Consider the following 253,966-nt stretch of genomic DNA (forward strand, 5'->3'; position numbering starts at 1 on the left):
ATATGCAGTTTCTTTTGCCTACATCATATCGTATCTAATTCTGAACTGAGCAGCGCTATTCCCCGTCAAAACAGCATCCTATTCTATCTTCACAACATCATATGAAAGCTAGCAGGTGCCACTCTACTACACCAAGCTCAGGATGTATCATAGTGTAACATACCAAAACTCTTCTGGATAGTGGCTATATTGGATAGTGCAGATGACTAATTATGACAGAACAATACTTAAAATTGTGGAAATAACTATAGTCACCTTCAGGAACTAGTGAAATGCAGCTGTTCAAGGACACTATAATAAATGACAGTAATATTTTGGCATGGATTTGGGACAAAAAGAGATTGTAATTTCAATTTTCAGATTGTTTCCATGATTGATTTTTATTTTACTTGGGACTAATAAAACAGGAAAGATTTTCTGTTACAATCACAGAAATACTAAGATGAAACACAAACTAGTCTCTCTAAATGGCAAATCTGTAGGTGTTCTGAAATGTATCTGCAATGTTCATGTAGGAGCCAAGAAGTGGAACAATGTGTCTTCTTTCTCAGCAGCAGGAAGCTAAATCCTGCATCACCCAGAAAAATCACAGTAAATTTACTGGGTCATAAAAGGTTGCTAACTTCACCTGTTTAACTGCTGCTAATGTGAACTACTAGCGTATCCATTTTCTTCTTTTCAGACAGAAAATGTCTAGTTGCAGGGAACTGGACAGACACTTTTTAACATTATGTAGGATAAAACCATTCACTTCAGTATTTCACAGAACTGTATGCAACATTTGTCTTCAAAAATACCCTTATGGACATACACAAAGCACATACAATACTCTTTTTGCACCTAGTTAAACACATTTATACTGTTTACTGAATTTATACTGTTTTTCAAACATAAAAGTAATTTAATTCAGTGTGGTTTGAAAGGGGTTAACTAGGCCTAACACCTATTGCCTTTGCAAATGAGAGCATTTGGCCAAGGTTTCCCACAATTTCACTTGAGTGCACCGAGCTAATTGATTCCTGCTAATGCCTCTGAACATCCATGTGCAGACGTGGCACAAATAGCTAAATCAGGTGGCAAAACAGTTCACTTCAGAAAAAGTGCACCACTTCAGAAAAAAAAACCCAACAAAACAATAGTCCAACACAGTCCTTGCATTTCATAATCAGCTTTTCACGAATTTTAAAACAGCTAAGAAATACACTTTGTGAGCATATAGAGTTTCAAGGCTAGGCTCAACCTCTTGCTTTTTAATACTGACCTTTTTCTGCTGGACTCCTCACTGCTGGTTCCTCGTGATGACAAACAGCCTTTTGCTTTGGCCAGGGTGCTCAGTATATTTTTGAAGGGAAGTTAGATGACATTTTTTTTCTGTTGTGGTATTGTTTTATTTGCTTTTCTAGGGAAGAGAGTATTTAGGTGCACATTGTGTGTATAGAGTTACAGTTTATTGGGTGGAATGTGCAAGAGACTGTTTTGTAGGTGAACACAAAGTCCAGGAGACACCAGGACAAGAGGTACCTATTTGTAGGCATTTCCTCCTGTGATCTGCACACTGAACTTTTAACTTCTCAGCACAGTATGAACACTGCAGAACACTCTTCTCTGAGTTCAAGATGGGTTATCTTTGAATATTCCTTTTTTTTTTCCTCACTTGTGTCCAGCTAACATGCCCCTGCATGCTGAAAAAGGCTGCTGCCCACCCTGCTGCGGTAACTCTAACCTGGAACACAACCCAGATTGCTCTGACTGCAGCAAAGAAAAACAACCCAAGGCAGGACCATGCTGAAGAGCAGTACTGACATTTAAGGGCTTTACGACTGACTGGGCTGATATTTAAAACTGAAAAGCAGGAAACAGCAAAAGCTCACTGCTGAGCTGCGGGCACACAGTGGGTTGCTACTGCTCCATCACCAGAATAGGCAGGGCTTTACTCGAATAACAGGTGGAAGACGCCACCTTCTCTCACTTACAAATACTGCTTTAAATGCCTATGTTTTTCATAAAACAGTTGACTGGGAAATACTTATTTCAATGGATAACAATCTGTACCATCATGTTGAAACCACCTCATTGATTTTGAAATAGCTACAGCATCTTACACACAAAAGATTTGTAGCGTGAAAAAATTTCCTTATTAAGACAAACATACAATTGGAAAAAGCAGGCTTAGGCCACACAACCAGTCTTCAAATTTTTCTAGATGCCATTGTTAAAAAAAAGCAGGTATTTCTGAGGGTTTTGTGTTTCTAACCTAAAGTTAGGAAGTAGAGAGTGTTTGTGTCCCTATTTTTCTGCTTCTTTCTGACTATTCTTAATCTGATAAAGAAACACAGCTGTCCTACCAACCCCCTCTTTGCCTTTATCCTTATACCATCACAGCTACAAGAGCACAGCTGTGGTATTAGAAGAGTAAGGCAGTAACTCCAACACATTAACAATGGTACGCTGACTTAAATGTTCTACTAGGTCATTTAAAATAAAGACCCCCTCCTACCTGACTGCACATGATTTCTCTTTTTTTTATCACTCTTATCACATGATTGTGTATTATGATCCCCTCTACCACCTGAGGGCAAAACCGTAACCACTTACTTTCTTACCAGCTGATTTTACTTCTCCTTTTTGTTGGAACCACCACATGTATCTGGAGAATACAGCAAGCCAAAGCCAGAGCTGTTAATGAAGGTGGGTATGAGAACCTGATGAATCAGTCCAAAGCCTTCCCTTCCCACATGAGCAACTACCACAAGAACACAAACTGTCAGGAAGATCAAGTGATTGAGCACAAAGATTGAGACTGAAGATGGAGATGAAGATGATGATATAGCATATATGGGACAGGATGGCAACAGTTCATAATAAATTTAAAAGAGGGTCTTGGGGGACAATGGGGAAGATGAGCTTGAATAGGATGGAAGTTATTCATTTGAAGAACTGCTTACTAACGTATGGATTTTAAGATCTGCTGCCTTTCTTACAAAATTACTGCAATAATTTAGTTATTTCTTAGCATGCTGAGCTCAAGATTTTCACCAAACATAGCATGAGAGGGGCATGGTTCCTAAAAACATACTGCTTTTCTAAAGCTTATGTAAATATTTGGTAGGTTTTTAAGCAGCACTCTTAGAGGTATGCCGCATAAGAGATTACATTTCTGTCCATTGTGCAGAGAGCAAATCCTTTCCCAACACGTGTGTGTATTGTAAGTAATACAAATATCTATTCAAACTGTGCATGCACACATTATCGAGGACCGTGCCAATCACTGCCAAAACATGCAGAGCTAAACAACATGGGTGTAGTTATCTACGCAGTGAATGTCACTGGGATGGGGTGCCCCAGTAGTTTACTGCTATGGAATTATAGTTGCAAGGCAATTCATAATACAATAGGTAATTTACCCAGATTTTTGTTGTTGTTGTTAATATCATCTGGTGCACCTGTGCTTATCAAAGCCAACATGTTTTTCCTTCTAATCTTGTAGCATGTTTCCCAGTGAAACTACATCTAGGACATGATATTAAAGATTTATGGTTCTAACTCTCCTCTAAGTACTTCCACTGTATTCATCATTTGTATGAAAAATATCTGAAATATCTTGTACTTTATCAACCTCCAATTAATTCAGCTGGTTGTTAAATAACATTTCATCACACACACAGATTTTGGATTTATTGCAAAGTGAAATATAGTCTATAAGTATGCTATTCTATAAATTATTCCTTTCAACATGATGAACTTCTTTACTTTGAGGGTGGCAGAGCACTGGAACAGGCTGCCCAGAGAACAGTGGAGTCTCCTTCTCTGGAGACATTCAAAACCCACCCGGACACATTCCTGTGCAACCTGTTCTGGGTCAACCTTCTCTAGCAGGGGTGTTGGACTAGCTGACCTCCAGAGATGCCTTCCAAACCCTATCATTCTGTGATTTTATGCTGTATGGGTAAGGTGAAAATGTCCCTGCTTTACAAGATGGCCGATAATTGCCTTGAAGGGGTCTTCTTGAGGGAGCAACTAGTAACTGATGGATAAGATTAGAAGGACACAGTACAAGGAAAAGAATTGTGAGGAAGACTGTTTTTTTTTTTCAGATGGCGTCTTTAAAACAGTTGTCTAGGATGCCTGGGGAATTGTACATTAGTCACTGTCACCTCTGGAGAAAGTTCAGAGAAAACAGTACTACCAAGGAAACCAGTAATAAGCACACGTGGAACACAGTGCAAAAGGATCTGAAATATTGCTTTCTATTTTATGGACTTATTTTGTCAATGCCTTTTATACTGTCCTGAAAAAAAAAGCTAGAGAAATCTGAATCCGCAGCCATTCAAATCCACAAATCCTGAGCCCACAAAGCAGTGCTGCTTCTGTCTGTCCTCCTGCCTTCTCCAGCCACCATACTGAGAAACATGTCCTGAAGGAAGCAAATACATTTAAAAAACAGAAAAAGGCCTTGAGATGAATAAAAGCTTGTGAAGCTTTTTTTGTTTTCTTCTTTCCTCACCCTGGAACCCTTTCTTTGTTATTCTCATTTATCCATGGAGTTTCCCAAGCCCTAAGCTCTTCTTTAGGTGGCTGTATTTTTTTCTCCTAGGCAATTATCTCTCATTACTCTCTCATTAATAATGCTCTTTGAAAGTGAATTTTTAAATTCATATCTCCTGCACAGTTTTGCCACCCACTCACCTCTCATCCAGTAATTTGATTTCAAAGGGATGTGTAGGCTACCAGTGCTCTTTATCCTTCCGCTTTCCAATGGAGTGCATGTATATAGGGAAAATTTTCCTCTTTCATGACTCTATTCTGAAGTTTTGCCAGAACAGAAGTGAAGGAGAAGTTACAGTATAAGTGCCTTGAGGCTCAAGACTCTTTTCCCTACAGACTGGTCTCTAAATCAGAACACATTTTTGCAGTACACCGTGCAATTGCCTCCGGGTCTTGTATGACTATTACATGGCTTCTGGATAAGGACTCAGGATGGAATTTCAAATCAAAGAGAGCAACGAACAAACTAAAAACTCAACTACCTAAGTTACCACAAATGGGTTTGAGACATTTGGTTTTCTCCTGACAAATGACAGGCATTTCAAGAAAAATATGTATTTGCATTATATATATACGGGGAAGTAAGGGAGGGAAACAGCAGAATTGAACTGTGTTAACCCTGGATTTTTCATCTACCCTCAACCTAGAAAAAACACAAGTGTTTTGATGCCTGAATTTTGAGGAATAACCAAACATGCAACCTGATGAGGAACAGACAGAAGTCCTGAGGGTTCAAAAGGACTTCTGAATAGAAAGACTAGGAAATTTTTTGATTCTGACTTCTTTTTTTCTGCTTAGTAGGTACATGGCAATACCAAAGATGCTAGGATTAGGAATTAGGGTTTAAAAGCTCATTGCAAGTGCTGAAACAATTTAATACAAAATGGAAGTTTTTTTCCCTGAGAAAGTATATAAATGTTGTAAAGTAGGCAGCAATTACAACTTGTTTCCATTGTCTGTCTTCAGAATAGGTTTAAGCAGGAGGCAGATGTCCTTAACCAACAAAACAGATGCACTTAGGTTTTCTTTGCGTTACTTCACAGATTTATATTACACATTCAACTGAGTATTGAAAAGGGAAATAAATGTTCTTTTGTTGTTCCTCATTTATATTATCTACTCAGCACCTAGATAAGGACTTCTCTTTTTCGTGAAGAGTTCAGTTTCTACGCTTCTCTAACAACCATTATATTGAACTGTTCCTCCTTATTTTTTTCTAGAGGTCTTCCATCCAGTTGTTTTGCTGTATCCTTTCTTCTCTTTCTTGTCACTTAACATGATTTTCAATTCAATTTTTCTTTTTTTTTTTTCCTGGTCCTTACACAAAAAAGTAATTCCATCACCTACGTTCTCACCATTAGGAAATAAAAATGTTGAATACAAATCTCACTGTATTCACTGATTGCATTGAACTGTGCCTTCCACAATGCCAAAATTAGTTCCCAACCATTATAGATCAAGACAGATCTTTATCTTCAGTTATTATCTTCAGTTATGCATTTAATTAGATAATAACTGACATTGTTAGCAATGTTTTTAAAGCTCCAGCCCATGTAAAAGCAAAGACAGACCAAAAATCTACCCAGCTGTTCCTCTGGAGGATTAAGTAAGTTTTCCAAGCACCACACTAGCTAGTACAGCCAACTGCTTATTAGTTGGTTGCTTGGTGTTTTTTTTTTAAACACCTTTCTTCTCCCTTCAGAAAATACAAGTATATGTGGAAAAAAAGGTTATACCTCTATATAAAGCAAGTTCATTACAAAAGACACCTGAAGGCATTCTGATATTTTTAAATTTCATTTTAATTCCAGAAGAAAACTAGTAGAAAACCTAGATGCTTGGAAAATACAGCTCTGAGTGTTAAAGAAACACCGTGAATAACATAGGTACTTAAGGATTTCTCTCTCTTAAATCCATTCTTCCAGTCCAGGCACTGTTTTTAAAAGCATGTTTTCTGACAGATAACTGAAGAGTCCACTGCCTGTGACGTAACAAATACATACTCCAACACAACATTCTTTCTTGATACAACTTCAGTGATGCTAGGCAGAGGTTATATAAAGGTCTACATATTAACAGTTGCCAAGAGTGAAACGGAGAGGAACTTTTTCCCCAAAAGATGCCAGAGCCACAATAATGTGCCTTAAGACACAGGTTTGACTTCCCTTCAGCAGCAGCAGATAAATCTTTGCCCTGGCCCAGATGAATGTTTAACAGTTGAAGTAGGACAGAGGAGACGAATGCAACTTCTTCCGTCTGAATCCTAAGAAAACCAAGCAGTTTTTAAAAGTTTTGAAAGAAAGTATCTTTTTGAAAGGGAAGTCAATTCATGGGTTTCAGGCTCTGAATTCTAAGGCTGTAACTCCCATAAGTTCTTACTAAAGCACTGTGGTGGGTTGACCTGGAGGCCAGGTGCCCACCAAAGCTGCTTCTTCAGCTGGACAGGGGAGAGAAAGCAACAAAAGGCTCGTGGGTCAGGACAAGGACAGGCAGAGATCACTCGGCAACTACCGTCACAGGCAAAACAGACTCAACACGGGGAAATTAATTTATTACCAATCAAATCAGAGTAGAACAATAAGAAATAAAACCAACTCTTAAAATGCTTTCCCACCACTCCTCCCTTCTTCCTAGGCTCAATTTCACTCCCAGTTTCTTTACCTCCTCCCACGCGCAGAGCAGGGGCACGAGGAACAGGGATTGCAGTCAGTTCATCCCACGTTGTCTCTGCTGCTCCTTCCTTCTCAGGAGGAGGACTCCTTGCACTCTTCCCCTGCTCCAGCATGAGATCCCTCTGACAGGAGATAGTCTTCTACAAACTTCTCCAGTGTGGGTCCCTTCCACAGGATGCAGTCCTTCATGAACAGATGGCTCCAGGGTGGGTCCCCCATGGGCTCACAAGTCCTGCCAACAAACCTGCTTCTGCATGGGCTCCTCCTGCCAGGAGCCTACTCCAGCACCAGCTTCCCACAGGGTCACAGCCTGCTTTGTGCATCCACCTGCTCTGGTGTGGACTCCTCCACAGGATGCAGGTGCATATCTGCTTCTCCATGGACCTCCATGGACTGCAAGGGGGACAGCCTGCCTCACCATGGTCTTCACCACAGGCTGCAGGGAAATCTCTGCTCCATCAGCTGGAGCACCTTCTCCCCCCTCCTTTACTGACCTTGGTGTCTGCAGAATTCTTTCAGGTATTCTCACTCCTCTCTCTGGCTGCGATTGCAGAGTGGGTTTCCCCCCCCCTCTTCTTCAATACGTTATCCCAGAGGCGCTACCACCATCACTGATGAGCTCAGCCTCGGCCGGCAGCATGTCTGTCTTGGAGCTGGCTGGCATTGGCTCTATCGGACACGGGGGAAGCTGCTAGCAGCTTCTCACAGAAGCCGCCCCTGTCTGTCCGTCCCCTGCCCCAAAACCTTGCCACACAAACCCATTACAAGCACAGAAGTCCCCAGAGTCCCATTTTCAGACACAAACGGAAAGCTGAACAACTTCTCACTACTCTTTTCTGTCAGTCTAGCTTTTTAGGCAGCCACCCTGCAAAGCTTTGCGTAAGACTGTAGCCATGGCAAAGGAAAGGAAACTTGTGACAAGGATAACTTTGTCAATTACAGTTCCTTTATTAATGGTACAGTGCAGCAACACCAACTGAAATAAATACAGTTATTTGTACATAATACAAAAATATAACCCTTCATAAAGTTTATACTGCGCTAGGAATTACGCTTTGAGCTTCAACAGTTGATATAAGACATTTTCTCTTAAATAATATGGATGCATACACTCAGCCAAATGAATGTAATAATATTTTCTTTAATTTGAAGACAAACACAGAAAGAGCAGGTTTTTTAGTTCAGTGTATCCATACGTCACATCTCAGCTAAGATTTGAGAGCAAACTAACAGTTTTCCAAGTTTTCCCTTTGTCTCTGTTGTCTATTAATAGCACAGTGGTTCTATAGCTAAATGCTGAATTGAATTTTTGATAGTAGCCTTTATTAGCAGATACAGAAAAATATTATTCAGACAACTAGCTTAAGGCACCATGGTTTCCACAACAGACACATGAAATTACTGGCAAAAAACAATTTTAAAGAAGGCTATGAGTGTTTAGCTACAGTACTATGATGAATAACCACCTAATATATTCAGTTGACTAGCGCGGCTTCTGTTTATTCTCTAAAAAAGTAAAATGTAAGATTTTAACATTATTACAATCTTAAGAATGTCTCAAATCTTTGCAAAAAAAATTATCCCCTCATTCCTCTATTTTAAAATGTAAAAAAAAAAAATTCCCACTGTCACTCTTGAAAGACAATTCTTTTACAGACTTTTTAGAAATACATGTTGTATAATAAAACACTAAATCATTTAGTTCTCCTTTAAAAGCATATCTAACTGCTGAGAACTGCTCCCCCTATTCTGTATTTCATCTGTCTCTGCTATCACCAGCACTGGTGAACAACTAATTTAAAAAAATCAAGTTTCTCCTGAAGTCCCACAGAGCAAACATGAGTCCTTGATTTGCTCAAGACCTCTTCCCTAATAATATCCTATATTGACTGAAAAGTACAACAATATGAAGCGGAACTAACATCCTGACAGCACCTGCCACAAAGTCCCAAACGGCTACCTTGTCAAAACTCTCTTGAAACCTAGAGTGAAAAGTAAGATTTGAATAGGATAGGCAAGGAACAAATTAATAAAATTGCACTACAGAAATTGTGCGTTCCAAAATGTACATGGTAGTTCAGACACAGAACTACAGCTGAGACATATCCACAGAATCATTCTGAATTTCAGAAAATGTTCCAGCCACATCGCAAGCTGACATCAAAAGATATGAACATGAGAAAGTCACTGCAGCTTACCTAGGTCCACTCACTGAGTAGGGGACTAAAAAATTTATCAGCGGAAAAAAAAAAGTAGATTTGGAATCACACCTTACATACTTTAAGATTTTCCAAATTGCTACCAATTCTGACAATATTCCCTCCATTTACCTATCCCTACATTTCAGAGTAGGACTGGCTGCGATTACTTGTAATAAATAACAAATAGCCACTGTAGTGTTGACACAGTATTTCAAGAATCCCCAAAAGCTTTCATTTGTGTATTGACCTACTTGGTCAGCCAAAACCTTGGCTCTTACCTGCACTTGGTGCTGACAGTCGATGAGATTTTTCTGTGTCTTACACTAACATCAATCTTGAAGTCAGCCATTTTATTGCCAGTGTAGCAAATAACCCAAACATTCTCCTCAGTTTCCTAAGACAAATCCCAGCAGCACATAAAATGCAAATTTGCCTTTTCTTACCTCTTCTGTCTTAAGGCCCAATGAGCAGAAGTCTCGTTACACTGTATCTACATCTTTTGTGTCTGAACCTTTAAAGTTTATTAACTTTCACACTGTCATTCGTTTCCTAAATTTCAGTGAAACACTTCAGAAGTAAACTACCATTGTCATATGTAGAGTCAACTATGAAGAAGTGTATCTCAGATTCCAGTAACTCAATGAGAAACAGTGATTTCCTCCATTTCAAATATACTTAAAATAAATAATTTCAATTAGAATAACAACTTCAATCACAACAGCTGTGTAGCATATAAAAAAATAAGAACGATAGAGAATTAATCTTGCTATTGTTATCTAATCATTGGCTTCCTGCACTACAGGAAATTTCTGATTCAACCAGTAGCAAAATTTTCTAAATTACTAGCTAAAATCCAGATGTAAGAATGACAAAACCGAGAAAAGAGGTTGGAATAACATTATGTATGTTAAAAACAGACATTGTCCACTTAAGTGAACTACCCATACCTTACGGTCAGAAGAGGTCACAATGAACTTTGGTCATGTTCCACATGTGCTCAGATCTCTGAACAACTGATAACTTTAGGATACACAATTTACCTGTAAGGACATAAACTAGCCTTCTACTCCTTTTGCATGACTGGGTTAATGATGAATTAACACAAGGAAATTGAAATCATCTTGTATGGTTGGTTCCACTCTCAGTTACCTGAATAGACATATGACAACACAGTACCTACTAGCAGCAGTGCAAATATAAAAGCTCCATGAGAGAGGAGAAAGAAATAAAGAAAGAAAAAAAAAAAGAAAGCAGAATAGATTTGCTCAGTGGTTGTTCACTATTTTGCCTTCTGGCAGATGGAAGAAGTTATCTTCTTTGAGTTTAAGATGTTCTGGTAAATCTAGTTGTCTTTTTGCTTCTTCAATGTCTTCCTGAATTGCTGAAATGAGCGCCTCTGAAAAAGGTAAGAATAGGGATATTTAGAAGTTGTTTTGAACTCTGAACATACAATAGTAAGTGAAAATAATGCATACCACAGAATAACAGACAATAATCACAGGAGTAAAATATAATTATTACCACGGGGTTTGAAATGCAAAATTACTTGGTTATAAAATGCCTTTTAAAAAAAAAGATGCCAGAGTTGCATTTTTCACCATCGTAAGCACTACCCTCTCCTTGGTGCAAAAGGCATTTTAGCAAAACATCAACAGTTTCATGAACTGTTTCAATTCTAACATAGCTGCATTTTAGAAAGAAATTAACAGATTAGACTGATGCTTTTATTACAAGCCCATGATTTTAAAATCACTCCTCAGACAAGTGACACAACAATAAAATTTTCAGTGTGATACACTGGAATATGTAGGAGGTTTTAGTTTTTTTAATTAAACCAACTTGTACATTTGGCTTTTGAAATCATTTTACTGAAATTCCAAAGGTTAACAGAAAGAGAGACAGTGAAGACACAGTACTTGCATGAATAAGACAAATAACAGGATAGTCTCAGGGAGACTTGTAATACTGACCTAAGGAATCAAAGTTTTTTTCCGGTCGAATATATCCAATTATGACTATACTAAGAATTTCTCCATAAAAGTCTTCTTTGAAGGTGTGGATAATGTGCGTTTCCTAGAAGAAGAGTAATAAGCTGGCATTTATGATGAACTTTGAGTTTATTTCTCTCACTGCAAGGATGTACAGCTAATACCCCTATTTCGAATTCTCCCCAACTCCCCAACTCTCCCCAACTCATACCAATAAAAGGGACATTTAGTTTAGCGTGTACAATGCAAGATTAAAAGGCTAGGGCTTTTGCTTATGTTAGGAAGGAGAATTGTACTTTGCATAGAATTTAAGAAAAAAATACTCAAAGTATTCAAATAGCCAAAAGAAAAAAAGAAAGGTTTCACCACTTCTCAGGGGTAAGATTCCAAGGCAGCAAATCACAACAAAGGTTAATGTTTCATCGTTAAGTTGATGTATCCAAATAACTATGAAGATTTTTATTGAAATAGTTGGCTTAAGGAGCACTTTTACAACTAGATCACAAGGGAAACAAATGATAAAATTCAAGGAGTGAAATCTGAGAGAGGGTTCCATCTTACACTCGGAACTATTTTATGCACATCTCCCTCACCAAAATAGGTCAACCCATACTATATACCAGCAGAGATATCAGATTTGACTACTTGCTCAGAAAAGTTATCTGCAACAATTTTAGAGACTATACAAGCATGTTATAGAGTCTTCAAATGCTTAAAACCTTAGCAGCAGAGATTCATGACCAAATACAAGTGTTTTAAACAATTAAAACAGAGCTCTGCAAGGCCCAGGAAAAGGACCAGAACACAACAGCAAGAGAAACACAGCTGTCACAGATCAGGATTTTAACTCAACTTCTCCATCCTATTATTATGTACCTTCAAATATTTATTGTGTTTCAAGCCACATACATGGATCCTCATATACGGATTCCATCATTTAAGAAATAATAGAAAATCATTACAAATTAAGATGCCACAACATGCCTTATTTGAAATGTGGATGGATTGCAGAAAACAATAGATTAGTATGTTCCAGCTCATGCTGGAACATAAGTAAATTCAATGCATATATCAAGACTATGTTTAGTTAGCTATCAGCACCAAAAGCAACCACCATTTCAGAAATACTGTTAAAGTTGCATTTTGGAACTATTTAAGCAATGATGGAATAGGAAAAAGAAAATAAACTTTAGTTACTCACAGCTGGCTGCTGTGAATATTTTCTTTTCAGAAGACAAACATATGATATAGATACCAAATGCATTTACAAGAGGAAACAGGATTTCCAGATCTCATTAATGGATCAAATTCTGCTTATCTTATTCCAATTCAACATCTGGTTCATTGATTATAACAAAAATCCCACACAAAGCAAAATTCTTACCACTGATTTCTTAATATTCTTATAGAAAGGATTCCATCCTATGCTCAAAACCATTTTATGCACATCTCCATTTCCAACACAGGCCCATCCATAGTATATACCAGTGGAGATATCAGATGGAAAGCTTTCAACTACTTGCTCAGAAAAGTTAGCTGCAAAAATTTTAGAAAGTGTAAAGTGTGAGTGACTTTGTGTAAGTCAAGGACATAACAGAATCCTCAAACACTTAAAAGCCAAACTCTGCCTACATGCTATTTACAAACATAACACTGATGATGATGAGAATCATGCAATGTGCCATTTCGCAAAGTCTAAAATACAAAACAGCTTCATAAAATTCAGTCCCTGTTGTAATACCAGAGTTATCACACCTCTTATACATACTATGTTTTATAGTTATACACATTCTCTACCAATGTAATAATTAATAGACATGTAATAAACCCAGTCAGAATGCATTTCACTCTTAAGATAATCATCACAGCTTTAATATGGTGAAAGATGAGAAAAAAAAATATACCAAGTTTCTTCTACACTATAAAATAGCAGCTCAGAACTATTTACTTTTTAGTAAAATAATTACTTATGAAATAAAATATGTAAAAATAAATGAAATTATGATTTAGTCATCTGTCAAGTTTGTACAAGTTGCCTTTCAGAAGCATCTGTGGATTTCTGGGATTTTCTTTGAAAACTACATATCTACAGCAAAATAAATTCCCCTCTGACTTAACCTTCTTTCAAAATTACTATCCTATTTCTACTTCCCACATGAGTAGGTATCTTCATGCAAGGCATCAAGCTGGTTTGAAAGAATTTATGGTTACTGACTGTTTAATCAAAGCTCACAAGGAGTAACAACTTCCCTCCCCTGCTCCCTGATACCAATACACTATTCATACACAATAAAGAGAAATGTGAAATTATTAACAGATGTTGTCAGAAGTCCAGCAACTCAAGACTGGTTTTCTGAAGTTTCCTTGTCTGCTAGGAATGGTGCAATCTGACTGCTGACTTCACTGTCTGTTTAAGACTAGGCAAAACTCACTTGAATTACACATCTATCTGTGTATTTAGAGAGCTAAAACCGCAATAAGCACTAGGAAAATATATTTATTTGCAAGCCAAGCCTACCTGCTCTGCATTATTCCCATTGAAATTCCTTCCTTACAGCCATTCCCAATGTTTACTCCCTTTCTTGTTCTAATCTGAGGTTATGTGAACAGGTATTTTCCAAGCTGCCACACCACAATACCCTGCATGTGATCACTTATCTACATCCTGTACACCATCATGACGATCACTGGATGACTCAACAGACAATACGACTGAAAGAAACTGCTTAACAGAAGGGGGAGGGGTGTGGGGGTTGTAGTGGTGGCAGTAACACAAAAGAGAGTGCAAAATTCTAAGCAATGTAGAAAAAAAAGTCAGAAAATGCTAACACGGAACAAGCCAAGCCTATTCACAGAACGAGCACGCCATGCCAATACCAATCGAGCTCGGGCGCCTCCCGGCCTCAAACGGGCTCGGTCACCGGCAGCCCAGCTCCCGCCCCCTCCACCGGCGGGGGGGCCGGGCGGCCTGGCCCCGCCGGGGCACGGTACGGCTCCGCTCAGCCGGCCTGGGCGCTGCAGGCCGCTGAAAGCCGCCGAGCCCGGGCCCCCACCCCCGGGGGCACCGGCACAGGGACCGCCAGCCCCCCCGCGGGGTGGCCAAGGCCGAGCGGCGGGGAGCCCCCTCGCCGGTGGCCTTCAGGGGAGGCGTCACCCTCGCCGCCCCGTTCCACCGCGCACCCCGCTCACCGGTGGGGATGCCCAGCTCCTTGGAGCCTCTGCCGAAGCCCTTCACCACCTCCCCGCGGCAGAAGTAGGGCAGGTGCCTCATGGCGGCCCTTGGGACCGCAAGCGACGCCGGCGAGAGCCGCCGGCAGCTCCCAGCCCGACGCTACGCCGAGACCCTTCCTTCCGCCCACGCGCGGCGCTCTCCTGTCTATCTCGCTTCCGGCCCCCCTGAAGAAGGGGAGGACCCAGGTGGGCCCTTCCATTTTCCAATTCAGATAACCCTCCCACAGGCGCCCCCCTCCCCTTAAGAATGGACTTGCCCACACGGCCACGCCCATCCATTGTGAGGGGGGTGTGTCCGCGCATGCTCAGTCGGCCCCGCTGCCCCGGCGGCGTATTGTGGCTCCATCGCAGGGGTGCTTTCGGGCCGCCGTCCGCGGGCTGTGGGAAGTGAGGCGAGGCGAGGCGTGCCGGGCCGGGCCCGCGGAGAGGGAAGCCTTGGCGGTGCGAGGCGGGTCTCTCATATTTGGGAGCTCAAGCGAAGGGGGAGGCGGGCGGCAGCGCCCGGCGCTGAGCGGTTGTGGAGCTGACGGGGGTGCCCTTCCTTCCCGGCCGCGCCCGTGCACAGAAATAATGGTAGTTTCTTTCTTGGTACCTCTGGTTTTAGGCCGGGAGGTGCTGGCGGCTCTCGCCGGCGTCGCCTGCCGTCCCAATGGCCGCCATGAGGCACCTGCCCTGGGTACCTCAAGTGCTTCAGGGAGCAGCAGGCATGGGGCAAACCTCTGAGAAGACATCTCTTTGATAGCAACAAGCTGTAGTTTCTTTAGCTCTTAAAAACATTTTTACTCCCTTCTAATTTGCCATCATGCTCACGTCTCCTTTTCTGTCATCGCCACTGGTAGTGCAGGGATTTCCTTTGGAAAAAAAGCTTCAAGACAGAAATGCTCATCCTGCGTTCACTCCATGCGCTTAAAGGAAAGTGGAGGGTAACTCAGCATTTCCCTTCCTTCGCTTCCCGTTTCCGGCGGTTCTTCACGTTGTAGCTGTGTTGGTAAATCTCTTTAATGACTTTAGGTGATTAACACTCCCTTTTCTGTGGCCCTGATCCAGCTCAAATAAATTGAGTTTGCATGAGTTCAAAATAGTATTATTAAGTGTGAAAAAATGTCCGTAATCTCTTTAAAGTACAGAGCAGACAGCCTGCCAGCAGCCGGTCTGTATCGGTGGTACATACGCCGTTTGAGTTCTGGGGTCTCATTCAGCACTGCTATTCTGCACATAAGCAGCATATTTATGTGGCCCTCTAAGTGACCAGAGGACTAGGGGGCTCATCCCAACTGACCTTTGAGTCGCAAGGTGTCAGTTGCTTGTAGAGATCCAGCCATGGTTGCTACCCGGTCGAAGACTGTTGTTAGAAAAGCTGTGGGCTCCCAGACAGAGGCCCCACGCAAACATGTGGGAGTTCAGGCCTCTGGCTGCAGAGAGTGCCGGGGCCTGGCTCTTGCGATGGAGGGTGGGGGAGACAACACCTGTATCGGATGTGAACAGGTGAATGATCTGCTCAGCCTGGTGGCCAAGCTGAAGGATGAAGCGGAGAGGCTGAGGAGTATCAGGGAGTGTGAGAGAGAGATTGACTGGTGGGCCCGCTCCCTGAGAGTAAGGGAACAGGTTGAGGCCCCACATAAATCAGAGAACACCCTCCCCTCTTGTCACCAAGCAATAGGAGGAGATCTCAGAGAAGAGGGGGAATGGGAACAGGTCCCTGCTTGGGGAAGCAGGCGAGTCCCCTCCCGGTCCCTCCCAGCTCCCCAGTTACCCTTGCAGAACAGGTATGGAGTCCTGCAGGAGGAACTGGCTGTTGGAGAGGAGGACGGTACACCCAGGCTGGAGAAGTCAGAAAGAACAAGTCACCACAGACCCGGCATCACTACTAGCTCCAAAAGGAAAAGCAGACGGGTCATCGTTGTGGGTGACTCTCTACTGAGGGGGGCAGAGGGACCAATATGCCGCCCTGACCCACTTCACAGGGAAGTCTGCTGCCTCCCCGGGGCACGGGTTAGGAAAAACTTCCTGCCCTGGTAAACCACTCTGATTATTACCCCCTGTTAGTATTTCAGGTGGGTCGTGAGGAAGTGGCTAGAAGGAGGCCAAAATCAATTAAAAGAGATTTTAAAGCCTTGGGACGGCTGCTTAAGGGATCAGGAACACAAGTTGTGTTCTCCTCTATCCCTTCAGTGGCAACGATGAATGAGGAAATCAATAGGAAGAGGCAACAGGTCAACTTGTGGCTCTGGGACTGGTGTTATCGGCAGGGGTTTGGGTTTTTTGAGCATAGGCAGCTATACGAGACACCTGGCCTGCTGGGGATGCACCTGTCCCAGAGGGGGAAAAGAATTTTGGGGCAGGAGTTAGCAGGGCTCATTGGTGGGGCTTTAAAATACATATGAGGGGGGATAGGGAACTAACTGGGCCTGTCAGGATTAAACCCAAGGGAAGCACGCCAAGGCTTGAAGGATGCTGGGTTAGTGAGGACTCTCGCTCTGTCATTTCATTTGAGAAAAGGCATAGACATTTAGAAATTTCTGATTACAAACAATGGGAAAACCCTATCCTGAAGGGGGAAAAGGGTACTAGGCCAGGAGTTAACAAAGCTTATGGACAGAGCTTTAAACTAGAGGTGGAGGGGGAAGGGGATAAAACCAGGCCCACTGGTAATGAGCCTGGGGGTAAAGGGCCAAGGATGGGGGTGAAATCGGGATCCCAGCTCAAGTGCATCTATGCTAATGCACGTAGCATGGGCAACAAACAGGATGAACTGGAAGCCATGGTGCAGCAGGACAGCTATGACATAGTCGCCATCATGGAAACGTGGTGGGATGACAGTCACGACTGGAATACTGCGATGAGTGGCTATAAGCTTTTCAGAAGGAATAGGCAAGGAAGGAGAGGCGGGGGTGTGGCTCTGTACATTCGGGAGTGTTTTGACTCTATGGAGCTAGATTCCAGTTGAGTGTGGGTAAGGATGAAGGGGAAGGCTAACAAGGGGGATTTTGTGTTGAGAGTCTGCTATAGACCACCCAACCAGGATGAGCAGGTTGATGAGGTATTCTATAAGAGGCTGGCTGAAGTCTCGCAATCGCCAGCCCTTGTTCTGGTTGGGGACTTCAACCTACCGGATATCTGCTGGAAATATAACACAGCAGAGAGCAGGCAGTCTAGGAGGTTCCTTGAGTGTATGGAAGATAACTTCCTGACACAACTGGTAGGAGAGCCTACCAGGGGAGGTGCCTCAGTAGACCTACTTTTCACAAACATAGAAGGACTAGTGGGAGATGTGGAGGTCGGAGGCTGTCTTGGTCTTAGCGGTCATGAAATGGTCAAGTTTTCAATTCTTAGTGAGGTAAGGAAGGGGTTAGCAAAACCTCCACTTTGGACTTCCGGAGGGTGGACTTTAGCCTGTTTAGAACCCTGGTTGGGGGGGTCCCTTGGGAGATAATCCTGCAGGGCAAAAGGGTCCAGGAAGGCTGGACGCTCTTCAAGAAGGAAATCCTAAAGGCCCAGGAGCAGGCTGTTCCCATGAGGCACAAAATTAAAGGGAGGGGAAAATGGCTGGCCTGGATGAACAAAGAGCTTTTGATGGGACTCAGGGAAAAAAGGAAGGTTTATCACCTTTGGAAGAAGGGACAAGCAACTCAGGAAGAGTACAGAGATCTTGTTAGGTTATACAGAGAAAAAATTAGGAAGGCAAAAGCTCAGCTGGAACTCAATGTGGCCATTAATATAAGGGACAACAAAAAAAGTTTTTATAAATACGTCAACAGAAAGAGAGTCAGGGAGAATCTCCATCCCTTACTGGATGCGGGGGGAAACATTGCGACCAAGGATGAGGAGAAGGCTGAGATACTTAATGCCTTCTTTGCCTCTGTCTTCAATAGTCGGACCAGCTGCCCCCAGGGTGTACAGCCTCCTGGGCTGGAAGATAAGGATGGAGAGCAGAACAACCCCCCTGTAATCCAGGAGGAAGTAGTTAATGATTTGCTTATGCACCTGGACATGCACAAGTCCATGGGGCCGGATGGGATTCACCCAAGGGTACTCAGGGAGCTGACGGGAGAGCTCACCAAGCCTCTCTCCATTATCTATCAAAAATCCTGGTCAACAGGAGAGGTACCAGATGACTGGAGGGTGGCCAATGTGACACCCATCTTCAAGACAGGCCGGAAGGATGATCCAGGAAACTATAGGCCTGTCAGTCTGACCTCGGTACCGGGAAAGATCATGGAGAGGATCATCTTGAGTGAGCTCTCACGGCAAGTGCAGGGCAGCCGAGGGATCAGGGCCAGCCAGCATGGGTTTATGAAAGGGAGGTCCCACTTAACCAACTTGATCTCTTTCTGTGACCATGTGACCCGCCTTCTCGATGCGGGGAAGGCTGTGGACGTTGTCTACCTGGACTTTGGTAAGGCCTTTGACACTGTCACCCACAGCGTTCTCCTGGAGAAGCTGGCGAATCATGGCATAGACAAGTGGACTCTTCACTGGGTTGAAAACTGGCTGGATGGCCGTGCCCAGAGAGTTGTGATTAATGGGGTGAAATCCAGTTGGCGGCTGGTCACCAGTGGTGTCCCTCAGGGCTCAGTTTTAGGGCCGGTCTTGTTTAATATCTTTATTGATGATCTGGATAAGGGGATTGAGTGCACCCTCAGTAAGTTTGCAGATGACACCAAACTAGGTGGGAGTGTTGATCTGCTTGAGGGTCGGCAGGCTCTACAGAGGGACCTGGACAGGCTGGATCAATGGGCCAAGGCCAATGGGATGAGGTTTAATAAGGCCAAGTGCCGGGTCCTGCATTTCGGTGACAACAACCCCAGGCGATGCTACAGGCTTGGGGAAGAATGGCTGGAAAGCTGCCCAGCAGAAAAGGACCTGGGGGTGTTGGTGGAAAGCTGGCTTAACATGAGCCAGCAGTGTGCCCAGGTGGCCAAGAAGGCCAACGGCATCCTGGCCTGTATCAGGAATAGCGTGGCCAGCAGGAGTAGGGCAGTGATGGTGCCTCTGTACTCGGCCCTGGTGAGGCCTCACCTGGAGTGCTGTGTTCAGTTCTGGGCCCCTCACTACGGGAAGGACATTGAGCTGCTGGAGCGTGTCCAGAGGAGAGCCACCAAGCTGGTGAGGGGCCTAGAGAACAAGTCACATGAGGAGAGGCTGAGGGAACTGGGCATGTTTAGTTTGGAGAAGAGGAGGCTGAGGGGGAACCTCATTGCCCTCTACAACTACCTGACAGGAGGGTGTAGGGAGGTGGGTGTTGGACTCTTCTCCCAAGGGAATAATGACAGGACCAGAGGAAATGGTCTGAAGTTGCGGCAGGGGAGGTTTAGATTAGGTATTAGGAAGAATTACTTTACTGAGAGAGTGGTCAGGCACTGGAACAGCCTGCGCAGGGAGGAGGTGGAGTCGCCATCCCTGGAGGTATTTAAGGAACGTGTAGACATGGCACTTCAGGGCATGCTCTAGTGCCCGAGATAGTTGGTTTGTGTCTGTTTGTGGGTGGGGTGGGGTGTGGTTGTGGGCGTTTGTTTTGGTTTGGTTTTGGTGTTGGTGTTCTGGGATTTTTTGGGGGTGGTTTTTTTGTTTGGGTTTTTTTTTGTTGTTGTTGTTGTTGGTTTTTTTTTTTGTTGTTGTTGTTGGTTAGACTCGATGATCTCAAAGGTCCCATCCAACCAAAAATATTCTGTGATTCTGTGATTCTGTGATATTTGTGTATAAACATGTATCTATACCTGGAAACACGACCGTAGTCCTTGAAGTGAATTTGCAATCGTTTCCCCATTTTCTTTGAGAACAGAGTTGCTAATTTTATCAGTTTGATGTAAGCTACAAAAATATTTCAGGATTTGCCTCTAATTCTGTTAACTATTTTTTTAACAGGGAAAAGCACTTACGTGCTTTTTAAGTGTTTTAAGTGTAAGCACTTACGACTTTTGCTTATATCTTACTGGATTCCAAGTAAATAACTTTTAAAAACGGGGACTGTCCTAAAAAACTGACTTTTATGTCATACTGTAAAACACCAAATGCTAGCAGTTCGTGGAAGCTGTGAACACAAACTATTTTATATAAGAAGGCCAAAATTATTTTTTAAAGTGATTCTCCCCCAAACTTTCCCTCTTCTTTTTTCTCTTATCCCAATTCCCCACCATCGTCTTCATGCTAACGTTTAAATTCATTACTTTAGTTTGAGTAGCTTTGACTGACTTACAGAATCATTATATAGGTAGCTGAGCAGCGGAGTAGTGGTAGTATATATGTAAAAAGGAAAAGCGGAAGGGGAAGTTGTCCTAAGTATGCTACTACTGCATATATTCTGTTCTGCTGCCTCTGAGCACAGAGAGAATAACGTTACAAAAAGTGTTTTCAGTGATACTTGGAAGTGTCTTGGATATTAAGTCCGAATCCCCAAGGTGTTACGTAGTTGCTTAACTAATGACAGACCTTTAGCAGTTGACAGTGTGACCCCATGGCCATTAGAATTGTTAGTTTATTTCAGCTGAAGAGCAAGAAACAAAACAAACTATATTTTCCAGAATGTGTTTCCTCCTGATAGTAATGAATTATACATCAGGTTATAATTTGTGTTTAAGGAGATACATATTTGTGTTCTTCCTTTTTTTTATGACTGTCTTTTCAGAGTAAGTGTCAATGTTCTTGTGATATCCACAAGATGGCGTGCAATGTCTTCTTAGTAAGCGCCTGTACATTTGGGTATAAATGTTTACAATCTTAGTAACAGAGGCGGCCTTGACAAATAGTAAGTCAAGGAAGTATTTGTTTAAGGACTATGTCGTTAGGTAATTTCACAGATATCTAACCGATGACTTCTATCTCATTCAGTCAAATAGTTGTAATGTTAATTTTTACCAGTCATCATGATGGGTTGCTGTGATCCAGCTAAAATTTAAGCTGCCCTTGATAATAGACATGTTTTTCTTTTGTTATTTATTGTACCTAATTCATATTGGAGAGGGGGATCTTCAACAAGTAGAACGTAGTTACCGGTTCTAAAATTTAGTAGAGTTAAACATGTTTCTTCCAAAAGTGTAATCAAATTTTAGTGATGAGCATGTCTGCCAGCATTGTCAGCCAAGAGAAGAGCAATTTGGCAGTTCAGACATTCAATGAGAAAGCTCAGGTGCTGTTTCAGGCAGCTAGGAAGGAACTTCTGTTCCCTGCTTATGCTACTTTATCCTATAACTATTGTTGTTTAAATATTTTTCTAGTATGTATATACAGCCATAGAAACCAGAATAACGAAAACAGAGAATGTGTTCTGTCATCTGTGTAGGGCCCATGTCAGTTTACCTGATTGAATGTAAGCGTTGTGGACTCATCATACTACCCGATGTTTAATGCAGTGCAGAACATACTCTGGACGTCTTGTTTCATAATAGAACATATGACTTGTATCACATCACAGCCTCATGCCAGAGTCCCTGTCTCCTGCTGCAAAAAGTTACATTTCTAGGCATGGCTTAAAGTGAGAGCAGGAATAGCCTTTTTCCTTCATGTAAGATGGAAAAACAGCAAAAAAATGTCTGCTGGATACTGGGGTGTTCTAGGGCTAGGGAGGTCCTAGCCAAGCTGGAAATTCTATTACACCAGGCTCAGTGAAATATTCAGGACGTGACTCAGTAAAAGGGTGCCATGTAGTAAAACTAGTAGCATTTTAACCAGCTCCTTGTAAGTTTCTATTCCCAGCATGATAAAACTCTCATTGATTCAGGAGTTCAGTTCAAGGACACTCTGGCACACCTTACTTTTACTGAGTTGAAACCAGGTGATGAAATCAGAGTAGAAAGACATATACAAAATACATATTCTCTTGCAAGAATGTCTAATTAACACACCTGCTTTGAAAGTATTTTTTCTGTACTTTAGTCTGGTGGTCTGGAATAGCAAACCAGAGAGGCTAAACTTTTATTATTTTTTTTAACAGTCTGAAGTTTTGTTCTATTTGAAAAGACCGCTTTCTTCTAGAAGAAATAACTCAGATTAATGTGATGGGTATGAAGACTGCGTTAGATTACAGTGAAGGACCGGGTACTATCAATGTCTGCATAGCAAGACATAGCTGATATTATCTACTGAACAGCTTCTGGTAATTATAAAAAATTCTAGCAACTACCATGTGTATGTTAGTAAATGATATGTGAGAGACAAAGCTTGTTTGACTACTTTCTGGTGCAATTCAGATATTGCAGAAATATGACATCAAGATGTAGACCTTGATGATTTTGAAAGGTTACATCAATATATCAGTGTGTTCAAAAACTTCCTCTTCTTTTGAATCACTATTTCTCTTCACACCAAAGCCTCAGATGGCTGCTTGAAAAATGCACAGCACTGCTTTCAACTGGCTTAACTGCTTTCCCTTGTCTCTGCACAGCATTGTATTGTACCATGTGGACATACCTTATGGTTAACAGTTAAAATTCTCTAAATTTTAAAACTGCTGAAAAACCTAAGGTTTGTTTTTTTTTTTTTGCAAAGAGCTTTTAAATGCATTTTACAGCCCTCCCTATTTGTCCATTTTCCAAAAATAGTTTAATAAGTGTCTCAGATTACTGTGATCTAACTAATCCTGATTAGGCTGAATCATAACAATGGCCCTCTGAATGTCAGGTGAATATCATACGTATTTTTCCCAGCCTAGCCACAGCTGACCCAGATCAAAATGTCTGTGCCCAGTCTATCACATATTACAAAAGCAATTAAAAGCTTTGATTTAGACTTCTAATCTACTACAACATGAAAGATACAACACAGACTGATTAATGGTTTGGCATAATCTTCAGGAGAATCCTACAAACAGAGGCTTTGGTAACACAAGAAAAGTAGTAAAGGTCAAGGCACTTCAGGCAGCTTCCACCCTTAAAGATAACTAAATAAGATTCTCTTATGTTTGAGAGTCTGTGTTCCAAAATCCCTTGCATTTCTCAACAAGCAACATGGATTGTTACCAGGAATCCCACAATGAAATGTAGAACAAGACTGGGGATCTCAGTGAAGTATGTTAGGAGATGTTTACTGTGTTGCCATGAGTTGTGCAATGCCTTGCAGATCAATAGTTGTTAGGCCAATTGGAGGTTATTGTCAAGCTATTTCTGATCAGTATTCCTGCAAAAATGGCATGTCAGCAGAAATGTGTTACAGGAAATAGTGAGCTGAGATCTATTAACAAAGCCCCAAACAATGGGATGAGCAATGGATTTTTTCAGCTCATTAAATGTAATAAAACCAGAAATAACTTCATCTCAGGTTTTGGTGACTCTGAATATTTTCTGTTTCTGATGAGTTGGAAAGCAAAAAAAAATTAGATACCAAAGTATCTTCTGACCTAGAATTTAAGTACTACCTGGCTCTTAATTCTGCTTTTCATGGGGAGAAATAGAAGGCAAAGGTGCTGAAGGCTTTCAGAAAAGGGCAGTATCTCAGTGGGAAGAGCCTGTTAGAAGGGCATCAGCTTAAGTGGGAATGAGTACAGAGATAAAGGAGCAGATATTGGATGCTTATGAAACTTCACAAGTTTGGGAACACTTCGCAAAAGAAACTAAGCCATTTTGTCAAAACCGTCTGCCTTTACTGCAAGAACTGGTTTCACTATGACATAAAGAATAAAAAATTGAACCAGTGACCACTGGACTCATACATGGAAGTTGTATTTAGAAGTGCTGGGAAGAACAGTAGCCTCTCAAATCCACAAGAGATATATTGCTCCAGTGGTAGATTTGCTTTTTTATGTCCAGGAATACCCAGCATAGGCCCTCACCTCTACTCTCTTTATGGAAAGCTGAGGAGGCTTTGTTAATTTTTAAGATACAAGGGAGAAAGTTTTTTGTCCTATGCAATAGCATCAGAAAGAGTAGAAGATGAAAATTATTGTCCTAGTGACATTGCAGGGCGGAGGTAATGAAGGAAATGACTGGAAATGACAGGAAATGACATTTTTTTTCCCTGCACGCAGGGAAGTCAGTCCGGACAGGAGAGGTGGTGTGTTGTGTGGAGTCACTAGGCACCAAAGCCAGCTCATATCGGGTCACTGCTGCACTGGCACTGCTTCTTGTAAGGCTTGTCCTCCACTGGTTCAGGTGTTTCCCGCTATAGTAATTCCTATAGCATGCAATTCAAATAGTGGGTTACAACAATTTAAAGGTATATCAGTTACAATCTCCACCCCTGGTCCCTTTGGGCCAGGTTATAGGGTTTAACATTGCAATGAACTCCTCCTCTTGCCCCTAGTCTGGTTAGCAACAAGAGGTTCCTGCTACTGTAATTCCCATAATGTGCAACTCAAATCCCAGGTTTCTCTCCCCCCTCACCCCTCCCTGCTTCCCCCCTGCTCCCCCGAGCGGTGCAGGGAGGTGGGGAATTGGTGTTGTGGACAGTTCATCACATGTTTCTGCCAAGTCTTCCTCCTCAGAAGGAGGACTCACACTCTTCCCCTGCTCCAGCGTGGGGTTCCTCACACGGGAAACAGTTCTGCACTAACTTCTCCAATATGAGTGCTTCCCATGGGCTGCAGTTCTTCACGAACTGTTCCAGCATGGGTTCCTTCCGTGGGCTGCAGTCCTTCAGTCATCCACCTGCTCCAGCATGGGGTCCTCCATGGGCTGCATGTGGATATCCACTCCACCGTGGACCTCCATGGGGTTCCTCCAGGGGAATCTGCTCCAACATCTGGAGCAGCTCCTCCTCCTCCTTCTTCACTGACCTCAGTGTCTTCAGAGTTGTTTCAACTCAAGTTCATTCATTATCAGTCTTATTTCTGCTGCCTTTGAAAAAACAGCCCTAGTCATTCCTCATGCCTGCCACCGCAAAGATACCCTTCTCCATCATGCTATTTGACTGCAATCTCATGTTTTCTTAACACAGGAAATATTTGCACAACAACGAGGGAAAGTTTTAGCCATAATATCCATTCTGGGTTTTTGGGCTACATTCCAATTGCTGTGCACACAATCGCAGTACTCCTGCAAGCAGCCTGTGCCAGACCCATCCATGCTTTGGACAGAAGGGTTACTCCACATCAATCTCGCAAAAGTTGCCTCACTATGGGCAGGCTGCAGTCACTTGACCTTGCCAGTAAACCTGGCCTGCTGCTGCCCTACCTATCTGCAGGGTTACACCAAAGCTATGAACACAAAGGACATGTACAAAGAAGAATCCCAGAAGTAATACAAGACCATTTTCTGATTTCTTTTGTTTGGGAGTGGAATAAAGCTCTACAGTTAAAAGAGTAATTAAAAAATGTGACCCTACCTCAAGCAATTCCTCCAAAACTATTTCCTTCCAATGATTATACAACATAGACAACAGCAATACTGATTCCATAAACACAAACTAATAAACTAGACAAAGCATAAACCTGCTTTCTATTAACCATATATGGATTTAAACAATTAAGGGCAAAGTCAAGCTGCATTTCCTCCAAAGCTAGCTCTTCCCCCATAGACAGGCAAATTCTTATTAGAAGCAATATTTTAAAAAAACAAGCAAAAGGCATTTTTTTCTGCTTAGTTCTTCGTAAATCATATCCTATCCTAATGTCAAACCAAGCACTACTCTAATATCTGCTATCTAATTGCAAAAAGACACCAAATATGAAAGGATAAAAGGCTGTCCTAGGGTCAGGGCTGCTAACAACTGTTATTTTATCCACACGTTTCCTGCTCTTCTTTTGCAACCCATCATGCATTTAGGGTATGCATTGTGGAATAAATATCACCCGTATCAGTAAGCAAGGTGTTAAAGAAGAATGTAGTCCTACTGCAGTACTTGGAATCAAACTGTTAAATCAGATTCACTTCCTCATGTAACTCCTTCCAGCTTCTTTGAAGTTCAAACCCTTTCACCCTTTTTTTTTTTTTGACTTTTTACTCAGCAGCGTGACATGTTAGGTTAATATCGTTACAAACGTGGCAATGACACATACGCCAAAAGAGTTGGACCTGGCAATGTGGGAGGTGCCAAACACAGGGCTGAAAATGAGGACAGTGTCTTTTGGCTCAAGCATGGTCTCTAGTAAGTTATATCCTTATTTGAATGTTTGCATTAAATAGCTTTTTTGCATCTAGAGTATCAGTCTTATTCCATCAACTTTTGTCTCACATCCTTCCAGGATGACACTTGCTCTTCCTTTTTCCCCTAATGACACCTGCGGGTTTCCAGTGAGTTCCTTCGTGGATGATGGAACCTGACTGCTGGTAGTACTACGGGAAGCTAACTCACGTGCCATATGTGAAGTCTGACAGAGCTACTCTCCAAGCAGCTGCTGGGTTATTTCTCTTCCCCTAAGAGTAGGAAGGCTTGCATGGTCTGAATAACGCAGCCGGTATGCTTATTGTTAAATTAATTACATTGTAGAAGCATTGTGTGCTTCTCCCTCAGTTCTCCAAGTTAAGATGCATCCCTCAGAAATTAAAAAAATGACTGTTTTGTTCATGAGGAGTTATAATTAGAAATCCCCTCTTCCCTGCCCCCTTCCCTTCCCCCTCAAAAAAACCACCAACCAATCGAAAAAACACCAAACCAAAAAGAACAATGAACCCTTAGGATAGTTTTAGGACATTTCTTATTGCACTTAGTTTCTCAAGGGTTTCCTGAGCTGCAGAGTTTTAAAACAGCCCATCTAACTCAGTACTAGATTCATGCGGAGATGTTCTAACCAGTTTTTCTACATTATTAGCATCACTGCCTCCTGCACTTAGATTGCTCATTTTGCCACACACTGTTTACCTTGGCAAAAACCCAGCAGTGGTAACCCATAATTTATGCTACAAAACAGGTTGAGCAGAAGGTTCTGTAGAGCCTGCTTTACCTTACAGAACTAATTATCCGCTCAAACTCAGGGTATTTCATAGCCATCATCAGTGTAGTATCAGATAGGTTGAAGCAAGAGATTCATATAGTCCTTTGTTGCCTAAAAAATACATCAGAGATTAGTACTGAGAAGAGTGTGGCCAGAAGGTCGAGGGAGTTTATCCTCCCCCTCTACTCTGCCCTGGTGAAGCCTCATCAGGAGTACTGTGTCCAGTTCTGGGCTCCCCTGTTAAAGAAAGACAGGGAACTGCTGGAGAGGTACAGCAGAGGGCTACAAAGATGACTAGGGGCCTGGAGCATCTCTCTTACAAGGAAAGGCTGACGGACTTGGGTCCTCTTGGGAGAAGAGAAGACTGAGAGGGGATGTCATCAATGCTGATCAATATCTAAAGGGCAAGTGTCCAGAGGATGGGGCCAGACTCTTCTCAGCGGTGCCCAGTGACAGGACAAGGGGCAACGGGCACAAACTGAAGCACAGGAAATTCTGTTTGAACATAAGGAAAAACTTCTTTATTTTGAGGGTGGCAGAGCACTGGAACAGGCTGCCCAGAGAGGTTGTGGAGTCTCCTTCTCTGGAGATATTAAAAACCCGTCTGGATGCGTTCCTGTCCAGACTGCTCCAGGTGAACCTGCTTTGGCAGGGGGGCTGGACTAGATGGTCTCCAGAGGTCCCTTCCAATCCCTACCATTCTGTGATTCTGTGATTCTGTGATTCTGTGATATGCCATCATGAATTTTGGCAACCAGAGCATATTAACATGGAACAGATATTTTTAGGTATTGCAAAAGATTTACTTGTGAGTGAAAAGGGCATCATATTCTGGGGTGATTTGAATAATCTTACCCCTCCTTCTTTGACAGAAGGGCAGAAATGGTCTGTTACTTTCCAGGTTGGTATTTTCTCACATCAGACAAAGTCAACTTTTTCTAGAGGTAAGTAAAAAGGTGGCAGAAAAGCATTAAAACTGTTCTGTCTGATGTTAGAGAATATAAAACCCTGAGCAAACCAACATTTTCTTTGTTTTAGGAGAAATCAAGCTGTGGAAGCGAATCTGTACGAACATCTATGTTGAACTACACTTCTGTTTCCATGCTAAATATTTAATAAATTTTTACTGCCCAGAGTAGGCCTGTTAACTAGAATATAAGTTTCTGAACCTGTAGCCTTTTGGAGGAACTTAATACCAAATGACTCAGAAGTTCAGTATATTCTGAAAAATCTCTGAGAAGGTGTGAAATAGCACATACCAACAGCAACTGCAGTTAGGCTTTTTCTAGCCTTTCGGCTCACTGCACTGCCCTATTCCTGGCAGCTCACTCTCCACACCTCTAACAGGCATCACATAATCCTCCAAAAGGTCAAATTTAAAAACAAAGTAAAAAAACAAGCGAACAAACAAACAAACCAAGACCAATGCTCATAGATAAGGCACAAATGTGACTTCATGGGCTGGCTGGTATCACTGTATCTAGTTTAATTTCAGTAATACATAAATCCATGAGCTTACTAATTACCACGTTGGGCTGAGACTCTGCATATGTGAGGTTAAGATTCACAGATTGTGGCCTCACCCAATTCTGTGAGAACACTCAGTTGTGCAAGTCTTTCTCAGTGTGAATGACATTATTACGTTTGGTATTTCCCACTCACCCTCACTGCAGCCAGGTGGAAAATGCACACGGCTGAACCTGGATGCTCAAAGGAAGATCAGTACCTCTGTCGTTCTGACCTTTCTGTATAGGAATTTAATCAACTTCACTATCTGTTTTTATTGTAGCTTTCTTGTAGACTTGTTCCAAGGGCCTGGATTAATGAATTAATTGTGAAAAGGCTAAAAAAATTGTTTACCTGAGCACTCAAAAATGCTGTCAAGTTGGTACCAACTTGTTTATGCTGGTTGGCTAGTTTTTGAGTGAATGTCAACACTATATTTAAACAAGGAGAATGTTAATATGGAGTTGCAGGCCCTTCCATTTCAGTACGTTTGCCAGGAATATAGATTATATTAAATTCTAAATTAGTAAAAAAGCTAAGTGATTTTTATTCAGAAATTCCAAAGTTAAGGTAATTATTTTCTGTGCATTAGTTCGTATTATATAAATAGTAATTTTTATTCAATCAGCTTTTAGTCCTGAACCCATTTTTGAAGAATCATGTCTGAAACATCAAAGGTTCTTTAATGTGTTCTTGCTTCATTAACAGAGCCTCAGTATGTTCAGCGTTAGCCGCTATGATTAACATCTACCACTTCATTTTATGCCTCTTCGCAACTAGAACACACAATGCAATATTTTGCTGTGGTAGGAATGAGGATTTTTTTTTTCTTTTTGACTTTGCTTTGAACTAGCTGTTGCCATGCATGTGCAGGAGAGAGGAGAGACAGGATGAATGATATGTGGTTGGTTCTTTATTTCTGTGAGAACACCAGGCCAGTTTCCCAGAATGGTCTACCAATACATTAAAATTCTTTGTACAGAAAGTTACAGCAGTATGCCAAAGAAACAAAACTGTCAACACTGGACTTCACTCGAAGCTTTAAATGAATATATACATGTTTTGGGCTCAGACCATAATTGTCTCAAAGGTTCAAGACAGGTGACTTGAAAGTGGCTGCAAGAAACAAAGGTCGCAAAATATTTGGACAGTCTTGTCAATGACTGCAGCAATGCAATATCTACATCTATGCAGAACATAGTCAGTAAACCTAAAAGCACTTCAATGAAGAAATAATTACTCTCTTCATTTAATTCAGAAACTACAGATACCAGAAAATCTATACATCAGGTACTCTTTCTTCTTTGCATTAAACCACATTTTTTTGCAAAGGCATGGCTTCAAGTTGCATTATCAGAAACGGTTCTTTATATTTACTTAAGTGCAGTTTTCCAGAATGAGATATCCTCTGTATATTTCTCATTCCTTTTCTGGCCTGGTGCTAGAAAATAACAGGCTACAGGTCTTCTGACACAACAGATTTTTCACTTCGGATTCTTGAAAGAACAGTGATTTGCTTGAGTGATTTTCTCTGCTGTATCCATTTATAGTCCCACAGCTGGTTGGTGTCTGCTTGAATAGAAATTTTCACCATCACACTCACTTATGATCTTCATTTTCTTTGCTTCAGACAAGATGGAGAAGAAGGTGCTATCTCGGATTGCTGGATGGTTTCTTGGTAAATTAAAACTAAGTCCATTGATTTCCAGTGCTGGTTTGAACCCTTTAGTTGAACACCATCCTACAGTACAGAGAGCAGCCAATTGACAGATAAACAACGTCAAGAGTAAACAATGTCAAATATGTGGATAAAATGCAGGAAGCCTTTGTGCAGGACAATGGAGTCTTTTTGAGGATGCAGTTCAAATCTTCATATGTGGATCTTGAAGGAAAAATGGTTTTCTTCTGGGTGGCAACAATCCCACTTCATACAGACATGGCTTTTAGGCATGTGCCCGCAAGCTGGAACAGAAAACCACACAGAATATTTGTTTATAATATTTTTCACTACTAAACCTTTTTACGTTATAGTGCAAACCCCTGATTTTTGCTTGGAAATCAGGCTTGTTTGTTTCTTTCTGTGTTTATTTATTTTACAGACCTTTTCCTTATATAGACTTGTTTCACTGTTTCAAGAGATCACCAGCAGCCCAAGATCTCTCTGGATTTCTCACAAGGAAAAAGGTATGGTATTTTTCAAAAGTTTCATTCTTTTGAGGACTGAAAATCTTTTAAGAGAAGAGAGCTGCTGAGAGCAAGAAATTAAGCCCTCTCTTTCTTACAAGCTTCTTACTTGTAACTTATCATCAAGAGGTAAATACTTCCTAGTTTTTCAGTTGGGTTTGTGTTTTGGGTTTTTTTTTGGAATATTTACCTCTGCCACAAAACACCAGCACCTATGATAAGGCAGGGCTTAGGAACAGAAAGACCAATGAAAAGAAATTGTAAGAGATCCAGCAGGAATTTTATCCCTTACGAAGGCTCAATGGAGCTGTTTAAAACAAATATGAGAAGAAAGTTATTTTGTCCTGGATATTCGAGATTACTTTAATAATTGATGCTTAAGTGAAACTATACCTTTATCAGTCTGTACTAAGGAAAGGTACTAAGTACTCTTGACCTAAAAAGTATGAAACTGTTAAAAGGTATCGGGTTTGAAGGTGAAACTTATGAAGTTCTTACAAGAGACCTCACTTTTATAGGCAATCGTAAAGTCTTAGGGAATCTCTTGTTCAGCATCTATCTGTGACAGATGTGGGACACTCAAACTTGAACAAAATGTTTACATAGAACCCAGATTTAAACATAGAATAAAAAGAAGGACTGGTGAATTGCAGAATGTAAATTGACTAGCCTGTAATTAGGACCCCACATTTACCCTCCAGGGCAGAACAGTAATGGACTACATACCCAAACCACTAACTCTTGGGAACATGAAGAAACAAGACAGATTTGGAAACTTAAGTCTGCAAAATCAATAGGATGAGTTTGGAAAGGGCACTGTGAAAGACTGTATAAAAGTGTGCAATAAAATACACAGCCCTACAGTATCCATCCTTCTGATGAAATTCTACACTTCCAAGAACTGAAGCCTCTGGACAAAGATTAAATTCCTAATAAAAATGAAAGTATACTCTTACTCTACAGTACACCAGTACTGATTCTAGGAACTGTTCAAGAGACAGTTGTATCTAGCAATATGAATAAAACCATTGTAGTTTCTGGCAATAAATGTGCAGTTTGTATGATTATGTGATGTCTAAGCTTACAGCAAAGTCACAAACAGACAATAATCAGATCATATACCAGGGGACAATTCTTATTATAGGTTCATGTGTACTAAGTATACAAGTTAGAGACAATCTTGTGTTGTAGGAATTATGTAGCTGCCACCTAGTCCATGTTAGAAATTACACGGATGCCACCTCAACAGGGCTCAACCCTAGATTCCTGCTTGAAGAAGGTGAGTCACTAAAATCCACTGAGCAAGTAAGTGGTTTATTTATCTGACATACAGGGCAGCTTGAGCTGGGTACCTCCAAGGAAGGACCCCCAGTGGAAACCATGCATCCCAATTATACCCTTATAGACAGATTACCCAGAACATGCCACTCTATTACCCGATCCCCAAGTCCAATCACTTAGTTCTGGTTGGTGGTCTCTTGATTTCTTACCTGTTTTTTAGGTCGCTGGGCTGGCTGCCTTCTGAAGATACCACATTCTCTCGGAATTGTTTCCTTGGTCCTTATCTTCTTCTTTGCATCTACCAGTTTCAGCTAGTTCTGTGGTTGCAATGTTAGCTTTATCAGAAAATTTACTCTCAGACAGCCCTTGCAGCCTAAAACTTCAAAAGCTTTAGCTTCAAGTGCTAAGCAAGGCTATTAATCCTAACAATTCTCAACACTTGGAAATACACAGATTATGATTTTCTCAGGGAATGGAGTACCTAGACTACTAAAATGGACTATTTTCCAGTCACGGAAAATAACAACCTATAAATTTTATTCACAGCTGAGAATAGGAAAGCACTCACATGGGAGTGCTGGAAAATTCATGTGTTCAGATCTCATACTTCTGCAGTTTCTCAGGAATCACATATGTACAGAGAGGCTGACTGCCCAGAGCGACAGAGCAGGACATTCTGTTTCCAGCATAGCAAATTTTGGTAAAAAATACCTTAGCTGTTGAAAAATTTTCAGCTGATCCCAGCTAACAGAGCAACTGTGCTATAAAAAAGGAACCCACAATAACAGATAATGTACAGTGAAAGTGTAACTGAAAGAAAGTTCAGAAATAACAGAAGTACTGCCTACTGTACAAAAATTAGACAAAATGTCATAAAGAAAGAAATATGGGGAAATTATGAGTAGATGTTGAAAGCTTGATGATAAAGAAGGAACAAAGTAAAAACTAGAGGCTAATGCTCTACATATCAATAACATCTAAAGGGACTTCAGTTTCATGGTCCTACGCTGGAATGAATTTGTTTACATATGCTGGAAAAAAAGTGTTGATACTGAATTATTTTTCCTTCCTGTCTACAACTAGCAATACCAGACAATATAGCATGAAATGATATTAGCTATATATGTTATACCAACAATCCTGAGGTCTGCAACGTCAGCAAAATGCAAATAGGAAGCTTAGCACCAGACTACCAGTTTATGTAACAACTGACATCAAAACACTGTCATTTTAAAAACATAACTAAATCAAAGATGCTACTCGTGTGGTGTAGGATCACGTGAGTTTAACAATTTATAGGGCAAATAAAATACATGTTTGTATAGCAAAACACAAACATGAAAGACTATAAAACAGTTTCTTGTAGAATTGTTCCTCACAGCTATAAGATCACCTTCAACAAGGGGAGGAAGGAGAAATGAAACAAACTTAAATGCAAAAATTTGGCTATGAAGTAGTTAATGGATGATAGAAAATAAAAGGAAGGGCTTGAGCAGAGCATTGCTGATACACAGCCTGCAGTGCTTTCAGAAGAAGCCTGCACTGAGGTCACCTTAAAGCAATTGTGAGACCAGGCTTGAAATTCATGAAATGTTTCAAAAGTGCAAAGGAGAAATGAAACAAACTCAGACATTAGTTCAGAATTCCCGGTATGTACATACACATATGTATATGTCTGCATGTATGTATTTATATATGTATTTATTCATTGATATTTATATACACAGTATTGGTATAGAATTATTTTTACTTTGGGAGAAGGGACTTTCTAAGGCGATACTTTTCATAAATAAAATTTGGAAAAGTGTGAAAGGTTGAAGTTCGTCTAATTTGTTAGTATCTTAGGAGGAGCTTGACTGATCCTCCTTATGGTTAAAGTACTGGCCCTGACAGGCCACACCACACTGATCTTTCATCCCGCCCACCAAAGCAGCCAGCAAGAGAAGGACTCATTCATTCCCCCAGCAGACATGTTAACGCTAGACCTGCTTCTCACCTCTTACATGCAATCAGCAAGTCACACTTTTTAACTGGATCACAGTAAAAAAAAAATAACCAACGTGGTTCTATTGGGTTTACTTGGCAAGGTTTCAGGTGTAGGTTGGGGGCTGCAGGTGTGGCCTCTGAGAGAAGAGGCCAGGGGGTGCCTCACGCTGGACACAGCTGGTTCCAGATGGCTCCAAGATGGACCCATTAGTGGCCAAAACTGAGCCCATCAGTGACACTGGTGGCACCTCTGTTGTAATGTATTTAAGAAAGGGTAAAAAACGCTGCATGGCAGCTGTGAGAGAGAGAAGTGAGAAAAACATGGGAGAAAAAGCCCTGCATACACCAAGGCCAGTGGAGAATGAGGGTGAAGAGGTGCTCCAGATGCTGGAACAGAGATTCCCCTGCAGCCCATGATGAAGACTATGGTGAGGCAGGCTGTCCCCCTGCAGTCCATGGATGACCACAGTGGAGCCGATATCCACCCTGCAGCCCATGGAAGACCCCACAGCAGAGCAGGTGGATGTGCCCTGAAGGAAGATGTAGCCAGTGGAGAGCCCACACAGGAGCAGACTCCCAGCAGGAGCTGCAGCCTCGGGGGAGAACCCACACTGGAGGAGTTTGTGAAGGACTGTTAACTCATGGAAAGACTCATGCTGGAGCAGAGGAACAGCATGAGGTGGAAGGAGAGGCAGAGGAGCTGTTGTGGACTGACCACAACCCCCATTCCCCATACCCCCTGCACTGCTCACAAGGGCAGAGGTAGAAGAGTCAGAAACAAAGGAGTGAAGTTGAGCCTGGGAAGAAGCCAGAAGGGCCAGGGGGCAGGTGGTTTTAGTTTTGTCTTTGTTTCTCACCATTTTATTCTATTTTTAATTGGCAGTAAATTAAAGTAACCTTTCCCACATTGAGTCTGTTTTGACCATGATGGTAATTCGTAAGCAATCTCCCTGTCTTTATTCCAACCCATGAGCTTGTCAGTCTTATTTTCTCCCCCAGTCCTGTTGAGGAGGCAGCAGCAAGCCAAGGTCAAACCCACCACAGTGGTGCAATGAGAGGCCCCTAATTTACCCAGTACACGTTTTACAGTTAATTTTGGCAACTCAAGGCTGCAATCCACTCCACTCTATTTTCAATTCTGTAATTAGTACTAACTGCCAGTAAGCGTCTTGGAAGAAGTTTGTCTCAGGATGGTCTTGATCATGTAGTACTGTCACAGTTTATTCATATTCATATTCAACTTATTTTAAACTTACCTTAAAAATTTTCCTCTCAAGAAGTATGAAGATTTGGCGTAAACACACAATGGGTAAAATGAAAGAGTATTTCTAATACGTATTACACACAACCTGAGGAAGAAAACACGACCCTCCTTTATTAACTTTAGGCCTGGGCCACGTTCATCCTTCCAAAGGAATAGTCACTCATATCAGAAGACACTGTTCCAAGGAGAAGTATGCTAAAATGTACTTCAGTTATATTTTCTTCTTCCTTCTGTCAGACAAGGTTTTGTGTTAAAGCGGTTTTGGCAGCTGTGATCCTCCTCTTCAGACCTTTTATTTTTTTCTCCACACACAGTGTTTGCATTTCTGGCACACACACCCCTCACCCCCCAACTTGTGCTGAAGCTCAGCTTTCGAGAGTTCATCTGAAAATTGAAGAGTAGAATTATTTTTTTCCCTACTCAGGCACAGAGCAAGCAGTGTGGTGAATCTAGGCCAGAATGCAAGTGTCATAAACTTTACAACAAAGAGAAATGTTACAAGGGGTGCTTACAGAAAAGCTAATAAAAAGATCTGAACTGCAGCAACTCTTTCCTTAAAGAAGGATAATGTAGTACAGGCACAGTGTCCATATTAAGAAACCTTCAAGCCCTGGCAGAATTCAAAACTGGGGTTAGGATCCTCTGTCTACCTGAGGTTAGATATTAGGAGCATCTTCCTGATGTTAGGAACTTGTGATGTTGAACGATCACAAGAAACAGATATTGGGCTTACACTTACTAGACACAAAAACTCAGACAAGTGATCTTTTGAAAAGGTTAGCAGAGAAGCTATTAACATTAGAAAATGCTAGACCACTGCCTGGCTTCTCAGAAAAAGGAAACTTTCACTTCCCTAAAACTGGTAAAATTGAGAAGACACAAGAATAAGCAGTAAGCATAAAAAACCTAAGGCCTTTAAAATGTTCTATATTCTTTAGGTTTCCCAAGAAAAAGCCTAAAAGCCTGGATGCAGCTGTCAAATGACAAACAAGATAGTAATATTAATTTAGAGCAAGCATACCTTTGAGACAGATGTCCTCCTAATGGAAATATATTTAGGCTGTATTCTCCTGCACTGTAACTATGTCAGTTTAGCCACGCACAGAAAACTTCTTGAAACTGTCTCAGTTATATTGTTTGTATGCCTTATTCTCACTGGATTGCTGATCTCACCACAGATATCAAATATTCATGTACAAATTGATCTCATGCAAACCAGTCAAGATTTACAACAAAATTAATTCTGTATTTTAAATTTGCTGTATTTGTGACTTGCTTTTTGTTCACTTTTGCCTATATTTTGTCTCTAAGTTCCACTTTTTCCATTGTTTATTTAATTCCTCTATCAGTGCTTCCAAAATTGTGAATGACTTCTCTTTTTTCTTTTTCTACTTTATTTGTTTCACAGCTGCCATACAATCACCTCTCTCACTGGTCTATCACGCAGCAGGAAGAGCAGCTTGTGGACCTTGCCATCTTCATATTCCAGCCTCAAAGTTAGAATAGGTGCAAACCAGGTGCAAACCCACTTCATCCATTTGCTTTCAGGATCAGTTGACAAAAACTACCCATGAAAGGAATCATAACTGAAACACAGTCCCTGAAATTTCACAAAGCTGCAATAAACAAATGATGAGTCTTTGCCAGCATGGTCAGCCAAGGATCCAACCTCTCTAATCATGTCAGTCCATGACTTTCCACTTGTGCAAAAGTTAGAGAATAAGAGACTTCTGAATTTCAGCTATCTACCTGAAATAACTACTTTCAGTAATTACTTTAATACTTTTTGTTTACTTTTTTTTGTTGTTGTTTTGTTTCTTTGCAGGAAGTAGTTTTTAGAGGGTACTTTCTCTAACTGCAGCAATATACATCAACTCTGGTGCTTTGCTTATTTTTATCCAACACACTTCTTTGCATCTATAGCTGTGTAAGTAACTAAGGCAGGGGGAATGAAAAACAACAAAAGAAAGTATCAGCCCCCAAAGCTTACTCAATCCGCTCTCTTAAGAGTACTCGCTGTCCAGCTCTAGTGTTACTACTTCTTGTACTGCAGTGGCAATACTGCAACGCTTTGTAGACAGCTTAGCAAGAGAACAAGTACTTATATTTACACTACCTGTGACTTACTGTTCTAATTTACATGCAAGACTAATTTACATGCAAGATACAGTCATCGGCTGTAATCATAAGCCATGACTCTCCGTGGGACAAACAAGTAGGAAATCTTATCCTCTTCCCCCGTGTTTCTCATTCCCTTCCCATAAACTTCTGTTACCAACCTCTACTGGGTTTACAGAGGAAAGGCCTTTTTAGTATGGTGCTCCACCAGAAGTTCAGCCCTATAAATAACAGACACACTAGAAAGGCCCCCTTTTTTCCCCACCTGTCAGGAAGGAGGACTGCCAAGCTAGCATGAAGTTATACAGTACTCCTCTACCCAGAAGGTACACATATAATGAAAATTTTCTTGACAACATGATGATGCAGATTTGAGGTCTTGCAGTCCATCCCCAAGCTATCCTGCCTGATCTAAGTGGTGACATGTGGAGGCAATTCCCCCTTCTGCTGGCAGTGACTCCTAGTGCCAGCCTTGAAACCAAATCTCATTCTCTTGTTAGCTTTCAGACCATTGATCTTGCTTACTGTGCAGATGCATGAACTTCCAGTGGGAGCTCACATCTGGGATCAGGAAAGGACAGGAGAGTCCTTTAGGTTTGCCTCAATCTGCCAAATCATGCTGTACTCCAGACAGCGCTGATGTACAGGGATTCTTGGGGAATGCTGCCAGCAGTGTTCAAGCTGCTGCAGGCTGCAGTATTTGGGGTTTTTAAATGAGGAAGGTGCGTTCCTTGAACTTCCTATTTCCTTGGAATTTATTTTCGTTTTCTTTTTAATTACACTGATAGCATATTAAGAAGCTGTCTGCCCTTAAACTCCACGTTCATGTTTCACAGCTCTCCAGACCCTGTCGAGTGTATTTATCCTCGGGCAGACATTTGATGGGACAGAGCGAACAACAAACCAAAGACTTCCTCAGACTCCGCCCGAACACGCTTTTCTTTTCACCGCGGCAAGTTTCGCACCCGGTTTCCCAGCCGGGTCTGCTGCCCCCCCACCGACCCCTCCACCCCACTCCCCCACCCCACTTCGCCTCTCGACTTTTCCACCCACTGCCCCATTTAAAACACACGTGAGCGGTAAAGGCGAGCTCCGGCAGGCGCTGCACGCCCACGGCTGCGGGAGCCCCGGCTCCACAAGGCGCGGCTGCCGCCACCCAACAGAGCCCCTCCGGTGCCGTCGCGGGGACTTTGCCCCTCGCCCCCGGGGTGGCACTGCCATGCCGCACAGCCGTGTGGGCTTGTGACCGGTTTGGGGCATGCCCCGCCGGCGTTGCCTCCTCCTGACGTTCCTCGGGGGCACCGTCAGAAACCCCTTTTGTTGCCGTGAGCCACAGAGGAGTTGCCCCCGCTCCGTCCCACGTGGGTTTCAACGTTACCGGCACTGCCAGGGGTAGCCTTAAGAGGGAAAAAAAAAAAAAAGCTAAAGGACGGCAGTCGCTTGAGGGGCTGGCGACAACTCGGAGTGCGGGAGGGGGCGGGACGCGGCCAGCGGCGACGGGGGCAGTGGAGCGACGGCCCGGGCCGTGGGTGGGTGTGCCGGGGGAGGGTGCGGGGCCGGGCGGGGCGCAGGGAGCCCGGGCCGGGCCGCGCAGGCAGGGGACGTGCAGCTCCGCGCTGCTGGGGCACCCAGCCTGCACTGGCTGCCCCGGGGCGCTGCCGTACGCCGAGCCGCGCCGGAGCGGCCGCGGCCCCGCAGGTGGGTGCTGCGGGAGGGCCGGGGTGGGAGCACCGCTCTTCCCGGGGATCTCCGCCGTGTCCTGCCGAGGGGCGCAGAGCTCCCCCCTGGAGCGGCGGGATCGCCGGGCAGGTGCCGCACCCGGGGGAAGGGAAAGCGCATCTGCTCTGCCTCTCTCATCCTTCTCTTCTTTCGGCTCCTCTTTACTTTCTTCCCTTTCTCTCCTTCCCTCTTCCCTTTCTTCCTCTCTCTTCTTTCTTTTCTTTCGCTGTTTATCTCCTTCCTTCCTTCCTCTCCTCTCCCTCTCCTCTCCCTCTCCTCTCCTCTCCCTCTCCTCTCCCTCTCCTCTCCCTCTCCTCTCCCTCTCCTCTCCCTCTCCTCTCCCTCTCCTCTCCCTCTCCTCTCCCTCTCCTCTCCTCTCCTCTCCTCTCCTCTCCTCTCCTCTCCTCTCCTCTCCTCTCCTCTCCTCTCCTCTCCTCTCCTCTCCTCTCCTCTCCTCTCCTCTCCTCTCCTCTCCTCTCCTCTCCTCTCCTCTCCTCTCCTCTCCTCTCCTCTCCTCTCCTCTCCTCTCCTTTTTTTTCTTCTTTTTTTTTTTTTTTTTTTGTTTTTCTTTCTTTCCCCCCTTTCTGTCTGCCTTTCTTCCCTTCCTCCCTTTGGCTTCTACTGCGTCGGTGCATGCAGGGGAGCCGAGAGCAGGCTGTTGGCTGCAGGGGTGCTGGGTTGGTATGAAATCTGTTAGCGAGCGCAGAGTTCAAGGGACATCTGATGCTCCTGAGGTATTGCAATCCTGGGGTGTGTGGTGTTTTTTTTTTTTTTTTCTCTGTTAAACTTGCTAGAACTGGGAAAACCCTGAAGAAACCTCCTTCTTTTCAGAACAGCAAAGCTGTTTAGAAGGCTGTAAATAGTTTTCTCTGACCCAAGTTGGGTGGGAGGGCTCAGAAGCCTGACAGGAGGCTCAGTTATGCTCTGGCACTTTGCCTCCTTTCAAGGTTGCTCAGAAAAGTAGATTTCTTTGTGGGAAAGAGGAGGAGTGGCAGCAGGAGGGAACTGCTGTTTTGGAGCCTGCAATTTTAAATTCCTCGTTTAATGGAATATGAGGTGGATGACCTCAGAGCTGGCAAGAATGACTGAGTCAGAAATGGTAGTAAAAGAAGCGGGGACAAATGTAGCATTTCAGTCTATCGACTTCAACTGGAAAATTGTTGTGAAAAATTATGCGGTATTTGTAGCTCAAGTTGGATCTCAGTTACAAAAGCATGTTGCTTTTGAAAGTAGGTGTATACAAAAGAAAATACTGGTTTTAATTTCTCCCAGTGATTCTCTAGTATAGCAAACGTCAGTTATCAACATCATCTCTTTCCTGTGAATCTGAATTGTCTGGGGTTATACTTCTTTCCTGAGGCCAGAAGAGCTAAAAGTTGTTTTAAAAACCCAATTACCCAAAAAATCAGTACCTTTGCCAAGTTTGTTCTCGTTTTTCTAACTTAAGCAAAACGCACTGGGGAACACACAAGCTGAAGATTTACAGTCTGCTGTGCTGAGAATATGGTGATTTACTAAGCCAAATTCTACTTTCCAAATTTGTTGCCACAGTGGAAAACCCACTGCTAGTCTTACAAAAAAAAAAATTAATTTTGTTTTTCTATTAATCTCCTCCTGGTTTTCTCTTGGATTTCAATGAAATCCAAAAGTTCTCCACTTACTTTGGTCCTTAAGCTTCTGAAACTTGAAAATACCTAACTACCAACGTAGAATTCTGTTTTAGGAAAGGTGAAAAAAGGTAATTCCACAAGAATGTAGCATGCCCAGCTAGTACAACCGAAATAACTTGCGCTATTAGGTTTACTTCGTAGCTCCAGGGAAACCACTTCTTGCACTGTGAAGCATTATTATGCACGGGATAATCGTAAGGCTAGTACAAAAGCTTAATAAAACAAACAGAAACCTCATTGCATCTCAGAAAACTGTGATAGGTTATCTCAGAAAGTGGTTGCACCCACCAGACAAGAACAGTGTAAATCATAACAAAAACTGTGTGTTTGGTAACTGTGTTACTCTCTTTGTTACACTCTTCCCGGGTGTGGGTTCTCCTAACGTACATATTGTTCTCAATTAGATTTCAAATTAATTGTATTTCTCAATTAGATTTCTTCTTTTGTTTATCTTTTTGTGGGGTGGAAGGATTAGGCTGTTTTCCTACTGAAAAATCCTGCAAGGAAGGTAATAAGAGGTGGCAGTTCTCACCCAGTGTAAAGCTTCTGTCATGATGTTGAAAGTTACCCATTGCTGATGATATATACAGTACTATAAACTATAATATGGGGTTGTGTGTGTGTTTGCATGTCTTTTTGTGTATTTTCCAGCACAACCTACTTTCCAGGTAGTATCTGCTCCTTAGACAATAAAAAGTTGTATTTTTGAACTGTATTTTTATGTGCAGTTGTCTTGCAGGTCAGATTAAACACATCTCACCTGACATGAACAGTGAAAAAAAACCCCCAAAATACCTCTTAAGCTGTAGATTAAAAGTAGGAAGTATTATTTTATTGACTTGCACAATAGGGTTAAACCTACACACCTAAGCATGATGTTGACCCTTGTTAGTCCTGTAACTACAAGAGACATCTATTCTTTCCAGAGGAGATGATTGCTGCTGTTACCATTTGTTCTTGAGCTCACTGATGAACTGTAACTGTAGGTACGGCTTTAAAGCATTGTCTTCTACATAGGGCTAAAGAAAGTGTCCTCAGAATAGTATTTTAAACGTTGTGCTTGAAGAAGGGTCCAAGTACTCAAAAATTTGACAGCCTCTTCCTTCCCCCATGAGATTTAGTTGTGGTTTAACGTAGATTTCCTTTCCTGTAACAGAGTCTGCCAGTGTGTCCTATTCTGAAATACAGCATTGTCACATTTAGCAGTTAGCAAAATTCTGTAGATGGGCATGAGGAGTGCAGCAATTGCTCCATTCCTGGCGAAATTATAGTTCTTACTTTAGAATACTGTGAAAAAATAGACATGTACTTTACTTTGAAGCAGCCAATGTGTACAAATTATCTTGATGAACACCAGGCAGTTGTACTGGGTGTTAAATTGGACCTTATTTTAAAGATTTTGTGGGGTTTTGTCTCGGAATTTGTAAGTGTACTTTCAGTGTTAGTTACTTTGAGGTAAAAAGTAATATTTTTAGTGAGTTAATTACTAAGTGAGTTAGTTCCTTTCCTCAGTACTAAGAATTGCAGACTTCTTGAGGTAGGAACTGGTTACTGAATGACATTGCCATAATGGCTTTACTTTCTGTACTTGAAATTTCTTATTGTTATAGGTCTGCCTGTGGGACCTCTAAGGATGAATGTGAAGGAAGGCAAATGGGAATCAGGCTTTCAGCTGCTCTGAGGAAGGTTAACTTGATACTGTAGTACAAGAGAGGATTAGAAAGGCTATCAAAATTTACATTTTTTCAGTGCCATTTTACACATCAAGTGTATGTTCACGTGGGTTTGACTTGGTTTTTAAAAAGAGAAAGATTTTAGTGTGTCAGATTCCTGACATTTGAACATAAGATCTCTACATAACTCGGGGGTTTGAATGTATTTTCATACTTCTCTCCCCCTTACCCTCCCCCCCCCCCCATGAAAAACAAATATCTGCTTTTAGCTACAATCACTATTTAATCTCTATGTAGTGGTAGGTGTAGCGGTGCTAGTCATTTGGGGAGCTTTGTTTAAAACTGCCTTCTAAGCTAACGAGACTGGAGATGTATTTTTTCCTATAAAAAGGAAAAGTCTTCTAGTTTTTCGTTATTGTTTGTTTTTAAGCAGCTCTGAAGGAAATGCCCTCCTCTTGCAGAGTGCTGTCAATCAGCAGACAACTGCACCCACAGGGAACCCTGCTGCTGCCTCTGAATGACTTTCTGAGTTAAGGTCTTAGCCCTGTAAAGTCTAATGGTATCTCAAATACTCAGCTTATGACCAATCCTTATTTTCAGTAAGACTGAAGACCATCTAATGGAACAAACATGAGTACTTTCATTCAGTTACAGGCATACCTGCTTTCAAGACCATGCTGCTCGATATCATGGAAATGTCAAGTAAATGTGACTCTGCTCTGTGTCTGGCAGATCCCTGCAGATAACCCTGCATCTGTGGTCTGTCTTTGTGCTCATGTGTGTTTGTATTTATGCAAGATGCTTACTGCTTTAAAAATCACTTCCTCATCAGAATGAATGTTCTGCATAACTGAACCTGAATGGAAGCAGGTTAATTGTAATAACTGCTTGCAGGACATGTATGCTTTTAAGCATCGTGGATATGCCCTGGTAAAACTTAAGGATTTTGCAGCAAATCCACCCTCAGTGGAGGGCCTTCTTCAACTGTTGAGGAAAAGTTTTGTATCTTGGGCAGAATTTGTGAATGGGGAAAGAGAACAGCAAGGAGCAGGTCAACACCTGCTCAATTAATATTTTTAGGGGAAGCTGAAACTTCCTTACATCTTCCCTCCCTCCCAGGCAAGAGAAGGGAAAAATAAGTCAGTTCTGACTTTCACCCCCCACCCATCAAAATGATTACTTTTCTCCTGGCCCATCCCAATTACTACTTCAGGGGTGGATGTACTCAGCACTATATTTTCTACTTGGCTTTTCTTCAATATATTTCTCTAAATAACAACTCACAGGTTGTCATGAATGGATGTAGGATATTAGTGCAGCTGCCAGGAAGTTTTCAAATACCTGTCCCTGTTGCAAGACCTTGATTGAAAGCTAATGTGTCTGTGGACATATGATAGAGGCCGGTGTAATGTTCGTGTTGCTGGGTCCTCTCCACAGTACACCAAAAATCACCAAAGCAACTACAAGAGAGCAAACATCAATGTCTTCTTCCTCTGGAATTTGTTAGAGGAAGCAGAACAGGAGGAAAAATGAAGGGAAGGAGCCAGGTGCACCTTAGTTCAGCAGCCCACAAGGCTGAGAGAGTTGTGACTCTAGAACATGGCAGCTAAGCTTGCAAGGCCTATCAGACCTTCCCTGCTCTTCTTGTAACTGGTTTTGACCTCCTGACAGCCTCTGTGATGCTATCTAACTCTAAACTCTTTCCTGGCCTTTGTATCAGTCTTTCACAAGATATATAGGCTGCTGAAGTACCCCAAAGTACTTTCTTACCCTGTACCTACCCCCTTCTGAACTTCTGGTGCTGATGCTGGCCCATGGTGTATTTTGGAGGCTACATTGCTTCCTTTTGGATGCCAAATTGGCGTTTAACATCTTGCCTTAACAATTTTTCCATTGATGTGAGAAAAGTGCCAAAATCAAGACACATGATTTTCTTTGGTTCCTGTGCCACCAGCCCCTACTGATTTTCATTTTATCATGAGATGGGTGTGTACCATTTCACAGCAAGCCCTAGATGCTTTTTCCAAGGAAAAAATGTACTTACCATAAAAATGTATGGTTATTGCTTAAACACAAAAAAATATCTACTATGTTTGCAGTTTTGCTCTGCTCTCTAAACTCCTTCAGTCAGGACGGAGGAGGGTGGTGCATTTTATGCAAGCTGGCAGGAGGGAGGCCTTGCAGCTCCTGGGGACCAGAAATCCTATTTTCCCAATCCCAATGCTATGACTCCAGCAAAGTGAACAGCCCTGGAGAGTGGTGCCGCCCTAGAGTAATGCTGAGTAGAGACTGCCACTGCTTTTAACCTCATTTAGGGAAAGACCCATCTCTCACTTTCAGCCATATCAGTACAAACATGAGCCTAAAAGCCTGGAGCCTGGGTTTGCTGCGGCATGGTGAGCGGAGATTTCCAGGCTGCTGCAGGGCTGGGGGCTCCTCATGGCAGGTCTGGCAGGCAGGCCCGTCCCACCACCCCTGCCGGGAGTGGGGCGGCTGGGAGACACGGGGGCAGCTCAGGCATCAGGGTGATGCCTGGGGATTGGGACAGGCCAAGGCTGGGCTGAGCCCAGCTTGTCAAGGCCCATGGCCAGGCTGTGGGGGCTGGAGACCAGCCCTGCCATGGCATCACTGGGGCAGGAGCTGACAGCACTGTGGGGGTCATGGGGGAGCTCAGAGGGGGCTGGCTGGAGTCGTCAAGGTATAATCTTATAAAAGCGTAAATGTGCGCTCACAGCCCAGAAAGCCAACCCGTCCTGGGCTGCATCAATGGAAGTGTGGCCAGCAGGTGGACAGGAGGTGATTCTACCTCTCTACTCCCCTCTCTTGAGACCCCACTTAGAGTACTGTGTCCAGCTTTGGAGTACTCGGCACAAGAAAGACATGGACCTGTTGGAGTGGGTCCAGAGGAGGGCCACAAAGATGATCAGAGGGCTGGAGCACCTCTCCTGTGAGGACAGGCTGAGAGAGTCAGGGTTGTTCAGTCTGGAGAAGAGAAGGCTCCGGGTAGACCTTGTAATGGCCTTCCAGTGCCTGAAGGGGGCCTACGGGAGAGATGGGGAAGGACTCTTGATCAGGGACTGAAGCAGTAGGGTAAGGGGTGATGGTTTTAAACTGAAAGAGGGGAGGTTTAGATTAGATATTAGGAAGACATTCTTTACTGTGAGGGTGGTGAGGCACAGGAACAAGTTGCCCAGAGAAGCTGTGGATGCCCCATCCCTGGAAGTGTTCAAGACCAGGCTGGATGGGGCTTTGACCAACCTGGTCTGGTGGGAGGTGTCCCTGCCCATGGCAGGGGGGTTGGAACAAGATGATCTTTAAGGTCCTTTCCAACCCAAACCATTCTATGATTCAATGATTTGTGCCTTTGAGGCCCTGACGGCGGCCATGAGGGCTGAACGCAGACAGATCACCATTCAATGAGCAGGCCAGATCATTGAATCTGCTGCCATACTCCTCCCAGTCTGACGTGTGGCCAGTAGAGATGGGAGCAGGGCTGCTCATTTCACTTGCAGCATGTTGTGGTATCGGACCAGTTGCACCATGAAACTGCAGCTGAAGAGGTCTGCTGTGCCGGCGGCCAAAGGCTGGTTTCCCTGTTTCTAGGCTGAGGCATGTGCCCTTCGTCAGGACTGGTGTAGCAGCCCTTTGCTGGCCCTGCACCCTCACAAACATCCTCTTTTGTAGGACCAGCCCCATGGTGTGGATATAAGGGTCCTTGCTAATAGCACTGCCATTTCATGCTGCACCTCCAGTCCAGCCTGTCTGTATAAAACCTCTGTGTGAAATTTGGTCTCCCACCAAGCTGTGGTATAATCACATAAAAGGTCTTATTTGTTTGGGGTTTTTTCTCTGAAGACTTATGCTTCTTTTGGGATTTTCTGGTTTTTTTTAAGAATGGGTGAAGCCAAACTTATCTAAAATCCCATGCTGAGCTGGGCCTGGAGAGTGTTGCTCCCTTATCTGTGGCTGTAGCCTGTCTTTGATGAATTTTATTCCCCTTCAGCTACTTTGGCATAAGTACCTACGTAGTCTATTGCTGACTTGCTTCAGTCAGTACCATGGGTCAGATTAATAATTTAGCCTGTCGGGTTAACAGCATTTTATATAGCTGGTTTATATAAGCCATATTTTATATAGCTGGTTCATTATATTGTTTTACACTAGCACCTTTACAGTGTAAAAGTCAAATCAGAACCTGACTTTTACCAAGACATCTCGAAAACTGCCGGGTAATGATTACTTGTTTCACAGATGCATAAACTAAGAGGCAGATGATCCAAGTGATTTGCCCTCTGACACAGAAGAGGTGCCAGAAATGGAGATTTAAACTAGGTATAGTAATGCATCTTTCCATAAGGTCTATTTAAATGGAGAACACTAGTCTCTAGTAGAAATCACGTTGAAATTATCTTGTTTTTGTCTTTAGTCACACAATACAGTTTGTATACAGCAATGAAGAATAATTTTGGCAGGAAAGAAGGAAGCAGGTGACTAACTCAACCTTTGCGCTAACTCCTCCAAATACCAGCTATAAGTTTCTCCTTTTAATGACTACTGCATCAGAAATATAGGCTCTGACTTGAGCAGGAGGCAGTAAAAGAAAGAAGTGGGTCAAGTACATAACTTCTGTAACTAAACTTCAGTTGCGAGCTGCACCAAGGCTGCAGCACAGGATCTTTTTATCTGTGGCTGCACAAACCTCTCTCCTGTTCTCTCACAGTGCAAAATGCTGCCTCTGACACAGCATTCTCTAGCGTGCACACTGAAACTACACAGAGCTTGAGAAAAAGATGTTAGAAGCTTTACTGAATGCAGTCTGAAGCTATGTTAATGAGTATTCTAGACTTATAAAACAAAACCCAGGAAATTTATTACATGAAAGGTGCCAAATCTTTACTTATCCTGAAATATCTGCTTTTGCAAAGAATAGAATATGATCGAGTTTTAGGACTTTTTAGAAAAGGAATTGTAAGCGTAAACAAATAGTAACTTATTGTAAAGACTGTTCAGAGGAAGCAGCACATCAGTGAGAGAAATTTGACTGTGGGGAAAAATTTGCACCTGAAGATAAGAACCGTGTTAATGTGTAAATGTTTGCAGATCTCGCGTTTTGGTATAATGGAAATGCAGGATATGATTATTCTGAGCTCAAAACAAATAGAGGAGGTGCACCCAGCTGAGTATACAAGGCCTTTCTGAAAGAGATTCTTTATCCCGCTTTTAACTAAGTTTTATTCTAAAAAAGGAGCAGGAAATACTTCTTAGTAAGCTTTATTCTTCTGAAATTGTAGAAGGTAAAGACCTCAATGATAGCTTTCGATTAAGTGTGCCTGCGTTGTAAAGAACAGGGAGGGGGTAGCAATCCTCTTGAAGTATGGTTACTCCACAATGCTAGTCCTCCTATAAAAGCTGAGAATGGGATAAAATAGTAGTGCTAACTCTCATCCTAAAGAAAGAATGATGCCACTTTCTGTCAGCTAAAGCTTCACAAATGTAAGTGTAGTCTTAATTTCTGAGTTGATAGTCAGAAGACAGTAATTTAAGGGTAACCAGTATCTCAAGCTTCATTCTATGGAAATACATACTCAGTAGAGATTATGGAGACTACCACATAGTGAGTATCCTTCCTTTGTTAATTTCATATATGATGGATATATTTTTATTGGATCAGATCTACTAGTCAAAACTAGACGATGTCAGTAAGCAAGTGTGCAATTATAAAGCATGTTAAAACTTGCTCTAAATCATGTCATTATGTTTGATGTCACATTGCAAACTGAAAGTGGTAATTGAGGAGTTTCAATTTTTTTTAAATTCAAATTCAAAGTGTGAGACATGATACTTAAACGGTACCTCTGTTCTTTCAGCTGCAATTGCACACTAGTTCGCCTGGCTACCTTAAGGGTTAAAATTTTAGTTCTTCCAGTTCTTCTTCTTCACTATACACCTAAACTAGACTTGGAACAAATGCCCACCCCCTAAGATAAATTAGAAATGCAGGATAAAATAGTTACAGGTGTAACTCTGAAAACAAAGTACACTTTATAGTAAATAAGGTGTTTATATAACACTGTTAGTCACAAATAGTTTGTGGTCTCTGCCTGTTGGTGGCTTGAATTACAAAATATTTGGTTATTGTACTTCCTTAAAATACTGCTGATCCTTATAGCTGTGCTAGATATTTGTGCAGTGAACCGGACCTTACCCCCACGTACTACAGGTGGATCAATTCCTGCAGTCAGTTTGCAATGCTGTGGGCACGTTACCGCCAGCATTACTGTTCTGAGACTTGCAAGTAGCAGGTTAAAAGCAACAGTTTAAGAACGAAAAGCTAAAATGATATTGAGGTAGCTTAAAGCAAAGAGGCAAAAAAAAAAAACAAAAAAAAACCTACACTGAACAGCCTACAGCAAAAACAGAAGTGTACACACTGCACACTTCTTTTTCTTAAATTTTCTTACCAGCTTTTGGGAGTAGCAATTATTCTCAGAGCTGTTCAGAAAGTTATTCAGAGGCACTAAATTTTTCTTAAAAGTAGTAAAAATGAAAGGAGCTGTATATGTCTCAAATATTTCATTATTTCATTAAACTTTTAACTTACAGATTAAAATTTTGGAAGATGTTCTCTATAAACTGTATTGGCTTTTGCAGTTAGAGGTTGGTTTGAAATTCAAACCTGCACTGAATTACATTAGGCAATGAATTTGTGAGTACAAATGCCATTTGAGTGGCAATGCAAGTTGTTTAAGTTATTCTGTTATTCTTTTCTTGATTAGTTTACCTGCATAAGGTAGTACTTACAAAAAAAGACACCCAGCTCTGTAATCCAGTTCTAGACTGCAGTTTTCTCAGCAGCTACAGCTGTAGCAGCTGCATAACTAGGCAGTGATCCCTTCATAGAGTACTGAAACAGAAAGAAACTGCTTAAGGGGAAACAGGCTAACAAACAAAAATGATGTACTGCCTGGGAAATAAAGATGAAAATAAAATTGGCATATTATAAATCTTGTTGCAACTCAACCTGGCAGCATATTTCCACTTAAAAGCAATTGCTGAATCATAAAAACATGTGTGCTTAAACGATGGTAACACAACACTGCTGTGCTCTTAGATTTGTGCATTTGCAATGACTTAACACAAATCAACTTTAGAGATAGGCCATAAGTATTGCCTTTTACCTTAAAAAGGTACTTCAGCAATTCAGTCAGAGCTGTTCTCAGAACTCTGAAAGTTGAAGAGCTATGCTATACTAATTTCTTTCTCCCTTTCTCATCAGCTCTTTCTTGATGATATTTCTGAGCTCATCTGCAGGATGTTGAAGAGACCGTGTCTCAATCTTGAAAGGCTTCAGGGACTGCTTTCCTGGTGAGAAGATGAAGCATGGCTAGCATCCAGGAAGTGAGTGGTAAGTTATAATTACAATGAAATCTATGTCACTGCTGAAGTGAGTATAAAACATTCTTGTCAAACTCTGAAGTGTGAATTAACATCAAATGCTTGCTTCTCAGTAATATATGTGACTTACTGGCTTTTTTTTTGTCAGATGCCGCTGAATCGGCTCTGTTTTCATATTGAAGTTTGGTTTGTAGTCTTAGTACTATAGAAATAGTGTGTCATGAAATCTGCCTCTCCCAATCTTTTTCTAGAAAAATAAACTAATTTTATTCATTAATTTCTTATTTTCAGCAGAATATTTTTGGCTGAACTATTCACCTTTTTATTGTCACAAAATAACAATGTAATTATTAACTATTTTTTTTAAAGAAACATTTTTGGTCTTTGAATGACAGTAATTTCATTTTATTTTAGGATTTTTCCTTCCATCTCTCTGACAAACTCACCACGTTCCTGAGGAACACAAACTTTTTTTTCTGAAGTTGTTGAAGCTGATATGAGTAGAGTGGAGGGCATTTTTTTTAGCCCTGCAAAGCTACCTGGTATTTGAAATGCTGAAGAGGAAATTACGGTTTTGCCACAACTCGCGCTTCAGGCTTTTCTTGGGTCTAACTCTTATTTTAGTAATCATTTCGGTTTTAAAAGTTAACCAGAAACAACACTTCTTAAATCGGGGACATCTAGAGCTGACAAAAGAAGAACCTATTGGCAATGTTAACTGCACCAAGATTATAGAAGGGGATATAGAAGAAATTCAAAAAGTAAAGCTTGAGATGTTGCTAATGTCATTTAAGAAACGCCACAGACTAACAGCAAATGATTATATTAACATGACAGCAGACTGTGCCTCCTTCACCAAGACTAGGAAATACATTATGGAACCTCTCAGCACTGAAGAAGCAGAATTTCCAATCGCTTACTCAATAGTGGTTTATCACAAAATTGAGATGCTTGATCGACTTCTAAGATCAATCTATGCCCCTCAGAATTTTTACTGCATTCATGTTGACAAAAAGTCTCCAGAATCATTTTTTGCTGCTGTGAAGGGAATAGTCTCATGTTTTGATAATGTCTTTATTTCTAGCCAGTTAGAGAGTGTTGTATATGCTTCATGGAGCAGAGTGCAGGCAGACATTAACTGCATGAAAGATCTCTACAGAAGAAGTTCAAACTGGAAATACCTAATAAACCTCTGCGGCATGGACTTTCCTATAAAGACCAACCAGGAAATAGTAGAGAAATTAAAAGCCCTTAAAGGTGAAAACAGCTTGGAAACAGAAAAAATGCCCATTTATAAAGAAGTAAGGTGGAAAAAACACCATGAGATTATTGATGGTAAAATAAAGAACACAGGCATAGACAAAGAACTACCACCTCTCAGTACTCCAATTTTTTCTGGTAGTGCCTATTTTGTAGTTAGTAGAAGATTTGTAGAATACGTATTAGAAAGCAGCAAAATACTTAAGTTCATTGAGTGGGCAAAAGACACATACAGCCCAGATGAGTACCTGTGGGCAACAATTCAGAGAATCCCTGAAGTCCCGGGTGCAGTTTCTTCTAGTGTCAAGTATGATGTTTCTGACATGAATGCACTGGCCAGGTTTGTCAAGTGGCAGTACTTTGAAGGCGACATATTGAAAGGTGCACCCTACCCACCATGCAGTGGAGTTCATGTTCGCTCTGTCTGTGTTTTTGGGGTAGGAGACCTGAACTGGATCCTACGAAACCACCACTTCTTTGCTAATAAGTTTGACACTGATGTTGACCCTTTTGCAGTGAAATGCTTGGAAGAGCATTTGCGACACAAAGCTTTGTATCTGTGAAAGAACTGAAATACCGCATGCTTCTTTTACGAAACATAGCTACAAATACTGCATAGCTATGTACTTTAACATGTAACACTGATGGTGGTGATGCTGATTATGGGTATAACAGTTCTCACCATGTTGGTATGGTGGTGATGGCAACGACCCTGCCTTGCCCATGGACAAGGGGGAGAGAAGACATATATCAAGTGGATATGGGGATTCCTTGTGTTGCACACTGAGGCCTGGAAATTTGGAGACAAAATTGAAGACAGCAATTTTTGGAAGGCTAACTGTTTGCAGTATTTATTATCTAAAGGGTGTAGTTAATTGTAATAGTTTGGCTAAACTGTTTTTTAGGCTTGGAAAACGCATATCGTTCATGGTTATTCCTCATTTTTTTTCCCCATGAACATAATACTAGCTGGAAGGGAAAGATGAAAAGGGGAGGGAAAAAAAAAGAGAAAAAAGCAGCTGGACTGCACAGACTTCATACTGAGTACTGAAAGATCTCAGGAAAATAACATTAGAATTGATCTGAAAACTATACAAAAGGGAATATACCAAAGCCAGCTGTCATTTAACTTAAATCTGATTGCTCTAGTTCTGTAATGTGAAATTCTTAATCCTCCTGAAACTTTCATCTTCAGCGTGGAGTATTAAGGACTTGTGTTTAAATTTGGTAGCCAAATCTTGCTTTTGTACTCTTGAACTCCCCTGATAATGTGATATAAAGTTTATACACTAGTTTGTAATTACATCTTCTCAGGGAAACTTCAGTTTTGTGCCTAAAGAGAGGTAGATTTGTAACTTTACACTTTTTACTGTGTCAGGAGTCTTACTTTTGGATCCAAAATGACTCAAGTTTCTCAAAAATTTCTAAGAACTGTAATAGTGTCTAAATGTCACCAATGGAACTGCTGGTTTCTGTTTTCTATCAAGCTCAACTTGCATTCCAGATTGTTTTAACATTGGGTATGCAAAAATAAAATTATTTTTCTAAATGATATCGCCTTTTCCTACAATTAAAGTCCTTCTAAAAGCCCTACCAAAAAATCCTAATGATGAAGACTTAAAATATTTTTACTGTAGGTTGCCATACACAACTGAAGCTGCAGCTGAGCCAAGTGCTACCTTTCCTCTGTGTGTTCATTCATTCATGTGTCTAAGCTTGTCTATGTTTAGCTGGTGCAGCTGATTTTTATTTATTTTCTTCTTTTGGTGGAAGGGAAAGGAGGAAATCTGGATGAGTTTTGCTCCGGGCTAGGTCCCTGCTTAGTTTAGATGCTGCAGTGTGGCACAGAAGCATGGTGATGAGAAAACAGGGTGCTGTGAAGGATGGTACTTCTTTCCATATCAGTTCAGGTTTGTTATGCGTAGTTACTGCCAGGTCTCTTATCTTACTCCTGAGATGACAGTGGAATTCATTACAGGTACTAGCAAATGGCAAACTAGACTAAATTCTTTGTTTCTTGAACTGTTGCTGTAATGGCAGCAGGTATTTCTTACAAAGGTAGTTTGTCATAAAGTTTCTCCTAAGGTTCATTAACATAATGAACTGCTTACTGTTGATCATGCAAATGGATAGAGAGGCAAGCAATTTAATCTGAAATAGGGCCTATTCTTGCCAACCCCTGCCTTCAAAACCACCTGAAAGCTGTTTAGGGAGCCTTCAGAGACTCTCACATGATGCATAATCAGGTAATTAAAGCCTACGAGCTGGGGCAGTAGAGGGAAATACCCTGTCTTCCCCACCCTTTGACTTTTCTACAAGAATGCTCTTAAAGACAATTGTGCTCTACCACAAGCTACAACAAGGTGCATATAGTTTTGGGGAATTCCAGAAAGTCATGTTCTATTTTAGCAGAAAGGAAGTTATTTGATTTTAAGAATTTCCACCTAAAGACAAGCTACATGAGTTGCTTCTATCAGACCAGATCTGCTGGTTCATATAGATTGAAAAAGTGATAATGAAGCTCTCTGCACAGGATGCACTGTTGACTCAATTGCTTGAAATCTGCTGGGCAGCTGGAGCACCAACCCCATTACCTAGCTATTCCAGCCTGCTTTGTACTTACTCATCTGTATAATGCAATGAATGCTTATATCTCTGCTGTGAATGATGCTATTACTGCAGATAGTGAGGATGCTACTGGACTAGGTGCTCCAAATGTTACTGTTTGGATAGAGTCAAGAGAGATTCCATGCACACTTACTGTATATTCTGGTCTGTACTGAAGGAAAAATAGGAGAGTGTTGCTGTTTAGTGTACATTCTCCATAAGAGAAGAAGGCATTTCTCATTTTTCTGGAGAAAATTAATCACAAAAAACCTCCCTAAAGCTGACTTGTAGAAGAGACACCCTGATATAGTCAATTTTAAATAGTCTAGAAAGGCAGTTTCATTAAAAGAACTCTTAATCTATTGAACAAGTACTGAATGCACCAAATGAAATTAATAGATTAATTAAAGGTACTGCAACTACACATACAGAAAAGACACCATAGCCAGCTATAATGGGTAGAGAAAGCAATCTAACTTACATTAGTATTTCAGTGAATCTGCCAAGAAACAGCTTAAATAATCATCATCCTACAATTAAGCAACTTTGTGGCACGAACAAAACCTGAATGAAACCTAGATTACATCCCTTACCGACATCAGCATTTATTCATAACGTCTCAGTTTTCTACTAGACGTTTAGGGGCCTGGAGTAAAAATCTAGTACTGGCTTGAGTGAACATGAAAGAGAAACTGATACTCCAGCAACAAGCTAATCTTGATGCCGTGCTGAAGATGCTGGGCTCTTGTCAGGAAAAGCTAAAAATTAAAAGCTTAATGATAACATCAACGTTAATTCAGAATACAGTGGTGCTCTAATACCAGAAAACTGCTGGTTTACTCTGATCACCTTCAGGTTCCCTCTGGGGAAGAAGGCAACACACCGGACCTGCAACAGGGTTGAACTTGGAAGCTGGACAGAGGATAGAGAAGTTAAAATTGGAGCTGTGCTGGTGGGTTCAGCTATGGTGTTGCCCAGGGCACTCAGCGTACCTGCTTTTTTCCAGTCCCCGCTGCATGCACCCAGCTTACATCAGCCCTCAAACTGTGACCTCATCATCATTTGGGCAGCAAGGAAGGCAACTGGTTTGCATTCTGCCTACTGAATAGCCGGTGAAACTGTTGCTGAAGTAACACGTATGCTATTCAAAATTCCCTGACTTGTCTTTCAATTTTCCCTAGCAGAATTTTCCCAAAGGCCTCAGTGCATTGAAGGTGCTGCTGTACCTCACTCCCCACTTACACATAAGCATTTTGAGTGGCCCTAATAATTACAATTTCCTTGGTTTACTGATAATAATTGTGGTAACCAAGTATCTTGTATCACTAAGAGTCACCAGGCTGAGAACCTTTAGGCTCAAAGGCTGATTTGATCCCAAAAACCTAATACTTGTGCTTTCATCTCCTTCCTGCCTTAGGTTTGGTTTGACAGGAAGCATGTGTTTGACTATCTTACTGCTTTCTGTCTAGCACAACAAAAAACAACAGGAAACTTTCAAGATGAACACGACAGTTATAATTAAGGTCACGAACGAACCAGATCACCATTACTTGGTGCATTTTCAAGTGGCCTGACAATTAAAAATTGACCTGGGCTATAACACGAATGCATTAGAAGATAAAAATGAAAGAAGAGGCCATCTGCTCCAGCATACTTATTCTGTACTGATAAAGAGGACATAATCCCTTCCTCCGGATTCAGTGCTATTGCTAGCTCTGAATGGTTGTGGCAGTCATTAAAAATAAAAACCATGATTTAATTTAAGTTCTGTTGCAATATTTCAGTGTCTTAATTTATAGATTCTTTTACTCTTGAAAATTTTAGTGGTGGATTTTTGTTTAGTCACTCATAGAATATGTAAAAGAAAGAATATAGTGAGCACCTCTTCAGTAAATTAAAACATGGGAAGTTGTATTATGTAAAATGGCTTCCCAATTCCACTTAGCAATAACATTCATCCTCAACATTTCAGTAATCTTGTAGACCACTTTCCATAGTTTTCAAATTCTCTTCTTTCCAATACATCAATTTCCTTAATTGTGCCTTTAATGCCCTAGACTGCAGTGTGGTAAACTAAAAGTAACCTGCTTTTGACAGGCAGGGAGCCTTCCAGGTGCCTTAGCCAGCAGACATAAAAAGGAAATATCCTTTAGGTTATGGTCTTTATTCCAAACCAAGTCACTCAACTTATTCCAGATATTCTTACTCAGTTTTCAAGAGTCTACACTAATGTTTTTTATCAAGTTATTTTCCTCATATGTATCCTGAAATTTTTCTATTTTATAACTGAAATGAGTCAGTTTCTTACGCTTTGGATACAAATAACAGTTTGGGGTTTTTTCTTCTTCTTTTGTGGGTCAGCCACTAACCTCACACAGATCTTTTGTATTTGCATTATGGTCTCCGTTATTTGCCTTGGTGTGCCTTACCTTACAATACCTTTCCCTTTCCCTTTAGGCAGGGAAATATTTTGCTCAGTGCCCTCATTTGAGTTCTGTGGCTGTGAAACTGAGCTTTGCTGTTGGAGTCTTACACATTGTTGGGTTCTTCTGGGATCTACCAGCATTCATTTTAGTTTGTCTGTCTTCTATAGCTATAATGTATCTTCACAAGAAAAAAGTTAATAACACAGCTAAATCCTTGAAGTCAAATCAATGTATTTAAAAAGATATTATTTTCCCCCAAAAAACTAAGATATGTGGGAAAAAAATGATATAGAAAAAAAATCAGCTAAGAAAAACATGCCAGGATAGGCCCTGAGCGGATGGCACCTGTTAAAATCCATGTCGCGTATTCGAAGACAGGATGTTGGAGCAACATCTGACAGGTACTGGTCTAACTATACTTTTTAAAAATAATTTCCTCTGGATTTGGGAACCTAGGCCTCCTGGGAGATGTAGTCACATACAAGTAATAATCTTTTATTCTGTACGATGAAATTATATTAATCTTACCTATTTTCATATTTCTTCTTATTTTTCGAGGGCTTGACCCTACCTTCATTCTCTTATTTAAACAAGCAATATTTCACAAATCCTTTAGAAGAAAATGTTTAGTTACTAAAGTCTCCACTAACTTTAATGAAATTAGTTTGTCTACATCAAAACCCTTTACCTGTCTTCCTTTCCACCAACCTGATTTTTCTACACGTGGGGGTGGGGAGCAGAAGTGGTCATATGGCTTCAAAGTATATTTTACCAACTGGTATGTGATAAGGAAAGTGAAAGTTGTGGTTTTGCATCAACAGTTACTGGTGAATTTCTAGTATATTTTGCCACCAGCTGTGTGAATTGCTATTAGTGATGCTGAAAAGAGGGATTTTCCAGTGCTGATGTGAAATGAGTTTAGTATGGAAAACATACTGGAAGAGTTCACATCACCTGTCTGTAGGTAATGCTCATAATCTTGTTTAGTAGCAGACTGATGTCAATTCAGCATGTTGCTTGCACCAGGCAGTTAAACCTTAATTACCTTTTTGAACCACTAGATTATTAGGATGGTGGTGTAATACCTTCTCTACAAACAGGAGTTGAAATGCTGTCACCCTTAACTTTTAATTAATCCCAGCTGCCCTTTGGGCCTTTTCAAGTTTAAGGCAGGTAGGTCCTTCTGCAAAAATCAGCAAACCTGTCGTTAACAACACACCACCTCTGGCTGGCCAGGCCAGGCCCCCTCCTGCCAGCGTGGGGCCCTTGAGCCCAAATGAGCCTGGTGGGTTAACTTATTCTGGACCAAGCAGTGCTGTGTTAGCTGCCTGCATGGCATGTCTGTGCTGGCCCTGCAGAGCAAGAAGATGCTCTTAAGAAATAAGGTATCACACACTTGTAAGCCTGGCATCCAGCCGTATTCAATTCCTATTGCTACGGCGGCCCCAAAGAGCATAAGGGATTTTATTTTTACACCACAGCCTACTTTGAAGCAGCGAGACCAGAAGCATTTATTCTTTCTTCTGTGGATGTGGCACCGTAGCTCTGAGCAACTGTTGCCTGTGAGATACATAAATCTTTAAAAACAATCAGAGAGCAGTTAAACTTAAGGAGTTCAGAAAAAAGTACATATCCAGACTATAAGACTATAAAACTCATGTATATATTCTCTAAGGACTTCTGCAAGAAGGTAAAGTCTAACCACCATGCATACTCTTCCCTCCTTCTCTTTCTCCCTCTCTCTCCCCTAAATATAATTTGAATAGCCGCCATGCCAGGAAACTCAGCAAACAGGATGTTTAGTAACTGAGATAATGCCCCTGAGATAATGCCTGCTCCCTAGGGCAACTGACCTTTGAAGAGCTCTTGTTCTCTTCAAATGACCAAAATCAGAAGGGCCAGAGAGAAACTTCATTTTGTTTTCTCAGGAACTAGTCAAAGCATTTTGCCTTTGCTGCTTTTTAACCTTTTCTGCCTCCTTACCCACTGCAACTGAGGTCACAGAGAAAAAAGAAGTTCTATACCTCAGTATCTCCAATCTCATGGACCTTCTCCTTCCTTAGCAAACAAGATTTTTCCCACCCTTGCCTCCTTGGTTCATAGTCTTCTGCCTCCTTTTCTCTTCCTGCCATGATTTGCTGGGAAGAGAGGGCACATCTGAAATAAACGCCAACAGACCTTGCCAAACGTTACTTCAGGCGGCCAAGGTAGAAGGAGAAGTGAAGTTTCAGTAAAACTGTTTTCAGATGAGGTTACTGATCCTACTCAGGACAAGGGTACTTAATTACTTTAGTCCTGAAGGCCGTCTTCCCTGGCCCCAGCTTCCCATCCCCTAGGTCTTAGTGATATCTAGACTGAAAATATGGTGCAAGTCCTCTTTAACTTTGTATAAAGGTGAGAGAATTCTTTGGTGGATTATCTGTCCAGCTTTATTATGCAGTCTGTGCTGAATCTGAAAATGTTTCTAAAATGATACAATGATTATATATTCAGATACACGTGGAAAATAAATTAGGTTTCTCTCAGCAGCTGAAGTCTTTCTAGGTACTTCCTAATCAGGAAGTGTAAGAGTAATGGGCTGACATTCAGAATAAAATAGAAATTTGAGTCATGGGTTTAGGTTAAATTCCATCATTTAAAATAGTTCTCAGTATTTTAACACAACACTTAAAGCATATTTCTTAGGTTTTATAAAACCTAAGCTTTTCGTAAAAAGCTATCAAACAAAAATGTTTTAAATTGAGTACAGTCGCTTCTGCTCTGTTGTATAACTGAGAGGCATGCTTATTTATTTATTTACTTAGGGGAAAGATGAGCAGAATAATTTCTTCCATGTTTCAGCATAGCTCTAGGCTTCAATACCTCTATGGGAGGGGAGAAACTAGTGAAGAGAAAGTGTGATCTAGAGAACGGATTACATTTTGTATGTAAGGAGTGAATTTGTTTCTCAACTTGGTAGCTATTCCTCAGCTTAATTTTTTAGTAAATTTAGAGTCTCAAACCCTCTTAAGTATAATTATTTTTGCATGGCTGTCATTTATTAGGCAGAGAATAATTAAAGAGGTCCAGAGTTTTCTTTCCAATGAACCCTTAGCTGCAACTGTCAAGTTCAGTTCCCATGAGAACTCTTAAAATAAATATTCTGGGAAAAAGGAGTCATTCCTAAATGCCTCTGATCTATCTTTGTGGGGAGGTAGTCCCAAAAACTTCAAAGCTCACACAAAGTCAATATTTTTTAGGTCTAACTGAAACAGTATTGAACTATATACTACCAGGGTTTTGTGTATTTTTGAAGTCATGTTTCTTTTACCTGTGAATGTATCAAAATCTGCAGTCAATATAATAGACTTTCACTCTTCTTGACCTTTGACAATTCAATCTTTACTAGTAGCCTGAAGAACACTCAGAAAATATTAAATTTGCCAGACTGGCAGCTCAGCTTTGTAATCTGTGTACTTCAGTTAATTTGCATGAAAGTATGAGACATTTCCACCAACTAAGCATCTTTCTAGCATCAAAAATAGTCACATGTGGAAATTTTTAAATGAGAGGGAAAATCCTCCACAAGGCTACCTTTCACCGTCTGAAGATGAATAGCACAGACTGGAATAGTGTCTCAAAAAATTAAAAGTATATTAAGAGCAGAAAACACTGGAAAGTGACAGTCACGGTGGAACAGAATGACAATCAACATATTAAAATATTTCACATAGCTCTGTCTGAGGTGCTATAGTTAGTGGTTCAGCACTAGTCACCAATTTCTTTCAGCCAATGGAGGTTAAACAGCATATTTGGACCAACTGCTGGATAGGGGGCAGTGATTTAATGACAGAGGCTGAGGTACTTGGTGGCTTTCAAGCGAGCCCTCAACCTATCCACGCCCCTGAGACCAGTTGGGCTGCATGCAAGGGCACTGAGGAGCTATCTGGTGTCCTTACAAGTCTGCTCTCATTCAGTTCTGACAGGTCATGGAGGCTGGAGGAGGCCCCCAATGACCAAAGCAAAGCAAATGTGGCACCCATCTTCAGAGCAGGGCAAATGGAACAGTCTGGGGAACTTAAAGGCTTGTTGGCCTCGTTTTCAGTCCCTGGGAAAGTCATGGGTGGAACAAGAGCCCTTGGGCGTGTACAGGGACAAGAGGGAGAAGACAGGGACTGGGAACAGTCAACAAGGATTAACCTAGCCTGAATGATGCCTGACCTACTGGATGGTCATCTGTGATAAAATAACTGGATTTGTGGATGAGGAGAGAGCAGTAGATGTTGTTATCCTAGAGGTACACAAGCCAGGCTTCAACAGGCACTGTGAGGAGAGGCAGCAAGAACTGGAATGGAGATGGGCGACTTCAGGGTGCCCACTCCACCTACAAGGAGTTTACCAGCGGCCAGGCTTTTTGCCAACGGTGGCCATAAATGGAAACAGGAGAGTTTCCAGCTAGATAAAGTGGGGATGGGAAATTTCCATGGCAGGATAACTAAGGACTGGGACAGGATGCCTGGAGAGGCTGTGCCTTCTCTGTCCTTGGGGGATTTCAAGCCCTGGCCACATAAAGCCCTGAGCAACTGTGTGTGACCCCACAGCTGAGCATGCCTGGGGCAGGGGGTTGGACCGGAGACATCCTGAAGTCCACAGCAGCACATATCACTGTTTTTCTATATTCCTCCAGCAGCTACACAGTTACAAAACCACTCCAAAGGAATGAGAGCTGAAGAAAAAAATTTCCAGAGTCAGATAACCCATTTCTTATGAACTGAATGCTTTAAATAATACCTGAGGCTTGCTGTAACTCAGTTTCCCATGTTGCACATATCCACTTTTTCACCCCCACAAATATCAGTGCCTACAAAGCCCCAACATATTGTTCCCTTTTTTCACTTGTTGTGTCATTTTAGACAGACATCTGTTTGGGATTAAATTTGTTCAAATATTTTCTTACATTAATAAGAGAATTACACTCTGAGGTGGGCAGGCTGCTTACTACATGTAATGTAGGGGTACCTGCCCATTACTGGCAGTTGTTTTTCAGAGGATCAATTAGCCCAGATGAAGCTGGGAACAGTGATTAAAAAAAAATAATAATAAAAAAGCTGGGAAATAATGAAGGCACTTAGCACTTTCCAGTACCATTGTGACCACTATTTGGCTCTGCTCACATCCTCAAATGATATTACAAACTAATCCAATTGTGTAATACAACTGTGGGATGGTAGGAGGTGGTTCCCCACTTTTTCCTGGAGTGCAGTCAAAAGGAACATCAGTCTGGGCTTTTACAAGTTCCTTTTTGAACACAAAGAGGAGTCAGCACAACCAGGTCAATCTTCTCCTATGTGATGCTCTAAGAAGGTATTTGGCTTTTTGGCCATTTAAAGATTGTTGTAAAGGTAGCTATAACGGCAAACTGTAGGAAAGCAAGTCTGTTTTGTGTGATTATTTTCATGCGTCCTCCCTTTTGCCTAGGAAGGTCTGTACGTCTGGACTTACATGTTATTTTTTAAAACTACTGTGAAAAAGGCTAGATGTGTCTGTGTTTGTGTAGCTTGTTGTCTCTTTGGACAGGAACAAGTACTTAGAATAGTTTAGACTGAGAAACCACATAACCCAGGCCTTTGATGGGAACTTAATACCTGATATGTAGTTTAAGAATCCCATGGAAAAGTTTGGTTGAGAATTGGTACATCAGAATATACTAATGGAAGTATTATTCTTTATATTTAGGCATTGGGGTTATAGTAGTGTAAATGATTTTTGGCAGAAGGCAGTATTTGGTTAATGTTTGCTAAGTGCTACTCTCTTTAATTGCTGGAAAAAAGAAGGAAAAATAATTCCACCAAAATGATTTCACTTTCTGCCGAGTGCTCTGTGTCATTTGTTGGCAAGGGTAATGGAAGGAAAAATACGAGCAACAAAAAGTGATCATGAAACGGTTTTTTTACATTAACAACGCTGGCTCCAATTTTCTTTCCCATATTTGGTATTGCCTAAACTGCAGTAAATGACTATGCTACAATTTGTATTTCAAGGCGCTAGCCTTGGCCAATTTTTAAAAAAAGTCTGAAAGCACCTAAGGTGGGAACTTAGATAGTTATATCCAAAAATATGTCCCTGCCCCACTGTACCTGAAGTTTGAGGCATCTTCTTTCCATCATAGTCTTATCTTTGGTCTTTCATCCTTTATCTAAACATGTGAATCTATATGTCTCCTTCCACCTCGCGTGGCCCATGCTGCATAACTCAACACCTAGTTCGTTTTTAAGTCTGCACAAACTGCTGTGCACGCTACTGTAGGCACACTCAGAAAGCTTTCCTTTCCTTCCCCTCCCCTCCCCTGCCCTCCCCTCTGTCTTGGAAGAACAACACACCCTCTGCTTTTTTTTTAAAAGAATAGGAAATACATTTGTCTGTCTACACAGGAATTTGGTCTCTTCTCAAAAGAAGTCACCAGCTTTATTGGGTTAGAGACGAACCCTTCTCCATACTATCATTTTGGCCATCCCCATATAGCTGGTAACTCCCTGTACCAGTTGTTCAGCTCTCTATGGAGCCTGGCACTTAAGCCCAGAGTAGGGAATCAGGCACATACTTCCAACACCCCTCCAGAAAAACATCTTAAATGCTGTCTGTAAATGCAGCCCAATGTACATATCCACTGGTGCTTGCAGATCTCTGTGCAGGTATTGCGTGCTATTCGCACTTCGTAACTCCAAAGGAGGAAGTATCGCTCTATTTGTCTGATGTCAGGTTTCTTGTGTCTTTCTCCGATGTCATGGTGCAAACAAATCAGTATCAGAGGTATACCAAAAGATTGTGAGGGTGACTCAGACTGATGCTAAATCTCAAGAGCTGACATCTGAAAAAGTCCAGGCAGGAGGCGTAAAGAAAACGCGTCAAAGCAATACAAGTTACAGTAGCCTGGACTCTGCGTAGTTTCAGAAATAAAAGTTTATCAACCTCAAAATGCTTATGCCAATGAACCTGAGCTGGAAAAAAAAACCAACTCACTACCCTGCCTTTTAAATGTCTCATCGCTTACCAGATAGAAGATTCTATGCCTTTACTAAAAAAATGGCAGGTAGAATAAAATGTCAGCCTGAGTGTTAAATAGCAATCTGCAGAAAAGGATTAGGCTGTTGGATAAAACACTGTCAAATAATATTTAAGTATATTTCAAGAGGCGATTGGCATTTTTTTCTCACTGAATCAATTCCAGTGCTGCGGTTCAACAGGCAAATCCTGGCTTCAGATCTGCTCAGCCCCTATTTGATCACATACCTGCCATAAGGAGTCCAGCTGCTGGGCAGATTTGAGGCTCCGTGATGCAATTTCAGTGCTCTACAGTGCATTATAAGAGGTTCACACAGCACATTTTTTGTTAGACAAAGAACATTTAGCACAGTGACTTCTAGGCAAATTGAAATTGTCTACATTAGCTTAGAGAAAAAAAAAAAAGTCTTAAAAATGAGCTGTGAAAAGCAGAACCAGTGATGAGACTCCACTTAGAATAAGCACTTTCTTTTTTCACATAGCAAGGCGATGGTAAGAAGGGACAGAGCATTCAGTGTTAGATGTGAAGAAGCGAAGGGGCTAGGGAAACCCATGAAAGCCTTGGGAACGCAGTAATACAGAAAAGAGAATGGCATGGATCCATTCACTTTTTCTGCAGTCCTGGTACTGGACATATGCTCAGTGGAGACATACTGGAGAGAAAAAAAGAAGAAAGAAAAAAAAAAAAGATTAGCCACAGTATGGCTTTTACTAGACTTAAATATTAACTTGTACAGAGGAAATGAAAAGCAGAAAATATCACAGGGCTATTGATTTCATTGTGACTTTATCCAAATGCCCTACTGTGGCAAGTACTATGTAAACAAACAGGAAGACAGACCACCTTTTCCAAAGAACCTATATCACAAAAAACACAGGGCAATGCACTAAAAGACAAGTGAGATGAAGAATACTTTTTGTTATACTGACAAAAATAGAATGAGAAAATGATGTGGAATAAAATAGATTGGAACTAGAGATATGGGGAAAATAAAACAGGAAAACAGGAAGGCTAGTGAAAGAAGAGAGAGCAGAAAGGGAGGAGTAGAAAAAATAGCAGAGGGTAATGACAGCAAAATGGCAGGAGATGGTGGAAGAAACTGTTGTGATGAAGTTTTGACATTTTAGAAAGTTGTCCATTTTGTCTGTTCATCTCTACCCATCCTGTCCATTACTACTGTGCTGAAGTATTATAAACGACTTAAAGTTTTACTTGTAGAAAACTAGAAGTTTCTGGCAGCAGAAGCTCTAGTGATGCTGACTGGGAGACCACGGTACATTTAGGAGCTGGTGACCCACAGTGCAGCTAACCTGGGCAGTGGCCTTCAGGCTGTGCCGTGCTGTGCCGTGCTCCGCCACACACCTTCCTCCGCACAGTGCCAGGGGAGCCTCTGGGCAGCTCCCTCTCAGCACTGGTGATAAAGCCTTGTCTTTAACAACGCAACAAGAAGTTCTCTGGAGAACGTCTTTCCTTTTTGACAGTAGAAATGATGACTAGAGTTGCTTTCTTGCTAGGAAATCCTGCAAGAGCTTGAATGACTTGCGGGAGCGACCGTCTCCCTCTCTCTGCCATGAACAGGGTCTGCAAGGCGTCTTGTGCTTGGATCGGAGCCCTGTTCAATGCCTGGGGCTCCCAGCACCTAAAGGGACATAAGATTATCTGTGCTTTTCTCTTCTTATTGTGTTAGCTCTAATAATTAGCATTGTGAGTGATAACCTTACAGGGTCTGAGCGCTTTTCTTACTGGGATGGCCACGAACCGGCGCCTCCTGGGGAAAACCCTGAAGCCTAAATGAATATCACTCTAAGGAGCTAAAAACAGCACCTAGTGATAAAACTAAAACATAATAAAGCTAAAACCTTTAAACTATTCTCCCAAGAACAACCGGCAATCTCATCCCATCTGCAAAGTGGTATGTCTGCAGTCAGTATGAGTGACACAAGCAGTGCTAGAAGATTTGACAATAAATGGAAATAAAACCCTTTCACAAGACTTCTAGGTCTTTTCCTCCTTGAAAAGTTGAATTGCTACCTTACCTAAAATGGAACAAAAAATCTCTCCTTGTGGAAAATCAGTTCAACATAATAATGTCTTTATCCCTTTTTTCATCTAATTCTTGACTTAAATAGAAACAATGTAAATATTATTCTGAAACAAGGCCATCCACACTGACTTTTACTAAACAAAAAAGTCTGAGATAACTCTGCAAACAGAAACATGCAGGTCAGGAGGCTCATTTCCATTTTAAAGTTGAAAGACAGGAAGTTATGCATCACACATCAGTTGCCTCAAACAATGAGACAAATCTCTTGCCCCCGTATGCAGTCATATCCTAGTATTCTCTTACAATACACCTACAACCTTGCCTAATTCATAGCAGAAAGCCACTAGTACCCACTGCATAACACATTTTCATCCAGTCTGTGTAGGCTGTTCTTTAGGCCTACAAGTAAAATAAATTGAGTTTTTAGGTTTATTACTACCAGACAGCTAAGACTGCTTTTCTTCCTTTGGGATCACACACCCTGCTTACTATAGTGACTTACGAGATACTGTAATCCAGACATTTTTGTCCTGAGCAGTACAGTCACTACAATTAGTATTAAACTCCGTTCCAGACACCTCATATGCACTAAGTGGAGCTCAAACTACATTATGTGCCTATACTGCAAGTAAACCATCTTATTCTGTGTAACCTCAGCATTTGGGTGATTTTGAGGTATCCATCCAAGGTTAATGAATTACAAGAGCACAAACCCAGCATCAACAAAGTCCTGAATCAATGCAGGATGTCCGGGTCTCAAAATCCCTTTCTATTGCATATAGATAAAAAAATACACCCTGTCAGAGCAAAGCAGGACTGAGGGAGAGTCACAGTGATGGGCAACACTGCCCAAGCCTTCCTGATACTGCCAGCCCTGCAGAGTTAGTCTCAGGTGGCTTTGGTTGAGGGGGCTGCTCCCCAGCACGGTGGTCTTCTGGGGCTGCGCACCACAATGGCAGTGGCCACTCGGGGCTGGCGAGTGCTGGAGACACACACAGTGGCCTTGGCCCAAGCAGCATGCAGAGGGGATTGCGAAGAGGGGACATCTTGTGCCTCCTGCAGCTCGGCTGAGGCTGGCGGGCACTGCTTGGGGCGAACAAGGTGCTTTGCATCTTTTCTGCCTCGATGTGGAGTTACCCTCAGTGTGACAGTGAAGTTCGACTTCCCCCACCTCCACTCTAAAAACGGCATGTACCTTGTCAGATTTAAAACCCAGTGAATCCTAGATGTCTTGAGAATTAGCGTAGGCCTTAAAATAATTTTTATTCACCAGAAATGGAAAAGGTTGACAGTAGGGATTGGTTACTGCCGGCTACTGTTGGCAAGCTAAACCACCAAAAGCGTATTTTATTTCATGTATCAAAGTGCTACCTTTCTTCAGCTAGGCTGTTTATCTTTAACAGTAGCATTGCCACAAAGATAGCACAATATTTATTCTTAGTTCTGTCACCACAATTAAGGGAACGTTAAAACCTGCAGAACATTTCTTTAGAGAAGGTGTTAACTGACTGACTGACTTCAGCAGAGCCAAATAAGGTGTGTGTCTAACAGCACCAGGCAATCTTCAAACAGAAGCCTTTTAGCTAACAGTAACGTCCCGCCCCTCTTTTAGTATTCTTTCACCACTAAATTTTTCCTAAATTCCTCCATTTTATCCTTGTACCAGTCTTCCCAGGATCACGTAGCATCGCATGTGGACATGTGCAATTTTTGCCATGTCAGCCATTTATAAATATTAAAAGTTGGGCATTTTAAAATATAATAGTACATTATTCTCACTAGGTACTAAAACAATTAATATAGTTTTATGCCTTCATTCAGTGTAGAATTTTATGCAGTTTATTTTAAAAAATCATGCACTTTTAGATAAAAACTTTTTATTTAGACTATCATTACAAATTAAACCATTAAATATCTCTACTATCTTCATGACAGAGAAATGGAAGAGAAGTACAGCAATGTATGTTTGTGTTTAGTTAGATAGTGCTTACCTGTGTAAAGACAAAAAAAATGTAAAAGGCACAATGTCTTGGCAATAAAGAGAGGTTCCATTACACCATGCTAGACACAATTTTTCAAACGCCAGAGATAGTCACACTACTTGCTCAGAAAGCCTGGAAAGAACAACACAACAGAAAGAAGAGAAAAACTTTCCCCATGCCCCCTGCACTGCTTTTTATTTCACATGCAATACCTGATTTCACATACAAGACTGACAGAAGAGCAGCCCTGCGCCTAAGCTTCTCCCAGTGGTGAGGACACTTTCCAGGAAAGAGGACATGTGAAGCTGAAGGCTCAAAGCTTAAGAACGACATGTGTAGGTGAATATCCTGTTCACAGAGAGGACGTTGAATCTTGCATATTAAGGGGGTACATCTGCATCAATACAAAAGAAAATCTCTTTTAGCTCCATCCCTAGGAATTTACTTGTCTCCCCTGTATCTGGATTCCAGCTGGAACTCTAGCAACAGATAGCTATTAAGCAGCTCAGGCTCGGGTTTTTTTAGGTAGCAACTGAGTAGTGGGTTTTATTTTTGAGACTGGGTTGTGGAAAGAAACGGATTGCAGCTTAGGGCTCATCCAACGACGAAGAGCCTGCATCCTGCTTTACCTGTGCACATCATTTAGTGGATCTAATTCAAGGCTACACAGACAGTCCTCTGAAGAAACATGATCCTCCCAAACCCACCAGCACGTCAAGTCCTTTTTCTCTTTCAAGTCTCTAGTTTACTCTGAATCATCAAGTGCCACCTACTTCAGTCAAACATGTTTTCCTTTCACATTTCTCCAGTCCTCTGTTTATTAGCCTTGCTCTCAACGTAGGAACAAGCTGTCTGGAACAAACCAGTCTTGGACACCATCTCACCCACCACCTCGTCAGGACTGAGGCCACCTGAGGTGGCTTTTTGGCTCTGAAGGCCACAGTGCTTGGCTAGAGCGTGTCAGACGAGAGAACTTTATGCCAGTGTGGTCTCCTAGGTGCTACTCTAGGGCTAATTTTAATTCCACTTGCTTCAGCTGGTCTTCAGCTTTGCACCTTCCTGCTTGTCTTTGCAAGGACAGACTGACAGCCTCAGAGAACACTACATGGCTTAATTTCATTTTTCACAGAGTTGTGTATTTGCTTATTTCCAGCTCCCTTTCTCTCTCCATCTGGTAATAAACAATGGGAAGTCATGTCAGCAGTTGCAATACCTTTGGGAATTTTGGTGCCTATAATTCCTGTCATGTATATTACCACTTGTAATTTGTTCTGATGACTGATGACTTGTTCAAAGACCTTCTAGGCTCAACACTGAATCTCGCACTCACAGGAGGAGAGTGAACAGAGTAAGGATTCACCTCATCTCCTGCATAGGTATATTAGGTAATCCCAATCTTGTTTATAAATCCCAGGTAAAGAAATTCACCTGCAGATGTATCCTACAGTCAATGAGATCAAACCTTGACTAGCTCCAGCTGGGTAGCAGTACTTTGTATTCTCCAGGGTTTGCTCCATCCATAAGCAGAAAGAATTACTCATAGAGGGAAGAAAAAAAAATGAAAAGAAAAAAAAGCGGAAATAAGAAAAAAAAGAGAGAACTGAACATGATGGCAGAAAATAACTGTGAATATTACAGAACTAAGTAAATTGAAGAAAAAAAATTAAGGGCAATCATCATGTGGAAGTTTGTTAACTAAACCAAATCAGAAATAAATTCTTCTTGGTTTGCTCTTAGTTTTCCATGTCTTTGCATGTGGAATTTCATCATCAGTAGATCAGGAAAATTTCTTTGTCATATAAAAAGGATCTTGATAAAGCAGTAGTCAAAAGGAGCTTTATATAATGAAAGGTGGCTTACTTCCCATCTATATCAGTTTTCCTTGAGGTATCTGACTTTCATTTAGCACTGTACAAGATTTATCCCAGATCCATCTCTCTTGAAATCAAGCTCATGATTTTTCGTTTTGTTTTGTTTTTTCTATTGGTGATTTCATTTTAAATGGAAACTACCTCTGCAGCAAGCCCTGAGGTACAACTACACTACTGATTTACCCATATGCAGAAAAGGACCTGTCTAAACAAATTCCTGCATTTAACCTCTTTAATGAAAGCCAAGATACAATTGTTTTTCTTGGCTGGATATTTCGTTATTAGTTTAGTCCACACAGCAAAAAACATTTTTGTTTAAGGCTCACAGGAGAGTAGAGGTCAGAAAAGAAAGCCAAGGATTCATTTACATTAAAAAAAAAAATCTTTTAAAAGTTTACAGTCATTGTTATGCCAGATAAGGTTTTGAAAAAGAAACAAAACCTGTTTGGTAAGTTTCAGTATGATACAAGCCAAGAGCCACCAGGAAATTCCAGTTCCACAGATGTTCTACCAGTACCAGAAAGGTCACTCTATTTCCTTTGACTACCCTGGTTTAAAAAGGGATATAGTAGCTTTTTTACATTTATTAACCAACATTTACATTTAACTTTCTTAAGAGCAATGGGTAAATGCTAAGGAAATGTGTATACATTCTTAAACATTTTATTGACCTTATTTCTTAGGGAGCACTCTTTCTAGGATCATTTTTTTTTTTCAGTCTAAAATCACTCATATATATATTGCTATGGAAAATGATTTTGCTTTAATCATAAACTCAGTCTCCATGATGACCAGCTGTAATAGGTTATTTCACTCCTTAGTTAGGCACTTCAGTCAGTGTCTCTATATGCTGCCAAACATGCTGACTGTAGAATAACAGGATACGTGGATTTGGCCAGGTGTTGAATTTCAAACCATTATAAGTTCCTTATTGTCCTGATTACAAGCTGGCTCTTTTTCTGTACATAAAAGGAAAAAGAAAACCAACCCCACCCCAAATGGTCATTCAACAGTGGTACTGTAAGATGTCACTTCAGCAGACGGACTGAAAACCAGCAAATGAGCTCGGGTTATCTAACCCTCTCCAGCTGTCTGGAAAGCTGCAGGGCCATGGCACAAACCTGCCTGCTCTGAGGCTCGTCCCGACACTCTGCTGCCACGGCTGCTGCCATTGCCACGTCTCTTCCCACTCCATCCTCAGCAGGGGAAGCAACGCCTGGTGTGATGGAGGGGTAGCGAGAGCCGCGGCACCAGCAATGCCAGCAACAGCCGGAGAATCACAGACACCAGCAGACCTGAGGCTCGCGGCAGCAGCAGACATGCCCAGAAAGGAATAAAACTGCACCTCAGTATGAAATCAAATGCTGTTCTGAGTCAGCGTATAATTAGAATAATGCAGGTGCCACACAGCAACCTGAGAATGGGCTTTAAAGTTAATTGCACACAACAGAACATATTACAATCTTGGTTTCAAATATGGTTGTTTATAGCAAATGACAACTATATTCCGTTACAGCTATAGTACACAGTGTACAGAAAAGCATTGTGCTCTTGAAGGATGGGTACGTATCATGAACCGTCCCAGTTCTCTTGGGTGTACTTGCTGACACCCTGGAGTTGCTGGAATTTTCTGTATCTAGGTTTGAAACTTTGTTTCCTAGATTTCTTAAAAATTGAACCTGTGTCTCTGCAGATGCTTTCCTGGGTACCTGATTTTACTTTTAGCTCTAAGCCCTAGGCTGCCCATTATTTTGTCAGGTCTATTCTCAATGAACTGTAACTCCCCAGAGCAAAAATATGGTTGTATTATTTCCCCTGTACAGGACTAGTCAAAGAAAAGATGGGTAGCAACTGTGTCCTTCTTAATCATTTTGGCATCCCATCAGAGTCATCCAGCTGTACTTATTTCTAACACACTAGGCCATTCTGGGCGCAGCATAGGAAACATTTGCCACATGCTGTGATTGTGAACCCTTCAAGGAAACAGTGAGTCAAACAGATAAGGACTACTGTTTGGATGGAGGAAATACCATTTAGTTAATTTTTTTTTCTTCTCTGTATTTGGTAGAATACAAGTTCTTCGTGCCCCATCCCCCCAGGATGCAAAACAACCTTATCTTGGAAGCACCACACACCCAGCAAATGACACAGACTTTCCTCCTCTCTAAATTAAAGTGAACAGGAGTAAAACTGGAGAAAAATAACAGTTCTGTTGAAAAGTCCTGAGCACTTACTCGTGGAAACTTTTAAGAGACTAATAAATAAGAACATTTGAGTGAATGAGGCTTTTATTCTCAGCTTGAGACTGCAGCAGCTGAAACTGATATGGAGCCAAATTAATATTAGGCTCTCTCAGCACAACTGAACCCTCTTATTAAGTAGTAATTACTCCTATTCTGAAGGAAAAGCTTTAGCTAGTCTGTGATTAATATTGTATGTTCATCTGATGTGTGGACAATGCCACTTTGAAGAAACACCTTCCAAATTTGATGAACAGAACAGCAAACACAAGACAGTTAGGTCTCTGAAGAGAAAACTGGAACATTCACATGTATGGAAATATATGCATACCGATGTCTGGAGGAAGGTTCTGAGATAAGTAAGCCAGCTGAGGTTGCCTTTATGCTAATAAGCAACAGTCAGGGGGCTCATCCTCTGGCCACAGCCTCCAAGCCAGTGCATGTGCCTTTTAAAATATAATTGATTTTTTAAAAAACAAATTTATAGTACATCATAATGTGAGGATATTAATACTTTCCCAATACATGGTACCTTCCCTCAGAAAATCTGTGTGGCTTTTTTTACACTGGTTAGTACTCAGAAAAGAAATCTTCTATAACTGCAAAGAAACCCCAAACTAGATTGTGTAGTTCTGTGTTGTCACACCCATTTACACCAAAGAACAAAAGCACAAGTATAACTTTCTGAAACTTACAGACTGAAATCAATACAGATACATTTAAATTTTCACTTGTATTCACTGGTATTTAGGAACTTTCAAAAGGTGTTAGCTGACAATTTCAGTACTATTGAAATTAAATTCATGAGCCGTGTGCTCACAAATTAAATTTCATTCATTATTTGGTCAAAGCCACAAAAAAAAAGAAAAAAGCAGAACCACAAATGTAATCTATGTGAAGTAAAGCTTCATCATAGCATTCACATGGCTTCTGCTCACCAATGTAAGTGTTCACATTTTAGGAAATGGGAGGGGTTAGCTTGTTTTTTTTAGCTGCACACATTTGCATTGACTCATTCTGGAAAGTTTGTGACAAGATGAGTATCAGCATACTAACTTACTCATTATCAGAGTATTCCCCACCTATCAGTAGTAAAAATACTACCAAAACACTTAGGGGGATGTTAACTCTGCTAATAGCAATAATAATAGATGGCTCATCCCCATCTTTGAAACGGAGGACTAATAATAAAAATAACGAGTAAACTGTTAGGGAATTGCGGTGTGACTAGAAGGAAAACATAAAAATAACAATGATTCACCTTTTAGAGTCTGAGTGCACTGTTCCAGTTAAGCAACTTTAAAAAACACCAGAAAAGGTATCCAAGTAGAAAGAAACTCAAAATACAGTATGTTTGTTTATCTAGACTACATTTAATCTGGTGCTAAGTATAGACTGTGGTACTTAATTCACCTTTGCTCCCAAGTGTAAGCAAAGAGGGTGAGTACGTGTTCAGGACTGGAACATGGTGTTGTGCTGGGGAGCACTGTAGGCAGGTACAGGCAGTACTGCTGATTATAAACTTAGTAAAGCATATGAATAAGCATATTGCTAAGAAAAATAATAAGCTGGGGGTTTTTCCTTCTTTTTTTTCTTTTCTTTTTTTTTTTTTTATTTAATGCATTCTTCAGTTGCTTAGCTCTATCTTCTACCTGAACTTTTTTTCCCACATTGTTAAGAGTGTTACCTTAAGGCAAAGAGGAGGATGAGTCCATCCTCCTGAAGTTCTGAGACCCAGTCAAGGGGAAGGGCTTTCTGGTTTGTACAGTCTTGTAAGATCTTTGTCCAACTGTGTTTGTAAGGTCTTGGCTTAAGCTGTGCTATTACATTTGCTATAGCGCTGCATTAAATACGCTTAGAATAGCTATAAACCTACTTACCACATGAAGATCTTTTAAGAATAATACACCTAATATTTATCAGACTTTGAGGTCTTCACAGGCTGAGTACTACCAATGGGTTTGGGGTATATTTCCCCAAACTGTCCTCTACCCAGCACAGAAGTAAAAAACCCATGAAAGGTCATTTAAATAGGAAGGGTAAAAAAAGCAAAAGTGAAGGTAATGCATAGAATAATTGGAAAACTATGTAGACAGTATCGAGACATGAGAGGTCTGAAACTAAAAAAGGTCTCACTAGGGAAGGACAGAACAATTTGCAACCATACTTTTCCTGGGGGATTTATATAGCTGTAGAAATCGGGCCAAATAAATAGTCTGCATTCAACAGTGTTGCCAGCAGCTACCACAGATTTGTTACTCACTGTATTTTCCCCACCTCATAATGACCTGCTTGTCCCAGACAGAAGTAGAGTTCAGCAAAACTGCAAGCTGAGAGGAGCTTGGTTATTTTTATTAAAATTATTTTCCAAGCTAAATACAAGAGTTGATAGATACTGGGTAACATTTGAAATGAAGGTGTGTAAGAAATCATCATAAATAAGTATTGCAATAATACTCTCATCAGGTAGCAGACTAATCCTGTATCATCCAGACCAGTCGAGAGCAAGTTTCTATCTGGTAGCAGTTTTCTCCTTAAGGAGCATCACAATAATAGGCAAAAAGAGTCTTTCCTGGATTTCACTATAGTTACAGTGGACTATTGCACTGTTAACAGAATAGCCAGAGAATGTAGATGTGTAAGTGTACCGGCCTTACACTGTTTTTTTTTTACCTATGCAAATAGTTACAACCCATTACATGCACTCTCAGAAATGCAAGAAGGCAGGGGAAGAGAAGGGTAATCCAGAAGGCCAGAGGGGAGCTGAGGGAGGGGTGTGGGGCGGGAGGGCGGCAAATGGACAGCATACAGCCAGAGGCAGGAGTGGATCTGGCAGCTGGTAAAGAAGGTGCTCAGATAAAATGTTTACTCTGAGGAACAGCCTCTCCACAGGCTACCCTGTGAAGTGGTAATAGCCCAAGCCTGGCTTACGCGAAGCAGTGGTAAGGGGAAGGTGTTGTTTGCTGCCTGTAAGTGGTGAGCAGAGTAAGGGAGGCTTCTGGCTCTCTGAGTCACTGCAGGGTCTTGGCAACCAGTTCTTCTTAACAGAAAAAAATTGATTTCTTTAACACATGTATTTACTTTTAAACTGTGATCTGGCTCTGCATGAAGAAGCTAGCAGCAGAAACGTATGGTCAGGTTTTAATTTTTTTTGTTAACGTACTCAGGAAAAATCTCAGCTTTGCAACCTGGATCACCAAATGTCTACTTTATATTTTGAATTTCCCATTCATGCCAGTTTCTAATTCTTGAGTATGCTTAGAACAGCTGATGAAGAAAACCCCCTAAGATGAATCTGCTGATGACCACAGGTACACTACATTCAAATGCTTGTGTTTCCCAGTTGGGAGACACTTAACAAGCACCGGTAACTTGTACATGTTCAAAAGAATATGCAGTCAAACTCTGTTCAACTTCTTGGACAGAGCTTAATAAAAATTTAAAAACCCCTGGAGACTCACAGAAGTTCAAAGTTATTTACATTGAATACTGAACTCAGGAAGGATGTTTAAATAATCTGGGGTTTTCTTTTTTAAATCCATTTGAAATATTTTCTGGTTTACCCCTTCTAAATCAAGCTGTGTTAGACTTGTTTGCTCTCTTCTCCTTTTTCCTCCCTATTGGGTGTTCTCGGGGCTACTTGTGTTTACTTCCTTATTTGCATTTCTTTAATGGAGACAAAACGTCCAGGCACCCAACAGACTCGGCAATTTACAAAAACAAAGTCCTAGGTAAAAGCAGCACAACATTACTCAAGATTTTCTCTCACACACTTGCACATACCTATTTGTCTTCAGCTGAGCAGTTATAAACTACTGGACAAAGAGCTATTCTGTTTGGTCATAAACCTTACGAACCAGAAACTCATATGGAGACTTGTCTACCAGATCAGTGGGCTAGCTCCAAAACTGAGACACCAGTTCTTGCCACCATTTAGGACTCAACTATTCTGTACAAAGAGGATAACCTCAAAACTTGTTTAATTTTGTGAGATCCCAAGAGAGAAAAAAAAAAAAACCTTAAAAAGTTGTTGTCTTTTTTTCTCTGTCAAGAGCATATAATAAAAGAACATATGTAGTAGCAGAGCTAGTAGTCATTATGCTTTATTTTAGCTCTTTAAATATTCTTAATTCTCATGTATGCAGAGAACATCCCCGACATACATTTTGGGTCCTCCACAATATTAAGTACAACATATCTGATTTTGGAAAGACAGACTGAGGCTGAGTTTAAGCAGTGTTGTGACCAAAGCAGTGTTGACAGCAGACCAATGTTTTAGTTATTGCTGAGCAGCACTTAAGCAGCATCAAGGCTTTTTCTGTTCCTCACACCACCCTGTCAGCAAGTAAGTAGGGGGTGCACAAGAAGCTGGGAGGGGACACAGCTGGGACAGCTGATGCCAACTGACCTGGGGCTTATTCCCTACCATATGGCATCATGTTCAGCAGTAAAAGCTGGGGACAAGGAGGAGCAAGGGGAGGTGTTCATGGTTATGGTGTTTGTCTTCCTAGATAGCTGTTAGGCATGACAGAGCCCTGCTTTCCTGGAGATGGCTGAACACATGCCTACCCATGGGAAGTAGTGAATGGATTCCTTATTTTGCTTTGCTTGCACATGCAGGTTTTTCTTTGTCAACTAAACTGTCTTTATCTCAACCTACAAGTTTTCTCACTTTTACCCTTCCAAATCTCTTCACCATCCTGTTGCAGGCAGCGAGTGGTTCTTAACCAAGGCTAACACATGACAGCCGTGAGACAAATAAGAAAAGCAGAAAGTTCTCTATCCAATAGCAGCTGTGAATGAGAGACACTTCTCACAGATATTTACAGGCTGACAGACAGAATAGATATTCCAAATCCACAGCTACTGAAAACTGAAGAAAATATTGTTTGAATGGGTATTTTTCCAAAGAAAATTGTTTTCAGAGAAAATAGCACCAGCCAGGACCTATGAATGTAATGACCACTTGAATAGTGTTACTTTGCTGGTGGACTGGGTTCTGGGAATGGTGTGCGTTCAGGAAGTATGGTCATATCAGTGATGGAATTCTGTAAAAACCACTAAAACCATCTCTTGTAGTTAAAGAATATTGGACTAGCTTTAGTGGATCAGCAAGGTCTTGATAATTTTGGTATTTGGTCCCAAAATCTGCACAGCGTTAAATCCACTTGCTTTCCCCACACTGATTTTCTCTTCCAGTGGTGATGGGGTAGGAAGTGGGTGAACAAATACTTTGAAATCTTTTATTGCTGTAGATGTCTATACCATCATACACCACTGAAACACCTTCAGGAGCTTCTCCACTCCTATTGACTCATTAAATACCACAGGAATGCTCTTCTGAGGAAATTAGCATTTATTTTTTTTACATTGTGTTTCTGGTCTCTGTTTATCCTCTTTGGCATAGCTCATCTCCTATTCTGTCATTTCTCTCCTGCAGCTATTTTCCTCTATGAAACACTTTTTTCCATATGCCCCTCTATTGCATCTTGCTCTTTCTTTTCTATGTTTAATTTGTTTCTTTATTCACACTTACGATGTCTTCCGACTCATGCTTATCCTGTGCAAGTGACTGGGAAATATGTAATTATGTTTTCTAAATTCATGCAATGTTTCCCATTTTTTTCCAGCTTCCTCTTCTGTTCTGTCTGCACAAGGGCTGAGAGGGTTTTATTCTACACTGAGTGAAAGCCAGATTAAAGTATTTGTCTCTAGGGATTCCATCATTTCTTTAAATGAGGAAAAAAGAACATTTGGAACAGAGCTGACTTGCACTTCTTTTGAGTCAAGGCTCCAGGCAAACAGGGCCTGCTGTGTTTCAGAAGCTTTCCCCAAGGAGAATCAGAATTTGGAAGAAGGCTGGAGCCCTAAGCAGAAAGATGTCTGTTACACTGTCTTCCCCCTGGTCATTTTCCTGATCTGTCCTTCCTTCCCCTATTTTTCCTTTTCCAGACTGGCAATTTTAGCTGTGTTCCTTTTCCCTTTTTTCTTTTACAAAGCCCAAATCTCACTTTAATATTCTCTGTGTTCTTTAGCTTGACTGCTTAATGCAACGTTACTTAAACTTCAAAGGGATGAAAACGCAGATGAAGTCAGAGATGAAGTTTACGGTGTTGATGGCTTAACACAGGTCTGTCATATAAAGCCAGCACTTCATTTTCTGAGTCACTCTGTCACGGGGGGGGGGGTGTCTGCTTTACACATCAGGCCTCAGAGAGTGGTGTGGGAAGTACTCTGTGTATTATTTTCCTGCTATTGCTGGAGGCTGCTTTGCTTGCTGCCTATTGAAGTACATAATAGAGAGGCAAGAAGATAAAAGTTCTGACATTTCTGATTTGAATTTTCTTTTAACTGCCTCTATTTTTGTAGTAAGTTGAGACTTGGCTAAACAGGTAATACTGGGAAGTGAGCTTATGCTTTTTATTCCTTCACCTGAATTGAATTCCTTTGAACAGTGTGGCTTGACAATCCTAGAGTTCAATAGACTTTCTGACAGACTAGGTACTGTATGAGAGACATGATGCACTTTTTTTTTGTCTGCAGCAGCCCACCACTGAGGTCACAGCTGGTCATCTCAAACACAAAAGGAACCTCATTCTCTGGAGTTGTCATTTACTTCCAAGACTGTTCATGTGTTACTAGCTAGTGTTAGGGCAGAGATGTAGGTCTATTGGTTTGGGGCCTCAAGGTGTTTAAAGATCATTCAGAAATAGTGCTGCACTGGATTCAAATTACTTGTTCACGATACATAAATATTGGCTTCAAATGTCATTCCTTCTAAATTTATAATCCAAATATGATACAAAATATAATGATAACATGGTACAGTGCATTTTCACGCCTAACATAATTCTGGATTTAAGACCAAAATCTTAGTCCACTGACACCAACAAACACCTTGCTAACAATGTTAATGTATGCATGCTTTAGCACATGAAATAAGTTTTTTCTAATAATATTTATGAAATTACTGTTTAAACATCTTCAGAAAAAGCTGCAATCCGATAATAGTATTAAATTCCTAATTAAAAAAAAAATATTTAATTCTTTAAAGAAAAAAAAAACATAATTTTGCCTTGTTACTCCTGTCATGCCTAAAAGACCAAGACATTGGATTTTCCACAATGGAGAAAAATGAGACTGCAAATGTACATGTAAATTCAGTCATCCGTGTTTTTCCTTAACAATAATAATTGCTACAGCAACAGCCAGCAAAGATACAGCAAAAAGCCTGTAACAGTCCACATATTTAAATTTATTATTATGTACTATAAGCCTTGAGAGGTGCTCTGCCTTACTTCCACCAAGCTGTGTTTAATAGGGTTATCTTAAATTGAGGAAAGCAAAGAGGAATTAAAAAGAGGCAGCAGGCTCAGGCTGCATTTTGCTTCAGGTTCTTGAATTTGGCAGAACAATAACTTCCAATCTGCCACGGGACTCATAACAATATGGGACTATTTCCCAACTCTGTACTTACACTTGTAGAATCTTTACTACTTTATTTCATTAAGAAACTAGATTTCCTTCATTTTTTTCCTGTAGTTATTCTAACGCATAGTGATGAGTCCCAACGGCTCTACCAACAGCACTTTCCTGACTAACTACAGCATAACTGCAGTTCTTTGTCCTGCCAAGTTGTAAAAATTTGTAACAGAACAAATGAGATTGGTATGAATGCTGTATGAAAGGAAATATGCGTGTGTGTGAGTGCAGTGGGAAACACGGCAGAAGAAAGGTTCAAAGAACACCAGGGACCAGTGACAAACAGCAGCAGGACACACCTCCCAGGACACTGCTCCCAGCAGTAAAATCAAGGAACGTTTTTTATGTCAGGACCATAAGACCTGCACTCTGGGAAGACCAGAGGTTGTCAGTGGAAGACCCTGCCACCTAACACCTGCAGGGCGGCAAAAAGGTTACAGGATATCACATACAGGATGTATGTGATTACTTACCAAGAGAACAAACATATACTTCAAACAAATGAAAAAAAAGCGGCCTCAGACTTATCAGACTGAAGGAAGCACGACTCTAAAGCAAAGGACCACCTAATAACAGCTACTGACCCCTAAACTGTAGAAGGGACTCAAAATCCCCACACCCCAAAAATAGTTTGACGTCTACAGTAAAAAAGATGAGAAAGATGATGAGCACTCAGCAGCGAGCAGCTCTTGTCCTTTGTGCTGGCAACCACTGCTCCTGGTCAGGCCACCCTGGGAACTCGTGTCCTGGTGCTTTGGAGCATGTGGGTGTGACAGTGTGAGTGAATGAGGCCTACAAGAGGAGAAGTGTGAGCAAGTGGGATCAACTTACTTTGAGATTTGGTAAATAAATACGGCCTCCTTTCATAATATCTTGCATTCAGCTTGTCAAACTAGTTCTCCCATACAGAAAACAATCCAGGTCATCAATTTCTGCTTTAGCTCTAAAGACTAAACTAGCAGCAATATAAATCTTGGATAATATAAAAATCTTGGATAATATAAAAAGTGGGGAGGCAGGAAATTAACACAGTTGGGAGATGCATGGTAACGTTAACTTACTGCATGGCAATGGATTTCCCTATCAGATGATATACTTTATTTTATGCCATTGAACTGTGCTGAAAACTTCACAACAACCCTCCACTGAAAATCTATGAGAAAAGAAAACCTCTTTTTTTTTTTTTTCCACTCTTGAAGAGACACCACATGATCAGAACATTCAGTTTGAGTACTTTTACAACTTTTTTCTTGAGAAAAGTAAGATGTCCCAAATGTTCACAGTATGGACTACTTGAAGACTATCAGAGATCAGGAAGATGTCAACAGTCAATATACTAGGATTTGCCTTTTTGAAAATAAATCTTCTGTATTATTACTTAACTGCATTTTCAGCCTCTCATTGTATAAATAGATGTGTCTATTTATAGTGTTCCCAGCTACAAAAGCCATTCATCAGCACTAGGAAAACATTAGTCAAATTACTGGAAGACATAAATTGCCAGGTGGTGAGGCTCACAGAAGGTATGGAAGAGAAAATATCTGAGCTCTCATTACAACAACTTGATGGTATTAAGATGACCCACAGCTTTCCCAGCTACAGCATTATAGCTGGATTTAAGCATAGCCATTCCAGCCCCTGTGATTTAGTGTATAAACAACCCCATATTACTCAACATTTAAAATGTAATTAAATTAGGTTGGAAGGACCCAGAGAAAGATAATCAAAACCAAAATACAATCTGAGATTCCTGAAATTTAGCAGCACTCCTTTGTATGACATGGCCATAATTAAGTCTTCTTCTGAGGCTCAATTTAAGCCCTAAATTATCAGCCTTTAGGATATGATAAACCTTCAAACCTATTGATAGTCAAGGAGATTATTTTCAACAAGCATGAAAGGTTAGTTTAATCCAACTTCTTTGACTTTGCACTGAAAAGGTCTAGAAGCACTCACAGGGTTGCTTGCAGATGCGTGGCAATTAAAAAGTCATCGGTTTCCCCCCTTTTAACTCATACCTGAGGCCTCACTGGTCAATGCACCAGGTTAGCTCTCCAAAAGTCAGCCAGGATTACCTAAAGTAGTGGCAGTATAAATTCACCCATGTGACACAGATGTAGATTGGGAAAGGAGTGGGCCACGTAGGTGAGAGGACCGAACGAACATCCACCAACATCCACCTGTGTCCTTCCTTCGCTGCAATCAATGAGGTTGTTAAACTGCTCAGGCTAGTTTCACAGGCAGCCTGTTTCTGCCCCGTAGCTTCTGTTTTCTGCCTACCATGTGAGATGGAGCGAGACTATCCATGCATTTGACTTCTAGATAACACCATATATACAAATTAGAGAAGAATTTGTAGAGCTTCTCCTCTTTCAGGAACAATATTGCTGGTATCAGCAAAGCAAGGATTTGAATACATGGAGGTGGAGAGTAACATTGTGAGAAACAGAATTGATTCCGTTTCAGTTTTTGGAAGGATAGGCAGGGAACGGAAAAAAAATATTTGTAACTATGCAAAGAACTGTAATTTGAAATGGCCAAGTATTTCCATGCACCCAGGGAATATAGAAAAAAAAAACTTGTAGCTGAAAGGAAATACTTCCAGTGGTGGGTTGCAGTTCTTTATTTCTGATTTATATGTATATATGCGCATACAATGATATTAGATATCCTTGTATTGCTTAATCTATAATTTAAGTCAGCATAGGTCTTTTAACAAAAAAAAAAATCACAACTATTAATTTATATTTTATCTGAGCACTCTGATACACAGTAGAAAAAATCCGTATATAAAAGATTATATCTGTGCAGTTATACATACTATATTCCTCTTTCAACAAACTACTGATTTATTAATGTTGATACATTACTGTTAGTATAATATAGAATTGCCATATCATAACATTAAAAAACTTTTCAAAATATATTAATAAGCGAGTATCAAGCACACCTAGATCTTGCAATCATTTTTGTACCCTCAAATTGATGCCCCATTTTATTTTAATGTGACACTTGTCTTAAATTCCTTCTGTCTCGAGCTGCCACTACTAGTCTGCCCACATTAATTATATTAATTACACTGTTTAGTAATTTCATACAAAGCCTTTAGAATTAAACTCACCTATAAGATGACACCCACCACTAGAACCACGTATCTCGCATAACCCACTTAGGTATCAAACAGCGCATAAAGATTTGCGCTTAAGCTCTGCTTTGTGATGAACTTCTCTTTTGGTGAACACTTCTCACCTACAGCGTAACAGAAATCATCTGGCTCATTCTAGGTGGCTTAAACTACAGGTCTACAGAAGATGTAACTTCATGCTACTAAATGCTTTTAATAGTTTAGATCTAGGTGAAGCTTAATTAGCATTTGGAAGTTAATACAAATATTAATCTGTACATAAAACATTATCCCCAATATTCTAAGTGACAGCACTTTTATAAGGCAGACACAAGCCAAGATTCAAAATATTTGAGAAACGGTGGAAACTACCAGATCCTAACTTGGGGCAAGGTTATAGAGCAGCAACAACAGTCAGCAGGATTAGGCCCTTCCTCTGTGAAAATTAACAGGAACTGACAGCGAGATGCGGTACGGCAGGCTAGCCATCACAGAGACACAACGCACCACCTGTCAGCACAGAGAAAGGAGTGCGGAGGTGCAGATATTCGGGTTTTGATGCTGGCAGACAAAAAAGCATTCGGCAAGTTCTTGCCTCTCTGACCATTTTGCCAATCTGCATTACAGTAGCTGAACAACTGTGCACGCAGTGACGGATGGCTGCTGCCTTGTCTGCAGACTACCTTGCAAATAGAAGAAACAAACTGACAGAGGTGGAAACGTGCAAACCACAGAACAAAAATATCAAGCTTTTAAATGAAGGATGAAATATAATTTTCACTCTCAGTTTAGATCCTACTGAAAAAGCAAGCCTCATCCTGTCCTGCCTTTCGCTTAAAATGTATCCCCCAAGAAAACTTTTGCTTGTCTTCTCTTTAATTAATAATTCTGGACTTGAGGCAGGACTGGAGTCAGTGCACGCATAAAAAGAAGGTGCAAATTATCTTGAATTGGTGTGGCTAAGGACTTACTTACAGACAAAGCAGAGAATCCACAGATGTAATTCTAGGGCATAATGAGAATCTCTTGAAGATAAAGAGTAATGTTTCAGAGAGTGGGTAACACTTACTGCTGCTAGGACATCCCCAAAGGCAGGTGACTCAGCAGGTTTGGAAAACACGTGTGTGTGTTCATTAGGGGAAGAGAAAGCATTAGTCGTATTCTTGACTCTTGTCTTTTTAAAGCAGAAAAGCAGAGTTCAATTGACAATTAATTTGCACTTTCTTGCACAAGAACGGTCTGAGAGACTGCAGTTACTTTCCAGTGAGTACAAGGACTTCCACTGCAATGTCTTTTGTGCCACTACACAGGAAAGCAGCAAACAAGAAATGCTCAGGGTTTTTTTCTCCTTTCATGTTTTTACTGCTGCATTTTATGACCCAGACAATAAACTGCATTGTAATACTTCTTTTTTTTTTTTTTTATATTAGACACACTTTGAATAATATTTTGACATCATCTGTCCTGAGTAGCATTCTCTAAGCAATCCTGCTTCAGCAGGGGAGTTGGACTAGATGATCTATATGGTCCCTTCCAACTCTAAAAAAATACAGTGAAATTCAGTGAAATCTATTCCTAACAAGTAAGTGTGACTCTCAACTGTAGATTTATACATTTAATCTTCAGCTGTTAGTAGGAAAAACTAAGTACTTGTTTCATATTCATATCATTAATGGCCTTTATGATTTGAGTTAGAATGCCATTTGAAGACTTGTAACTTAAAAAAAAGTTCTGGAAAAACAGATTTAAAAAACAACAGTAACAAATTAATGCTCCAAAGCTTTTAGACTCTTTGATGTTCATTTACGGGATTATCTGCTTCTATAAAAACTATCCCTAAAATAAACATACTAAACTAAATTATTAAAATAAAATTAATTTAAGTTACTCAGTACCAGTCTTTTCTGTGACCAAATAAAGAAGTCATCAGGGTTAAATGAACATGGGCAGACTTTTCAGACAGTGAGAAACAGACAAGTCCAAGGAAGTCCTGCATCATTTCTAGAATTATTTTTAAACAATAAAGTTGCTGCTGCTCTGTGACACAACCAAGCTAATGTTTATTGTAACAATAACTATTCTGTTCAGCTATGCATAAACATTAATGTGCTGAAGACAAAAATGAAACAAAAATCCACACCCTCATAGCCTTGTTCATGAGGCACACTGTTGGTAAAATGGTATCCTTTTAAACAGAACTTGCACACACAGAGAAAGCAATGCTAGATGATATAGCTTTCCTAATGAAAACTCTATTGCTGAAAACACAACAAATAACCAGGCCCAAAATTCTGCTGTTTCCATGGCAACAGGGTTGGCCCTTTTGATCTTCCTGAATTGCTGAATGACACAGAAAAATCATAAACCAAACAAAATGAACCCAAATTGCCTATTGTACATCATGGTCATGGGTGTCTGGGTGATGAAAATCCAAGCGAATCCTCTTCTTCAAATGCCTGGCAGTGATGATTTTTATTTCAGGGTCATGTCAATGCTATACATTAAAGACAAAAAAAAAACAAACAACAAAACACAAAAGAACAACAAAGAAAGAAATCAGTGCTATGAAACACATGGCTCACAAATTCCACAATCTTGAGCTCCCCCGAAGTATTGAGCATCCTCATCTCTCACTTAAATGCATTTGTGTCAAATAATTTACATGCATCCTATCTACTATATATGGAAAACACATACATTAATAAGATCTGTTACTGTTTTACTGAAATTAATAACTACATTCCTAGCAATTTGAATCTGAAGTAGACACCAGATGTGGAAAGATCCACTGCTGGAATGACACAACAGTGTGGCAAGACATGGGAGCTCCTAAAAATGTTTCTAGAAGTACTGTTTTACCATTTAGAAGCACATGTCATCAAATACTTTGGAAGTATTCTTTAGAATAAGATGTTGTCATTGTAAACATTGCATTAAAATACAATTTTCCTCACAGAATACATAACTATTTAAAGCACTCTCAATATTTATTAACTGTTACAGAACATGAGGGGTTCTTCACGGTGAATTATTTCATAATGAATTTTTTTTTTTAAGTTATGAAGTGCAAGAAGTTGAACAAAATAGAACACAAGAGAACACAATAATAGACAAAAGCCTTTGGAATAGATATGAAAAAGACAATAGAAGCAAACTAAGAGCTGGGCAGACTCCAGAGAGGTTTCAGCAGAAAGTATGCGGAAGAGAAGTCTGTGTAAAACTGTTCTTATCACTATGGTGGCATTTACGTGGGAAATTCTGTTTCCTGAAGAAATGACACCAGAAATGGTTGGTATGACCACAGTAAAACTATTGCCCCTTCTGAAAGCAGATTCATATTTATGCAGAGAAAATAAATAGCAGAAATTAGCATTCATTTGGCCTCAACTATATTTATTTAAGCTAAATATATATTCTCTTCTCATATTGCTTTTTGCTATTCAGCTTCTTTTTTGAGAAAAAACAGGAAAGTTGTTCAAGCCACAAAAAGTACAAAATCCTAAATAAATAGTCTTTAATGTTTTATTTGTTTTCTGTTCTCATACTTTAAAACAAAAAGTTCTCATGTTGACTCATTACAGAATAAACAGTGTCTGAGAAATAAAAAAAAAAAAAGATGCTCAGAGATTTTATGTCAACTGCTCTAGGAATCAGGAATTTAGCTTATGGTCCTAGCCTTTGTGCAAGCTCCATTTTAATTATGGATCTGTTTGCTACATGTATTTCTAATTATTTGCCTGCTTATTAATACTCGTGTTATTGATGAAATCTTTTTCCGAGGAGTCAGATTTACTATGTGCTATTCCTGAACAATATTCCAGCGTGAGACACCAGTGTATTTCTACACACCAATCAGACGGGGAGGGGACAGCAAAGTCCTCATCCCCAGTACATGCTGGCTGGGAATACACACACTGCTGCAGTGGCTAGTCCTCCTGACATGGTATTCTAGCAAAAACCTGTTAGTGCTTGCATGACACACTGCAGCTACAAACACCCTCACTGATGCACAGTAAGAGCAGTGCTGGGTTTCCCATTTGCATGCTTCAGTTACAGTATCAGACAGAGGAACAGCATGCCAGAGGACTGACACATCCCAATTTCCAAGGGAACCAGGCCAGCTTTGAAAGGAAGAGACGTAAAGACACTGGAGATTTAGTCAGGTAAAAAATTATGAAAGAAGCTGAGAAGCACAAAAAGCAAGGAGAAGGAAGACATCAAGAACACGACCCAGAAATCAAAGTAAAATATAAGACTTTTTAATCTCTGAACGACAATCACAAGTTTATCACTTTACTTTTAATTGAGGATAATGCATGGGACCATCTTCACTTTGATCGTGTTGCGCTTTTTCTATCTGTTTTTCACATAACTTAACCTGCATACCCTCAGGCTAAGAATTCTCTCTGCCTCTGCTTGGAAATGGTTGAGGACGCTTAAACACATCTGCAATGCAAATATAATAAATCCTAACTTCAGTGCTTTTTCTGCTTGCATATGTTGAATCAAGTTCCTGAAAGTAACTATAAAAGCATTTAGGTCTTCAGAAAGTTTTATGGAGTCTACCCAGCCTCAGTTCCTAGCAGTATGGTTGTAAAATAATGTTAAAATGTAATGACAGTATTAGGTGTAAATTCTTACTCCTGCTCCACTGAAGTCATTTCTGGATCATTTGAGAGGCAGCTAGTTCTGGATACAAAGAGAAGGAGGTAGAAGTAAGCATTTCTTCTGTGTGTATTTCTTTCTCTTTTTAAATATGACATCAAATTTGGGGGATGTAATAACTAACTGTAGTGAGTATCTTTGACGGCACAAACACACAAAAGTTATTGATAGGAATGTAGTGAGCTTGGTGCCTGCAACACAAACTAGTTTGAGTAATAAATTTTTAAGCTATTTCTTTAAGTTAGGGAAGGGAAATGCACTACAGTGACTTCATACATCCAACAGTAACAATAATCAGTGATGCCTCATATGAATATTTAGTTCCCCTTTCACTTGCTATGCTGCAGTCTGTGCTCTTTTAAATGAAAGGAGTAACAAGAAGCAGATTTCTTCCACAGAGTTTTCATTGTCATATACTACAATGAGTTTGAAAATGTTTGAATAGAAGGGATAGTAGTTGTGTTTCAAGGTTGGGTGGGCCTCTTTTGCTTAACAAAATATTCAGGTGGTATCAGATAACTACTCATGTAAAGTTATTGTTTCTGAGGCAGTAAAAAAAAAGCAGTGTTTTAGGTGTTTCTTGGAGGCTGTTTTAAAAGCTAATCTCAGGAGAAGCGAAGGAGAATGTTTACCACAGAAGAAGAAACTTCAGAAAAAATAAAACAAAGTGGTAAGATGAAAATTTTGAAGTGCTAAAGAAGAAGACCAAAAACAAACTTCAAAACTTCAAAATCTTTTGTTTCAGAAACCACAGGGAAAATTTCATACTAGAACTGACAGACACACCTCCCTTCTCTGGAATCTTGTGTACAACACACGTGTAAAAAGTGCACTGGGTACCTTCTAAGCTCTGCTCAGTCAGTCAAGGATTGTCATCCTTCCAGTTAAGGATTTCCATGGTACTTTACACCATACTGCCTCAGTATGTTAGAGTTAAAGCACAGAGTTACAAGTTTAAAGCATCTGATCATGAGCTGACACTGATTTATTAAATGACCATAAACAATACAATATTATCAAGTATTAATCTACTGGCCCATCCAAGCAACAATGGAAAGAGAGGAAAAGTTACCTACCTACCCTAACTGAGAATGAGATACAATAGCTATTCCTAAATTAGTAAATAGTAAAAAACACTTTTTAAAAAGAACTGCTTCCTAAAAACTTTATGAATCACCTGACATAACAGGTGAAGGGTAGAAAATGTTTAATGAACTGATTTAATAGAGTAAAAAAGTTATTTCAGTCATCCCTATGACTATGAGAACAATCATCAAAAAATAGCAAAAATGGTTTTTATAGTGTGGTTTTTATAGTCTCCTTACTGAGACCCAGTGGTACCAAAGCAGGCTGCTTACAGTGAGAGGGGAAGTCAATTCACAAATGTGGCAACTCACACAGTAGTTGAAACTATGAGCTGATTGCTGTACCAAACACAGAATGTACTACTGCATTCAATCCACTCCTGTGAACCAAGTAAACATAATGCCAGCATCGAGCTGAAAGCTATCTTACTTAGCTGTTTCTGAAGTTTCCCTCAGCTCTTCATCCAGTCTGCATGAGTAAAAGTTAGTGATATAAAGAAACAAAGAAGCAAGCAGAGCATAAGAGAGAAGCAGAGCAATAGCAGAGCAAAGAACAAATACAGTACATGCTTCTAAAAGAGGCACCCAGTATTACACACTGACTCTAGAACTCTTCAGTTCCGTATGATACGATTTATCCTTGTGCTCAACCCACCTTTAATTTGTAACTCCTTATTTAGCTCATTTGGAGGCAGAAACATAAAAGCAGCAGGGATCTGAGGCATGCCCAGTGGACAGAGCTGAAAGCGTTCAGTTGCTCTATCAGATAGTATTAAACTAGCTGCAGCCTGGGCCAAGTCAAGGACTTTTACAGTTGAGTAACTTTTTATTTGCAAGGGAGGCTGATCTCAACAGCTTGACGGGGAAAGTAAGATTCCACATCATTGCAAGTCCTCTCTCATTCAGCTGTTGAGGTCACCTGCAGGTGAAAGGCTGTCACACAGATTCACTCCATTATGAGCAGCAGCATGGGCTAGAAAGCAAGTTTTACCTCATTCTTCTCTTAATACACTTCTCTTCATCATACCTTACAAGATAAGAGTGGGTGAAGGAAAAGAAAAGATGTACAAGTTCATATGATACAACAGGCACATTTTATCCCACTTCTCTAAAAACTACCAAACAACCACACAACCCAAATCCTGGCATAACCCTATGTGCTTTCTACAGATGGGATTCCCCTTGACCATAGTATTTTTTCTATTCTTGCAAGGGGAGCAATTATGAAGCCAGAAGTTGAATTTTATTTTATTTTTTCTACAGGAACCTTTCTCAATCTGCAGCAGAAGGGAAGCTATCAGCTGAACACTGCTCTTCCCCTTGTGGCATGGGAATAACTACTCACAGTGCCTTGAATGCACACACACACTAAATACCACACTCCGTATCATGGCATCTTGAAGATGCTTGCCACAAATGGGCATACTTGTCACCTTTTGATTTTTTTCTTCAGCAAAATCATGATTTTCCTGCTGATGACATGAAGTAGGCAATTATCTAAAATTTCTTAAGCTCTAAGTCCCAAAGTTTCTTTGGTATTGGTGCTGTGATTATTTCGTCTTTGATTTATCAGGTTAAGGTCTGTATCAGAGAGAATGATAAGAAACTAAAATGTTTACAAGAATCAGAAGAGGGAGGGAGGAAGGGAGGGAGAGAAGGAGGAAGAAGGAGAAGGAGGGAGGGTGAAAAAATTTTAGGGACATGAAAACGTTCTGGACATCCCTTTATTAGGTGACCAATGACTCCTGTGGTCCACATTCTTAGCATCACTCCACCTCTAAAGAAGTTACAGCAGCAAATAAACTTGAGTGAAAGTCCCTATGATCCCTGATTTCACGACTGTAATTTACTACTTTTACAAGTGCCAATGCAAGACTTGAGCTTCCGACTTGCTCCCTGGAAGTACACCGTAAGTATCAGAGCAACCACTAGCATAACGAAGGAAATCATGCTGCTTTGACAACTACTGTGAGGCAGCTGTGAAAACTCCTGTCTGGGTTGAAGAGATCTACGACAGCTCCAAAAGAAGTGTTCTTCTTACCTAGTGACTGACAAACCATAAGGTAAAGACAATCATACTTGTGCATTTACTCATCAAAATACTTTCTAGTAGAGCCTGCTTGCCTGTTCAAAACATAGGACATTTGATAAAAAAATAATAATAAAAAAGCATTCCTTAACAGCATATCTTTTTAACAATGACCCATATGAAAACTGTGATTGATTTCCAAGGTTTTCAGTCCTGGTATACCATTTCAGTTTTTTGTTTTCAGGTCTGAAAAAAAAGGCAGTTGAGGTGAGCAATTCAAATCAACTTCCTACAGTTTCTTACTAGATATCTTTCCTTTAGAAACACCCGCATTTAAAAAACCTTTACATATAAGAAGCAAGAACTGTCTTTCAATGGTTCTGGTTCAACCATGAAAATCTACAAGACAAGGAACAGTGTATCTCTGGACTGTCAGTAGTTTTCTATTGAACAGGTTATCTTTGAATTGTTCCAGTTCAAAGCTCTCTATGACTAAAACTTAAAAACACTTTTACTTAAATAGTGGTAAAAGTCATGGAAAAATATAGCATAGGTGATACCTGCAGAAGGGTTAAACTTTTTTCTTATTTTCTTTCTGAGCTGCAACTAGTGAGTGAACAGTCTTTTCCAATCTGGATTATATAGTCAAAAGGTTGATGAAGGGGCTCTGAACCTGAAAGTTTTTCTTCATTTTACCAGGAGTATCGTTTGGTCTGGTACAAAACATTCCTCTTCCTGTAAACACTGGTTCCCCTAGGAGTACATACTTATTGTGTTTTGTGCTTCATTGTTTCAGTGTTTTCCTGCTTCTGAGTTTGACATTGGAACTTTTGTGGAACAACACATATTGCAACAACATCAAGAAGGAGCTTTCTGCTTTTCTTCTAGACTCTGAAACACGATTATTAGTTTGTGGAAATAGTTTCCATTAGAACAAGTACACGGTTACTGTACATCACTTACTTGACAATACTGTCTGGGATGTGCACGTATTCCATTGGAATCATCTCACGGAGCTCTGCCAATGTGTTGACGTACTGTATCTTACTGCTGAACTTAGAGCTGAAACACAGAAACCACACACTAATTGACTTTTCCCCCAAATCCTTTTTTGATATATTAAAAAAAAAAAAAAAGAGAGAAAGCATGAATGCAATGTATTAAATAATTAAGCATTTTGTTATTCATATTTCAATTACAGAGTTCAGCAGATCATGAGCATACATGAGTTCTATTGAAGGTGAAAGCAAGTCTTTTCTGCTGTTTTGCTGTTACTTGCTTAGGATGAATTACAGTATTTAAGACAACATTATAAATTGTAATGCCTACATACCTGGCAATGTGAATAGTTTTACAGATCGAAGGAGATGCATTAAAATTCTGAAAAGAATCAAACTCCCTATAGCACACGTGTAAAAAGAGATGGGAAGCATTCACTTAACAGGTTCATGATGAATTAACACAATAAAACTAAACTTCCTCATTTGTTTGGATGACTACATATCTGATTTTGTATGTGCATGTCTATTCTTACTGCAGGGCCATATTATGAATAAATACTTCCCTTGTTTATTTCAGCTGTGCTATCTGATCCTTTCTTGTGTTTGAGAAATAATCACTCAGAAAAAGGCTAAATTTTTCAGAAAACACACTTAAAAAATAAGGCTATTCACTTGTCTAAACTGAATCACTTGATATGTATCAGCTTATGAGAAATCTATCTTTCTCATTTGATTTCTAAAGCAATTTTCCAAATTTAGCTGTGGTTGTATTTAGTCTTTTAACATCAGTAACAGTGACAAATGCACATTAACCCTAAACGTTCTTAAGTGTAGGCCATGAAAAACAGAACATATTCTTCCTGTTTACTGCTGATTCAGGGGTATGACCAGACAACATGAAGCCTCTGAAATAGCTCTGAGCAGAAGGTTACTGCCCCTGCCTTTACCATACATATATTCCAAATAAGGTAAAGGGAGACAACTGAAACAGGAATACATGAAGGTACTGTGAACAGTTGTTTAAGCTCATCCATTTTAATGTGTCTCTGTACACACACTGGAGCAGGCCAATGGTCATATTTTAAGATGCATGAATCACTCACAACTGTCCAGTCAAACATACTGATAATTCTTAGCATTTTATCCAAAATGTTAATCATAATCAATGTGCATCATCTGAGTTGCAGCTAAAGTAACTTGGCAAGCTGCAAGCCAATCAGAAGCTTCTAAAGACTGGGGTGGGGAGAAGAAAAAAAAAAAAAAAATCTTTCAAGGGTTAATTTTTCCACTTGAGGATTCTCCTGGGTCCACTAATTCCACCACAGTGATTGGTTTCTGAGTAATTGCTTTATGTAGGAATCTGTTGTATGGGCATCTCCAATACATGGCCAAAATAAGAAATCCTTGATTCTTTCAGACTTTAGTGGGGGCATGCTGCCAATAGTTGTAAGCTTCCTATTATTTAAGTATTTCCATCAAATGCCAAATATCTTTTGCGGACACTTGTTTTGTTAGAAATCTGACTTCTTACCTAACATAGCTAAGATGGTCTTTAGTTTGAATATCTGGTCCATATAAAGCATCAAGGATCTGTCTTTGCAACCACCAGTTATTTCATCCTGTGTATTCAGACAACTGTTTAGTGTTTGTCTATCGAGTCCCAGACTCCATGGAATGACCTTGCCAGTTTCTGAGGCAGAATTGACTGTAGTATGCTCTCAGTGACTTTACTGTCCCTTGCCATTTTCAAGACATTTCAATGTCTTGATTCCTACTCTTTTGTCCTGCATGCCAGGTGAAATAAAATTTAAATTATGTTGCTCATGCTTAGCTACCTATCTCACTGAAAACATCTGCTTGTCTTGGGACAAATTAATTTCCTCCTCTAAAATTACCACCATCCATGTCAGTGGTTTGGTGAACAGCTTGGGGCTAGCAAACTAAGCTACAGCCATCTAATCAAGTTTCTATCACCTTGCATTGCTTTTTACTGATTTGACCCTCTCTTTTCATGCCTCAGGGAGTTTTTTACTCAGCTTTCTCATAGTGCTCTTCTGTTCTTTGTTAAGGGTTCAAATATGTCATCTTCCACAAAAGTCACCTTGGCCATGTGTCCTGCCCACCTATTTTTTCAGCTCCCATTTGCACTTCACTTTCTTCTTGCACAGAGACTCAATCTACTTGGCTGAAATGGATAGTTTTAACTGGTCTCTATTGTGTCTAAGTTTTGTACTGCTAATTTTCTTTTCCAAACTATTTAGAGCGAAGCTTTTCTCCTGTTTGGGAATCCTATTTTTCTCTAGTTGCTGCTGCTCAGTGTGGTCATTCTGAGTAAACGACTAATGAATTGAAAGAGTCACGGCATATTTGATTTTTTAAGTTTTACTGACTACTGGAGGTGCTCATCTTCTTCAACAACTTGTGAGGTCTTCAGAGTCTGTAACATCTCTTTGCTTTTTTACTAATCAAAGCATTATTTTTGGTGGCATAATGGACTTTTTTGGAAGTGGAACTCCTGTGCATTGAGACAGCTCAGAGTGCTGGAATTCCTCTTACAGGAGCAACAAGTAATTTTTTTTTTAAACCCAGAATTGTAGCTTAATCTTGCGCTGTAACCAGGGTTTTTTTTTCATGAGGTGGTTATCATTACATGCAGACACCTTTTCTACATATCTTTTAGCTGGACTTGGAAGAAAGACAGTTTTAAGGGACTGAATTCCCAGTTCTGCACACATATACAGGTTTACCGTATCATGCCTGTGATGTCTACAACCAGATACTCATAGAAATCACAGGGTTTTTTTCCACTCACTTTCAGAAAGTTAACTTCAACTGTCAAAATCCTGACATCAACTGTAAAATGAATACTCTTCAGTGAAAGATTAACAGCCATGTTTGATGATTTAGGGTGTTTCTGTATTCTTATGGACATAGAAAATCACTGCTACTCACTACATACCTTATAAAACCTCTACATACCTTATAAAAGGTCGTGTCACAGCCAAAATTGTCCTGATAAACCATGATGGATGAACAATTATGAATGATTTCAAATTCTTCCGTAACCTAAGTAAAACAGAAATGATTTCTTAAAAACAAAACAAAACAAAACAAAAAAACCAAACAAAAACCCCACGAAGTATACACAAAGATCATATACAGTGGACACTATCATACAGGGGAGTAACAGAAATGGACAGTGTTTAAAATAATGGCTGTGGATGAGAAAGGAAAATACTACTCACCGTCGATCAATCATTTGGTAACATTTTTTCATCCAACCCAGTCCAGGCATCCTCCTTCTTGGTGTTGCTCCATTCAAGTAGACAATCATATAGTCTTCAGCTACCATCAGCTCTAAGGTACTGATTACATAGCTGATAAAAGTAAAACAGACAGAAGTAAGTGAGCACATTCTTTACACTACCCACTTAAGCCCAAACTAAATCAGTCTACTAGGAATAAATCAAGGCAAACTAAGCAAGACAAGACAAAGCTTTCCTTTAAACCAATGCAGACTTTTAGCACTAGGTGCCATGCCACCTGAAGATGTATAACTAGAAAACCACAATCTTATCTGCATCTTCATAAATATGTGGCTTCCTTACAAAGATACAGTTTCATAGTGAGTTTTCAAATCTCAAAGGTGACTTTGCTTTTTCTTAAAAGGGCATAAAATCATGACCTTTTGGAAGGGAGAGCATGGCAGGACCATGTGAAGTTCCAGGAACTTCTGAGATTAACCATTGAGAAACCTCTCTTCACTATTAATTGTCATGTTTTTTCAATGCAAAAACAATAAGGGCCTGGAGAAGATAACTGCCTATAATTTTTGTGATCTTCACACTACTGCTACTGAGTCTGTGGCTGCTAAATACATACACTTTGAATCTCAAGGCTAATAAAACTCGTCCATCAGCCTGCCTTCTGATGGGACAGAGCACTCCATGGCATCACTTAATTTTGTGAGCAAAACACTCCCAACACTCATTAAATTCCTCAGCTCGGCAGTGATAATTCAGACAGAAGAGTGCTCTTGGGCCCTATCTAGAGGAGCACAGTACTCAGTCAAATGAAATGGTAGCTTTAAATTCTTTTCCAGGACTATATATGCAGATGCTCCACTAGGTTTCTGTAGTCCCTACCTCACTTTGGAGTTGTGTATCACAGGAATGTTCAAATTGTTCTCTCTACTATCCAGCCCCAAGGCACAGGTATGTAAAATCTACAGTAAAAAATAACAAGTCACACCTTAAAAACCTGAATGCCTGAGTGCTCACTACAAAAGGCAGCTCTATCCCTGAGCATAATGGCCCCTTTCACAGGTGTATGGGAATGACTTGCGATCTAATCTGACCTTTAAATTCCTTAAGATGCAGTTTCTTTAAAAGAAGAGCAGGAAATCTAGTTCTCACCAAAGAGAGTGATATTTCACCTGGGCATAAAGTAGGAAGCCATTAACAGACCAGTTCCATGCACTTGATAAATCCTATCTAAATGACTACTCACTCAGTGCTTTTCACTGCTCTCTTTTTCACCCTGCATTTGCGCATTCCTTGCTTTTGCCTGACATTTGTAAAGGCTCATGTCTAACAGTGAAATATCAAAGTGAGGGACATTCTGAGCATACATTTGTATGGACGTTCTGATGCAAAAAGCTTAATTTAACTGAACTTACTGACTATCTGGCAGGCTATGAAATTAGCCTGTCCCATAGGGCACAACATCTAGTGCTTTAAAGGCATATAGACACTGAAACCTACAGAAAAGTGTGTATAAGTACTTCTGAAAACACTACAAGGCTTTCAGTTATAGAAAAGAGACAGTCTGAAAAATGGCTATGTTTGCCTAGGTGCAAAGGGAATTGTGAATTTTATAGATATTCAGTTACAATAAGAAAAATCATGCATATTTATCATCAGGAATAAGAGCAGTATTATGACAAAAAGGACTCTCTGCTAGTTTTTTAGTCAGATCTCACTTATCTTATATACTGAACAGCTCTTATTCACTGTGGGTTGAATTAGACCATTTGCCATTTTAGGGATGCTGAGCTCTCTTGCAAACCTTACCTAACTGGTAATTTCTTATTATTTGGTAATAATTGACATTTCTTTAATATTTGAAAAGATGGACAGAATTTTTCTCAATGACTAGAACAATTCTCTCACTCTGAAAGCAAGAAGTGTTGGTTTTGAATTTCAAAGTGTAGTTTTTCAAGTTGTGATTCTTTTAAAAAGCTTTAAATCTCTGTACTGTATCAGATAGCCACAAACGAAACAGCAGAATGTTCTGTGTGGATCTGCATCATCTAGAAGTGCTTGAGAAGATACTGTCTCAAGAGTTTTTGCTCAAACTTGATTCTTCAAAGGCAGTTTCACAGGATTAGTCAAGGTAACAAACAGGAACAAGATAACTGCAAATGTGAAGGGAAACCAGAAGGGAAAGTAACTGCAAAACTCATGACCAATTGAGGACAGTTGTCAATCAGAAACTAGAGGTGGCTTATATACTGCAAATGCACAATTTTCTATCAGAAACATGCTATATTAAAAATGAGAAGAGATTTAGTGATTTGTAGGTCTCTCCAGACCTCTATATAATTCAACATTAAAGAATTCACAAATATTTAAATATATCAATTATTTGATATGTTGTAAATTGTTGCACTCCCTCTATTCCAATGCAATTAATAGGGCTACAATTGAAAGAAAGGGGTGATCTGATCTTCCCTTTTCTTGCTGTCTTACAGAGAACCAAGAGCCTATAAGCCCGCAAATAAGCAGAAGGTTCACGGCCAACCTGAGCTCTCTTGTATACTACCATCCCAGAAAAAGACAGTGAGTTATAAAATTGACTTTGGTGATGTGGATAAGTCTCTTAAGGCTTGAAAAGACTTTCTCTGCAAAGTCCGTTTACCACTAGCTCTATCTATGAACAAGGGTCTTGGGTGACATCAAAGAACAACTACTTAATGTCACTCACAGTTACTCTCAGCTTTGTTTCCTACTTATCAATTTAAAACCTCTGTAGTGATCCCTCCCCTCTAAATGACTGGGCATCGTGTAAATCAGTTACTGTAGGTGACATGGGGATCTATGAGGCTCTAACAGACAAACGCTAGCAGTTGGTCTGACCTGAAACTAAAGAACCCAATCTTGTTTTTCACAAGTAGACACAATGTAGAAGGCACTGGCTGTCACCAGTGGCTGTCACCACATGCATCTTCAACAACTGGAGTTTTAAGGAGATGTGGGTCTGTGATCTTGGCACCTTGTAAGCTGCAAATGGCAAAGGCCAGGCCTCTGCTGGCTTTAGAAATTACTTAACTGGGTTTTAGCACAGAAAATGCTGGAATGATTGATTTTTTAACAGCTCTAAGTGGAAGTAGCTGGAGGCACTTCAGGGAGTGCTGCCTTCACGTTTTTTGGCTGCCAAACCACATTGCTATTAGGAGTAATTTTACTGTGATAAATTTGGGTTCATGCGGTCAAATTTGTGTCCTGCGCAACTGGCCCCTGCCACTTTAACTGAATCAGAAGCAGCTGGAGTCAAGAAAAATACTTAGCGCTGTTTGTGTCAGCAACTGTCATTTATCCTGTATTTTTAAAACAAGTGTCACAAAATGGTCCTGTGAGTCCTAAATACAGCCACAGCACGTATTAAAAGTATGGTATACATCATGAGAGTATATAATAAACCATGAACAGTGAAAACCAGTCTGGTGGCCTCAGTCCCCACTGATTGTTCTCAGCTAGGGCTGGACATCACTAGTGAAACAGTGCAATGATTGTAGACCCAAGAAGCTGAAGATACTGCATTCCTTGACATGTGAGATAATACGGTTAGATCTGGTCCTGAGAAATATGCCTTCATTTGGGAGGGTAAGTAAAGAATACCAAAATAATACTCCACTGAGCAGTTTATCTAAAACTGCTATTTTCCTTCAGGTCACTCCCCTTCTAATGACCAAAATTACCTCTTAATTAAAGATAGGTTATCTCTCATTACATAATTCTAAGTAATAACTCGAAAGACTCTGTCACATTGTTCCCATATCACTCACAGGAAAAGATTTTCCATGACATAGTTGTAATCAGTTCGACTGCTGTCTGGCAAGAAGCATGCCGCAAACACAATGATAGCATTCAGACCATCACCATAGTATCCTGTGGAAAAAACCAAAAAGGCATTTTTATCTTTGTCAAAGGCCCTTAACGAGATAGATTTTAAAAAGAAAACTGAAAGTCCTGGAATAGAATGGTTATGTCTACTGCTGAAGAAGACCAAAAATGTATGAACTATCAGCAAGTGATAAGGAAGTAGGACAGTTAGCTATGTCGAATTTCTGAAAAACACACTTATCACAACTATTAGTAAACTTTTTATAGAGACCAGTAAAAAAAACTTATTCTACTTTGTAAGTAATACAATCTTATCTAAAGTCATGGTTCATTGCTTCTCCACAGCTATCATGGGCTGAATGCTCACCTTAGGCTAAGGAATAAGGGGCTAAAGAAAATACATTTGTTATCCTGCATCTTTAGAAGGATTTTTCACAAAGTCGCACAGTCCAATCCCAGTTGGCTCCCAGTGCAACTCCACTGACCTCAGGATATCGCAGTTATCACTGCACCCCACTATACCTTAAAGCTCACGGGGATTGGTTAAATCCTTTGCTGCAAGTTTTGTGTAGAATACTTTGTCACCTAGAACACTGCAGTTGTCCAATCCTGGCACTCTCTGGACTGCACCACTGCCTAACGATAGCGGTAAACCCTCAAAGTTGCAGTACTACTGTTGTGGGGTCCAGGACAGTTGCTTGCTACCCAAAAGAAAATACTTCTTTTTCATGATCGATTAACGCTGGTTAATCTTCTCCACAATCCTTTGCAGCTGCTACAGATTTCTCTATTTTTAATAATAAATACAAACACTCCTGCATTTCAGTTGAAAGTTTTGTTTGAAAGATATATGCAGTCAGGAGGAAATTTATAAAGATGCTGTAGAAATCTTTGTAGGCAGATAGCGCTAATGATGCACAGAAACTGAAGCTGTATATACTCAGACAATGACTTGAAGGCCTTTCAAAAGAGGCTAGGAGAAACCAATCATGAGGGAGAGATGATAATGTTTGTGAAGGAAACCCTGATTCTTGCTCGGAGAGAGGAACACATTCCCAACAAAATTAAAGGATAATACTGGCACCTATACAACACTTTCATAAGGAGATTTTAAGATTTTTACAGTGCTTTTTGGATATTAGAGAGCAGTATCCAAGCCTAACTCAAATGCTCGTGGAACTCTTTGCATCGTAGCCAGCCAAGCAAAGCAAAATTCTCTAAGAGATAGTGACAGAGATAATACATAATCCATTTGTGCTAAGCGGGGAGGAGTGACACACTAGTTTGTTTTCTCCTTTCTCATTCAACACCTAAGCTGAGTCTCAACTAGCTGAAATAAGGATAAGATGGCTATGCCAAGGAAGTAATTTCTTACATGGCTTTGTAGATATCTTCAAAGAATCCAGAATCCCTGACAATATGGGTGCTTCGATGCACTTGCCCATGAAGTCCTCCATGCCAAGGAGAACCATAGCTGATTAATTTCAACCCTATCCCAGTCATAAGTACATGCAGAGAGGCACTCTTCATTCAGGGTTCTCAGCTGTTCTTTAAAGGCCAGGAAAACATCACTGCTTCCCAGTTACGAAGGGGAGCAAAAGAAGGATAAATCTCTGAGATAAAAACGTGCATGTCAGAAGTAAGTCTTCTGCCTTGAGCCATATTGTTTCCAAACACAAAGAATAAATAAACCATGCAATATACTCAACCAGTTAAACACCACTGCATCAATTAACTTCATACAAAGCTCTCTAAAAATACGATACAACATATAGCATAAGAATGACATGATGTGAGCTGTCTCTTCTTCCTGAGCAAGCTGGAATTCAAACTATTCAGGCAATCTATCTGGTCAAGCTCTGTTCGAGGCCCACGTTGGGCACCAATAAATCTGTCCTGGTTTTGGCCAGATTGCCCAATCAGAATGACAGATGGCCCTTCCCCTCTCTCTCAAAAGAGAGGAGAGGAAGAGATAAGGAGATTTACAAGATTAGAATGAATTAAACTACTTTAATGAAGTACTAATATAAAAATCAAAAAGGAAATAATGAAATTGATACAGTATATACAAAACCATATCAAGCTCCCAGGATGACATCACCAGCAGGCACTGGGGAAGTCCCAGACTGGACTCAGCAATGGATGGGAACCGTATTCCAGCTCTGGAGTCAGCAACACACAGATTGGGATCAAAGGCAGATGAATAGACAGGGTCCTCTTTGGACGTTGGCCATTGAAGAAAGAGAGCTGACCCTTTGACCCCTCAGCTTTTATACTGAGCGTGGGACAGATGGGATGGAATACCCTGTTGGTCAGGTTTGGGTCACATCTCCTGTCCGGTCCTCCCCACAGGTGGGACCCTTCTATGCTTTTTCCGTTTCTGACAGGGCAAATAACGAAATTAGCTGACCTTGGCTGTTATACCAATAAGTATAAGCATTATACTTATCTCTGCATCTCTGCACACCATTCCTTGGCATGAAGCACAAACATTGGTCTTATCACTCTGAGAATGAGCAGTTTTCTCCACAATATGCTGTTAATGTCAGAGTTAGAAGAGGCCTAGCTAAGATGTAAAATTACTGAACAGAAAGTTGGTTCTGTTTTACCTCTAACTGCAAAAGCAACCTGCTGAAGGATTATGATGGACTTTTTTCTTTCTGAATTTAATTTGGTAGATTTGACAAAATATAATACATGGGATAAGCTGATAACACATATTGTTGATGGTAACACCAACACTGGGTCAAGAATGCCAGCTAGCCTAGACCTTATCCACTGAAGAATTATTTGGACACTGCAGGAAGCTTTTTGTCCTTAGTCTTTTGTCCTTCCATGATCCTGGCATCTCTTGTCTTCCCAGCACTGTGAAGTAGCCTTTTTTCTGGCTCTTAAACACCAAAGGCCAGCTAATCTGCAGCTGGGCTTCCAGATCTAGAGAAGCCACTGTACAACAGCAGCCCAGCATATATCCACTGTCTTCTCCAGTCCCACAGTGCAGCGTTGCTTTCCATCCTGCTGGAGGACATGGACAGGCAGAAGAGCTCAGGATTAGGGTTTGAGTTCAAGCCAATGTGGACATAACCACTTCAAACCATGTGACATGGCATGGTGTGTCATAACTCCAGCTCATGTTAGGATCCACTACACATGAACAGTCTATTTATAGATATATGTGTGCATTATTGACTTTGGTGTCCCAGTGAAGATGTCAAGGTCAAATTCAAAGAGTAGCACTGCATTCTCTAGCAAGGATGTACACAGGGTGGGGGAAGAAACTCCAGTCGTGTTTTCAGCACCTTCACCTTTTAAGAGTTTGACATGAAGGAATATACCAGTCTTCTCAAAAGAAACAAAGAGAAAAGAACTCCACCTCCCACACTCATTACTTAATACTAATTTCTGTTATGTTTCCATCTTCTCAATAGACCTACATACTTTCAACGAGGCAGTACTCACTTCACCTGTCCCATCCTAGCTCGCCCCTCAGCTAAATCATTACGGAATAATGTAATAATGTATGGAATAAGTGTTTTTTCCCCCTCAGCTTTACAAATAGGGAGGAGATTTCCTTCCTTCCATAAATTTAAAAATCCTTAAAAGACAGGACAATTTATATCATGCTGCCATAAAGCAATGTGTGCAGCTGGCTCCGGAGTTTGGCAGCAAGAGCACATTGTGGCAGGTGTGTCCACTAAATTACACAGCATTGTTTGCAGTTCATGTAAAGCAAAATGGTTATATGCAGATGCCACCTAAGAGCACACAGAATAAAAACCCACAGATAAATCTAAGCCACTTTTTCTTAAACATGCTTGTAGACAAGGAATGTTCACCCAAGGGAGAAGTGCTTTTTAGTTCATCACTAGAAGCCAGTAAAAGCCATTTGCCCAAATTCCCAGTCAGCCTACGCAGAGACAGATTGCTAAGAAATGTCTCCATCAACATATGTGGAAGGCAATCTCACACCTAGACTGTCAAGTCTACTCTCTTCTTTCCTGTTTTGTGGCTACCTTCTAGATTCTGCATTTGCTGTTATCTGTCTTTTGGCAGGGAGGAATGTTCAGTAGATCATTGAATCATCAAGAGATGCTTAACCTGACCTGCAATTAACTAATTTTAGCCAGAATCTGTTCTTAATCTTGAGGTTAAAGGAAAGATTTCTGGCTCTCCAAAGCACTCCAAATATACTAAAGTATTGCCAAAGGGAACATCATACAGAATAGACCTAGCCACCAGACTGCAGAAAATGTTCAAGCTGTCTAAAGTTTTCCTCTGACCCATGCATCAAAATGATTTTATTTTCACATCTTCAGTCTGCCACTTCATAAACAAAGAACGTAATCTAGTCCTTAGCTCGTTTTGATATGGCTAGGTTTCAGGGAAAATTTCCAATATAGCCAGTGGTGGGCTGAAACTTATCGTTACATCTCACACCGTTTCTTTTACAAGGGCCAAGTTATTGACCAGCACCCATTAAAAAGTAAAGGAAACATAAAGTTTGTTATGTAAGATTTGAGTGATCCAACAAAACAAGATGTCAGACATGCAAAATTTGAATCCTGATTATTTTACACTGAGAACCAAGCTGAATGACCTAGACTTAATCGATAAGTGCACAATATTATGTACTTATGGCATAGTTGCCCTCAGAGATGTCTGCCACTAGAACTAGTCCTTGTTCAACAGTCAAGCAGTGCTCAAATAAAAGCTACTTCACCACTCACTAAAATGGACTGATATTTATTTTTCTTAAAAGCTGATATAAATTTATACATCAGCATCTAGTAGGAACTGTAGATGATAATTTTCACCACAAATGTACCTAGACTAGTTTACAACATACAAAAAACATATAAATAAACACCATTAGCAAGGCCTCAAAATATTTTATGTTTGTTTCCTAAATTATGCCATCTGTGTCTGTTTGCTAAACTGTGTCTGAGGTGTCATACATTCATAAATCTTGGATGTTGTTGTTATAGTGGGAAAATGCTTGGAGGTTTAAACATCTCTATTAATTCCGACTAAACCTTCTGCACACTGGCCACTGTGAACATCTGTAGGCTAGCATTTAGCTGCTTTTAATGTAAAAGTGCAAATTCGAGGACCACATCCTCAAGTAATATAATTAAGCATAATTTATTTATGTCACTTTTACCAGATAGTAACTCAAAACTGAAAATATACTGGTTAACAATGGTTTACCTTTAAATGATGTTACGGATCAGCAACATTGTGACAGAAGCATCCTCATACAAACTTACAAATCTTACCCCTGAGATGCTAAGTTACCTGCCTCAGTTTTTGCAGGAATAGAAAAACTCATCATTACTTAATACCCTACTTAACAGCTGGCAAACAGTGTCCCCCAAACATACAGAACCCAAAGATACTCTAAACCTGAGACAGCAAGGAAACAGCACTTAAAAAGCTTTGTTTCATTTTCTTCCTTCACTGTCTATAGTAGTATTTATACATTTGAATTAATTTATACAGAAATGTGCTAGCAACACCAGAACTACAAATTATCTGAGGAAGTTAGGGAGCAGATGAGCAAAGGAGACAATATAGCAAGCACATGAGGTTCACTTCCCTATTTTAAATGTTTTCTTTGATATGTTATTTGACAATCATTAACAAATTACATGAAAAAAACCCCATTAAACAGTTGCTGGTGAAATCCTATCTGCTGACAACTATAAATGGCAGAAAAATAACATAAGGATCTTAGCCAGATGAATGGAAGCCCCAGGGAAAACTCTATTTTTTTTTCTTTTGCCACTCTACTTGTTTAGATCTGTCATTCATATGTCATTCAACAAATCACAGAGCACTATACTTCCTTGTGCAAAACCTTCTGCCAAAATCCACAGAATAAAGTTTTTGAATTTTTTTTTCTGTAAGACAAAAGTTTTTTTCCTTAATCTAAGACAGTTTGAGCTTACAATGACCAGATTGTTACTGACACATGTATGTCAGTTTATTTGTTGCTCCTGATATTGCTTTGTATTTAAAATACTCATAAGTTGTCACACTGAATTGAAAGCTGGGTTGATTTCAGCCATGGCTGAAAAATAAAGTCTCCCTCCCTTTGATAGTATAACAACTGAACTAAAATAGAAATAAATCATGCTCAATAAAGTATGATTTTTTTACATCAATCTAAAAATTACATTCAGAGTTTTCCTACCTCCATGTGAAATGACCTTTTTGTAAGGTTCAATGACTTTCATATCAATTCTTTGTTCTTGTTCTCCAATAACCACCGTTCTCCATAGCTTGTTGTCCTCTCGCTCCTCTTCAGCTGTGTACTCTGGAATTGATTCAGACTCCTCCTGGGAAGCATCCTTAGTAGCAGTTTGCTCTTCTGAAAAATAAAATTGGATATATTACATCTTCCTGTAAAAGCTCTAAATATTTTCTCTGTTACACACATTTGAAATGGATAACTGAAATCAACTGCATTTTTTCTGCATCTGCTCTGGTATAAATAAGAGCAGAATTTGATCATCTTACAGTCAGTAAATGAGAAGTTTTTGGATTTTTTCAAACTTTTCATCATTATGAACATAAAAAGAACAGCAGCAATTATCGCTATGCAGAATACTGCCAAGGGATTTTCACATTTTTGCATCCACTTAGTTAAACTAGCTGCTCGCTAGAAGTACTGCACTGTAGGTCTTTAAAAGCCTTTGTGTTGCAGTTACAAGAACTATACTAAAAAGCAAAACAGGAAACTAAAAGGGAACACAGTGATGCTTCTTGTCTAGAGAGAAATTACTACAGAGCGACAGCTTCTCAACTTTTTCCCAATTTGTCTCCAATGTCTTCACATCTGGCACCAGCAAATATGAAGGATGCCCATCTTCCTCTGCTTCAGTTGTGAGATAATGCTGACTTCTCATATACCTTAAGTGCAGTATTTTCTTCCTTCAGGGCCTTTCGGTTGAGGTTAAATACCAGTTCCTTCCTGGGAGAGAAGTACAGAGCAGCCAAGCAATCTGGCCTCTTCATACCAGCACGCATGACAGAACGGTACGTCAACGTAGCCCACGGACACAATTATCACAAGAAAAAAAACTGCATGGCTGACAAGAGGCTAGGAAGCACACAGCACAGCCTCTCTTCTGGATACTCTTAGTTTCAGAAAAGCTGTGAAGTAATTAACAACATTTACATTTCCATTGCACATTGACAAGATGGCTCTTAACAGCAAATTTAACTGCATTCCAGTTCTTCAAACTTAATAGCCAGTTACAGTGAAAGTGATATGAAAAGTGATTCTGTGCACAGCTGGAATTATTTAACTTCTTTCTTTCTTTATTATTATTGGTTTTTTCCATCAGGAAAAAAGAAAAAAATCTCTATTTTATACTATTATTCTTGCTGAAGCACCTGTGACTTTTGGCTATGTGCATATTATTAATCTATCTCCATAGTACAGATTCTACACATTTTATCCATTACACATATTTGAAGTAAACAAAAAAAAAAAACAACTGTTCTTTTCAAAGTATTTTGCTGGTTATGCAGTCGTAATAAAAGCAGAATTTGACCATGTAAGTCAATAACTGTAAACAGTAAACAAAGACATAGTGAAATACATAATGACATACATGTGTGTACATAAAAAGCTGATCAGGCACCTTAATTGAAAATACCAGAGAGATTTTAAAAAGTTAGGAATAAACTCAAATAAGTTATTTTAATTGACAAGAAGAAGTGAAGAACACAATGTTTCATAGAAGTCCTCAAACCTTTCTATGTATTGGTTTATCTTGGGATGCCTCTGATTAATGCTGCAAATGGAAGTATATGATCCTTTAAACACATCAGTACCTTAAGAATTAAAATTATTATCTTTATGAAATCAGAAAAAAAGATAGCATACTGTGTATATACCACATGTCTACACACATAGAACCTACTAGCATATACACAATACATTCTGACTATTAATTTGTAAAACTGATTTCTGCATTAAAAGCCATCAATAATTCCACCAAACTTTTTAGAAATATCAAGTTCCTCAAAGCACACAAAAAAGTTTTGAAGTTTTTAAAAATTACATATATCAAGTTGAGCACACAGTTCTTGTTCCAGCAGTACTAATGAAGTCTGAATTTCTACTGCTGCCTGTCTTATATTCTCTGTCCTTAGTAGAAAGTATTATTAGAGAATAATACTGATGGAAGGTCATCCTTTCTGTGGCAAATTCTCTCAGGTGCAATAAAAGCTGAGTCTATCACCAATTCTTTTCTTTACCTGATTCATGCCTGCTGGAATCTTGCAAGAAATCAATAATATTTTACCTCCTACCTCACTGTCTTACCAGCCAATGAGTTAAAAACATATTAAAGTAAAATTGTATTAGTGGTGGAAAAAGGGATGGGAGGTCAAGAAATATATACATGCGCACATATAATGTGACCACATAACCCCTTCTTCTTAGGAACTGCAAATAAAGGGAGTTTGAGGAGATCGAAGGCTAGGAAGAAGAACAGACTGCAAAAGGTGATTTTTTTTCAAGTATACCATTTCAAATTGATTTACTAGTTGCTGCTTAGTAGATTATATTTTGTGGAACTGAAGTACGTATTCATACCTTCTCAGGGTACAATGTCATGATGTTTAATAATATACTTAGCATTCAGTTTTGAAATATTACATATTCTGTGACATTGGGAACAAGCTTACAAAATGCATAACACTGCTCCCTTCAAACCGAGATATATTAATGCAATTTTGTATGATGTTAATCTTGTAAAGGTGCCATAGGAAACAATATGAGAACTACATGCATGCAGGTAAACTATGCAAACTTTGACAGGTCATGACAAGATGGTCCATTCCTTTAAGGATATAGAGTCCCCATGGGATGCTATTATGTTGCTCAGGTGCTTTCTGAATAGATAGATGGGATTAACAGAACAGCCTAGGAAAACTGTCTAGTCAGCTGATTCCTCAGAGGGTGGAAAGAGCATGGCTGAGGGAGAGAACTGTGGCTGGCAGAACACCTTTAGTGAAAAGAGGCTGGGCTGACTAACGCTGAAATTGTATTCGGGGTTTGGTAATTTTTTGTTGTTGATGAAACTGCAAATGATGAAAAATGATGAAAAGAGATCCTGATAAAACTTACAATGCTGGAATTGGCCATATGAATTATTTTTTATAGAAACAGTACTAGATCGCCTCCTCCTGAAGAAGCATCTATGCTTTACTGCCTGGTGTGTTGATTTTGCAGAGAAAGATGAGCCAGTCTGAAATTCAGACAGAAAATAAACATCTGCAGACAAAATAATAAACACTCTTTTGCATTCCAAATAACGCTGACTGGGGGTAGGCATTCACGTATATGCACATATGTTTTTCAGAAAAGCAATTTTCATGTCATCTAATGTAATAATCATAAAAAGCTCATTTCAGAAACATGAGAAGGTTCTGAAAGAGAATGTTTAAATGCAAGGTATTAGTGCCAAAAAAACCCCTGTGAAACTGATGATCGACCAATCCCTAAATAAGTTAGGTGCTAGCTTAAGACAAGGACTTTAATATTTCCATGCTCATCTATTTCCTTGCACATTGCAATTGTGATGATCTTCTTCATCTTTCTTTTAAAAACAAATGGGCTTCAATATTTCTTGTATCACAGTTTTACAGCAACGAGGCGGACCCCTGAATCATGACAATAGTCCTGCTTTTCTCAGTTACCTTTTACAGTTCAAATGGACATTCAGCAGTCCGAGCTGAAGTCACAAGCTAAAACTCACTATGCTTTACAATGTCGACAGCTACATCTTTTCAGCATTTACTTCCCTGGGCTTGGCACAGCAGTCTAGAAACACTGATCTGTGGGAGACTGTGAGTGCTGGTAACAGCAGAGCGCATACTGGTTAATAGCAGAATGATAGAAATACAAAGGTAACAAAGGCTATTTGCCATGCAAATAAACCATTCTGCACTAGTTCTTATGACCACACTTTAGCTATCAGACTTACGCAGTATATAGCCTACTTATTTTACTGTCGGCCTATTTTGATAAAGTGTGATTTTTTTTTTCCTTTTCTACTCTGTGTTCCTGGGTCACCTAAGTGGAGGACATTTTGCCGATTAATTATGTCTAAAATCACACTACACAACCGTAAAAATGTCACCAAAAAGACAGGCACCTTGAGTTCTTCCACCAAAATCACTGGAGTTGAATTTATTTACTTGAGGGCTTAAAGGCAAAATCTGTTCCACTGCTGACAGAGATTTTTGCTCTCACACAGTGGCCACAACAGCCTAAAACTGCAAGCACACACTGCTGTGTGTGTGTGTGTGTTTTAGTTTTAACCTTTGCTACAAAAGATTCTTACCATCGAGCAACTCACCACTACGATCTGCAGATAACCATAAGGAAATCGGCCTTCTAATGAGAAGTGACATTAGAGACGCTCATGCATGATTGGGTACAAAGTAATGCCTCTTTAGCAATATCACTTGAACTGATGCAACTGTTCTTGTACGCTCAAAAGAGCATACAATTTTTAAATTATAGTGACCTCACTAGCAACAGAGAATTTAAATGCAAGGGAAAATTCCATTTAAATGGATCCATTTTTGAAGATTTTTTCTGTTGTAGATTGTAAAATGGTCACACTAATTTTCCCCTCAAATAACTTACGAACTTTATGTATTTATATTAGTGAATACAGTTCTTATATGGTTCTTAAAGTACCAGCAAGCAATGAGCATTAACACCCTACTTCGTACATCATGTGGGTAAGCACAGGGAGTGAGACAGTGCAAAACAACTCTACAGGAAGAGTGAGGTATCCATTGTGCACACTGTGTATACTGCGTGCAACTAGCCCTGCTGAGAGAGCATATTTAAACTGGTGGAATGCGGAATTCTGCAGTTCCATCATCTAAGCTACCTTTACCATGCCATGCGCACACCTTCCTGGTTTCAGCTCTCCATGGATATAAAAAGACTTTTCTCGCTACCAACAGACCTCTCCACAACGCTGTGTCTACTTCACTTATACATTGCAAGCTCTTTGGTGCAGATTATGTCAGCCAACATATTTCACACAAGGTTATATGCCTAAATACTATCGATGTAATCGTAATCTAGAGCTGGCCAGAGCTGCACGAATGCGCAGTTGGCTACAGCATTCGCTACAACAGACAGCAACTGCCTTCTGCTTCTTGGACAACTCTTTTCAGGCAAGTCCTATCGTACTGGACAAAGACAGGACTTTGAATTTGATTCTCTCTACGTAGCTCTTCTCACTTTATTTGGTCAGCTATACTATTTCTTTCAGCTCTCTGCGTAAGTATTACTTTACATAAGAGAAGAAGGGTTGAAATACAGCAGACAGTAAAAGTATCTGGACTCCTAGCATGAAGTCTCAAATGCTTTAAGCATATTCATAGCCTGACAGACATGAGATTTATCACGTAAGCAGTAAAGAAAGAAACAGAGATGAGCTCTACATTTGCATTCTAGAACATTACCTTGTCCGGTGTATTCAAAGGAGTCTGCTTCATCAGGAGTGTCAAGGTCATCTACATTGATGTCAATTTCATCTGGAGTATCCAAATTATCATCAGAAAGAACAGACCCTTCACTCTGGTCCAAAGAGAGGTTGATATTTGGAGCAGTGAGCTTTATCCTTCTGGGATGGGAACCGTTAAGATCAAGAGAATTGGGAGGTTCTGAAAAAAGACGAAGAAAAAAAGAACTTGATCTCCTCCGCATACAATTAATCTCCCAGATACTTAAGAATCACCTTCAAACACACTGGGACAGATCAATTTTAGTAACACCAAGCCATTTAAGAACACTTAATATAAAACACAAATATCAACATTAATATTTAGAAGAATAAAACAAGCATCTACAGCAATGGCAGATGTACCCGCAAGCTCTTAAATTATGCAAAATCCAGATTTTTTTGCAATCCACAGACGAAAATGAAGCCTCAGACATGCTATGACAAGGATTGTTTAAGAATTTAAGGAGCAATATGCAAATCATTTTAGTTGTGAACCAAGACATTGCAGAATCCTGGAGAAATTCATATGAGTGAAATGCTCTGTAAATATTTCTTATGCATTTGCTGCTATTTGAATGGTGCTGATTTGCAGGTAGCCACATCTTTAGTTTTAACTATACAATATCTTATTCAACACAGTAACAGACATAAAAATACCTCCGAGTCTCTTAATCGGTCCTAAATAAAAGTAGTCTTCAATGAGACAAAAGCTAGGCATGGCTTTGCCCCTTGCCACTGCATTGTGTGGCACTTTTCACAGAATCACAGAATCACAGAATCACAGAATCACAGAATCTTAGTGGTTGGAAGGGACCTTTGAGATCATCGAGTCCAACCACATTAAAAAAAAAAAAAAAAAACAAAAAAAAACAAAACACAAACAAAACACAACACAAAACCAAACAAACAACAACACCCCCCCTCCAAAAAAAAAAAAAAAAAAAAAAAAAAAAAAGCAAGCAGCATCCATCAACTAAACCCCACACACAACACCCCACCACAAACCAACAATCCCGGGCACTAGAGCACGCCCTGAAGAGCCACGTCTACACGTTTCTTAAATACCTCCAGGGATGGTGACTCCACCACCTCCCTGGGCAGGCTGTTCCAGTGCTTGACCACTCTCTCAGTAAAGTAATTCTTCCTAATATCTAATCTAAACCTCCCCCACCGCAACTTCAGACCATTTCCTCTGGTCCTGTCGTTATTCCCTTGGGAGAAGAGGCCAACCCCCGCCTCTCTACAGTTTCCTTTCAGGTAGTTGTAGAGGGCAATGAGGTCTCCCCTCAGCCTCCTCTTCTCCAAACTAAACATGCCCAGTAATGGGCATGAAACTTCTTTTCAAGAAGTTCAGTCTGAAGTATTCTAATGCTAACTTAGTTCACTTAGACAGTAGTCAAATATAACATAAATAATAGAGATAAACTTCACAAGGACTAAACGAGTGGTGACAACAATACACAAGAGAAAATGGCACACTACAATTATCATTTCTCAAGTGAAGAAGAAAATTGACTAAATAAAAGAACTTAACACTTTTTCTGTTTAACACTGAACTGATTCTTTACCAGCACAGAAACATCCTTCTCGCTGCATAATTAAATGCCAAGGGAATAAGATATAATCAAGAAAATGAGTAAGAGTTTCTCTCACCGGGTCTCATCTCTGTGGAACTGGGGCTTAATACACCCTCAGCAAAGGGGATGTCCATTCCCACATCCTCTTGTACCAACCTGAGAGGTAAAATACAAAGCAAAATCTTAAAGAGATGCAGAGATTGACCTTATATCAATACAGCTCATGTGATCTCATACGGAACTGCAATTTTCCTCAACATAGCCAGTTCAGAAGTCTGATCAAAAATTGATGTGAGAAATGAATACAGCTGTTGTAATTCTGCTGAGCAGTTCTTACCCCTTATTTATGCACATCTGTGCAGCATTTGGAGACTACAGGTCACACACAGCCACTTTCACTTGGATCAAGACATAGCAATGAATAATAACAGGCTCACAAACAGCAATGCTTCTCATTTTATACGAATTTAGTTGGTCTTCTGTCATCTGGCAAACCAGACACATCGTTGCAGGGAGCTTCAGCTACTCTTTGCAAACTGCACACCACAATTAAGAGTTCCATAACAGTATTTTCATTGCTGTACATACAGTTCCTGTACAGCAAAAATGAGACCATGATACCATTTCATACTTTAGAGCAATTCTGACCCAAATCAGTCATTTTGCAGTACTGGAACAGTTGATGTCCTGCATTGAAAGACTACAAAGACTACAGGAAGCACAAAAGTGAGAACCAAAACTACATTACAGATTTTCAAAGACTAAAATGTTGCAACATATCCAATCTAGACTCAATTTCTAGGAAGATACTAAGAAATTACATTTAACATGCCTACGTAAGACAAGGAAAAGGCATTAAGTGGTGAAAATAATAACAAAGGTGTTTAAACAAACGTTTAAAGCAAATTTACTTGAACTGTTTTCACATCTATTTTCTATTCAAGTATTTTACAAAATGCTTGGCTGGAGGATGGTTCAATTGCAGATAGGAAACTTTTTACATTTTCAGGACACTCTTGACAGCTTCCAAAGTATCTGCAGTAAAAATGTACAACTCCAAAAAAGCTTCATTTATTTTATCAGAATAATTATAGCATTTTTTCTATATTCCTCTTCCAAACTCTTTGTTTTTAAAAAATAATTAATTTCTTTCACAAAAGCTGAAGAACAATTTTTACACTTTGATTAACAGACCTGTGATTAGAGCAAAGAAGGTAATTTTCCCTGCCACTAGCTCTATTCTGAAAGATTCAGCTGAACTGAATAGACTTGGCTTGTTTCTCCTGCGGTTGTTTCCTACCCTCACGATTTTACTGTGTGCAGACAAGCCTCTTCTGGCCATCCGAGTATAGCTTTTGTGATTTCTTGTTAATTATATATAGATTATATAAAAATGTGTACATGTAGGCCTGCCTGTAAGTGAGCCAAAGGCTTCACTGTGCTTAAAGTTGTGAAAGATCTTTATGTCAAGCTCCATACCATCAAATTCCCAATACAGACAGGCAAGCAAGTGAACTCCCACCTTTACCATGGGGCCATAGAGAATACACACAATACAAAGCTAGGGTCAGACATATTTGTGCTGCTCAACTCATGATCATTGAGACTTGGCTCTCAATAAAAATAGACACAAATTAATTGTGCTAATTTTACTAGATTTATCTCTGCATACTGTAGAGTACATCTTTCACAAATATGGAGATTAACTGCTTAATGATTTCTACAAAACATGTCAATTCTGAAATACGTTTAATTACTGTCAAATAAAGCTCGAAATATTCCTTCTCTTCGGATACTCAATAGAATAGTAAAGAAATTTGTTCAAAGTATCCTGTTCATGAATAAACGGAATGGCACAAATTGTCTGTAATGTACCATTTCCTTTTTTTCTGCTCTGTATCATCATCTGTGTTCAGAAGCTGTACAGAAGATCGATACACAGAATATCATCACAATTTACTTAGAAAATGTAAATAAGTCATTAGAGTCTGTGGCTTTTTTTTTTGGTGTCTGTTCAATTCATAGTAAATTATGTGTAATGAAGTCTAATTTATTCATCTGAATTTAGCAGAGACAAATGTGAATTTTAATGAAGAGCTGTAAGTAACAGCTGAATAAGGTAAGAAAATACAGTGGCAGAAACAGTGTGGGGAGGTTGAAAACTTCTAATCCATTTTAAATTCAGATTAAGATTTTATTTGGGGCTTTATTAAGCTTTCCAAACACAAAACTATGAAAAGTTCTCAGATTAAAGCAGCTTTGGACAACTCAGAGGATGACTTACGGGTACTCAAGGGTGTGTAGTTTGGTTAGACAGAACAGGGATCTGATACTAACTTATAAACCATTCATTTATAAAATCTCCTACAGCCTTAACACACCAAATGACAATCCCTTACTGAACAAGCTTCAGAAACCATTGCAGGAAATTATTTGAAAGGAAATGCTCTTCTTTCAGGTTGTTTGAAGAGTAAGCTACAGGAGGACAGTGAATTTTCCGGCTTTCTGTATTGAAAAGAGACAGTATTCTCTGCATTAAGCCTGTAAAAATGTTTGAGCAGAATGAAGAACATCTCCTCTGTATGATAAGAGCATGACTGAGCTTTTTATAAGGAAACAATGACAATTATAACCTGAAAAAAGCAATTTCCCACAAGTAATTATTTCAGAATTTTGAGAGTTGCAAAAAATTTTTGCAATGTCGGGGACAGAATTATCATAAATCATGACATTTCTAGGATTGCCTCAAGGCTGCTTTTCTCCCTGTGGCATCCTTCTCTTTTATTTTAAAGTGTGTATGTGCTTGGATATGGCATTGCTGCTTTCTCTATGATCTCTTACACTTTCACAACATAAATTTCACATGTTTTTCTGCTTTCAGTGGGACCATTACAGCTGAGTTAAATCAGAATTTTATATTACAGTTGTGTTTATAAGAATGGTACATTTCTAGGGGATGGAAAGATAGATGTGTTTCATATCCTTTTGTTTGAATTTCTACTGAAATACAGCTACTGCTACAGGCAAGATACTCAAAAAATACCCCTGGCTTAGGGATTAACAAGTAAACAGCACCAAAGTTTGCCTGAGAATCTCTAACTTTATTTTGGTGGCACAGTGTTTTTAATGTCAATAATCCATGTCGTTCATATTGGCATATTTGATTTGGGAAATAAGTCTGTGGTCCTGAAAGATCTAGGACAAGACAGACAGTTAAAAATCAGTCCAAGCCCAGTTACCAAAAGCACTGCTGACACAAGGTTATTCATTATATATTCAATCACATAAAAGATGGTATTACCTTTCAGAAACTTTTTAGCTGAGATTAGATTTCCTATTTATTTATTTATTTATTCATTTTAAATTGTGTCAGATTCTTATTTACTGTCAAATAAACAGTCAACAGGCTTTTCAGAGAAGAGGGAGTCTGACTCTGAAGTTAGTCATATTTTTCCAAATCCCTTCTGCTTTACCCAAACAGATTAAAGATTCCTTGCCAGACATACATATTCTGTGTTCAGTGAAAGTTCATATTTTTTAAAAGGCATAATTAATATTTGTTCAGTCATAAATTAATAGGCAATACAGGCATCTTTCAAATCTGGTGGGTTTCGAAAGCCAGTCACAAAGCATGGCTTCTGTTTCATTGTACCTCAACATATGGCTCCAGACTCCCCATCAGTGTGAGAAGCAGCAAGATAGGGACAAAGTTTGTTTTCTACAGATATAGCTCCCCATTTTCTGATGAATTTTGAGAGCATGCTACACTGAATAGCTCAACACCTTGCAGAGTAATTTTTGCCTGTGCACAAGCTCTCAACAGATCTCAGAAGGAACTCTAGTAATGGAAGATGGACTCTAGAAACTTAAATTAAGCAACTACCTCCTCTTCCTTTCCCACACACTACTTCACACACTTCCAAAATTGTAGCTTACAAAATCCCTCGCCTTCCATACAAGTACAACTGATACAATGGGTGATGTGGCCAAAAGTATTAGAAGAAGAAAACATTTGTTTTTTCCTTTTAATCATAGAATCATAGAACGGCTTAGGTTGGAAGGGACCTTAAAGATCATCTAAGTTCCAACCCCCTTGCCATGGGCAGGGACACCTCCCACTGGACCAGGTTGCTCAAAACCCCATGAATGCTCCTTGTTGAAGAAGTAAATTAAGTTACTTTAGAAAGCTCTATTCTAATCAGGTATGATTTACTGGATTGATAAAAAAAGGATCTTTCACTCAGAACAGAGTTCAAAGTCAAGTAAGCTTTTTGTATCATAAATGACTTCTTTTTATGTGGTACACAGACCAGTCATTTAAGGATCAGCTGCACTGGGAATCAAGTTACTGCATATTTGCTTTGATAATTCAGGTCTACATACTTGTTCAGAAGTAGCTAAAAAAATCCCTCTTTCTCAAAGGTGGATCAGAGACAGACACCAAATTCTTATGAAAGGAGAAGAAAGAGGCTGGAGGCTGAAATGCTTTCCCTGCTCTTTCTTGGTTCAGCCGTTCCTCCAGCTCAATAAATTAATAATCTTTAAATAATTCTTAGTGTCCTCTCAAATCAGTATTTCTCAGAATAAAAGTTATCCTTTCTGACTTTTCTAGGTACAGCAGCGTTCTGCTATTTTGGAAGGAACAGCTCTGAATATTCACAGCAATATGTCATAATCCCTATGGGCTGTGCTGCCTCACCCTTGTGTCATATGTGATATATCACCAGTTTCCCAAGCTGCTCTGCAGCTATTACATATCAAGAATTTAATTTCTTTAGTCTGAAACAAATAATCTCTCCAATGGGTTGCCCTGAATGAACACCTACAACCCACAAAAGAGAGCAACATTAATCCAGTGGTGACTGTTACCCTTCTAAAGTGAACCCTTCCACTCCAACCCACAACTGGTTCACCAGTTGGAATTTAAATCGTATATATACATTTTCCAGGCTTCTGTACTCACCAGTGCAAAGTCTAATATGAAGTGGAGGCAAACTGCCAAACACTTTTCCTAGATATGTAAATCATGTTTCTTCCGTGCTGTTCCCTCTATACACAGAAATACTTTTATACTTATTTTTTTCACAAGATGTTGAAGGTTGTAATAAAGTTTAAAAGCATGACTAGTAAAAAGAAGGACATGGGCAAAATCACCGCAGTTGATATTAATACATGCTTGCTTTGGAAACTATATGGGAGGAGGGGAGGTGAAGTACAATGAAAAGGTTATTCAGAGATTAGACATCTGGCTTTTTTCATATTCTCAAATTCCACACATTACGCAAGTACACCCTGGTCTTGGATGAAGTAAAAGGCCTGCTTATAGCCCTCTGTCTCACTGGTTTGCAGTGAAAAATTGAGCTGTTTCGATGAAGAATGCATGAGCTGGGAAATTTTAGGAATGAGAACGAGGCAAAGGAGCTCAAGTTCCTCCTTGAGTCAGTCGCTTCTGCAGAACACAGGCAGCACAAAGTACTTTTCTGTTGAACCCCTCCTGTCCCCACCCTGTAACACTGCCCTTACGCAAGCACGGAGACCAGGAAAGGAGAACCGAGAACTTGAGGAACTGGACATGACAGTATAGTATTTTCCTTGGAAGGTATGAAAAAGCCCTTGGCGTTTACCCAGTAACGCCTGTCCACTGACTCTCAGCGCGGTTCCATCTGAAAGCGCCCTTATGATGAAGCAGCGTGAGGTGTTTTGCCAAGCCAAGCCAGAGTACGCAGTACCTTCAGTAAGCCCGCCTACTGATGGCTCTCACAGCGTGCTGATTGCTCCACCTGGAGGATGCCTAACCTCTTCTGGACAAAATGAGAACGATCCTCTTGCATCCTCAGAAGCAAGAAAAAGCCTCTGAAGTGGAGCATAAAGCAAATAACTAAGGACCCCACAAATGGGAATTTACATCAAGGAAGATGTAACAATTGACACAAAGTGTTTTCTTAATTGCTATATTCCTCTTCAGTTTACAGTTCTTTGCTACAGAAATTTATATGAATTTAAAGCCAAAGTATCTCATTAGATAGCTGACTTACAAGGGGTGTTTTTCTTTCATCCATCTCTAGCTACTCCAACATCCACCTTACCTCATATAAGAGACGATCAAAACCTATTCTGTTATCACGATTAAACACTTGACATGTTATTCCATTTTAAGAACAGAAACTGTTTTGATGTTTTGCATTTATATCCAAATAAAACATCTTTCCCTTTCTTTCATATGTTATATATGTGTGCTCCAAGCTTGTGGCTCATAATTGCTGTTCCATTTCTGTTCAGAAAAAGCTAGAGAGGAGAAGTTTGCAGATCCTTGTATGTTTTCAAATAACTGCAAGTATCTACTTTCTGAAATCACTCTTTCTTGGAGTGCCCAGAAAAGACACAATATATTGATTCTTTCCTTTGTTTTAAGTAGAGGATGGTTCTTCTGTTTATAGACACTATTCCATAAACTATGTTATAACTGAGATATTATTTCAGAGACCTTTAATGCTACTTGACTAATAACAAATCCTAATTTAATGTGCATCTGTTTTGATGCTTATCGTTTGTGTAAGATGGGTAGGAATGTTCTACAAGTAAAGTCAGAGAACTGTTGGACATACTTTAATATCAACTCTCTTACAGCCAAAAGATTTTATAGGAAATAAAGCATTATCATATTAAGTTGAAAAATAAAATCTGACAAAATATGGGCTTTAGTCTGAAGAAAGTTTGATGAAAGAAAGAGAGAAAGAAGCCAGGAGCATTAGTTCCCAAAAAACCAACTGGATTGTGTGCTAAGAAGAAGAAACCCACTAGCAAATGCACCCACTAAAAACACACCCCACAATTACTTCCTAAAACTAGTCCTTTGCTAAAAAACTTCCAGAAAATAAATAAAAATTTCTACAGTTGCTTTTTCAGAGATAAAGGAGACTGCAGTGTGAATTTTTTAGCTTCAGCAGAATTAATGATGCCTGAACTGTAGTGCAGTATGCAACAAATCTAAGTGACATACACTGTGCAGGATTCAGTCAATATCCGTCAGAGACTATGCTTCAACAACATCCACATACCAAGAAAATGAGCATATTGGAAGGAATCCACTCCAGGATACCTGAGACTTGAAAAAAGTAATTACATAGCTGTGTAAAATAATCATACTGTATACAGGTGACTTGTAAAAACGGATTAATTTTATAACATCCCGAGAGCTGCATTTAGCAACCATATGTTAGTATACTAGATTAACTGTGTTTCTATTGCTATTTATTTGGTCACTCTTAATTAAAAATTAGGTCAGGAAAAATCTATGGACTGAGCACTGGAATTTACGCATAGCATGAGACTTTTATTCCCATCTCTGGATGCAAACCAAAAAAAAAAAACAAAAACAAAAAAAAAAACCCAAAAAATATTATCTGTGGTGCTTTGAGCCAAAAGCTGTATTAATCAAACATCTGTGTAAATGTTAACTAATCATTGTCATATTGCTGCACAGTAGATAAACAGATGCTGATATTCCCGTTTTACAGAAAACCATGTCACTGACTTTCTCAACAGCCACAGAACAAACCATCGCTAAAAATTAGTAAAAGTCATAACTTCCTAGTTTTTCGTGCTTCACTCTTCAGATTTAAAGCTTCTTTTACTGATTGAATTGTTACTTGATGTTTTCCATGTGCTGATTTTTTACTCCATTTTCAGCATCAAAGTTGCATGAAAAAATTACGTGTGTCTGTAAGAAGTAATATTCTTTTTGTAGGGAAATCCTGTATTCTAGCCAGAAGATTTAAATTGCTTGCATTTCAGTATGTTAACTGAAAACATGTTAATAATATTGCTTTGAGCCACTCAATACATTTTTGAACCATTCTTCACGAAAATGTTTCCTAGTCTCCAATCAACTGTAGTGTTTACCACCTGCTCATCTAGCTGTCTTTTCCCTTGTTCCTGTTCTTAAATCTATACCATAAACCTCAATTTTTTCCAGGAGGCTACTCACAGTAGTAGGCTCTCCTGTCTGCCCTTATCAGTTTAAGAATGTTAAAAAATAAAAGCTGCTATTCTTAAGCACATGTCGCTGCTTTCACTGCTGCTAGGCACCCACAGGCTGTCTGTCCTGACTCCTTGCCAGCTCCCTCTCTGTGTCCCTCCCTGCACAAGAAATGCAGGCAAAGCTAGGGAGGGATTCAGGGAGCCATGGAAGCACACATCTAAGTAAATACATGAGTGAGAATGGGATTCACTAGGGTATTTCAGCAACCTTATGTGTATGCCCACGGATGAGGAAGGCTGATGGAATGAATCCAGGCCTCCAAGCTTCTTCAATTCTCTGTGACTTCCAGCCACATGAAATAAAAAGGCTTAGCAATATAGAATGAGGGAAATTGCATTTAAGTCCCAAACCTAGGTGTCTTGTTGAAACAGAGTCTTCGGAACACAAGCCAGGCTGATTGCTGCCTGCAGCAGATCCCAGAGCCCCCCAAAGTCTCTTCCTACAGGTCTGTCACCAGCAGGTCATAGGATGCAACATGAAAGACAGTGCAAACAAATTATCATATATTTAATACCTTATCTTGTCCTTTCTGTATCCCCAAGCATTATTAACCACCCACCATTCAAACACTGCTCTAGAGACAGGACAATCGGTCCTTTCTGGGGCTTTTCAAAGCTGCTTATCACCTGAGTATTGGGCTTTTCCAAACAGTATTTAACATACCTTGGACAACAGCTTTATGAGTTAAAGAATTATTCTCTGTTACAGCAGAGAAACAGACAAATTAACTCTGAGAGGGTCCATTAATGGGGAGTTCCTGATACATGATGCCTAATAACCTTTGGCTTTTTTTTTTTTCTGAATACTTAGCATTTTATAACATCTTCTATATGCCACTACTGATCCTCATGACTAGCTGACACTGAAAAAAGACTGGTACAGTCAGACCCGAGTGGATTCACTTTGCCATCCAGAAAAAAAATACATCAGGTAGGGGTGAGAAAATAAGGACGTGCAATTCAGGCAGCTGTAGACTCCTAGTGACCTAACCCCTACCACATAACAACTCCATGGCATGGACATGAACAGGAGGCAATTCTTTAGGACAGCGGTATCCTACTTGTACCCATGAAATAGCACTGTCTCCAACTACGCCTCTTACAGGGAAGTGCAGAGCCTGCTAGGCATTTCCTAGTATTACCATTTTAATAATATTCTCTTAACTCAGTATTTCGTGTGCAAAAGCAGGTAGAGAGTAACAAATACTAAGGTAGAAATAACATGCTACGTGACATCTATTGCTCTGCTTTGGCATTGCATTCACATACCACCATATGGTCTTGCCCTCAGAGCAGGGGCTGTCCTCTGTTATGTGTTTAGCTCAGTGCTGCTTAATCTTTACTGAGCCAGTGGAAAATTACTGGAATTAACAACACGGAGTTGGGAGCCTGTGTGATGGGTGCTCCTCCATCAGTGTTGGAAGATCACAAGGACTGGACATGAGCTACATAGGTTCAGAGCAGTATTAGCATTTAGAAGCCTTGTTTAAACTTATTTGATCTCTCTGCTCTTAATAAGTGTTGTCAATATTCTACAAATAACATCCAGATGATCTGTTAATCAACAACCATTGCTGAATGAACACTACAAATGCACTGTAACTAGGTAATGCCAGCAGAGAAAGTAGGATTAAATCAATCTGATGTAAAAGATCCTTCAGTTTAACCTGAAAATATATTTTGTTTGAAAATTGTACTTCAGAAAAATTATTAAAATTCGGGGCCTAATCACAGATCTGGGACCTGATCCCCACCTGCCACTTTCATTGAGCAATTAATTATTCCTTGAGAAACCTCAGTTTTAGTTTTTCTCACCTTAAAACCAGTTTTCCTTCCAGCATGTGTGGTTCACAGTGACTGTTTCCCTGCCATACTGTGCTGACAAGACCATTCATCAGAATACCTGTGGGTCCAAATGATGCAATTGGCACATGAACAGCACTTGAAAAAGCAGCGTGCACCTTAAACTCAGTGTAGCCATCTGCACTTTCAGGAAATATGCTTTGGGAGTAGTTAACAGGGTAGACGTTGCAGGATCAGAAGCAGAACATCTTTAGATAGTTTTACATTTTACGCCCTACTGAGGCTCTCCAATGCAGTTGTGGCAACTCCCCTCCAACTATTATTACAGTCTACACCTTATCAAAGACATTTGCTTCCAAATGAAGACACTCTAAAATGCCTTGGACTGCTCTTAACCATTAGTAATAACCACTAGTTCTGCAACGGAGCTAACTTCTCAAGTCCAGTGGCTATTTCCTGTTTTCTATTTGGCTTCTCTGTAATACTATCAACTTTCTGCGTTGCTTAATGGATTTGTTTCTCTGCGTGTATGAATACTGACGTATAATGATGACAACACTTACTACCATATTACACTAGCTGGAATCAAATGTTTTAACAAAGTATCTTACAAGAGGGGAATTCTGTCTTACTTGAGTGATAAAATGTGTTTAGGGATGATCTTCAGATCTGCTAATCGTAACAACTCACCTAACATCAAGGTAACAGATTCGCAGCACTTTTAATAATGTGTTCATTAAAGCATTAGGAGTTTTTCTAGCATTCCTTTGATTTCAAGTTCAGCCTTTGCACAAATTATAATATGCTGATAGATATATCAGAAAAGATATATGGCAACATTTTTTTTATACTGTATGACTTCTTTTTCTCCCATCATTATACTTTTTCTCTGGTCCTATTTATGACTTCATTCCTTATCCTTACCAAACAACTTGTATTCCTTCAATACCTTAAATCTTGTGAATGTATTCATTTTCTCTTTTCTTCTCATTTGTAACTGTACTGCCCAATTGCCATCTTTCCATGTTAATGTAACTATGACTTCACAACTTATGATGTTCAATGTCATTATAACTTAGATTCAGATCTTACCTACAGCAGCAAACCTACAAATGACTAACAGCTACCTTTTCCCTATCTTGACTATAACAGAGCTAAAGAAAAGGCTCTAAAAAGACCATGGTGTTAAACTAGAGTATCTCTTAAAGCTGCAGTTGTGAGAGACGTAATAGATAGCAGGGGGAACGTAAGTGACAATGCAGAATATGGAGCAGGAATTTTAACTGGCAGATTAAATGGAAATACCCTAATGGGCGTAGATTGGTAACTGAAAAGTTACCATCCATATTGGGTGATTTTTAGCTTGGGAAAAATACAGGAAAATGAGCCAGAGGAGCCACCAAAAGCTCTACTGAAGCAGTAAAGGCGGCACCAAGCAAGGCAGCCCCGCAGCCTGCTCCCACCGGCAGGAGGTTTGTAGAGCAAGAAAGACCGTCAGACCCCAGAGCAGGCAGGTCTCAAAAGGCATGTGTAAAGGGAGGCAGGAGAAGCAGGAAGCCACCAGTTATCTTCAGAAGCAAAACTCTGCCACTGAGTTGGAAGGGCCATAGAAGCAGTAGGAAGACAAAAACCAACCTAAATGTGGGAAAGAGGAGAGTGTCAGACATAGCAAGAATGCTGTGAAAGAGCCGGAGCGACAGGAAATACCAGACTGAAGCAGTAACATTCAGGAACGAGGTGAGAAAATGGGGCTCCTCCTTCCCTGACATTACGCACTCCTTGCAGATTATAGATCAGGAAATGCAAGGGCAAGGTTAGCTATACGCTCTACTGTTTTAAACAAGCAGGCAAAGGTCTATCCTGGTGGTCTGCTGTCCATCAGACAGCTCTTTAGAGTTCATTGCCAGTGTTTTCTGCTCAGGAGAGTGATCTTGTTCTGGTAGGGCACAGTCAGCTTTCGCCTGGTAGCCTGAAATAAGGAAGTCTGATTTGCTGCTGTTTTTCACAGCTGCAATGGCTATAGAGAAGACCGCAATCTACAGGATATGCTAAGAACTAATTTGGAATATCTGAATGAGTTAATACATAAAATCCTGTAACAGCTAAGCCATTTCCTTCAATGTCCAAAGGAAAACCAATTAGATAAACTAAGAAATTGGTCAAGCAACTGGACTGTCACTCCCATCCTCCCCTCTGCCTCTATCTCATTTGTTGTTGCAGTAGCATCATATTTTTCTGTATACTTGTAAAGGGTCTGACAGGAAGTGTCTCCAATCCTGAGGACAAAAGATAATTTTTGTGATAAAAATAGCTTTATCAATATTCACAGGTGCTGACAAAATTGTATTCTTGCCTATACATTATTTCTTGATACATTTGAGATCTGCATCTTTTGCATGAATAAAAAGACAGTGGCTTAAAGATTGCTGTTTTTTTTCTCTCTGCCTTTTTCTACTGATATATTACAAGCTGTTAAATAACATTGCTTTCCTGTTACTGATGAATACTACAGAGATGCCACAAAACCTCAATAGACTGCTTGTAGCGGGATCTAAGTTTTTTAATTAGTGAACTTATGCAAAAGCTAGACTCGTGTCTAACCACACGAATTTTCGATAATATTGTCCAGATTTATGCAGGGCCAAACAGCAGCTAGACTCATCAAAGACAGGAATAAGAAGGCTATTTTAGACCTTAGCACCCCCCTGCCCTACAAGAGGTAGCAGTGGAGAGCATGGGTTAGAGTAGTGGAAGGAATACAGCAGCCCTGGGAAAAAAAAAAAGTGTTTTAGCAGGGTAAGGATTGGTGTGGTGTTGTCCCCCTTCCCACTCCCACCATTGCCTTATTGCCTCCTGACCATGTTGCTAGAGATATGTGCATCACCCCTATCACCCCTTTCTCATCACAGCTCCGCTTCCCAAGAGTATCAATAAAGATAAGCACTGAAATTATATCTCTGCCCCCTCTCCCCCCACCCCCCGCCCTCACTTAGAATGATTCTGGCTAAATACACCTACCAAGCCTGCATATATTTCTTTTCAGTGTTGCTCTAAGTAGCTCATATTTAGACATTCTATACATTTTCAATGCCTCCTGTACATTGCTATCATTTGTTTCCTTACCACGCTTAAAACAGAAGTATATTTTCATTCTTCATCACAGCCAGAAAAGCAAACAACTGAATGGAGCTGAATCAAGCCCCTGTAATTAAATTTAAACAAAAATACTGCCTGTGCAAATCAACTTTTGCAGTAATTTTTCAGTCCTTTTACCACCAAGATTATTGCTGCATCCTTGATCAGTTAACCTTCAAAGATTACATATTCTGTTCACTGCAACATTTTAAGAGGATGTCGCAAAAAATTCAAAAATCATATGCTTCAGCTGATAGCAAAAAGCCTGAAAGCCATTGTCAAGTAGGCTACAATGAGAGCTATCACAAACAATCACTACGCCAGTAATAAAGCAGTCTTAAAAGCAAGTTATCTGTTGACAATGCCCATCATTCATTCCTTTTTTCCCATCCTATCCTCAGAGCTAGGCAAACAGGCTAAAAATAATCTAATGTGCTAGGTGACTGTGCAGTGAAGTTTTGTTTCCTAATTATAAATACCGTGCCTGCGCTCAGACAAAAGAAATCCCATTGAACTGATGTAAGCTTCTCTCATAAAGAGCTGCAACAGAATTAAAACACAGCTGCCCGGTTTTCAGTAATGAGGTCCTGGGTGCTTGGCATCCTGCTGACAAACATTTCCCCTTTTTCTGTCTAAAGTAACTGCAACAATAGAGCTGTTAATTAGAAAACCTTCGGCATATCAGCCTCTCAGAGTAAAGAGATGCTTACCTTCTAAAGACTTGAAGAAGCCTTTCTACTGGGAAAATAATAAAGATGCTTTACTGCTGCACTTCAGCATCCTTCTTTCTGTAGCAGTTTACTAGGAATACAGATCCTCCACCATTTTCTTGTCACGTGGCTAGTGGTACTGCTAAATAAGGGTGATCACCTGCCTTGAGATAGCTGGCTGTGTGAACCAGCAGCTACCGGGCTTTGGTTAAAGGGGCGCTTAGACAAATGCAGGCTGTTCTTCAGATGTGAAAATTATTTTTCCCCCCCACATTCCCCGCGGAGCTTTGCTGGAGCATCACCAAACTTTGATACAGCGAGTCAGCTGGCAGCAGTGAAAAGCTCCCCGCTGTTTCATTTCAGAGCCCGGGGAAAGGTTGTGATGAGAGAGTGCATGACAAAAGTTCTTACAGATTCAACCCGTCTCAGCCCTCATTTGTGTTTGCATCGATGATTATGGAGCAGATGCATATTCAAACATGCTTTACATAATTTGTTCGGTTTGCAATTCAGCTATGGGAGTACATATGCAAATTAAAAAAAAAAAACAAACCCAAAACACTGAACAACCACCAGTTCAGAAGGCAGGGTGAATTCTGGGAACACAAATTGTACGAGCACCAAAAAGCAATGCTCGTGGCCTGTGCTCTTGACTGTTTGTCTTAGGGGTGTGCTTGAAGGAAGGACATTTCTTTCCATGCAGTGCAGTCCCATAGCGCCCTTTTATAAAAGCCTGTTGGGGATAGTGTCCCTAGAAACTCCAGGTTTCTTTCCAAATGCAAAACAGCTTTCAATCCTATTCCCCTGCAATTCTCTGGGGATAAAACAGCAAGGCAACAGGCCCTAGGATGGCCTGACCTTCAGCTAGTTTCTCCCTTCACACTGTGCAACTCCTCCTTCAAGATGAGTTACATGAGACCTAGAGATGATTTCACATCAAATTGCTAGACCATAAGCAGTCAAACCCAAAAGCAGTCAAAAAGCCTAATCCCATTTCAATTTTTCAGTACAGGTCCACGCTCACCTACAGCACAGTGTAAATAAAAATTCAGGGGCTCCCACCTTGCTCTTCATGGTATTAGTAATCCTACAGGGAAAGTTCTCATCAGAAGAGATCAGAAAGATCTCTTGAGAAATCAGTCCCCAGCTGCTATATTCAAGAACAACAGGCCAACATCAAGAATTTAAAAAAATTAAAAAATCACAGCCAATAGGAGAATACATTTCTAAAGAGGACACTGCTGTAGACATGTGACCTTCTATGCTACTGTCAGCTAGCTTTACATAAAACTTCCAACAATGGGGATATTTTTTAGCACTTTTTCAACTGGATGATCTTCAATTAATTTGAAATTAAAAGTCCAGACACCCAGAAGCTGTATCCAGGAAATAGAGCTATAAAGTATTTATGTACAACAGAAGTCATTAGTAGCATGATTATGATGAAGCTATGAAATTAGCAATGTGGAAGAAGCTATGGCCTTGATCCTCCATGCTCAGAATGACACAGAACATCTTTGAGATCTTAGGACGCTTTGCTGGGACCCCCAAGCACATTGGGGCCCACTGTCAAAGTCAGGTCTGTGTCAACAGGGTTGTTTCAAAGCTCATTAATACTTTAGGCCGAAATCTCATGTCATTGATCACACTGATTGGAATAAATTATATAGTGAATTAGCTCAGAGCACTGTGGCGTTTTGAATAGTGGGCCAGTTTTTCATGTGACCACTAAACCATACTTACATACTTCAGGTCTTCTTGCTTTAAGAAAGTGGTTCTATCAGCCCAATCTCATAATACAAGTAAAATTTCAGGATTTTTTCCTGAATTTTTTTTAGGCATTTTTTTCCTTTTAAAATTGTTTCTCAGGCACTGAAGTGTTGTCCTCTTCTTGTTAAAAGGTTTCTATAAAGTACTTGGTATTTGGCATGTAAATACTAGTGCTGTTTTTACAAAAATGTGATCATCACCATATTGGCTGCTGCTATTGTTTAACAGCTGGCTCTGCAATGGAAAACTGGGTTTTTAGTTTTAATTAATTTTCAACCTCCAGATGGTAGTGGAAAATACAGTATCACCCCAAAATTGATATCAAAAAAGATGGCTGTCATGTCCTCATAGGCCAAATCAAGTAGAGGGAACAAAATGGGTTTACTAAAGCCCATGAATGAGCGGCATATGTTGTTCCTTCCATCAATAAAAAAGCTTAGCAGTGAGATTCACTGACACTATAATATATTATTACAAATTACTGGGTTTTTTTAAATAAAATGTTTTAATGAATTTACAGCTACATTGTTTGAAAATTCCCTGCTCTGCATCTGTCCCAGGGATTCTTCAATTTTCACTGAAGCAACCTCTTCGCAAAGGCTAATAAATAACATAGAGCTTCTAATACATAATGTATATTATTATAATGGTATGATATATAATAATGGAAAATACACTAACGATATACTTTTCCACCCTAAACTCACATGAACATTGAAATCTCAAGTTCTGAGCCAGCAAAATCAAAGAGTTCTTGCACATGCCAATCTAAACATTTTGTTTAGTTTCAATTTGCTTTTAAACTTCTGTCACAAGGCATTAACTTCCATTTACCTGGAATTTCCTACAAGCAACCCTTCTCATTTGTTGCTCCTTTCCTTACGTGTTTTTTTTTTAACCTTTAAGAAGGTGTTTAGTCAATTGTCATATTTTGTGCTGCACCAAGTGGAAGATCGGAGTTCAATTCCCATTTCAAGTCCATAATCTTGTAGTTCAGCAGGAGCTGGAAGCACCACTGAAGCACCATGCCTGGTCCCCAGAGTGCCTGAAATTGCTTTCCAGCAAATCTGGCCAATTAATAAAGAAACCTGACAGGAGTGAAAGATGACAGCCCCATGGGCATGCAATGAAAAAAAGGAAACAGACACATTCAAAGGGAAGTAAAGGTTAATTTGCAGAATGCGGACCTTAAACTCACTCCAGACTTTCAGTCCTTTAGGCTTCCTGTATGTGAGGGCCTGCTTTGACCATTGAAGCAAGAAGTAAATGCGGGCTCCCTAATTCACTGCCTTATCCTGGCTTTGGGGTGATAGGACACACATTTTGAGAAAACACTGGGCGAAACCCCTGGTCCACGGGAGTCAGTGAGATTTTTTTCCCCGAGTCCACTCTGTCAGAATTTTAATTCAGTGCTGGATGCTGATATTTGACTTGAAACATTAATGGCTTTGAGATACATGATGTGCATTTGGCTAAACCACAGAGGAAGCAGAGTAGTCTCAGAACTCTTATTAATCTTGAAATAGTCATAGATTTTTCTGTTATTATACTTAATTCATTGTAAACCACAGGCAATGTGATGAAAACAAGCTTTTCTACTAAAATTTTGCTGCATTGCTTAGAGCACTGGGCAATTTAAATAGCCAGCAGTAAAGCAATGGTCACAGAGAGGTATTTTGGACAGAGACGGTGGAAGAACTAGCTTTTCCAAAATGTCACTATACAAATAAGCAGAAAAGACTGATTCCTGCTTCTTTGAGAATGTGGTATCAAAAAGACAAATGAAGTTTTCTTCTGAGGAAGCCTTGTTCTAGTGGGTTAAATGTATCTTGGCAGTGGTTCAAAATAAATTGTCTTCCGCTCAGTTTTGCTACGAGTTTTCCAAGCTCTCCCTCAAACCTTCCAAACATCAGTGTCCTCGTCTCTACTGCTCTCACTACTTCTTAATCCTCAAGTCAATACATCATTTCATAGTATTTCCCTCAGCTCTTTCTAAGTCTTCCTACTAAGGAAAAGGATAATCCTTCCCTACAGCCAAGGTAAGAGCAAGAATGATCTGGTACACACAACCACTAACACACTCTGAGGAGCGTGCTGGTAGGTAAAAGCTAGCATAGTCATTGCATAGTCATGCAGTGTTCTCCCTCTGCCTCCAGACTACTGCATCATCACTGAGCTTCATACAACTCTGTAAGGTGGGAGAGCTTCTGTCAGGAAGAAAATGAGCTCCAGTCTTCATAAATTTTACTGCTGGCACATCTCCAGCCACAGCAGCAGCAGTGAAGTATGTTACCCTGCCTACCCAACATTCATACAGTAATCCACAAATTCTTCCTTTTTAAATATAGTAGTCACTCTTGGCTCTCCACATATGGAAAGAAGTATAAAAAGCTATTTTCTTTCTGGAAAGCCTGACATTAATCATGTGTTATCAAATCTTTCTGCACTTTTTTTATGAGGCCAAAGAAACCTCTAGGGTTTATTACTTCTGGCGTTTGTGTATTAGTGAGGCAGGTTTATATCTTTTCTTCAGTGTTCTAATGCTAGCAAGCATCCTCATACTTCTCTTCCTGCTGCTGCTTTTTTTTTGCAGAAGAAAAACAGGACAAGAGGGAAGAACTTTACCAGTAGCCACAGACTTTCTTAAAACCTACCTGAACAGCTGGAGAGTTATTATGCTTGGCATTGGGATGAAGGGGACAGTGACGAGCAGACATCAAGATTTTAATCCACTTCTTCATTCTCATTTTTGTTTACGCTTTCTGTTTCAAAACTTTAACACTCTTTTCTACAAAACTGTCAATTTTCCGAGACAAAGTGACAAAGAGACAAAGTGAAGCTTTCTGGATGAGAGCAGAAAATAATGCAAGCTGCATCCTTTACTGACCCTTATTCCACTACTAAAGGAACCTACTTCAGCACAGTATGCAAGCACAAACTTGAGTTTTTTTCTAAACAGGGACATAGGAATAAACTGTAGATACAGAAGGGGCTTAGAAGGTAGTCACCGAGTAAATGCCTCCATAAACTCTGGACTACTGTTTCAGTTGTCCATTCATTGGGATGCCCCCATCATCTGTTTGAGTACAAATTGTGAGTTTCTTTATTCTTCAGAGATACTCTGAGTGTGCCATGCATAAATATATGAATGTGAAGTACATAGCTAAAAATAAGGAAACTAATTTCTATACCCTGCCAAGGATATATATGAAACAACAACCAGCAGGCCACGAGGACAGCTTCCTTGCGGGAAGCAAAGGCTGCCCTACAGAAAGCCCCATATTCAGGAACTACTGCTAAAAGCACTATCACAGAGATGGGGGTTACAGGTTCAGAATGCAAACTTAACTGCGTAAAGCAAAAATATTTGACAAAACATTAAAATGAGCAGAGGGCGTAAACCAGCTATCCAGCCAGACTTTCAGAATAAGGGTGCTTAATTTTCTGACAGCAAGCAGGCTTCATTAACCCTAAGTTGGAAATAGGAAATAGACTATTCAGTCAAGGCAAGAGTCATAGTTAGTGAAGAATCCTATAAACTTTTCTGATTGAAAATTATGGCCTTTCAGAAGTACAAGAATTCAGGCAGAAGGACACTTCCGAGACCTGAGTATCAGTTATTTTGGCTTCAGTTCAGTTCTACCAAAGCCTTCTTCAAATATGTAAGTCTTTGGTGGACTCAGGACCTGATGACTAGCACCATCAGGCCATCCAGAAATGCTACTGCAGTAAGAACGTGGTAAAAGCCTTAGTTTCTTCTCTTATGTGATGAAACCAGTGTTTCACTGGTGTTTCACTGACACTGCTAACCTCCCATAGGCTGGCAGTCCTGCTATATCACGTTGTTTTAAACTTTGTCAGCCAAGAAGGGCAGTTAATTTCAGACGTACAAGCTGCACACTGAGATATGTTTTAAGAAGTAACTTGTGTTTTTAAAACTGTCAGTTAAATGCATTAGAAAGCATTTCTAATTACACACTCCTACCGTATCAGTTGCTGTTTCTTCAGCTGTTTATAAAAGGGGTCTAATGAAATTGACATATAATCTAGAAATAATTATCCCCATATGTGTTTTATCCTTTCTACCATAACATTTTTGTGTGTTGGTTTGGTTTCAACAGAATCAAAGCCTCTGTGATCATGCTGTGGGCATGCGTAGGGATATCTGTATGTGTCTCTGCTAAGTCCTAAAAAGTCTGAAGTCATTATCTGGCTGACCAAAGACATCAGCTTACTACAAGTTTATTGAACATCAGCTACCAAGCACAGGGGAAACTGAGGGGAAACCAGCACCATGAAAGCAATCTCTAATAGATATGAAATCATACAATAGCAATAATTTTAATAATATTACTGGTGGAAGAAAACCTCTCATTAGATTTCAGACTTTATCATCAAAGAAGTCTAACAACAAAACATAAAACCAAAGGAAAGTTGGTTTTTTTTCATGTCAGATTTGAAAGCCTGCAACTAGCCAGCACCTCTAAATAACCCCTCCTTTTCCCATCCCATTCACCATTTATTGTAAGCAGAGACGGTAAGTACTTTTTGATTTAAAGATTTTTCACTAAAAATTACTGCTTTGTCAAAAAAACAGCTTTATTCATTGAAATGAATTAGTTTTGAGGAATTCCAAGTGAAGCCCTGGAGAGATGATAGAGAAAGATGACTTCCAGGGTGTGGACTAGTACTAACAAGCAAACCACCTCAAAGTCAAAGGATGTCTGACTTTCCCAGATTGGCAATCTCAAGCTGCCCTTCCACATATTAATGTGGATTCAAAACAACTGCTTGGGGATTTCGCTTGTTTTGCTTCTTGCAGCTTTTCCTTTTGCAGAAAATTTCAAAATTTCTACTTTTCCTTCTGCAATGGAAATTACAAGCTTGGAGGACTGGGTGCAACAGAAATGTGCCAAGCAGCTCTACTTTTTATAGTATCAAGGTCAAACACTTAGCATTTGGTTTACTTCAGATCATACAGTAGTGGGGAGTGCTCATCTTCTGCTAACTCTTCTGAAGATCCTCCTCTTTCTTGAGGGCAGTAAACGCTAACCTGCGTAAATAAAAGCTGTCACTGCCCTAGAGAAACAAAGTCCCTCTCATCTCATATTCTCCTTAGTGCTGTCTGTCTAATTACATTGAAGTAACTTCAGCCAGGGGCATTGTGTGAGGGCAAAGTATGCTCTATATACTACTCAAATCTTGTCTGTCAAGAAAACCTAAAGTCCTATACAGGTGCTTAAGCTTAAGCCTACAAGTACCATTATTATATTTCAGAGTTTCAGAAACTGGGGTTTCTGTTTAGGAAGAAGCCAGCACTTAACCGTGTAGTAAAAATAGCTCAGCAATAGCAGTGTCTGGTCTTGTGGTAATGATACACTCTTTGAAAAATGTGGGAAAATATGTTCAGAGGGGAGATATTTTAACAAGTCTGGGAGAGGATAAATCACAGCTATTGAACTATTCATTCCTGAAATCTTAATAAAATATGGACTGTTTAGGGTGGGGAGGGGGGTAGCAAACAGCTGTGCTTTTCTATCACAGATTATTTGTACATGCTGTTATCAGGGCTATATTGTCATACGTAGGCATGACACCTCTAAGGGAAAAAAAAGCTTACTGCTAAAATTGCAGAATTGTTAGTGAAAATTTAAAAAAATAAAGTCTAAAATAAATTGCAAGCCAATTAAAACCTGATAATAGAAGTTGTGAATGTGATGTGTATTCTACACTGAAATGACAAGTGCTTGGGAGAAACCTGAAAAAAAGTGAAAAATCAGTCTTGCATTTCACACAAACAGTATGTTTCCACATGTTTCATACCACGTATATTCTTTTGGGTAAGTGCAGCTCAAAAGGAGTGACAAGTATGAAGCAGCTACACCGCCTAGTTTTATGTGTACTAGAAAGTTTCTTGTGCTGTTCACAACAATTTCACTGTTATAAATGCAGAGCCAGGTTCCTCTTTGTAAAACTGCAGCACGTCAGTTGCAGATGCCCAGGAGAAATGAGGGCAGACTTTGACACTTGCATTTCTGGGGCTACCCTAGAAGTCCACTTGTAGCAGGTTGTAGCAGTTAACAACCTCCTGGTTGTAAAAGATGAGGAGTCAATAACAGAAGCATTCTTTCCAAAACATGACAGTAAATGGAGGTAAGAGGATCATGTCTCTCTCCATCTGTCAACACAGCAGAGAGACAGCAGGCAGTAGTAATGCTGTCCGATCCCAGGCTATGCTTCTACCCAAAGGCAGATACAAATATACTTAAACTGGCTCAACTGCCAGTCCAGTCTGAACAGAGAAAAATGCTGCTCTGACCTGACTACAGCTTGGAAATAACCACAAAGACCATAATTTTCCATCATCCTCTTCTTGCCTCTATAAGCAGCACCTTTTTCTGGCCCTGGTCCTCAATCTCCTCCTATCTTCCCGCCCAGAAATTTTGCATTACACAGAGATAGTACTTCCCTCCATAATCTCTTCACTGGTACTGCATCTGGACTGGCAATACTACCAGTACCTGGCTTTGGCCTGTGTTCCTTAGCCACATGTGTTTCAGATTTAAAGGTAGATTATGAAGTCTATGGGACTTCACAGAAGGAAGACAAACTTATTCCTGCAAGGATGTGGCCTTACAAGCTTCCTGCACTGCAAACCAATCCTAATTTAACTCATATCAAGAAACCAAGAACCAAGGCTCTCTTTTTACAAAGGGAGAAATATAGTGATACTTAAATCATATAAATATAATTAGTACTTCAGACTTGAAAGTCCTGCCATCTATTCATAACATCATACACCACAATAACATTGATAACAACTGAACAGAAGACTCTTGAAAGGAAATAGGTTGGTCTTTCCTTACCCCGATTTTTGACTCAGTTCTCTTTCTCTGTTGACAAGTGCCGTTTCCTCTTTCATTTCTTGTTCTGTTGATCCATTATCTCCAAGTCTGTGTTGAGAATTTGCTTCTCCTGCACCATCACCACCAACCACCTGCAACACATGTGTTCCTGCAATGCCCGAAATCTCATCCTTGGTGGTCAGGCTGCCTGAAGGAGAACAGCCGTCGTCTTCAAAAGATTTCTGAAGGGGAGTTTCTACTTGAAATTCTCCCTGAGTGTCAAGAATCGATTCCTGTGCTACAACAGCTGCCAGTTCTTCACCAGAATGTTCAAACTCTGATTTTGCCATCTCTGACTCGGCAGAAATTTCTTCAGGTGATATGTCACTGACTTCATTTTGGCCCAATATAATCCAGCCCTCATCTTGCCCATGGCTTTCCTGTGATTTCCTTTCACCACCCAGTTTTTGAGGCATAACACAAGAACTTCTCTCTTCTAAGTGAATAGAGTCCCATTCAGTCCCAGCAACAGAGTGATCTTCCCCTTCATTTGTAATGGAGATTGGCTGAAAGGTATCCAAGGAGCCTGGTGAAAAGTCTTCATGAGATTCAGTTTGTTCAGCTACATTACTTTCTTGAAATGCAAAATCACTTTCATTTCTTTCAAGGGTATCCTTGGCTGAAGGTATATTTTCTTCCTCAGTAGCAAGGATGTAATCCATCTCCAGTGAAGTTGGATCTTGGTGCACCTGCATCCTCATATCTTCCTTACCTTCTGCATTTCTCAGCTTATTCTCCCTACAAAGTAGGGAGTCAGTGCCAGCTTCTAAAAAAACATGCAAGAAGAAACTCCTTTTAGTTTTTGAATTACTGTTCCAGACACCATGATTTCTTTAAATCAGTACAGCGAGATTTCTCAGTTTGCTTTTCTCTGTTAATGTGTACTTGAATTTTATAGCAGCATCATCATCATTATTATTGTTAAAGATTATACATTAACACTGTAATCATTCCTAAGGGAGAAATGATTCAGTGTTCCATATGCTAGGCCCTGTACAAACTGCAGAAATAATGTTCCTACTTCAATGTTTAAAAGCTTTAGGTATGTCTAGAAGGGTGGTGTTAGAGTTTTGTATGTCAGGGAGACACACAAACTTCAAACTTCCCTCAGAGCCCCATCAACAGTAATACTCCAGACATTTCCTTCTTTCTTTGTCCTATGAACTTGATCTGGAAAACATGTTTTCTTACCATCAGGTGATCTTTTATCTCCACCTGGCGGTGAGTCGAGATCAGTTGTTTCTGCTTCAGATTTTCCTGTGGAAATCTCAGAAGCTCCTAGAGTTACTTCAGACTCGGAGAGTGAAGGTACTGATGTGTGATTTTCCAAAAGGCACTCTGTGGATGTGTCAGACACCTGATCTTTAATGCTGCTGTCTTTGGTCATTGGGATGCCTTCTGCACCTACTGAAGGAGCTGGCAGTGGTAAAGGTTTTTTCAAAGAAACACTGTCACAAAATGGCTGCTGTAACAAGAGTTCATCCATTGCACACTCTCTGCTGCCAGAGGGTTCAGCATCAGAAGGTACATCGGATGGTGGAGTACACACCACTGGTGATTGATCACTGGGCATTTCCTTAAACACAGGAACATCATTTTCAATTGCATCTTCAGATTCTTTTGCTATGTCATCAACCAGTGGATTACTTGAATCAGACTCATGACCTTCATTACCACCAGGCAGAAAGGATTTAGGAAAGAATATCTGTTTATCCTTTGATTCCTCTTCTGCTACTTCACTGTCTACTACTGTCAGTGTGTTCATCCCAGCACATGTGCTTGCCGGGACATTAGTCACTGATGTGTTCCTGATGATATTTTCTACCCCTGTCTCAGATTCACCTACAAATTCTTCTGATGTGTTTAGCTCATCACCAGTTATTGCAGTATGGTCGATATCAGAATATTTTCCAACTTCAGCCAAGGCACTAATTTCTTTTAAGCTTTGTTCTGCCCTATCAGGTAGAGTGAAATCCATGGGAACCAAATGCATTTGGGAGTTCGCTATTTCAGTTGTATCAGTTGGTGTTCCTTGATGGCTTGCAGGAGTAAAACGCTCATGGAATGTGTGTTTCTTATCTAAGGATGTCATTTCTAAAATTTCATTGGTAATTTCAGCTGACTCAATTGGGTCAGTAACAAGTTTATTTTCCAGACTATACTCTTCCAAAGCTGCAAATTCATGAGGGTCCTGAGTATTAGAAGAGATTAGCTGATAGGATTCATCGGAGTTTCCCTGTTCATAGCCCTGGAGGCTACCACTTTCAGACCGTGTCTGTACCTTCTGCAGTACTAACTGACACTTTGAATCAAAATCTGCCTCTCTACTCATATTTGACCATGCATGAACTGGCTTACTATCTTTGTCTGCAGAGTCTACCCCAATCTGAGAAGACGGGACAGAGGCATACTTAGTTTCATACTCCTGGCACACATCAGGACTGCTTGATGCCTCTGAACTATTGTCTTGGTCACAGTGACTTAATATATCAGGATTTTCACCATCTGATTTCAAAGTGACAATATGCTCAGCATTAGTCCATAGGTCAGGTTCCACTGAAAACAGCTGATTATTTTCTTGCATGTTATCCTGTAAAATATCTGGGATATGTGCAGTTTGGGGAACTAATATACTCCAGCTTGGGCTTGACTTCTCTGTCATTTCAAAAGATAAGTCTTCTACAGTGAAAGCATCTGGCAGGGAGTTGTGCACTTCTAATCTTTCACAGGTGTCCCGCTGTTGTTCTTGAAGAATGAGACTTGCATTTCCCTCATTGTCTTTTGGTAGATCCAGTACAGTGATTTCTTGAACTGATGTGGTTGGCGCACCTTGTTCCTGATCTGAAAAAGGATTCTGTGGAGTCAGTTGATTTCCCTCATGTGTAGGAAACCATGGCTCTTTCAAGCCCCTTTCTTCTTTATCCAGTATGAAAGGATCAAATTGTTTCAACTGTACAGCGTCTTGATTTATTTGACTATCAGAAATATCCACAGGATGTACTAGCCTTTCATTTTCTTTTTCATCACAGTACAGGGGGTGAAGCTGATTTCCATCATTACTTGCATTAGTGAAACATGTTTCTGAAAGTTCTTCATCTTGTGAAGGTGATGCCCTGGAGTCCTCCTTACTCTTTGTTAACTGGTTTGTTGCAGAGTGACTTGAAACAGAATTCTGATCTTCCAATTGCTTTTCTTCACAAGGTTGTGAATTCCACCATTCTGAACTGTCATCTGGAAAATCAAATGTTCCTACTGTGGATTTTTGATCAGCTCTTAAATCAACTTCCAATGGCACACTCCACATATCTACAGCTTTTGAAGAATACTCTTCTTTATCCCCAACAGCAAAAGTCGGTGTAATACCTTCATTCATTTGATAAAAATATGAGTCTTCTCTGCTACCTGTTTTTTCGCTGAAAATACCCATCTGAGCTTTTTCCTGAAGTGCTTCCCGGTGACCTAAATGTTCAGAAGTCTCATTATGCTCCACTGTAGTCAAGTCCTCCTGCAATACTTCCATAGCTTTAATTGTTTCAGGATTTTCATCAAAGATGCCTACCTGGACCTCCTCTCCCACTTTAGATTTTGCATCTAAATCATCTTCATTTGCTTCAGGACTTGTTGCATTGGATTGAGCATAATCGTCTCCAATTTCAGACACTTTGTGCTGTTTGCTTTCATATGTGGAGTCTTCATGAATCACTTCTGGACATGCCTCTGAATTCTCTGAATCCTCATTTATGTCAGGACTTGATAAAGAAGATACAGTGTCATCATCTACATGGGCATTCCAAAAATCTAAGCTGTTAGGAACTTTGTTCTCTTCAGTGCTTGTTTCAAATCCTTCTTCACATTCATTCCCAAATTCATTCCTTTTACAACTATCTTCAAGATTTTTATTATTTTTAATATCCCACATATCCCTACTTCTTTTGTGATGACTGGCAACTGGAAGGTCTCCCCACACATTCACAGATCCATCACTTAAATCAGGACTTGTTCCACTTGAGTGTGCATAATCACTCCACGCATTATCTTCTTCCAAATAACTTTTGATCTGTATATCCTTTGAAAGGCTACTTGTGGTGTTTGCCATTTCAAGGACTTCACTTGTGTCAGGACTTGTTTCAGGAGATGGCAAATCTTCACATGGCAGTGAATCCCAAGGAGACTGGGGAAAACTGTCCCTAAGCATTACACATGGCTCTCCGCAAAGATTATTAGCAGGTTCTAAATTTTCAGAGCTATTTCTCTGGGAACCTATTTCGTGTGAAAATGAACTTTGCACCACAGACATTTCTGTAATGTCAGGAACACTGACATATCCAGAAGAAGGACTCTTCTTAAGCTCATCTATGAAAGATTTTTCATGAGTCCTATTCAGTTCTGAGCTACTTTTGACAGGTACTAACTCAGAATTACAAATGCCTGGATGGTTAGGAACCACTTCATGTAAGCCCTCTTTCACTGCTCCTAGCACTTCTTGTGGTTCATTCATCAAAGGAATTGATGTGGCTAGGTCACAGCCACTCTTTTCAGAGTCATTCCAAATGCCTGAGCTTCCAGGCATTTTAGAAGAATTATTTTCAGAATTATCACTACCCTTATCAGAACTTTGAGAGATACTTTCCGCTTCCATCGTTGCATCTTCTATCACTGTAGTCTCCTTTTCAACTTTCTCAGAAAGCAGCTGTGACATTTCACTATAATTGTAATTTTGTGGTCTGGAGTACTCAAAAGATTCATAATTTCTGCCTTCCTCAGAAGCACTTGAAGAAGATTCTACATTACCCTGCGACAAGTCTTTCCTCTCTTCTTGACTAACTGGATTGCTTTGATTGGAAAATGACTCATTCTCTGTGACTAATGCTTCCAAACTAACACTACTGCTCATTTTTTCTGGGGAGCTGGGAACTTCAGTTGTTGACCTGTTTTCTTCTGAATCTGCATTGCATGAAGATTCACTTTCCTCTTGCACTGGTTTATTACAAATGTCACTAATAATTTGCTGTCCACTTGTCTCATCTGTTTTCTTATATTCATCTTTTCCTTCCTGATGGGAGATGACAATGGCATTGTCCCAGCCTTCCTCAAAACCCTGCTCACTCTGTAAACTCCACAAGTTCAGCTGTGGTACTGAATCCTGATTATCCAGTTTTTCATCAGCATCAGCAGTGTTTTGTGCTGCCTTCTTACTATGTATCTCACTCCCCAAGTCAAGTATTTTCAGATCCAAACCATTCACAGTATCTGAAGTTGGCGTAGATGTGTCTGTGTCTTCTATAGGAACACTGCTGACTGTTTCTACATATTCAGCTGCGGTCTCTCTAGTATTTAATTCATTGTATGGTGGTGATAAGTCATTCACTGTTCGATTGTATACTGGTGTTACTCTTCTGGTTTCAGATACAGAAAAATTATTTTCACTAGTATGTATCTCAGTTGAAAAACATTGATTATCTATTTGTTCTGAATTAAGGAAAGGTTTAGCAGAAGCAGAAAGAGTAGTGATTTCGGAATTTCTTTCTTGCAACTGAGTGACATTATTTAGGGGAGTGTTCCAGATATTTGTGTTTCCAGTGCTTGCACAAGGCATGTTTCTAGGAGATAATGGTTCCTTATTTGCTTTCTCAAGTATATTTGGCTCAGCCAAATTTGGGTTTATCAATTTATCAATAACTGTTTCTTCATCCAAATCTTTGTCCTCTTTTTCGTCTTCCACATATGTAGGTGATATATATGAATCAGATGTTGAATAATTGGTGTCTGGTGGAGAAACAACTAAATCTTCACCTATGTTGGATGAACTAAGATCTGAGTGCTTGTACAAGAAGGTATCCTCCCATGGCACTACTACTTCTATTACTTTGTTCCTGATGTTTTTATCATATATATTCCAGGTCTCTATATTTTCAAATTGTGTTGGTCTGTGTTTAGGGTCACCAAATACAGGTTTTTCCTCTGTTTGCAGCTTGGAATTATTTTGCATGTTGTTGAAAATAGAAATTGTATTTTTAGATTTCCCATATTCTTCTACTGAATGTCTTTCTTTATCCCAGGTTTCTGGAGATACCTGGATAGGCGGATTTTCAGTCTCATTGTCTGGTGTGATTTCTGAAGAATCTGATAAACTAGTTTTTGATACTGCCCATTCCTCAGGAATATTCATGGATTTTTTTTCTCTATCCAGTTTGGGCATGTTCCATACATTTTCTGAGGATCTAGCAATATCTCCTGCATCGAAGTTAGTCCAGGCTTCATAAGAGTCTCCAGCTAGCTGACTGTCTTTCCCTTCACCACTATACCATGCACCTGACATCACAGGTGTCGGCTGACTGACCTTCCATGGGTCAGTAAAGCTCTCTGGTTCTTGCTTTGTCTCCTCTAAAGAAGCAGTTTGCAGATGTGAATGTTCACTGTTTTTCTCTGGATTCTCATGGTTCCAATTATTTTGTTTAAACTGATTATCCCACAGACCTGCTCTCATGTATTCCATTTGCTTTGACTGTTTTTGGAGGAATACAGAATCTGAGGCTCTTCTGTCAATATGTTCTCGTAGCGAGGGACTTTCTTTACAATCTTTCCAGAAGACAGGGCTCTGAAATACAGATTCCTGCTCACTTGAACTCCATGTATCAGCATTTCTGGAGTCTAGGTCAAAGCCATCCCACCAGCTCCCATATCTAACACGAGACTGAGAATAGTTTTTGTCATCTATTTCATTAATTTTTTTAACGACATCTTGTGGGAAAAATAAAGGCTGCCCATTATCTAACGGTGAAGTTTCTACAAGACTGTTCATAGGAGTTGGTGGAATTCTTGAATCAGCAGATTTCAACATTTCAGGTGAAGAAGAATCACCTTCACCTAAATCGACCAAACTTGACGTTTTCTCACACATTTCTCCTGGATTCTCATCAAATTCAGCTAAATTGTCCTCTTCGTTTGTTGTCATAAGTAAGTCAGTTGAATAATTTGCTGTCTCATTTTCTAGCAGATTTGCTTCATCAAGTTCTTTCTGCACAGTGAGTTGTTGTCCTTCTGATGAATCACTATTAAGGAAATAGTCGTCTGCTGGGGAACAATCAACAGAACGAGAAGATGACTCGGATGGAGCTGTAACCACAGGTGCTAGATCAAAATTGAAAAGATCAAAGTTATCACTATTTTCTCTAGACTGAGGTTTTTGTTCTTCAGCTATTGCTCCTTCAGGAATAGGGCTGTAGGAATCAAAGCCAGGCAGAAGACTGTGGTGGGAAGCAGCACCTTCTGCAACAGGGCTATCATCACTAAGGAAAACAGAACTCTCCTTGGAAGACCGGCTGCTTCTAATGGTAGCCAATCCACTGTCTGGACTCACAAGGTCTACATTAACATCAACGTGGGCTTGCATAGATTCATTTAGCTCTTGAGGATTTTCTATAAAATTGGCAGAACTGGGCTGTGGTTCTACATCAGAACCATATAACTCCATAATACCAGAAGATCCTTGTGAAAGTGGAGCACTTCCAGCAACAGCTTCAGTAGAAGAGGTTCTACTGTTTGATACCATTTCTGATTGTCTTCTATTGATAACTTCCTTAACTAGAAGAAAAATTTGATCACAGGTCACCAAAGAATTTTCTTGACGATAAATGATAATTTGGTCACATCCACATTCTAGAGGATCCAGCTCCAAACAAGGATTCTGACACTCTTCTAATTCACAGCAGATCTGTTGAAAAATAGGATGTTTCAAAACCCATTGCAATCATGAGCATAAGGGCACATATTAACTACTTCACCATGTAACATAGCCATACCTATTTTTTTCCTATTAATCTATTCCTTGGCCATTTTTCTTTAACAGCCTTATTATGATCCCTAAATTGATGAAGTATTTAAATCAAAGATCAATACAAAATACATATTATAAAATTGGTCAGAATATTTACTTCAAATTATACCATTGGATTTTCAAGTTCACTTTTCATTAGGAAAAGAAAATCCAAATAAATTTTTAGTTGTTGTCTTAAGAAATCTGAGTAAAATATGTAAGAGTACATGATAAAAGTATTTATAGAATGGGATAATTAGATTGATAAAATAAATACATTCACATTGACCTTGAAAGCCACAGAGTCATTTAGCCACCTATCCCTAAAATCAGAAGTTTTTAAGACTGAGAAAAAGGTTCAAAAAGTTGTCACTGAGATGATTTCTTCCATTTTGGGTCAAATATAGTGAAAAAAAAAAAGGGACAGCATGGCTTTGGATAAATGAACATCCTAATAATAATTTGGCTTCATTTTGGAGCTTAAATTCTTTAGCAACAACATACACATAGATGAGTTCTGGTCATTACCATTTACAATGTGTTTGCTCATCCATCACTGCCAAAGACACATTTGTGTAGATCACAATACAGAATCAAGCAAAAACTAGTAGGAAAAAAGATCATTCTAGTTTAGCTAAAATGAAAAATCTTGTCTCTTTCTGTATCTGCTGTAACCATACAATTTTTATATCAGGCTGGTCTTAAACAATCATAAATACCACAATCTTTCATTTTGCATCATATAAATGATGCAGCGATTTCAAATAGCTACTCAGTTGCCACTTCTTGACCCCACTTAATTATTCAACACTTTGGTATAAACTTCTTTAAAAAACAAAACAAAACAAAACAACAAAAACACATTTTATTCAGAAAAGACATTATTTGATTCTTATTCCAGGTACTTACTTGGTTGCCTAGCTCTAAGTTTTCCGAGTATACTGCTATTTGTCGTTTTGTTTGCTTCTCATCTGACAAACAGTTGGCCAAAATGACAAGTACATCAAACCCATATTTATCTAAGAATGCTTTCAGATCACCAATGAGACTCCTGTGTAACACGCAGTCCTGAAATAGGGTAAGAAATTAAAAGAAACATCAGTGTCTTTTCCTTGCTCTTTCCATCCAAATCTGTGGTGAAAATAGCCAGAAATATTAATAAGCATCAGTATCTCTAACTGGCTATAGAATTCCAACCAATTTGTCAAAACAGCTATGTGCTTAAAAAGAGTCAAGAACTGGACTCACTGCACAGTAATGGACTGAAGAATGCTTATTTCTGAAGAATGCTAAAATACTAAATGTGGGTTTTGCCTTCTTGAAACTGCTGCTGAAACGGGATTGTTACTTGTTCCTGCTGAGTGCTTTTGCAAGGTTGCTTCAAAGTACTGGGCTACTGCTATTTCTTGAATAGCAGAAAAACAGCACCTTTTTTGTTAGAAAAATAAAAACATTTTATGGAATTTTTCCTGTCAATATTTCATTTAAAATAATAGATGTTAAAAAAATAGGATTGAGGTGCAAAATCAGGCACTGAGAAGGAAATTGTATGTGCTAACTTAATTTTAATGTATCTGTTATATTACATGACTGTATACAATTTTACCATGGATTATTCCTTCAGATTCCTTTATTCCTGCTCTTTGAATTCTGTGCAACTCTTCAAAACAATAACCCCCCAAAATAGGGGCAGAGTAACGTAAAGTAGTTTTAAAATCTCTTTGTGTAAAAAAAAATAAATGCTTATTTTCACACACACCACACACCAAATACAGAGGAGGTAAACACTGCATTCATCATTCATATTCTCATTTATACTTGTTGAATTATCTAGAATTTTGCAACATAAACCATACATCCCTCTTACTCACCTGGGAATATAATGCATAAAGTATAAATGTCTCCTTTCAGTCCTCAGTTCTGATAACTGCCAGTGAACAGTGTCTTACAAATTTTATTTTCTCCTTTACGTTTCTGCTATTTGTATTTGAGATAATTTTTTGTCATCTTCTAGCTAATAGTTCTGATGCTGCCAAGCTACACTGGCCCTGAATAAACAGCAGTTCATCATGAACACAACACAACTGTATATGCAGATTGGCATGTTATTCCCCTGCATCTGTCTCCTACCTGATAAATTACTGTTTTGGTTACATATATACAAATACTATTTATTAATCTACTCAGATGTGTCCACAAAATGCATCTCCCTCCCTGTATGTTAAACTTATAACAAAAAAATCTGTTTGTCAAATGCTTTGGAAGCAGATTTTTTTCCAAGATTAGAGACAAATTTTGATGTTCACATAGCAGCTACAAACAAATTTTAAGTGAAATTCATGCAGATTAACGCACAAACAAAAGGGAGCTGTCACTTTACTGGTGGACATTCAGATACAAAATCTGAATAGGCAGTTATGGTGAGGAATTATGGAGAACAGGATTTGAATATCCAAACGGGTAACATTTTTCTGAAGACTCAAGTATTGGGTATATTAGAAGAAGTATCAAAAATGTATATAAGCATGAAAAAATTACTTCCTGTATCCCATTTCTAACTGCAGGTGGAATAATTAAAATCTATTTGACTATAAAATTTGAACCAGAGCAGGTTCAACACCATCTAAAAATCCCTGATAACTCCTTATCTCAGTTAGCCTCTCACAGCCAATTCAAGAAGATTGCGAGGTCACAGGGAAGGACATGGACCAATCAAGGATCTAGCCTGCAAGGTGGTTTACGGCTGTGCAAAAGGTGAAAAAAAAAAAAACCAAAACTAAAAAATGTCCAGCCTTTAAGACTCATGATGCTTTATCTTCTATATTGCTTGTATCAGCTGCAAATGTAAGGAATTAGAAATTTTCTGTTAAAATCATGTGACTGAGCTGGAAGCCTCATGAAAGTGACATTGACTGAGATAATTTTTGCCAAAATCTCTCAGCCCGCATTTGGCACTCACAAGATTGGTAGGCTGAGGCGCGCCAAAAATCCTGCTTTCTGCAGTATTTTGAGAGAGGAACCTCTTAACCTGCCTACGTGGCAAGGGAAAACTCATCTGTCACAACCACAGCCAACTGTGCAAGCAGGGTGATACGAGGTACACTTCCAGAGTTTAAGGCCAAGGGCCACTAGGGCATCAAAAAGCAAGACTATGAATAGAATAGAATAGAATAGAATAGAATAGAATAGAATAGAAAGATCCAGCGTTCACATGCTAGCAGCTCTTTGTAGGTGGGAATGGTTACCGCAGCAAGGGTGCAGCACCAAATGCCTTACAATGAAAGGTCAGTTCTACCAGCTGGAGCAGGAACTAAAGATGCAAATGGCCATGGTAAAGCCTCTGAAGGTGCTAAAATCTGAATTTGCCTTGTGCCCTGCTTTTTGCTTGTGTCATGCAGTGTGCCCAGGTGGCCGGCAGTGTGCCCAGGTGGCCAAGAAAGTCAACAGCATCCTGGCTTGTATTAGAAATAGCGTGACCAGCAGAAGTAGGGAGGTGATTGTGCCCCTGTACTCAGCACTGGTGAGGCCACACCTCGAGTATTGTGTCTGGTTTTGGGGACCTCAATACAAGAGACATATCGAGGTGCTGGAGCGAGTGCAGAGGAGGGCAACGAAGCTGGTGAAGGGCCTGGAAAACAAATCCTATGAAGAGCGGTTGAAGGAGCTGGGACTGTTTAGTATGAGGAAGAGGAGGCTGAGGGGAGACCTCATCACTCTCTACAACCACTTGAAAGGACACTGTAGAGAGGTTGGTGCTGGTCTCTTCGCACAGGTAATTAATGACAGAACGAGAGGGAATGGCTTCAAGCTCCAACAGGGTAGGTTTAGACTGAACATTAGGAAAGAATTTTTCACAGAAAGAGTGGTCGGGCATTGGAATAGGCTGCCCAGGGAGGTGGTTGAGTCACCATCCCTGGATGTGTTTAAGAGCCGTTTAGATGTGGTATTGGGGGATATAGTATAGGGGAGAACTTTGTAGTGTAGGGTAGATGGTTTGACTCAATGATCCCAAGGGTCTCTTCCAACCTAGACGATTCTATGATTCTATGATTCTAATGCAGAGCAACACTGAGGAACTGATACAGCAGCAGGTGATCCAGTAGCCTGCTGCTGTAAACGAGGAAGTTGCCAAATATGTTGCTCCCTGGTGGCGCAATTGGACTGGAGAGCTTCACATTGGGCCACATTAATATGAACAATAATGGATCTGTACTACTTATGTAATTACCTGACTCAGCTGCTTGAGGTTCTCTCCATTTCTTCCATGCTGTCAAGCTTCCTATTATTCAGAACATGTATTTTTTCTTCTTGAGGTTCTCAGCATGTTGACTGAGAGAAGCCCAAAGATTAACTTTGAGCAGGCTACCCATCCCTCTCCGTTGGGTACAAGCTGCAGAAGGAGATCAGTTATGTACCACATGGTTTTTTTCCTCTGTGCTTCACACCCAGCTTGGCCTTTGGGCTGTGTTGTGCTACACATATCCTTTGGGTGCAGAATAAATTTGGCCAGCTGACTGTACTGGAGAAGCCTGCAGGCAGCATCCACTTAGTACTAGCAATTCTATCACCTGTGCATCCTTGCCTTTATCTAACAGTGAAGCAAAAAGTCCTCCTATGAACATCCTTTCTGTTTGACAGTAGAAATGAGGAATGGAGTTGTTTTCTTGTAAGAAAAACCTATAATACCTAAAATGACCAAAAGGTGGAACTCTCTTCTATGAACAGGGTGTCTCCAGCATGCTGTGCATGGATTGGAGGCTTATCAATGCTACATCCCTCAGGGCTCCCATCACCTAAAGGGATGTAAGATTATCTATAGTGTTAGCTGTAATAAACAGCATTTTAAAAGACACCTCACTCGGGATCATAATGGACCAGTGCTGCCTGGCGCAAAACACTATCAACTGATCAGAGACTGCTCAGAGCAGCGTGGGAATTGGTTTAGGTGTGCCAGCACCATATCCTACATTGAAAGAAAACATCTTTAAAGAAAATACGCAAATTATTTGAGGATTTAAAAGAGGGTGGAAAATGTTTTACAGGGACATCAAATTGACAGTAATACTGAGGAAATCATTAAGGCATGTCAGAACAGAGTCCAAGTCAAGCAAAATGATGCTGATCACATCCCATTTATTAGTTTACCAGTAGCCTCTCAATGAGAAAACTTTCTGACAAAAAAATCATTATTCAGCAAAGGTATAAACCCCAAGACCCTATCAGTTCTCTGGCATGAGGAATAAGATCCAAGCTTCTCACATTACTATTACTAAGAAACAATTAATATTCAAATAATACCCGACAACGTAAGTTGCTCAATTTTCCCATAAACAGTCATTTTAATAATCAACAATAAATGTTTCTTATAAGTTGTTACTTCACTAAGTGCACCCAGAAATGAAAACCCTGGGTTTCATTTCAAGGCAAACAGACCTTGCTAAAAGAATAGGTCAAAGAGTAAATTTGCTGGAAAATGCTGTTGACTAAGCTATTAAATAAAAGCAGGATCAGATTATACATCTTACGGCGTCATGATGACCTCATCGATCTTTTTGGTTGACTGGACCATTAATCAAAACAATAAATTAACTATTAATTTTAAAATAAGCAAAGGTAATTTCACTAATGTTAATAAATATAATTAAAGTGATTTTTTTTTCTAAAACTTTGTTTAATTCCATCCCTCCCCACAAACATCCATAAAGTTTACTCTTTTAAACTGGTACCAACAACGCAATTCAGTTACTCCCTTCACATGCATTCAAACATTCAAATAAAGACAATTGCAAACAGGAAACTCTTACAAATTACCAAAGACTATATATTGAAAGATGTGGTAGACATATGGACTCTTCCACAAATTTGCTAACCTAAGTAAACAACCAGAATGTCGTATATATTGTAAATGCTAACAGAAAATAAAACATTTCCTTCAGAAATGAAAAAATGCTAATCATTTCAACGGTTAAGCTGCTACGTCCCAAATTAATTACAAGCACTGTAAAATACGCTGTTGATGAGTTAGTATAGTAGGAAATACACTGACATACAGCCAAACCATGGCAAAGGTCAGTCAGCTATTCATTCTTATACTGCTTTTCCTTACTTTATTACCATGTGCTGGCTTGAGTATTAATTAATATTTGCACAGTGTACAGCAGGTAAACAGCATATGTAAACATTATTAGTTGTCATAATGACTTCTAAGTAACCTATAACAAAAAAAAGGGCTGTAAGTATACTTGAAATGCAATACACTTGAAATAAATTGAATCTAGTAGTAAATGTATTTTGCAAATGCTGTTAACTATGCAAACACATAGTTAACAGCAATATGGATACTGACGAAATTTAGTGTCTTAGCATTTGTTATAAAACCATGCGCTTGTTTTGACTAATGCATATAAATAGATTATGCACTGCTACAACATTACAATATGGTGAACATTCTGAAATGACAAATATTTTTTTATCATCTGGGTAAACAGAATGAGAAGGTTTAAGAAATCCACAGACTTTTGAAGCATTTTTGAATGCAACCTGTTCACTTATGTATTTCTGTTGAGAAATACCGTTTTATGTATGCTGTATATTGTGAAACTTCTTTCTCTGAAACTCGATTTTCTAAGAGGAATCTCTTTTTTCAGTTGTATAGTTAACATGACTACAAGAATAGATGATCCTTTAAAAGAAACCAAATCTCCAAGAAATATCCAAAGAGAATTTGTAACTTCTCCGTTTCTAGCAATACTTTCTGATTCATGAAGCCAACAGCCAATTACCCAAGTGATCACTGTAAATGTACATTACACACACTTCTGATTCTTCTAAGCTAACTGTGTCAATATTAACCTGACCAAATTAAGAAAAAACTGCCTCTTTTGTTCTTCACACTCCTCACATGGAGAGCACAATATGGCTTTTGTCAGAGGTGCTCCATCATTTTGGCTCAAGGAAACTGTCAGTACAGTTTGGGATTCGTTATTCATGGGCAGATACCCTGATGGGTCTAATGAAGCCTTTCTGCTGACAACTCATTTGCTAAAAATACCCAACCATCACAAAATATAAATGAGGAATACCACTGTATCCTATTACAATTTTCACAATCAAAGCAATTATCACAATACAGAAGTCAATACATACTGCTTCACACCGTATTCTCGTAATATTTCATGGTCAGCACTTCTGCATTCCAGCTTATTTCTATGTGATCACTGATAAAACTTTATGACATACTTAAATTGCAATATAATAGGGTAAACACCAATGTTATAGCACACATGCAGAGCTAACAGTCTGTGTGCCATTTGTTGTAACTCCAGCTAATTACTAGAAACCCCCTCCTTTAAAAAAAAAAAAAAGGCAAAAAAGCAGAAAAAGACTCAATTTTTTATAAAAGTTTTCAGGTAAGGTCAGTAAAAACGGAAAAAACAGTATAAACAGTATGGTGTTTATAAGACTCCAGAAACACAAGTATATTCACTATTTTACCTCTTTTTTGTATCAATACCACTGGTGAAAATGCTCTGTACAAAATTCACCATCTTTTCTGTAAGGAAAAATTTTTCTGTTGTGCATTTCAATCTAACAAAGCACAGCTCAGCTGTACCTATATTTATCAGTATTCTGAAAAGAACAACAACAAAAAAAGCAGCTAATTCTGTTTCTTTGTGTTGCTTTCTAAAGTTTCCAAAGCAAAATAGGTTTTAGGTCCTAAACTGAAGAGTGGGAAAGTGGGCATCTGGGAGCTTGTGCTACCCTGTACAGATCCCAGTCTTACTTTATGTTTAACTTAGGCATTCTGAGCTTAACTTGGAAGGAAATTCTATAGCATTGTCAAACACTGCATATAGAATAAAGTGATGAACGCCTGTGAGTACTGATCTCACTCCCCCGTGAGACTACGTTCTCACAGTCTGTTATTTTCATTAAAAGCAGAATAACTTAAAAAAAAAAAATAAAGCAAAGAAGAAAGAAGGATTCATCTATAATAAAAGAAATTATCATGCTTTGTTCAATGAAAGTCTGTTTAGCCAGTTTCACACAGGGGCAGTGCCTTTTCTACAACCCTGGTATATTTTGTGATATTGTGTCTTAACAATGACCCATTCTTTATGAATCGAGATTACAGCTACACAAGTTTTACTTGCACTTGATACAAGTACAAATTCTGTGTTTTCAAACTTAGGCTTGTCCATTTAAATCTGTGTTTAATTAGAAATTATATAGATGTCCGTGTTTTATATGTATTTAGCACAGCACATGATTTCCAGGGAAGAGTAGAAAGTCTTGATTCATTCACAAAATTAAAAAAAAAGAAAAAAAAAAAAGAAAAAAAAAAAGTTGCTCAGGGAAAGAGCCAAACTTCTGTTCCAATATTCCACATTTTCAGAGCTGGCTGAGACAGCTTTGAATTTAGCAGCTGAAGGTGCAGCGTCTCCATGTATCTTAGGAGGCATTATGATATTCATGTAACACAATGATACTATAATGGCCCATTTGGCTTAGAACATTCTTCCTCTGGCTGGAATACCTGCCTTCAGCGGCGATCACTGCCACCCACCTGAGGGAACACAAGTTCTTACCCATCCGCAAGGCAGCCACCCATGACTCCTGAGTGTACAACTAAATGCCTGAAACACAACCATAAATGGCAGATACAGCTGCAATTTTCCAGCATTTTGGACAGTTGAAGGATAAATAGTTTGGAGTTGTTAAAAATACAAAATACAGCAAAACATATAGCTGTGATTTTCCAGTTTAAAGGCTTAAGTGCTACCTCCTTTTTCAAGTGTGTATTTAAAACTCTGTCTCTGTAAAAAAAATTAAAGGGACAAACTAGAAAACTTGCAATCCTAACAATACAATTTCTGTTGCAAGGAGGGACCTACAAGAAAATGTACTTGCACTATGTTAAAATGTACTCCCTCCAGGTCATTTTAAAGGCTGAAGGAAGTATGTATACATTTTTCTGAAATGAACTGCATGGAAAGTCTCTTATTGTGAAACCACAAGTATGAGTATTCAAAGCCTAAAAGTAAAGGAATCCAGGGACCTGCTTATGCACCACATTGACAAGCAAGTATCACCTGTACCAAATACGCACAAAACATGTACAAAATTAAAAGAAAAAACCTCCATACTAAAGTACAGTGTAGTACATAAAATCTAATACAATATTTACCTCGGAAACATAGAGGAGAAAAAGAAACAATATTTTTGTGTGCTACTAATCAATAGGCCATGTGGACATAGCATACGATACCCTTTTTTATTCTCCTTTATATTATTCTGCTTTCTGATCCTAGGTTAAGAACTTCCATCTGATTTTTTCCATAGCTTGTAAATCAATTAAAAGATACTGAAAAAGCCTACCACTTCAGTTACAAGGTTCATTTAATCACATACAATATTTGATTTCACTGTTGACTGATTAGCAAGTGATAACAAGCAAAAGGCTGACTTGCCAGAGTGATGAATTAAAATATAAGAAACATCACAACCATATATATACTGACCAGGAGCTGTCTATTTTAGCCAGCTAAGTCTCAGGTGTAAGTTTATATGTAATAATTCATACCTTACAAAATAATTCCCATGCAAACATGGTAACGCAAAAACACATTTCTGGCTGTCAAGAAAATTTCTGGCAAAATTAATCAACTATTCATCCATTCAGGCTCTTTGCATACCCTTTTGTCAAAGAGGGAATACTAAGAGATTTCTTTCCTCTTCCACACGCTCATTGCAATGGTTTGTAGAATCCATCAAGCCTGAGTTGATTTATTGAACTGTCTCTTAGCTCAGCAGTATAACTATAGCAAATGAACTGGTAACTTCTCAAAAAACAGCAGTGATTCAACAATATCTGGTTTAATTCCTTCTAACTTCAGATTAGCAATTTCTTAAAGTCACTGACTTTCACTCTTTACAAGTTCTATCTTCAATTTTATGCTGGCATGTTTTGTTGCCATTCCTTTTTTTTTTGGTTTTGTTTTGGTTTTTTATATTTTAACATTTGACCAAGGCATTTTTTATTTACTACTGATGCTAGAATCTACCTAAATCTTCACGTCTTCACAGTAGCTAGTATGCTTCTACTGCTAGTCAATAGAGCTTTGAAATTTTAATACCTCCATGTACTTTTATGTGAGCCATCTTATTCATTACGCTATGAATACTGAAAAATAATTACCCACTTAAAGTTCCCACCTATTTCTTTAATTACATAGACAACTTTGCCTGCATATTCAAATGTTTTGTATTTATCTAATCCCATCACTAGCAATGAGAATTGTTATAAAAAGTAGTTAAGGCACAAAAACCAGAGATATGCCAAGCTGCTTGAAACACTGTTTAAACATGGATTTTATCGCTAAGCATCGTCCATTGAACCCCATGGAGCACATTTATCACTCACCAGCTTTGCATTTTTCTTCATAAAGATATATGACCTTTGCCTATTAGATTTCATTAGCAGGGCACCATACAAGGCTCCTCTGCAGATGACAGGATAGAAAGCTAAACAACCTCGCCTGAAGGATTTGTGAGAACAAGCCCATCTTCAATCTTTGTCCCTGGGAGGCACTTCCAACACCTGCCAACCACAGCACTATCATCAGAAAAACATTTAGAGATTTATCTTCAGGCTGGTGATTATAAGAGATAATTTGTTTGGAGTATGGATAAAGTTGGTCTAGCATAAACAAACTACGAGCTCAAATTATACGACGAACCTCATTAACTATTGATTTAACCACTGCAAATCCATGAACAAATGTTGTATCAAAATGTTAATTCTTCCTGAAGATATAATCAAGACAAAAAACAAAATGCCAAGGCAGGATGGTGAGCTACTTTTATGTGCACTTTTAATGCTTGCAGCTTAAATTGGAAATGGAGACTTCCTTCATCATAACAATGACAACAGTATACTATTGCCTTTTTCCCATAAACATGTAGTTTTGTCTGGCAAAAAGTACTATATCTCTTTAGCTGCCATCACTATAGAGGGATGAAACAGTGCTTTCTCTCCTGCTTTCAGGAACATTTTTTTTTTTTGGAGATGGCAAGACTAGATGTAACATTAAAAACACTTTCAATAGCAAGAACCTAGCAATACTGTAAATGGAGAACATCACAGGCAGCAGGCAGAAACGGTCTGAAACATTATTTATACATTTACACCTTCTATATTATACATATCAGACATATCATCTATGCTTGTAACAGGAAATAACTTTCTCCTAATCTTTGAAAATTACTTTCACTAAGGCTAATAAATCATCAGTCTTCAGCCAGGAGCATATTTAGAAATAATGTGGCTGAGTTAGTTCTGAAGGGTTTTTTTGGGGTTTGTTGTTTTGGTTTGGTTTGGTTTGGTTTTAATACAATGGAATCCAAACCTGTCCCCTGTTTGGTCAAGGAGAGAGAAAAATGCTGCTAGACTTCCCATTCCTGCCCAAAGAGAGCAGCCAGAGAACATCTGCACCTGATGTTGCTGGGATATGGCCTAGCAGAGTCCCACTGCACCACATCTCTGCCAGCATCCCTGTTCCTTAACAAAACTATGCTGAGGGGAAAAGTCATTTGTGTATAGGAAGTAGAAGGAGACCTGCAGTTCTTTCTCCAATGTGGCGCTCTTAACAAATCATTTGGTGTGACTTGTACTTAATAACAAAATACCAATGTTTTTAATGCTAGTATAGAATGTAAAAATAGGAACTTTTGCAGCTAAAGCAGTCAAAAGAAGGGGAACTTTGAAAATATTTTGTGGACCAACATTATCTCTCAGCATCAATCCCTTCTAAAAGGGAATGGTATTTGATGTGAAATGATTACTTCATCAGTAAAAAAAAAAAACCCAACCCAACTAAAACACCAACAAAATCTGCTGGGGAATACATCTTTCAATCTGAGTGCTCCTCACGTGGCAATGCAGCCATGCAGATGCACTCACACTTTTCTTTTTTCTGGTTCAGTTACCAAAACTTCTAGTAATTTATATTCCCTTAAATCTTCTAATCTCTTTAAATTGTTTAAAGGTTAAATGCCAATTTTAAATCCCAAATTGCTGATTTTTTTTATTTTTTACCTTTTTTTTTTTTAATCACATTTACTTAACTAATTTATGTAAGCATCTCTCAATCTCCCTGCAGGAATAAACCGCAGTTACTTAACTGTTAAAGCTATTTCACTCTATTTACATAGATGGGCAAATGATTTTCCAAGATAATTGATCTAGAGCTAAAAAAATGGACCACTCACCAATAAAGGCCCATCAGGCATCCAGATTTGTGCAGGATCCTAACCAACCTCCCTTCTCCATTAAAAATCCTGCTTTGAAAATAATCAGCTGATAATAAATTAAAAAAATCAAATCCACTTGCACAGGATTCAGATCTATCACGTTAAAGATATTCTAAGTTGTTAATGTGTCAGTTTTGGACTGTTTCATCAAACTTTAGTAATTGGTGAAGCCTTCTGTTTCATCTAGCTACCTCTTTTTCTGCCTTTCTAAAGGACCTGTTTGTTTCCTCTCGGTCTTTTGATTGCAAGCCATTTTTCTCAAAAATTGTACTACTTACTTTCTTTCTCTTGACTCCAAAATACTATTTTCAGGATCCTACAAGTTTTCTTCCTCCAGTGCTGTAAATTCTTGACTTACATTATTTTTACTTTCCCTGTCATGAATCCTCTGTTACCATTTCCAGTTTCTCATTTTCCTTCCTATTGCAATTGAATTCTCAGCAAGAACCACTGATGCCACTTTAAGAATTTAGTTTTAACTTTTCATAGTTTTTTTTCCTATTGCCCCAAATCTCTCTAACTGCAAATACAGTTCCCCATTGAGGCAAAATGCTCTTTGATTATACCTCAGTCTTCGTTATACTTTTATCCTTTGGTTCACAATAAATGTTTTCCTTTCAGCAGCACAAATCCATGGCTTTGAAATATCCCACTCTAGCTGGGGTCTCTGCATATTAACAAATACAAATAGTAATTTTACCTTTATGTGTTCATTCTGCAAGCCTGAAATAATAGGCCAATTCAGAATCACATTAACTAGAAGTTAATGGGAAGCCTCTTGCTGACTTCAAAAGACTTGGCACACCTAATAATGTACACGTAAGTGTTCTCCAAATCACTTCCCTACGCAGACAGTACTCACACTATTTCTCAGCTATGCAAGTTTAGCAAAATGCCCTTCCAGGAACTACAAGCTCTCTGCTAAGCATGTAAAATTTTAGAAATGCATTTTGAATTATTTTGATTAAGTCAGTTTTGCACCATATGCTAAATCACTGGCACTTTGCTTGCCTCGTCAGTATGGAGTAACCCCTATCTGGAATACAACTAGAGACAAAAGAGTTATTAATTTTCCATTCATTCAGTTCATCTATCTGCTGAGGAAGCTGAACACACAAACAGGGATTAGTGTGTTTTCAGTGGAACTGGCTCTAGTCTCATCCGGACTGGTTGTTTCTGAGCAGGACCTAGGAATTGGACAGAGACGATCAAATAACATACACTGAACTTTGTTGCCAAAAAAAATCCCAGTCTTCTTACAAATAAGAGTAGCGATTCAGTTTCTTGTAATTCACTTAAGTTTTCCTAAGGATTCTTCTAAAAAACACTTACAGTTACGCAAGCAAAATGCCTTTAGCAACTCATTTGTTAAACAGTCAGTTCCTTCAGAAGAGATAAAAGGGGTCATTACCGACACAAGCAAAAACAGGATAAAACAAAGTTCTTTGCAGATGCCTGTAAGGGGGCACACACTTTGTTTCACCGGGCAGAAGTTCAGCTGTTGGCACACTTGTCTCTGTTTTACATTTACAGTAGCTAAGACAGTAGCTTTTACCATTGAGGTGGTTGAAGTTTCCGAAAATAAAATACAAGCTGTGCGTAAGGCAGATTTTGGGTGACAAACTGGCAGGATCGAGTTCCTCAGCCAACAGGCTTCATTCAGGTTGTGTGCTTCAGAGGCTATGCTTACTCTCTCCCTCTAGACAAGTAAAAGCAAAAGATGAGATGCAAAGCAAGACAGTACCCTTTATCCAACTTGGAGTTAACCACTCTGAGGCACAAGACCACTGCTCAGCTGACACGGGAACGTAAATCTAGTTGAACAACCACTGACCCTCAGGGCACAAAGCAGCTGGAATACATTTAATATGGTTCTAATTTTACTTGATACTTACATGGAATCCTCAATGTTTAAAATAAATTATGACTAAGAGTGTTTAAAAAGAAAAAAAAGTTTCTTTATTTTTTTGCTAAAGAGCAGTAATACAAGGATTTTGGGGTGCTTGGTAAACAAAAAAGTGCACTGATTTTTAACATTATGGGAAGAGTGGCATGCAAAATCAGGTTTTTTCCAGTATGTTCAGCAGCTAGGCCAATTCATTTCCAAAAACTTTTGTTGATGCTGGTCATGCAAGGTCAGCAGTGCCTCTGCAGCTTAATGCAAGCTTAAAATAGGGTTTACCAACTGTTGGCAATTCCACCCTGTGCACTAGTGACTCCAGCTAGCACAACTGACTCTACTCACATCATTACAGCTTTCTCCCAAGCACTTAAATCTTGAGCCAAGCCTCATCTGTCAGGTAAACTGTATAAGACTGTTAATAATGTAAATAAATATATTTAAATATAAGCTCAATAACTAACAAACTAACAAATTAACAACAAAATAACTATCTAGCAAGTTAACAGCACATATTTGAGTTTGCCACAGGCATGGCAGGCATAGCTGTAGTGCCTTAGAAAATGCCTTACCCTCTGCTTCATGAATGCAGTCATGCATTGTTACTGAAGCATCTTTCTAACACAGTAAAGAAAGAAACAAGTACTTCTCAGCAACATCAAAGCAAAATTTCACCTAACAAAGCAAGCAGGTTATTTACTAAATTTTGTACTGCTACCCATTGACTTCACTGTAGCCTGTTGATAATTTGAGGAGTAAGAGGATATGGCAAAAAAACTGAAAACAAGTAGAAGGAAAGGAGGGGCGGAAAGAGCGTATCCATAAAATTGGCATGTGTATTTATACCAGAATAATACTTATAAAGCATTCTCCATTATGTTGAGTTCATTGACTAAAACATTGAAAAACATAATGTACAGAAAGAAATAGTAAAGTATGTAAGATAAAAAGCATTATATCATCTGAGTACGAGCATTACAAAAAAAGGGAGCAGACAAGAAGTCTTGATCAAAAGACGTTTAATCTGATCGCTCTATCAAGCTTTAGTCTTTTATTCTTGTTCACCCACCAGATGGTGCCCTTGCAGCATCCATGAACAAGCTAAGTGCATCCCTACCTCTGCCTACAGACAGACACACATTTCACTCCGTGGGTTTTCATACCTGTTTCTGAAGGGACAGTTTAGATGACATTGGAACTGTTCTTAAAGAGAAGAGTTTTCAGACAGGCCTCAGCATAGAGATTTTTCAAAATATCATTAGAAGTCTGACTAATTTTGGTAGAAGCATGATCTACAAGCCATGCCTACCCCTATGGCAGCTGGTATCCACTGTGGTATCTGGATCTGCAAGCAGGAGGAGGATGACAGTTTGGCATCAATTAGGAGAGCGCACAAACTCTTAGAAAACACTGGAGATTTATTTTGTTGCCTGAAACATGATTTTTAACCTGGAAATACTTCATCTCTGCAGAGCTGTGTATTTCTCCCACAGTGATGGAGAAAGCTTTGCAGCTACTCAGGTTAATGTGTTCTTGTTTGTCTGCTGACATTTAAATGGGAGCATACACAGCATTCTTCAAAGCTTGATTGGCGCATGGAAGTACAATGTGTAATCAGTGTTAATCTCCTAGTCTATTACTACTGTCTTTCATAATCTACATATATTTTACAAAATTCTTTAGAAAGAAATGCTGTCAGAGCAAATGATGCATCAAATTCAAACAGGCCATCAAGATTGCTAATGGATTTTAATAGCAGCTATTACAGCATAATGGTATTTTCCCAACAGCTGTTTGTTTATAAAATTTTCAGTTTACAAGACCTTTATGTCCAATCCCAGGAGACATCCCTCAATTCATTTATAATCATTTGGTTCAACCTACACATAAACACTGTCTTGCTCACATTGGGTGTGTTTGTACATGTGTATAAGACATGAGCAACTACCATAGCAATGAAAATGATGGGGAGCCTTACAAGCTAAACTTATTAGTGTGTATCTTCCCACTTTAACGGCAACTAAGTGGTTCATATGTTTCTTCTCTCTTCTCACTCTTGAATAGCTCATTGCAACCAAGAAATAGCTGCCTGGATTGAAGCTTATTTTATGTCTCAAACTGACATATGATTATTTGTTTAATTCCATGTAGCTACACCTGTTTAAGACTTTGAAACATAGCGCTAGGTGTCACAAGGGCGTAACTGGGACAACTGGCCAGCAGACAATGGCATGATGTGGCCTGCAGAAGCGGTGGAGAAGCATTACAAGGAAAAAAATCTTGACAGGCTTCCAAAGTTTGATCTGAGCTGGAAGACCTGCCAGAGATAAAAACAAAAAAGCTTGACTTTTTCCAGGTTTGGGGTTTACTTTGGTTTTTTTAACTCAATGTATGAACAAATATTTTTGGATATCTATTAGATCTGAAATAAGGAAGAAAGAGAAAACTAGGACCCCCATATGTTTTTTTCCATTGAGTAATATTCAGAATTGAACTGTACTTTACCAAATGAGGTTCTGTTTTAAAGTATTGAGAAGATAACTAACAGCTTCCATTCCAGAAGCTCACTATGAACTGAGTAGAAAAATTGTTAATTTTATCGAATGAGTTTTTTATACATTGCACACTTGCAGATGGCCGTTTGTCCAGCTTCTCTCCTGATTCTCAAGCCATTTATGTAATATAAATTTTTAAATAAGTTAAGGCTGAAGTCTGGATAAATGCCTTTCAGTATATGTACTAATGGATAAGGTTTTTTTCCAGAAACATCTACACCTAATTAATTTTGCGTTCATGTTGTCAGCAAATTTCCTACTGACAACAAACAGTGGTGAATTTTTGAGGATATAGCACAAGACAGAAAAATCACTAACTTCACTTTAAACGATGCTGTCTTTGGACAGTAGATGGCTCCAATTTTCCACAGAACAACATTACCACTAAAATTCTCAGGCAAGACTGTCATTTCCACAATACAGGAACAGGGGAGCATATCATGCAGTAAGTAGGATATGAAGACACAAGCTGTTAAGTGGTTACTATTTGTGAGTAGTGTTAGGTAGCCACCATACAAAAAGGCGCCTTTCACCCGTGCTATAAATGTTCTCCTGGGTAATCAGCTAACAGTAAATGTCACCTACATCCACGCTCTGTAGATTCGCATTCTACCTCTGTTCTTGCTATTCTCTGTGGTGTGGTAAGTACTTAGCTGTCTCAAGTAATCAGGAAACTTACTAAAAGAAGAATATTTACATTTTTTTCATGGAGTGCCCTGATATTCATGGTCTTTACATGGAAAGCCACCTCCTTCTCTTCTTAGTCCTTTCAATACTCCACCATCACTTACCTCTGCTATTCGGTTTACTCTGATTTTTCACATTCATTCTGCAAAGCACAGCTATTAGCAGAAGTTTTCATGTCAGAAGAAGTACTAAAACGTTAACAAAAATATTGTTTCTCCCAAGACACATGATCTAAGGTCTAAGGCCTTTTGACTTCCCCCATGTTTGCCAAGAGACTTATGGTTATAGCTAGTTCTGGCCTTGTAGCTGATAAGAGGAAAGCAATTAGAAAGCACAGTCTAAATCAAGTCAAATACAAGTAGTTTTTATTTCTAACCAGCTATAGAAGAGTTAGGCTTAAAAAATCCACCAATGATACTAGATTGCAAAACCCACAACTGATATTTATAAATCAGCTGGCATAAAAAAACATAGACAAAATAATCTCAAGCCTGACTCTTACTTGTTCCTCGTAACTCAGTAGCATCATATTAGAAAGAGCCTATATTGTTGATGAGAAAGTTACTCTTTAAGAACAAGCAGTGGTACTTTGGAGTGGTCTACTCAGAAAAACGTTAAGAAAAAAATATTGATTCAAGACTGGTATTTTTGCTGTTTACTGGTGGACCCTCCTATCTTATATGAGGACCTCATACTTAAGGATATGCCACCGAGTATCTTCTATCGGTTTTACCTAAGAAATTCACAAATACGTAGAAGAAAGATTATTTATCTGCTAGTTTTGGAACTCTTGAGAAACTGCTTAGATTTGGGCTTCAAGAACTTACCCCTATGCTGCAGTATTATTTAATTCTGTTGGATATTGCAAAAAAAAAATATTGCCTTAACTTGTCTGAAAAGTGCCTAGTGTATGTGTAGGTACCTTCATGTTAGCTTCCCAATGTCTTATTTTTCCTTCATCTCATCTCTGATCTGTCCAGAAGGCTTGTTCAAGGACTTTGTAATAAGTTAGACATATTCTCAGAAACCGTCATTAAGTGGTCTCTACATTGGAAAGTTAGGAAAGACTACAGAGTCTTCTGGCTTACTTGTCTTGGGTTGTCATGACACCAGAATGACTGGTGGATTTTCCACCTTTGGCCAACAGGAGATTTCAAGTTCAGCTAAAAACATGGCAAAGAAAGCTTAAGAAATCTAAATGAAGGCTACGATGGGAAATGAAACATGACCAATCTTCTCCATCCAGCTTTCTTTTAAAACTAATAGCTTTTCAAATAACAGTGAGAAACTGAAAGCATAGCACATAAAGAAAACACCTAAAATATTGTAAAGGCAACACTCAGACCTGAGGTCTAAAATTTTGCTTACTGTTAGAGCTGCCTGTGGAAATAAACTTATTGAAACAAATCTAATGTATATGTATTTTATACTGTATATGTACTGAATATTTTCTATATGTTGTACATAACCTCTACATATACTGAATATTTCATATTTCAACAATGTCTGTGTGCATATATACATTGCCAAAACAATATATTTGCAAGTATAAAAACACACATACACAATACTGCTTAAGCATTTCAGTTCAAGTTGATCTGGTACAGCCAATCAGTAAGTAGTCAGGAAATTAAGACTTTACAAATACTGTAATTCAGAAGAACACCGTTTATCGAAATAGTACAAATAAGCTGTGGGTCAGCAAGTTTATTTAGATTAGAGATGTTACAGTGAAATATTCTAAAAGAAGAGACAAGCAACAGGACATTTTTTTGTGGTCATTTTTAATTTAAAACACTTGGGTAAAGGATGACCTATTATATACTAGAGTTTAATGCCTCAAACTTTCCTAACTGATATTACTGTTACAGGAAAGCACAACAATAGCCACAGAAATAAAAGCTATGTAGATGTTCAGAGAAGGTCAAAGGTCATTAAATAAGAGGCTCTCTATATCTCTCTATATATATACTTTTATATATATAAGTATAATAACTTAAGAGTTATTAAATATTTTCTTCATAGTGTTTTTCTCACAATTTTATAACAATCTAGTAGCTACATTCTCAGTTCTGGCAGAGCTGTGCTCAATACAGACTTTGCATCTGTCTTTATAATAAGCATTCTGGCTGATGGGCTTCACCCACTGTTAAGTTCCCACAACTTAGGTTTTAAGGCACAGCCATGTTCTGACATAACCACAGCAGAAACCAAATAGTTCCTGCAATTAAAGCTGTTTTGCAACCTATTTTTGGGACATATATAATACTGTACCATCTCGATTACTCCAAGAAGGTTAGAACACTTTTTTGGAGTTTAAATTGCTATTTAAAGAACTCAGAGTACTACATTTAATTCTTGCCACTGTTATAGGTTTCCCATAGAATCTCCAACACACCCTGCATCCTCCACCCTGGGTACCATGCTGACCCAGGGAACTTTCAGTCCAATGATAAAACTAGAGAGAGTGCAAAAAGAAACTGAAGATGCAAAGTATTTGACAAAAGCCCACTCTAAAGCAATTTTCAGCACTTCAGTATGTGTGTCATGTAAGCTTACTCTCTGAATAGTTTTCTGTACAATAAATTAAGGGGGGGAAGAGGAGGGAGCTAACTTTAGAGTTTTCCTTGCATGTTTTTGGTACTTACAGTGTAGTACAGAATAGTATGCAAATATACCATACTATATACATATAGGAATACTATCTCTTCTGTATAGAATACCAATTATTAAACTTTTCTTTCTGAACAGTGCATTACATTTCCTTGTACTACTGAACAAATACTGCATTTCTTGCTGACCGTGATGAGTGAAGTGAGAATTATGTGCATCAGATCCTCATAGAGGAGGAGATTAAGGGAGTACTGAGTGTTTTTTAGCTCAATTCATAAATCATTATGGGATCATTCAGGATTAGTAACAATACATAAGAATAAAATTTCACAAAACTAGCATGAAAACTACATAAGATGTAGTACTCCCTCAGAGTATATATGCCATTAATACATACCTACTCACATGTTTTGCCTCAATAGTAAGAAATTTGTCTATTCCACAGTGGGAAACCTATGTAAAATAAAATGTAATGCAAAATTTCTAACAATGTCAAATGGATGCAAAGCTGGAGCAGAAAATACAATTTATCATTTGCTATGACCATGATAAACTGGTAGCTTTTAAAAGGAACCAACATCTTCAATATTTTTTTAACACAAACCACATATATACTCTGTTTCCACCAGTCACTTGAATGTAAAATTCTTTTGTCACTGACAAGAAAGCTAGTGTGTATTTGTACGTCTCAGTTTCTGTTAACTTATCCCTAGTTATTTTTACCAAAAAAATGATGCACTATTTATTTTAGTATTAGGAACTTCTCCTAAGTTGTTCATAGAACTGTCTAATGAATGAGAGGTAATCTACCACTGCTATTATTGAGTTAATAAATTTAGCTGTGGTTTTATTGGTACTGAACATTATTCTAAGAGATACACAAGTACAGTTAACTGTAATAATGCCTGATAACACTCTATCCTAACCTTCATGGAACTGAGAAAACATGTTCCGTGTAATCTCTCAAATAAGTCTACATCCTGTGTTCTCACCAAAAAATAACCTCTTTTACGTATAAATGGAAATTAAAACATTGAATAATTGGCTCTCTGCTTACTAGGTCAGATTCTGATTTCAATTGTATGTTGTAAGATGAAAAATGTCTTCAAATGAGTTAAGTTACTGGAGAAAATTTACACTGGAGAAATACCTATACCAATGCATTGAAGAGATACCAATACATCTAATTAAACATCTTTCCAGACAGGATGAGTTTCAATGTCTTTCATGTTTCTCCCTTTTTTATTCTATATTATTTGGAGAATTGCTTAGGGCTTTACGAATCTTTAGCATTGACTTATTTCACATAAATTAATGGGTAAAATATTTCTATATAGCAAGATTTTTCATCAGAGAATGCAAAACAATGTCCAAGATCCTAATAAATACCGTTATGTCTGAAATGAGTTATCTCAGTAGTGACTTGGGCTCAGATTTATTGTACAGTTCATCAACTTCTCAGCATGCTGGATAATGAATGTTTCATTTACATTGCTAATTGCCAAGCCATGGTTCCTTCAACCTTTAACCCTTACGCTTTATCACATTATCACCATATGTCAATATAATTGCATTTAACATTCCAAATAACTAACTTTTTCATGAGGTCAAGAGATCCTTTCTTTAAAGCTTTACCAGTGGGGTATCTTTAAAACTACCAGGAAACCCAGCATCATACAGATACTGCAAAACTAATGCCATTTTTCTTCAGGAAAACAAAGCTTCTGTCTCCTGACTGAAAATTAAGCTCTTTTCTGTTAAAATCTCTATTTGCCTCTTGTAACTAAACCACTTACACTTCTGTGAACAGCTTCAACTTTACTGTCTGTGATTATGAAACACTACTAACTAAGACCTAATAAGAGATATCTTCTGTATCTGCATGAGATTTTTGTCTCTAGTTTTCTTTGATCTCTGGAATAATGCAGTTATTTCCACATATCATATCATCAGATCTTCATTCTGCTTTGCCCAAATAGTAAATTATTTCACTGTAGGTACCATCCAAGATGCTGTCCTGGGCTACATCTCTGGTGTAACAGCATTGCTACTCACCTGCTTACAATCATACTTTCCTTTAATGGACTATATCTTAGCTCTAGAATATCCTATGGACAATGCTAGTTCACTCCGCACCTGAAAGCCCCCCTCTTTTGGTTGACTTTCACTGCAAATAACAAATACTTCTTCCAGCCGTGAAATCTCCATTGCCAATAGCAAAGTTTAAGACAGAACAAACCGTTCCGGAAAAGGATTTTACTACCGAGTGTAACTGAGTCAGTTTTGCTGCTTGGGCATGGTCAAACAAGAGCGAAATTACACTCCTGGTTGGTTAACAGTTACAACAGCAGAGACTCCAGCCTCTCTCCGTTTCTTTGAAACAAGAAATTTTGGCAAGGTGCTTTCTCAAAACAAGTCTGAGTTTCAGAAAGTTAGAAATTTATTTCTCAGGATCTACATCAGAAATCTAGATGCACCCTCACAATAGAAATAAGCACCAAATTGCATTAGAAAATGGGTAACAAAATAAAATGGAATGAGCCTAATTCATTTTCTGTGTAACAAAAATTACATGTTAACAGCAGGTAGACCGCTCCTATTTCCCACAGCTCACATGTTCCTCACATACATGTGGTGCACATAGATATACATACACATAAATGTATGGCACACTTTTATGTGGCATGCAGTGCCACAAATTAGTAGTCATCTCTAAGAACAATCCTATGGCATAGTCTTGAAGCCCACAAGCTGGTGAAGCGTCAGGTTGGTTTGTATCACACCTCGTACAGGTTTATGCCTTTATGTTCTGTGCCATAGTACGTCACTCTCCTCCTCACTTTGTACCTCTTCTCTGACTCTTGGAATGTCCTCTCTGACCAGACATTCCTGAATGATCCTTTCTTACAGTTGCTTCCATCACCAACTTCTACTGCAGAAACTTCACCTGAATCTGTGCACAGAACACTACAACATAATAACCATACTTTAAAATTTTAAACTATAATCAAGTTGCAGGCATGAAATACCCAGCATATCTTACGGGGTTCATACACTCCTCTCTTGAAACTACAAAATAATAAGTTTTAGCACATACCGCTGCTAGCATGACCCTCTTGCCAAGCTGTAGACAATCCCTTTTCAAATCACCTGCAGTATCTACCCAGTAAACATCCATTTGTCATTGCCTGACTGATCATCTTCCTGAATGTCACAGAGAAGGACTGGTTCTGCTCCCTGCTAGCTTGGACAAGACATAACCTTGTGATTTACCTATACATAAAACATGAGAAAAGGCTGGAATCAGAACCATAAAACCCCTCTGAATCAGATTAGGACCAGAAATGTGTGTATTTTTTTTCTTCAAAGTGTTTCAATCCATTAAATATATATAAAAAAGGTAAAAAAAAAAAAAAATCAAATTCCATGTTACCACTGGGAAATGAATATTATTTCATGCACACCAGCTGAGACTCAGCACAAGTATTTCACTTAAAATAATTCCTAAATATGAGGAACTTGTGGCAGTATATGTCAGTGTGTTCCTAAGACATTTAAGCATATTGTGGTTATCCATTTCCAGCAGCTTCTGTGGAGTCAAACTTTGTTTTTATGTGAATAGATAACAATATTATCACATTTTGTGAAGAATAGTTGCATCAAGCACAGATACATCACTGAAAATACATCATTTGAAAATATGCTTGTTTTTTGAGTCTTTAATAATGGATCAAAAATATCATCAAATTCAATGTCACTTTAAATGTGTTCAGAATTTTAGTTCACAATGACTGAATTTACAGTACACAAAGGATCCCTCAACACTTAATTTACAATAATGTCCCAACCATTTCCAGTTGACATTTTTCTAAAAGGGTTAAAGAATAAAATCCAGAGTCCAAAATAGTCACCAGTGGCACCTGACTTCACCTGGTTGTTACCTACAGGAATTTAAATGCATAAATAGGAATTAATAAAATTACTACTTTAATGGTTCTGTCCACCCAGGCATATTGAAAATCTGACTTTGGATTTTACTGCTACACTGATAGTACTAGAAGTCCACAGGAAGTGAGGCTGAGGTTTGACTTCTGAGTAAATATTGGTTTATACTACAAAACACAACTCCATTACCTCAGAGGATCTGTGTAAGTGTAACTGACTGGAACACTGTAAACAATTAGGCTAATGATATACACGAAGGAAGAATTCATACTAGATGATAAAACAACCAATATTTTCTATTTATTCATCTATAAGTACTTACAGATTAGTTCATGAAGATCAACAAGATGCAGCACACCAGAGGAGTATAAAATACCCAATAATAAGCAGAGAAACAAAACTGGCTCTTCCAATTAACCTCTGTTCAAAAGACAGAACAAAGGGAAATCGAACACAACTGCAAATACTAATATGCAAGTTAAACACACAACCTGTGGCCCCTACTGCCAAGCTGTGGAGATCACGCTGAGACAAACATTTAGCAGAATCCAAACAAAAACTTCAGTTTTTATTTGAACTAAATACCTACAGCTGTTGTAAATTAAGTATTTCCTCCTCAAGACTTAGAAAAAATGTTGCCTAAAGGAAATTATATCCTGATTGTTCAATGCAGGACTATTGCACTTTCTTCTAAATCTGAACCGTGCACAGTTCTCAGTTATTTGGCTGAATCCTCCGATCTGGAATGGGAAAGGGCATGTTTCTTGCTGGAACAGAAAGTATCCAGACTGCAAAGAAAGTATATGCATTACCAAGGTCTATTGTACGACCATGAGGCAGAGGGCAGGACTCAAATCACAGCTTAAAAAGCATTTTCTTCTGTAGCTATTTCCTGTTTGTAACGACAATATCAAGTGTGTAATGGCAGCAATTTCCATTTTCAGAACAATGCATCTGTTTATGCAATGGAGATTCTTCTGCTCAGATATGCCTGCTCTTAACTGTATAAAAAATTGGTTTGTTTGTATTTTTTGTTTTTTTGGTGTTTGGTTGTTTGGGGTTTTTTTGTTGTTTTATTTTTAATATAGCCATGCAGACCCTCCTGTGAAAACACTCATTCCCTGAACAGGAAGCACTGATGAAAGAGTGCTCACTTGGTTTGCTGATACATGTGTAGTTCTTTGCGTCGCTCTCCAGTTATTTTCCACACAGGCATGCTAAGAATTAAGGTTGACCAAGTTCGAAAGCATCCTTGAAGGACGGTTATGGCAGCAAAGTCCCTAGAGGGAGAAGGTAACCCACAGAGAGAAAGAAAGCACATATGCAACAGTAACAGAAAGCCCCAGGAACTCATGGGAGATGGGAGGTTTTCAAAATATTGATGCTGTGGCTTTCCATGGTTGAGAGTCTCAAGAAAAATCCATACCATTATTTATTTTATATCTCTTTCTTTGCCCGTTCCAACTCCTAGCAGCGGACCAGAGCATCAACACATTCACTCAGTTGGTGATCCTCCTGTGGAGGCCCAGGGAAAAGCTAAAGCGCCCCACGCCACAGCGAGAGGCGCAATTTTTTCACCAACTGCCCTTCATGGAGAGAGCACAGCCCTGGGGGGCCTGGCAGCATGCCAGATCGGAGCAGGGAAGGTATAATTTACATTCTGCCACAAAAGCTCCAGCAGATCAGTCTCATTGCAAGAAAAGCACAGCATTTCAGTCTTCACAAACTCCCAGCCGAGTGGCAAATATATAAGTACCCAACTAAATGCCACAACTGTATGGGCTGAACCAGAATATGTTTAGTTCAGTTTTAAAAAGGGGAGTGGAGGGAGAATATTAATATTTTCATTGCCTTTTTTTTTTCTGTTCACTCACTGTGTGTTTACCATAAATTAGACCTGCTGAGAGTGTGATGCTGAGCAACCCATATGGCAAATACTCAACTGAGAGATGTGAAAGGAAAATCACTTTTTTGTTCCTGAATTATCTCTAGTCCCTTTATTTAGAAAGTGTTGTTTAATAGCAAATGCTAAGAAACAATGCTGCTAATACTATGTACATAGAGAAGAGATGACAACCCTTTTAGACAGAAACAATACATTTTCAGTAGAATGATTCAATACATAATGAAATTTGACAAAAAACAGCACTTAACTCAGTGTTCAGTTAAGATTTTCAGTTTTAAAACACAATTACAGGAGCTCTTCATTGTACAATTGCCATTTATTCAAACTCATCCCCAAATCCTTCTTCATCTTAAATAATCCACAGCTAGTAAATAATCCACACCACAGTCCATGGTGTTCTACCAACTGAAGAGTTGGCCTAACAGTTCCCATTTCAGGTACAAAATTAATCTATTCCAACCTTTTTCCTTTCTAGTCTGTGACAAACAATCAGAGAACGAACAAGCATACATAGATGTTTGGCATCCATGAAACCTAAAAAAAAAAAAAAAATCAAATTCTGGGTGTGGAATCCAGGCACAAATTGCTGAATATATCTCTCTGGCAATCTCTCAGTGGGTGAAAAAAATAAGATTGGACTGCAAGAAGATTCCTTGTGGACTCTGTTCAGTCTTACTTTTCTGTTTCTGTAAGTCTACATTATTTTTTTCCCCTGGGGAGAGTGAGGGGGGAAGGAAGGTCATGTTTTCTGAAAATTCTTTGGAAACGTGACGGAGAAAAAGGCAAGAATAACAGCAAGACAGAAATGCTGAGATGCAATCAGGTTACAGAATATCTAGTAGTGAGATTTTTCCTTTTGTAAAAATAACCCAAACAAGCAATAAATAGATACCAACTAATAGCTTTTGTTGGTAAACATAGAATCCAGAGTAGGAGATTTTCTTCAACTGGTTTTGTTGTTCATGAAAGAAAAAAGAAAAATCCTTTGGCAATGAAGACAAGATAATTCTGCCAGGTTCTCTCTTTGATTTTACTACTAACTGTATAGCCATGTTTAACCTGAGCCAAAGAACCAAGCAACCCATATTCAGATTCAGTATTTCCTCCTTACGGAAACAATGATAACATTCTCCCAAACGTGAAAGGGTAGTACACACACCTGAAGTCCCCAGTTCTACAATATGAATCTCTACTGCGATTTTTCTTATTTGGGGAAGATAAAATAATCAGCTGTCATAGTTTTCATTTGGCATAAACCTAGTGGCCTCAATAAACTTTTTTCTGTTTTATATCAGCATAAGTGCTGTGTTTTTCTCATGTTCAGTAGGAAACGAGACTGTAAGAGTCATGGAAGACAGCCATCCAATATGCATAAGAAATTCGGATGCATTGAGAGTTACATGATCACAGCTGAAGAAAATATTCTACTCTACCTTTTCACCTAAACAGTTGAGAACTCTGTAGCTTTGCATAAAACCACCAAGAATTATGCCAGCATGAGAAAGGAAAATATCTCTATAGCTAAGTTTTCAGTCAAAGAACAATTTTGCTATTAACTACAAATCACAAATAAGGAGAAACTTAAATTACTGAGATTTATTCTTCAGATAAAGTAATTTTTTAAAGAAGAAGATAGGAAAAAGAAAAATGCTAAAAATCTACCTAAGACCTTGAACATTGCCTACTCTTTTTATCATAATCAATAAATTAAATCCATATTTAGCAACTTTGGTTAAATATATCGTAATTATTTCAGAAATGGGGCAATTTTAGGACTGAAAATATACATACCTAGAATTTCTTATGGTGAAAAATAAAATAATTCTCTATCTCCGAAGCAGTGCAAAATTATCTTGAATGAATTTTCATTTGATACTTTATCAAATCTATACAGAATAGGAAAAGATGGTCAAAAAAGTAAGATGTTGCAATACTTGCAATGTACAGAGGAATTCTGAATGTCAGGGGTTTTAGGGTCAAAGAGCCTGCAGGTCAGTCTTAACCTGTATTCGCTTAAATACAGAAAATAAAATTTACATAAGCAATCTAGCTATGGAGTTTCAGAAGAAATTATGGTTTTTTGGTGAATAACATTCATGCAGCAGCTTTATGATGAAAGCTACATTTAGTTAGAGAGGAACAGAAGCTATGAATAATTCCGAATACAAAAGTGGTGATCTTTCTGATCTGTCTCCTAGAAAGAGAGAAAGAAAAATTGCATTCTTTGGTAGAATTACAGCTGGTGTTCTTAGCCACTCTGAATTTGAGTACTCAAACAGGGGCTAAAGGGTTTCAATTTGAATAATTTTAATCCCTGTTTTATAAATCAAATGTATATAAAATTAAAATGTATAGTAAGTGTATTGAAGTGTATATAAAATTAAATAAACCCCGAAGTCTTCAGTTGGACAAAACGCTTGACTTCAGGTAAGCCTGAAAGCCACACGGAGTTACACACAAGTTACACAGAGTCAAAAGAAGAATATTCCCTGTCAACATCTAACCAAAGAACTTAAATGCTGAAAAATCTTACAGAGCACGTGATATGACTAATTCAAAATTCCAAAGTGTTCCTACATTTTAAAATAACCGATAGCTTCAGGACTAGGCTCCTGATATGTAGCAGAAGGTATAAAATTCAATGATGTATGCTAAAAACACAGGGTATTGTAATGTTTACAAGTGTTAAGCATTCACTTACATTCCAGTTGAGAAGGTGTTCTGGACACATGCTTTGCCAAACAGATGGAAGAAAATGTCTATTTCAAGACACGGCAGACATATATTGTTGTTTTTCCTGCACCAAAATATCACTATTCTAATAAATACTGTATGATTCTGTAATTTTGGTGTTTTGTTGTTTTTGTTTTTGTTTTAATTTCTAAATGAAAAACACAAAAGCAGTTACTGACATGGACATTTGCTTAGAAATACCCTGCATCTCTGTCACTTCCTCTGGACAGAATTGCTGGCTCCTATAGTAATGCAACAGTAACACCAGCAAACCCAAAAGGAGTCCTTTTACTTATAGCTGGAATCATATTGTAAATTGGATCAACAGTTTAATATTCTACTTAAGTTGTTTCCCATACAATAAACAAGAAAAAGTATAAACTAGCAGCAAATAAAATTTAACTTTTCTGTAATATACATATTGTTGTTATCCCTAACTATTATGAGTTTCTATAGTTTCAGGCATTACAGCCAGATCTTAAAATATTAAATGTCCAAGTTGGGTTTTACATTTAAATTTTTAAAAAGTGTATTGGATTTCATAGAAAGAACTCTTTTTCTGCTGAACATTTCTCAAAACAGCATCTCCTGCTGTCAATGTCTATGCCCCATGAGCAGCTGAGCTAAGATGCAACTGACAAGAACTAGAAGAGTACACAAATGATAAATTAGTCAGCTTTGTAGAAGTCAGGAATGCAGTCCAATAATGATACTGTAGATGATAGCATTTTATTTAGCTGATAAATAGTGCATATTATACAGCTGTATTTCATAAAGAAATAATCTTTATTTATTTAAACACATTTCATAAATGATACAAAAAAAAATACAGTTTATCTTCTTGAACAACATACTTGTAAACAAAGGCACATTTTTACCCTAATGTTAGTAGATTAATCTAACATCTAGGTTTATTCCTTTAATAATTTTTAAAGTTACTTTACTTTTTTTATTAACTTTTGAAGCAAGACTGAACAAGACCATCAAAGGCAAAATCATACACAATAGCATGGGCCAAATTTAGACCAGATGTCATACCAATTATAAGATATGAAGCCTGCCCAATTTCTCAAATCCTATATACATATCATTGCAGACCTGATATCACTGTACACCTTGTGCATTCTTAAAGATATACTGCAAGTACAAAATCCCTGATGCTTCTGGTTTACTATGAGTTATGAGAGGAGCACAGAATAAAATAATCAAATACATCTTGCAAAAGGACAGTTGAATAAATCATTATTTAATAATCTATGCATAGGCTGAATTGCACTCATTGACAAATATAAAGGTCTTGGCCAGTTTTATAAGTTTACATTTTTCTCACATCACAAGGGACTATAATGAACACCTTGCCTAACATCCTACACAACTGCACGCAGAAACACCTCACTGAGTAGGGAAACTGTAGCTCGTTATCACCCTCACATCACCCTCTGGAAGGGAAGTGGTCTTGATTTTAAAACTATAAGCAATCCTGATAATCACGGTAATCAATGTCGGTTTTGCCGCCATTTGATTTCACATAGTTAATTAGGAAGGACTTAAAACAGTCTAAGGTTGTCCCCACTAGTTCCCTTTCATACCTTTAGAGACAAGTAACTAACTACAACAGAGAATTCAGCAGGTCTGCCTCAGCGCTCCACACCTTGGATTGTACTCATTACAAGGTACCGGGGTACTTCAGCTGACCTGACGCACCAACAGACCAGCTCCTGTCCTCCAGAACACATAGCCTGACATTTAAAGATGAGTATGGTATTTACATTAATGCCTGTTTGGCTGCATTACCCAGTCCTATAAGGTGATGACTTAACCCTCCTAATACTTCTAAAAAAGCAAACGAAAGCATGTTCAAGCTTTGTGTACTATATATGTTATACATTTTCCTACAGGCACATCTCACACACTGACATTTTAAGACCTTAATTAAGGTTGATTTATTTACAAATGGTATGTTTTCAACTCTCAGAAATGATGTATTTAATGTTTTATTTTTAAACACAATTAAAAAATAATATATAAATATATACATACTGCAAATGTAATACAGATAACAAATTCATTTAAGCCCATTTATGCACATTAGTGACACACCATGTGGCAGAAAGACTAGGACTACAAGAAGACCCCTTGGCGATTTATTTTATATTAAATCCCTAATGGCCTCTTCTCATCTTCGCAAAAATATGCACAAAAGTCCAGACTATGCAGTCATTGAAATGAATGGTTATTTATTTGCTAAACGAGAACCCTATGTTTAATGTTCCTTAGACATAAGGTAGTCTGCAAAAGTCGCATTCCTACAGCTCCATACATCATTTATTTTACATACCCTAACTTCTCACAACAGGCATCAGAAAAATATCTCTGAACAGCACTGCTATTGTAAGTTGCTGAGAATTTTGTTTCCAATTCCATTACTGGAAGATTAAATGTTAACATGTTTACTTGGGGTTTTCTTCTTGTTTTGTTTTTAGCATTAAAAACAAATTCATGGACCAATCTGATGCCATTTAAAATATGTTTATATTTATACTGCAAGAAAAAAGTTTCCAAATACATAACTATGGTCCAATCATTACAGATAGACAACAAAAGTTCAAACCTTCAAACATGTTGTAATCTCACTTAACTGCGTGCGATAGTCTACCTAGTACTTGTTTGACACACTTCAGCTGAGACTGAGATTCTTGATTTGCTTTACAAAAGTATTAAAAAAATCACTTTCCAAAGTACACAAATAAAATTTTCCAAATTAGTACCATGGTTACATGCCATACTATGTCTACAAAACATCCTGAAAATGTCCTGAAAACATCCTTAAACCGTCTCTCTGAGATCAGACTATTTACCATTAGGAAGCAGATCCACTGTGCGCCCAAACATTTCTAAGTTTCCTAGGTTACTGTTGCTGGAACAGCCCCTGTGAGTTTCTCTGTGACACAGAGGCACAAAGAGGAAAGCTGCTGCAAGACCCAGAACTTTCCCTTGTTACCATCCTCAACTAATCTGGACTATTAGTTGCTGCCTGAGGACAGCCAGGCTCACTGTGCCAGCATGAACTTGCAGGTCACGCTCGCTTGGGGCAAGAACACTGGTGACAGCAGCCTCCATTGAGGCTCAGACATCTTCTCTAAACCTCTTTGCTGGCACCCCTATTGCGGTGGTTCCAACCTTACAAAACTAAAAGATTACACAGTCTCTACAACCCGGAAACCGTTTTCATGAAGTATTCAGATAGCACGGCCAGACACATGAAAAAGAAACTAGAAGATCGGTCAGCCTTCAGAATGCAAGTATTCCCCCGTCTGTAATAGTCAATAGCAGACAATCATAGACTATTTGCCTTACTTTGAACTGACTGCCCTGCTTCTCCCTGGAGAAACCTGATTTTCTGTCTTCTTAAATGACTGCAAGTTCTGTGAGCAGTTAGAACAAATTTTCACGAATCAAAAGATCAAGGATGTAGTCCAACAAAAATGTTATTAAGCTACAGTATCATGAGATATTTCAACTAAACTGAACACTCATGAAACCTGGATTGTTATTCCGGTGCACTAGGCTTAAGAAAGCAGATAATAGAGTTCAGTTTACAAAGGAAGTATTCCTTTCTCAGGAAAAAAATGACTTTCACAGAAAGTCACATTGAGAAGATATTTCTCATTTCCAAGAGAATTCCAGCAGAGAACAAGCAAAATATACTCTCAGGGTATAACATAATGTAACAGAAATTAACTGTAATGCATGCATTGAATTTTGCTACAATATCCTATGAGTAATCATTATTATGAGTTGGGGAAACTTTCCGGCAAAGGCAACAAAAATAACTGTGATCTGGGCACTGACACGTTTCTTTTGTCACTCTTGAAAAAAATATGGCCATGCATGTGAAATCCAAGTAGCGCACAGTCTGGCAGTGAGTCACTGAAGACACAGCTGATTTCAACTCACAGCTTTAATGCCACCTAAATCCAGGAAGCCCAGATCCAAAGGTAGTTATCTCAAATCCAAAGCTGCGTATAGACAATTATGGAAACCTAAACGCATCCACACAAAATGCCTTCCCTGCCTTTATCATGAATGACAACACTATCTATTCCTTTCATATCTGAAAGGCTCGCTTTTAACAAGATGCTTAAAAACAGTCAGTTGACAACTAGCAAGCCAACAGGCAATGAATGTAAATCACGCTGTTGATTGATATGAGTAGGTACATACAAATAAAGCACTGAGATCATTGCACTACTGTTTTTGCATTCACGTTTTTCTTCATGGGAAACTTGAGAGTGGGAGTGTCCCTGCATGTCCCACATGTCTGAGTACTGATATGCAATAGTACCATAAGTAATTATGAGTATTAACTCACAATTGGTTACTTATTAGTTACCATCATTTCCTTCCTTATGAAGTGCAGAACTTAGAAAACATTTCAATAGTTTCTAGGAAATCTGTATCAATACTAATAAAAATAGGGTTCATAGCAACATATCTAGTACAAGCTTCAATTAATTTAAATTCACGGCACGTTTATGAAATAATATATTAATTTCCTCATTTACAGAGGGGAAACTGAGGAAACAATTTGAGTATGTGCTACTGAGGTGTGACATTTGTTAAAATATCAGACTTAATGATCTCCGTCTTTACTATTGTGAAACTCTGTCTGAAATCAGAGCTTGAGTGTTGAACTGCAACACTTTCACTCCTCGTAATACGAATCCAACGCAGCAGGGGATGCACGCTTGTGAACAACTCACTCTACCCAAGTGTAATCCTGTAATCATCATCTTTGTTCTTAGCAGTATCACCTACATGGTAGACCACTGAACCAAGGTAAATGATCAAACCTATAATGAGCACTTTAATGTAAGATATTTTTGCATACCTGTTGAGTTCAAAAAATAAAATAAAATAAAAAATTGATCTTGTGAGATTTCTGAAGAAGCAAGCACATTAGAGATTCAACACCTGCAGCAAAGCCAAGCCTGTTCTTCATGTTCCCCTAATGTTTAAGCAGCTAATGTCTGTAGAGGACTTTGAGGATGAATAACAAATTTCCTTTATTATTGCTGTGAAAATCCTGAAGTTATTAAAGTTTGTGTATTCTGAGTCCATAACAGAACTCTAAATTGAATAGACAGACAGGCCTGGAGAGTTTTGTCTATAATTCCCTTATGTGTATTATGTTTCTGATATTGGGTGAAGTAACTAGTGCAGAATGTTTTTACCTCCTTCACCATCGTGCAAGTCCATATCATCCCTGGCTCTAATAAGAACAAGTAAAAGAGGTCTTGTGCTGATCAAGCACTGTAAATGAGGGAGTTCAGAAAATGTTCGAACAAAGGGCAGTAATGCAGCAAACTGAAAACTGATCTCCATCCCAACTGTGAAATTAAGAGTCCTTTTAGTACAAAGCTGACTTTGTAAACACTGTACCTAGAAAAAAAGCAGTTACATGCTTGAAAAACTAGCTCTTTCTGAAACAAACTATTCACAGCAGAACAACAGAAAGCAAAATGCTAAGAGATATACCTGTAACTTCCAGAAAAATGTTATCCATATGCCATCAAAAATGCTAGTAATAAAATTACTTAATAGATTAGTATTAAAAACCAGCTAACATCAGTAAAACACTGATCAGTTTGTTCTTTTTACATGCAACTGAATCTCCTTTTGCTTCCACGATGGTCACTAGACATGTCCTAAGAAAAACAATTACAAAACATTTATTGCTTGACCATGTCTTGACACTCCTTGAACAAAGTATGTCAGAATCAAATGTTACACAATCACTGGAAAAAGTTTGAAAATTTGCCTGCTTTTAGGACTATGAAAACCTACTGTTGCCAAATTCAATTTGTGAGTTGCAGCCAAAAGGAAGACAAGTTTTAGGTTATGATTAATTTGAGTATGTGGAGTAGTAAAGATGAGTTCAGCCACATTTAGCTGGAGTTTAGAACTGTGAAGTACAAAGCCTGCATTATACATAGTCTATTAAACAAGATTAAAATGAAAAAAAATAAAAAGAAAATGTAATGCTAAAGCTAGTTCCTAATTACTACCCCTGTGTGTAGTATTCTGTCACTGAAACTGACAGAATAAAAGAGATATATTTAAAACAAGAGAAGAGGAAGATTTTATTAAGAATTTTTTAAAATCCTATTCCCTCTTTTGGGGATTTATCTTACAATAGTCTTTTCCCCATTTCCTCTTCTCCCAACCTTGCCATAATTTTCAGGAGCAAAATTATGGTTCATAAAGCAATGCAGGTTTGGTGGCTGGTAAAGATTGCTTGACACTGAGAAACTAACCTAGAAACTAACAGATTCTGCTTCAGTTCTTGAAGCTTTGCTACCCAATTTACATTGTATATTTTTGTATGCAAACAGAAATCTATGGATAATTATTAGCTAGATTGCACCACAAACTTCTTCAATCACAGAAGCACCTGATTTTTGTAAAATGCATCACAAAAGACATAAATCTCACAGGATATACGTAGGGAAAAACTATTCAAATGATTTTTTTTAGTACCATTTGAGGTAAAATAAAGTTTTTATTAAAGTAAAATGTAGAAGTAGAAGATGACAACTTCTTTTGCATGTCAAATACTTTTGTATGAGTGACCTTCAGGCAAATAGTGAGATTGTAAATTACAAATATATACTATGTAAAAAATATTTCTTTGTTGTTGAGATTTTCTTCAATCTAGTTTGTTTTATTAACAATCAGTATATCAGTATGCACACTTCCATCAGAAGTAATACCGCCGTGTCATACTTGTTCAGTGATCTAAATATTAATATTTTTTAAATAATATTTTTTGCATCATACCCAGTAAAGTTTATATATTACTTCAGGTCAAGGTAGATAGCTACTGGAATCCATAACACAAATTGTTTTTGTTAAATAACTGTCTGGGTATGCAATAGGGCTATTTAGCAACTACGTTGTTTAGGTTTCCTCTTACCTCCAGTGTCATAAACACAGTGCTAATTGCCACTTTGATTTCTCCATCTGAAATCTCTTTGAGATCCTTCAGCATAACCTCCTCAATGCTTACACCTGTTTGAGAAGAGAAAGGAATTTCAATACATACAAGTATCTACAGCTGACCAGATGCAGCAGCGTAAATTAAAAACAAAAACAAAAACAGCTTAGACCTTAATGTTGAGCCTTCTGTACTTCAGGACATCCTATGAGAGTTTAAGCCAACATTAATATTTCAACGCTTAATGTTTCTAGAGGGATTTCCAAAGCAAGGAAGGGTTTAAAGCAGCGGGGAAGCAAAGGATGAAGAATTAAGTCTCCTGCAATGAATTTGTGTGAATGCTTACATTTTTTAAGCAAACTGAATTCCAGTTGATGATAAATGTATAGATAGACTATTCCTATGGTCTGCTATGAAATCACTCATATGAAACACTTCTGGAATCAGAAATATATTGAAAAGCATATGTGATATTTATAAAGTATTCAGAAGCAAAGAACTTATGATATTCTGTAAACACAAAGTCATTCAACTTTTCTGACCTTCCTCACAAATTGACATCAAAACCAATTGGTTTTGGTTATGTACATTAAATGGTGAATGAAGCAACTATATGTTTATGTGCCACAGAAATAAAAGTACATATTATGATCAGAAACAACAGTGTAAAATTGGAATTGCTTCACATTCCAACTAGACATGTTGATATGCTTAAGTACAATGTACTGCAAATCCACATGACTAAGTTTCTCTAATGGGAGACGTCTGTCTAAAATGCTGTAAAGATTCTCAAAATAAATATATATCATGTATAAGAACATGATCATATCACACAATCAAAAATACAGAAATGACAGCCAAGTGCCTATTAAAGAAAGCTGCAAGCCACTTACTTCAGTGCAGGGTGGCAATGAAAACGCCCACAGACTTTTAAAACTTAGCAGCATAACATCCGAAATGTGTTTGCATGACTGATTTTTAAGAGGGAGCCAAATACCAACTTAAGCCAAAGAAATGAATCCTCTCGTTACTGTTTCTGTATGAAGTCCAGCTACTGCATTAAATCTAAAGACAAGATGAACTGGCTAATGTTCACATATTTATTATATTTATGCATCTGTCCTCAAATAGCAAATTAATTCATGAATTCAAGCCAATAAATCATTATTTCTCCATGAAACAGAGAACTTTTTTGCTGAATTGTCCTAATACTGCCTGAAATAACAGGTACATAATGTAAAATATTCAACAGACATTAGTGTCTTCAAAAGGCTTCAGAAACTCAAGAGCACCTTAATAATACAAATGCCACATGTATATATGCAGTGCTAAATATGTACCTTGTAATACACAGCAAACGGCAGCTATGAGACAAAAAAAGAGTGACAGTGCTCTCCTCATGCGGCATATAAAAATTACTGGCAACCAATGCCATGCAGACTGAATCCGTTATATCCACTTGTCCAAGTTTTGAGTTGGATATTAGGGTAAACTTCATGGGCCAAGTACATGACAAACCTTACTAAAACATCTTCCCAGGCAACTGGCAGAACTAAGAACTGAGTTCCATAAAAGCCACTTTCACTGGGTCTCTCCAATCCAGGCTGCATTCAGTTCATTTCTGAACCATGATTCCTTGACTAAGTCTGGAGGAACTTGAGGGAACTCTGTCAAGATTTATAGCCCTGAACTAATTTAGCTTGCAACCTTAACTATCCTTAACTATCAGCTAGGGCAGCCGTCTCAGGCTGACAATCTGAATTTAGATGAGATGATTCTGCAGATGGGCAGATAAAGAATGGTAAAAAAAAAAAAGACTATGAGTCTGCACAGAGTCTGTGCGCACCTGATACATCTAACAAAGAAAGATCTCAGTAATTCAGTAGTCACTGATAACTTGGTAGCAAATGCCATTTAATAAAGACACTAAAAAGCGTTAAGAGTTATTGCAAGAATTTTCTTCAGGCTTTCAGAGCATACCTTCCAAAGCCTGCTACCAAATTTTGGGTTCAAACATTCCCACTTTTGATCACTGAAAAAATGACAACTGTGTTCAGCTATTTCTAGAAGAAGGAAATGAAAGAATTGCAATTTTCCCACTGCTTCCTTAGTCTTATTCTGAAGTCAAATTCATTTCATCTGTATACAGCCCTCAATAAATTTGGGAAGGTTCAGAATCCACTCACACACCATGTAGGCAATTGCAGCACAATTTCTGCACATGGGCTAACACATTGATTACACTCCTATACTTCATCAACACAAATTCTTGACTAACACACTCTTGTAAAAGCAAAATATGAAATAAATTCCTGTTTACTTTATCTGTAACAGCAATACAAGACCATTTAGGAGTTCAGTAGCTCCTCAAGAGAAATCACAATTCCATGATTGAGAATGTAAGCTGCTTAATTTAAAATTAAATATAATATATGTAACTGTCAATGAAGATAGCATGCCGCAACTACTTTCACCACACACGGTGAGCCAATATATCTGGATACAGTTACACAACAAAATTTGTAAAATGTCTGAAAAATGGAAGCATGTTGCATTACCTTGTGGGTTAAACTGAGTCTCCTGGAGAACAGAGATAATTTCCTCTCGTGGGGGAAGATCTGGAAACTTTTCCTCAAGGACTGACAGAACTTTCTCCTGCTGCTCTGTAATTCTGTCAGCCTCTGAAGACATACACTTGAAGAGAATGCTTCCTGAAACATTGAAAGACAAAAATCAATGCCTCCTGTAAACAATAAAGAGGTACTACAGAAACAAGAATGTTTACTGTATCGCCATCCAAGCCCTTTCCTTCTTGGAGGTTGTTTCCACTGATGAGTTCACAGTAGATATCAAATGCTTTTCATGCAGAAACATCCTTCTAACGTGAAGGCAGTTTCTAAAATCTGAACTGCGTGGCTTGTCAGAGCTCATGCTACATCTGCCTGGCTGCTCCCAGTGCTGCCATGGTGTTCAGTACGCTTCTGCATGTCTAACACAGCTCCGCAGGGCTTGTTCCTCTCTCTAGGCATTATAGCAAGTGTCAGTATGCTTGTAAACAGTAAACCCACATTGCCAACCTTCCTTCTATAGACATGTCAATGAACTGCTACAATGGCCATATGAAAGACATTCTTTACGTTGAGGGTGGTGAGGCACTGGAACAGGTTGCCCAGAGAAGTTGTGGATGTTGTGTTCAAAGTCAGGTTCGATGAGGCATCAAGCAGCCTGATCTAATGAAAGATGACCCTGCCCTTGGCAGAGGGGTTGGACTAGATGATCTTAAAGTCATTGGTCATTTTGGTGTGACTGACTCTGGCTAATTCCTTGTCTATGAACATACCAAAAAAGCACAGCACATTCAGCCAAACAAAGCAATGCATTAAATTTTAAAATTTAAGAGAAACATAATCCAATAAATAACTTCACCATGACTGGTATGTTAAAACAATACAGAGGTGAATTTGATATCTTTTCAGACACCTACATGCTGCATATATTCCATCTTGGATGTGAAACATTCCTGATGGTTCAAAGTTTAGTGACCCTCTTATTCCCTGGACATTGGAATCCCATTTATTAATATACCCAAAGAAAGCCTTTGCTTCCAATTACTCACACTAAATTAAGGATAATAAAATCTTATACTTCAGCCATGAAATTATTACTGTACTGTGCACAGAGATTTCAAACAAGTGTATGATTGCATTGTGTCATGCTAGGTCAATAAGCAAATAAGTACAATAGTATGAGATAGTTATTGTAAGCCAAAATGTTTAGGCTTTAGCACAGAGCCAAGACAGGAAAACAAAAAACTTGGATACAGCCACCCTCAATCTCACTAGACTGACTAGGACGCAGACATATAATATGTATCCATTTTCTCCTACACTGTCATCACATAAAATAACAAAAGACATTTCTTCAAAATTCATAAAGCACTTGCCACACAAAACAATGTTGCCATGCTAAGTGCATACCTCCTTATTAGACAGATCCTGTGTGGATTAAATAATAAGTAATGCTTAACAAGCCAAAAGCTGCTCCCCATCAGATACTAACTTCTGGAAATTCACATATATGAAAGTCTCTTCTGTTTCTGTTACAGACATTGTAACTGCCAATACCCTAAATTCTCAGTGTCCCTTCATGTCAGTCTTACTGTCACTTTAGGACAATGCTCCTGCCCTATTTGATAGTATTAAAAATGTTGAAGAAATACAGACTGCATGAAAATCACATATACTGATCCAGTCTGACATTTGTAAATTTAGGTAGACAAAACATGTCTCCACAGATTTCAGAAGTCAGATTTCAGAATTTTCAGATTTACAGGTAAATAAACTGATACATAAAGCACCCAAGACAGCAAGGCCTATTTTTCAGTCCCTTTTATAGGAAGCAAGCATCTCAATCGGCAGCCTCCAGGAGAACTCACCTAACCATATCCCTGTGTTGCTCCCACCTTTAACCAGGTAACAGCGCCTGTGATACATGCTCTTGTCCATACCTTGGGAAGGGCAGTGACCAGAACGAGTTAGATGGCCCACAGCACACTCCCGGTCAGCAGAGAGCTGCACATGGTTAAACAGCAGCTCAGGGACCAGGTTGCATGAATTATTTTAGCAATAGCGATCACCTGCTTTTTCAGCAACCTGTTTTTTTTTCCTCCAGGAGCAGACAGGGGAACTGCCTGTGCACACACAAAGGAAATGGGGACTCCAGCAGAAGGTACTGGACCTACAATGTATGCTCAAATTCACCACACAATTACCCACTGGAGTGGGGCTGTAGCACACCCCACACAGCCTCCCCGCAGCACTAGGATGAACTAGGCAGTCTGTCCATCTGCATAGGTCCTCAGTCGCACCATGTGTCGAACTTTTACCACAGCTGTTTGTGCTTGGGTGGGTGGGTGGGAGGGAAGCAGTATTTGGGGAAGACCAAGAAAAGAAAATCTTAACACAAATGTACTGCAAAATGCAGTAAATGGAGAGGTGTAAGTCAGATACCCAACCAAGCTCATCAGTTTTGAAGTCAGCATGATGTGAGCTTCATTGTCTGCCTAATTCAACTTCCCAGATATCTGCTGGAAATATAACACAGCAGAGAGGCAACAGTCCTGGAGATTCTTAGAGTGCATAGAAGACAACTTCCTAACACAGCTGGTGAGGGAACCGACTAGGGAAAGCGCCCTCCTGGACCTGCTGATAGTTAACTCAGAAGGTCTTGTGAGGGATGTAAACGTTGGAGGTCGTCTTGGACAGAGTGATCATGAAATGATACAATTTTCAATTCTTGCTGAAGCAAGGAGGGGGGCCAGCAAAACTGCCACCTTGGACTTCGAAGGGCAGACTTTGGCCTCTTCAGGAGCATGGTTGAAAGTGTCCCTTGGGAGACAGTCCTGAAGGGCAAAGGTGCCCAGGAAGGCTGGTCGTACTTCAAGGAGGCACTCTTAAAAGCCCAGGAAAGAGCCATACCCAAATCCAAAAAAACAAGCAGGAAGGGAAGAAGACCAGCCTGGCTAAATAGAGAGCTTTGGCTGGAGCTCAGGAACAAAAAGAAGGTTTATGATCTTTGGAAAAGGGGCCTGGCAAGCAAGGAGAAATACCAGGAAGCAGTGAAGATATGCAGGGGGAAAATTAGAAGGGCCAAGGCTCAAGCTGAGCTCATCTTGGCCACTACAGTTAAGTATAACAAAAAGGGGTTTTTTGGGTATGTAAACAGTAAAAGGAAGATTAGGGATAATGTGGGCCCACTGATGAATGAGATGGGCACCCTAGTGGTGGAAGACATGGGGAAAGCAGAGTTGCTGAATGCCTTCTTTTCTTCAGTCTTCACTGCTAAGGCTGTCCCTCATGAATCTCTGGCCTTGGAGGCAAGGGGGAGGGTATGGAGAGAGGAAGTTTTTCCTCCAGTAGAGGAGGACCAGGTTCGGGACCACTTGGCCAAACTGGACATTCATAAGTCCATGGGCCCTGATGGGATGCACCCACGAGTGCTGAGAGAGCTGGCAGATGTTATCGCTGGGCCACTCTCTATCATCTTTGAAAAGTCATGGAGAACAGGAGAGGTGCCTGAAGACTGGAGGAAGGTCAACATCACTCCAGTCTTCAAAAAGGGCAAGAAGGAGGACCCTGGGAACTACAGACCAGTTAGTCTCACCTCCATCCCTGGGAAGGTAATGGAGAGACTCATTCTAGATGTCATCTCCAAACAAGTTGAAGAGTGGGGGGTTATTGGAAGTGGGCAACATGGGTTTACCAAGGCTAAATCATGTTTGACCAATCTGATAGCTTTCTACGATGCTGTAACTGGTTGGTTGGATGAGGGGAGGGCAGCAGATGTCATCTACCTTAACTTCAGCAAGGCTTTTGACACAGTCTCCCATAACATCCTCGTTGGGAAACTAAGGAAGGGTGGGATGGATGAGGGGACAGTGAGGTGGATTGAGAACTGGCTGTGTGACAGGACCCAAAGGGTAATGATTAATGGAGCAGGTTCAAGCTGGAGGCCTGTAACCAGTGGTGTCCCCCAGGGGTCAATACTTGGTCCAGTCCTGTTCAACATATTCATCAGTGACCTGGACGAGGGGACAGAGTGTATCCTCAGCAAGTTTGCTGACGATACCAAACTGGGAGGGGTGGCTGACACCCCGGAGGGCCGTGCTGCCATCCAGCGAGACCTGGACAGGTTGAAGAGCTGGGCAAGGAAGAACCTCATGAGGTTCAACAGGGAAAAGTGTAGGGTCCTGCACCTGGGGAAGAAGAATGTTAGGCACCAATACAGGTTAGGTGTGGACCTGCTGGAGTCAAGTTCTGAAGAGAAAGATCTGGGAGTCCTGGTAGACAGCAAAATGACAATGAGCAAGCAGTGTGCTCTTGTGGCCAGGAAGGCCAACGGAATCCTGGGCTGCATAGGGAAGAGTGTGGCTAGTAGGTCGAGGGAAGTCATTCTCCCCCTCTACTCTGCACTGGTGAGGCCACAACTGGAATACTGCATCCAGTTCTGGGCTCCCCAATTCAAGAGGGATAGGGAACTACTGGAAAGAGTCCAGCGAAGGGCAACGAGGATGATTCAAGGATTGGAGCATCTCCCTTATGAAGAAAGGCTGAGAGAGCTGGGACTCTTTAGCCTGGAGAAGAGAAGGCTGAGGGGAGACCTTATCAATGCTTATAAGTATCTAAAGGGTGGGTTGAAGGAGGATGGAGCCAGACTCTTTTCAGTGGTTGCCAGTGAGAGGACAAGGGGCAACGGGCACAAGTTGGAACACAGGAGGTTCCACTCAAATATGAGAAGAAACTTCTTCACAGTGAGGGTGACAGAGCCCTGGAACAGGCTGCCCAGGGAGGTTGTGGAGTCCCCTTCTTTGGAGATTTTCAAGACCCACCTAGATGCAATCCTGAGTAACATGCTCTAACATGCTCTGGGAAATCCTGCTTCAGCAGGGGAGTTGGACTAGATGGTCCCTTCCAACTCCAAAAATTCAGTGAAATTCAGTGAAATTATATGGAAGTATGAGTGAGTTTGGTGTCAGGTCAGCAACTTCTGCTTCATTTTAGCTCCATATACCAGAAATCATTCCAGCCTAATTACAGGATACAGAATCGATCGTGAACTGAGCAATAACCACACCACAGTTTTTATCCAGTCAGTCATGGATTTCAACTAAGCTTTAAGGTAAATGCAGTACTAAGTCCTTTCTAAAACATAATAAAAGCTCAACTGTACCACTCCAGCCTATAAGTCAGCTTCATCAGGCGCCCAGCTGACATGCCTCTCTGCAAACACACGTAGCATGGGGAACAAGCAAGAGGAGTTAAAGACGTGCGCACACCTCCAGGGCTATGATCTCATTGGCATCAAAGAGACATGGTGGGATAACTCCTATGACTGCAGTGTTGGAATGGAGGAATACAGACTCTTCAGGAAGGACAGGCAGAGGACATGAGGAGGTGGTGTTGCCCTCTATGTCAATGACCAGCTGGAATGCATGGAGCTCCACCTGGCGATGGATGAAGACCCAATGGAGAGCTTATGGGTTAAGATTAAAGGGAGCGCAGGGGCAGGTGATGTTATCATGGGCATCTGCTACAGACTACCTGAGCAGGACAATGGAGCAGATGAGGCCCTCTACACACAGATAGGAGCAGCATCGCGTTCACAGATCCTGGCCCTCATGGGGGAGTTCAACCACCCCTATGTTTGTTGGAAGGACAACACAGCACAAGAAATTCAGGAAGTTTTTGGAATGTGTTGATGACAGCTTTCTTCTCCAAATGGGAGAGAAGCCAATGAGGAGAGGAGACATGCTGGACTTTGTCTGTACCAACAAGGAGGAGCTAGTGGAGAATGTCAAGCTCAAGGGTAACCTTGGCTGCAGTGACCACGAGATGACAAAATTCAAAATCCTTAGGGCAGCAAGGAGGGTATGCAGCAAGATCACTACCTTGGACTTCAGGAGAGCAGACTTTGGCCTCTTGAGGGACCTGCTTGGCATGGTAACATGTGAAAAAGTACTGGAGGGGAGAGGGGCCCAAGGAAGCTGGTTAGTATTCAAGGATCACCTCCTCCAAGCTCAGGAGAGGTGTATCCTGAGAAAGAAGTCAGGCAAAAAAGCCAGGAGGCCTGCATGGATGAACAAGGAGCTCCTGGACAAACTCAAAAGTAAAAAGGAGGCCTAGAGAGGGTGGAAGCAAGGACAGGTAGACTGGAAGGAATATAGAAAAACTGAGTGGCCAGAAACCAGATTAGGCAAGCTAAAGCCCAGACAGAATTGAACCTGGCCAGGGACATCAAGGACAAGAAAAACTTCCGTATGTCAGAGACAAAGGGAAGACTAGGGAAGACACAGGCCCTCTCTGGAAGAAAACAGGAGACCTGGTCACCCAGGATACAAAGAAGGCTGAGGTACTGAATGACTTTTTTGCCTTGGTCTTCACCAGCAAGGGCTCAAACCACACCAACCAAGCTGCAGAAGACAAAAACAGGGGCTGTGAGAACGAATAACCACCCACTATAGTAGAAGATCAGGTTCAAGACCATCTAAGGAACCCGAAGGTACGTAAATCCATGGGACCTGGTAAAATGCATCCAAGGGTCCTGAAGGAGCTGGCAGATGAAGTTGCTAAGCCACTTTTCATTATATTTAGGTAGTTGAAGTAAACAGAGAAAGCCCTGTGAGACATCTCAAGAGGTGTTCCCTTAAAAAGGCAGCACAGCCAACAGCCCAGCTGCAGTGCCTCTACACAAATACACGCAGCATGGGCAACAAGTAGGAGGAGTTGGAAGCTACCATGCTGCTGGAAAGATATGATATAGTGGCCATCACTGAAACCTGGTGGGATGAATCCTATGACTGGAGTGTGGCTATTGAGGGCTACAAGCTGTTCAGAAAGGACAGGCGAGGAAGGAGGTGTGGAGGTGTCACCCTCTATGTTAAGGAACAGATAGAGTATGAGGAGATGTCCCCAAAGGCCTCCCTGGGGTCAGATGAAGAGATAGTTGAGAGCTTGTGGGTGAGGATTAAGGAGTGGGCCAATATGAGGGACACTGTAGTTTAGTACAGGCCACCTGATCAGGATGGGGAAGTTGAAGAAGCCTTTTACAATCAGCTCAAAGTAGCCTTGCAATCACAGGCTTTGGTTCTTGTAGGGGACTTCAACCACCCTGATATCTGCTGGAAAGGCTACACAGCCAAGCATCTACAGTCCAGGAGCTTCCTCCAGTGTATTGATGATAACTTTTTAACTCAGCTGGTGGAGGAACCAACAATGAGAGAAGCATTACTGGACCTAGTGCTGACAAAGAGGGACTGGTGGAGGACATAAAGGTTGGAGCAACCTTGGTTGCAGCGACCATGGAAAGATAGAGTTCAGGATCGTGGGCAGTATGCACAAACCAATAAGTAGGACTGAAACCTTAGATTTCAGGAGGGCTAACTTCGACCTTTTCAAGAAACTGCTAGGAGAGATCCCGTGGTATAAGTCTCTGGAAGGTAGGGGAGCTCAAGAGAGCTGGTCGATATTCAAACGTCACTTTCTCCAAGCTCAAGAGCGGTGCATCCCTAAGAGCAAGAAAACAGGCAAGGGAAGCAGGAGACCTGCGTGGCTGAGCAGGGAGCTTCTGAAAAAACTCAAGTGGAAGAAGGAAGTTTACACTGAGTGGAGGAAGGGACTGACCACTTGGGAAGATTGTAAGTATGCTTTTAGAGTATGCAGGGAAACGAGGAAAGCCAAGGCCTCCTTGGAATTAAAACTGGCAAGGGATGTCATTGGCTTTCCTCCAGTCCTCATGCATCTTGCTTGTTCTCCAGGATCTTTCGAAGATGATGGAGAGCACTCAGCACTGACTTCTGCCAGCTCCCTCAGCACTCGTGGGTGCATCCCATCAGGACCCATAGACTTATGGGTATCCAGTTCACTTAACTGCTCCTTAACTTGGGTCTTCCTGCACCAAGGGAAAGGCAGCAGAAAGTTGTGGTTACATGAAGACAGGTTCTAGCAGCAAGTATCCGGCCGTAATTTTAACAAGTGCCTGAATGAAAGTAGCTATGCAACACCAAAAGTCCTCATAAGCATCTGTTTGCTAAAATAATACATGGATTTTTTTCACATCAAAGCAGTTTTTCTATAGTGTTGCAGCAGCATGGCTCATGCCAGTAGAACTAGCTTAATCCTCCTATACACACAGATTGGTGGAAGGCAACTCTTACCTTATTTATCTATTCCCCAATCAAAAGGGATGGAAAGATTGCCTAGGACATACTGTGGGAGCCTACCATGCATTTCTACAGGTACCAGTGTGCATTTGTCTCTTGCTCTCACATGTGTGACAAATTCCTGGTTTCTTCAACAGTAAGGCCGTCTTGGATTTGATCTTACCTTTGGCAGGACACAGATCTTACTGTAAAGTTGTAAAATCAGGATGTGTTTAGGCATGCACTGTGCTCCAGCATCTAACTGGAAGCCTTTGCCTTTCACTGCTCAGTTCATCTCAGGGTCAATCCCTCTGCATATCTTGATCAGGGGTGACACCTTCAAAGACCAAAGCAAACTTAGAAATTTTGGGATTTATCACTGAATGCAAGAATGAAATGCAGTCAGCCTGAAATAATCACCGGCAGACATCTTAGAAAGGCTTTTAAAAGGCTATTTTTCCCACTTGTCACAGCAATACTGTAGTGTTTGCAATCACTACAAGAAAAGTATGCTTCTTAAATTAATAGGGTGTCAGCTGGTCCCACGATCAACAATTGTTCTTCCTTCATTCTTTAATACTATGCTTATCAGCAAGAAGCAAAAGCACACAAGTCTTCTCTCCCAGGCATCCCTGGCATTCCTGTGAAGGTTAAGATTCTGGGTAGTTTAGAAAAACAGTTCACTCAAGGTACTTCTGCTTAGCCAAAGGTCAGTGGTCCATTTAGTTATGTGCTCCCTTGTAAGTACCTGCTGTAAAAGAGATACATGGATTCAGAAATCTCCTGCAGATTTTACTGAGTGCTGGTGCAACTCCCCCAGGGTTTCTGAAAGCATAATGGAGGCTGCTCTGTCTGCTGACAAGCACAGAAAAAAAGAGATATATAATTGGTAATACAAGATTCAATATTATTTCTTGTGTACCTCACACTACATTACAGATATTTTTTTCCAAAGGAGAGGTCACTAGAAAATAGGATATGACTCTTAAAAAAATGTGCATTTTATTCTTTTTTGCAACGCGTTTTGGAAGTAGAGCACTAGTTTTGCCAAAAGCAATTGCTGTGCATTAATATTAAACATGATCTAATGAAGGCAGAAGTCGTTTTGGGAAAACATTAAGAACAGCACAAGCATCTCCTGAATTATAAGTTTATGGCTGAGAGAAACTGCACAATGAAAATATAGGCATTTCTCCTGTCGAGGTTTTGTTCCACGAACTGGAAAAATAAAGGACAGGGAAAAGGGGAAAACCAACAGTCCCTCATGGAAAATATACTTCAACACTCCCTCCCCGCCAAAAAACTCCACAAACCAAAACTGTAAAACAGACCCAAGCGAGCAGTCTTCATTGTAATTAACAGGAAAGCCACAAAGCTCGAATAAAGTGTAATTTGGGGAGGGGGGGGAGGAAGACGGGGGTGTAAGGGTGGGTGGAAGCATTGCCTCCAATAAAAGTGTTTCCATACATAAAACCAAAAGTATCACTCCAAACAAGTGCAGCGTTTGGTGCAGTTCAAAACACTGCTTTCTTTCTGGCATATATATTAAGGACACACCAGTTAGGGAACATGTGAATTATCTGATAGATGTACAGGACAGACCAAAAATAATAAAAAAATTTGGCATCAATTTGGCATCATTCCCAAAGCCCTTAAAAGGGTATTTCTTAACATTTGTCTGGGTGGCTAGAATAACAAACTAATCTTCTCTACTGAAAGTCAGACTGCCCCAACAGGGCACAAAAAGACCTCAACTATGCAGCTTATAACTAGCAAAAGCAGATTCACACATAAAAAAAAAAAAAAATGCTGATCCTTTTGCTGTAAATCTGTCTCTATTTACATGTTGCAGTCTGCACCTTGTGGCATCCTTCAAGGCCTTATACAAATAAACATAAGGAGGCATTTTTGAGAGTGCACTGACCCAAGGTACCTGACAGTGAGTGCTTGGAATCGCATCCTTGCCAGCTGGCTGCAACAGAAAATGTAATGATTCAGCAGTTTAATGGATCTTGAGTTTGGCAACAGTCCCCTTGTAAACATCTCTAGGGAAATAAAATAATACAGGCCCAAGACTCTGGCAGGTTCTATAATTGTTTGCTTCTGGCACAAATCCAGAGACAGCACAAGCTCTAACTTAAGGCAAATATGGCTGTACAACACTCTGACTCTCCAAGCAGTCTCTATTCAAAGCCCAAGGGTAGAATTAACTTATAGCATGTCTGACGAGGAGACAAAGATACCAGGAAAGCATTCAGCTGAAAAAAATCCTTAAATATTAAACTGCCTAAATCAATAATGCTCAGTTTCACAGGAAAAGTCTTTCAACTTTTTGGGTTTTTTAAACACCAAGGAGCAGGTGAAAGTTGTTCAAAGCTGGATTATGGCAGGTTATAAAAATCTGCCTTTATTATTAAAATTTTTAAAAATTGCTAACAGACTGTGAGAAAAAAGAAGTTTGAAAAAGAGACAACAAATGAAGGTGTCACAGCCACTACGTGATAATTATTAAAACATGAGATATTTTACAAGTCTTCTGGCAAAATACTCACTGGAAAGGCAGAAAATGAAAGACGAGTTTCCAGCTCAGACTAAGATCTCTCAGCTGTTTTATGAAAATAAAATCCTAATTCTTAGCACTTCGACTTCCACTTTGGCCTTCTGTTGTGAGTTTCCTCTGAAATTTATACATACTAACAATATACAAATTTACACTGGAAGTAACATAACAGCGGGGAAAACCCAATGGGACTTTCTTATTGGCTCTATGCCCATGGAGTGCCACCAGAGAGAGGGGCCATCCTGCGGGCCTCTACATATGCATTCACTGCTAGTGAGAATGAAGCAGCCACCCCTCCTTCCAGACCATGATATGCAATCCCTTTATTTCCTATGCTCACCGGTGAGATGAATTTCAAAGGCTATCCTTTACGGGCAATGACAAAAGGACATAATATATACAGAGAAACACAAAACTTGGGTAGATTGTATGTGATCTTTTATTTTCAGACTGCCTGTGTTTTGATCTGCCATCTACATACATTTATATCTAGGATTATTTTTTTTTAAATCTTATCAAAACCATTAATGGGATTCACTGACTTTTCTGAATTTGCCATGGAAGGTTCTTAAGTACCAAAACGCTTTCCTATTTTAAGAGACCCACAAGAGGAGTCACTGTATTGCTTAGCTTTGTATATATACAAACTGTGTTGCTGGGAGAAATAGAAAAGCATCAAGTCACAAATGTAGCTGTGATTTGTTGTTTAGGTTTTGTCAATCACTTATACCTTGCAAGTGAAGATATGAAGGGACTCCTATATCCACTAAGTTTCTCAAACATGTGCTACCACACACAATAATTAAAATGAAGTTACTAATTTTTAAAAAAAAATCTGCTACTATCTCCCTCAAAACTTCAATTGCTATCTCTAATGCAAACAATTTCAATATTTCTCTAATAAAAGCACTTTGTTTTAATTTGGATACAGACTAGAGATCTAAACCATGCAGGCACTTACAACCATGTAGAGTACTTGAACATGTGCTTGTTCACTATTCAGAGCACTGCCTCCTGACTCTTTCCATCACCAAATAGGTATCCTGAGAGATCCCACAAAACCTTTTTTTGATTCTGCCTCCAAAAGCAATTATTATGCATGATAAATTGCCTAGATGCCTCGATAGCTATTCAACAGAAATTTGGAGCTTACAAAAATATTTCATGGCAGGTTTACGAAAGCTTATTAGCATGGAAAGATACTAAAAGAGAATGCTAAATGCTGTGTCACTGATAATGCTTCTTCTATGGAAACATAAAAAAAATTAAAATTACCTTTTGTGATTTCTCATAACATGCCCATTACATTAGTTACCACAGTGATGAGTACAATGACATGCAACAACTCCAGTAGGTTCTGAAATCTAAATGTAGGCAAGTTTTCATAATCCTCATTAAACATGCCCACATTGATCTCTTAAAAGGGTATTAAACAGTTCCAACTGAAGGGTTCTGCTACAACAAATCAAATGAGGAAACTAATACAAATAATGAAGATAGAAATGAAAATACTTCTGACTGTTGAAGCCTGTCATGGTTTCAGCTGGGACGGAGTTGACTTTCTTGCTGGCAGCTGGTGCGGTGCTGTGTTTTGGACTTGGGATGAGAATGCATTAGTTGATAATGCACTAATGGTTTTGGTGTTGGCAAGCAGTCAAGGCCACTTCTGCTCCTCACATCGCCCCACCAGTGAGTAGGCTGGGGGCGCATAAAAAGTTGGGAGGAGAGATGGCCGGGACAGCTAACCCCAACTGACCAAAGGGATATTCCATGCCACATGATGCCATGTTCAGTATGTACAGGTGGGGGAAGAAGAAGGAAAGAAGGGACCTTCAGAGTTACGGCATTTGTCTCTCAAGTAACCATTACATGTGATGGAGCCCTGCTTTCCCAGAGATGGCTGAACACCTGCCCGCCCATGGGAAGCAGTGGATGAATCCCTTGCTTTGGTTTGCTTGTGTGCACAGCTTTTGTTTTACCTATTAAACGTCTTTATCTCAACCCACGAGTTTTCTCACTTTTACTCTTCTCATTCTCTCCCACATCCCACCAGGGGCAGAGTGAGCAAGCCTCTGTGTGGTGCTGGTTGCCAGCTGGGTTTAAACCACAACAAAGCCTCATCCTTTGTACTCTACTGGGCATACAATACAAAAGAAAAGGAGAGTAAAATGAAGACTTTGTTACACCATTTTTAAACATGGAAAATTTTGCCATTAAAATATCATTCTTTAAAAAGGTACCATCATCAGGAGAAGCTTTAACGTGTAAATATTAGATTCCAATTCATATTGTTGTCCACAGGCAGGCAGAGCCAAACTGGCAGCACTGCACAGCCCCTCGAATCGATGAACTGCACAGCTTTTCCAGCTACCCAGCTGGTGTGTCGACAGCTCCATTTAATAGTCTTGTCTAGTGATACAGCAAAGACCTCTCATGCCTATTTTTAAATGCACATTTTTAATATTCAATATAATGTTACTCTTTAACAAACTCTTTACTCCCTGCTTCTTTTATGAAGCTTCCCGTGGTCTTTAAAGGGATTGTTAACCAAAGAATGGATCGCACTCTTTCTGCATGAGCAGATTCAGAAACACTCCATTAAACCTTTCAGTATTTAATATAAAGAGTAATCTCTCACCTCTGAGGAGATAAGCCAGTTGCTGAGTGATTAACTCTGGTGCCTCTTGAAGAATCTCTTTTACTACTAAAGAGGAAGAAGACGCTTGTAACTCCAGGCTGCCGTCGCATTGCTCATCTGGATTGATGACTTTGACAACAGCTGATTCCAAACTTTTATCCTCACTACCAAGCAAATTCAAGAATTATATACATTTTTCTTTCTAGCTGCTTAAACAACCCAGTAAAACAGTGCAAAATACTTTTTAAAATTCTAGACTACAACACTATTGTTATTGCTATTTGAAGTTTGCTGTAAAGCCAAAGAAAGTCACAATGAAGTCCGAAAATTGTATTTTTTTAATGAAGTGTTTCACAGTGGTTTTATTGCTTGATACATCACTTAGTACTAATACTTAAATGTTTACATTTCCATTATCAAAATCTTTATAATTAATAATTTGAGAAAAATATTTCTACATGTACTGAAAATATCACTCTTTATTTAGGGGAGATTTTGGATTTTCGCCATTGCATATTTTGAAAACTTACAAAAGTTCTTTTTTTTTTTTGCTTTTAGACACTTTAAGTTTCTGCTTCTAATAGCAATAACAAAGTGAAACTATATTTAATAACATAAAATACTAATCATAATTCTTCAGAAGGAAGAAACACAGGAAGGGTTAGTAATAAACAAAAGCAAATCTTACTGATAATTTTACTTTGAAAAAATATATGATATGACTGCAGTTAAAGAATCAATACTTATGAGATTTAAACATATGTCTCATTTTAGATTTTCCCTATGTTCAGTCTAATCTACAAACACCTTGGAGTAGGATGGGGCCATAACAAAATTTATCTTAAATTAAATTCTAAAGAGAGTGGAATTAAACAGTATCCTTGATTCCAGGCAAGACAGGCAGACCATTATAAAGCGGCTGCCTATAGGCTTGTAAATATTCTCTCTTAAGGATAGGTATATGGACTATGGTCTTCCACAGAGCAACTCTGAGCCTCTGGCACTGAGAACATTTGGAGACAAACGCTGTAGTTTGCACGGACTGAATAATCTAGCATCCATCTTAACAGCACATATGCAACTGTGCTGGCCATCTCCAAATCAATGTAAGAGTCTTAATGCTAAATATAAGAGTCTTTTGCTAAAGAGCAAAAGCTAACTAAGCAGCACAAAAATAATCTGATGTCTTATTCAGTGGTCACAGGAAGCTTCCAGACTCTTTAAACTAAATTGAAATATCTAATCTAACAAGTGTGAAAATACAAGATTCTTAAAAAAGGGATTCCCATTAAAAGCAACAGAAAGATGACTATTTAGTTTGTTACATTTAATGGACATAATGGGAGACAAAATATATTTTAACTTCCTTTTTTCTTTGTCTGTGTTAATATAGCAACACCAATATTAATACAGAAAAAATGTAAAATATAATTTTTAAAACAGCTCAAACACGCATAAGCTATCTTGTACATACAATGCAATACCTTGTCAGCATGTTGCTGTTTACAAGTGTTAAAGACAATTTCCCTTCAGCATTCAGCTGGTGCAAATTGATTTCATCTCGGAAGATATGGAATGACTCCGGGATATTCAGCTCCTCCAATATAAATCTTGTCTCTGTGAGGTAGCTAAAATCTCTTCTTGGTATGTTCAGCACGGGTAAGCAAAGAACATCAGGAGGACTGACCTGTGACATAGGTGTGCATTTGTCAGATGGGCATAAAATAAAATCTGGTTTTTATTAGGAAGATGTTTTAACAAAGTGAGCAATTAGAAATAGTCAGAATTTTCTGTTTGGTTTTTTTTCCCCTTTTATTATTTTTTTTTAAAAATGTCTTTTGCTTTTTTAGTGGTTCTGTTTCTTTTTGCCTCCTACAGCATCACTGGGAAACTAGGAAGGAGAACAGGGAAAGAATGATGTACAGGGGTGATTTTTTTACTGCTATTGAATAAGACAGCTTATACCCATTCATTAATTTTTGTATAAGAAGAAATGCAGATTGTTTCGGTTTAAAAACCTTACCTCTGATTATAACAAAATTGTTGTTCAGAATAATGTTTTTGGAGTATGTTTCGATTGACTTAACAATAAGATATCTATAACATCTGGATAAGCTGGAACAAATGAGTTAAGACGACTCAGGCCATTTTTCCATTACCTTGTCTAGAAAGTAGGCATAGGCCAAAGTAGAAATGAGTGAATCCAAATCACAGGATTTATTCCCAAGAACAACATGGACTTTCTCCAGGCGTTTGCTCCTGTTCTGTAACACATTAGAAGACAATTGCAATGAGTGACAATGGTGAGAAAAAACAGAGTCCCATCACCCAGACATTTCAAAAGACAAGTTAAATATCAGGCATTGCCTTCAGTTGTAGTGCTTTTCACCACTGGCTGAAGGAATGCATTTATTGTGGAATCAGCCAAGTCCTTGGCTTCACAGCTCCCAAGAAACCCAAGAAATCTAGGTTTCATAAGAGACCCCAGTTTAAAACCCAAACGAGTTCTAAGCTGACAGCCTTTAGCAGCAAAGTAACAGATAAGCAGCTTCATTATATGTGTAAAAAGCTTTTGAAAACACCTCACAAATAGAACATGAAAAGCAGTCCCAAAGAGCGTGGAAATGCACACAGCAAAATATATATAGCAAGCTGTAATTTTAATTTTCCCTTTTTCTTCTTTCGGCTGAAATCAGTGGCTACACAAAGTAAGTGGCTTTCACTCTGACTATCCAGAAGCTGAACACACCTGGTAAAGCACTGAGAGCTTTGAGTTGTTCTCATTTGCAAAGGGAACTGAGTCTGCTCTGCATTTAATAAAATTAGAAACCTTCCAAACATAAGGAAAAGAAAAGACAAACCAACTGTGTGAAAACAAAATATTGCAGGGAAGTGTCTGCCTTCTTCATAATTGCACACACAAAATGTAAGGTGACGTTCTTCTCTTGTGCACAAAATACATGTCAAGCTAGCTGCATGGAAACATTCCAGATTATTTTCTTCTAATGAGCTATGCTTCTTAATTTGAGAAATACGTCTGACTGATGCTTAGTAGATGTTACAAAACAAAATATGTGCAATTAAACATTTTTGTTGTTGTATACAGGCTGATGTGCTTTATATTATTTTGAATTAGGATTCTGAATATAAAATAAAGTTTTACTCTTTCAAGAGAAGTATTTATTTAGTACTATCCTCAATAATTATGGTTGTGATTTTTTTAAACCAACCTTTTTCCTCTGTGTCTAATCTTACCTCTACCTGGATATAAGGAAGAAACTTAGTTCTCTTTCCCTTATATGGAACACAGCCATCAAAATACTTTTGGATAGTAAAACCAGGTGATCTGTTCTCCATTCCCTATGTACTGGGGAAGACAGACAGCTTTCTGAAAAGTACAGAGTCTAGAACAGATATGTTCATTTAAGCTGTGGGCCTTCACCAGCAATAAACTGTCTTCATTATCAAAATTTCAATATATTTTTTGTCACATTTTTCTGCAGTAACATACATTTCTGATCAATCTGCCACCCTGAAGAATGAAAATAAAGTTCATGAGCTGATCCTTTTTCAATATTATTCAGTGTATAGAAGTCTTTTTCTTTAGTTATCTCATAGCTGCATATCAAATCACTCAACCCTGAAAAACAAGGAAACTGAATGAACTAATAAATTGACTATTAAATCTACAAAGTCATCCACCTCTAGGAATCCAGTGCAAACAGCAACACAAAAAATTTCAAGCCACCTGATGCTGTTCTGCATCTACATATTCTATACCTATGAAACAATTTGCCTCCTGTTGCTCATATTCCACAAAAAGTTATCCCATATAGCATGAGCAAGGATCCTCAAAAGTCATCTGAGATTTAGTGATGAATGTCAGACCTGTTCATGTCATCAGGTACATGAGTGTTTTCTTTTGAAAAATTAAGACATTTTTGTGTTGTCTTTAGAATTTGAGAATTTAGAATCTGAAGCCTACACTTGACTTCTGAAGGAATGAGAAAAGCACAGCTGTAAAGAGCAGAATACAAAGAGAACATAGCGGAGCAAGAAAGCTCTAGAGATCTTCTCTTCTTAATCCAAACAGGTCAGCTAGCCATCTGAGGACTGATTTTTCTTTAACTCCAGCACACCAGACTCTTATCAACGCATATGAATCAGAACAGACTGTGGAAGGACAGGCCGTCTCCCTGGACTTGCCTCAAGAGCTTCACAAGAACTCCAAGATGGAGCTTATTAAACGGAGTTTTTAATATGACATAAGCAGACTAGCAGGGAGAGGGTGTATTTCTTGGTTAGGCTGTACTATCCCTCCAGACAACTGCTGGTTTCTTCCACAGTATTTCTGCCTAAGACAAACGTGCAGTCAACGTAACCTACTAGCTACTGCCAACTTTTTCCCAAAGGAAAGAGAATGAAAAACAGATTTCTGAAGGTGTTCAGGGGTTTCTGTTGCACACTGACAAGAAAAGCGATAGTTCCCATCTTGTTTCACCAGTCTGAAGAATTTTCTTTATAAAAAAAAAAGTGCAAAAGCTTTCCAATACCAAATCACGTATTACCTAACTAATTATTATTAATAAAATTAATTTATATTAATAAAGTTGTGGAATACGTCTGGACAGTTAATTCTTCCTGTAGTTCTGGAAATTCTGGAAACTCATAAAGGGAGCAAAACATAACAAAACCAACCTAAAATGTCACTCCTAACTGTTACTAGAAAGCACAAGATATTTGCTATTGTTTTCCTAAATGAAATCCATTTTCAGAACAAATATTCTTATGCACACAAGTAGTCTATTCTCCCAAAGACAACTTGGATTCAATGATCCTTATGGGTCTCTTCCAACTCAACATATTCTATGATTCTATGATACATCTCTAGGAAACAGCATAAATTTGATATAGATAGAATTGAAGACAATCTGCACCAGCCACAGTTAGAAGTCTCACTCTAGTATTTGCATTCACACAGTATGTGCTGTCCTATTAGAGGTGAAGTTCACAGGAAGACTGGAACCATTGGTCTAAGCAGCAGCTGTCCTAAGCACACGGATGTAACTCCGAACTGTAGATCAGGAGCTATGGTCTGAGAGCTGCCACATGCAAAACTCACCAGCCCCAGACATCTACAGGGGAGCACATAAACAGGTACAGGCTAACCCTGACACAGCTCATTACATTAATACTGAATTATTTACGTTCCCATTCCCCAGCGATAACCACTAATATAATTCAGTGACGCATAAAGATGGCACTTGCATAACCTGTTCACATGGATAACATTTTCTACTCCAAGCATCTTTACTGTTTGAACTGGGCATTTATCTGATGCCAGAATCACAGACAATGTATTTATATTTCAATAGATTATTCAAGACAGCTGTGTAGCATCTCCCTCATTCTATTTTTAACACAGGAAACGTTCTTGTACCAACACCAGAAATACTTTATCAAAATCTTAGCAACAACCACAGTGTTACACAAGCAAGAGCAGGTTAAGTGCTACTTTATCCTGTGCTGGACAGACAATTTGAGATCTGTGCATGGGGTAAAAGATTAACTCTGCCAGACTGCAGTGATAAAAAGTGAATGCTACTGCAAACATTCATCTTAGCATAAATGGGTGCCATCTATCAATTCTAACACAGGACTATGAAAGCAACATTTTTAACCCTCAGTCTGATTTGCAGCATCTTAGAAGTTAAGTCAATACTTTCAGCATGACATCACTTCTGCAGATAATGATTACTGACACAAAGACACCACCATCTGTGGATAAAAATAATGAGATACTCCTTCAGGAACAACCAGATCTTGTAGTCTATAACCACAATGTTGTTTACTACAACTTTTAAAGCAATCAAAAGCTAGCAAGAAGGAGGGTACTGATAGATCTGAAGTTATGTTAAGAGGAGTAATTGAATAAATTATTACAAAAACATTTTCATATTGATTAAAATGTTCTTTTAAGATCAACAGAATCCTCAAAACAACCTTTGTTTTCATCTTCCAGGGCTTAAATCCAAACTTATCCATAATAATATAAACAGAACACTGCACAAAAGTGTTCCCTGTGACATGCTGCCTTTTTTGTATATTTGGAACAAAAGTATGCTATCCCTACTAGTACTTATTAATAACAACCTTCCAAAAAGTATCATCTCCATAAAAGCAAGTCTCCTGAAGTACACCTTCCCAGGGCCATGCAAGCTTACTGTTTATCTTCCAGGTCTGAGACTGCTTCCTCTTCCATCACCTCAGATACAACTAGTACAACTAGCCCACTGCTTGCTAATCAGCCTGCTAGGACAAAAGCAGGCACATGGATGTGTAGCTTCTTCTTCCAGGGTTTTCCAAGGAAAGGCCTCAGCTGAGAAGCCCACAAAGCTTTAGATTCATAAAATCTGTGAGACTCAGATGCAATAATACTAAAATGTGATTAACTTTTGCAGCTACCACAGCTAAGCCTGAGAGGAACCATGAACTTTCAATATCTCTAAGAATTAAAAAATTTAAGAGGTTGATGATGAGACTGGAACTCAGAAATTAAACTACATAAGAGACCACTGTTCTCTCTCAGTGCTGATGGGTTGTTTATCTAGATTAAAGGTAAATTGTAAAATGCATAAACACGGGATGCCTGAATAAAATGAGTTAAAGAAATGATGTGTCATTCTCAGATGGCATCAGTCAGGATAACTCAATTCAGTTCAGATCTGCACAGATCAACATTCATTTATCATGCTCAAAGAAGAGATTTATAAACATTAAGCTACTTCTGCAATCTAGTAAGAGATCTCTTTTGATACTCTGATACTTATGGAGAAGTAACTCTCATATCTGCCCAGTTTTGTTGTCTTTAGTCACATAAATGCATTAGTATGGCAACTTTTATTCTTATGCAACTTATGTAGTCAAAAATACCTTTTACAGGTTTTTAAATGCATCAAACAGCTGATTCATTCAAACGTACTGCATACATTGACAATCAGGTTTGCAAAAACTTTGGCTAGGACATACTACTACAATATTCTACCCAATAATCACATTGTCTCTTTTTTTTTTCTTCTATTAATACATAAACTGAAATGATATTCCAAGGTAAGAAATACTGAAGACTTTTTCTATTATAAAGAGGAACTCCTACAAAACTCTCACTGTCTCAAGGCAAAAAATTTTGTTATTTTTCCACTCCTTCACACACACACACACACACAGAGCCACACAGAGCCTTGCTTTCTGAGCCACTACTTTTTGCCTCAAATCTCACTGGATTTTCTGTCCTTCAACTGCAATAAAATCACTGCATTTTTCTGCATGGGATGAGACCATACTTGTCAAGGATAGCAACTCTTTGAAGGAAGGAGCTATATGGCTCAACAGAAGCATATTAATAAAGAAGAAGCTGCAGAGTCACATAATAATACAGTGTCAGATACAACGCTGAAAGCTTTTCCAACCTAGTAGCTGAAGCACTAATAAGGGAGCATGGCTGCACAGACATACTTAGCTTTCCTGGAGATACATAGGGAAAAAGCCTAAGTACCTGCACCAAGGACAAGAGAGTAATAAATATTGCAACTGAGATTTTAAGTTATTTACTTACATAAGAGAGGATTTTTTGTACCTACTCAGTGGCTTTGGAAATGTACCTCCAACCCAGAGGTACAATTTATTGAGTAGTCATTTTGGAGTACATCCTGCATTTGCCTTATAGTATCAGGCAGCATTATACTTCCGTAGGCCTGAGGGCTTTTAAGTTGATTATCCTTCTCCGTTGTCAAAGAAATGGCTTTAAGCCAAGGCAAAGTTAATTTAATATTTTATGCAAAGTTCAAGTTAGTTTAATATTTCATAAGCCTTTTCACAAGAAAGCTTTATACTGGTCTGGAAAAAAATGATGGTCTCTTATTCTGATAAATCTTTGTTTTCTCTTATTTTTGAGGACAGACAAAAAACTATTCTATTTCTCTGCCCCTGCAGTATCACATTTATCATGTACAGTATATAATATACATTGTAGTTTACAGTAATAGTTGTAAAATACATGGTTTCATAGTGAATTCTTCCCTAAGAAACATAATTTAGTAGAAAAAATTTCAAGCATGCCATATTTTAATCATTACCTGTTGGATCTATGTTGTACAATGTTGCTTTACTTATGGATCTTAAAAAAAAAAAAAAAAAAAAGCTTTTACAGCAAACACCAATCCCGCTGGCAGAATAAAATAGAATAAAACAAAGGGGAATTTTCTAAATCCACACCTTCTGCTCTTGTATGGGAGGCACAGCCTTACAAAAAAAGATAAACAAAAGTGGAAGGGTCATAAAAATTCAATGCCACCCTCAGAAATGGTTGGCTAGGCATAAAATACCATGTGATATTTTGCATTAAATGAGATCTGGTGACAAAAGACTATAACTAGTCTATAACAAAGACTAGGAAAAGGTCTTCACACCTTAATTGTCATGCATACAAAACTTACCTCGGGCCTAACTGATACACATTTTACCTGGTCTTACCTGCACTCCCCTCTCTGATGGTGACTGCACTTCCAAAAGGAGGTTGAACATAGCCTTGTTGAACAAGCATTCTTGGTTTTCTGAAGCTAATACTTCAAAAGCCATATTTAAGAGTCAAGAGCTTGATAAAGAGAGTTTCATTTAAAAATGCCATTTCCCAAAATCACACTGTTCCATAGACGTATGCTGATCCCTCAAAATTAGTAATGGAAATGAAGCAGTTTGATTATCTGGCATTTCAGCCAGACAAGGAAGTCCTGTCCCTAGTTTGTTCCTGGAATTTCCACAAGACAGGAGCTCTCTTTTCCAGTCATTTCTAATCAAGAATTGACATGGTCAGCTATTGCTGCTGAGAATTCAGTTCAATATTTCTGCATTACCAACAGGCTCTGATTTGACCTCCTGCAGACAGACAAACTTCACACTGTTCAAAAAAAGAACTCCTACCAAATGCAAACATCTTTTCATTTTTAATTAATTTTACAGAATATAACTGCATGCAAGACTGCTCTGCCTGTTCTTGAAATACCTTCTCTCTAACTTGTCATATACATTTATTCACATTGCAAAAAATAAAAATAAACAATCATTTCCACGAGATTTTCATTTGAAAAAGAGTAACTGGAGTAATCAAATAATGCAGAGGTGCTATTTAAATATCAAAAGAAGCACCACAGAATTAAAAACATAATTCAAAATCTTGTTGGCTCATTTTAAAATTAGATTTTTTCCACCAATTGGTTTGACGTTGATTTCCCACCACAGCTTTACATGTTCATGCCCTCTTGCTTCTCCAAATTTTTGCCTTTAGGGCCAACTTTTGAGACACCACTTTTACTGGATTATGGGGTGTAAGTACATGGTATACCCAATAGTATCTGTTTTTTAAAATGGGTCATACAGAGGGTACACATGCATGTCCACATTCTCACACACTTTGGAAGCATGACTTTGGCATCTGATGTTTTTATCCCAATTTTGCTGTTACATCAAGATGAAACTTCCATTAGGCTGGACAGATATTAAATATTCTTTGTCTTAGGGAATTAAAGAAATCAAAGTTTTTATGAAACAAGATTAACAAAGTGAGGAGGGGAAAAACTTATTTAAATGACCTTAGGCTTGGTGAAGATATCACATTGCTCTTTCTGCCAAGACAAAACAGGATATACTCTCATATGGCTGAAAAAGGTAAATGTTCTCAGCAGAATGATTATTTAAGCTTGAATCAGCAGTCCTCCAACAGCCTATCAATAGGATTCTCTATCATAGAAGTTACTGAAGTAAAAATCAAAGTTCTCTTCCTTTTATGCTGTATTAACTCATTTGTTGTTCAAATTAATGGGTTCTACATAGGATTAGTGCTCTCGCCTAATAACTGAGTACCAGCAATACAGAATACATCTATTCAGCTCTGCAAAAGAAAAAGTTATATCCCTATCCCAGGTTATCTTTAGTGCCTAAAGCCAGTCACAGCATATCTTTGAATTTTTAGCTCAAGTTACACAACTCCTCTTCCTTCTCCTTCCACAGTTGCCACTTAACATGCAAAGGTGAGACTGGGATGCCTATCAGTTTACAGGACTTGATAGTATTCATCTCCTTTAGGAATTGTTTAGCTTACTACAGGATCAAGGTGTCCCCTGACATATCAAAAACAAATGAGTTAGAAGTAGGGAGCATGTTTACCTGAGGAGCAGAGGATCCTGTCATATTAATTATTATCAATTCTGTGGTATGTCAGGAAGTGACTAGTAGCACTAATCCCCTACATCATACACTGCAGAAGCCAAATGAATTATAAAGAGCTAAGAGAAAGTGTACTGGAGGAAAAAAAAGGTGATTTTTTTGGTGAAGGCAAGGGAATTCAACTCGAATAATGCAGTTCATTTACACACCTCTGTCACAGACTTAACATCTGACCTTAGAGTGTTTAAGAACCTCAGCTTCTTCTCTAAAATGGTAGAAACAACCTTGCAACTGAAAATAATTTTACCAAGAGTTAGGAGGCACTTGAACACTTTGCAGTGCAGGAGCCTTTGGAGTTGAGCTTCACGTTTCTTAAGTCAGTGTAGCCATTAGGAGATATGCTCCAAGTTGAACAGGAGACCAAACCCTGAAGTGAGCCAATTGCCCAGTAGAAATACCATTAGTGATCTCATAAAGAGACCGAATTCTCTGTGTTTATATGGACAATACATAAGCAGGTTTTACTCTGTTCTTTTCTTTTCTTTTTTAATTGTATCATCTTGCAATCTCAATGTTTCTTCTAAATTTTTACCAATGTGCTGTAGCTAATATTTATGACTATATTACACTCAAATACAAATATTATGCATAGTTACATTTTCACATTTTCATTTTGTTTCGGACCTTCTGGGTAAACTTCTGTCTCCTCTTCATCATGAACTATATTTTAAGTGATTCAAGACAAAAAAGTAGTCCACGCTAACAATAAAATCATAGGCACCATCTTCCCATCAATGACTTATCCTTAAATGTATTTATTACACACCTTCAGTTGAGAGAAAAATCATAGCTAGATGAAACGACCAGGAGGCCAAAGTCACTTTCAGTTTTGCTCTTCTTATTCATCAGATTTTTATCATACTATAATTCCGAAATGTCTTGTGCTTTTTCCCCTTTCTCTGGTAAGATTGCCTCAGAAAAGATGCAAGGTTTTTTGTCTGCTTTTTTTTTTTTTTAACATTAGTATTATTTTAGTCACCATTTCTTTTTCCACACTGAAAATCAGAAACCAATCAATAAGTACCCCTCTGCTGTCCTTTATGCCTGCTGCAAACACCATTCCTCAAAAGAATTTTCCCAAAAGCTCTTTCTTCTTATTGGCAGGTTCTTTTTCCATGAGGGAATTCTATTATTGTAACGTTTAAGTCCAAGTGCCCTTGTGAAAGATAGATGTTGGGTTCATTTGCTGCAGAGGCTGAGCACAGATTAAAAATTATCTTGCAACACTGTGCTTGTTAGTGAAATGACAGTGCACTAAGTGAACACTCAGAATGAAGCTTGATTTTACAAAAACAATCTATTTTTTTATTTGTGATGTTGTGAGAATAGAAACATATGCTCTATTAAGAGAAGGTACTGCCTTTTTACTCATACAGCAATTGGTTGTGTCTATACTGTTTAGATCCCTGAATTGCCCTCACCATAACACTAATATCAGAGCCATATACGTATTGCATCTGAGCAAGAGAAAATGCATAATCACATTTTTATATTACTTGTAACATTCATAGGCTTTTCAGCATATGTCTAGTCACTAATAAAACTTGTGCTGCTTTAATGTCTAATACTCTTTTTTGCATGGATGACATTAAAATGGTAGAAATTTGGAAGTAATTTATTCAGCAAATTAAGCTGGGTTCAGGCTAGGGACAGAAAGGATGTGGTGCCTCTTGAATCCATACTTAAAGGATGTAATCCATACATCAGAAATACCCACATATGGAGTGATCCTCTTTCTCTGATAATTTGGCCTGTGTCTGAGTTTCCAGTCTGCTCATGAAATCCAAAGAGGTCATTAATACAATGACCCACTGAGCGCTTCTTGGAGCCATCTGAAACTCCCTTGGTCGATTCGCCTCAGCAAGAAATCCAATTCAGCTGTTCTCCACCTTGACACACCCTCCCCTCCAGCACAATCAAAAAGGCATAACCCCACACGTACATCAATATTGTTGAACACAGACCTTCACACATGCTGAGATGACTGGGGTCTTCCCAGTCAATCGTGTTCACTTTTGGATTGGCCATCTTCTGCCAGAGGAGAAGTGGTGTAAAAATGTAGTGCTGATCCTGCATTCCATTTCGTCACCTACTACCAGTGCATTTCTTCAGAAGTCAATAATATTCGACTCATTGTGTGTTTTGCCTTTTCTGCATTCCACATTCCTATGTACATTCCTCTCCTTGTGACAGCAAGCAGCCTCCACAGACCTGACCAAATTGCTGTTAGGTAACAAAGTATGTTTCAGCATAAACATTACCCCAAACCTTTTCTGAATCAGCCTTCCCTTTACGCATTAAGAAGGCATTCAAGCATATTTCCTTGATACCATTTGGCTCACTGCAGATTTTTGCTGTGTTTTGAGCACACTATTGACTGCATTAAATAACCTCATAATCACATTTAAAGGCTTAGTGATCTAGTGCCACCAGTGTACTAAAATATATGATAACAAATGCAGTCAGCATTTTCCATACCATATGCTTGTAAATGTTATTCTGCAGGGAACCAATTAAAACCAAGGAAAATTTGGAACACAGACATATGGAACAAAACAAAGCAACTTATCTTGTCACCATGGTGCTTGCTCAGTACATCGATTAGGGAATGGTGATATTATAGGACAAACAAATGCCACTTTAATTAAAGTGTGCTGAAAGGCAATATACAGTAGCAATCTAAAACATTCATTTTTGCTGTGCTGATGTTAGTTTTCCTTCTAATGAGATAGAACAGGTAAAAAATCCACAAATATTCCTATTTGAAGAAATGTAACATTAGTCCTAATTTATTGAAAAATTTCCTCTTTTAACATTCAATGAGAAAAGAGTAGAAAACTGAAATGGAGTGTTTTTGTTTCAGGGAAAACATTTAAAATACTGCCAATGATATAAGGTTTTTCAGGAAAAAATAAGCTTGAGCAGGGACCTATTTCTTAAATGCCTTCCTATGAAAACATAGTGCATCAGGGAAAACACAAATCTAATCCTTGTGTTTGTCCAGTGTAATTGACAATGAAAAAACAGTAAAAGACCTGGAAGAAGTAACAACCACTTTGAGAAATATCTTCCAGAGGAAGTAAATAGTTATCAGGAGGTGGAATCATGATTACCTTCTACGCCTGGGGCAAGTTGGGAAAGATCTATAGGAGGGAATATGCTCAGATATACATTTGCCATTCCTTCTTCCACTTCAGAGTTCAGCACTGCAATAGTTAAAGCCCTACAGTGCTCTTTCCCACCCACCTCCCCAGAAAAGTAAGAACCTAGAGGTTACAGGTTCTGGGTAAAGCTCCTGCTTTATTACTCTTGTATGGTGCCAATAACAGCTTGAATTCACATACAGATGATGATACTGCAAACAATATTTATTATGATGATTTTTATTGCCCCTCTGAATCACAGCTCTATTTCACAATCTTTTGTCTTGACATAGAACATATGGGTACCTGAGTCATGTTTTAAATTTAATGCCCTAGGACAACTGGTACAGAAAAAGAAAAAAAGGGAACAAATTATGTTAATTCTGCTGGCCGTCACAGTAATGTTCCAGCACAGCCAAGATGTGTCAAGAACCACAATGCAATAAACACATCCTTCTCACATAGAGCTATAGCCAGATTGTCACTGTAGCTACCAAAAAAACCCCACCACATTGAACAAAGGTGAGAGTTTCTGTAAATACTCTACTGAGTGCACAGACAGACTTTATCTGGCACAGCAGTCCAATTTCATCTCATAAAGATATGTCATATAGAGAAGAATCATAGATATAGAGAGTACATAGTATTAAAGATCATCGTCATGGTGAGCATATCAACTATTGTGTTAGAAGTATAGAAAATAATAGACAACCATTTAAGGTGTAATTACAAAGTAAATTAAAGCACTGTTTATATTGTAAAGCTATAAAACAATTTCTTTAAAGACACGTTATGCCATTCGTTTCTGTTAAAAAATTTGGTAAGCATTAGCAGAATATAAGGATAAGGAATGCACTTAGAAGAGGTTTTTTTTTTTTTTTTGTTAAGGTTAAGGTTTGGCTCGATTTCATCCACTTTGACTAAGTTTTTTGGTGTGTTTTATTTCAAATTTTATTAAGCAGGAGGAAATAGTAGATATAAATTGTCAAATTAACATATGAAGAGACACTAACGACTGATTAAGTAAGACATCCTTTTTAACCATAGTTTTGCTGAATCCTCATCACCCCTGGCAAGTCTGCTGCCCTAGCCATTTCAAAGGACAAAAATATTTTAGAAAAAAATATGGTAACAACAAACAAATTACATTCATATTTCAACTTTACCTTTCAATTGACAGATCAACAATATCTTCTAGCTTTACACTTAGCACGCTATGTTGTATTTTTAATCTATACAAAACACCGATAACTGCGTCCTCTCCTATATGAGTGAAAATCCCTTGATTTTCCTCAACGGTCAGGCTCTTGCTTTTTAAATTGAAGAGCTTCTGCTGTTAGGGAAAGCAGCATCCATTGACTTCTGTGTCTGCTAAGAACAAAGGGTCCAAAGGTAAGGAGAGACACGTAAGCTAGCAAAGAACAATCTGCTTCCTCTCAGGCTAATACCTTACTTCCACTGAATCTGAACTTGCTTAAAGAGATTCTGAAGGTAAAAAATCCAAGAGCACAACATGCCTCCTAGGTCACCTCTTGCACAGAAAGAAGTCCTTAAATCTCTGGGCATAGGGGGAAAAAAACACCAACCAACCAACAACCAAAAAGCCCCAAACCTACATACATAAAAGGGACCTATGCAAGCCAAAATACCTGTTGCACAAAACTGATCACAGCAGCCAAACACACCCTTTTCTACCAGTAAAGTCTGAGAACACTGGCAGGGCATTTAGAATTTGCTTGTAATTTAACCAGTGACTAGCAATACAACGTGCTCCATCACAAGGACATTTAGTAAGTGCAGTAAGACAATTTCTGTGTTTCCAGCTGTGGGAATGCTGCAACACACGAACTAGAATTCCACTGTATTTGCAAGGTGTTCAAGGTGTTAAAAAAAAGGGATTCATCACCCTTGGAGATACTGACAAGCATCCAATTAAACACTTGTCAGAACAGGAACAGTGGTAACATTAGAAACAGGTGATGATTTCATGGCTTTCGATGTAAGGTCACTCTGTTCTCAATCTGACGTTTCTTTCACTTATTATTTCTGGTTAGGTAATTGCATAAATCTCAGCACATCAGAGGACCATTACACAGCATTTTATGCAATATAAGCATTTTGCACTGAAAGAACAAGAGGAATAACATGTGTAGCTTTCTTTCCCTTATACGGGAAGCATGTGCTGGCCTTGTATGGCTCCTGAACAGGTAACTGTTCAGCATTAATGGAATTAGGAAAGTCTGTTAAAAATAAATACAGCATAATTCTTTCCTTTCTTTTACCAGCTAAATAGAACAATATTTTTTTTCTCAGGATCAGTCAAAGAGGATAAGGTATAATGGTGACATATTTATAAGCATATTTGAACATTTAATCTCCAGCTCTAGATGGAGTTTATATGTATATACCTGCCACTTCCGAATAAAAAAGCACATCAGGTCTTAAAAGAAAACACTGACTTAAAAGAGATTTGCGATTACTCAAACAGATTATCAAGCTGTTTAAATTTATGCAAGAACCAACCAGCAGAGGCTTTGTGATCTGAGTCACCTATTACAGGCACAGCAATATATAAGAAGAAAATTTTGAGAATTAAGCCTACTTATAAAAATAGACTGTTATGGCTATCAGAGGATATCCTTGTCAGCTTGCTGAAGTCACATGCATATTGCATTTCTGTGATTTTAAAATCAGCCATAGAAATACATTGTAACGATTTCCATCAATTTGGAAAACCAGGGTGCTAATAATTATGGTAGTAAGTGTCACAGTTAGCATCAAAATAGAAAGTTTAATTTGTATTTAAACTTATTCTTTAAAAACGGTATATAAGATACATAGATAGCAACACATACACATGTTTTAACAGACCATGACACAAAATATCTGTTTTGTTATGAAGGGTATATTATGAAGCATTTGGGCTGGGCAACATGCTTAAGGTAACATTAGCAAGAAAATCTGCAGTTTTTACTCTGCTGGCATTTAGTCTGTGATATCAATTAATGTGATACAAAATTACAGTTGTGCTTAACAGGAAGGGCAAACTCAAAATGCCATTTAAAAAAGCACAAATTGGGGAAAGTTTGCAATACAGTTAAATGAAATTTACACCTAACTGCTCCTCATGAATGGAATTCTCTTTTCAGAAACACTTCAGTACAAAAAACATTCAGAGAATGTAGTAGGAAATATTTAAATGACAAAATCTCTTAATATATAACTCCTCAGCAAAAATTACAATCAGATTTGGAAGTCTGAATACTTTACAAATAGCAGGACACAAAGACAGGTATCATCCCTGCCTAAGCACTTCCTTCATCCATCATGGCTAAATGATAAGAATAGCATGACAGTCAGTACTCAAAAAATAAACTAGCAGTGACTCAGCAAAAAACATTCAGAAAGGAAAAAAAGAAAAATAGGCAAGACACTTCAGAAATTCTGTGCAAAGCAAACATAGCTATGGTATCATTCCCAGATACAAAAATGCCTTTTTTAATGTTATCTAAGTGCATCTGATTCTCCAAATACCACAGATCTGACATTAATATCAATTAAAGCTCAAACTGAACCTCAAATTAAAGTTGCAGAAAGAGCATGAAGCTTAGCAGCTTTCAGGAACAGCATTAGTATTTTTCTCCTATTTCCTGCAAAGTATCTTTGGTCTTGCCACAAAGTGCTGAGCTGTACTAGTGCAACTTACTTGGTTTCTTATTATTAATCTCAGTAAAGATACTTTGCCTTTTCTTTAAACTTTACTGTATAAATTGTAATTTAGCCAAGCTCCCACCTCCAAATTACTGAAACTATTGATTTAACTTTTCACTTCTAAATGTCTTTCACTACTTTCAAATATTCCTACATTGTATGTTTTTGAGGATTTACACATTTCTATGAAGAAAAAACCTAAATTTATATGTCTGTGATGGGATAACGTTACAGTAACCTTTAGGGAGCACAGTTTTATTTTACCATCAAAAGGCAAGACTCTTAAAGTACAGTGGCAAAACTGCCCACAGGTATGAATTTCGGACACTTTACAAGTTTGGCATTGGTGTGTGCACATACATATTCATGTAGGCATGACGGCTACGTTCAGTAGGACAGAGTATTTCACTGAATTTCACCGAATTTTTTTAGAGTTGAAAGGGACCGTATAGATCATCTAGTCCAACTCCCCTGCTGAAGCAGGATTGCTTAGAGAATGCTACTCAGGACTGCATCCAGGTGGGTCTTGAAAATCTCCAAAGAAGGGGACTCCACAACCTCCCTGGGCAGCCTGTTCCAGGGCTCTGTCACCCTCACCGTGAAGAAATTCTTTCTCATATTCGAGTGGAACCTCTTATGTTCCAACTTGTGCCCATTGCCCCTCGTCCTCTCACTGGCAACCACTGAAAAGAGTCTGGCTCCCTCCTCCTTCAACCCACCCTTGAGATACTTATAAGCATTGACAAGGTCTCCCCTCAGCCTTCTCTTCTCCAGACTAAAGAGTCCCAGCTCTCTCAGCCTTTCTGCATATCCTCCTATTTAATAACCTCTTACTTAAGAACTACGTCTATTTAAGTTTATAAGACTTTAAATATGAGAAATACCTGCTTAGAAATTAACACTCCACATAGAAGCTGTGTACAAGCAGAGAGGGATACTGTTTCCCAGCCCCACCTCGATAGTATGGTCAGTCCTGTGCATGTTTGCTCCAGTTATCCTCACTACCAGCACTGCAGAACCAGAACTAGTAACACCCAACTCCATTCCCACCCTTCTACTGGTTTCCTGGTACAGCAGCTATGTGGGCCTGAGGACAGGGACAAAGAAAGGTATCACACTGGACTTACTGAGCACATTTACCTTACAGACTATCATTAACTAAAAAGAATACATCTCACTGATGTTCTGCATCTTCCTTTCTCTCCCCACTGGTAGCAAGTCCAATTCTAGGATTTGACACTAATCTCTGTAACTAAAGAGTAGATGATAAAGAGCTAAAATCAGATTTGTTGATTCTTTCCTTCAGAGACACTTCAAAAGATGCACTTACAAGAGATGTGTTTTAAGACACAGAGACTAGACAGCTTTTGTATTAGGTGCTGGATGACAGACCACCCTGTCAAAAATAGAAATAACATTGTGGCTTAGCATGGCCTTCTTCAGAACGAATAGAAAAACCTTTCTTCTCACAGACCATTCAGCAGCAGAAATTACAAGCACCAAAGAGGGCAGGGATGGGAAAAACCATCTCTCTGACTAGAAACATCCCTCTATTTCCAGCTGACATTTTGTCCTCTTGATTTAGACTGCTCTCTGGCCTCCCAGTACAACTATCAAATCTATATCGGTGTTTTTACAAGGGCTTGCCAGGAAAAAGACCTAGTTACTAAAACTCAGTGGATTTGAGCTATTTTAAACTTTATGCATGTTGGTTTACGTTAATTAAATGCCCTCAGAAACGTTCGCAATTATGTAAAGCTGGGCCTCTGAAATTAATATCTCTCTAACAATAGTAACTTAAGAATTGCAGACAGAGAATGTAAGCATAGGGAAAGTAGGAAGTTTTCAAGACTCAAGTCAAGTTTTCAAGTGTATTCAGATTCTTGACAGAAACAGGAACCAAATAGGACACTTATGCATTCAATAAACAATATCTTTCCTACTACCATTTCACTTTCTTACTATCATTCTGCGAGCGGCATTCTCAGGGGTTGGGACTGGGACTGGTGCTGTTTAACATCATCATGGGTGACATGAACAGTGGGATAGAGTGAACCCTCAGCAAGATTGCTGATGACACCAAGCTGTGTGGCACACTGGAGGGAAGGGATGCCACCCAGAGGGACCTGGACAGGCTTGAGAGGTGGGACCATGAGAACCTCATGAAGTTCAACCAGGCCAAGTTCAAGGTCCTGCACCTGGGTCACAGCAATCCCAAGCACAAATACAGGTTGGGTGGAGAATGGATTGACAGCAACCCTGAGGAGAAGTACTTGGGTGTGCTGGTGGATGAGAAGCTTAACAAGAGCCAGCAATGTGCGCTAGCAGACCAGAAAGCCCACTACATCCTGGGCTGCATCAAAAGAAGCATGGCCAGCAGGTCCAGGGAGGTGATTCTAGCCCTCTGCTTCACTCTGGTGAGACCCCACCTGGAGTACTGCGTCCAGCTTCGGAGTCCTCCGCACAAGAAGAATGTGGACCTGTTGGAGTGGGTCCAGAGGAGGGCCATGAATATGATCAGAGGGCTGGAGCACCTCTCCTGTGAGGACAGGCTGAGAGAGTTGGGGTTGTTCAGCCTGGAGAAGAGAAGGCTCTGGGGAGACCTTATAGCAGCCTTTCAGTACTCAAAGGAGTACTGTAGGAGTACCTACAGGAGAGGTGGGGAAGGACTCTTGATCAGAGTGTAGCGATAGGACGAGGAGTAACGGTTTTAAATTGAAAGAGGGCAGATTTAGATTAGATATTAGGAAGAAATTATTTTCTGTGAGGGTGGTGAGGCACTGGAACAGGTTGCCCAGAGAAGCTGTGGATGCCCCATCCCTGGAAGCGTTCAAGGCCAGGCTGGATGGGGCTTTGAGCAGCCTGGTCTAGTGGGAGGTGTCCCTGCCCGTGGCAGGGGGTTGGAACTAGATGATCTTTAAGGTCCCTTCCAACCTAAACCATTCTATGATTCCCATTTTTCTCTTTTTTTGGTTTTTTTTTTTTTTGGTTGGTTGGTTGATTTGTTCTGCTGTTAGGGTTTTTTTTGTTTTGGTTTGGTTTTTTGTGGTTTTCACCCCCTGGCCTTGATCCTGTCTCACTCACCAATCATTTCATATAAAGTTCCATGACTTCCAGCAAGCTACTCCTAACTTAAAAGTGTCAGAGACCATAATCTTGTTCAAAATAGTACTCAGTGTTAACGAACAGGGATAGAATGGGGCTTGCAAGTACCCAAGTATTCTATAAAGGTGCAGAAAGTGCAAGAAAATTCCCTTGCTCTGCCTTTTACCTATTCTTTTTCTTATTACAGCAGTAGTTTCAAACTCTCAGTGCATTAACATGCTCTTCTCTCTATCACCTATCAATCTAACTCCCATAAAATTATCACCAAAATGGGTTATTTTCTAAACATTCAGAGATGTGTTAAGGGGTCCTCAAAACAAATACAATGATGTGTTACTCTTCCAAAAAAAAGGCATATTTGAATTAGAAAGCATGCCACTCCTTAGCTTTTGTGGACTGTCAGAGACAAATAGCCCATTGTGAGAGTTAAATCTTTATAACTTGAAGATAAACGATCTTTCAGCTATAGCTGTGTACAGTGTCAGTGACATCCAGTCACCTGTTCTGTTTACTGCAGCTGTGGATTCTGCTGGGATCTCTGGGGGACGGACCTAAGCCTCTCTTTCCTGTTAAAAGTGACAGTCAGTTGACTTGAAATGCTTTCTCAAGAACCTGTGATGCTCTGGATGTATGTCAATGACATACTTATTAATATCCAGCCTTGAAAATACATATAAGAGCATGTCAAATTATAACTACATGGAAGAACAGATCTATTTTAGATTTTGTAGAAAAGCCTACAAAAATTGTTTACCATATTTCTTTTAGTTTAAAAGGAAGAACTAAAAGCTCTTCATATTTCACAGGATCATAGAATCCTACAATATCTCAGGTTGGATGAGACCCATAAGGCTCATCAGGTCCAACTCCCTGCTCCTCGCAGGACTACCTAAAACTAAACCATATGACTAAAAGCATTGCCCAGACGCTCACTGAGCTCTGACAGGTTTGGTGCCATCACCACTTCCCTGGGGAGCCTGTTCCATTGATCGACCACCATATCAGGGAAGAACCTTTTCCTAATGTCCGTTCTGAACTTCCACTGACACAGCTTCATTCTATTTCCTCATGTCCTGTCACTGGTCACCAGAGAGAGGAGATCAACACATCCCCCGCCGCTGCCCACCTTGAGGAAGCTGTAGACTGTGATGAGGGCACCCCTCAGTCTTCTCTTCCCCAAGCTAAACAATCTAAGTGACCTCAGCCACTCGTCAGAAGTCTTGCCCTTGAAGCCTTCAAATTTTTCCTTCAAATTAAAGTGAAAATAGAGCACTAAGAGTACTTTATTTCTTGAACGGTTTTTGTCAGAAAGGCAAAAGCTACAGCATAGAGTAAGGGCATAAGGAAAGTCTAGTTTCCCCTTTCTTTAGATGTGTAAAGTTGCCTAAAAGGACAGTATTTCTAATCCCTATGAAAGATGCCAACCAGACGAGCCTTATTCAATAAGGTCTCCAGCCCTGTCACCTCACGAATTTTCTTGCATATCTCAAGAGAAAGCATCCCTAGAGATGAGTGGGAAATACAGTATGCATCCCCTTGCATCACCCAAGCTTGACACCAGTCATGTTTGTTGGGAGAGGCACTATAGCGTGCATAGGAGTACACATATCTGCATGTGCGTGCACGAAACACAGACACCATCCCCCAGCCGGCTCAGCCGGATTTCAGAAATCGCCTCGCACTACAGTCAGGTGTAGACACTTAAGGCAGAGAACTCTGCCCAAGGGCTCCCTAGTCCATTAACCCACTTGCAGAGAGAGAGGGTTTGTGTTTCTCTCTGTGCGTGCAAGTGACAGAGAGTGCAAGCGCGCAAGCAAGTGAACTAGATTAAAGTGATATTTTAATAATATGGGCTAAGTGAAAACTGGTAAGGCTGGGATGTCAGGTTGGACAACCACATTCAGTGTTTACACCTTCCTTCCAGTTTCCTCTATCTTTGCTTCTGTTCTTTTGCTAACATATATGCTCTCTACCTAAAGGATCTACGTAGTCACTTCGGAAACATTAAAATCCAAACCTGTACGTTAAAGCAAGTTCCATGTTCTCACAATGCAATAAATATAACAGACGTTTTTATGCATCTTCTCACCTTACAATGCTTGGAGTGTAATTTATTATATCATCTTTTAAGCTTTCAAATTAGATGGAACATGTCAGACTGCTACCCCAGCTGCAACTTCTGCTGTTATACCACAAGGTTGCTGCCTCAGCTCAAACCAATGCTATGAAATAGTGCTGGGTTTTTCCCGCTTTCTGCCATAAGCCTAGCACTTCTTAAAGAATTTCTCGTCTCTCAATTACCCATGAGCTTCATTTGTATAAGCACTTCTGATTTATGAAAGGAAAGAGTACATTCTGCTCTTACAGACTTATGTTAATTCAATATTAGTAATTATTACCTGGTTGGGAGAGAAACAGCTAGATTTTAATCACTACTTAATACGGCAACTAACTAGGTTGCTTTTTCCACACCATCATCAAACAGCACCAATCTAAGCTGCAAAAAACGGAAATGTGTAAAGAATTGAAATGAGCATCTAACTAGCTTAAAAGGTTAAGTGATTAAGCACTCAGTTAACAATGGAGGATACATGTAATTAAGCTAGAAAAATTTAGAATGTCATTTCACATCTTTAGCATTCTTCCTTATTTTCCAGTGCAGCAAAATATAAAGATAAATAACCTCAGTGGCAGACAGGATGAACTGTCTGGTTGTGTAGCAATGGACAGCATGTTGTTAGGTAGAACAGAAAATGGCATTTCATAGACAATCATATACCAAAAGGCTAATTTATCCAAAATTCAACAGAATCAACCTGTACCTCATTGGTTGGCACAGAAGGAAATGACAAACTGCAATATTACAAGCACTTGTGGAGAACTATGAAGTACGTAATGCTGCAGAGTGCTGAGACCTTTGAAATATACTGAGAGCCTGTACTCGTTTCACACACTTCAGTATGTATGACCCTACTCCTAAAAGCCACATTGCAATATCACAGCTCTGACTATCGAATAACCCACTTGCAGGAAAGGAGAGAAAGCAGAGAGAAAACAGAGGAAACAGGAAAAAGAGAATATATTTAATATATAAATAAAGATCTCATTCATTTCCCCTCTTTGGAAGCTACGACATTGAGGAAAATAGGAACCAAGAAGGTATGTTCACCTTCTTTTTGCTGTCTCCGGTAAAAGAGAGCATTTTTATATTTACCATTCCATTTTAGCACACTGAAACCACTCTCTTCTGTTTTTCTCAGTATAAAAATAAACTAATGCTACCAAAAATGGCATTACTCTGTATTTTCACCACTGTAAGACAAAGCAGAATTTGAATTCCCAACCTAGTAAAAAAGTTGCAAGGCATTTGACAGCAAGAATACAATCTCACATAAGTTCTACAAGATGATTGGGGGGGACAAAAACTCTGAAAGTTTTCTCAAGCAATGGTTTCTGCCACCATAGACAATTAGCTAAAGAGACACACAAACTATTTTATATAGGGACAGAAATAGAAGACAGAAATGGCATATAAACTGTTTGCATAACAAGTAAGCCATATACTTTAACTTGTTCTATTTCCAAGAAACAAGATTTCAGCCTTTTCAGCCAAGCAGCCTTCATAGTCTTCATACTTAACTATTTTTTTAGATGAGTTCATTTTCTCTATCAGCTGCAATTTGTGTTTTATTTAGAATCTGTAAATAAATTACCTTTTCAGACCATGAGATTGTAACTGGCCCAATTTTCACATAGTGATGGGGGGAGCAGTTAAGTTGATGGCTGGTTTGGTTGCTTGTTTTTTTAAACAAAGACTCAACCCTTTGAATTGAGACAGGCTCATACCAACAAGTATGGCACAAACTTTGCAAAACAAATCAACTAAAAAACTTCAGACCCAGCCTTAGAAACCCCTCTTCCTCTGTGCAAAAGCTGCCAGTTGAAAGCTGTGCAATGATTTTGAGAGGTGAACAAATAGCTGCTAAGATTAGATCACTTAACTCATTTTCACATGCGATCTAAAACAGGATATGAGTCCATGTCTCTGGAGATGAAAGACTAGAACTCCAATCTGCACGACCCTCTCATCCCTGGAATGAACGCTTTAATGCACAGTTACGACACCATCCCAAAGAATAAATGAAGTCACTGCCTTTGCTTATTCTTCCTAAGTCTGCCAATGCTGAAGTTCTAGTGTGCATCAAATTCTCAAAGGAGTAGTATGGAACTGTTTTTATGTGAGTTTATTAGCTAGCTTCTCAAAAATATGCACAAAGCAAATAATTGCATAAAGCCATTGCACACCTCTTCCTCTCATATACAAAACAACTTTTATGTAAAAAAAAAGCCAAGATGCATAATTTTAAAGCTGGATGCAGCAACTGCACAGTTTATCTATCATTAGGATCTACAGTTCCGCTATATCACAAAGAAATAGATACACACAGTTCCCTGAGGGGTAACAGAGAGGAAGTATATCATCTCTTACTGCAGACTATCCTTTAGTGGTACAATTCAACCTATAAACCCCCCACAAATTGAACGAGCAATTCATTTTGAAGAAAAAAAATAAATCTGTAATTCCGATAAACTTGAATTACAGTATTTTTGCTAGTAAAAAAATTACCACAGCTCTTATCTCAACTAAGTCAAGAGAAAGTACAGCTAAATCCACCTTCACAAAAAGGGGAAATTTTCTTTGTTTTCTGCACTAAAGTTCTTTCAGTTGTATGGGTAATTTCCATTTTTATGCTTGCTGAATTAAAAGACCAAAAACTCAAAGCAACACAGAAACAAATCCAAAACCAGAGACAGGCTAGGAGAGAAACAGTTTTAAAATCATATCTGGTCTTTTAACTTCATAAGACTTTCTATTTCAAACACGTAAAAAAAACACGCAGGAAGCTGGCAGGCTAACCTTTCCAAGATTTCATATAGACCTAAACCTCTTAAATACACAGGTACCTCACATAAAGCCACTTGCTCTTCTGAGCAGAGTGAATGCTCATAATACAGTCTTGAACAGATTTATCTGTAAGAAAACTAGGCAAACATAGATGGAACTTCTGTGGACTGCATACCTGCATTGTCAAAAAATAGTAGTATACTTTTCCAGCAAGTTAACCTATCCCTGCACTCCATCTGACTCAGCTGTAATCAAGCCAGGCCTGCAAATGACTTTGAGTGTTAAAACCTTTGTTAAGTGAAAGAAAGGCTGCTGAATCAGTCAATTGATCACTTGCCAAGCATCTATATATAGGATAGACTGTCCCTCCAAGTGTTTAAAAGTTTACCATTTATTGCTGCTTCACAAAGAGTCGAACATATTCCAAATGAAGCAATTCTGCTTCCTTTCTTTAAAAAAGAAAAAGCAAACTCAAAAGTTCCTTTCTTTCTGCCTGTCCTGCTGACTGCAGAACAGCATACAAGGTTCATCAAGCAGAATATGCCTTTCTCTGTTAGCCCACCAGCTAGACTCTATGTCTCCACTCATTTCCATGAGTTATAAAAGCATGGTATTATCTGAAGAAACAACTCAGAGGTTTCCTGCTTTAGCCAGGGAGTTGGACTAGATGATCTCCAGAGGTCCCTTCCAACCCCTGCCATTCTGTGATTCTTCTTCCCTACCAACCCATCTTCACTCGGGACTTTTTAATCACTATTGTACCAGAGCAAGAAAATATATATTAAGTATAATAATTCTTATGCTCTGTATCACAATGTAGCACTATAAGGTCAGCTGTTGTGGTTTGGGCTAGGCTGGCCACCAAACAAATGACAGACGCTCTCTTTAATCTCTCTCCCTTCCCAGCGAAGGGAGGGCAAATAAGGGAGAGAGGCTTATGGGTTGAAAATCAAACTAAAACGACTTTAATGAAATATTAATAATACAAATAAAAGATGATAATAATAATAATAATAATAATAAGAAAATAATGAAATATATACAAAACCATATTGAGCTCTCCGGACGACATCACTGGCAGGCACTGGGGAAGTCCCAGACTAGGAACTGCCAGATGGGAACTGGTTCCAGATCTGGAGTCAGGAACACATGGACTGGATCAAAGGCAGATGAACAGACAGGGTCCTCCTCAGACGCCAGTCACTGAATAAAGAGGCTGACTCCTTTGATCCCTCAGCTTTTATACTGAGCGTGGGGCTGATAGGATGGAACACCCTGTTGGTGAGTTTTGGGTCACCCGTCCTGTCCATTTCCCCCACAGGTGCGACCCCTCTACGCTCTTTTGCTTCCAACCCTCCAATAGGGCAAGTAACAAAGTTATCTGACCTTGGTTGTCATAGCAGTCAGTATAAGCAGGAGCCTCTCTGCATACTGTTCCTTGGTATTCATGATAAACATCAGGCCTTACCTGCTAGAAGCTGACACTGTCTGAAAAATATGCTGTTAATTTCAGATAGTTAGAAGAGGTTTAATTGAAAAGTAAAATTACTGAAAAGAAAGTTGGTTCTATTCTACCTCAAACCAGGACATAAGATTAACCATCAGAGAGAAAGTCACTTCAGCATGATGGTCTGTCACTTAATCAAAGGCTGGTTCAGTGGGTAACTTGGTTAGTTAGTGTCAGGCACTGCATAAAGAGCTACTTCCACACAGAAAACTAAACCAGAATCAAAACTGTGTCAATTACAAAAAGACATAAACAGAATTATTGCTATCAAATCACACCAAAATCAAAATTTCCTAAGCAGTACAAAACAGGTAAATCATGTCAGAAACACTGCAAAATCTCACTGTGTCCTAGACAGAAGCTGACGTAAGGAGACTTAAGACTAATAAATTGAGGCTAGAGGGGAATGTACAAAAGCAGGTTATGACTGTGCAAGATGGAACTGGGCCAGTGCATTAAGTCTATTAGGTCTATTACCCATTATTCAGTTGCTGTCAAATGATACAGTAAACAAGGAAAAAGAACTATCTGACATCATCCAGACGTCATCGTTTTCTGAAATGTTCCTAACCTTTTCAGTGTCCGTCCTCTGTCCTCACTGTGCTGCAATCTATTTGTGTCTCATTAGAACAAGTGATATCATTCCAGTTTTTAAAGACCTGTATAACTGTTGCTGGCACCAGGCTCTCTTCTTTGGAGAAAAACAATGTAACAGGAACGTTATCAAGTCATTTAAACTCTGGGTTTGATCTCCCTCTGGACTCCAGGGTGGCAAATGGGACTTCGGTGCTGCTCCAGCCGTGCCCCTGTCACACTAAGGTCCCACACTTTCTCCTCACTTCCCTGGCACAATCTCACCATACACTCCAACTCAGCACAGCTAAATCTGAGCTTCTACTCCCTCTCCTTTTACAGCACCTCTCTCTCCCGGGGACATACATATATAACAGATATATAGGGATTAACAAAACTATCCCGCCCATCACTCCAGCCTGTAATCCTGGCATCACGTTCAGTTTAGACACACACATCCTGCCTACTGCAAAGTCCCACAAAGTGGTTTTTTCCTCATTAACCTCTCCTATCTACCCTCAGACCTAACACTTTGGCTACCATTACCTGATGGTTTAATCACATAAACGTTACTTGACTTCAGCAGAGGTAACCAGGCAGTTTCCAGAACCATGCTACAAAAAAACTTCCCCTAATCTGTAGCTCTGACCCTGCCATATTGGCTTCATCCATACAGGCATCTCTCTCTGGGATCCCTTTGCTCCAACACATTAAATAGAATCCCTAAACTACATTTTGTAACCTTTTCGAACCTTCCTCTGCTTCATCTATCATCTCCTATTCAATAATGAAATGCTAACTTTTATCTCCAGCCAGTCAATAGCAGAGGAATAGAAAGAGTAATCAGATATTCTTGTTTCTTCCTATGTTGTCCCTGTGCTTAAAAACATGTTTCCAAACCTCCCCATCTTCCTTTTCCTAACTCCTACTCAAAGCTACCATTTGCCAAAATGCTAATATGTTAGGATACATAAACGTTATCACATCTACCTATTACCACCCTACTACTACTTCGGATTCATCTGCTTCCTCCTGGATGTTTTCCAACTTACTTTACAGACATTCCCAGTAAAACAGGCATTGAACAGATTTTTTGTGAATTATTTGCATAGCATCTAGCACAACAGCACCCTGGTCAATACCACAGTACCACACTTGAATAACAGTATGTGTAGCATAATACCCTAGTAAATTGGCATATACTGCACTGAAATGCCTTTGGAACAATAAACAAAGTATGTCAGCTATGCATGCAACGATTCAACACCCAAAAAGTTATTCAAGATGGAATTTGGTTTCATCTTGATTAATCTGATGTACTTCACCAGCTCCAATGGAAAATTCACCAAGGTGTGCTTTATTCTTTCATTTTGACTCTTTTTTTTTTGTGAAAAAGAAGAAAATATCACTGCACCAGAGTGTGATGAAAGGCAAGGTATGTAGGCTATCATTTAAAAATGTTATTTCTGACCTCCAAAACCAAGAAAATCCATGGGGAAAAGGCATTTTTAATTCTCAGCTTCCCCTACATGTTTGTAGTCTGTATGGCTTTAGTGGAACTGTAAAAGGCTATTAAATCATCCAGTATACTTTCCTTACTACTGTAGGTTGCTTTTTAAACTTGTTTTACATATTTTCATCCAATTCAGGTTTTATTTTGGCTTGCTTTTATGGAGGGGCTTCCCCACCTTCCTTTGGGAGACTGCTCTCCTAGCTTTTAGGACCTCATTTTCAGGAAATAGTCTCTTATTATTAAGCCTCTACTGACAGTTTGGCAATTTCTTATTTATATGTATGTACATGAATGAATGATTCCTTCTTTGCATTGTTTTTGGTACCCTACACATCCAGACTGCCCTCATGTATCAGCTCAGTAGTAGCTTAATCAAGTTTTATGTTTAGTTCATTTTCAATTCCTTGGAATTCAATTCTTTAAATTATTCTGTTATGATTATTTGAGTTCTTCCTCCAGTTTAGAAATATTTTTGGTTATATGGTACCGAAAACAGAAGGAAGTATTCCACTTGAAACTGCATAATGATGATTAAAAAGAGACAAAGTCTACAGGACACAACCCTCCCTAATAAAGATGTGTATGTGTCTGTATGAACATACAAAAGTTTATTACTGCCTTACTATGGGATATGGAGACTGTACACCAAAATATTTTAACACTTGTATCACCCTACAAGCCCATCTTATTTGCACTACAGTTGCACTCCCATCTCCATCTTCCTATTCTCATTCTCTGAGATTTTCTTCTTCTCGTATTGAATGTATATTTGGAATTACTCTTCAATAGAATTTCCCCAAATAGTTTTCTAATAATTTCACTTATCTCTGTAAGTCCTTTAATATTACTGTATCTGCTAAGCATGGGTCACAACTCTTCTTTGTTTAAATATTTATCTTAGATTTATGTTAGCACAATGTTTACTCTTTTTTCCACATTACTAATGAACCTTGACTCTGAAGATCCTGCTGCAGAGTACGTGGTTTCTTCTGACTGATTTAAGGGACAAAAGGTTAATCAGCTGTAAGACTCTGATTCTGCAACATTTTTAGGTGTATGTACAACCTATACATGTGAGTTTTCCGATTGAAGTCAATACCATTACTCATACTCTTAATTCTGTACATACTGTAAATGCCTGCTAAATGGAGTCGAGTCCCCTGTGTGTTGCTGCATTAACGCAAAGAAGATACACAAAAGGGTAAGACTTGATTCCTTGTCTTAATGCTTGAAAGTTTTTTTATTCCCCTGCTTGGATAAGTTCAGCAATTTCCAGGAAAACAACTTCTGCTTCACTTCTGTAATGACTCCCACTTCCCATAAAGCCACCACTTTATTCCAGCTAAATCAAATATTATTTTCAAAGTAGCCACTGCCTATCACTGATAACAAAACTCCAGGTAGGCAAATAAAAGGCATTATGAATAAATATGTAAGTGACTCAGCTTGTTTTTAAACTGCAGTCACATAAATCTGCTCGAGTCATGCCATCATCACTAACTGTTCTTTGAACTTCTTTGCCTCAGAAACAAGCAGAACACTCATTTTTCATATCTATCAAAGTAATGCCTTGGAAGTCTTTTTTACTATTCTCAAGGGCATCTTCCTGGTCGTGGACCTGGCCCTCACTTTGGAAAACATCCAGTCACACAGTCCATTTTTTCTCCGGGCACAGGTGTCTGGGGGCATAAATCCCTATTTGCCCGGTGCATTATTCCACCAGGTATAACATTGGTCTAGCATTACAGTCTCTTTTCTTATGGCAGCAAGGGATTAAAAGAACTTGAGGTTTTAGGGGGTCTGGGTTGTTTTATTTTTCCAAATACTATTAACTGCTGAAGATGACACAGCATTTAGAAAGATTATTTCCCCAGCTAATCTGTTATTCTCTGCAGAGGGAGGACCATCTTTCAGTTGCCAGTTTGAAGCAGTTTCCTGCAGTACGTGGATATCTCAGTATTATCAGCACATTAAGGCCTTTCCAGGACTCATTCTGTCCTCTTTGACTTCCCTGAAGCCAGCATATAAAGCATTAGGCTCTCCATTAAGCACAGACCTAAGGCCAGGGAAAAAGTACTGGCTGGCAGCCATTGTCTCAGCATCTCTCAGGGGGAATTCTAACATTTATATTTTTTTTAAAATTCTTACAACTTCTTTCTTGACAGACTCCCTTGATTTAACTTCTCACTATCATTCAGCTTCACTGCAAACAGTTTGAAGCACATGAAATTATTTGAAAAATACCAAATTTAACTACCGCGTGCAGCACACAGTATTTCACATCAGAGAACTGCTAAGAAGTAATTTCTGAATTTTTATATCTCTATTTAGTTGCCTTTAAGATTTTTATAATCATTCTGATAATGATTCTGGTTACACCCCTGAAGGCTTAAACTTTTGATTTATTTTTCTAATTAAATTATAAAAAATTATGTATTGACTGATCAGTCACTCTTCTCCCACTTGAGAGCTTAGCTGTGTCTGAAAAGAGTCTAACCCAGACAGAGACAGACTGAATTGCCACCAAACATATCAATAACATAATATACTAGGGAAGAGACAGCAAGGTTTTTTGAACTATGACATTTTTGTACAAAATCTTTTAAAGTTCTTTGAATAATTCAACAAGCATGCAGAGGGCAAGCTAATCAATGCATTGTACTTGGGTCTCCAAATATATTTCTGAAAGGTTTCCTAAAGACTAGTAAAGAAACTAAATCACCGAAGAAAAAGGGTGGATTCCGCTCACAGTATAACAAGGAACTAAAAGTTAGGAAACAAAGGACACAAACAAATGGTCAGATTTCACAAGGAAGGAAAAATATCTGTGAAGTATTCTCCACACGGATATGTGCTGGAATAGCTGCTGTTCTTCATATACATAAATAATAAATAATATTACTTCCAGTAGGACAGGCAGGCAAATAACAAAGTGACAAAAGCTGCATACAACACCAGATTATTCAGGAGAGTCAAATCTAAAACTGGCTCCAAGAGCTACAGAAAGGACTCATGACACTGAGAGACTAGGTAATAAAATAGTAAATAGCAAAAAGAAGTGCAGACTGGAGAAAATGTGAGGAAACAACCCCACCTCCATTTTCAAACTATATTTAGGTAGCATACACAGTCAGACAGTCTTTAAAATGGGTATTACTAAGCAGAAAAAAAAATCATGCATTCATTTTAAATGACACTCTGAAAGCATCAGAAAAATGCTTTCTGACAGTAAAATAGAGTAAGTACAAATAGACTAAGTAAGTAGAATACCAAGAACTCTTAAGAAAATGGAAAAAAATCTGAAACGTTGTTATATTACTGTCAAAGTCTTTTATGCACTCATGCCTTAAATACAGCAGGCAGTTCTGGGCTCAACTTTCAAAGGGTTAATAAAATTATAAAATTTTCAGAGAGAGGCCACAAGGATGAGCAGAGTAATAGAACAGTGCTCATGTAAGGAGCGAAATAGAAAACCTGAGCTTGGAAATGTTTGGGAGAAGACAAGGGGGATAAAGTAATACTTAACAACACAGAGAAAGTGAGCAAAAAATACTCATTCAAAGTATAAGAACCATGGAACACCCATTAAAATTGTCAGGCAGATGGTTTAAAGTAAACAAACAGGGATATTGCCCCACTCACACAGAGCACATGATAAAATTGTAAATCTCACTGTCTCAGGGATTTTGTAGAAGCCAAAGCATAAATTGATTTAAAAAAAAAAAAAAAAAAGAAAAGAAAAAAAAAACAAAACCAAAACAAAATGTAGCCAAATGTACAGAAGATGGCTCTAGCTGTGGCTAACACAGTAGTTCAGATACACATTTTGATCCAAGCTTTCAACATGTGATCAGCAGATCTGTATATTCTACTGCTTATAACCCTCCCTTAACCAAGATGGAACACTGGTTTAGAAGGACCTTTGGTCTCACGTAGTCTCACCTATTCCCACATTATTTCTAGGCTTAGGAAAAACTAGAGAAAAACCTGCAGGACTGAACTGTAAATGCCCCAAAATGTCAGTACAGCACATCGTATATTCTGCCACGTTTTGCCTACTAACATTTTTCCCGCTTTGTTTTAAATAGATTATACATAACAATTTTAAAAATCGGTACTGAAAATTACTGAGAATGTTCTATGCCTACATGACAAATCACAAAACCAAAATTCATTGTTCTTAAAGAAAGAATAGCCTAATGGAGACTTCATTATTAATGGATAATACTCAGGGAATTTTCCTCTCTAAAAATCAATGAAGGTACACAATACAAGAGTCTTAGAAAACAAAAGATGCGCAAGCCCTTTGTGTGGTATACTCCAAGGCTAGAATTTGCTCCATGTGGAAAACCAGCCTTGATTAATGTTGTAGCTGGAGCCAGACTCAAATGAATGATGAAGCACTTGCAGTAATAGGTTCTCCTGCACAATCTGGATCAATTGTTCTTCTGGAGCTATTGTTCATGAGTAAAGAAAATTTTCCTTTACTCATACTGAGTAGTTCTCATGTAGTCAGTGCACTGTAATCAGTCTAACCTAACAAGATTATCCAAGGTGTGAAATACTAGCACTATAAGACCGGCATCATCAGGTGTCTGAGATACAACTGTAGGGCTTTAGCATCTTCCACAGATACGGCTGTGGCAGCACAGCAACAAACAGCAGCTTGTTAGCTCTGGGGCATTCGCTCATTTACCCGGCCAGCTTTACCTTACACCAGCTGCAAACCAAACATAGCCCCCTGTTTGCCCTCAAATCAGTTCTATGGCTACCTTGTATCAGCAGAGAAAGATTCTCCACAAAAGGCTTGACCAAGCTGGAAGGACATCCTCAGCCTTCAGTGCTACAGAACACAAATCCCCAATTACTCTGGATTACCTTTTTCAGGCAACTGTGGTACAAAGTAAATTCGCAAATAGAATTCAATGTACAAGATTTATAAATATGTTCTCAACTGGACAGGCTAGTGCTCAGATGCTTGTTGCCCAGCCATGTGCACTGGTATGACCATACAACAAACCAGTGTTGTTGTATCAAAACATCACAGTCAGAATGATGCTTCCCCCCACAATACTCCTCCTGAAGAAGAGACCTGGTCCAAAACACGCATTTTTCTCCCATGCTTCAGGAGGTACAAAGAGAAGTCTGCATTTCTTTTGAAAACCCACATTGCAGAAATCAAAAGGGCTACTGTTCAGTTGCTGTGCTCTCTGTTTCATCTAAATTAAAGGTATAATATTATCTATTATCCATGGGCCTCTTCAGATTATAGTTTTCCAGACAACTCCTTTCTGATTATCAACAGCTATTCAGAAAGATTAATGCAGTATTTGCTTTTAGTAGTAAAATCAAGTTGTTGTTACTGCTTGCCATTTAGTAACGGCGCAGAGGGGACCGCTATTGTAACATAATGTGTATTAATTAAAACCACTTTTGGTGTACTTGAGCAGAAAACTTGCCAAAACCCAATCTCCACTTCAAGTGTTGCAATATATGAAATGCTGGTGTGAAAATATGTTAAGTATTTATAACTGCACTATGTGGTATCTTTTAACAGGGCTACAAAATCTTAGACTGTTTACATGAAAACATAAGGGAAACACTTTACAAACTCCTAAAAATATATAGTAAAACAACTTAGCTGGCATGTGACCAAGATGACACACCTCATGTTTACCGTTAACATTTGCCAACACAGTTAAATATTAAGGGAGCCACCAAGGGATTACTTTTCTATTTTGCCAGTCCTCTAAAAAATGCCTTAATCCTCTGATTTCCAAAATATGCATGGCAACAAAAGATGGTAAAACAAATCATCCTTTACAAATCATTACATATACAGAATGACAGCCGTCAGAGAAAGAGCATCTTGGTTTTATGATTGCTCACTCTCCAGAGATTCATAACAGGTTTATGAAACTGGGAGGTCCCTATGCTTCTAACTATCAACAATGAAGTTAACATTTAGTTATCTACAGCAACTCTCTGAAGGGTGGGGAGGGAACCCTGCAAGCACATAGGTCCCAAATACCAAAAATTACAGCGCAAAACTAGCAGCCATGGGATTTTTTTTAATAACCCATTATTAGTCCTATAATTGAACATAGTTCTTACAGTTGGTATAGCTAGCAGGAGTGCAGGCTGCCCATGAAAGGTAATAACTGTAAAATCAAGCCTTGCACAGAAAATCAACCCTCACAATCAGAAACAAGCTGGCCTAAGACCATCCAAGTCTTAAAACCATCCTACTTTTGCACTGCACATAAGGGGAAAAAAAGCACACGCTATTTGGGGCCAGATTATCAATCACTGTAAACAAAATAAACACACTGCAGTTTCAGCACAGCCCTACCAACAGAGTCATTTGAGAACAGGACCTATGTATCTCTGTGATTCCTATCACAGCACTAACTGCCTACAGCAGACAAGACATAATTACAAGGCTGGTCCTTGATCACCTTTGCATTTTCCTCAGTTATTTTAAGTCTTGTTTATCCAAGCTTATCCCCTACTCCTAGTGACATTTAGAACACAGAAATGTCAGTTTTGCAGTGACTTCTGATGTATCTTTTTCCGCATTCACCTATGCAACTTGATGCATACGAAAGTCTTAAGCGCACAAATAATCCCAAAGTGGCACCCCGCCACCCCCCACACGCCTGTCAAGCACGGGGTCGCATATTCGCCTTACTCATCAATAACCAAAGGGCTGCAAGGTGCGAGCAGAAAACGCACCCCCAAACTACACCCCAGGAGGTCACAAGCCCCATCCCCTCCCCACTGCCCGCCCTGCTGGGAAACGCCGAGGACTAGAGCGCTGATTGAAACACTCCCGAGAAGTTTTGGGGAGCACCCGCGGGTGCTGCACCCGGGGACGCGGCGGGGGGGCAGAGGCCGATGGCTGCAATTGACGGCAAGTCAGGCGAAGTTTCGGCGCCCGCCGTGACTCACCAGCTTGGACTGGGCGCGCTGCAGGAACTCCTCCATGGCGCCGGCCGCCCGGCAGGCAAGACGGACGGATGGACGGATGGACGGACGGACGGAGGCGCAGGACGGAGGCGCAGGACGGACGGCAGGAGCGCCGCGCCCCGCCGCGCTGCCCCGCTGTCCCCCTGCGCTGCCCGCACTGGAGCGCGGCCCCGCCCCGCCCCGCCCCGCCCCGCCGCGGGCGGTGACGTCAGGCCGTGCCGCAAGGGCCGGCGTGGAGCCCCGCGGAGAGCCGCGGAGAGTCGCGGAGGACAGGGCGAGCCCGCGGCAGGCAGGCAGGCAGGCAGGCAGGCAGGCAGGCAGGCCGCCCGCCCGCCCGCTCCCCCACCCCACCCCCCCCCCGCTCCCTCCCCTCACCCCCCCCGCCTCCCTCCCGGTCATTGGGATGTCGTTCCCCTCTGGTCTGCGCAGCCCGTCAGACCCTTAAAAGCTTTGGTTTGTTCCGTGTCGGCAACGCGTGACCGCAATAACGGGCGCTCCTGGGACCCGTCTCGGGGGTCTCGAAGCAACAGGTAGGAGCTGGCGGCGGCTGCTGCGAGTCCTTAGGCAGGGGTTCCTCAGTTTTCCATTTTACAGATGGAAAAAAATGGACAGCGCGAAGCTCGAGGGCATCAGGGTCAGAGGCAATGAGCGTTTTGGGCTCCACCTTACCATGGTGGCACAAGCTCTTGAAGCAACCTGGCAGATGCAGTCTAGGCTCTGAAACCCTGCCCTCTACTTCAGACCTAGGATTCTTTCTAACTATAGTGCCCAGGGTCACGTTTCACATATATATTCAACTGAATAACTCACAAAGGAGCCTCCTAGTGTAGCCTCCACTTCATAGAGAAGTGACCTGTCGAAGAGCTGGTGTCCCTGTCCAGGGCTGTAGAAGTAAATGGAAGGTCATGCGATGAGTGTAGAGCAGACCAGGAAATAAACTGCAGGAGTCGTAGCTTCTACAATGCTCTTACACCACTAGTATTCACCGGTGTGCTTCCTTTGCCCGCTATAAATAACTAACCTGAATAGTACAGATTTATTTTTCCAATCAAGTTGTGCCCCACTGAGGAGTTAGCAATGACTAATTATTAATAAATTCAGTGCTATGAGATCTGGGATTTTTCTCTCTTGTGTATTATTTTACAGCTCATTGAAGATATCACTGAACATATTACTAAAAGCTCTTGCTTCCTTATTAACAAACTTTTTCTTATGAGTGTATTTCACTTCCATTTGATTTGTTACTTCTTTCATGATATCTTGCAGATCCTGTTACTGAGTTACCTGTCATGATCAATCTGCTCTGCTTAGTCATATGTTCCTGTTCCAAAGTGTTCTGGGAAACAGAAAAAAACCCTAGTCTGTATCATAACCATTTAAAAATGAAAGGTCAATCTTCGTTAAAATATTTGAGTGGACTGAAGCACTGTGCAAATGACATGAAGCAAAGTATTTTAAATGACAGTGCTCTACAGAAAAAAATTTAATTCTGCTACATTTACTGGAACATTTCTTCTTCTGAAACACATTAGTGTGTTTCAGAAATCTATCTTAATTTGGATTTTCTTATTATTCTACAGAGAAGTAGGTCTCCTGAAAGATTACAAGTTTTGCACAACATATTCTCATACTTGTAACTTAAAATTGAAACAGAAGTATTGCAATACAGGAATTGCTGTGTAATTGGAGATGCAGAGTTGAGGTCTACTAAAAATGTTTTGCCAAGAAAGAAATCAATGTGAGCTTGCAAAAAATGGAGTGAAGGACATTTCTCTTCAGCGAAGTCTACAAAACCAGGTAAAAAAATAAAAATCCAGCTTGCTACAGCAGCTAAATTGAAGATTATGAAACTGGTGCTTAAAGGCACATTTTTTGCTGCACATATATTTAAAAAAAAAAAAATGTCAGAAGGTAGGGTCTGGACAGCAAATAGTTGGAGAATAAAAGCTGAATTTGCTGAACAGGCAGCAAAGTTGTGTTCTTACACCTCATACCAATAAGCACACTTACTCCCATATACTGTAAATAAAGTGTTTTGACTGATTACTTCTTTGTACATCCAATGAATTGGTGTCCATGTGTGATTATGAGCATACTCAGTAAATATACCCCTGTCCTGTAGTATCCAAGTGGTCTTCCGCTGAGTTTAGGAGAACCCTGTAGATTCTTTGTGATCCCCATGCTGGCTATTCAGAGATGGCCCCACTAGAGCTGTGTTGAGAACAGAATGTGCCTGAGGTCCCTGAAAATACTTGTAAAAGATACCTTTTGTAGCTGTTTTTTTTTAACAACTTGCTTACCTCCATAATTATTGTATGAGTTAGATGTTGTATAATTAATTATTCACATCCTATTGTGCAAAACCATGAACAGAGGACTAGTCTTTGTAAGTGCTTAATATTTTATAGAAATTCCTTAGCCTGATTCTCCTATTTTCTACCCCACTTACAGCCACTAAATTACTTCTACTCGACTGAAGCATAAATTAGAGATGGATCAGGAATCAGATTACTTTTTTATTAATCTTTCTGAAGTAACTAAACAAAAGAAATTCAGTCATCCAGAAACTCTTCCTAAGGGGCGTGTGTTAAGTCACACACCTTGATGTCTGTAATGTCATTCCTTATGAAATCACTGGGAATCATGTCTCAAAGTAAGAATTTACTCCACATCTCATGCACACAATTGAATTATTCAAATGGACTTGCTGAGCAATCCTGAATTTTTGTTTTCATTAGCATATTTGCAATACCTCTTGTCATGTAGAAGAGATCTAGCCTGTGAACTATGAGTTCTGCTTTGTACATTTTTATGTTTTTGAAAATGTATATACAAATAATGTCATACTTCTGAGAGAGACTATGGTTTGGAAGTGCATGTTTCTCTATTCACATGGCAAAGGAAAAGTTGATTTTTTCGTTTCAGACATTTAATTTTCACCCAACTTGCTTCAGCAGGGAGGTTGGACTAGATGATCTCCAAAGGTCCTTTCTAACCCCTACCATTTTGTGATTCTGTGATTAAAGTATGCAGGAATATACAATGACTTTGTTGTATCATTTTTCTATGTTCTAAAAAACTCTATAGCTCTAATGGTTATGAAGAAAGAGAATGCCTTACACTATGGGATCTTCTAAAACTCTCCTCTCATCTTCTCTGTGACCAGCCAGAGAAAAGTAATTTGCATCACATACAAAATATCCTAGTAAAACCTTGTGCAATACCAAACAGCGGAGGCTTTTGTGATCTTCCATAGTTTCCATGGTTCATACCCATTTTATTTATTCTTCAGGGATACAGTTGAGGTTGGTTTTATTCCATATGATGGAGAAGCAGAGCCAGGGATTACCCATGTCTCAGAAAAGCTTGTATCTGAACTCTGTAGTTCATCTTTACAAATTAGCAAGGAATTTTAAGAGTTGTCATGATAGAGCTGTCCAGTGGTTTAGCGTTTCTACCATAAATAGTGTTTATGCTTACCACTTCGGTAGCATATTAACAATAATTTTCATGATAAATAAGGCTGAGTTTCCCATTGCAAGAGTTGCTATACTACCACAGTAGGAAAAAATAGTTTCTGCCCCATGGAATTAAAAGGTTACATAATCATTTCAATACAAAAAGGGAAAAGAAAAAAAACCAAACACAAAACAAACAAACAATCAAACCAGTATACACCTGTTAGCTATTGTAAGAGAATATTATTAAAGAATTTGAAAGGAAAAAGGTAGTTTCACAAATTACCGAAGGAATAAAATTCCCCAGACAACCACCCAAAGAAACAAGAAAGACCAAAATTGCATTTAGCAGTAGCAGATTGACAGGCATTGACACTGACACTCAAGCTTTCTTATTTTCAGAGTCCCCATATGATTTCCACATACACCCATAAAAGCTACTACTTTTTTCTTATAGCTTTTACCAACAGGATATGTACTTAGAGTCACCAGTTGTCCAGTCTTCTCTATCAAGCATCTTCATTTCCTATGGGGAGCAATGCTTTTCCATGTTACTTACACTTCACAGTTTGACGTGTTTCAATTATAGAGATGGACAGAAAGAAAACATTTCAAATATCAGAAGACGCTTCTCCTCCAATCATGAAGACTGTGCGTCAACAATGTGTAAAACCTCTGCACTTGTGAATTCATCCTGTCTTTCTTTGGAGTGGGTGGGCTGAAAATAGAGTCAATGAACTCAGTGTCCCTGTTGGGACTGCTGGTTTGCCCAGTGTAAACAAAATATTAATAAGAAATGGCGTTCTCCAAGATATCACTGTTGTTTATTTGATTACTTCATTCCCAACCATAAATGTCAAGACATAAGGTTTATAACAGTCCCTATTGTTCTTATGAAATATGACGTATGGTAAAAATGAAATTCCTGTTGCTTTTCCTGAGGGGTAGAGAAAGAGAAAGGAGAAGCCATGCCTGGCTGGCATACGACTCCTAAAGATCTGTTACAAATATCTGTTGAGGTTTTCAAAGACTGAATGCATAAATCCCATTTTAGCTGTGAATAGCACATAATTCTTGTGTTACAATAATTGTCTGTTCTGCTCCTCCATGAGAAACTGGGTAAGACACCAGAGTGCATTTTTGAGCCAAGGCTGGCTACTAATTCAAAGCCAAAAAGCACCACTGAATCAATACCAAGAGTACTCGGAGGTGTCCCAAACAATGGCTGATTTAATGGCTTGTTTTGTGGGAAAGTAGAGGCTGACAGGCACAGACAATAGAATTGCAGGTTTCCCAAACTCCAACTTGTACCAAAAAAACGTGAAATAGAGAGCGTGAGAAGCCGGGATCCAGATTCGTCTCCCATTAGCGCTAAGTCCATGGAAACCAAGTCCCCAGCTTGTGCATCAGATTTCAATACAACCCAGTACTAAGACAGGTATATTATAGAAGTCAACCTGCTGTGCTGCTGCCTCTTTCTTAGGCTGCTTACGCTGAGAACTTAGGCAACTTACATGCCCCACATCAATGCCCCCCCCCAACTGTTCAAGTGATCAGTCAAGTAAGAGAGTATTTTACTTCGTTTGCACTGCCTGAATACAGGCTACTTGTATTAAACCAGTCCCAGGTCAAAGAAGTAATTCTGATAGATATGCTCATTTTTGCAGGTTAAAGCTGTTACCAAACCACCTGTCCACCTACACCTCACTTGGAAGTTAATCAAAGGAAATGTATTCCCATTACACCACTGTTCACTAGTACTATTTAAAATAGGCAGAAAGTATGTTTCCAAGGGACAGTAATCACGGTCAAAATACAGGGAAAGGACATAAGCCATTTGACTTAAATCATTAACACTGTGTTCTTCCCATGCACATGGGTCAAAGTCCTTGAAGACAGATCTCCTTTCTCAGCAACATTCAGTCTCATGCCTTGGAAATAAGGTTTTATGCTGCAGTGAGCACAAGGTATTTCCAAGTTAACTATAAGAAAATTAGAGTAAACAGTACATAAAACATCTTCTGCTTTATAGATTACCATTAATCAATTGCATATAGTAAGTTTATTGTTATTCACTTTTGAGTTGTTTAGCAAAAGTACACAAGGGAACATTCTTACAAATGTTAGTTTCAATACAGATAAAAAGGAAATAAAAATGTTCCCCAAATTTCAAATTAGAGAATATAATTTCAAATTCAGTGAAAAGTAGAGAACCTGCCAGAGCAGGTTCACTTAGAGCAGGTTGGACAGGAATGCATCCAGGTAGGTTTTGAATATCTCCAGAGGAGGAGACTCCACAACCTCTCTGGGCAGCCTGTTCCAATGCTCTGCCACCCTCAAGGTAAAGAATTTTTCCTCATGTTCAGACGGAATTTCCTGTGTTCCAGTTTGTGCCCATTGGCCCTTGTCCCATTGCTGGGCTCCACTGAAAAGAGTCTGGCCCCATTTTCTTGACGCTCACCCTTTAGATATTTATCAGCATTGATGAGGTCCCCTCTTCAGTCTTCTCTTCTCTAGGCTAAACAGACCCAGGTCTCTCAGCCTTTCCTCATAAGAGATATACTCAAGTCCCCTGATCATCTTTGCAGCCCTCCAGTGGACTCTCTCCAGTAGTGCCCTGTCCTTCTTGAAACGGGGAGCCCAGAACTGGACACAGTACTCCAGATGCGACCTCACCGGGGCAGAGTAGAGGGGGAGGATGACCTCCCTTGACCTGCTGGCCACACACTTCTTGCTGCACCCCAGGATGCCATTGGCCTTCTTGGCCCCAAGGGCACATTTCTGCCTCGTGGTCATCCTGTTGTCCACCAGGACTCCCAGGTCTTTTTCCACAGAGCTGCTTTCCAGCAGGTCAGTCCCCAACCTGTACTGGTGCATGGGGTTATTCCTACCCAGGTGCAGCACCCTACACTTGCCCTTGTTGAACTTCATTAGGTTCCTCTCCACCCAACACTCTAGCCTGTCCAGGTCTCACTGAATGGCAGCACAGCCTGCTGGTGTGTCAGCCACTCCTCACGGTTTTGTGTCATCAGCAAACTTGCTGAGGGTACACACTGTCCCCTCATCCACGTCATTGATGAATATGTTGAACAAGACTGGACCTAGTACTGACCCTTGGGGAACACCACCTTACAGGCCTCCAAGTAGACTATACGCTGCTGATCACAACCTTCTGAGATCTGCCATTCAGCCAGTTCTCAATCCACCTCACTGTCCACTCCTCTAACTCACACTTCCTAAGCTTACCTATGAGGATGTTATGGGAGACAGTGTCAAAGGCCATGCTGAAGTCAAGGTAAACAACATCCACTGCTCTCCCCTCATCCACCCAGCCTGTCATTCCACCATAGGAGGAATCAGATTTGTTAAGCATGATATCCCCTTGGTGAATCAATGTTGACCGCTCCCTACACAGTTCTTTTCCTCTACATGCTTAGAGATGACGCCCAGGATGAAATGGATGACCAGAATATTAGTTCTGTGACAATAAACCTAATTCTGAAACTTATTACCTTGAATATTATGTTAGTTACTATTTGAAATCCAAGAATAATAAAAGTACTTCTCATTTTACAAGCTGACCAAAGTATGCAACTGCTCATCATATATCAGCTAAAAGTAATTCTTAAGTTAGAAACTACTCGATTAGTAGACTATCTTATTATAATTTTTAGCCAAGTCTTCTCATTATGCAGACATGTATCATAGCTAACTACAATTACTTTCCTAAAAAAAAATACTATAAGGTCAGTACAAATCTTACGTTGAACTTTGAAATTCGTACATACTCAATAAACTCGTAGGACCTCTGCCTTGAGGACAATACTGAATGCTTTGTAGATATGCTAAGGATAAAATTAAAGCTTGTGCAATGGTGTGAGGAAGATGAAGAGTTTCTTAGTCTGGAAGTAGAGGAGCATTTAATGTGAAGGTCCCAAATACCAATAAAAATGTTCTAGTGATTAATAAAGTATAAAGAAGAGCACTCCGTTGTTGAAATTCTTATGTATTAAAGGGAGGAGGATACTTATAAGGGGGGAAAATTACCTCTGACTTCTTTTTTAAAAAAAAATGAAATCTGTTTCTTTTAATGAAGCATATAAATACAACAGAAGAATTAAAAAGCCATAGTGATCTGAAGATGCAAATGAGGGGAATTCATGCACAGTTAATCATGTTTTGGACAAAAAAAAAGTTTATGCCAGAAAAGTGTAGAACTTGCAACACACCATCTTTCCTTCAAGTCTGAATGAAGCTTGCTGACTCTGTGTATTTCAACAATTGTCTGTTATAAGTGCACCATATTTTACAGGAAAATATTCTTGAACACCCCCAGCTTTGCTGTGTTATGGTTATCTGTGTACAGCTTCAGAATAAATATCAAAATAAGCAACCCCAGGTAATTAGACAACTCTTTTACTCTAGATACACAATGACAAAGTAGAAGCCAAACAAAGCTAGGAAAGTGAAACTGTTTATCAGCTATTACAAAAATGAATTGAATATTCAACCTGGTGTTTCCAAAAGTAACTAAAATCTTCCATGTGGGTGAAGAAAATGTTCTTGACAAATTAGGTGAAGACTGGCCTGCTTACACCAATGGTATACAGTGATACTAAGATAGCTTATTTAAAGGTTGAAGGTTTATTAATCATAGCAGGAGATAAAATTTATAATTTGTTCCTCTCTGCAGAGCCTCCAAATGCAGCAGGAGACTGTTTTTCCTAAGACTATGCCTATTAATTCTTCTATTAACTCCTTCCTAAACCACTGCATTTCTACTTTCATATATAGAATGAAATAATAACTCAACTGTTTCTATGTGATTAAATTGGGTAAAATTAAAATGCCATCAGTCTGGAAGAGTTTAAGGGAATAACTACTGTGTGGCATGCAAAGTGAGATATGCACACTAAGTTTAATCTAGCCCTAAAATTGGTCATAAACTTCATCATGTCAATGACAAGTTTTGCTAAAAATGCCAGGGAGCCTCAATAGCATCAGATAAACTGGGGTTAAACATAAGACATTGCCAATAAGACATTGGCAACATTTAAGCACAATATGTTTTACTCACAATACATATGGTGGTTAGTTGAAAAAAAGACAAAACAAAAAACCAGTAAGAAACTGAAGCACATACAGAATATATGCAGGTCATCCAAAAAGTATGGTTCTCATCTTTTGAAGATAATACTAAAGAAGACTTTCAAATCCATAGATGCCCATTCTAAATGGATTGTGTTCTGTATGGCTGTAACTCAGTGTTGGTGTTGAAAATGACCACTTACAATTTAGAGTTTCTGAACAGATGTCAAATCACCATGGAATTCAGTTAACTTCTGAATAATTTCAACTGTTTACAAAGAGAAATCAACTTAAATATGTCCCATCACTGTTTTATCCTGCAACAAATGCAGTAGTGGAAAGATTTATTCATTTATTCCAGCAAGTATTTCATATAATATCTGAGAATGCATAATTGCAAATATACTGCTTTCCTGTATGCTGACAGAAGGTGTTTAATATGATAGAGCTGGACGTCTCCATACAGATTTATTATAGCCCTGTCACTGATGGACTGATAAACTGACAAAAGATAACAGAAACCTGGAGATGCTGATGTTTCTTCATGAGAGTCTGTGATTCTTTTTATATCATGAAGTACGACATATAGCAATGTGTTTTGGCAAAGACGCAAGAAAGCTTCCACAAGTTCTACAGAACATTATGCATTTCACCTCTTGTGAGACAAAGCACAGCCAATGTCGCATAACACCCCTCATGTGCTGTGCATCCCTGTTCCTACAAGACAGTTCAAGTGTGGTTGCAATATTCCACATCTGGATGATTTCATTGATAAAGAAAGGCCAGAAAGCACGTTGTTCCTCATGCTTTCATAAAGTGTCTGTAAAACATTATCCAATGAGAATCTTTAAGACTTGATTTGTAGAGTGCTGGATATTTAGTGATATGAATGCATTTTAATGATCAAAATGTCTTTTTATATTCAAGGAGAGGAATACCACAAAATGTTAATCACTCCATGAGCAGCACAGAGGAGCAGACCAACAAAATGTTTTATAAGAACAGGTATAGTTCCTTTGTAGGGCTTTCTGGTGTTTAAATTGGAAGGCTGGAGACCTTTGCTTGTTGACATAATCTTTGTATGACCCTTTCAATGGATAATCTGACACTTAATACAGAGAAATCCATCTTTAGCCTTTAATTCCTCTCCCCTAGTTAAATATGTGGAAAATTCTTTCAAATGTGGATGAAACTGATCAATGCTTTCAAAAGTTACTGCTGGAAAATTATGTCATACATGCAAGTAACCATTTCCAAGGGAAAACTGGCTAAAATAGACATTGTTCTGCCAAAAGCATTGTTAGGGCCTGCAAGGCTTTAAGCAAGTGCTTAAAAGGTAACACACAATGGGAGGAAAAAAACAAACCAAACAGTCTACTACCATTATAGCTTTAAATGCCCAGCCCCAAGGAACTCATGCCTCTGTATACAACTGAGCTAGCTAAAGGCAGCATTTAACACACGTCCCCTGCAAAGCTGTCTATTTTATTTGCAGAACCTCAGGCCTGTAGTATCAGAGCTGAATGACATACCTTCTGAAAAGCATGAAACCTCTTCTGCTACTTGCCGTGTGGTTTAGAAACCTGAGAGAGCCGGAGCACAAAGGTAGCCAGGCTGCATATAATGAGTAAATAGGGAATTCTGTAAATACGGAACCCAGTTGTGTCCATGTGGCTTCCTATTATTTTTGCATGAAAACCAAAGGAAACACAAGGTTTGGAGTCTTTTCTCTTTTTTCTGTTTTATATTTTAGAGGATTATCATAAACCAATGAGATTAATACCGGGGTTTTGCATTTATTTTCTGTTTCAATAATGGCATGTCTTGTATTTAAGCCAGGATTTTCAGCTAACAATTCATACTGTAAAGATAACAGGCTTGGCCATTAATGATCATTAGTGTCACCACTAAGAAAAGATTCATGTTGGTGTTATTTATTAAAGCAATCAAAATGTGCTATTATGTTCCTAATTACAATATTTATTCAAACTCCCCTACTTACCCACAGTACAAATACAGTGCAGGCAGCTGTTGTAGAAGCTTCCCTGTGCAGCTCTGGAAATGACTTTTTCTTTCAACTAAGGACACTCCTATCCTCAAAGGGAAGGAATAGAATAAATGTGGATCTTTGCACTGTGAGGCAAACACTGTGGACTTGGATGCATGAAGTTGTATTAAGGATAAAAGCTGTAGAAGTGGAGAAGTGACTAAGAACTGCAGTAGATCAAAAAATGATCTCTTCAAGCTTCTGCCTCCAAACCAGTATATTATTACAAAAGTAAAATATTACAAACAAACAAACAAAAATTTATCACCTGTAATGTAAGTCACCCACAAGAAAAAAAGTGGTATTTCAAAATACTATAGAGTTTTTTATTTATTCAGGGCTACTTCCTTTAAGGAGATAAAGAACACCAGTATCAGACTCTATAAACAGAGATTTGATATCATGAAGTCCCCCCCCTGAGAGCTGAAATGAAAGGCTTACTTCACTACTATGCGGCACAGCAGCAGGAATAGATAAACGCAAACTGTAGAACTGGGGCTGTCATAAAGCCTATCATAAAGAACACAAAATATCAAGAAACAAATATGAATGTTTGATAATTTATTTTAAGAGCATCCATTTAGAATATTAAAAAAAAAAAAAATTTCAAATTATTCAGCGTCTATTGACTGTGCACTTTTTGCTGAGTTTGGATAATACATTTATCGTCAATATTGCAATTTTCAAACATTGTTAAGCATAGACCACAGAAGGTAGTGTTCTGCCCTCCTCAGATGAAGCCCACCTTTCCAAAACTGAGAATTATCTTTTTCAGCAGCTACAGCCTAATATCAGCATCATATGCTCCTTTTGTTTTTAGGAAACAGAATTTGAACATGTCCATTTTCTAAAATAATCCCAAAGCAAAAGACACAGTTGAACGAGATCGTTAATGTCTTGATAAATAATCTAAATTATTGTTTGTTTGAAAAGATTAACATTTTAAATATCCCAAAACACTTAAAAAATATAAAATGTTTTCTAGGCCACTTGCCTGAGGGGAATTTGTAGTTGTGAATGGGGTTGCAGTTATTGGTATTTTCCCATGGACAGAATATATCTTGTGCTTCTATATGCATGCTCCCACTCAGATCTTTTCCTCTGGATTCAGATTCAGTGTGTTCCTAAGTGACCACTGGATAATCTCTCTGTTTGCATGTTCACACACTTCAGGAGAGAGGGAGAGAACCCAGGATGCTCTTATGGTGCCCCATCTCCCATTCTAAGCCATAAAACTCAGACACAATGAAATACATTTGTTAGTTATCAGAATGTTATTTCAGAAATTCAGGAGAAAGGAGTAAAATTTACTTAGCAAGTCAGTACAAATCCGTGGTGGGGCAAGATTGCCCTCCTTTTTTGGAGGAATCAAGAAAAGAAAGGGTATGTAGCTAAGGAGATTATGAAGGAATAAAACAGTATTTAGCATCCTCTATACCTTCACTCCCAGAACATAAAATGAAACTAGAAAGAAAGATCAGATGAGAGGTTGTGCCCTTCTTGTGCTAACTGTATATAGACAGTGACTTCATAGTCACAAGATAATTGCAGTCATAATGTTAACATGCAGGACAGTTAAATATATGCCTCAATAGGCTTTTCTGAGTGCTGGTATCAGTCTATTTAATTACTCAGTGAGCAGTTCTATTCACTTTAGCAGGAATGCTTTTTGTGAGAAAATTGTAAAATGCAAGTGAAGCACATTAAAAATGGTAATACTTAGAGTAACCAGTGGAACCAACACTGAGTCTAAAAAGTAACTTGTTGGCAAATTGCATTGTTGTTGAATAAATAACCACTGAGAGTGAAATGTGTGGGAGAAATAGGCTAATCAATGAACGAGTATGTCAGAACTAATCAATCTTTGGAATAAGAAGCATAAGCAGAATAAACACATATACTTTGATCTTGACTCCCTGAATATGATAGTCAATTCACTTCTGCATAGATATCCTCTTTTACTCTAAAAAGGGCAAATGATTTTTTATATTATATTTCTTTTCTCACTTGAACATGGGAGAATTTTTTCTTTCACCTGTATGCCCAAATGGCAGTGCTTCCTCAAAGATTTTTATTTTTTTTTACGTAAAAAAAATGAGACACTGCATCTACTGAAGACAACAAGAAGGTTCTCCACCACAATCAGTGAGGTCAAGATTTCCTTCTTCTTATCTTCATTTCCTCTTCAAAGTTAAAAACTGTCTCATCCACAAGCATTGGTTTTTAATAGAGCAAAAAGGAAGAGAATATAGGAGTAGCCAAATACTCATTTTCAGCTGAGTTCACATGTATCATAGTGCTTCAATTCTTGTGTCTGGAATTAAACTAAAACTTGGTGTTGGGTATTTGTATATATGTATGTATATATGTATATATGTTGTATCTTTCTCATACTTCCCCCAAATTTGCAGTTATTCATACTGATTTCCTTGTTAGCAGTATTCTATCATCTCATGTTTATGGGCTTATATTTGCATGACACTATTTAGCTAGTATTAAAATTGCCACCTTTATTTTTATTGTGGTTATAGCTCTTGGTATGCAATTCCTATGTCACCCTTTGGAATCCTCTGTTTTGGCAGTACATAGATAATCTAGTTGTACGTGGGTATAGTTGCTTTACTTCTTAAAGACCTCATATCTATCCAGACTGTATGGAATAATTGAAGAGCAGAGATACTGAACTGTGTTATTACAGGCAGAAAAATGGGATTTTGTTTTATGACTCAAAGCTTCTGTAAAGAGAATCACAGACATGGAATTCTTGGAAGATGGCTTTCAGGCAGTTGAGCATCTCACCTTCATGCCGCCTGACATCTTGCAGACCAGAAACTTCTTACAGGAAAGCAAATCTTTGTAATCTGAATAATAGCCAACTATCAGTCAAATGAATCATTTTATGAAGGGCAGAACTTATCTGAAGCTGTTCAGCTTTGCAACAATCTCAGCAATTGTTTTTCTCAAGAGCAATTACTGAATTAGCATTATTTGCTTCAAATAAGACACAGTACAGAACAAAGAATACGCTATTGATTTTTATAGCAAATTCTCAAGACACCCAGGAATTATTTACTTGGTGGGGAACTGACCTATCCACTTTTCTGGCTAGACTGTACTTTTACTTCTCCTCTAGATCTCCTTCAGATGGATAAATCCAAGGTAGGGATGAAGGATAGTATGTTAAGGAATCTGTCTATATAGAATTGTTTTCTACCTTGGAGAGCCAATTAAACATAAACTGCCTAGGGCTTTGAAGTGCCTTTAGAACTCCAAAGCTAACGCGTTATTCTATGTTGTAATTCAGTTTTTTAATGCTCAACAAAGGTATTTTACTTTACATAGAACAGGTGTTAATACCATAAATTGTAGCTATAGAGAAATGTTTCTCATTTAACATCCAATAATCAATCTTAAGATATTGTAATTTGTCTTTCTTGCTAGTATAGATAACAGTAGTCCAAAAATAATGACAATAGGGCTGACAGATGTTACCCTATTTTCCCTTGCCTTCACTGAGCTCTGAGAAAAGTTTATCTCCCCTCCTTCCATTGGCATGAGTACCAATACTGTCTCAAGCCCTTTGCACAGCCCAGATCTCAAGAAGCATACAAACACATTAACATTTATATGAGTAAGTCCAGTGACTATGCATGTTGAGCATATCCTTGTAAGTTATTTAAACCAGGGCCTCGATTTCCAATATTCTCTCTAATGAAGTTACTCTTCTTCTTTCATTTAAATAAGATTCATCCAGTCTGGGGAATTATGTCAGAACACCCAGCTAATGTGTTTTTCTCTTCCTCTGATATAATAAAATAATAATGGTAATAACAGTGATAATTATAATTTTCACTAGATACAAATCACATCGTACTTATCTAAGTTTGACAAGTCATTTGACTGTGATTCTCCTTCAAGTACAAGAAAAACAATAATGTTTGTATTTCAGAATGATTCTTACAATCTTCATATTTTTGTCTCAAGATTTCCAGAAGCTGTAGAAATAGCAATGCCATGTATGATGTAAGATCATGTAAAATAGGTAAGAAGCATATTTGTTTCAGATATCTGTCAACTAATAACAGTGAAACAATTTTTTCAGTGGAGGAATTAGGGGTAGTAGACTGAAGGAATCATTGTCCCCTCAGCTGAAGGACGTGCTGCTTCTCTATAGCTTCCCACTCTAGTGGCGCACAACATCATAGCCATTTGAGATATACAGACTGTTTCATGGGATTCTGCTATGGCCACCAGTGGATTAATTAACAAAAAGGGTGAAAGTTAAATTCTGCTTCAAGGCTTAGAAGAAGGACTGAGATTGTGATGGAGACACAAAAAAAAAAAAAAAAGTTACCATTATTAATTTCAACTTTTGGAATGAATTAGCCTTGACTTCTCTGCTGAAAGTAACCTCTGGTAGAACAAATCAATTCCTCAGTTCGACTCTCAGCAACTACTGCAAGTAAACCATGACAGAAAGCCTATTTCATGAATAACCAGAGGATAGCTAGAAGAAATGAAAACCGAAGGTATTTAAGTACACTTAACTGAAGGAATCTGAGAAAACTACAGTCAGCTTGTGTATGCTATAGACAGATAGGAAACTCCAATAAGATTATTTAACCAAATACAGAATGTCTTTATTTGCATTGCAGTTCTGTGTCTCAGTAATCACACTAGTAGTTAGAGTTTCATGTGTGATTTACAACTGGACACTAACAGGAACTATATCACTGATTTCTGCTAGGATGTCTTCCAGCCATAACCATCAACATAATAGGAAATGATCAGCCCAAACTGTTTAAACTGCAGTGTATGTTCTACTATCGGAACATCTTTCTTCCCGTGTACTTTGTTCCATCTATATTTCAATAGCAGAAACTGGAAGGAGGAAACAAGTGAAAAGCTCTTTCTGCTCATAGGCACCACACAAAAAGAAGAGGGAAGAATGCCACCTATTTAGGTCCTGCAAACTTTACACAATATTTACAACAGGAGCCTGTGCTAATTCCTGTGTGTATTTTAAGCTAACCCGATTACAGCATGAAAACATGAAAAATTTCTCCTCTGCATCTGTTGACATCCCATCATAAGCACTGTACATTTCCAGAATATGTGTAAGTGCTATTCATACATAAATAGCGAATTAAGAGAGGTGCAGAGACTGACTGCCTTGAGCAGAAAAGAACAGTACAAAGCTCTGCACTTAAGTCTATGGCTTTAAAATAGCAGACCCAAGGCAATTTTTGAAGGTCTTGTAAACTAACAATGGAGTTCAGTGAGGTATTAAGTGCCAGAAAAAACAGTGCTCTAATAGCAAAAAAGAACAGCTTGTTCTCAGGGCTATTTCATGCAGGGTGTTCACGAAGGGAAACACTCTAACATCATTCTGCTATGCTGATTAATGTTCTTAATGTCCCATTGCCTTCAAAAAGTTAACAGTCTAAAAGACATATTATTTTTTTATTTCATTTTGAGGGATGATTTGAGAGGGTTTTGGGAAAGGAGGAGGGTATGTGCGTCTACTTGAGACACAGTGAGAAGAGAAGGGTTCAAAGTTAAGACTAGATAAAGCCTAGTGCAGTAGCTTTTTAGAAGTTCGAAAGGCACTGGAAAGAAAAGTGCTTATAAACCAAAGCAGTCATGTTTTGGCACTAGGAAAAATGTAGTCTCATGCTCCCGGTAAGCTAAAAAACAGTGAATATAACAGTTGTTCTTGAACTGGAATTCAGTGACGGGATAGATCTTTCCCACCTCAGCAGTAGAAAACAATCAATACAAGGAATGAGGAAAGCCAGGTTATATTAAGTCCCACATTTCATCTTAGATGATGAAAAGCAAGAGGTTCTCCAATGGAAGCTCAGAAAACCTGCACTGCAGACACAAATAATCATTCTGCATCTGAAATTTATTCCTACCACTCCAATTTCACTATTTAAAAAAATCAAAAAATAATTAAAAAAAAAAAACCACAAGTTAGCACCAGAAATTCTTTATTTTCTCAACATGTTCTATGAGCTATGGGTTTATGAGGGAAAGAGAACTGTTCTTACACTTTAAGACTTTTGTGTTAGCCTTCATCTCCTACTGTGCTTCAACTCTTAAAACCACATATTCCTGGAATGATGCAGCGTGCAGACATTGTCATGCAACCCAACCAGGTGGGCTTTGCCCAGAAATTATTTCAAATTCTGTCCCAACTCATAAACTTCATGTTCTCCTTATTAAACATCTAAGTCTTTTACAAGTGTTCATCTTAGCCTCAAAGATATCTAGAGGCAAGGCGTTTCCATATTAATTGTGTCAAATGAAGGAAAGTCCTACTTACAAATGTGCTCCCATTTACATTCATAGCTTTCCATAGCCAGAAGCTCCGAGTACTTTGCCAGGTGGAGAAGGGTCTGTGTTTTGGAAATAGCCTTACAATAAAAAAGTACCATACAAATTTGCCTGACAGTGTCACAACAGGACTCTGAAATAACATTTCAAAGAAATACTTCCCTATTAAAATACACTCCTGTTTGTGAAAAGCTACAGCTACACAATTTGCTGTTCTGCTTTTCTGTAGCATTCATCTCCTCCATGTTAGATGTAAGTCATGTCACTTACAAGTTAGGGTACTAATTTTCTTTTAATGAACCTTTAAAGATTTCAAGGTTATATCGTTCAAACATTTCCCAAAATTAAGATGTTTTTTAAAATCCCAGATCCTCCCTTTCTGCAAAGAACTATTTGGATTTAATAATGTGCCTTCTGGAAGCTGCAGTTTTGCTTTATAATGCTGTCTCTTCCTTTCATTGCAACTGATACTCTGCCTGCGGAACTCTTTGCACTACCCTTACATTTGCACAGAAACAAATGGAGATATTTCTTTGTTAATTGGTTTATTAAAAATTCATGGTGCACTTTGACATTTAATATTTAAACACAATGTTTAAAGTTCGCTAGTGCCATTTTTTCCTGAAAAAAAAATAATCAAATATAATAGAGAATGCAGGCCAATAACAGAGATCTTATTGCAGGTTAACATTCAGGATAGATAGCATCATTACTTCTGCATTAGTACACCTTTTTCAAAAGTTTAAGATCATACTACCTTTTGAGTCCCAAGACAGCCAGCCTTGATATACTACAGTACTGTAATGCAATCTGTTTTTTTTTTCTTTTCCATTTCTGCTCAGGGCTACTTCTGTCATATAAAGAGCATTACCAATCAACTATGTACACCATTAACGTTACACTTGAGAGTATTCTGTTCAGGGAACACTCCAGTTGCCAGTTAATCTGGTCCCAAAGGTTTGAGTCTACAAAGTGCTAATCTCACTGATGAAGCAACAAAATACATACTTATGATTTCAATGTTCCAACTTTAAAGGAAAAAGCAGTATGTTGCAAATGAAACTAAAGACAGACCGGTGTTTAAAGCAGAACATGCAGAACCTGGGACACTTATATTAAATTATCTTCTCACTCTCATCCTCTCTTCTGTTTTTGAGCAAATTGACTGCAGTCCACTAACTTTCATGGACCAATCTTAACAGTAAATTCTCCCATCTTTGCATAAATCCAAAAATTCAAGCACTAGAAAATTCCATTAAATTATCACTTAACTTCCTAGGGACCTATGGGAGTCCCATCACTGGGAAAACTGCCTACAAAACTGTTTTCATTCAAGTACAGAACTGCCATTGTTGAGCAATGAGGCATCAGCACTTGACCCATAAATACTGCACTCCTTCATCTACTTCACCTGTAGTTCACCAAATCTAGTAGCTGGTCTAAAGAATTTTTCATGCTCCCTCAGCCTTTCCCACTTTATTACCTGGGACAGAAGCCATAGGATGGAGCCTACTAATCCATATTCCAGAGAATTAGTAAGATGACCCACCTTATAGCCCTTCACTTTACAAAGAGAAATCCTGCCTTCTCTTGTCTCACCAATATTCCTTTCTCTGCACTACTGGCACCTTTCTTCACATCAGAAGTGCTTATTAGGCTCTTCATTGAACCAATTTTAAACATAACTCCCACTCCCCATAAAAAAAAAAAAAAAAAAAGCTTTTGTTTTGGGACTTTGGGGCTTTTTCTCAGGTTAGTTTTCCACTGGTTTAGATCCTGCCCAGCACAGAATTCAACAACCTCAAAGCCAGCATAAGTAAGTGGGAAGAACTATGTGGCTACAACCAGAGGGCAAGCAGCAAACATCACACAGACTTATGACAAGTGACCAGAAAGCCCTTTTTCATCTCACAATCTGTGAGCCTTCTGTACAAATGCCAGTTTTCAGCTGGGAATAACTTTTGTTCCCATTACTCTGTTGTAGTACTAAGATGTCCCTTCTCAGATATTCTCTTTGCAAACCCATTCATATAAAAGAAAAAACATAGGGCAGATATTCCAGCTAAGCAACCAACAATAAAATTTCCAACCTGAAAACTATCTTCACAATTCCACAGCTGCAGACAGCTATGATATTTACTTTTCAGGATTATTTTATTCTTTTACACATAATTAGAGTCTCAGTGTGCCCAATTCACTCGTCTTCTGCTGACAGTCATCCTCAGAAATAATCTGTTGTCTTACACAATCAATTGAATCCTGAACCCTTCAAGGTTATGCAAGAAAAAGCTGTTTATTAAAATCAAAATAGCCAGGAAATGTTATGTGATTCAGTAGGCCAGTGACATGGGAAGGGCTTCTATTTGCAGATATTATCTTAAGTAACTATTTTGAAGGTTTATAATCATAGAATCATAGAATCTTAGAATGGTTAGAGTTGGAAGGGACCTTAAAGATCATCTAGTTCCAACCCCCCTGCCATGGACTATTAGCCAGCTGAAGAGGCACTACCTGCTGGGTTCTCCCTTTTCCAGGAAACAAAAGCTTTTTCTCTCATTCGTAACTGATTGCTATTTTATACTTATTAAACTCTAACGTTTGGTTGTTTCCATTTTTTTTTTTTTTTAAAAAAAGCAAATAAATATTGACAGTAAAAGTTCTTTTACTAGGTTGGAGAAAATTCCTGAAATAGAGATCGAAAATTTCATTCTAAAAAGGGTCTGACAGAAGCACTATACAAAAACAAAGCAGTTGGTTTGTTTCTGAAGCAAAAATTGGTGCAAAATTAAAACAGTAACTCACCAGACATCAAATGAAATCATGTGTCCTAACCAGACTAGTAGTGTGTCAGAACGTGCTCTCAAAATACCTACCCGAGTGCTTCCGTCAACATGAGCAGTTTGCTGTAAGTACTATTGAAAATGTTTTTGTTAGGATTATTGACTGATCATAGCCAACTGAAATAGCTGAGGTTTTAATCTACATCCAACACTGCATAAAGACATCTGAATTTATGAAAAATGCTGCAGAGTGAATTTGAATAACAAGTATATAATGTCTAATTTAACAAAAAATGTGAAATAAATAAAAATATATACAACTTTAATAGCTATTTACTCAACCCTGAGAGTATATTGCACATTCGGGTTAAGATTTATCCCTTTATCCTACCTCCAGTATCTACTTATGAATGGGCTACATTTAAAGACGAAAAGGACCCAAGAACACCAACCTGCTAAATAAACACTGGTCTTTCGAAGGAACTAGTACCATCTCCTGAAGAAAGAATGCCCTCTACTGCTTGGTTACAGAGCTGCACCACAGCAAAAGAAAGCTGCTCAAAACCGGGCTTGATATAGACATTGATATTCGAAATAGATATAGATATTTGAAAAATAAATTAATAAATAGAAAAATAGAAAACCATTTTTGTGGTTTATCGCTCAGAAATATTAGGAGATATGAAATGCAAGTATAAAAACAAATTTTCTTTAAAAGTAGCATTTCTATCTGCTCAGTTGTTCACGTCTCGTGATACACCTGCATAGCATGGCCCCAAACATCTCACTCTAAACAAATATATGAAGTCAAGTTTGCCTTTGAAAAAAAAACAGCTGCAATTCTTACATGTCTAAAAGTTACATTTACAGCATGCTATTTTGCAGCACGCTGCCACACAGAAGTGCTCTACGGTGTCAAAAAACAGCAGAGACATGCACACTGATTAATTTTACATCAGCAGAGAAGAAAGGGACTCATGAATGCTATTCTAGACAACTTACCTCAGATCTGATTCTGGCTTATATCAGATTTGTTCCTAAGGAAACCCTGTATTTCCCTAACATAAAAGAGAAATTTCTGAAGTATTAAACAGTCACCCATTAGTACCTCCAGCAGCAGATATCTTTTTCCTGTCATTTTTTCCCTTACTTATTTGACTGTCCAAGACAGAGAGTCTAGGGATATTCACAGCAGACTAATTTTTGTTTCTGTAATAACAGCTTTTGTGGTTGTACACCACCTAAAAACACAAACTCAAAGATAGTTAAACTCAAAGAATGTTTAAAGGCACACGAGTGATGAACTTCTGGAATACACAACCCCTTCTGTGTCGTTCTTGACAGTACTTAACATTACCTTTTTTTGTAGTATGAGTTACTAGGCACTTTGGGAACAGGAAAAGTTAATACTAAAAAAAGTGACCATCACCCCAGCAAATATTTCTAAGACTAAAGTTTTGCCTCACCCGGCCCCAGCTATGGAACAGCAAACACATTTCTAACCTTGCAATAATTATTTTTCTGCCAGATATTAATTTGAATTTTCCTCCTTTCCCAGTGTCACACTTGCAATATCTGGAAAAACATACGGTCTGGAGGGAAGGTGCTATTTTCTCACCTGGGGAAACATGCAGAAAGTCAGGTTAAAAACCGAGAATATGAAACCAGGTAGTCCTACACTAACTGAGAGAAACAGACAACATATACTGTAAGAGAAAATATAGTAAGGAGAATTTCATTGTGTTATATATGTCATAAGCCAGCATTCTGCAAACACTTTCAGATCTTTACCAATGAAGACATGATTTCTAGGAAAAGAAACCCCGTTTCGATGATTCAAAACCAAAATGAAAACTTTTTTTTGTTTTTTTTAAGAAAGAGTAGCAAACACGCGCAGAGGTTTATTCCACTTCATGCAAAAACAGGAAAGCCCACAGTTTTATACCCATCACATGAAGAATGTCAAAAAATTACAATCTATGTAGAGTGATCTCAGGAATTCCCTAGCCTCCCTGGTTAGAAAATTATTTTCGAGAACGAAGGAATTCCTAACTACACAAGCCCTCCATAATATGTTTGACTGAGGTTGTTATAGTGCATATATAAAAGCTTCAACACTTGATTTCAGACTAATTCCATATTATTCTTAATTTTCAACTAGAAATGGCACATGATGTTACCACCAGGGCTATTCATGGATGATAATAAATATTTTTCTGCAATTGTTCTGATTTTCTGTCCATGAACTGACCTGACAATTTCAAGGAGACTCTTCTCTGATCCTGAATACCAGAAACAACCACAATAAGAATGATTACAGCAAGAGTAGCCAAAGCTCTTCTGTTGTACTTCAGCTTTTCCCATTACACACACATGCAAAATATGCTTGGATAGATGTTTGAGGTAGCTTTCATAGTAATAACAACGTACGTGCCATGGTTTGCAAATTTTCAAAACCAGAAACGCTCCCAAGATTTTACAAACCTAACTTTTTTTTTCACCTTTCTGTGAAGAAAAGCTGAATGTTCAGTTTTCCACAGTAATAAACAAAATAGCCATTAAAATGCTGTTCCAAATAAAATACAGCATCTCCCAAATAGAATACAGTATCCAATATCTTTTGCTTTCTGAGAATATATACAAGCTCTGTGTGCATTTCCCCACAAATACTATTCATTACATACAAATATATACATCTGTGTGCATATATACATATCTATATACATATGTATGTGTGATTTAAAAATCAAGAATTTAGCAGTATGTTGATGTAGCACTGAACTTTACAAGATTGCAATGACAACAGTACTATTCATTGCTGCCAGGAGCAAATCTAAGGAATAGTCACTGCTATCCAACCTCTATTTTCTCTGCTGGATGTATCAAGAATATCAACTGTCCCAGAAAGGACTGTAACTGAAAATAATCAGGCACTTTGAAGAGGCAAGATTCCTCTGTCTTCATACAAAATAACAAGTCATTTAAAGCAGTTTTTCTTAAATTGGTGAAGGCATTTTTATTACAGAATATTTTTAAAGTGTTTTTTTTTTTTTAATTTCTTTTTTAGCACAGCCTCTAATATAAATGAATTGCTGTGTTTCCGCAAAAAGCATGTCAGCAGTAATGACAAGCTAATCTCTCCAAAACCTATTCTCAACCAAGTGTCAAAGGCAGTGAAAGTGATTTAGGGTAATGAAATAGAACTTACTATGATCCAGAAAAGTGGAATATTCCTACAATAAAAAGAGAGAAATTATTTTTGTAGAAACCATTCAGATACATATGGTTGTTTATTCAATTCTTTATTAACAGAATTACAATTCAACAAAAATTGACTGGCAGTCAAACTAACAAGCAGCATAGTGGAAGCGACATAAAAAGATATTACACACTTGTATGTTTTGCTATCCTAGCGTAGGGAATGGGACAAAGTAAACATCTCCAAATATTTGAAGGCCATAAACTCCAAAATTCAGATAGTTACTTAGTATTACACATAGAGTATATTTCAGAATAGTCGGATTATCATAAGCAAAGTGGGAAAAGCTTCTTGACCATGAAATTTATACAAAACCAAAACAGCTCTCTTAACAGGGAGATCTGTTGCTCAAGTCATTTAAATTAAAATGCAAAGAGCACATGGAAATGCCCTCTAGGGAATGCTCTGCATTGGTTTGGCAATAAACCTACTATGTCTTTCTGGCTATAATTTGTATGATTTCCTGGGTTTGGACATAAAACACATGGGAACTCAAGTCAAAAGTTCATGTAACTATTGTTTTTGACCAAGTGGAGTACCATATGGTGCAATGCTGGCAAGCTGATGAACTGATGTAAGGCTAATGTTAAGTTATGGAGAGGCATGTATTCCTGTCAACATTTTGGCTAAAAAAACCCACCATATAGAATCGCTAGATAGAAAATAAATTTAAGATAGAATACATTGGCAGAATCAAGACTTTTTGCAGGACGGCAGCATCACCTCAAAATTGTCGTTGTGTATTAATCGCTTCAAAACCTTCTTCGTGTTTCCATCACTGCCAGAACCAGCCTTTGAACTACTTGCAAGCAGCCCTATGGAGGCAAGCTGGAAAAAACAAGTGAGCCTTCCTCCCCAGAGGTTGCATTAATATTCTTTGTATTAAAGTGCTCACTGCACTATATTTTTAACTCCATGGCACCACAGACGCAGCTATGAAAGTACCACCTGTGGACTACTTCTTATTTCAGCATTTCTCCTAAAGTAAGAAGGGAAAGCCAGCCTTCTCTAATTCTGCATTTCTCTGGTTCACTTTTGTCCTTTTTAATAAAAGCAGGACACTCAACTGCAACCACTCAATAACCGAGTTTCCTAAATGAGTGACTTAAGGCAGGCCAAGGTCTCTTTTCTTTCTGATCCCATCTTCCTCATCAATTATTTGTGAAAAAATCAAAGGCAGATGCACAAGACAAACTTAGGTGCATATACCTGAGGAAATGTCACTGAGTAACAGTACCGAGCTAAAAAGATACATTCAGAATTTTTTAGTTTTCTAAAATAATAGTGCCACACGTAGTGGTGCTTAACATACAAAACCACCACACACTGTCTGCGTGCACAAGTGTAATATTCTTTAGTGATCAGTAGAGATCCTGTCCAAAAAGACGGCAATTTTTCCAAACACCTCTGTTTGTTACAAAATTTCTGTCATCTTGTTTCATTTTTGTACTTCTCAAGTTTTATTCCAGGATAAAAGAAAACAATATGGAGAATAATTTCTTTTAAAAAGCAATTAGTTAAATGATTTTTAGAACTGTCCTCGCCACTAAATGATAAAAGCCCTATTATGGATATGTTAGCATTTGGCGCAAAACTGTGGAAAGAATTAAGCCCCCAAGCTTTTACAGTTTCGTAAAGACTTTCTACATGTAGGAAATTAAACTGAAATTTATGTCAGTTTGATAATGGCATCACTTAAAACCATAACAGTTAATTAACTAATTAACAACTTAATTAACTCAGCACTTAATTTACTTACTTGAGTTCATTTAAATTCCCCAGATGAAATTTAATGAAATTCTAGAATAAATTCTGGCTAACCATGTGATGTATGTTTCTCTTACCTAGGAGATATTTCATGAAACTAAATGATTTAAGACAGAATCCAGGAGTAAGTTTTTACTTTGCAGCATACAACATTCCAAAATTTTGCAGTGGTTTACCTGCAGTTTGTGCATGTGTGGGAGCCAGGGAAGACAAAGCCTGGCAGAAAGATTCCTTTTGGGGGAGCAACCAGAGGAGTGTCCAAAGAATTATCAGTCTTGCATTCATGTTCAGTTTTAATCCTTTTCCAATCAGCACTCGTAATGGGACGCTCACTTGTGAGTCATTAACGCGGATTATACTAGGCTATCCCAAACCAAAAGCCTGAGTTTGCACAGCTCCAGAAAAATCAACATAGGAGGTATCTCAAGAGAGTCAACATGAAGCTGCGTAAGCCAGAGC

General features: G+C 39.1%; 3 protein-coding genes across 3 annotated transcripts; 1 reads left to right on the forward strand and 2 right to left on the reverse strand.

The window, feature by feature from the left end:
* Positions 1-8,142: 8,142 nt before the first annotated feature.
* On the reverse strand, positions 8,143-14,755 carry LOC141477397 (riboflavin kinase-like). The gene is made up of 4 exons (XM_074166562.1): positions 14,596-14,755; positions 12,791-12,942; positions 11,389-11,491; positions 8,143-10,814 (listed from the first exon to the last, which is right to left on the reverse strand). The coding sequence occupies exons 1-4, from the start codon at positions 14,675-14,677 to the stop codon at positions 10,684-10,686; spliced, it is 468 nt and encodes a 155-aa protein (XP_074022663.1). The 5' UTR covers positions 14,678-14,755; the 3' UTR covers positions 8,143-10,683.
* Positions 14,756-39,332: 24,577 nt separating this feature from the next.
* On the forward strand, positions 39,333-53,046 carry GCNT1 (glucosaminyl (N-acetyl) transferase 1). The gene is made up of 3 exons (XM_074166524.1): positions 39,333-39,476; positions 50,117-50,245; positions 50,650-53,046. The coding sequence occupies exon 3, from the start codon at positions 50,787-50,789 to the stop codon at positions 52,056-52,058; it is 1,272 nt and encodes a 423-aa protein (XP_074022625.1). The 5' UTR covers positions 39,333-39,476; positions 50,117-50,245; positions 50,650-50,786; the 3' UTR covers positions 52,059-53,046.
* Positions 53,047-84,785: 31,739 nt separating this feature from the next.
* On the reverse strand, positions 84,786-230,950 carry PRUNE2 (prune homolog 2 with BCH domain). Its single transcript, XM_074166361.1, has 20 exons — positions 230,879-230,950; positions 195,221-195,325; positions 194,546-194,748; positions 193,062-193,225; positions 179,726-179,878; positions 177,147-177,241; positions 142,429-142,587; positions 134,895-141,417; positions 133,665-134,469; positions 111,417-111,496; positions 109,723-109,923; positions 104,411-104,587; positions 98,160-98,262; positions 94,339-94,470; positions 94,073-94,159; positions 91,056-91,154; positions 89,055-89,090; positions 88,494-88,532; positions 86,955-87,002; positions 84,786-84,807 (listed from the first exon to the last, which is right to left on the reverse strand). The coding sequence occupies exons 1-20, from the start codon at positions 230,948-230,950 to the stop codon at positions 84,786-84,788; spliced, it is 9,303 nt and encodes a 3,100-aa protein (XP_074022462.1).
* Positions 230,951-253,966: the final 23,016 nt, after the last annotated feature.

Source organism: Numenius arquata, chromosome Z (assembly GCF_964106895.1).
Source record: "Numenius arquata chromosome Z, bNumArq3.hap1.1, whole genome shotgun sequence".
NCBI classification, from domain to species: Eukaryota; Metazoa; Chordata; class Aves; order Charadriiformes; family Scolopacidae; genus Numenius; species Numenius arquata.

Coding starts and splice junctions, on each gene's coding strand:
- LOC141477397 (XM_074166562.1), bottom strand. CDS start 14,677: ATGAGGCACCTGCCCTACTTCTGCCGCGGGGAGGTGGTGAAGGGCTTC. Junction 12,943..14,595: donor GGAGCTGGGCATCCCCACCG/GTGAGCGGGGTG, acceptor AAATTTTTGCAG/CTAACTTTTCTGAGCAAGTA. Junction 11,492..12,790: donor AGAATATTAAGAAATCAGTG/GTAAGAATTTTG, acceptor CTCTTCTTCTAG/GAAACGCACATTATCCACAC.
- GCNT1 (XM_074166524.1), top strand. CDS start 50,787: ATGCTGAAGAGGAAATTACGGTTTTGCCACAACTCGCGCTTCAGGCTT.
- PRUNE2 (XM_074166361.1), bottom strand. CDS start 230,950: ATGGGGATCACAAAGAATCTACAGGGTTCTCCTAAACTCAGCGGAAGA. Junction 134,470..134,894: donor AGATAAAAGATCACCTGATG/GTAAGAAAACAT, acceptor ATGTTTTTTTAG/AAGCTGGCACTGACTCCCTA. Junction 111,497..133,664: donor GAACTGAGTCAAAAATCGGG/GTAAGGAAAGAC, acceptor TTTACCTCTCAG/GTTGGTACAAGAGGATGTGG.